Genomic DNA, 216,031 nt, shown 5'->3' on the forward strand with positions numbered 1-216,031 from the left:
AGTGAAAATGAAATTAAACAAGAAATAATTCATAATTATAAAAATATATCATGTAAAACAGAATAAAAACAAAGTATTTATCAGTATAACAAAAGAATACAAAGGAATTTAATTATTTTAAAATTTAAATAACAATATAATTTAAGTAATATAATCAATATAATTCCCTTAATTGATTTAATAATGTAATAAAATTAATTTAATTAGTAAAACGTGAATCATTATTACACTTGACTGACTAGGTTGACAACTACTTTACGAAAGGCATCTGGCGGATATGAGTTAATATCAAGAGGTTGACTGAATTTATTGTATAATTTGCAAAATCGAGAAAAGCTGGAGTTGGCACCGAAGACTGTTCTAGTACGGGGGGGCACAAGTGGAGTAATGGTATGACGCGGATATCTAGTTGGTACTCTAAAATTAATTTTACTTACTAAACTGGGGCAGTCTAATTGATTACGTACAATTTTATATAAAAATACTAGGTCAATTACGTCTCTTCTTTGGTCAAGGGTCATCATTTTAAAGTATTTCAGTCTATTCTGATATGAAATCACTGTTTTGTAAATCTTGACTTACTTGTATCATAAATAGGTTTGCTTATTCCGTCTGAATCAGTACCTGCCTAATGATTTGTCTGTGATAGTTATGATAAGTCGTAAGCGCCAGACATTAAAATATGTCGAACGTTCCCTGTATTGAAAATATGTTCGCCGTATTGTTAATATTTTATTTCGAAGAACATCGATAGATTATCAATATCAATGAAATAAGCTACGGTCCCCATTCACAAAGTGTAGCGAGCTAGTTATCGACCCAAGTGCACATACGACTCATGTGTATTTATTCTTATGTAAGTCATATTTGCAAATAGATTGAGAGACGGGTACGTAAAAGATAATATAGATAATATAGGTCCATGTTACAGAACAAGTGTCCAAAAGCAACTTCTGCCCTTTCAAGATATGTCGAAGTGTAACGCTGTCAACAAATTTCGAAGTGCGAATAAAGAAGAAAACATTCACTTTTTACCTTCTGAAATATACAACTTATGCACGACTTATATCCGCCTAACACGAAGAAAGGACTTGGAGAATTCTCATTTAGAATTTTTAAATCAAATAAGAATGTGTGAAATCATTAACACTCAATAACAACCCACACTCACACAAGCAAGCCGCGCACGTCGTATTATTGGTGCATATTTGAACAATACCTTCATTGCGCTGTGAACTTGGCCCGCGCTCCACGCCGCGGCACGCAACGTCAGCGCGAACACGACTTCCACAGCTGTTGGCAGAACATTGATTTTCCGTGGCCAAGTATTTGCATATTCAGTTTTGTTATTCAAAAAAACATAGCTTTAATCCGTGCAGTTGCACGCTAACTATTATCTGTGATGAATACGGCTCTCTAACTTTATCACATAAATGCTTCCGCAGGTTTTATTCTTTTCATAAACATATTTCCGTAAGCTTTCAAGCGATTTAAATGTCCGTTGGAGGTTATTATATAAAATATATACAAGTAAATGATAAAATGCTTCGAGCGCGTACATTTTAATCGACGATTGTGAGGTAAAGCTCAGACAAGCACTTTCCATGTGCTTAATTGTAAATTAATGTTTACAATACATCTCAAGCTCGCCGGTGAAGGAAAAAGTCGTAAGAAAACCTGCATGTGTTTAATTTCAACAAAGTTCTGCCTCATATGAATCCAACCCGCATTGTAGCAACGTCTTGGAATATGCTCCTAACCTACTCCTCAAAGGGAGAGGGAGGCCTTAGCCCAGCAGTGGGAAATTTACAGTATGTTACTAGGTAAATCATAAAACGGGCTGAAACAAATATTCTCGATCTCTTAAAAATAATTTATTTATATATTAACCCGTAACAAGATTCATTAATGTTTCATGTCGATTCTTGGTTATAAATTTACAGCTAATTAATCTATTAAAATGAATTATATACTTATAATTATGATTCAGAAAATACATTGTAACTTAACGAGTCTCTGATGAACAACACACAATCTAACCCGACGATCTAGAAACTTGAGATTTCACCCAAAAAGGTTCACGCGTTAAGGGGTTCATCTGACGCGGTAAATTTGTTTGAAGATAGAAATGTAGATACCGGGGTCAAGGTTTGTGTTTATAAGAGTGTGTTATATCGGCTTTTACGCAAATTAATATCCTAAGAAAAGTATCTATGAATATCCCTTTAAGGAGGTTTGTGAAGCTTATTCCACCGCGCTGTTCCAATGCGGGTGCACATACAGGCATCCTCAAAACGTATTATGCACATGAAAATTCAGTGGTTTTTGTTCAGGTTTGAACCGGCAATCAACGGTCAAGATACACGCATCCTAACCACCGGACCACCTCAATTCACATTCAAATTCATTTTGTAAAAGAGTAAATGAGAGATAAATATTTGTTTGTTTTTTGTAGTCTGGAACGTGAAATTGGCTTGGTCTCTTTTGTCTTTACTTATTTCAGCGGTACGTACGCCTCGCTGCGGTCAGCGGGTAAAAAACAGGGCACTCGTTGAACAGACTCGCCGAAAATTTTGAAAAAAAAATAACTGGTCCTGAGATGTTGCTGACAGTTAATCGATCGGGGTCGAGAGTAGTATTATAAGTATATAAAGTTTATTTTCAGTTTTTACTACTACTACTACTACTTTGACTATTTTTTTTACTTAACCGATAATGTGCTTCTTTTTTTTTCACGCAATGGAAATCTTCAAGAAGGTAGCCGGGCCCTTGGGTGGGAAACCGGGCCGATTGTATGTCAGCCGAAGGTAATCTTATTCTACACCCCAATGGATATTATTATTATAATATCACATCAATATTTAACCAAACAACCAAATGTATCTAAACATTTTTATCTTTTTATTTTCAACTAGCGACCCGCCTCGGATTCGCACGGGTGCAATGATATCATGAATTATCAGTGTTTCTTAAATAAATTCTTAAATAATTTTTCCATTACGTAATTTTAAAGATTTAACCATTAAAAGAGATATAGGGACAGAGAAAGTAACTTTGTTTTATTCTATGTAGTGATACCAGTGATACGATATTCTATTACCTTTAAAATATTTATCAACGATGTTAAAAAATACATAAAATACAAAATGCTGTCTCCTCCCAACGTTGGACGCTATTAGTTCGCAATTCACGATACCACGTCTATGACCTACATAACAAGAATAGTAGTCTCCGATGAATTCTCAAAATCCGAAATATATTCAATGATTTTACCCAATATACTTGTATTTTATTATTTACATTAGATTAATATTTATTAAATTATAGTCTAAATTGTATGTTGTGTTTATCTCTGAAATTTGTGTTATATGCCCAAACCGCCACAATGTATTACACACAATTTTCTACATTCCATCGGATTATAAGAGTGTCTGTTCTCCCTGAGGAAAGCCGAGACCGAAATCGTCAGGACGACATCAGTCATAACATCCTCTAACGCACAAATGTTCTTGACTTCTTTTTTGCACTTAAAAAAGATACATTTTAATAACGGTTCAACGCACATGTGAATAAATTATACCTGACAATAAAATAAATCATCAAATACGTTGATTATTTTGCCAAAAATAAATAATTGTATATCAAATATTCAAAGTTGGTATCACAATTTACAACAAAATTATATAAAAAATACTACATATATAAACGAATCTATCGACGCTTGTTACCTGATCGCCGCTAAACCAAATATATGAATGTGGCAGCCTGTGACCTAAATAAAAGTTTAGTTGTGAGTTACAGGGTTCCAGGGAAAAATTACCCGAACAGAGTCGCTGCGAACTGATAGACCGTTAAAGTTTTGCCCGCGCTCTACGAAAGCACTCAGAGTAACAATTTTCTCTGCGTCTCGGTGAACGTAACTCGCTATCTTATATTATATAAGAATACTTTATACGACATTAATGGCAGCGCAATAATGGTATTGGTTCCGATACAAATATAATATAGTAAGGATTACTTATCTTAAAGTCCCGCAAAAGTAGACGCTACCTATTTATACCTACTCGTGAGCCATTCGTGAAAATTATTTGTTAAAAACGTAATTAATACATGATACAAACAAAAATGCAAAATAAGACTGAAATGAATTATATCTTTGCAATAAAAAAAACTCAAAGAAATGTCAAAAATATTATTGACTAACTGTTATCCTCGGCTTTGGTCACGTAGAATATGAATATACTTACAATTTAACTGAATGATTAGTATAACAAGAGGTCTTACCTCTTTGTTTCCAAAAAAGTAGCCTGTGTTCTTTCTCATGTTCTTGACTATTTTTGTACCAAATTTCAGTTAAATTCATCTAGTAGTTTTGTCGAGACAGACAGACAGACAAAGTTATTTTCGCATTTATAATAAATAATAGTATGGGTTTAGAGGTTTGACATGCTGTCATTGGCGCCACTTACATACAAATAAGGGGTATAATTTAATTTAATAAAATATGCTTGGAATACCTTTACCATATTATACATACATACATACATATCTCACAATCCACCGTGCGCGCAATATACTAAGAATAGGATACAAAGTTTTCTTTTCACGTAAGATAAATAAATTAGATGTTCACTACGAAGATGTAATACTTTCTTCCATAAATTGATTACAAGAATTGCTTGAACAACATAACAGCATGAGCATGGCTCCAGAGTTTATACAATTATGCGGTATTGTATATGTTATGTAAGATTCAGACTCATTGTGAAAACGCAATATTCATTGTGAATAATAACTTGGTATCATCAGCTTTGCAATCATTAATATTGTAGAATTTACTGATACGTACAAGTCCTAATAGAAACTATTACTCTTGTCAGATATTCTATCTATTGTGTTCCAGCTTAAAAGATAAAGATTCGTTACATTCACCGACAACTTGAGAAATAGTTAATATTACTGTGCCAATGTCAATTGCCGATGATAACCAATTGCCATTATATTAAAAAAAATATAGTCGGCTGTCGTAAAACTGACATCTACAGTATTATTGATCCTATTACGTATTTATAAGCACTAATCATGAAATTTTAAAATTATTTCATATAACACCGGTTTGGAATGTAGTTTATTCAGATAAAAATTAATAGGGAACTTAGTAGCTGCTCGCTCTTCTCAAAAATATAATGTAGTTATATTTTTTTACATAACATTAACAGCCTGTAAGTTTCCCACAGCTGGGCTAAGACCTCCTCTCCCTTTGAGGAAAAGGTTTGGAATATATTCCACCTCAATCTTCCAATGCAGGTTGGTGGAATACACATGTGGCACAATATTTATGAAATTAGACACATGCAGGTTCAGGTTCATGATGTTTTCCTTCACAGCCAACCATGTAATGAATTATAAACACAAATTAAACACATGAAAATTCAGTGGTGCTTGTCTGTTCGTGTCTTGGTGTTGTTTTGAACCCGCAATTATTCAAGATTTAAGACGTGTTCTAACCACTGGGGCATCTCGGCTCAATACTATTACAATTACTTTTATATAGTAACACACAAATGCAAATATCGACAGTTTATTTATAGCGCGCGCTGCAAACTTAACTCGTGTAGCGTGTATCATAATATTTGAGTCAACAAACAGCGCGGCGCTCTTGAAGGGTGAGCGAACGTCAAAGTGAAACTTACACGTGTAGCGTGACCGTCGACGGCGATGCTGAGGGCAAGAGGCTTACATTTGGAATGAATAGAGTTAAAATAATGTAACTTGCAAATAAAACCGGACCTACACTCTACTTTTTTATTCTTGTATTTTTAAGGGGCCTTTGTAGGCAGCCTATATGTCGGCCCCATCGTTACACGCCAAATACAAACAAAAACGGTAGGACTAAATCAATTTGAGGGAATTATTAACAAATTCATATATTTTAATTGCTGAAATACTAGCAGACTTTCTAAGAATAGAATTAAAAACACCAATAGTAAATAAATTTAAGTTAAGTTCGCATTTTAGTGTTTCTCTCAAACTCGGACACGCTCTACTTTTAAAATACGACCCGATGATAAAATTAGTAAAGTGATAAATTTAATTTAATGATAAAATATTTCTTTTAATACTTATTAAAATTAAAAACAATTGAAATATTTGCCCTTCGATGAGCATATTGATATATGAAATTATTTAGTTTTTTTTTTAAGTAATAATGTACCAAACAAATTTTAAAAATCTATACTATATTATAAATGTGAAAGTAGCTCTGTCTGTCTGTCTTTCACGACCAAACCAATGAACCGAATTTGATTAAATTTGGTATAAAAAAAATTTTAAACTCCAAAAAAGAACATACGGGTTTTTGGTTAACACGTGACAAACAACCGAGAAGAGAAGAGAAGTTGCGAGATACAACTAGTATCTTATAATTACGACTACTTACACTTACACTAGTTTCCAAGTACACTAGCTGAGTCACCCTTCAAAACGGAACAGTAAAGTTATTATAATTTGGCGGTAGAATAGTTGGGGAGTGGTTGGTACCAGAACAGAACTTACCCTAACACAGGTAAATGTAATAAAAAAATCCCTTACTTAAAGCATATCTTATTATTTAAGTGGCAAGCATAACGATATGAAGTTTGGAAGAACTCATATGATGTTATAGTATAGAGCTGGTAAATTTCAGTTATCATGACTTTTAAATACTGTTTCAAGGCTTAAACTATGAGAAGATAAGTATAAGAATTAAAATATAACAGAAGATTTGCAGATAGTATGACTATGATATTCATGTAATTGTATAATTTTATAACTGGATATTTATTACATTATATTCATTTAACGTTTTATTTATCTAAATTTTAATAAATGTGTATTAGTGGCAATAAATTTGACTAAAAGACATACATAAATTATAGTTGATCGAAACGAAAGTTTCCTTAAAAACCGTACGCTCGTATCCGACTTGACTCTCGGCCTACATTTCGATTCGTGTAGGCATATCAAAAAAGTTTCTTATCCGTTTTACGCGAGCCGGCATTACAGTCGGCTCAAAACGGTTCAGGTCGCGTTAGTAAATGTTGAAGTTTCGTAAAATTCGCCCACAAACTTTGGCCCACCAGCGACGGGTGTGGGGCATATAAATATGGCGGCGGTCGATGGCGACGCGCATGCGCGATGTGGCGCCAGGGACGGCTTCATGCGATAGTCGCCAACATATAACTTTGTCTTATATTATGCTAATAAGTTATTTAAATGCATTCAAATGTTGAGCTTTGAACTCCAATTGTGTAACGTCTCTTAATACGTTACAATATAAGGCGGGACGAAATATTGTCTTCCAAAATATTATCGAGGACCTAAGTATTGAAGAAACCACACACTTACATTATGTTCTATCGGACAAGTTATTCCATCAACGACCACATTTTTCTATCTTTAGACTCCGAACCCATTGTCAAGTAAATGGATACATTTATTTTGCTTTGCGTGTTGTATTAAGTACTATTATTGAAGTATTCTACTAGCTCTGCAGGATGTTAGAAAAACAATCTATACTAATATATAAATAAATGCAAAAGTAAGTCTGTTCGTTACCTCTTCACGCTTTCATGCCAAACCATTTCTATGAAATTTGGTGTGCAGATAGTTTTAGTTTACTTTTAAGCTCGAGGGGCTAAAATGGCTTGTGTGCAAATTTCGCGCGAGTAATACCGCAAGTTTTGCTAGAAATATACAATAAGACTGACGTTTTTTATATGTTCTCTCAGTTAATTAACAATTAGGATATTACTTTTATCTTTGTATATATACAATTCGTTAAAGTTAGACTTTATATTTGCCCATCACTATCAAAACTGACTAATGAAAAATCGCGCTTTGAATTGTTCGAAACAAGATTTTTTTTGCCACTTATTAGCTTATGAATTATCACTCAATAAGTAAATAAATTTTTTATGTCATTTAAGTGAGGAAGTAGGATATATGTCGTATGGTGACAGGTCACTATCGTCTATAGACAATGGCATTGTTAGAATTATTAAATATTCCCTACATCGCCAAAGCAACCATCATCAACTATTGCCTGTAATTACATTGGCTTAAACAAACCGGGTAACAAATACATTTAAAATAGCTGCTTGGCTATAGAATATCTGTAAATTCGTTGGTACTTTATTCGTTTCGTTTACTAAGAACACCTGAGACGTGATTTTGCAAGTCATACGTAAATTATCGAGTTGCAGTGTTGACATGGCTCGCCTCGTGGAGAATGCGATAGTGTGATGCAGCCGAATAGGAAGGAGCTATTCATGTGATCTATAACCCGGGCCCAAGAGATGTGCCCCAGGACACTTGAAATATTGAACATACTGTAATTGTGAGATCTATATTAATATTTTAAAAGTGAATGTATCTCTGCGGGCGACTACTAGTATAACATAAAAAAAACCCTGAGGTGTTTATTTCCGAACCGGCGATAAGCTGTTTTGGAATCCATCAGCAAGCGCTGTAATGCCTCTACTTTGTCTATATTTAACTTTTGTATTTGATTTTGCACCCGCTAAAAGGAGGACACATTATTTAAAAATACTCAGGACCTTGTGTCTTTTAGAGGGCGCGCTACTAAATCTAAAGTAATATTATATAGCAAATAACTATCTCTATATTTAAAGTTATGCGAAAACAGAGCTCATATCTAAATCGTATAGCTTCTGTAATAGAGTTGTAATAACCACAAGTAAGTATGATATAATATATTTATTTATGTTGCTTTGCTAAAAATATTATGAAATAGTATCTCCGTCAACTAACAAGAGATTTTTTTTGTGTTTTAAACTTTGCGTTGGTTGTCGGACTGCGTAGACATTCCTTTTTTATATGTAGATTTAGTTAGTTTAATAAGTTTATTTCTATGTACCTTATTACATGAAGATGTACAATTTAGATTTATATATTTCCTCATGTATTTATCTTATTATTTAAATAACATAACATACTGTTTAAAATACTATAACGTACTATGTTGAAATCTTCCCTGATATAAGTAACAATATGCTAAAAGCTTCTTCTTGCAAGCAGAAACCTCGAAAGCCTCCATCAACAAGAAAGGTAAAAAATTCAATACTCGTCTTAATCCTTCCTCCTTCGCCCGGAAATCACATTCATTCATCACTATTCATGAGAAGATTTAAATTATAACCTTATCCTTACTATGATAAAGCTTAATTTAAAACTAGCATACATTTTTCAACTTGTGACATTTTGAGATGAGTTTAGAAACCATTTTCAAGCAGTGTTGTAACTGTAAAAATGATATCTAAGGTCAATAAAATAGGGTTTAATTTTGAATAATATTATCGATTGTCTACAAGACCCAATTTCTAGGTTTTTGTGGATGCTATCTTCGTAATACAATTTTAGATTAGCCGCTGGATCCAAATTGAATATAAAATAAAAAATTCCAGTCTTGTTACGCAAAAGAAAGTAAGAAGCGAGAAGTAAATTGATTAATTTATTTTTTACACCTTTGTTTAGAAATCCGAGGTAGCTTATAAAAAAATATATCTTTATTTAATTTATTCCATAGAAACTTTAACAAGGATTAATTTGGTTAGCTTATTCACCCGAGGTCTGAAATTTGATAAAAGGCAAACAGACCTATTCCCAGAAGAATAAGACCTTAAAATGTCAGTGTGATACAGTATAGGGTATCATTTCGCGAATGAAATAAGAAGTGAAATCTTATCAAATCGCACAGCCGACCGATTATTTAAATAACTTACTGTCAACAAAACTATAAATCATATTATTTTCGTTTTCATTCGAACTAGCGTTTATGTAAATAGTACATTTGACAAATATTTATTTTGAAGATTATATTGAACCAACTATTTGGTGCTATTCCTGTAATAATGATATTATGGACCGTGTCGGGCCCGGGCTCACGACAGTAGAAAGATTTAATTTATAAGTCTAATTATATTTTTTTATAAAACTAAAAAAAATATTTGAACAAATAATACTTAAATTGTATCATATAAAACTTTGTTATTTGAAGTTAACTACAGCTACGAGAGACATACATTTTAGTTTCGAAGTTTGTTGGGGCTTCGATGTTATATGTAGTGTGTATATAGGTATGTACATTACATACATTTATCTATGGGGCAGGTTTGCACTTAGTATCAGTAAGCATCAGCATATAAAAAAATTACGATTTTACTAAAAATTTTTCTATTATTCATTTGTTCTGACGAATACGCCATCTGGTATATAATATATATTCATAATATGTTAATTACATATTTCGATATCGCTACGTATCCAATGCAAAGATATAAATCGTTTTCGAGCCCCTGTTTCTGTTTATGTAAATTGTATCCCATACGCCGCGCCAGGGGGAGAGTCGGGTACCATTCGACGTGTGATACGACTGTCAAGTCGTCACACTTGACGTTCACAAGTTACTTTCCAGCCTATTTTATTATTTTTGCAATGAAATGCTAAAATGTTATTTGCTCTAGACCACACGCGTCATCTTACTTTTTAAATCATCGTCGTTTTACTACGCTAAGCGTATCACGTTTCTTTTCTTATAAACTACTAGTAGTCACCCGCTGCCAGTAGTCTATGTCCTTTCCTGGAGTTCAAGTTTGCTTCATACCAAATTTCATCAAATTTGCTTTAGCGGTTTGGTCGAGAAAGAGCGACATACAGACTGACAGAGTTACTTTCACATTTATAATATTAATACAGACAATTATCTAGCCAGTGTATACATATATATAATAGCAAGCGACTCAACGTTAAAAGTTAAAGTACTCGAATGACATCTGTCGAAGTAACATAATTTCGATGGCGAAAACCGTTTCCATAAATTTTTTTCTTCATATGTGGTAATTTTTAATAGTGTCTGCATTAGAGTCTTACTTTTGAAAGAGATTGCATACCTTAGAAATAAAACGATGTTTCTTGTGTTTCCTTATAGTATTTTATAATAATTATTGTTAATGTTTTTTACACGCAATGAAATTACATATTGACGACGTGACGACTATCTGTCAATTATATCTGTCAAATGTTGCCTGATTAAAAAGACAATACTGTAATGATTATCATATAAAGTGATAGGTACTTGTCTTTAGTTTACAGATAAAAATAATTCATGTAATATATAATGTGAAGTATTACATTCTAATGGATTCTTACACTCTGTAATCATCCACAGATATTACGCCAACATCCATTTTTACATAAATATACCCGACTTTCGTTGGATGAAATAAGGCTACATAAAACGTTTATGTTTATGTAAATGATGTTTGTGTTTTAAACACAACTACACAGAAGATCTTGTTTTTATTGGACTGGGAGTTAGAACCTTTGGAACGAAAAACAGCTCACCAAAGTTTCATCATAATTGGATGAATGGTATAAAAACAGAGATGATATATAAATATTCATTATTATTTATGTACAATGAAAACACACAAGTGGGTAAATTTAATGCATAAATTCAGCATCATTAGCCGAAACAATTATTTGTCTTGAACTTCTGCCAGATTTTTAAGAAATAGCTTAAGAGGCATTCGTAAATCTTTTTTTTTCTCCAATTATTTCTGCAATCAAAGGACCCTTGCTGTATGTAGATTATTATCACTTCTCTTTATTGCGTTTTGGTTAAATAATATTTGAGATTCCAGGCTTTCCTTTTAATCACTCACTTGAAGCAATCATTTATGAGATAGAATCAAAACACTAGTTCATAACGACTTTAAAAAAAACAACATATTTATTCCATTGTTTTTAATAATTGGTGATTTGATCCTGTAGGAATGCGAAAAAATGCGAAAAATTTATAATCTAGACTAAAGATAGAGTAGATTTTTTTCTATTTCGGGTAGAACATGTACATAATTACATACTAGAGACTCACGTTCTAAATGGTTATAGAATTTGGTTTAAAGATACAATCAATAATTTGAAGGCACTTCATATAAGACTCAGATATAAAAAACGTTGGCGAGACATAGTTAAGAATACATATATACCTACATATATATTAAACTAATTTAAAAGTAGCAGTAATAAATATTGAATTAATGTTTTAATGAAACATCATTCGTCTTTCAATATTGCTCCTTTGTGCCGCTGAATGTAAGTCGCCTTCGCAGCGACGGAGCTCTAATGAGTGTCATTGAAATTGATGGTGTCGCTCTAATGAACTGGATAAAAATAAAAACGTCGCTATGATGAGGCAAACAGTATGCTAGTAACTATAGCTGTTGGACGAAGCACACCGGACGCTCTTTGGAGGGAGATATACAAGGCAACAGTTAATTGGATGGATATAATTGCCAGAAACTGATTTTTAAATAATATTTGACATACATACATTTAGGATACCGAAGTAGGTGTATCGTCTATACAACACACCGTACGTGTGAACTATAATATTAGTTGGCTTTGTACCAGATCGTAGTAGTACCTAGACGTAGGTACTAAACACTAATTGCGTATTGTACCAAACAGCAATCCTTAGTATACATTAGGGTACATTACAGCTTAGTTCCGAAACTTGAGGGGCGTTTACGATGCAAGGAATAGTTAATATTCTCTACATCGCCAATGTCTATGAGTGGTGGTGACCATTGCCTATTTTAAATTTAAAAAATCCAGGACTTTCTTCTGCCATCCACATCTCCCATAACAAGTGCAGCTCGGACTGCAATAGGAGAATAGATCATTAACCAAAATGAAATTAAAAATTTAGAAATCAAGCCTCACCGACATTGAATAGAATATCAAATAGCCTACCGACGCGCGGAGACCACACACTGAAGACTATAAATAGCCTGGACAATCCAATTGGCACTCGTTCGGAAGGTTTTTCATATCATCTTGGTATCGACCGAGCCACGCCCACCTCCCGCGTCCCCCCGCGCCCCGCGCCCCTCGCGCTGGTCACGCCAGAACGTGCCAGTACGAGTAATCGAATTAACCACGTCTGATTTCAAACTGGACTTCATTCTGTTTGTTTTATATTCTTAACTTGAATTAAATCAAAACACAAAGCTATCTGTGCTCGTGCATACTTCCCTAATTAAACGCTTTTCATGTTAACTAAACACATCATTAAAGTACAAATTGGTATTACCATATAATGCTGCATCATAATGCACTTATATGAAATGTAAAAAAATATGCTTTATTTATATTATATTACGAACACAGTAAAATATAATAAAATGTTAAGCTGAAGACGTGGCGAGTTTTCAATAGTTTCTCAATTCCTGAGTTAAATAAGTTGGGTTATAAAAAGGTATTTCAATTAATCTTAGATATCATGGCTGGAAATATTGTAATAAGTACTAAATTTGCGGCATTATTCGATTTTATTAATTGACAAATCAAATGGTTACCTAAACAAGGAAATTATTTTGTATTAAAAAAAAAACACATATTGACTGAATCGAAAAGTATTCTTGTTTCATTACTGCAACCTGCAGTAGGCTTCACCGACTTTCCATCATCCACATCCTCCAGCCAGTCATCTTGCACAAAGACGTTCACAGATCTGCAAGTACAAGATACAAGTGCGATAGAGTTGCAAGTACGTTATCGTCTTTCATAAGAGAACAAGTTTTTGTCGAAATTGTTCGAGTCGTAAAAAATCGTATCTGTTCAGGTAAACTTAAAATAAAAATAATTAAAAATATGCAAAATTTTGAAAAAATGTAATCTTCTAGCTGAAATGGAATCCACGATCGTATATATTTATAAATGTAATAAAGCCAAACAAGTAGATACATATGCTAAATTATCTTAAACTAATTATCGTTTAGAAATAAAACAACCGCTCCAACCGGTCGCTCGTTCAACCGTATGCTGCTATGAACCTTTATGATAGCATCTCACTATCACGAACCTCAACACGGTGCGGTCCCGCTACTGGCTACAGTTATAAACATAGTATTGTATGTAACATTGCCATCAAATGAAATTAGTTACCCCATAATAAACTTTAGACTTTGCTATACAAACATAAATTGTCTAAAATACAAAAAGTTGTTGTTATTTCAGACCTTGACATAAAACTATCTTAGTATAAAGTTAAAACGAAAAACTAAAAGAAATATTATTAACTGTATCTTAGTAAATATTTGAGCCGAGAACATCGGCATCTTAACCGATGATTGCGGCTTCAAACCCAGGCAAGCACCACTATATATTATATGTGTTTAATTTGTATTATAATTCATCTCGTGCTTGGCGGTGAAGGAAAACATAGTGAGGAAACCTGTCTAATTTCATAACCTGTGTCTAATTTCATCGAAATACTACCACATGTGCATTCCACCAATGTAATATAATGTGTTCCAAACCTTCTCCTTAATGGGAGAGGAGGGTAATTTACAGGCTGTTACATTTTTTTTCTACTTTAGTATATATTAACTTGGTGGTTGGTTGCTTTGCCAAGGCCAGAATGCAATACTAAGTAGATAATATAACTGCGTTTCAGTTTCAATGGTGAGTGATCTAGTGTAACGAGGCACATGGAACGTAACCCCTTAACATTACCAAAGTTGTTGACCCACTTACAATGTAAGACAAACAATATTATTATTATAAGAAACAATTGTACGAAGTTATCTACAAAATTATTTTAAGTATTACATCTCTGGCTTCTTCAAGCGCCTTTAATTCGCGAATAGCAAAAACAAACATTGTTGTAAATTAACTATTTCAATTATGAAAAGTTTATGAAATTTTATTTGTTTTATATAAGAAACCATCTTAATTGATTTATCTAACAAACTATAATACGCTCTGTGCGATCTCATGTTCACCAAAGCGAATAACTAGGCTACCCTGCGCTTTATAATCGGAGAAGATAGTTTGCAACGAACAAGGGCGTCTGCAAGGGCGGGTGCATTCCCTATTAATATTTGCTTGCTGATTTAGACAATTGGGCAGCAATCTCACACGACTGAGGTAAGATTGTAGATTCAAATAAGAAAACTGCCGCTACAACTTGCTAACTCAAGAAAAAAAATCTTTATCTGATTCTCGTATGGGTAGCGCTTGTCTTTATTTTTACTTTATGTTACGAACACATTGTTGGTGGATATTTAATTATTATTCTCGTTTATAACGTTTGCTTTACGTTTAATTAAGATCCATACAAATATCAACAACAGCAAGGTATACGAGCAAAGCAATAACAAGCACATTGAAAAAAAAAGAATTACCTCAAACAACGACAATCAGTAATTAAACATTTGCCGATCCGATTGTGTATTTGAACGTGAATTTTGATTTAAACGATCACGATCATCATGTATATAATGATCATTGTTAGTTGAAATTTACATAAAACAATTAAGTAGGTATCAAATAGATACCTAGGTATCTGAAGCTAATTTTGAACATAAAATTCGCCTGTATAAACTTTACGGGCAATAAATTCGCTGACTCCACCGGTCGTAACTTCTTTATCTGAAACAATGAATTGTTTTAATTGAGTTATTAAATTATAATTCTAGTTTTCATACAGGTACATGATATAATTTTAAATAAATCAATAAAAGAAAAGTATTGACTGAAGGCTGCCGATTCAAATCCGTGCAAGCATCGCTGAGTTTCTATAACACGCTTAGCTAAAAAAGAAAACAACCTTCACATATATATATGAAGATCTGGCACCTTTACATTAGAGTAAAAATCAAATCAAAGTCAAATATAATCTAAACAATTAAATCAAAATCAAAAAAATCAGAAGTTTGATTTCAATAAAACTAAAATAAATTAAATCCGTACCTTATCTGCTAGTTCGTGTAGTAGGTACTTTTTCTCTGCAAATACGCCATGTCTATTACAGTAATGACAAAGGTAAGAGTTATCCAATCTGGTCAAAATCATCTTCAAATTAGGACGAGCTAAAGAACGCAACGCTCGCTCATATCTGTAAGCAGCCAGTCCCCCATAACACGACTAAGGCGCTGCAGAATCAAAGCAAACGCAGCATGTTGTATGCTGATCCTTATAATGGTACTATCTCCAAGCTTTCTCAAAAGAGTGAGATTCAGCCCAGGAGACGAGCGCCTATATCTTAACCGATGATTTTGAATTCAAAGACTAGCAAGCACCACTGAATTTTCAAGTGCTTAATATATGTTTAAAATTCATATCGAGCTCGGCGGTAAAAGAGAACATGCGAGGAAACCTGCATGTGTCTAATTTCAACAAAATTCTGCCACATGTGAATGCACCAACGGAGCAGCATGGTGGAATACGCTCCTAACTTCTCCTCAAATGGAGCAGAGACCTTCGCCTAGAAGTGTGGGTGTGAAATTTACAGGTGTTACTATTATAGAGCTATATTTCACATTAGGTATTATATTGAAGAAGGTTCATTAAAAGTCCCAATCAACAACCCAATTCTGTAACTATCAACAAATACTGCATTTGCACATTAGAACTGACCGACGTATACTAATACAGTATAATATAGAATAGTATAATAGTTGATACTCTGTTTTGATGTGTACGAGTATAAGATTTAAATATTAAATTTATTATTGTAGGCATCGTCGTATATCAATATTCTGAGATGTCCTTACCTTACCCGATCAAGATACTCTTCGAGTTTTGTATTTGCAGTCGTATCCATAAACTTTCGCGATGTATAATTCTGCTATATAATGTATTCTACTCGTGTTCTAACCGAGATCATACCTTTTTTGTTTAGTCAGCTCATCGCCGCGACGGGTAACACTCAGTCGATCTCAGCGTGGTCCAGATACAAAAATATATCTTATCTAAATATTTATGTTATACTATTCATTTTGGTGTAACTTGCCAAGAGTTGGTGCTGCAACAGATCAACTTTTTACAAGCAGAACAATTACAACCTCAGGTTTTCTTAGTGTCATGTACGCTTATAATATATAATTGCAAATGAATATATCCTTTATATATATAAAAGGATATATCCGTGCATCAGGAGATCTAATATTTAGAAGAGTAAGATCGTATTATGCATATACCAGCTCAATAGCAATGTCGATTGTATTGTTTATTTTAATAATCACGTACTTTACTCATTAATAGTTTTCGACTGAGTACTCTAATTATTATCATCATTTGCAGTCAGAATATCCGCTATCATCTGTCCCACTGCACGCAATTACTTTTCACGCAGTAGAAACCTTCCTAGGCTTCTAGGCTCCTAAGCTCCACAAGGAACTTTTTTATGTAGGATTCTTACCCACGAAAACATCAATACAGATCAGAGAGGCATTCCAACTTTGGCCATTCCTTGCTGTACTTCGTTGACCTGACCAATCTTTGGCAGGTTCAGGTAATCTATCTCTATCCGCCCCCTTACCAACACGTGCATAAAATAGCTTTGACACCTAGGGCTTCATACACCTTTTCTATTATGCAACCTGGTTCATATCGCGATATTTAATGTGGCATCTAATTTTATAGAATTGGTAAATCTCTACTAACTCGACAAGGCTATTCCCTTCGAAACTGTCTTACGTGATACACGCTATGGTGACGCGTGTGTCCATGAAATGTTACAATTATCACAGTCAATATAGCGTATCAGTTTCTGACACTTCACGGTCGAGTTCAGCGGGTAGTTTGTAGTTTGTTCTGAGAGAATATTTCCACTGACCTTGTATAATAACAACAAGAGCATGTAAATTTCCCACTGCTGGGCTAAGGCCACCTCACCGTTTGAGAAAGTTTGGAACATATTCCATCACGCTGTTCCAATGCGGGTTGTTGGAATACACATGTGGCAATTTCCATGAAATTAGATACATGCAGGTTTTCTTACGACGTTTTCATTCACCGCCGAGCACGAGGTGAATTAAAAACACAAATTAAGCGCATGAATGTTCAGTGGTGCTTACCTGGTTTTGAACCCGCAATCATCGGTTAAGATGCACGCGTTCTAATCACTGAGCCATCTCGGCTCTTGTTTTGATAAATAGATACTTAAATCATAGGCATGGTAACGTCTCATTGTACACATATTTCACACTGACTGACTTCAAAACTTTCTCCTATTATTGAAATTACTAGAACAGAAACACTCAAATTAATGTAAAAAATATTTTAAACTTGCGACTTTGTAAATTGAATTTCTTTATGTGACAGTTAAATAAAATTGTATCAGTACAGTCCAAGCGTTATTTTAGAACACGGGATAATACACAGATTCAAACTTATTTAGGTCCACTTTACTTATTTATTTTAAAAGATTAATAGTTTTAATTTGATTTTAATTAAACTATTATTTTCGACGTTTTCGTGACCAAGTGATCAAGTGTACATTCCAAAATATTTTGCATAACAGTACATTCACTTTTACAGCATCCTCGTCCTCATCAAACTTCTCATTTGAACGATACTCTGTATGATTTATGTTAGCAACGAGATAACTACATATCAATATATACAAATATACTAGCTTGTAAGCGTTTGAATTTAACAAAAAAAAATGTTACTCCTTATTATATCAGTTATCAGCCAGTGAAAGTCCCGTCAAAATCGGCCTAGCCGTTCCAGATATTAGCCGGAACAAACAGACAGACAGACAGACAGACAGGCAGGCAGACAGACAAAAATTGTAAAAAATATTATTTTGGTACATCTACCTTGTAAACATAGATGTGCATTGAGTAAAACAGGGTGATTTTAATATTACAAACAGACACTCCAATTTTATTATATGTATAGATTTATTTATCCTGTATTTTACACCGATACTTACGACAAAAGTTGCATGAGGTGCATCCTGCTCTCATCGTTAAAGCAGACACTTCTTGCAGACAGCCCTTGGGCACAGGACTGACTGTAAAATAAATATCTATAATATTATAGAAAAACATTTTACTGCAAATAACACCTACGTGTACTTGTTTATATGTTTATAGTTTATATGTTTCTATACATAGTAACTTATAAACAGAATAATAATAGTAGAGAACTTTCATACAAAGAATTAGAATGAAATTAAATAAAAAAGTAGTTCATACTGAAATCAAAGCCCAGCCTAATATTGGATAAATATTGAATATAAAGAAAAATAATGGTATCTATACCAGCGTGACGTTGCAAAAGGTTAATCATTAAGCGTTGTTGGCTCCACGCTCTATGATATTAAAAGTCATGATTGCCAACGCCGAATATTAGCGATCACCATGAAATCACACGAACGACGGCGCACCTGAAAAGCAAAACGAAAACACATAAAGCTGTAGGTTGTATATCAAAATGAAAAGAGAGCCTTTTTGAAAGAAGTCAATTTTTTTAATTCATTGGCCATACTAAATATGTTTATATTTTACTTGGTAGTGAGGCTGTACGCAAGCCCGTCTGTAGACAATAAACACTCATCAGATATACTACTGCCAAACAGTAGTGCTTATACTTAGTGTTACTGTTTTCCAGTATGAAAGGTGAGTGAGTCAGTGTAACCCCAGACACAAGAGGCATAACATCTTAGCTCCCCTGTGTGGCGTATTGCTGTGATGTAAGGAATACTTCTTATTTCTTACAACGCCAACGACTATCGGTAGTGGTCACTTACCATAATTTGTTCAAACAACAACAACAACAACAGCCAGTAGATTCCCACTGCTGGGCCAAAGGCTTCCTCTCCCTTTGAGGAGAAGGTTTAGAACATATTCCACCACGCTGTTCCAATGCGGGTTGGTGGAATACACATTTGGTAGAATTTCTATGAAATTTGTCACATGCAGGTTTCCTCACGATGTTTTCCTTCACCGCTGAGCACGAGATGAATTATAAAGACAAATTAAGCACATGAATCAGCGGTGCTTGCCTGGGTTTGATTCCGCAATCATCGGTTAAGATGCACGCGTTCTCACCACTGGGCCATCTCGACTCTTTAATAATTCGTTCACCGCCTACCTATAACATGAAAAAGTAAATAAAAATGTGCCAACATATTATATTAAAACCGCCACGTCTTCGTATAGGTATTTACGTTATTAATATTGATTGACATACCTGAACCAGGAAGTGTGAATCAACTGGAAAGGTGATATGTATATTTTTTATATTGTAAGTGGTTTTATAAAAGAGTCACCTTGGAACATGAGCGTTATTTATAAGCGACATGACTTATAGACTTACTTCGTGTTGTTAGATTTAAAAACGTATATCACTTGAATGTATTATATTACTTGTTTATTCCGTAATAAACATTCATCCAAGACACACGTCCTTTTCATTGAAGAGAAACCTTATTACTATGAACACATGTATTTATTGTCGTACGTATAACTGCACTATATGTTGTTTATCATAGATGGTTGCTACATTTAGGTTACATAATTTCATTGCTCTATGTATTTGACATTTGTTATTTTATTAATTGCTAACAATTCATTTTTATTATTAATAAAATTTATAACATACGATCAGTTGGACCCCTTACGTGTATTATCAAACAATCGTCGTTGAATGTGACATCGTAAGCTTTAAAGCACGTAACAATAATACCGAGCGTGGCGTGCGCTGCGGAATTGTTTCCGCTCGCTGATTACCGACGGAATTTAGCTACTCCACTGGTTTACTGCTTTACTTATAATACTGTACATACATTCCAAGGTTTGGGTTCAAATTCTGGGTCAACCGATACAAGCTGCTAGAACATGGGTTCGGTATTAGTCGATTCACATGCAGGACACATCAATATAATTTTGTGTGATTTTTACATGTACATTTTATTTGATTAATGAAAACCGAAGAAGCCTAAGAAAAATCACAGTGGCGTGCATTTGGAGAGGCCCATGTCCAGTAGTGCACAAATACGGGCCGCTGCTAATGATGATGATGATGAAAACGCCACCCTAGGGGGTGGTACCTTGAAAATAAAATTGATATTTCGAAAAGGCGATTGGTAAGTTCCGGAATATCTACTTGAAGAAAATCGATTTACGTTTATATCAAGTTGGTTAAGTGTTTCTGTTTATGAAGTCACAGTGTCTGTACGCAGCTTAAAAGTTACCGAACTCCCGTGTGAACACGTTAAACAAACTGCGCATGAAATCACCCCAGCCGTCATGTAGCCGTCAAATCGGACTGTGACATTATGAGTGTCACAGTGAGATTGTGTTTATGCAGTGCACTATAAATCCTATACTCGATAAGCGTAATGTAGAGCGACCTCCGACCAGCTGGTCCGACGACAGTCGCAGGATCGCCGGTAGAAGCTGGATGAGGGAAGCAGAGGACCGAACATCGTAGCGCTTTAGAGGAGGCCTATGTCCAGCAGTGGACAGCAGTAGCCTGATGATGACTATAAATCCTATCAACTGAATATAAAAGAAGTAGAATCCCTTGCTCAGCGGGTTAGTTTTACTCGAGAACGCTATTAAACATTTATAACAAAAAAAAATTGCAAATTTGACGCAAAAACTAATTGAATATTTGTGTATAAATTACTTCGTCAAATACTTAACATTGTTAAGTGCGACCGTCTCTCCGCGCGGCGTTAATTAAATATTAGTAATTAAATCAAGTTACGTCACTTTATCCGAGTGGACTCTCGCCCATTCATCATAATTCCTCTGTTATTTTACAAGATTAGTTAAACGTAATATTCATTTTATATTTTTTTGTTATATTGTAAAATGTATAAAATAAAACATGCTGTGCCGAAGCCAAATAAAATTGGGATAAGGGCAGGAGGATGATGATGAATGTAAAACGGATATCCACTCGTTAGATATTCTGTCGCCAAACATTACCTACTGTTCTGTTCCGTTTGAAGGGTGAGTGAGCCAGTGTAACTACAATTACCCGAGTTATACAACACAGTTCTCAAGGTTGGTGGCTCATTTATATAATGAGGGCTGTAATATATCTCCTACACTTCCTATGTGAATTTTGATTGAAAATACTCAATTACTCAACCAAAATATCTTTACATTAATTCTAGTTTTGTTGTAATCTTTACCTGAAATAATAAATGAAAACGATCTCCGAACATTGTAATTTATTTATTTATTACTGGAACTATAATTAATTAGCTACTAGTAGACACTAAAAAGATATACAATTGACTTGACATTACTTACAAAATATGTACATTCAATCTCTTTTCCCTGTGACAAGACTTTGGTTATCGTCATTTGATAGTTATTATACTGGAAGCAGGACGAAGCTAGTTTCACGTGCTAGAATCCAAACTAGTAGGTTAACGATCTCGTTGTTTTCCCGGAGTAGTAAACATTTTGACAGCTACCGCATATTACGCGGAATTGAATAAAAACCCTAAGCTCGATTCGGAGAAGCCGATAGCATCTAATCTAAATCTCGCGTGAAAAGACGCCGCAAGGAACCGGTACACTCTCGATGACTTGACACTTGTATGGCGAAGACAATGCGTTCGAAATATATTTCACAGACCAGGAAAATGTTAAGTTGTAACACCGTTAAACCCTTTTTGCGTGTGATGTCGATTGTAAAAGATAATGCTTTTAGCGTCATAGCGTGAGGCTCAAAAAAAAAAAGTGATCAGTGCGATGTCTAATGTATATGTTATCAGACTAACAATTATGTTATATGGCTGTTTAAATTTAAATAAAAATTATGATAAAATCTTGTAAATGGTACCGCCAGCTAAGAAAACGGTTATGTTTTTAAAATAATCTGCAGGCTAAGTTTCATAATGATTTTTTTAGTTTTTAAGGCATTTTTGAGGAAAAAAATCTAAAAATAATTGAAAGAAATTCATTTTCCGTCTGGCATTTTTAAATTTGGACCGATAATTATTGTTTAAATATTGACAAATATCCAGTGTTTAATCGTTTTTATAAAACAAAAAAAGATTTTAATTGATACTTTTTTTTAAATAAATTTTTGAAGTTGAATTTTTCCCATTTTTGGAAAAAGCTAAAAAACATAACTCAAAAATGGGTCACTTTTGGGTCATGCATATGGGGGTTAAAATTATTGCAAATAGTCACCCCTATCACCTCCTAACGGATATACGTCGAGTTACCAATAACCCTGTATATGTACAACGTCCATTAACAAGTATAAACAGCAACCTCTCGAAAAATATTAGGCAATAAAGTGACAAGGAATTAAACACAAACGATCTGAACAGATCTCCATTTAAATTGAAATTTAAGATGTTGATGTTACGTTATCAGATCATTATCATAATTTCATAGCGTATGCGTAATGAAAATAAATTGTTATTTGTTAACCATGCATCTGTGTGTGCGCGCCGATCAAGCTATCAACCATTGAGACCCATTGACGAAATTCCGCACAAATAAGTTGCGGATAGTCAAATCAATACACAATTATGTAGCAATCGTAAATTATTTACGCAAAGCGACTCTACTTCTTTGAACGTTTGTTTGCCTTTTGAATGCAACGTTTTTATTTGCTCGCAACAGCCGTCGTTAACAGTTTCCTTGTTCGCTAATGAGCAGTTATTACTTCCCCATCTGCTCGCTTTCATAACTTTCGACTTACACACGTTCAAAGGTTACAGGGTTTTAATTACGAATTAAAATGTTAAGTAAACGTTTTCCTGCGCCTTTTACTTCCGAGCAACCAATCCCGATTACGTGTTGAGGTAAAATACTTTAAACTCAAGAGCGAATTGAGGTGTCAAGAGATGCATATTATATTCAGGCCAATTACAATTAAAAAAATTTCAAACGACCATATTGTCGTATGTTGGGAACTTGGGAACATTAAAAAAAGACACTGCACCTCTCTCAAACTTTAGCACATCTGCGAGTCCCCGGTGTTACAGATGTAAATGGGCGGTGGTCACATTCCATTAGGTGAGCCTCACTGTGGCCATCTAAACCAAATATAGTGCCACCCGGCTCTAATTCAGCCACAGGATGGTAATCCGTCTCAGCCGGAAAGAATTCAATCATAAGATCTACAACTTTACATACAAGTACCTACTTGAGTACTTGCAATGGGATACTAGAATAGTGATTGCTGGGTCGGGTTTAGATGTGAGACCCTGAGATGACGAAGGAGGATAACCCACAAATTATTTTCATATAAAATGAACAATTGTAATACAATCAATAATATTTTTAAATCTCGTCGAATATGTCATTTTTTAAATCTATTATGTGAACGCCAGATCCTGAATGATAAATTCGGTTCTAACTGAATCCTCACCTAAAATATCAGTCCGAATATTTAAGCTATTTTTTGTTTGTATTCCAGAACCTCGGGATTTCCAACCTTAAAAGACCAGCGTAACAGTATTAAAATTCATTCTACGCTAAAAAAAAATAATAAAAACAAAACACAGTTCGCAGCGGTGATGTGAGCGAAGCTTAACAAACGCCTCGGGCGCTGACATCCGCAGCGAGCGTTCCCGGCGTGTTTACTCAATTCTCTGCAACTATTATTTATATTTCCAACTCGACGTGAACAAATTAACATTCTTTTCCGCAAAACAACACTCTTTTGGTATTAGACCTGATATCCGTATGAAGTCACTCGAGAATTTTGCTGAAAACCTGTCCATATCCTCAAACATAAAACAATGAGTAACTACTGAGTTTCTTGTCGGTTCTTCTCGGTAGAATCTACTTTCCGAACCGGTGGTAGCTTTATTTAATTGTTAAATGACGATTCAAAAGTGCTTGTAAAAGCCTACCTGAATAAAGTTTATTTTTATTTGATTTGATAATACTTTATTAAATGTGACTAGGCACCACCGTGAACTTTGTAAGTAATTGTAAGAAATATAGACACTAAGACGATGATATCTTTAATTACACCCGCTCACTCGTACTCAATTATAAATGTTGGATAAATATTACCGTCTCAAACAACAAAGCCAAGTGCCAGCATATAGTTTCCGATGAATCTCGTCATTATCGTCGACGATACTAATATTACTACTGCATGAATAAGTGCATCAGTATATATATATGTAGATAACATTTTATTAATGGAAATATCATCTTGCACCTTATGGAATCCTCTCTAAGAGAGTATATATAAAATATTACCGATCCGCCCCGACTTCGTTTGGGTGCAATACTGATACTAAATATACTAAAGAATATCGTAATATACATACTCAGGTTTTTGTAAGAAGACAATACAACAAACCGTTATTTCACTGCATTTTAAATCTGTAATATCTTCAAAAATATTCTTTAAAATTGCATTCTATAAAGAGCCATATTGATTTATATGAAATGCACAACATATTTTAGGTACTTTATTGGATAAAGCTTCAAATCGCTTCAGAAATAAGCCATTGTTTCTCGTATATATGCCTTGTTGAACTTTTTTAAAGACTTTGTAAGGTGAACATGCTGTAGTATCTATCTCGTAGGGTTCTCATAAGTATTAGTTCAGAGTATAATATTCGCATTAATAACTATTTACTTAACAATAATTGCGATTACACAAACCGCGATTACCGAGTATATGAGACGCTATAAAGAATGGACTCTTTATTAGATAATAAAAAGGAAAGGCGTCCACCGTCATAGGTCAGTCGGCCGGCACTTGACTATTGTTAATTAACCGCAAAGGTCGAAATTGTATGTCATTTAAAAAAAAAACATTACGACATTGAAAGCAAACCTTCGTAAATCGTGTGTTAGTTTACCTGTTGCTAGGGATATGCGCAAGCGCATGGTGGGTACTTGCCTATTCTACGAAGATTTTCAAACCCCAGCAAACACCACTGATTTTTTAATTTATATTAATTTGTATTTCCGTTGAAGTTATATTAAGCATTCCTTAAATCGGTAATAGGGCACTAGTCATGGAAACTAAGAGACTATGTTCCTTGTGCATATAGTGCATGTGTATTTCTAAGAAACCTGCATGTGTTGGATGAAAATCTGCCACACGAACATCAACACATTCTCATAGTCAGCAGAACAATCACGGTGTAATGAGTTATGAAAATTGTATTACAATGTTATAAGTTTATTTTACTTTGCGTGTATACGCTTACTATTTTTATGTTTAGTGATATTAGTTAAAAAGATGTATTAATTTTTTTTTTTTCTACAACAAAGATTTTCTTTCAATAAGTTTCGTTTTAATTTTTAAGACACTAAGAATGGAACGAGGTTTTTGTTGCAAAGTGTTTTTTATGAAATTGACCTGTAAGGAACATTCCTTCGCCGACCCCGGGTTACTAAGGCTCACCCTTAAAGCCAGAACAGAACAATATCGAGTACTTGTTTGGCGATAGAATATCTGATGTATGAGTGGTACCTACCCAGTTGGGCTAGCACAAAGGCCTACCACCAAATGAAATGTGTGTGGAGCCTTTGCACACTATCTTTCATAATTTAGGCTGCGACTTTTACTTATGGTACCTACCTAGGATAAAGATAGTAAAGATGCAACTAAACCAAAAGTTTTTTTTGCGATATTTTCCTTGTTTACAAATCTGTACGGAGACTTGAGCCTAAATATCTCAGCTGATCTCGACGATGCAAAAGATAATCAAACCGTTTGACCCGTTCCTTTCTAAAACCGCAGATATTATTCTTTCTGATGATGTAATAATTCATATTTGAGGATCTTGTTGGCTTAGTAGCTGGCATACATAGCTGCACACTTAGAGGTCCCGGTTTCAAACCCTGATATCAACTGAACTTATTTATAATATAATTAAAGAAGAAGGAAAAAAACATTTATTGACATACACACATATAAAGAAAAATATATATATACAAAAAATGGATATAAAAAACAACATAAACAAAGAAAGATATAATAATAAAAAATATATAATGAATGTAAAACTAACTGTGTGCAGTCAAAAGGAGACAGCTCAGGCTATGAGGGATTTTTATCCCTCTGCTGATTTTCAGCTGTCTCCCTTGTAGCCACGCAATGACAGCATCAACTATCAACTTTAACATTTGAGGGGTATGGGACGCGGGTCCCGTAATATAATTATGTCAAATAAAAAGTATGAAATCATGTTGATTGCTTCATATAATATACTTATACCATAGCTATGTAATTAACATACTATTTTGAAAAGTAAAATAATAATTTAGTAAACAAACATCTATGTCGCGGTACCGCCGTTACTTCTGATTTTCCACAACACAAGTGCTTTAACTACTTACATTGGGATCAGAGTTATGTATGTGATGTTGACCAATATTTATTATATTATATTTATTTAAACATATATGACCTTTTGCTACGGATGTTGTGAACAAAGCACATTCGATTAGTGATAATACGACTTATCATTAGACAAGTTTACCAACTGAGAAGTTAACTGGGCTGCTATTGTTCAGCGTTTCCAGTTCTATTTTCAACTGTACGAACTAGTCTGGAATTGTAATGTTCTTCATATAAACTGCACCAACAAAAAGTAATTAAAGGGTATACTTTATGTTTGGTAACATTAAAAGTTACCACTCCTAAAGGTAAAAATATATTTTGGGTAAAAATTTTCATCCAATTTTATTTATGATTTGATTTTTGGAATGAAATCTCGAGCATCCTTTTATTTTTTATGTAATTTTGAAAAAAAAACAATACAATATCTTCTGGTAATAAGCCCGTCAATTCCTCTACCGACAATCATCAGTCCATTCGCGAGACAGTTTTGCCAATAACGATAGTAACTCGGCCATTACAATTCATTTGGACATTCAAAGTCATTACAATACAGAAGTAAGGAAATCAGTATCATAACGATGATAATAAAGGATAAGTAATATGTCGTTTGATATCCATTATTATCAGTGAGAAGCATGATGTTGTTTTTAAAATATATTGTTAGCCAGTAACCCTAGCCTCCACGGTACGGATACGGTGTTATGTCATTTGATTCTGTATCATTTTATTATTACATATTATGAATATAATAGAAACTATTAAATTTACTTTATTAGGTATATATACAAGTATTATTGTAAATTATTCATCAATAATTTGTACAATATTAATTAATATTAATTTATATTGCATAACTCATAATCCTGGCGTAATAACATTATTTCTTATTTTAAAAATTATTGAGCTGTCATTAGAAAATAATTAGATAATTGCGGGGCATTTTAAATAATATAGAGAGATTGGTGCATTATTGTGAAACGTGACGTTATTTTGCCTTTCCGACTACTGAAATTACAATATGTATAAATTAACCAATTTCGGAAGATACCTTATAATACACTAATAAAAACATTTCATAGTAATATTATCTCTATCTTCGTATGCGTCACCTGAGAACAACATCACGTATCGAGTATGAGATCAAATCGACGCGGAATTGTCCGCACACACATAGGCTGTTAATTTTTTAATTTCCGCGGTTCCTTCCGCCATTTTTCAGTAATTTTACGCACAGCGAAGTGGACGAATAACTGATAATATTATATATGCGCAAGTCGGTGTGTTTGTTATGCTTTCTCGGCCAAACTATCTAATCGATCGTTATATAATTTTACATACACATCTTTAGGGGTGTATAATAGTACCTACACAGGGTTCCTGTAAACCTGAAACTTGAGTAGGTACGTTTGCGGAAGTAACCGCAGACCAAAAGTAGTTAAAAAACAAATGTATCTAATGTATTCTACGTCACTCCTTGTGACGTCAGCTCGTCAGATATAAAGCCATAATGGTCGAATTAATTGATAATTAAATACACGAGATAGATTTTATCTTTGAAATTAACACATTAATGAGCACAATACATATTTAATGCACACCGCGTCTCGTAACCGCGCGCCGACCGTTACCGCGTTGTGTAACAATTCTTTTAAACTTCAGCATTCGACATTTAACATTACACTTATATTAATTAACACATTATATACTTTTATTATTTTGAAGATGTGTTTGTTAGCTTGGGGTAAAACCGCCTGGGTCAATCCATCGCATATAATATTTTTTATTGTTTTGTTTACTTATCGTCAACACCATCAATAAAGTCTCTATTTATTACATACATCATTCACTGTCGTGAACACTCGCCATCAGACGTCCTATTTGCCTGTCAAATTCGTACAACTAAAATAAACGTCTTTTCATTGATTTTTCATTGAAATAACATACTTGTCACGATGTCGGTTTATTATTATTTATAACCGCGCTTTATGATTAATTACATCCCACGACGACCTCCGTGGGCGAGTAGTGTACACCGTTTTCATGTGTACGCACCTCTCAGTCTTGTCATCAATAAGTTACATAGATTTGCATTTTTACCGCGTTTTTAGCTCATAGCGCATAATGGAACTAGGGTAGATAAAGATAAAACGGCAGAATTATAAACATAATATGTATGGCGTTAAAATAACGCGGCACTGTCACTCATTACGTCAAACGTATCTTCAATTATTTACCGGACGAGCTCAAAAGCGTAGCATAACATAGTGACATTACCGGCACTGCTATCACCACATCGATCAAATAACGATCAATGTTGATTAATCAATCAAAGTTAAGTTTCGTTTAGTAATTCTGTAATTACAACCTAACTCTGAAGAACACGATCGTGAAATGTCAGACAGTGTTGGGTGCTTAAACTTGTCTGCAATAATTACAATATTTAGAATCATATTATTTAAAACATCGAAATCGAAAAGTGGCTAATAATTTATTTATTTTTCATTAATCCGTATTGTATTTATAAAAAGTCATCTGTGCGTTTTCTTTGTTTGATATTTGCCGCTGTTCTTAACGTCACTTTCCCTTTTAATTAAACCGACTCCGATCAGCGGCGTGGGAACCCCTTTATTATAATGATATGATTAATCATTCGTAATCAATGGAGTCAAAAAAACGGTATTAGATCGGCTTACTGGTAATACGAGGATTACCACACAAGATTAGTCACGATCAAATGTACTCTATAATATATTTAACATACTATAGTGCTTAAAGTCATAATTATTTTGACCAATGGGAGTTGTAGTCAGTTTCTTTCTTTATGAAATAAATTAACATGAATATCGGACTGGGAAATGGGCTACGTAATTGTTAATGGTCACCTCAGAGATAGACATTGCGCCGTAGGAAAATAATCTTTTTTTTTTTAACTGTTTTCCAGAATAAATAAAAATTTTAACAAAAAGAAAAACCGACTTCTAACAAAACACTATTTTAAAACAAAGGAATATGCACGAAAAAGTAATAAAAATAATTGCGTTTTCAACATATTTTTTAGAGTCTTCCTAAGTTAAATGAAATGAAAAATGTTAGACTACTTAAAAGTAGATTAACGATTATATCATGTAGTTATAATTATTGGTATATTTGGAGCCGGTGTCAGCCACGGTTCCCTTACCCCAACAATCAAAAGAAATAAGCGATACGAGCCCCTTCATTGATCCAGTATATTATTGTGTAAAAGGTAATTTGTAAAAAAATATATTTGTTAAAGTATTCTCGTATTGTTTTTTGATAGATATACTGTAGGGTTTTATTGGCTGACACCGACTCCAAATATAACAATAATTATAACTACATGATATAATCGTTAATCGACAATTTCAACGGAAACTTGCGCATAAAGCAAAAATATTCGCATGACCACATCACATACACAAAATTTGATTAAAGATAGTAAGAAATTCTGCCCCATATCGCACCCTAACTGCGAGCCGTATAGGAGTTCCATCACTACATAGTATAAAACAAAGTCGCTTTCTCTGTCCCTATATCTTTAAATCTACGCAACGGATTTTGATGCGATTTTTTCGTAAAAGATAGTGTGATTCAAGGGGAAGGTTTGTGTATATAATACATGAACAATATAGTAAAGAAACACTGATAATTTTAGAAGTTTGCGATGTGATGTCGTAAATAAACAAATTCTGTAGTATATTTAGTATCAGTATTGCACCCGTGCGAAGCCGGGGTGGGTAGCTAGTTGATTATAATATTCGACTATGATAATTACATAAACATAACCACATTACGGAAGGTGACTCAAATATCCAAATAACCTATAAATAAAAGATTCGACTGAGTAATGGAGTGAGATGAAGGAGGCCTATATCCGTCGAGAGATTCTTAGTTAAATTAGATTTAAAAAATCACAAATTAATGTAATTACTCTAAGGATTTGAAGAGGCTTAAAGAATAATATTTCCAATGTGCCAACAACCTTGGAAACTAAATTGTTACGTGTCTTGTGCTTAGTTATGTTGGCTTAAAACTGGAACTCCACAATACTAAAGATTGCTGCTTCGCGATATAATAAGTACATATATAATGAGTGGGTGGTCCCTCGTACAAAGCCCTACCACCGATACAAATAAAATAACACGGCCAGCATGGAAACCTAACGGCATATGTCGTCAAGAGGGTCATGTTGGTGTGCGTGCAGATTTAACATCGTAATCTATTATTAGGTGATGCGCTCACATGTTCGTCCTTGCGCGTTATCCATAGCGCACGTCGCATCACGTAGGATCACGTCATAAATGACAGATGCAACCCATTGCAGGTTTCCTAATTCCATCGCCTAAGCTGACCACACACTAAGCTACATTGTTTAGAACCATCTAAAAAAGCATTTCTTCATATACTTCCATACATTTCGTTTTCTTACTGCTTAGTCTTAAATTAAATGATCACGTTTAATCGAATCATAGGTATACATTTGCATCGAAATCAATCATCCACGAATTAATAACTAAGTAATAAAAAATAACTCGTGGAAAATTGATTTCGATGCAAACAATCAAATTACACATTTTACAACATTGAATCAACAATTAAATATAACCAGAAGCGAACTACACTAGTATCAAATTTGAGATTTATCTGAGAAGATCTGACAAGAAACTCAGTAGTAACTTATTTTATAGTAAATACACAGTCGGCTAATCCACAATGTTATTAAATGAAATTTTAATACCTTATGATTTCGAGTCCGAGATGGAAATCCACGTGTATTCCGAGATTGTCTTACTTCTGTAAGCGCCCTTACTTAAGACGCAGATGGATAATAGTTAACAAAGCGCTGTAATGAATACATAATGAGGCTGGAGACGGTTTCCACATCACTTTACTATCTAATAAATATCCCGAGCTTAACCCGTCGTTAGCATGCGTCACGCGTACTCGCTATTTTTGGTCAATCGTAGCAACGAGGTTTTACTTTTCAAATATTACTTAAAAAAACACAAGGTAAATAATATTATTTGTCGATGGGGAATACTCTATTGACTAGATATATAAGCAGTGACATATAGTACTGTAGTATAGTAGGTATATACATAGGTCAATAAAATTGTTGCTCATAATAAATTAATAATTTGCAAGCCCGATTAAGTAGGTATACACCTAACATTGTCGGTTATTTTAAGGTAAATGTTACCTGTAGAGAGTAATGTATTAGGTAGTTTAAGTTTAAATGTGTATATCGTTAAGAAATATTTTATTTTATTGACGCAAAAATACCTATGGATGAAAAAAAAACATCCACTGTCGTTTAGGAATATTTTTATCTTTATTTTGTTTTTACTTTCTAACTAAACCCTTAATTTATAAACAAATTAAATAATATCAAAATTATTAATTTAAAATAACCGTCTTCAAAAATATCAACAAACTAATATATGAAAACATTACTATTTTATTCATTAAAATACATATTACTATAATACGCATTATGTACCTACCATAAATATTATCTAAAATAATTTTTATTTCCAAGAAAAGATGGAAATGTCTTATCTGAAAATCGCTAGACTTTACGTCAAAGAAATATATTGGAACTCTTTGATGTCCTACCTCAATAGAATAAATAAAGCCGAATCGGTTTTATCATCGGCGAACACATCACCTGCTTCTTGTTTGATGTCGACTAACGGTGACTCAACAGATATGTTTTTATTGAATTAATGCTTTAGTTGTATAATTCTTAATTCAAATATAATTATAGTAATTGTTTTTATGTAACATAACTTCGTTATTTAACCGGGAAATAATATCATTATAACTAACCCGCATTGGAACAGCGTGGTGGAATATGTTCCAAACCTTCTCCTCAAAGGGAGAGGAAGCCTTTAGCCCAGCAGTGGGAATTTACGGGGTGTTGTTGTTGTTGTAAAAAACAAACTAGTACAAGTAAACTGTCGAGGACTTCCTTTACCAATTCTGGATTAGAAAACGCATTATCAGCTAATTTAAACCAGCATGTATTGTACCATTTTGAAATACGTAGAATAAGAAGAGATTCCAATTCACTCGCAATATTCGACATGAACAAACAAACAGTGCAAGTTTAATACAACTAAAGAATCTTAACAGAATTCTTATCTGGTGGTGGCTTTACATTTAATATTTTCCTGTAATACCACTTACTGGTCTATTTGGACAAATTATATTAAGACTGTAAAACGTACTTGATATATTGACATTTGTCATTTTATGAAATACTAGCTGCTACCCGTGGCTTTACTCGCGTAGAAAATATGAATATATTTACAAATTAAGATAAGTAAGATAACTAAGTAAAGTAAGAAAAAGTAGCCTATGTCCTTTCTCAGGCTCTAGACTATTTGTGTATCAAAAGTCCATTTAAATTCGAAGTAGTTGGCGTGAAAGCGACATAGACAGACAGAGTTACTTAGTCTAGATAAGTACTAGAGTTTTTTGAATACCTAAATGTTAAGTTGCTCTTGAACTCACGCGCAATTACCCGCCGAGAGTTACGCACTCGTGTGAGCGACCGCGCCGTTATGTGATTTTTATCCAAATATCACGCAAACGTATAGTCTATTAGCAACTTTCGTTTGAGTAACCTAAAGTGTTCTGTCGATGCAATAAAATCATTTTTGACAGATGTGAGAGATTGGGTGACATACACCAAGATAAACAATCACCGTAATTGTTTATCTTACCGAGAGGACACTGTGTTACTTGATTGAGTTATGCAATCGTTATGTAAAACAAAAACAAGATTTAAAACACTGTGTTTTTCCTGTTTAATTGAAGATCAATTATCATAATCCATTTATGTAACCATAATGGTGTTTTTTAATTAGCACTGAAAACGAAATCATTGTTAGTAAGTGGTCACTACCTTCCACAAACACTGCTCTGTGAGAAATATTTTCAATATCAACCTTGAAAATGCTATGTCCACTTGGTATGAAGCTGTTACAGCGCACTCCCCTCCAAACTGGAACACAGTCATAATAACTACTGTTTAACAGTACTATATACGCGATGAGCAAATTGTTTCCGAGGTGAGCAGACACAAAGCTCTACCATTATTAATCTTAGTAAAATTAGTCAATATAACTACCATATTTAAAGTCATAAATAAACACAGTCTGTCCCTTCTAAAACGGTATTCACGTATTACACGACCAACTATTAAGAACAACGTTGATATATAATTCGAAGGATCTGAACGGCATTAAATTAAATATGTAATGCGATTGTGTTCTCAAGTAAGCTATTCCAGCATTCCAGCATTAAATGGCGCTGGTTAAGCGTCGGCAACATTATCCGATCTTATCACGTTCATCTCTATTTAATAACAATAATCTGAACATTGCCGAACCTGCACAAACCGCACAATGTTGATTTTTGTTACAATACGAGACATAGGTATATATCTATTTACTACCGATATCTCCAAATGTATGTAAAGATAGGCATTGCTTAAGTATCAACCCTTGTCGTATTTATTTCTCCACGATCATACACACATTGCCACGATACCTTAGGATGTAATATGTACGATTGAACTTCTACATAGATATATTTTACAACGGTATAATGCAGTCATAAAAAATAATTAACATATTCATCAAATATAAGCAGACGGATTGGCAAATCAGCTATCTGTAGGTAAGCGGCCATCGCCACTTCTAGACATTACCCCTTATGCCAATAAACATGAAATCCCAACTGGGCGGTAGAATGGTCTGACACAAAGTCCGATCTACTGTGCTAATCAGGAGATTAATTATAAAGTAAAGCTGTAAATTATATCGGTACACCTTAGCGAAGCCCAACGGGATAACAACAATGACCAACGAACCTAATTTGATGAAATTTAGATTTAGAAAGGACGAAATTTAATTGAATGGACTACTTCTAGTCTATTTTTTTGCCACACATTACAACCAACCCCTGAAACGCGAGCGAAACCGCGTGCGATAACTAGTTAATAATAAACGAACAGTGTGCGTTAGCCGGTAACGACATGTCATCGCAATGACGGTCGTTTACCCGTCATCAGCGCCGGCGATTATGACGCGTCACGACAACTGCTGTACAGGAGATCTGTTTTATGGCGCTCCAAGTATTGAACATTACTTTAAGCAAAAACAGGATGATGTTGTGAAATACTAATTACGGGAGACGACGTATCGTGTACGAAATAAATTGATGTATATCTGTGTCGCAAGCATAAAACGGTGAATCAATTTCGTCATTATTATCACACCGGCTGACAAATGCGTGTTAAGCAAATCGCGAGTTGAGTATCTAAATACATAAGGGTCTATGCCACGGCTTTCTCATGTCTTAAAAAGATTTGGTGAACGTACAGTTGTATTAAATCCTTAGACGAATGCACGTCACCGATTTAACAAGCAATGAGCTCTCCGGCAATGGGAAGGTTACGTCGTCGAAAAACAAATAATTCAAACCTTACACGTGCAGAGCGTTTTATTGTTTAGCACCCTGTTTTTGCACACCTTGCAATAAGAATATTGTGTACCCTATGGGTTACACAATAATAATAATTTTCTTACATTATTACCTTGAACAACAATTTTATTAGACTATTACTTTGAACAATAAAAGTTTGAATAGCAATTTTGTGTCTGTGTGTGTGTTAATGATAACACATAACGCCCCACTAACGCCACGCGCTCTAAACTGCTCCCGTATGTACAATTGTCTTACCTGAAACAAAAGTTTTTAGAAAGCCTTTATTTAGAATGACTCCCCTCAGGAATTTGCCTGAGCACAAAAATCGTATAAATATACCCAGGCTACGAATAGTCGACGTAATAAAAATCACAGGTTGCAGTAGAAGCTGTATCCAGTCTGCTCAGAGAATGCTATATGAATAGTATGTAGTACCTCGTCATACAATCCCTACTGGAAAGCAAAGAAATGAGATTGATAAGTTTTTAAAATTTCTGGTTTTTGTACCAGATTCTGTACTGATATGCAAGTATGTGAATCGACCTCTCCGCGCCTCGGTCACCAACTCCATTCGTCCGTTTTATTTACACTGTATTTTAAAGCGTGTCAGTTTGCATATCGTTTACATATTTTAGGCAATTTTCTACAACGCAAAGTTTGGCGTGTAAGAAGATATCACCGGCATCAATGATCCAATGTCCTTTACAGCACAGCAGTAAGATCGTTGGTGAGCGGCACCCTTACGAGCTTGGATATGGTGCACGTTTCTTGTCGTTAACTCGTCTCTCCGATATTTTTATCCAAGGCAAATTGCAATTTTCCGGATCGAAAGCCTGACTGAAGTGTAAGCACCATGCATAAATAAATGAGTTACGCCACTTATAATACTCATTCAGTGCGCTTTGTAGTATTTGTTTAAATACTGAGACGGAACCGCGTAAATGTGTCTTACTAACTCTGGAGAAATAATTGAATTAATAGTTTTTTTTTAATTAAAATGAATCGTTTATAGAACGGATCAATAAGCTTTGGTCACATGTATATACAAGTTGAATACAATTGTATATGTATCGTGTTATTACATTATTATTTTATGAAATTCGGTAGCAAGTGCTAAGTTTCTTAACGGTATCTAGAATTTCGAACCGCTGTTAATTTTTTATAAAAACTGACCTTACTAAATAACAATGCAAAAGAGCTCATAAGATAATGCCAACTTGATTTCGTTTTTACGATGCCTATCATTCGCAAATTCTCCAAACTTTAACAAACGATTCTAAAAAAATGCTCTCTTTCCTTATTATATTGCTCGTACGTGTCGAATCCTCACGGATTAGAGTCACATCGCTGTAATGAATGACATCTATTTTAATGCGAACGATTCTTCGCTTGAAGTCTCTCGACCTTGGTGGGGAGGAACTGGGCCAATGCCGAAACGACCCACCTTGAGAGTTTACCTAAAAATCACACGACAATCCGCCTACACGGCTGCCATTAAAATGCCAACGATTCTATGTATATTCAGCGTGCATGCTCGTAGTACTTTGATGATAAAGCTAGAAAGTCATTTGATCTTCTAGCCAACTTTCACTTAAAAATACAGCAAGAAACGTTATGTACGACTTAATACGAGTATGCACGATGCGAAAAAACAAAGTGCACGTCCAATCACAGCTGGAGGCATTATCCTCATTTTTTGCCGACGCTATGCGTACTTCAAAATATCGAGATGAGACCGGAAATTAATCGCAGCCTTTTTGTGCTGAATCTTTGCTATATATGTAATTGAGACCTTACATAATGAACACTACGCGGAGCCGTATCAATCAACAATTTAACACAGCAATCATCAAATTTCCATCGTGACCTATCACTTATCTCATCTATATGACATAATAGTGATATTACGAGAACACGAATTTTATTACTTCACAAAAGATTTGAGACAATAATCGGCTGTTGCAGTACTTTCTACGGAAGTGGAGTCCTCCGCCGCAGTCCTGTTACTGCGAAGTTACTGACAGCGATTGTGGTTATGTAAAAGAGAAAGATCACTCGTTGGTCACTTGATGGAATCATCTCATATATATCTCATCGTATTTACTTATAGTTCTTATCAAAAAAGCTTAGAGAGAAACTCCTAAAGAGATTTAAAGTTCAGTTATATCATATGTCAATATATGTGCAAGAATGTGGAATAATGCATTCTCAAGAGAAAATATCAGAATTTCTTCTTGGACACACGAGTCATAATGTTCTGAAATGACTATAATTAAGTTCTCCACAAAATGCTCCTGATAACCAAAAACTAGTACTTAATTCGATTTAACCCGTGGCCTTTGTGCACTCGAAACACATTCCACCGACTGGGTCATTGTATCTTTTTCTCATATGAAATAGACACACAAAGCCGACCGCACTCACCCGCAACATTACATAAAACATAATGTAAATTCAAGAATAACTTTTACGAGGTAATGGCGTTTAATTGAATCTGAATAAACATTACATTAATACGTTTTATGGCTAGATATCACAATTATACTTTCGCTTTACAAAATCTGAGTTAAAATATTGCAAAACAACTCACAATTAGAGTTACAAGTATCGGTATTGCGCACGAATGTTATCTCCAAACTACGTCAATCATCTTCCGATGTTTCGTTTTAAGAAGTCATGTAGTTATTATACAATTTTAATGAATACAAGTGATTGTGTCATCTTAGTCGAATTTCGTCCGCCACGGCCAGAGGAATAGCCTCCTGCGCAAGAAATATTCTAGTACATGAATGTACACATATGTAGATACCTACTAGCTCTAAAATTAACGAAGTTGCATTCGACTCTCTAAGCCCTTTTCTAACATTTCAACTCAACCAAAAATCAGATACAAGACGGAATATATTATTATAGGGTTGCTGTGACATTTTCTTGACTGAAAATATAACAACCATGATGGATCCGACTATGTATTTGATTGGAATCCAAGTTATTTTGGCCGAAAGGTCGCTTTTTATGAGGAAGGTAGCTAGACTTAAGAGGTAAGGTAAGAACAAGACTTAAGATTTCGTCGTAGACTAAATAAATGGCTTGGCATGGACGTATTCCATATATTATACCGATATAATTATGTAAATTTATATTTTTATAAACATGTCGTACATAATATAATATTGACTTATAAATAGAATTAGATAACATGATCTTTATAAAAGCTGAGTATTCCCCCTGGTAAGGATCTAAACTCTCAGAGAGGGTGAAATCATTTCTAGCCATTGGGTACCAATATGTTTATTGCTTACTACTAAAAGTATGAGTTATTGTCCGATTGATGTTATCAACTAAATTAAATTAATGATAACGACTAATGTAAACTGAAATACAAAATCATTGTAATGTAGATAAATGTCAAATTGTCGAGGTCAAGTCGCTTCGAAGAAGTCTCAGTCAGGTATCATGTGATGATACCTGACTTTTTCAAACACTTCACGTTTTTGAAAGAATATCACACTATATATGACATGATCAAACAGACTACAGTTATCCTTATTTCAGAACAGATAATGCCGCAGACATTGAAAATACGACACCAAAGATATGAATTTAACGAATTAAAATATTTAATTAGAGAAATTTTGAATAATTCCTCTCCTTCCAACTCAACTTTGTGCGGATAAAATATTAATTTATCCCTCGATATTATAACCGATAATATTGTATCATTACTAAAATATCTGGTTCGAGTCACAAAGTGTTAAGCAAATTATACCTGCGTATGTTACTTGATAAGAAATAATAACTAGCATTAAATGAAACTGAATAAAATAGCTCCATGACAATTTATGTGTTGAAGTTGTAGACGTTTTGGAGAGCAAATTTATACAGATATAATGTATATAAAAGCGTAATATTACTCATTAATTTACTCACTGATTAATGAAGAAATCTCAGAAACTATAATACCTACAAACCTAAAATTTGGCAGGTAGCCGAAGATGCAGCTATTATCTAATGCAACTATACCAAAGTTTTTGTGCATATGTTATAGTTTTGGCAACGTTCGCTATCGGTAGCGTCTGGATATATGAAACGATTTCTCTAAAATATGCAACAAATTATCGTAATATAGAGATTGTCCGACCTGAAATTGTAAATGAAAATTAATAACATTTAATACTTTAGAAAATTTGATACTTTTCCGAGAAAATGGCAAAAAAACAAACAATACAGTATTCGAATATTTTACTGAAATTTATTTTAACGGTACTTTTTATTTTTTAATACTTTACCTTTACCTAACTTACCATTATTTTAACACTAAGTAACTATTTTATATCTTATCAGTCGCATTTTGACCATGGATAAAGCTGTTTTTTTTTAGCATGGGTGGCAAACGGGCCGAAGGCTCTTCTGATGAAAGGCAACCACCGCCCATAGACATCTGCAACACCAGAGGGCTAGCATATACGTTGCCGGCCCTTAAGAAACTGTAGGCCCAGGAAGGTTCCCAAGTAGTATTAATTCGGAAAAACTACCCAAAACTGGTTCCACACAGTGGTTATACGAGGTAGAAAATGCCTTAGAAATCTCGCTGTCGGGTTTTCGGACATTTAGGTGATTCGGGTTGATTTGTAATAAAATTCGTATAATTTATTTTTATACTGTCGACTGCAACTGCAACGCGTTAGCAAGCCTTCCTGTATATCAGGAGAGGAGGTCCTATCCAAGCATACCTCCACTTAAAGTATGTTGCAAGGGGTATACAACTTGATCAAGCGCTAGTTGTGCTTCAATCTGTCCAATAGGAGCACATCAATGAGTCGTCACTTCAATTTAATTTTTAGCATATTTTTATTAATTAACTTAGTTTACATTTGAATATGATTACATTTGAAGCAGAGATGGCCCAGTGGTTAGAACGCGTGCATCTTAACCGATGATTGCGGGTTCAAACCCAGGCAAGCACCGCTGATTCATGTGCTTAATTTGTCTTTATAATTCATCTCGTGCTCAGCGGTGAAGGAAAACATCGTGAGGAAACCTGCATGTGACAAATTTCATAGAAATTCTGCCACATGTGTATTCCACCAACCCGCATTGGAACAGCGTGGTGGAATATGTTCCAAAACCTTCCCCTTAAAAAAAGGGTGAGGAGGCCTTTAGCCCAGCAGTGGGAATTTACAGGCTGTTACTACTACTACTACATTTGAATAGATGTTAATGATCTAACTTATGATTATGAGTTACGAGTCGACTGTCGTCTAATTGTAGGAATTACAAAGCTAATACATAATGTTTGCGTAAGTTAATATTATGTCATTACTTGAGAATAATTCTAAAATCTTGATAAAATAGTCTATTTCATTCTTAATTTAATTTAATTTAACCATTTATTAAACTTGCCAGATACATAGAAGGTGAAAATGTGTACACAGGAAAAAATAAGTTTAAAAGGTATCTTATCCCTAGAGGAGATTTATTCCAGTATACCCAAGAAAGAAGAAACATAGACAGGAAAGTTAAAAGGTAGACAGGCAAAATCATACAACAGGAGAAAAGTTACAAAACCACAAAAAAAAATACTATTTATTCTTAATAATATTATCACATATATATTTTCACAGGAAGTTACTTGGTGGTAGAGCTTCGTGGTATGTGAACCAAGGTAGATACAGGTACACGGGACATAACATCTTAATTCCCATTGGTGGCGCGCTGTAAATGCAAGTATAATAAATATTTCTCATAATGACATTGGTCTAAAGGCAGTAAAAGTCACCTCTCATCAGCCCCATTTGCCAGATAGACTACCTATTTTATAAATAAAAGGGCTATTATATAATCACTTATTACGTGTCTTAAACAAAAAATGTATTAGCTTATTAAGTTTTAAGAAATTAATAAAAAGTAACGTAAACGTCACACTGCTAGGCTTAGGGCTCTTCTCAATTGAGTAGAAATTTTGCAGCTTATTCCACGACGCTGCTCCGATGGGGGTTGGTGGATACACATGTCGCAGAATTTTCTTTGAAATTAGACACATGCAGGTTTCCTTAGGATATTTTACTTCAGTGCCAAGCACGAGGTGACTTATAAACTCAAATTAAGCACATGAAAATTTTGTGTTGCCAGAATTTGAACCCGCAATCATCGATTTAAATGCACGCGTTCTAACCACTGAGCCGTCCTGACTCCAACATACTCTTAGTTAAAGTAAAATTTTACACGCTCATTAGTTAATATTGTAGCAAAGTGTGAAAGTGACCCTATGCCCTTCTGAACAATGAATATAATGTCTGTAATGTGTTTATGTTTTTGACTACATAAGTAATTACATACAATGTTGTAAATAGTACAAGCAAACATTGATCGGCCACGCCTCTAACGGAATGACACACATTCTCGTTTCCCGCCAACTGTCGTTACATCACAGACTACGAATGCACTTCCAATAATTGATTTTACGCACTCTCGCCGCATTGTTTCGGCACGCGAGAGTGTGCACTGCGTTACGCGATTGTATTGCAATATTTTACTGCCCATCTTAAAAATATGTCTTACGACTATTTTATGAGATTTCATCGTTGATTATAATGATAGAACATGGAAGTCATCAAAACGACTACTATTAAAATGATTATAACAATTATGGATACCGCAGGTCGGTTACATACTTCGAACAAATGTCACAAGATGTAAAGTGAGCCAGTACACTCAGGCATATATGATGTGAGGTGACACGGTGCGACAACGAAGGCATTACAAATGCGAAGTGAGCTTTGAGATCCAATATGTGATCGTGTAACAAGATTGGATTCCATTTTTCATTTTTCACTCCACTGAATTTCTGTGCTTGCAACTATTTACAATTCTTCGAAAGTCACTATTATTTACACAACATTATTTCAAGTTGTTCAAAAACCTTTATAAGCAACACAAGGATTGCCGATTTTAAGATAAGTAAAGGTAATAGAGGATCGGATAAGTTTCATTTACTTAAATTTCTGTAATTTCATCAAAAACTATTGAAAAATATTAGGTATTTCCGCATTCAGCCACCACACATACTATGACAATACCATGAACGTGTCATACAAAAAATATTCTTTGTAATAAGCAGTATAACTATACTTACTGTAAACTGTTCTCAATTACAAATAATATATTTTTATACTCAAGAGAAGTGGAACTATACGGATATGTCACGCTGTTGATACGCTTAAGTGAACGTAGCGGTTAGTGTCATGAGGGGTAGCGCAGACTCTATAAGACAACGCTTGTTCCGTTTACATAAACTTATTTGAATTCGATGAACTAATTTAAAAGAATTTTTGTTGACATTTTGAGAATTCGATTGACAAAATAGTTACGAACTCAGAAACGTACAACTATTTCTTTTGAAATACAAAATGAAAAAACTCCATTTTTAATTACAAAATTGCCAATGAAATTTAATTTTAAAAAATATATTAAATAGTTAATTTTTTACAAAACTATATTTCTTTGTATAGCGTAAAACGTTTCTGTAATTAGTCAACAAACAGTTATCCTCAGGGAACAGAGCGGCCCGGGTCCTACGGCGCATTATATATCGATTATCTCAATTACCATACAAAGTGTTCATTCCACGTTTCTCATTACATTGCGTGCGCGTGCGCACTTGCCCAACACCTAGAGCCTGCCATCATAGGAACGATTACGATTTTCGTAATATATCATCAAAATACTTGAAATCGTGTATTTGTTTAAATACTTAATAATAGTAAAGCGCAAAGAATGATCTTTGAAACATTGTAACAGATATCGGAATTATAAGTGGCCTCTTTACATTGTAAACTCAAGAACAAACTCATTTCAATATTTCTAACATATGACTCCTCACACTTTTACAAACGACGAGAAAAGTCTTGGCCAAAGTAAATTGTTGTTTCTAAGTGAGAACCGATTCGCCTGCGTGGACGACCGCGCCGAGATACGGACACTCATAAATTAAGATCTGAGCACGAAAACATTACTAGATCGTCCGATACGAACGCCCTGCTACGAAAAATAATGATAACTTCGAGCTTCTTAATCAAGGCAAAATTTCTTCATAAAACATGGAATTTATATCAACTTAATATATATATGTATTTATATACTAAAATTAATTGTGTATGTAATTCAATGATGATTCGAATATCTCAATACAATGTAGAGACAAAGTACCACCGGGTCTGAAAGAAATTAGCCAGACTACGAAGAACCAGTGCAAGACTATTTGTCAATTTGATTTTTTTACAGAAACAATCAAGATCGCTGTATTCCCGAAGCGCGCTAACTTCCGTGAACCCACTAATTGTATTTACTCCGTATGCTACACGTCCCACATCGTTCTTCCGAATGATCTAAAGTTTTGTACAGCTGTTAGCAATCGCGTGAAGTTTCTGGTACAATGCTATCAGGGGACATCTGGCGGATCGCAAGTCATATTACAAAACTAGCCGTACTCGCGCGACTTATACCGCGATTTATAAACTTTTTCTTTCACCCATTTTACTTGTGTGATAGAGTTTCCTAAAATCTGACCGTCCATTATAAACTGCCAGCTGGTTTCCGTCGGGAGCGCATAAAAAATGGAACTCATAGAAGTAAATATTAAAGACTGTGCTTTCCAGATGACTACAGGTAAACTTGCGTATAGACACATGAACTTAAGTTCAGTTTTAGAATTGTAATTTTTTATGGTATAGGTTGGTGGACGGGCATATTGGCCACCTGATGGTAAGTGGTCACCATCACCCATAGACAAGGCGACGCTGTAAGAAATATGAACTATTCCTTACATCGTCAATGTGCCACCAACCTTGGGAACTAAGATGTTATATCCCTTATGCCTGTAATTACACTGACTCACTCACCCTTCAAACCGGAACACAACAATACTGAGTACTATTATTTGGTGGTAGAATAACTGATGAGTGGGTGGTACCTATGCAGACGGGCTTGCACATAGCCCTACCACCAAGTAAATCTTTCCATATGGGTTTATAACATCAATCAATTGATTTCTTATTCTTTGTAACTTTCAATTTTATCCTGATCCAGTATAATTATAATTGTAGTGGGCAATATAGCTTTCAGACCTTAAATAACGTAAATAGAAAAATACTTGACTCAAAAATATTGTGGAAGGGATGAATTAGTCTTTAATAGCTTCTTAGTCTTAAAGCAACATCAGAGGAAATTCTTGTAACAAGATGTATTGAGAATTCCTTGTTAGAATAACCCTTGACCGTATTAGCTTAGGTGATTTTCGCCACAAGCTATCTAACGATGTAGAGAGTAAAGCTGATAACAAAAATACAACTATAAAATACAGTAGAGATAACAGTTCTTAGGGATCCAATACCGGCGTCGTGAGATTTTTTTGGTATTTATCAAACCGTCTAGCGGAGAAATGGACGCGGTTGCCTGAAGCTTAAGTGAGTGATTTATGAGACGGCGAATTATCCGCCGATAGCATTAGCAACTCACTCACACACACTAGTACAGATAACGTTTTATTTATATAACACGTCGAATTATCGCTCTATGTGGGTCAATACGCATGTTAAACAAAATTAGCACTTTCAAAACAATTTTTTGTAATAAAAATAGATATGTAAGAAATAATGAGTAAAATAAATGATAATTTAATGATGTATAAATATCATCTTCGGTTATTGTAACGAAATTTTCGCTTATGCAGATACTGAGCGTATAAAAGGGGTCGGAATGATTTATACTCTAAATCTACGTATTGGACACTTGTTATTCTGATAAAAATCCTCAGAGGATACAGGAAAAGTGCCTCTTTATGTATTTGTGTATTTATTTATACACACAAGGACATGTCTCGTATAGAAGTGGGATACAAAGACAAAATGAGCTCACCAGTATATATAAATACCTATATAAACTTAATTACACATTCATATTTTCTTATTTTTACAGTTATAATCTGTTTTTGTCTTATAGGTAGATGGACGAGCAAATAGACTACCTAATTAGTAGTGTTCACCTCCACCCTTAGACAATTGTGCTGTAAAAAAAATAAGAAATAAAAAATTATCACACCAATGCCTTTCAAAACTAAGTCCGTATAAGTTATTGTTGCCCACAAACCGCTTCAGCGTTGATATAGTATCGTTGTACAGACACAGTATGGTATGTATCTGCGGAACGTGTTAATAAAAGCTCAAAACAGAAGCTTCCATAACGTAATAAACTGTCTACTCTATATATAACTATATAACTCTTTTTTATATTCATTACAATATAGATCATAGCCTGCGGTTTCGTTTGTGCAAAATTATGAACTTTAAATACAACCGGTTTACTCGATCTTAGTACTCTGAGAAGGTAACCTACATTCCAAAATTCAACTCCGCTCCGTTCCAAACTTTCAGTCGTGAATACACGACTGGCAAACTTACTTATCATTAAATAATATAGTAATTACAGTGACTATTATATAATCTAAACAAGAACTGCGATTAGTCGCGGTCCAGTCTGGATCCCCGCGCCCCGGCTACAACACGACACAGCATCAACGTACTGAAAACTTTAATAATAATTGCTCTTTTGATCACTGTTATATAATTTTATAGGGAACTTAAATACTTGTTTACGAATAAAAATACAATTATTTGTAATCCGAGAATGTAAATTAATACAATGATAGATTATTATCTATGATATAATTCGCAAGGTTGTTGCTAGAAACAATAATACGGTTGTCAGGCAGTAACAGAATATGTCGACACGTCTCGAAATACAACATTTAATTCATATTTTGTATTAATAAATATAATGAGACGAGATGGTCCAGTGGTTAGAGCGCCTTCATTTTAACCAATGATTGCGGATTCAAACCCAGGCAAGCACTACTAAATTCTCGTGTGCTTAATATGTTTCTATAATTCATATCGAATTCAACGGTGAAGAAAAACACTGAGGATACTTGCATGTGTCTAATTTAAACCAAATTCTGCCACATGTGAATCCATCATCCCGCACTGGAGTTATATATGTTCCTAACCTTCTCCTCAAATGGAGAGGAGGCCTTAGCCCAGCAGTGGGAAATACACAGGCTGTTACTTTTGTATCAATAATTGAATATAACCTTCGATATTATATTAAGATGTCCGTCTCGACTTCATATCGATACAAAGTCGCGTCTGTGATAAATTTCAAATGTATGACACCCATGGTTTCAGATCTCGTGTTGAGTCTGAAGCGTGATTATGATTTTAGGCATTTTTCAATATTTACGCAGTAAACAATTACTATGTACCTTAAGTGTACACATTATTACACATGACAGCCTATTATTCGATCTCTATATTGACCAAATTTCACCAATATACCTCGAAATAACTGTTTTCACTTTCGATTTATTGGATAACATCCAGAGAAAAAGGTTAACCTTTATCATATTAATAGAATCATAATATTAGCCTATGAATCCTACGCTGGCCTTCTGCGAGCAGTGTTAGGGCATGAGCCGACCATTACAGTACGCGTATATTTTACATTATTGGCAAAATAGTATTTAGAACCAAATAATTTGAGTTAAACTTAATGGAAAATGTGTATTACTTTTAAACAAACTTTCGGTATTATATCAGAATTATCTCAAATCTCTTCTTAATCAAACTTAACACAAATCTAATTATGTAACAGACAATAAAAACATTAGTCAATAAATAATAGCAATCTCTTGAGAGAAAAAGCCTGAAATATCTCAGCAGATATTCATTTACACTATAGCGAGTAATCATTATGAAACCTAGGGCTGCCAACTTTGTAGAATTATATGTATTTTATTTTTCATTTACTCGATTTAAACTTTGAGATATTCTCTACTTGTACTTTACTTCTACTGGACAGCAGGGCTTTGCAAGCCCGTCTTGGTAGGTACCACCCCCTCATCACATATTCTATCGCCCATGAGCAATAACCAGTATTGTTGTGTTCCGGTTTTATTGATAAGTGAGCTAGTGTACCTGGAGGCAGACACCTATATCCAAAAAAAGCTGCACATAGGCGTTACAAAACATGGTTAGTATTTCTTACAGCATTGGTGTGTAAGGTGGCCGATGTTAGATGTAGCTCTTGCGACACCTAACTTTTTAATTGAATAACATTTGTTTTTCGAAGTCAATAACTAAAATTTTGAAATCCCATCATTGACGACAGCCTCGTTGTTTATATCCCATATTTATAAATCTACTTCACATATTTCTAGCCGTAATAACGATTACTACATCTCGTGTAGTATTTTTATAAGTATGACATACAATTGTATACAAATGATTATGTTCATTTAAAATAATAACGGTAGCGACTGAGCCGCTTGCGGGTTTTTCTCAGCGCAACAATCTCAAACGATTAAACAATAAGACAAAAGTTTTAACATACTTAAATTCATGTATATTTGGAAAATATCTTGTTCTTTATATCATAAGTGACAGATTTGATTTATCAAGCGATTGTATCTATACTAATGCTGTAATGCCTCACTTTGCCTGTTTGTCCGTTGCTCTTTCACGGACTAACTACTGAACCAAATTTAATGATATTTGGTGTGAAGCAAGTTGACGACAACACCTGACGAAAAAGCAAAGCCACGGGCAATAACTCGTATTTTATACAGTAATTTATAAGATACTACAACCAATAACGTCTATTTCAGCGAGAAATAAATTATACTTGTTAACATGTTGTACACGTATCAAATTCCATGAGAGTTATTGAATTGTAGAAGTCATAAGATTTAGTATTCATCAAACTTTAGATCCGATACGAATTGAATTCTGAATCGCAGCGAACGTAAATTCTCTTTATTTTCTATATCATCCTGACCTTTTGAAAAGTTAACAAGCTCCATATTACTAAAAGACGGGTCAGCTTTTTGGATGATAAAATAAATTAGCGCGGAAACGCCTTCGCAAGGACTTTTCAACAAAAATATGAGATAACATCTAGTACAGTTACGGTGACCATCAGTTGGTTAATTTGTATCATTGTACGTGGGTACCGGTAAGCTGTAAGGCAACTTATATATAAAGTCATTGATCGAGCTAAACATTAAATAATACAGATAAAGTATGACAATTCAAGGGTACTCATGTGTAGACTCTTAATTAGGGGATTATTTTCATTTTATTATCAAAGACAGATCAGATGCCAATTGTGGTTTAGCAAAATAACATCAAATATTTATGTCATCATCATCATCATCAGCATCAGCCCACTGCCGTCCACTGCTGAACATAGGCCTCTCCCAGAGCGCGCCACGTTACTCGGTCCTCTGCGTCCCTCATCCAGCTTCTACCGGCGATATTGCGAATGTCGTCGGACCAGCGGGTCGGAGGTCGTCCTACATTACGCTTTCCGAGACGCGGTCTCCACTCTAGGACTCGTCTGCTCCAGCGGTCATCGGTCGTACGACAGATATGGCCAGCCCACTGCCACTTCAGCTTGCCGATTCTCCGAGCTATGTCCGTTACTTTAGTTCTCTCACGGATAACCTCATTTCTGATTTTATCCGCGAGAGAACCACCTAGCATAGCTCGCTCCATCGCCCGCTACGAGACCTTCAATTTGTGAACTAGCCTCACCGTCAGTGTCCACGTCTCGGCATCATACTACATAATATTTATGTACTCTCAAAAAAATGATAATGAAGATTATATTATATTTATCCAAGTAATTAATGTCAATAAATGATGATGAAAAGCCCGTTCAAAACCCATTTCAACGTGAAGGGTTAGATTTTGGATTGTAGTCGAAGCTCATGTAACAAAACTTCATCCGACATATAGGTGTTCTTTCACCGACAAAATAACTATGAAAACAAGAATAATTAAAAACAAGTTAATCAAACGAAAATGACTTAGCAACTTGCCCGCGTATGAGCCCATAATTTTCCATTTTGAAGACAAAAGGCGCCGAAATAAAGAATAATATTTTATATCCTGTAATAACGTTTTAAACACCCTACGAGCGCGTGGTTACCCGACGTGTGTATGCGAAGAAAACATCCTTGTGCTGTTAAGACGATATAATTATTTGGAACCCGTTTCAATATCAGATTACATTTTAATCAGAATGGAACAACATATTGATAATTCGTAATTACAGATCACGGGCGCCGCCGCCTCGTACTGAATAAATATATATACATAATCAATAAGGAAAGACATATTTTTTGCGAGAATGTTCGTTTGTTCTAATACAGCATGTATATATTCATGTAATGTGTCTATTTTGAGATTAGTATCTGAGTTCAATCGCTAAATTATGAATAAAACTTTTAAATTTTACTAACTTTTTAAAGCTTTGAACCTTAATAAAAATCTGGAGTAACGTGATTAAAACGCCACATTCAACGCGGTCCTGCACTTGCTTTTACAAAATTTTGCATATAGACTGGTTAATACAGAGAACGTTTTTGAGCAATGGTATACACATATATAATAAGATATCGAGAAATATAACCAATTTACCATTTATTAAAATTAATAAGTTTGTTAAGACTAAATTCATAAACTATAATTAATATTAATCTTATTATTCCTTAAAAGAGAAAAAGACGCCTGAATTTAGGCTTGGGTTCCATCAAAGGACACTAATTATTGTAATGAACAAATTGTAAATATGTTTATAAGAAGGGAGCAACTATGCGAGTTTCTGGCTATTTCTTCTCGCTAGATGCTGTTTGCTGCTTTTCGAAACGGTGGTAGTACTTGCAGTGAAGGAAGTAGATTGTGAAGGTTACTTGAATAATATTGATTTGATTTTTTTTTATTTGTGTGACATCTGATGGTGAGTGACACCGCCAGTAGACATAAGCGCTGTAAGAAATATCCTACCATAGTAGTAAGCCATACTAAGTAAACGAAGTAATTCAAACATCTAAACGCTTTGGAAGTCGTCTCACAGTGAATACACTTGTCCAGATCTCGTCGAACAAATCAAACAAGGCACACGTCAGAAGAATTTCAGATTTCCGCCATTATTCCACGTTCGAAGTCATTTACGTATTCAGGATTCCCCTTTAAGAAAGACGTGTTACACCTGCACTAAGGATTTCCTTTTTGTAGAGACTTTTCACCTTGATCCAAACCGTACATGACCTCTTACCGTAAGATACGAAAAGTCTTGTTAAATAAATAAAATTTTAACAAAAAGAAAAACCGACTTCAAACAAAACAGTATTTTAAAACAAATTAAAATGCACTAAAAACTAATAAAAATAATTGCATATTTAACACATTTTTGAGAATCCTCCTAGGTAAAATGAAATGAAAAATATTAGACTACTTAAAAGTCGATTTACGATTATATAACGTAGTTATAGTTATTGTTATATTTGGAGCCGGTGTCAGCCACAGGCACACGCTTCAACAATCAAAAGAAAGAAGCGATATGAGCCTCTTGATTGACCCAGTATAATATCGTATAAAAGGTAATTTGTAAGAAACATTTCTTAAAGTATTCTCGTATTGTTTTTTGATAGGTATAGTATAGGGTTGGCTGACACCGACTCCAAATATAGCAATAATTATAACTACATTATATAATCGTAAATCGACTTTTAAGTAGTCTAATATTTTTCATTTCATTTTACCTAGGAGGACTCTCAAAAATGTGTTAAATATGCAATTATTTTTATTAGTTTTTAGTGCATTTTAATTTGTTTTAAAATACTGTTTTGTTTGAAGTCGGTTTTTCTTTTTGTTAAAATTTTATTTATTTTTTGATTTTAAGTGAAGCTGATGTAGACTAACATTATTTTATTAATATGGATAGATTAAGCGTGCCGTTTATATGAATCAGAAACTACTTCAGGGACAATTTCAAAAGAAACTTTCGAATAAAGCAAAAATAGACTTTCGAAAATGCGGATTTAATACGTCATGCGGCATAAACTACAAGGTACCACCCTCGAATGAGCTATAATCGACCTCAGTAAAAAAACTTTGCAAAAGAGCTATTTGTATGCTATGTCGTACATCATATGACATCACATCATATACACAAAATTTGATTAAAGACAGAAAGAAATTCTGCCCCAAATCGCACCCTAACTGTAAGCCGTTTAGGAGTTCCGTCAATACATAGTATAAAACAAAGTCGCTTTTTCTGTCCCTATATCTTTAAAACTACGCAACGGATTTTGATGCAGTTTTTTTTAATAGATAGTGTAATTCAAGGGGAAGGTTTCTGTATATAATAAATGAACAATATAGTAAAGAAACACTGACAATTTTAGAAGTTTGCAATGTGATGTCGTAAATAAACAAATTCTTTAGTATATTTAGTATCAGTATTGCACCCGTGAGAAGTCGGGGCGGGTCGCTAGTTGATTATAATATTCGATTATGACAATTACATGAACATAACCACGTTCCAGAAGGTGATTCAAATATCCAAGTAACCCATAAATAAAAGATTCGACCGAGTATTGCTAACGTGCTCCTCAGAATTGTTCCGTTCCCTCCCGTTCCCTTAATTTGTCATGGATCCTGTGCTCAGAACCTTACCAAACTTTCACCAAACTACCCTTAAAGTATATCCTTTATAATAAAAAAAGAATCATCAAAATTGGTTAACGTGATTTTGAGTTATTCACCTATTTGTCGCGCATATACATAATGCAAATTTAAGACTTATGTCGTTTTCATACGGATACCATCATCGGAAAAAAATAAAAAAAAATGGGACCCCACGGGAAGCACTACCTTTCAAACAAAAAAAAATATCAAAATCGGTCGACCCAGTGAAAAGTTATGAGGTAACAAACATAAAAAAAAAAAAAAAAAAAAAAAAAAAATACAGACGAATTGATAACCTCCTCCTTTTGGAAGTCGGTTGAAAAAGATCAGCTCGTAGTCCGGATTCCCATTAAAAGCGGACTGCTGTATTTGCAATGTAATGTCTTTTTTTCTTTGTTTTTCTATGAATGTATAATGTATATATTGCTGATTGTTGTCTGCGCCTCTTTAGCGATTCAACGACTTTTAATATTTCATTGATACTATATAATCAACAAATTTTACTCAGGTCTTACTTGTCTATAGATAGCGTAATAACGGTTTTTTTTATTTATTGTTGTCGTCATATTATCTGCAAAACAAACCTAAAAGAATTTATTAATAATAATTTATATATAAAGAGTCGAGATGGCCCAGTGGTTAGAACGCGTGCATCTTAACTGATGATTGCGGGTTCAAACCCAGGAAAGCACCGCTGAGTCATGTGCTTAATTTGTCTTTATAATTCATCTCGTGCTCAGCGGTGAAGGAAAACATCGTGAGGAAACCTGCATGTGACAATTTTCATAGAAATTCTGCCACATGTGTATTCCACCAACCCGCATTGAAACAGCGCGGTGGAATATGTTCCAAAACCTTCTCCTCAAAGGGAGAGGAGGTCTTTAGCCCAGCAGTGGGAATTTACAGGCTGTTGTTGTAAGTTATATAAACACCATATAGTGCAATGAATTATGTTTTTTAAATGTATTTGTTTTATTTATATTATAATGTTTTTTGTTTCTAATTTTGATTCTATTCTTTCTAAATTCTAAAAAAATAAATACAAAGTAAAAACTACAATGTTTGAAGTAGGCTCATTAATGCGATTCTGTATGAAAGTCGAAGAATGCTAAATCCACGCTCATTTATTATTTTATATAATACATACATATATGTTACTTTATTTTAACATGATACACTAATTATTAACCAATGTAGGCAATTCTACTATAATAGTATGCTCATAATATTTATTTATATCAATTGTGTGCGTAATTTATCATGACTTTGTTATCTATGTGACAAAATAAAATGCACGCAATCAAAATTATCTGTAATTAATTAACTGGCCGTCACATATCTATATATAATATTTTATTAGCAATATTTGTACAAAAGACTACCTACTGAAATAATTTTTAATTTCAATGCTCTTCATTGAATTAAAACATTGTAAAAACTACACTTTAATCAAAAAGAGCAAACCGCACTTGAATTTAGTATCTATATACTTGTACTTGGTGACAAGAATTTAAGAAATTATCTTAAGTTGCAAAGAATTTCCTTTTAATGTGATAATTTAAAAAATATTTTATAAACACATCAAAACAAAAACCTGAACGTATAAGGACTTTATATGAAATTTCAAATTATTGAAATCAATCAATAGTTAAAAACATAAAACAACTCAATTTTATTGATACTTATACTTATTAATACATTTGGTATTGCAGTACGAGCATGTGTACGAGTAAGCGTACCTACTTATATTTTATTTCTAAGATTTCAACAGATAACAATTAAATACATTGTAGCAGCAGCAACGCACTGATTTAACATATTTTTCAGAAAAAAAGGATTTTCCTCTTTTAACTTAATGTGATAGTGTTTTCCGAATGATCTAATAGGAAATTTAAAAAAAATTACGTCGATTGTATGTGTATTGATTTGATAATTATCAAAATTTTTGAAACGTGTTTCAAGAGCAGGTAACATATTAAATGTTGAAACATGTTAAAAATCATAAGGTAAAACATTCAGGATTAGAATGTCAACACAATGGAAAAATAAACTATTAAATTAAAATAAACATTCACCACACTATACGGAGATTAATTAACCAATAAATATGTTGGTGTATCACACATAACAATAGATTTAAATTTAATAATATTCCAAATACATTTTATCTGAAGTTAATACAATTAAGAAGGCTGGCGCGAAGGGGGGGCTCGCGTATATAGCGAAGATGCGCAGGCGCACTATCAACAGTGCCTAGCCGCGCATTCGCGGTACTTTTACGTTTTCAAACGAAATCACATAAATTGAGTAAAAAGTTCCGCGAATAGAATACGAATTTGTGTGTGTCGGATTCCTTAAACTCGTGGTGAGTCCTGGTGATCACATATTATTAAATACATTCATTAAAAATAATAGGTATTCAGCGATGACTCGGTCCGTTCAAACATTTTTTTAATTCAAAGTTAATTATGAACTTGGTTGTAATTTTGCAGTCGTGATATAATTAAGGGGAAAAATAATTGTCTGTGTTTTATCAGAATTCCGACCGCAGAGTAATCGTAATTATTATTTTTATATAAATTTGCAAACAAAATGTTGAGACCGAACGTGAATAATATCAGATCACGCCTTTTGTTGCAGAAGAGAGCCGCCCCAAGATGATCGCCCTTCGAGTAATGGTACGTCACAACTGAATAATACATTACTTATAACAATAATTAATACATCGCACATTTTTGAGATTTCATGATAAATTGGGAGTTAAACTTATATCATTCGAGAGTTTCTGTGCATTAGGTACCTAAATAAAACGTAGCGCGTTTTTTGACTCCTCACGATACTAGTCTGTATGAAAACCGTACACAGATATATACAGTGACATATGATACAATATTTATAAAACAAGTAATATTAAAACAACTTTGAACGAATTCAGTATTTGATTAAAACGCAACCCCCAGCGTCTTGCATACATGACGAAATCTTTAACATCGTTATCATTTTGATGTCATATTAAGATTATAAATTTCACGCCCCAACAAAATTCGGGTCGTCGGCTTATAAAATCGGAATGTTGTTTGTGTTATTTTTTTATCTGTATATTTTTGGACTTTTTAGCGACAAAGTTAAATGTCTGTCCTATCGTTCCCTTAATAACACAATAATTTCCACCACCAGCAAAAATAATAACCTGATAATCACAACTTATTTTATCTAAAACCGGTATTTTTTTGCCATTTCTACGTCGGAAAAAGACCGTGCGCTGTGAAAAACGCCGACGTCTTTTAAATTTACAATGAAACTTCGCGTCAACTCTTGTTTTGTTAATTACTTTAACTTTACTTTTGACGTCTATTTCATATAAATCTATCCACTGCCCACCATACAATAAATGCCTTTTTAATTGCTTTGCTAACACCGATAGATAATACAGCTCAATGCGCCTATTTTCTATCGAGAATAGAAGTGCCAAAGATTAAGTGAAGTGTCAAATTAATTGTATCCCTGTATGATCGTACTCTTAGGGGGTGCAAGGTCTCATATATTTATTTTTTGTAGATGCTCGTTGCGCATGCGTATAGCATATAATGCAAACTATGCCATTGATTTATATATAATATGAAATTTTTACTCAAATTACTAATTATAAAATATTTAATGGGAACATTTGTAAAATATCAGAATTCTAAAACAGTTTTCAAAAAAAATTTCTAAAGTTGAAAATTTTTGCGTGAATTATCTTTAATTGCTGCATGCGGGCATATACTTCACTCTTCTTTTACATTTTAATGCAATTCAACGATATCAAAATCATTTATAAAAAATAAATAAACTTGATCATATTTTGCAATAAATGTTACCGATATAACGTAGCTCGCCACTCTGAGAATAGAGTTATCAACTCGTTCATAAACTCATGTCCAGTATATTTATCGTATCTCGAGTTAAATATACAATTTATAATAGAACATTTCAAGTCAAATTTGACACAGCGTCAATAAAGCCCTAATTTCATAGAATAATTTCGACATTGGCCGTGTTTCTCGCTACCCCCATTCCAGTGAGAACAATGCGGCCGCGCAACGTGTGTGAATGTGTGCGCGCGCTCCGTTACACGGGAAAAACGAATACGCGATTTTATCGTTACATAACGCGGCCTCTATACTTACTTCTCTACGATACGGCGTATAAATATGTAAATCTTCTTTTATTTTATCAGTCGTAAAAGTTGCAGAGCTCATAAGCTCTTCGTATGTACATTAAGTGCACTGATATATATAAGAACTAGTTGTCGCCAACGCCATCATCATCAGGCAAAAAAGAAGCCTATGTACTTTTCCTTGGAGTTCAAATTTGCTTCTTCCCAAATTTTATCAAATTTTGTTCATTTTTTTGGCAGTGAAAGAGCGACAGACAGACAGTTACTTTCACATTTATAATATTAGTATAGATATTGTCAAACTTATTTGTTACAAACATCATTTGCAATGAGCACTAATGATGTTTAAGTTTAAGAACATTATTATCACCACAGTCAATATTAAATAACCTCTGTGGAGCGCGTTATAATAAAGTTCTTACCGTAATAATTCATTGCATCCGTTTCCATTCGTTGCTTAAACTAACAATCATTAAAATGTTTCCGTTACTACGACTTCCATTTTCCCATAAGATCACAGGCGAAATTATCTCCATGTCGTTAGCGCACCCTGGGGAAAATTTAACATCAATACAAAAACATTGATTGCAAATTCATTATAATAAAATAAAAATAGAATATAGTAATAGTAATAACCATAATACAAAATATAGAATAAGCCTTTAAATTCGTTCAAACGGAGACCCAAATAGGGTCGTAACCCGAGCCTTAGACGACATTTATAGGTGGGACCAGTCTATGGCTTTATTCCATAGCTCATTACCAGCATTCGGCTCTCCGGTATAGGCAGAGGCCGCAACGCACGCCGTGAGCGTTGCGTCACAGACCGCAGCGTTACGTCACGGTGCGATATGGATGCTCAAGTGACGACAGGAGTACTTAGGAATCACCTCTCCGACTTTTACTTCGCGTATTCATTTATTTTTAGTAGATTTTTGTGCCGGTTACGCCCGCGTGGCCTTTGAACTTAGAATCGTTCTTTGATTGTCCCTAAGAGCCTCTTGTTTCGCGAGAGATCATATCGGCAAAGACATTGTAATTTAGAGAATTTGCGTATTCAACAACAAATAAATTATGCATTCTCTTTTTTTTTAATTTCACCTCGGCAGTGTGACATGGGACGTTAAATTATATAGCGTTTGTAATGTTTAAATCTATAAATATACATTTCATATACTTACAATAATAGTTTTGATAATATGTCAATTATTTCACGCTATGTATAAAGCTGGTTTCCCGTTTCAGCGGTACAATCGTACATAACATAAATGTAGTTTTACACTCTCGTTAATTAAAAGCCATTCGTTTGATTGGAAACTCTTTTCGTTCGTAATGGTCACCATTAATGTTTTCACGTTTGGACCGATACTTGGAGTTAATTATCACCTGACCGCGAAATTGTTGCCTCCATGTTTATTACATCATAGACATAGATAAATACTTATAAATATTTTATAGTGACCCATAAAAGTATGTTAACTTCACAGTTTACCGAGATTTTTTTAAGAAAGTATCAAACACCAATATTGCAACAGCTATTCCACTATTTCCACGCGTAAATTTATACAAATTCTAGTGTGCCAAAACGATTAGAATAGCGAGTAGAAAGTGCGAAGAAGGTCAAGGCCACCACACTTCCGCGCCGTGACGCAACCCGCCGCGCGCATCTCGCACGCCTCGGACACCCGCGAGACTGTGACATGAGCAGGACCCGACGGAGATCGCCGTTGATACAGACCAGAGAACCATAATACAACATAATTTATCCAAGTTGATGGTCAGGCAGTTATTACAGATACTATAATCAGAGAATAAGGGTTGTTATAGAACTAACTGAGAATAAAGCTTTCTGATTGTATTCAAGATTTTAATCCGGATTCCATCAAATGAAACTAGACTTGAAATGTAGCCAAATATCAGGTAAATCCTGATGCAGAGCGCGCCGCCGCGTCCAGACCACGTGAGCGGACTATCAATGGCCGGTCTGTTCGTACGGAATGGTATAAGGATTGTTTATCTCGTGTCCGTGACAATGTGTTGATTTAAAACCTAATTTACCCTTGGCTCTAAAATTTTAAAAAATCATCAATATTTAATATGCTCGATGTGGTTTGTTGTTAATTGAAGGATCACAAACACTTTAAACCATTCTTGCACGATTTAATATACTCGTCGGTGTTTATCCTTTGTTGGAGATCCTTAATGAGTAAATAAAAAAGAAGTAGAAAAAGCATTGAAATCTGTAATCAAGTGTGAGCAATACTCGAACGAGTACAATAGCTGTTTGTTCAGTGAACCGATTATAATCTCGAACTCAAATTAAATTTGTAAGAGAATTTACAGCGTTTAAATTCTTTTGTTTGAAGTAATAGTTCATTCATTACAAAGGTGTTCCCAGAATTGAGAGTTTAAAAAATGTGATAGCGCAGTTATTGAATAAAACAACGATTACTATCACAATCTGTCGGCGCTGTTATTGTGTGCCGGCGTTGTGCCGCCGCTGTCTCGTCGTGCTCTCTAAAGCCAGTGAAATCGCTTCACTAATAGTATTATGATTAGCAAGTGAGAATGTTTAGGTTTTGCGACAATAGAGGCGTTGGTGCCTAACGAGTAAAAGCATCAATTCATGTTAAGTTCCTTATTAATTGCATCACTTATTATATACAGATAATAAAGGCTTACAACGAAGCATAAGTCCGCAGTGCGAGTATAATTAAATAATGATCATTTCATAAACTCACATAACATTGAGCTAGACGGTTACATACAATTATGTTTCAAGCGGACGTGTAGTCGAATATGTTTTACGCAATACTTTTTATCTCGACTTAATCTCACTCGTGAAAGTTATCTGAGCGTTTGACGAACATCAAGCAACATAATTCTTCATGTACAATAACTCGTGACAGGAAATCTGTGTACAAAGATTCGGTCATAGTTCACACTCTTAAATCATTATGTAAGTCCACATTTAAAAAGTTTACCAACTACATTGCCGGTTTGCCATTGACATTTAACGATAATAATGAAAAAAACTAGTTAATGGATGATGTTCAAATTACAAATGACATCGCTAGCGCCACTTTTACTTCCCCTACCCGGCTGCGCGCACGCACGCTATGTCCGTTATGTCACACCAAATATTTATATTCTAGCGTTATCTCGAAGACGTGCATAACAATAAAAGAATAATGTAATTATACGTATTATTATTAATGCGATATTAATTTCCTATTTTACTTAGTTTTTTTTTAATATAAAAACGGAACTGCGAATAGTTTCGCAGTTAAAATTAAGCACGTATTTATAAGGTCTCAATGATATTTCTATATATCGCTCATTAGACTATATAGTAAAAAATCGTTCACTCAATCTAGTCAGCACAATAGAATTCTGATGACTCTAGCAACCTTTGAGACACATTACTGAGATAGTTCTGACGTAACGCAAGGAAACGGGAAACCGTTCACCTCTCCATTCATCTTCGGTATTGGAAAGCGTCAGCGCATTGTGCGGCCTCCGCGACACATTCGACGCCGCTTCCGATTATACGTCTTCGTACGTCGAATTCATTGATCGTGAGAAATTGAAAATACTAAAATAGACCGTTAACGTTCGTCTTCATTATCACATCGCTATTTATTTATCTCACTTGGGATTTTATTTTTTGTATTGTCTAATTAATTTAAGCAGATAAAAAGGAAACTTTTCACGTCAAACATATTTTCACATTAATTTTACTCACAAACAAATTCTTGCACTAATATCTGAAGATCTAAATTATGGGGATGAGAGTCATTTTATACAGCATTTCCCATTCTCCTGGGCTCACTGGCACTTCGAGAAGTATAAACTACTCCTAACGCCGTCTGAGCTCCGCCACCCATGAGATATAATATGTCACATCCGTTGCGCCGGCAATTACTCTGGCTCACCACCCTTAAACCGGAACACAACACACAACAGACGACGAATAAATACTTCCCGCTTTTGTTAATTTAAACATTCACCAAAGACTGCTCTCGCTCTTAAACAATACTTATTATTGCAAAGTACACACCGAGTAATGAGATCGAAACAGTAGAGAACGAACTCCTACGGTTAAAATATTAGTATAATGCAGTAGCAGTGAGTTACACGTTTAAAGGCAACAATGTTATCGCTTCGTTCCGCTTCCAAAGATGTCTTGTTCACAAATAAATAAAGCGGTGTTGCAAATTCGATTTGCACAATTCGGAACAATACCGCGTCTTGCATGGCACCCACGTTCCCGTGAGACTAAATGCCTCCTTGATGTGATTATCTCTCATCTGATTTGCATAGCTTCTCTATTTTAGAATACGCCCTCGATTAACTACGACATGTCCATTGAAAACGATTACGAGTATACCAATTTAATTATGTACTTAAAATTTTAATGTCAATCATTAGGTCATTTATTTAACATAGAAATATATACTATAAAGGTGAGCGTTGTAATTACTTCAAAACAAAAATATCTTGAACGATTTTATTCGTTCAAGATATTATTGCATTTTATTTTTACAAGGTATATTAAATATCATACTAATTATAAGCTCTGGGAGTTGACATTACTAAACATGCTGCGGTCGCCTAGCGATGAGCACAAATACTTGAACCGTAATGTAATAAGTTGTGGCGTGTTACATAAGTAATCGATCGCGTGAACTATACATCATTATCGAATAAACGGCGCGACACTCCGACGGTCCGCTGTAAGTTATCGAGCAATTTGGAAAAGTTTCGGCTTCAATAAATCACAATGCCATGTAATAGTTAAAGTAGTTTCATAATTAAGTTCATGAATTAAAATCAAACTTCAAACGGAACTAGTACACACCACTAAATAAATCAACGGGCATGGGTCATGTTAAGAAAACTTAAAAATCTGAGATATACAGTAGATAGTTTAATATTTCAGGGCAATATTAATCGCGCTCTTAAGATGCTGGCGCTAATGTAGCGAAAAGCAGCACCATCGAGAGCAGCCGAGACGCGACCGGCCATTTAAATTTGCATTCTATAATGACAGCGCTTTGTTTTAACAAAGTTCTGTTACCGCAGTCTGTTTCGACATCTTTACTTTTGTGCCGTGGCTTAATGTCCCAAACACAATGTCTTCCTTCTGTTGTTAGTATTTGACAAACAAAACACCTTTTTGATAATAATAGCAAAAATGAGGCATGTTACTCGTGTGCAAGATCATTGAGATGATTAAAAAACGTGGTCATGACGATCATGACATATATTTGGAACTTTTGGTGGCTCAACATTTTCGTCCTGCAATATTCAAAACTGCTCGTTAAGACTGATCAAACGAAGTATAATATTTTGCTATCATCTCATCATAGACATGACATCATTTCCTAGTAAATACATTGACCCAAGTGCAGTCAATCGACTGTATGTTGTAGCAGTGGGCGAGACAGCGGTATCAACTTTGTCACTGATACGAATTTAATCGTTTTATAATGAAAGGTATTCCGTCTTCAGTACAAGCTGAGTTTATTTTCTCTAAAAAAACATTCGCTGTGATTTTCTTTTGTTTTAACTCGAAGCATGAACTGAGCTCGTATTATAAATATTCATACAATTCAGTTGAAACAATTTAGACTTCTATTTTACTTATAAAAAGAGAAAGACGACTAGCAAGTAACAAACATACAATGCTTATATTTCATCAGCTAACAACCATGTTTTCACCACAACAACTTCTTTTTTGTCATATATTAAGTACTTAGTTTTAACAAAAGGTACTACGAAATTAGAATAAGCACTATAAGTCGTGTATGGTTTAGTCGTTTATGGTTCAAATTTTAAAACCGATCAGTGATTACTTTACTCGCTGCTCCAAAACTTGAACTGGACATATTTATTTCGATACAATTAATAAGAGATTCACTTTCATTAATAATGTATGAAAACTAGCTCTTCGGAGTTGTATCCGAACATCTTAAGGATGCGGGAAAGCGGTGTCCGCTCACGTCTGCCTCGCGCTGGGTGACTACAAAGTACGCGTAATGAGGAGAAATAGATGATTTTGAAGTAAATCACCCATTTCACCAATCTCTTCTGCTATTTATCTCCACTTAACGTGGCTTGAATCTAAACATATTTTTACCCTTTTACAAGTTAGTTCAAACAAATGACAATCTTTAGGATTTTTTGTGAAAATTCTAAAAGTAAAAAAATCTTTCATGATATTGGCTTACATTTTAGAATTAGAATTTAAAGATCCTCATTGCAATTAATTACTTTTTGTACAATTGCGTAAAGCATTCCGATGTCTTTTGTTTATTTGAGCAAAGCGCCTCATAGCGTATATTTCATTACGGAATAAATTAAAAACTATGAATTACGATTCAACATTATGAAACTGATGTAAATGAGCAGTTTCTTTATTTAAATCGGTGATAAGAACCTCCGTTAGGTTGCTGCCGAAATGCGGTTACATAACTAAGAATATTGCGGTGTTTCGGCAAATAGTGAGTTGGCCGTATTCCAGTAACAAGTAAACATTACATAGGCAAGTTAAACGCGCGTCTACGACATCACATGTTATGTTGTGAAATTTTATTTTTTGTCTGATTTTCGAGTGATTTAAGTTTTTTTGTCATTTTATACATATTAATTATTTTATAAGTAGATATTTAAACTTTTTTGACAACTCCTCCTACAAACTGTTGTTATAAAATATGAACAAATCCTTATAACTTTTATGCAATAGACAAGGTATTTTAAATAATAAAAATCTTACTTTTCATTTGGACCAGTATTTTGTGGCTGATTGGAATTACTGCTTCGATTTCTAATAGATTTCAAACGTTCTTATGAAAGATTAATATGTGACTTAAACGACTGCCCGGGTACGATTGTCTTGTCATTCATGTAACAATAATAATTATGCAGTTATAATTTAAAACTTTAAAAAGATTATTGAGACTAAATTAATAAATAAATCATATTATTCATTAAAAGAGTACTTTTTAGAAAGAAACGCCTGGATTTAGGCTCAGGTTCCATCATAAGACACTAATTACTGTAAATAACTGCGTTGTAAATCTGTTTATTTGAAAAAAGCAACTATGCGAGTTTCTTGCCGTTTCTTCTCACTAGAAGCTGCTTTCCGAAACGGTGGTAGAATTTAATTTCCTTATTTAGTTGACGATTCAAAAACGCTTCATTGTGAAGTTTACTTGAATAAAATTGAATTAAAATTAAAATTCAATTCTCTTTTTATTCAATGCCTACACTTTCTTCAGAAAACTAAACTGTATGGTCACTTTTACAGCTGCTGGGAGTCATGATGGCGGTGACGCTGGCAACTGCCACACCGCGCAAGAACCACAAACGAGAGGGTAGGTGTTTGTACTTAGTTAATTACTATAAAACAAACATGAGTCTTGTTCTTTTCAAACTGACTTATCCTTAGTATCTTGAAGCTTATACAGCCCGATCTCATCTGACTGTAATGACACAAGCTGAGAACATGTAACTAAAAAAAATTAAGCACCTATTCCTCTATTTGCAGCTCCGCTTAGCTCTTCTTACGGACCACCCTCCATTGGTGGCGGTGGTGGCGGATTCGGCGGCGGTGGCAGCTACAGGCCTTCTTCGAGCTACGGTGCCCCTCGACCATCCTCAAAATACGGACCACCTTCGAGACCATCGAGTAGCTACGGCGCCCCGTCCAAACCACATGGACCTCCTTCATCGAGTTACGGCGTCCCTAGGCCACCGTCAACTAGCTACGGAGTTCCCACAGGTCCCTCCAGTTCCTATGGAGCGCCTAAAGGTTCAGGCTCATTTGGGGGATCAAGCTCTTTCGGTGGCTCCGGATCATTCGGTGGCTCTAAGCCATCCAGCTCATATGGTGTCCCATCCAGCTCATACGGTGTCCCATCCAGCTCTTATGGTGCTCCATCGTCAGGTGGCTCATTTGGCTCAGGTTCCTTTAGCTCAGGAGGTAGTTCCTATAGTTCAGGAGGTGGTATTTCATCTTCCTACGGAGTACCTTCTGGAGGCTCACATGGAGGCTCACACGGAGGATCTGGCGGTGGCATATCTTCTTCTTACGGCGTACCGTCTGGAGGTTCACACGGAGGCTCAGGTGGTGGTATTTCATCCTCTTATGGTGTACCATCTGGTGGTTCCCATGGAGGATCAGGAGGTGGCATTTCTTCTTCCTACGGTGTACCATCTGGAGGTTCTCATGGAGGCTCTCATGGAGGTTCCCACGGAGGTGGTATTTCTTCCACTTATGGTGTACCATCTGGAGGCTCACACGGAGGTTCAGGAGGTGGTATTTCGTCCTCTTATGGTGTACCATCTGGAGGCTCATTCGGAGGTTCAGGGGGTGGTATTTCATCCTCTTATGGTGTACCGTCTGGTGGCTCCCACGGAGGATCAGGAGGCAGCATTTCTTCTTCTTATGGTGTGCCATCTGGTGGCTCCCACGGAGGTTCCGGAGGTGGTATTTCATCCTCTTATGGTGCACCAGCACCTTCAGACTCATATGGAGCTCCAGTTCCTTTGTCATCGTATGGCGCTCCATCCTCAGGCGGCCACGGTTCTGGTGGTAGTTCTGGATTCGGTAGTTCCGGATTTGGCAGCAGTAGTTTTGGAAGCAGCGGATTTGGCAGCAGTGGCCCATCATCCAGCTACGGAGCACCATCTAGCTCATACGGAGCTCCTAGCGGCGGTGGCTACAGCTCAGGAGGCTCTTCTGGAGGTCATGGTTCTGGTGGCTATTCCTCTAGCGGTCATGGCTCTGGTGGTTTTGGCGTATCTGGCGGATACTCTGGAAGTTCTGGCGGATATAGTTCTGGTGGCGGATCAGGTGGTTACTCTTCTGGTGGTGGATCAGGAGGTTACTCGTCTGGAGGCTCAGGAGGTCACGGCTCAGGCGGATACTCATCAGGAGGTGGATCAGGTGGCTACTCATCAGGCGGCGGATCGGGTGGTTACTCGTCCGGAGGTTCCGGTGGCTACTCCTCAGGGGGTCACAGCTCCGGAGGCTATTCCGGGGGAGTACCAGCCACTATCAGCCAAAGCTACGATTCAAGCGGCGGCTACGTATACTAAGTATTTATCAACTGTATTCAGCTGTTGATAGCGGTCGATGATGTTAGTCAACTGTCAGTCAACGATCCTCGATGGCATTGCAGAAGCATGATCAGTATTAAGCAGTTACCGGGTTGTAAAGTTACGTATTAAACATTGGTTCTCACGGACCATTCGTAACCTCTTGTCCTCGAGCAAGGTTGTAAAGTGCACTTCATGACAAATTCTATTATTTTGTCCGTCGCTGATTGGAAAGTATTTTAAGTTAATGTGTAACAAACAAATGTACAAAACCCTTAGTATATAAGATAAAAGATTTTATATAGAATAAAATGTGTAAATAATTATTTTCTAGTTTTATTTTACACTTTGGCCCGAATGTTAAAACAACAGTACACAGTCATCTGAAAACAAAGGTAACATTTTTATAAACGAACAGATGGCTTAATTGTAGCCATCCCTTACTTTATTGTCTATAATATCAGGCAAACTTACACACTTAACAAAACTGTTGCACACAATATTTAGTTCCACATTATAAATGTTGTTCAGGACAATTCGATAATAAACGATAAAAATATCGTATACTCGTATGTTCACCTAAATTTTTCTAAAGAACATCACACTCCCGTGACATCTTACAACTTGAACAACCGAACAATGTTATACTTGTAATTCCAAGGCTGATATTATATTGATAATATAAAGTAAACATCAATCAATGGCAATTATTAAGTTTTCTATAGCATAAATAGTATTTTGAATGAGGCTATTCATAGATTTATGAAATCAACCAAACATACATGTAGCATCATAGCGAGGGTCAGGGTTCTATGAAAACAAACGAAGACAATCAACATACTATATGTTTTATTTACGCAGAGATAGCTGCGGAGTCACAACATTACACGATTTACATTCAATATTCAACAAGAACTAGGATTAAGTCAATAGTAGGTATAACTACCGGCTAACAGTGGACCCGCCCCTTCCTAACGTCATCGCAGACAGACGTGGACTGGTGATTTTAATTTCTGAATTGCAATAAACCAAAACACTGCATGAAACATCCAAGATGTTACATTTAAGCGTACAGTAGAACAAAGACCAAGTATATTAATCATGTATATTAGGAAATCTTAAATTTTAGTATAGACTATATGTATAGTTATATATATAATGTATAGTTGTTTAAAATTGAAATAAAATGTTTGTTTTTTTTCTAAAAAGTAATTAATCTCTGAAACAAGGTGCCAGTGTCGTTTATTGCGTCTGCGTATGCAATGACATTAGCACGCGACGTTGAAGAACAACAACGATATTCTAAAGACTACCTTAAACATATTGATATGTATCCGTTACGAGATCACTAACATATGCGATATGCTTTACACTTACACAGTACAATAAGTCACGTAATGATATGTTCTGTTGAGTCTTCGCGAAGTATTAACAGGCAGGTGACTATATCACAAATATCGATAGGTATACGTATATCTATATATCTCAATCTAAATAAGAAATGCGTTATATAAATTTTTATTAAAAGCTCCGATCCTCAATACACAGAGAAGTTAAACACGATAAAAACCTTCCAGTGATGTCACGAGGCGATGTCGCTGCAGCAGATTTAATCGAATCCATATAAAATTCTCATTCGTCATACTTTGCAATTAAATAAATATATAACATATACTATCTGCGTATATATTACAGAATATATTTTCAACTTATGACTGCTACCTTTAGGTATAATTTATCTGCACTCACGTCCCATGGACTCAGTAGAACTAATATAATTTCTTAACTTGTTTAGCAACAAACATGACTTTAATCAAATCAGTTCTCAGTCGCAAATATCATTTATATAATTTCAATTAGTTAAATTCTTAGGACAGTATTGCTCGTATATATAATATAAAATATAATACTCAAATGTAAATATTCGTAACATCACTAACAGCTGTAGATCAAAAGCCGGGTAACAACACACAGACGTCGGCTCGAAGGGAAACATCAAAACGCCGTATATTTGAACACCAATACATTAAACCTACATATCGTGTAAAGGCTCGTTCATAACATCAGCGATACGTCTGAGAAGATAACATTAAAACACGTCTAGACAGAATATTTTAATATTTATTACATTGACAGGTTTTTATTATATTTTCAATCAAAAATATATATTTCATTTATTTATAATTTTTGCTTTATAATTATTTATCTGTAACCGAAAGCTCAAAATAGCTGATTTTATGAAGCGACCTCAAATATTATAACTCACTAGAAGTGCCAGCGTTCTAAACCTATTATACCTGGTCTAAACAACGCGTAACAACAACGTGTCGTTATGAGTCATTAATAATTTCAATAAACTATAAAATAACTTCACTCATCTAACCTGACAGCCACTCAATTGTACATTGAACTTAGTTAAATTTTAGTTTATTACAAATTAAATTGTATTATTTTGCAATATTTTAAATATTGCAATTGTATTTAACCAAAGAGATTTCAAAGCTCCATCTCTTAGATACCTTAACAGACTTCGACAATTCCACACACACATATACTATTGAACGTTTTCAACGCCGTACCTCTCCGCGGCAAGGCTCGCAGTCGCCGCCCGTTTCCTTGCGCTTGAACTTGCGCTACTGCGCAACCTCCTCACAACTCTCGCGCGTCCTAGAAGCTTGCACGTTTACATATTTGTGCTCGTCGTCCTACATTAATTGACTTAAATAAGGAATCTCTTCAATGTAAATAATGTCATATATCTTTCCTAACAATACGTGTAGTTATAAACCTTTTGATATGTATGAGTTTCATTACAATATATATATGAATGTATATAGATAATCATTGACTACAAAATAAGTTCTCTTAATTTTATAATACAGAACTAATTCTACGACAGCTCCTCGCAGCCGCCACTCGCCACACTAGACCGGCGCGTTCAGTGGCGCGAGTGTGTCGTTACGAAGTGTGCTCCGGGAAGGTACCGTTCGGTCCATATATTTGATATGTATAGTTTGAGCTCAGTAATACTGTACCGACCGGCTTCGATGTCGAGTCGTCGTCGGAGCGCGAGTTCAGGGTTTCGATGTGACGGGATGCAGAAACTGAAACGTTCGAACTAATAAAAATAATAATCGTCTCAGAAAGCCGTCTGCTTCCCGAAGGGCTGCACCGGCGGAGGCGCGCTGCTGCTGCCGAAGAGCGGCGTGGGGCCGTCGTTGGGGTCGTCCAGGTCGTCGTCGTCGGTCTCCAGCGCCGGGTTGATCCTGCCCGACTTCTCGTCGGGCCCCACGAGCGTGGAGGCGGCGCCGTACAGCCGGCCGGGGACTCCCCCCAGCACCGACATCTGCTCGCCCGCTTCCGACGGCTCGTCCACGCGGCGAATGTCTTCCGGAATGTTGACCACACAGTTGAAGTAGTCCGATTCTGGACTCAGGTAGCCCGAGTTGAACAGGAACCTGTGGACGAGCACACGTTTTGATCTCTACGTCCTGCCCTGAGTATCGACTAACCTTTTCCATTAACATCATTTGCGAGACCTCTTTGAAGACGTATTCTATAAGAGTCTTCAGAAAGTTCTTCGATTCGATGAATTGGATTAAGGTTAAGGATTGTCTTTATTCTCTTTTGTTGAGAGGCGCAATACGTAAAAATATAAAAGCTGTTTATTCACCAACAAGATCAAGTCAAAAATGAAAGCAATGATCCGTCTTTATTATCTTTGAACAAATATCGAGCATCATAAATATGAATACATTTGTTTGATTTATTCCCTTTTGTATTAGCACGAAATTACGTTTACGTTTTAATATTTATCCTTATCATCAATAATGTATCAAGGCTCTTTATTTAATAGAGAAACATTTACGTATTGACATTTGTGTCTTTGCACCCAAAACTTCGGGCGGTTCGTATAACATTTATTAATAATATAATACTCCAATTCTAAGTAGAAGTGGTAAAAAAATCATCAAAAGTATTGCTTTTTTCTAACAATCTTTCTTTTCATATTGAATATAAGTAAATAGTAAAATGGTCAATAATAGACTATAATATTTTATTTTCAGAACCGGTGGCAGTGTTTAATTTGACAATCGATAATTAAGTTTAATTTTTCTGTATTGAATAAAGGAAATTGATTTGATTTCAATTCATGAATGTGTATATATACCTTTATACATTTTCTACTCAGTTGAAGCTTGTAAAAATGGAATAAAGCCTGCAAATAAATAGTCACAAGTATCTATTTATTTGTTCTGTTTTGTTCAAAATACTTAAAAGTAATTGTTCCCATTTTTCCTCAATTAGCGGCAGAGTAACGAAGCCTACTCCTCGATGACCTTTTTTTTTCATTTACTAATAAAGTAAAGGCAGCGTTACTATCAAATTACCTTTCTCACTCCTTCATTAACCATGTTCCTTTTTATAAAAAGCGGTTACATTCGACCCATTAAAAGTAGAATAATAATTATAATGCGAGTAATCGAAGGGAATAGAGACACAAATACAATTAAAACAAAGACGAAAAAGCATTAAAAACTAGGTCTTGAACTTGCGACGTCGCGTCGACGCGTCGAGATGAAGCTCAGTGAGAATATCTCTTTTTGCAATTTAAATTCGTTTGTGTTTGACACCAGCAGTTGCGGACTTATTTATATTTATTCCTTCCCTGACTGACTTTATACTAGGAAAATGTGTATAAAAAAAAAAAGTCTATACATCTAGAGAATCTAATTAAGGCCATATTATAGATTGACCTGATGTCGCGGCCACCAGGAGAAGTTAAATTAAATTTGAATTAAAATCGGTGACATTCACTGATATATATTTATGCAAACTTCGATGACAGCCGATTCCAATGGCAGGTGGAATTTGGACAAGTAATGTAGAACTTTGACCTCGTTGCTCAAGATGCAAATAATCTTTAGAAGTAATTAAGGATTCGTGAAAAATGGCACTTACCATCACGAAAGTCATAATCAAAACTATGGAAATAGATTTAAAATGGATATAAGTAGTCAATTTATATTTTAATCGTACAGTGTGCCTGTTATCCATTGAAACACGCTTCACATATAGAGCTTGTTATGAGTGGATACGATCGCAAACTAACTCACATCTGAATTATAACATACTAACATCGACCCAGTCTCCTCGTCGGACACAAGAGCCACTCGCGCCATCAAAGAGCTGGCTGGCCTTGAACTCACCGATACAATGTGATTCTCGTTTCTTTCAGCTGAATTTATTAACGTTAAGCAAAATAACCTTGTTCATAGAGATTTTACTCAGTCTATTACATATACTAAAACTAGAGAGAGAAAAGTTAATAGCTATCCTTAGTTAAATAGCAAAAGTATTTCGTCAAAAACAAACGAATACTTTGAAGGAGCTGAAACACGTCATTAAATCACAATACTTACACGGAGAGCCATGATATAAAAGCCAGCGTGAAGAGTGACATCGTCATCGCCAGAGTCCTGAACGGGAACAGCTGCACCTCATTTTCATCATCCCAGCCCGGGTAGTGGATGAGAGCCGGCAGACCCAGCAGCTTCTCTCCGCCCGACAACCTCACCAGCAAAGCCATGATATAGGCAGCCAGTGACCCGTACGTGTTGCAGTACTTCTTGAAGTGCACCACCATCAGGAGTTGGGGGAACAGGATCACGTACACCAGATCGGAGCACATCGACCTAGAGGTGATTACTCCTTTTATAAAATTGCACATTTTGTGAAATACAGACGAGATAGCGACGCAAATTGAAGTTATAGATTTTATATTTCAATTTGTGCAAAGAGTTCGAAGAGCGAGTGTCATGAATTGTTAAAGTAACACTTCGCCCGACACGACGGCGGCGTTGTGAGCTGACGGTTATCCAACGATACAATTTCATTTTATTCGTTTAATTTTCAATTCATTTCATACGCTGGTGCTTTTTACAAACAAGTTTTTATTTAATCCAACTAATTAAAAATTGAATATACAGTACTACATATTCACCATCGCCGTTTTTCACTATTTCATTCACCATTTCAACTCAAACGGTCATTTGGGAACAGTTTTTAAAATTAAGTTGCAAGATTTGACGCATACGTTTAAGAGAAACGGCGAACTTAAATCAAAACTTTTAAACCTGCAAATAGGTATCACTTTGTGATAATGTGATTTATGATTTTTCATAACACATTCGTAACAAAATTTGCGATTGATAACCATTGCGATATTCTAAATAATACAAAACACAAGAAACAATCAAGTTACTTTTAGAATATAAATATTAAATTCTTAAATCGTTTTCATTATAAAGTTACTTTTAAATATCATTCAAATTAATTTAATAATTTAATGTAATATATGTATGTATGTACTCGTAGGTAATTCCAATGCAAGCATTAATTATCTTCGCTTCATCCCTGTTTAATTACAGGCCGCAGGTTAGAGATGTATCGATACCAGCGACCGTTCCGCGATCACGAAACCGTTTAAATGCTTCGATTAGGTTCATCGGATTCCAAATCCTCTCGTTCCACATACATATTATACGTTTAAATAATCACAATAATATATTTCCCAAAACGTGATCAAAGTTTAAATTATACTATTTAAACTTTGTTGTATATCGTTGTAGCGTACAAGTGATGGCAATACCATTTTTGCATATATTTTGTATTGAATACATTTGATTAATTGCAAAATTTAACTTGTATAGTAGCTTTGGATAATTACACTCGTTAAAAATATACCGCAACGATTTTAATGTTACAACTCGATGTGAAGGCACTTATGTAACTTATTTTTAGAGTTTTGACATGTAAGCGCTAACGAAAACTTCGCAGAGGATTTAAGTAGAGGTATATACTGAGTAACACCGCACGTGAGTGTACGAGTGTACGGGTGTACGGGTGAACGTGCACATCGAATCAGGTGCGTCGTGTTCGCGGGTCATTATTGATTACAACAGAGGCCTGCCACGATCCCCTCATTGCGAACAAACACGAGTAAAGACAAATTGTCTACTATTTGAGTAAACTATTCCTCATGGAAAATAATATTTGTTGTTAATATTTAAGACACGAGGATCGAGCTCAGCCGTCATATCTCAACCGAATGGCCCGAATTAATCTAAGTAAAATGTTGTTCTTATTTGTGTTAGTTATTGAGGTACTCGGCGGTGAATGAAAATATATCAGCGTTATTAAATTATTTGTAAATTTGGTCAAACAATAGCACCTACTAACTTATACTGGAATATTGAGATGAACACTTTTTGTGATCTCCCATACTTCTGGTGATGTCAGCGCGATTTAAGTTGTTTCGAATATTTATAAGATGATGTTTAGTTGGTAATTATATTTTAGATTGCTCACGCATTCAGGTCATCGCAGCTGACGGTTAATGTTCCCAGCGTTTCGATATGGTTTACTTGTAATTTGTATAAGAAACTGTTTCTGCTATCCATCGTATTCCAATAGTTACGTAACGACGCTGACACCGACTCCCGCTTACAATGGATCATAAAACGTTTTTGCGAGGGTACAGTCGGGCCGCGGAGGCGGTTGCCACATGCCGCTCGTATAAATAATATTACTTGTCACTCAGAAATAACTCGTTCATGCATTCTCATTCCTAACCAGAGACCAGCGCGCCCTTTTTCTTACATCTTGATAACATACCTAAGTCACACTTGACATTGGCCAAATAATATGGAGAATGTCTCATTTTAAGAAGTCATATTTCCGTCCACGGGATTTAATATAAAAATCGAGCCCAAGAACACTTACCACAGTCCGTATATGGATGGTATGGTGAGTGCCATGATAGTTGACAGTACACCCACCACCAGTATTGCTACGCGCATCACCCAGATGATTTCCATTTCTGACGCATTTTGACGGAAGATGAGTTTGTACACGTTCCTGTTACGAATATTAAAATTCAAATAATTATACAAATAACAAAATTATTTTAACAATATTCTAGCACTGACTTGCCAATATATCTTTCAGTTTAACAAAGTTATTAAAAAAAAGTAAAACATCTTTATTACTCAAGATTTGAAAGCAATGAAATATTCAAGAAATAAGAACTGCGTGTTTGCTGAATGTAAAAAATTTAACAACTTAAAAAAAACAGCTCTATAAAGTGACCTGGCGAACATCGAAGAAGCACTCAGCACGCTGGAGTCAGCCGACGACATGACAGCGGCGGACACAGCTCCCAGTCCGAAGAAAGAGACGAAATCTGGAGTGAGATGTTGCAACACCAGCGGCAAAATCATGGATGTCTGCTCGGAGGTCAGTTCGCCTTCCGGGGTTAGAGCGCCGCGGTAGTCGGTCTCGTTCCATGCTGTCAACAACGACTCCGTATAGATATTTTGTCAAAAATAATCTACAACGCAGTAAGTAAAAAGACGAGTTCGTTGGCTTACCTGTTCCCTTGGCGATGGCCCCGATGAGCACTGGCGGGATGGCCATGAAAATGCAGCCGATAGCGGCGACGTACGACAGCACCTGCGCGCGGCCCGCGGTCTTGCTACTCAGCACGCGTTGGAAGTACACCTGCACCAACACCAAAATATTATTGAGGAACATAAGAGCTATATAAATATAGGATAACTCATTAGATACCAAGCTGTCACAGGTTTGAATGAATCTGACCTGCCACGGTATCCCTCCAAACACGAGCAGAAGGCCGTAATCGACGTAAAACCAATAGTATTCCGGGTCGATCTTCCCGATCCAATCCACTTCCATGGAACTTAGTGGTTTGACGTGCTCGTTGGCCCACGCGAAGGGAATGCACATCCAGAGACCGATGAAGATGCAGAACAGCTGGATGACGTCCGTGTAGGCCACAGAGTACAAGCCACCGAACAGCGTGTAGAAAACAGCGACGCACGCGCTGAAGATCACGGAGGTGCGGTGGTCCATATCGATAATCACGGCCAGAGTTGCGCCTGTACGAATTTACAATATTTTGTTTTAATTACGTATTGAAATATAGTAACTACAGTAGCTTAGAATATAGAACGTGGTTTTAAAAAAGTATGCATATGTATATTGCGTTCATTGATTTAGAGATAATATAAATAATTTAATATGTACTCGTTCTAACACTGTCTGTTTGAGGTTTTATGCCAACACTAACAAATCTATTCAGTCCTGTAATTAAATATTAGGCTTGTATTAGGAGTTTAGTACGAGCGGTCAGGTTAAAGCCCAAAAAACTTATATATTACTAGGTAGCCCGTAATTGTTTTTTCACGCAATGGAATCCTTCAATAAGGTACCGGACCCCTGGGGGAGGGAAACTGGATTATGTAGGTTTCCTACCACTAAAAACACTACGATAGCCGTTCTCGGCACGAATTGGAGCCAACCCGTAACCTAACCTAACCGTAACAATATCGCCTTCCTATCGTCTCTATAACATAAAATGAATTGCTCGAAAGGACACCCATTTTGTATTTTATTTGTGACACTGACCCTAATAGACCTTGCCGATTGTTGAATTTGGACCATTTCCGAAATAGAGGCAAATGCACACCCAGAGATGGCTACAAAAGTGTAATAACTATAGGTCGTCCGATAAGATAACAAGATATCTGCCTACAATCGGCTAGTCGTGTTGGCGTTTACGTAGTATGTAAACTGTAGCATAAATACCGACTCGTTTATGTTAAAAGACTAATCATTTATTTTCTTAGATATTGTAAATATCGCTGACAGCGCGGGACGATGTAGATTTAACCAAATATCAAATTCAAAATGCAAAATTTGTATTTGATGCAGAAACAGTATACTTTCGTATTGATTGTCAAAACTGTACAACCGGCTCGGAAACAATAACCGATATTATCAATAATCACCACATGTCGCTATCACTACATATTATAAAACGAAGGCTTCATTAAATTTATGTTTTTTAAGCTTCTTACATAAATTATCAAGAATATATTGAGACGCGCCAGCCTATACTTCTGTTTTCTTACATCTTCTCAGTGATACTTTAGGATCCAAGTAGTAATCTTTACAAAAAGCTCTCTTCAGGAATTTATAGTCAAAATGCGACGACTTGGTTTTAAAAATAGGGAACTTTATAATAACACTAATAAAAATACTAAAATGTATCTCCGCCGAGCGAAGCGCATCGGCTTCACTTAGCTTAATATAAGCTTTTAATAAAACATGACTTAGCTTTTGAGCTTCACTTTGAGCAGACAATTTATTTTCACTTCTATGCTATTCAAAGTCCATAAGAGAAAATTTTATTCATAGTATTTTATTTATTTCACACGATCGCTTTTACTTTTTTAATTAAAAAAAAACCATTGCACTCAAAGGAAGGAATTACCTCCTGGTCGAATAATAATAAATTGCTCACAGCTGAAAAAACCGATGAGATTGATTTCGTGTATATTTTGTAAAATATTTTGTACATTTTTAACTATTGTCAGAAATAGCCAAAGGCGATCAATTCCCAAGTATGGTTAATGAAGTCGCTAATTGTTTGAAATCCATGGTGAGAACTAATCACTCACATCTATGTCTAATTATACCTCCGCTACGAGTATCATACATATACAAGCATATATATTAATATGTATATACTCTTGCACAGGATTTATTTCGTAACATTTCAAATCATGAAAACAGAATGAGAACAGGAAAACGTGTTCCGAATATTATATGCTCATAAAAATGTAGATAGGAGATGTAGAATGAGATTTGTTCTGTCGAACAAAATCGATAAAACGATGAAGAAACGAATTTCCAAAACATTACGTATATTTATTATTTTAGGCGAAAATAAAACGAAGAGTCAGTGAACAAACTATCTTATCTTTGTACACCAAAAGCGATCAGCTATTGGCCATGTGCTACCTTGTTGTCAACACACTATATTAACATCAAATAATGTTCATATCATCATGCACTTAACTTGTTATCGATTGATTCTGTAAGAATTAACTTCATATCTCCGAATAATGAAACGCCGCTTAGTACGTGAACTTGTTTATAGTTTGTTTTTTTTTTTATGGCATAGTTGGCAAACGAGCAGGAGGCTCACCTGATGGAAAGTGACTACCACCGCCCATGGACATCTGCAACACCAGGGGGCTTGCAGGTGCGTCGCCGGCCTTTAAGAAAGGAGTACGCTCTTTTCTTGAAGGTTCCCATGTCGTATAGGTTCGGAAAAACCGCCGGCGAATGCTGGTTCCACAAAGTAGTTGTGCGAGGCAGAAAATGTCTGAGAAATCGCGCTGTTGTGGATTTTCGGACATCAAGGTGGTGCGGGTGAAACTTAGAATTTTGGCGAGATGTCCGAAGGTGAAATCCAGCAGCCGGGATTAATCCGAACAATTCCTCGGAACATTCCCCGTGAAAAATTCGGTAGAAGATGCAGAGTGATCCAACATCTCTATGCGATCAAGGAGATCGGAAAGGGCTTGATCGTCGATAACTCGGGCCGCTCTACGTTGAATGCGGTCAAATGGAAGGAGCTGGTACTGGGGAGCACCCGCCCAGAGGTGAGAGCAGTACTCCATGTGAGGCCGAATTTGCGCCTTGTAAAGTTTTAGGCGATGGGCCGACGTGAAATACTGTCTCGCCTTGCTGAGCACACCCAGCTTTTGTGAAGCCAATTTGGCTTTGCCTTCCAATTGACCGCGGAACTGAACGAGGCTCGAAATATCAACGCCAAGTATTCCGATACTACCTGTAGTGGCTATCGGAATGTTCTCAAATTGTGGAGATACGACAAATGGTGTTTTTTTAGCGGTTAACGCGCAAACTTGCGTCTTTTTGGGGTTGAAATGGACTAGATTTAGTCGGCCCCAATTCGAGACTTCGTTTAACGAAGACACAAGTTTGTTCCGGTTCTCTTCGACGTTTTCCTGAGAGATATTAGCGCGGCCGGTGTATAAGGTGTAAACGGTACTGTCGTCTGCATAGCAATTAATGTTCCCGATTTGCAACAAATCATTGATATGCAGAAGAAACAGAGTGGGTGGTAGGGGTTGCCTTATGATGCCTGCTCCGATTGCCTCGAACAGTGGCGAGCGCAAAATTGACCCCCCCCCCCCCCGAATTCGGAGGGCAGCCTGGGCATCCCTGCTCAGGTGGTGTATGACCTGAGCATGGATGCCCAGAGAGGGATTCTCCACCGCTGTCGCTGATGGTACCCTCCTGGGGTAATTTAACCATATTCTGCACAACCATCAAGTTTTGGGGGGGAGGGGGATTGGGCCTCCGGAACTCTCACTTACCGGACGAAACGCGGTAGCATAGCTACCACTTTACGCCGATTTTAAGTGAGAGAGTGGTACTTCCCCGGGCGTGCCGGCCCATTCGGCTGTAACCCGAAGGTATACAGCATGGCACTACCACTTATAATTATAAATGATAATATAATACTATTCGACGATCGAATTGACGCAATACCCATAGCTGAGATCTTGGAAAATGTATGACATTCAATATTAATATGGAGACAGTGTCAGCAGATTTTTAAAGCATACTTAAAGTGAATTTAAGTGGTGGAAGTGGAATAACGTTTTACTATAAATAACATTTTCATTTTATTTTATTATATAGATTAATTATAAATCAAATTAAACACATGCAGGTTTCCTTACGATGTTTTAATTCACCGTCGAGCACGAGATGATGAGTGGTGAGCGAGTGGTGCTTGCCTGGGTTTGAACCCGCAATAATCAGTTAAGTTGCACGCGTTCTAACTACTGGACCATCTCGACTCCATGAAATACGTAATACGTATTATTTGACTATGATTTTACTTGTAACTTCGGCAAAAGATTTGTACATATTTTTTTAAATTAGTTCCTTAATATTTAGAGAGACATTTTGTACAACTTTAACGAGTATTTATCCAACTAAAAATTAAGAATTGAGAACACTCCTTTTTAAGTCGGTTAGAAAGAACCGTTCTACTTTACCAAAAAACATAAATTCTACTTTACCAAGCACCATGAACATAAAACTATGGACTTTATAAACACGCCCCGAACAAGGAAAAGACAATAATTGGGAAAAATATTTCATCGCGTTTTGTTTCTCTCGTCGGCGCTATTTAGTTCTGAGATGTTATTTGCCTTTCGTTGGCAAACATTAAGTAAAGGGGGAATGTTATATATTTTAGTAAAAAAGCCTTGAGTAATTCACATGCCCCAAATATCTCTGACGCTGAAGCACGAAAGCCTCGGAACCGCAACAGCTGCAAGTATTGACTTGTGACTGCGGCTGAGGGTCGACGCGTTCCCTTCTATAACATGGCCCGTACCGATTGAACTCGAAAACACAGGAAAATGCTAACTTTATTTTATTATGTCCACCGTATTTATTTTTATTTCTGTTTTCGTATTCGTAGCTAATAATTTAATTTCTCATGAGAATACAATGCAGACTTAGTATTTTATTTAAATTTATACCTAATAAAACAACTTTTAAAAGAATTTTTACTTTACACTTTTTTGGAAATTTAATTTCAGTTCGAGAAAACCGAGTGAATTGGTGGGGCCGTGTTGTTACATCACGCATTATATATTCTACCGCCAAATTGCAATACTTATCGTTAGTATTGTTTGATTCAGTTTAATGGTATGAGTAAGCCAATGCGACAAATGGCTTTTCGGTAGCACTTTTTTTTATGGTATAAGTTGACGGACGAGCATATGCGCCACCTGACGGTAAGTGGTCACCAATACCCATTGACAATGACGCTGTAAGAAATATTAACTATTCCTTAAATCGTCAATGCGCCACCAACCTTGGGAACTAAGATGCTATGTCCCTTGTGCCTGTAGTTACACTGGCTCACTCAAACCGGAACACAACAATACTGAGTACTGTTGTTTGGCGGTAGAATAACTGATAAGTGGGTGGTACCTACCCAGACGGGCTTGCACAAAGCCCTACCAACAAGATTGTCATATTATCTAAATATGTTTGCAAGAAAATTAGACAAATTATATTCACCGTTCTATTTTAACATGAAGCCCTCATTTGAAAATCTTCATGTATTTCTACAGAAAATATAATTTTATAGTTGTAAAGTTTAATTTTAATACATTACAATACGAAGTAGTTCGACTGCAAATAGCCTCGCAGTCTCGTAGTAGCGGCTCCGTTCGAAATGTTCTGCTCTGACCCGGGCTATTGCTACAATTTCAACCCTCGTCGTTCTCCACACTAGTTTGCATACGCGTGGGGTAGAAATTCAATTACAATTTTCGAGGTAACTTGAGTAATTATACCACCTCTCTCGAATCAAAATATCCGCGGCTTAAATTCATTCACGTCAGGTTCATTATGGTGCACCTATACTAAATTAAAAGGACTTTTAAATTCCACTTAACTTATCAGTAAGAACCAAGAACCTTGAAAATTACAAAGGTCAGGTCAAAAGCTCCAAAACTGCGACCAAGCCAAAAGAGCCTGCTTGGTGGGACCTGAAACCTTTATCGACATATGCATGTAAGCGTGTTTACTTGTAATGTTACATGAATAGTGTAATAGGGGGTAAAAAGTATTTAGACGCTAACATTAAGTCGCTTTGCATTATTAATATAAATATACGATATATATACAGGCTTTTTCTTTTATATAGGTAGGTAGCTAGTTGTATTATCTCGTTATAAAAAGCAAAATTATACATATTTTATACATCATCTCTTTTTTTTAATTTAATAGAAAAGTTTACATTCTTTGTCAGCTCGTGTCTCGGAGTTGATAAATTAAGATGTATGCGGTAACACGGAACGTTTTAATTATATCAAGACTATTCTATACGGCCATACTGACGTCACACAGATCTTTGTATTCTATGACTATACTATGAGAGTAAGTATTATGGTTATTGACGTGTCTTGTGAGTTTAATTTTTACACAAGTAGATGAAATAACAACTCGTTAATGTGCTGCTGGTTATCCTAAAAATACACGTGTCACCTTAGCCATGATAGCGTAGTCGCGCATCTTTACTGACGTGTAAATTATGCGGAACTACACGACGAGTATATCAATTCCTACACGAATTCTCGCAATCATTAGCAAGATTTTATGGTGACTTTATGAGGATCAAATGTAACTAAACGACTATTGAAGGCTTGATTATTGGAAGTACCTGGATTCATGAAATTGGTCATCAAACATTTTGATATTTTTTTAAAAATACTTTTGTTTTTTTTTTTTTTTATATTCAGAGCGCTTATTATCTTTCATGTGGATAATATAAAGGCAAATGGCGTTGGCGACGGAACTTATTTTCACACTTCTCTTGTTTTTAAACTTACATATTAAGTGTATGTTCGGTTGAATTTTCAAAAAACCTAGTAACTAAAAAATTTGCTGAATATATTTGAATACAGTATTACGTGACATAAACGTACAATAACCCAATATGAAATTGCTGGACTTAGTAAACCAGACTTAGTAAATCCTCATTCAGAAAAATAATAATATTAGATGTATTTAATTATAAACATTAATCAAGGTCAAAGTTGTCTGAGCGGTAGAAAATAGAGAAGTGCAAAATTGATGAAGATTTTGAAGGGCTATTGCTCTTTGATTTGGCTTCGTCCGCTCCAAAGTCTCTTATGTAAGCACAGGTGCTGGGAGTCTGGACAACTACCATCAATCATTAAATATTCTATCGCCGCACACATTACAACACTTAGTATTGTTGTATTCGGGTTTGAAGGAAGGATGATTTCCGTCACAAAATCTATCTCATCTCTTTCCCGGGACTTAAACTAACTTGATACTAAATTTCATCGATATTGTTTCAGTGCTATAATCGTTAACTGAATGCATCTCATATTCAGGCGGGGTGCGCTCAATTGAGATAAAAGAGATGCCTCACCAGGCAATATGCTAATTTGTTTATTTCAATAAGCAAATGTACGCAATATCTTGATATTATAAACTATTATTTCAATGTATATCGTTTTAAACTTTCATTAAAATTCATTTATCAGCTTTTGAGTAGGAGGCAGCGTAGCAAAATACCATATCTACATCCTAACGAACTTTCGCATTTTGCAAATATGTATGTCGTTGACCTTTACCAATTGGGCGTTACCGATAATATGCGCGGTAACTCCACATCCTCTGTGTTCTGTGGTTGCGGAGAAAAGTGCCACAGAGAGCCATTCAGCACAGCGTACGCAATATAGCATAGCGACTTGCGTTTGTATCGTAAAGTATATTAATGTTTTTCCACTGTATTTTGCATGTTTCATCCAAACAAACCTATCTCTTTATCTTTTACAAATACAATTTAAACAAAATACACCAAATCCGTTGCGTAGAAAGATCTACGCATACACAGGGACAGGCAGACTACGAGAAGTGATTTTAATTTATACTGTGGTGTAAAGTCGTCAATGATGATGTGTAGCTACACGTAATACACACGATAGAATAGAGATAGAATACACGTAAATAATGATAAACTAAAACTAATTATAACGGATGAATCGCGTATATTAATTATTTTTAAACATCCCGACGTTTCGAGCACTTTGCAGTGTTCGTGGTCACGGGTAGACTGCAAAGTGCTCGAAACGTCGGGATGTTTAAAAATAATTAATATACGCGATTCATCCGTTATAATTAGTTTTATTTAAATGTGTAATAATCGCGAAAATTTAAGACAACATTATGATAAACTAAGTTTCAATAATAATGCAAATGATCAGAATGTGTAGTCACCCAACGCCGCCAGGATGCCGGCCGCCCAGAACACTTCCCCGCACAGCGCGGGCAGGAACAGCAGCCCCCCCATGCGGCTCCCGAAGGAATCCTGCAGCGGGTCCAGCATCGTCACGTAGCCCTGCTTGCGCATCGGGTTGGCGAAGAATATGCCGCCTGTTGGCAAACACCCAAACGTCACTCGTCGCATCAGCGCTACTGTTCTGACGTGCATCGAATTTGTCATAGCGAATGAAAGTAATTATAAATAATAATAGCAATAGTAATTAAATGATAGATAATTATATGTTAATATATTGTATTAGGAATTCATTAAAAAATAATATTATTTCAAGATTAATTTATTTAAAATAGATCATTATCGTTCAATAAGAAAAGTGCCAGGAGAGTTTCTGGCCTTAATAATTATGGATTCTGAAACCTTGTCAAAAGTTTACAAATGAATGTTTTCATTATTTAATATTTTAATATTAACGAAGAAAGTATTTTTCTAATATTACGTTACTTAGGTACCACAAAAATATTTAAATAAATGATGTGAAATATAAAACCCAACGAAAAAGCTTCGTCCAATAATAAGAAGCCAGCGCGCAAAGTTCACACAAAGTGAGCTAAGTCATGTTTGTTCACACAAAGTGAGCTAGTTTTTGTAGTGAGTACAAGCAGTTTGTAATTATACAACGCAGAACATGCGCTGTAATAGTTCTCGAGTGTATGTTAAGGAGGCCTCGTTAAGCCCAAATTTGTGTCGAGAGGCTCTCGACATCGACACGCGCGGATGCGACTCTAATATGGAAGTGTATTTTTGTACCGCCCCGATCACCTTATTTTATTTTGAAACAAATAATCTTAACTCCACGTTTATCTCATCATTACTACGATCTGGAGGGATGATATACTTTATCTAATATTAATTATAAAATGAGGATACATATGATTCAATTTTATTGAGACGATAATTGTAATACGCATTTTATGTGTCACGTATTATTGAACATAAATAATATCTCAAATATTCAAACATATGTGTGGATGAATCAAGGTCATATAAACAAACCGAATGTTTATATAATAAATAATCGATTAGTTACTAATGTAATGCTTACCGAACACTAGCGAGAGCGCGTACCCGAAGGGCGCCTGGCACCAGACCAGGCCGGAGGTGTAGATCGCCTCGGCCGTGCCGTTGATGTAGCCACCGCCCACCCACGTCGCTGTACCAACAACACTCATGAGCGACAATCAGCACAGGATGAGAGAAGCTCATTAAAAGTGCATCATTTTCATTTTTCAATAATAAACAAAAAATACTTATATCAAGGGGTCTCAGATAATGACAGAAGATCAGATCAGTCGATGAAACACCTCAACATGAATACATGTTACATTATTAAAGAATATCCTGCTTGAGTATTATTAACAAAGAACCTTTTTCAATCAAAGATTATAAATATATCTTAGTGATAATATCACCTCGTATTCGTGCGTACAGATATCATGCATGTGCTTTGTATTTAGAGTCTAGTTCAGTGTTCATCGTTCATTAATCGGTTAGCGACATCATGTGTACATCATCAGCTTCATCGCAGACCCCAAAAGTAGGCCCCTTCATTGGTTTCCCGCCACCATGCGCCAGGAGCCAAAGTGCCGCTAGAACTATATACTAGAACTATGTTGTATCCTGTCTGCCTGTATCGTCAGTCGCCCCAACAGCATCCACAGTTTAAAATAGGTTGCCTCTATTCTACTCTGCCAGACAACTGCTCCGCTTTTTTTACTGAAATTAATAATATCTTACCCGTCATAGTGAAAATGCCCACGAAGAGTCCGATGGATCTCCCGGCCAGCATGACCTCCTCCTCGGAGTCGTTGCCCGCCGGTTTCTTCCGTCCCGCCCATATCCCCACGGCGAGGATGAGCACGTAGAATAGGATGATGGAGATCACGCCCGCTATGTTAATCATTTTCGTTGTCCTGTAGGGCACCACAAAGGTCGTGTATTAACATTACAAGCCAATGATCGTCTTTCGAAAACAAATATTATTATTGAGTAATCGAACTATACATTAGGCACAAAGAGGAATTTATCTTTATTGATTATTTGTTACCATAATGACTCACAAACGTACCAATTATTTTCGATACTACACTTCCTCCAAAACTTAATGTGTTGTGAAGATTTGACATACACACGTTTTGAATTAAACTCTATATTACAAAACAGGTTAATTCATATGTGCTTCGTTGGTCTTCGTTTATTTATAAAGTATTTTGCACGAAGAGAGCTACGTCGTAGACTGTAGTCTACGAATTTCTAAATGACTTATATCATATCTAATAAATGCTACTCACTTGATACGAAAAGCCCTTCTGACTGGTGCCTTGCTCCCACGCGCCTTTGTCTTACGAGTAGAGTCCGAATTAAAAAGTGTAATAATAATCCATCATAAAATATATAATCTAAATACACTATCGTTATGTCACTCGCGTTCCCGAATAACTTATGTGGACGTGCCTAGCGAGGCTTAAGTATTAGGCCTGGTGCAGCTGTCGCCCCATCGGAGGGAGGTCTTCTGCGAAGGGCTATTTCTGGTCCTAAAACTTAATCCGCACATGAGCGCGCGTATCCCCTGCCTCAAACATGAACCACGGAGTCCTGTGCCGCGTTACATAACCCGTTGTGTCGACATCCTAGCTCACGTGCCAGATGTGACAGGTCGCGAGGAGATCGCTGGCGGCCGAGGTGTGCTCTCGATCGATCCCCTGACGTCATTGGTCGCCGTCCCACGCCAGCGCGCATGCCTCGAACCTCCCACTCGCCCGCTACCGTAGCTCGTACACCCACGCGATACGCGCTACATTTCTGCTTTTAAGCTTTCACGTCATCGCAGCCTTCGAACTCTATATTTCATGTACAACTTCCACAGGTATGGTAGCTCCGGGTACATAGAATGAGCGATTCAGAATGGTAACAGAATCGTACCATCTCGCGTCTCCATTGACAAATTGATTAACGAATGCCCAACGGTTGCCTCTAGGTTAAAAATAGAATCAGAGGCCAAAGGTTATTAGTACTGTTTTAGCTTCAAATTCAGGTACACCCCAAATCTTCGTGTCGCTTATAAACAACCGCTACATGCAGAGCTATGCAGTATCTTATATATTTTATTGGACTTTAATATCCGTATCTGAAGATTTAGATTTATTCGATGATATTTATAACTAAAAACTTTAACCATGATGGCAGTATACAAAAATATATTTTTAAGTGACACATGTCCTGGCATGACATTTATTATCTATATTTGACAAAAAATATCATTACCGTTTTATTTTCAATATATCATTTTTATATATTATCAAAATTTTTCTATGTATTTGAGTGCAAATATAAAACATAAGACAGACATAAAGCGAAAACGTTTCAGGATTATTACAACGTCGCTTTAATAACGTGTAAATAAACATCAAGATGCACGACACGGTAAATGAAAATACATATCGAATGAAAAAAAAATATTACACATACACACATTTAGATATGTATACATATTGTAGTTCGCAGTGCTACGAGTTGAAAATCATTTGATAGTTTTTATTTTATTTCGATCGATCGCAAGACTTTATCTTTTTAAAATTTTTATGATTCTTCGTGAGCAAAGATTGTCTTCGCTTCTTAAATATTAACTACTGTGCGATTTTAAATAAATCACAAAATGTGTTATTTTTCGGAAATATGGGAAAAAATTGTGGTTCATTTTTGTACTCAAATACATAAATTTGACAGCATACTCAAATTGGCCCTTACAATCACTTAAGATTCTCATATAAGTTCAAAACTCTGCATTTACTTCTACTACTACTGCACGAGCTAGAAACTTTATCGTCAATCTCTCTGTGAAATCTCTTTTTTTATAAATTATTTTCAAATTGTAGTTCGCTCATTGTGGATATATTAATGAATGTCGTTTAATTAATTATTTATTATTATTTATAAAAACCAAGTTTTATCTTTTATATATTTTTGTTTAACCTTTTGTCATTCGGCAATAAGCGCAATTGATATTTTGTATTGACAATCCAATGTGTTATCAATTATGCACTTATCAAGTTTTTTGTTTGTTTATTTAACTACACGAGACTTACGTCTACGTATAATAAATGTACAATTATTACGATTTCACTGCCTTTTTCAGTGGAAATTATCGTCACGTTTCGCGAAGATTGTGGACCAAAACGATTGTTTATTCATTTTGTAAGGTCTGTTATGTCTACAGAACTCTCATATATCGCCTTCGTATGACAAGGGACAAGGGTGTTTGTCATCGGTCAACGAAATCGGCGGTGGCGATCATATACCATTATTTGGTCGTCTGCCTTCATTAGTTAACCCAGATTCTGTAATAATAATTCTGGCTTGATGTATCAAGTGTAAATTACCTTTAAACTCAGATAATACGGCTGGCGGATGTGTGGAAGACCTGCAACAAGATCCGCGCAGCGGTGTTCCGCGTGGGCCTCGACCTGTGGCAGTGGTACCGCCCTCTCGACCCTGAAGGGAACACCCTCATATCTGGTAACTATCGTGTCACTAACTATCAGTCTCTTCGACAAACGAGCGCCAGAATTGTTCTGTGAACTATGGCGGCGCCTGTGGTAGCCGTCGTCGGCACTGATTGTGTTCGTGCTATACATATATTTTGCATATGAGGTATGAATATAGAAATAGACTAGGCAAAAGAATTTTTAACAATGTGTACATAAATGCACATGTATAAAATGGTAGAAAACTAAGAAATAATGAGACGGAGCGTCGTATGGGTTCTGAAATTAACGTTAGAATTTAGTGCTTTGACTAGATTCTTTTACAAAGGATTGGTGAGTAAACCACACATCATGCTGGCTTTTAATAACAAACATGTATTTATCAGAGTCCAAGTTCGTGTCGGTGTTGGCGGGTCCGCTGCGGTCCGTAGTAGGTCTGTCCGACGCGGAGATCGCCCAACTAGCCGATTACTTCCGCGCCCAGGACGGCCGCATACTGTATGACCAGCTCTGCCAGGTCATACACGGGGAAGGTAGACACTTAAGTTTAATAAACATATACTTGTTACGACAATAATAAAAGAACTTCCGCAGTATGGCAGCATCCGAATCGCTACAACGTTCGAATCCTAATCCATGTGACCGAATCAAAGCAGACTAATGAATTCTTTCGATGGTGAACAATTTTTTACTCTATATTGACATATATTTTGAGTCGTTATTTACTTCTTTTTAAGTAGACTTTTACGAGTACATTTGAATCGCCATTTAACAAACAATATTAGGGAAGTGAAGCTACCACCGGTTCGGAATGCAGATTCTACTGAGAAGAATCACGATAGTTTTTGTTTTCTAACATTTAAAAATACAAAGTCATGTTAGGTAATGCGTTTATATATATATACATAATACACTCTGCTTGGAAGTCAACGAGTATTATTTCCAACCTTTATATCATCTATGTAATCTTATTTTGAACAATATCTCTTTACCAACGTATTTTTTACAAATGTTTTCGTTTTATGGAACGGCAAAGTTTCAGCCAGTGTATTTATTAATTTGTTGACAAGTTTCATTCGCACCAGATCGTGGACGGGAGAAAACAACTTCAGACTGTCTGCTGGACGCGTGTCCGCCGCCGCCGGAGCCCGAGTGCCACAAACTGGACCAATGGCAGTTGCGTCGCCTGTGCTGCTTGCTAGCCACCATTGCTCAGCGCGAGATCCCGCTTAGACCGTACTTCCAGGACTACGAACTGGTAAGCTGCAGTCGGTCAGGGTGCCATAACGCAGTGACACACCGGACAATTCAACGAATAATGATTGGTTAAATAATGTATGCAACTCTGTGCCCAGGTAGCTAAGAACGACGGGCGAATAACTTTTGCACACTTTGCACGTATCTTGGACTTTATCGGTTTAATCATTTCACCGGAGGACTTCAATCTACTTGTGAGACGCTTCATTAAGGACTCGTATACTATCGACTACGTAGAGTTCCTGAAGGCACTCGAAGCTGTAAAAAAAGAAGGAATTAAAGGTCTCGGGCCGGTACGTATGCGTTGTCAGAACATGAAAAAGTAAAAGAATTTAAAAAACGATCGAATGGTGTTCATGTATGATGTTGTCCCGGTAGGCATTCGACCACCCAAAGGCCGTAATCGACACAACCTTACCGAAAATCTCACGACCAGAAATCGAAGCTGGGTTGTCTCCATCCGTGCTGGGTAGTTCAGAAGTATTCCACCCTGCTCTTGAACCACCGAAACCTTCTCGACAACTTCTCGAAGTAATGATGACCGTCCAGCAGTTTGTATTGCAACGTCGGATCAGAGTCTCTGAATTTTTTAGGGTAAATTCTTTATTACTTTTTTCTACAATTTGAACTTTTCGTTTATACGAGCTTATTTAATAATTTATAGCTACTTTGTACACGACTTATGTTACATAGTTTTTCTTTCTAATCGTTATAATTGTTAACGTCTTTCATAATTCTTGTTTAATTTATAATTACACTGTTTATCAACTATTTTTATTGAGGCCTCCGACATAAGTCCCAATTCCTAATAGCCTTTTTACTCTAGCTTACTTTAAAATTTATACCTAAGTGAAATTAAAAACAATAAAATGTAGTTATAAGTTACTTATTGATACATTGCACACCACACAACTCTTGGTAACCGAGTCAACTAAAGTCCGGGCCGACAGGACTACGACCCGCTGCACAGCGGACGCGTGTCGCCGCAGCAGTTCCGGCGCGCGCTGGACGCCATGGGGCTGGCGGCCGTCGTGTCGGATCGCGAGGCGCGGTGCGTCACGTGCCACTACACGCACGGCGGCCTCGTCTGTTGGCGCACCTTCGAGGACGACTGCGACCAAGGTAAAACTAACGAGTACTGTCGTTACCAACGCACTCGCCGGATTTTACAAATAATACTTACTGGGATCCTGTTGTAAAACCATAAATATACAAAAGAGTTACTGACTCTATGCAATCGAGTAAACCGAGTAACACGAGTAACAAGTTTGTGTTTGTTCCTTGTACCAATGCTATGAGTATCACATTTTTTCATAAAATCATTAATATTTTTCGTACGTACATAACATTACAGAATATATATTGAGAAGCAACAGTTAATATCTTGATTTCTTTAAATTTATTCCTTAACGATTCTTTAGCTCCTAGGTATAAGCTCCATATTATAAAGATTGCGCGAATAGCCCTCTTCTGTGGCACAAATATAGTATGGATAGCGACTGCGTTGCCCCACAGCAAAATACCATATGACATTATATACTGTGAAAGTAACTGAAATTATACTAAGTGAGCCGTATCAACATCGGTAAATAAAATCTATTTTTTTTTACCGCAAATGCAGCAGAACTCAGTCTACTCGCCAATCCGCTAATTTGAGGGCCCCAACAGTTAGGCCAAGAAACTCCGCAGAATCAATTGGATCCATCGATTCCCCATTGATGAGTACATCGGCTTTTACATTTTGTACATTTGGTGTACTAAATTTCACAATTTTTGTTTTTTAAGTACCACGTTATAATATAGCACACGGGGCTTTTTTCGAAGCTTCCTTCGTATAGATTTCTCGCAACTTTATCACTCGATTTTTACTTTAATGGGGAAACTAACTTGCGCAGTACACGCGGTTAGAAACTTAAACTAATAACTGATCTTGATACTGTCGTGAAATATACTTTGGTTATTTTCTTAGCATTATGTTTCACGGCATTGAGCTTTGGAGAAACACTGCTTATCTTCTTATCTTCCGCACTGCTTATCTTCTGCTTATAACTTTTAGATCTATTTATCATCTTCGAGCTTGAGACTCCCTTCTAGTTGTTTTAATTCAAATATAATGTGTATTCACAAGTAAAAGCCATTTTAAAAAAACGAGGAGTAAAGGTAAACTTATAAAACGCAGTTTCAAGGGGATACCATTGGGATCTATGATACCATTTCTCGGCTATTATTAACTTTGTTTATTAATAAATTTAAATGTAACACCAAAAACATTGATGAATAAAGCATATTGCTCAGAACATTATCTTTAATTTGTTAAGAAGATTTGCCAAACCCTACTGAAGCCATACCATAGATTTAAACTTGGTGGAAGAGCTTTGTACCATGAGCCTTCTCCTTCCCCGTAAAATCAAATTAGTGACATGGCTAAACCGCACACGGTACTCCCCAGTGTTCGCGATAAAAGAGTTAGAGAAGCACCCCACCGTGTCGGTACCGGAGTCCCCGGCGGAGGGGCGCGCGGCGGCGGCGGTGCGCGACGTGGACGAGCCGGGGCTGGCGCAGGCGGGGCTGCTGCGGCTGCGGACCGCTTGCAAAGAGCGCTCCATTGACTTGAGACCTATGTTCGGAGAACACGACGAGTGAGTAACGTGTACTGTTACTTCTAATCAAATGACCCAGTAGTCGATAATAATTATTATTACATAACTTTTATGTTTTATTCTTTTGCAGCATACTTAGTACTATGTTCAATTTCGTCGCTACTAAAAAGGTGGCTTTATATGTTCCTAGAGGAATTTTAAATTGTTCTACGTTATTTTAATGAATTATTGTATATACTATACATTTATATTTAAATGTCGTTAAAGTGTTTGCCCAAAATTTCAAACTTCAAAGTCTATTACTTGTGCACTCGAGCCGCATCGTCGAGAAATTTTATGTTCAGACATCGTGTGAAATGATAAAAACAAATTGAAATGATAACTGCCGAATGAACTCACATCTCCCTAGAGATGTGATCGCAGCGTCTGGCGATCCTAAGGTCTAGCAGCTAGTGACGGGCTCTCCGCTCGGCAGGCACAACAACGGACACGTGTCCCGCGCGCAGCTCCGCCGCGTGCTGGCGCGAGCGGCCGTGCTCGCGGCGCCGGAACAGCTCAGTGCGCTCGAACAGCGCTACCTGGACGACTGCGGGTTCAACTACTTCGCACTGCTTGACGAGGTGCTGTGCGTAGACTCTAGGTAGATTCATCTGCTGATGTTGAATGTTGTGTGTTATCTGTTATCTGTTGGCTCTTGTACAGTTGGAAGAGAAACCCGTGGAGAGCTCGACGGTGGCGCGCGCCGTGCCGGTTCGGGCAGAAGTGGCGCGCGGTCCCGACCCGCGACACACAGACATCGTGCAAATCCTCGCTAAGATAAAGGGAAAGGTGCGAATTATCTTTAATTTAAAATAACAATCAATCTACCGCAAGAGAAAAACATTTAGTCTACAACACAAATAACAATCAATAATCACATTACACCGTAATAATTATATTCGCCATCTCAATGTGTCAGCCACGAATCTCCCGCCTTTTTTTTTAAAGGGAAGTTGTATGACTTGACGCAGATGTTCCTTGTTTATTCCAACAATATATATACATTTTTTTGTTACATATACATATATTGATAAGTCTAGTTGTAATCAATGTGAATAGGAGGACCGAACAAATCGAAATTAAACTATTTTCAGTCAGAATTCAAGGCAATTACACTGTCAGGTTGCAAGCAATCTAAAATTTTTAATTGCAAATTGTGCTTGTGCGGCCAGTTCTGCTTCAGACGGAGCTGCCCTTATGGCAGGTCCGCGTGATATGTAACGGTGGCTCGTGCAGGTGTCGCGGGAAGGCGTGCGGCCGCGTGAGTTCCTGCAGCAGTTCGACTTGCGGCGCGAGCGCGTGGTGCCGCGCGCGGACTTCTACCGCGGTCTCGCTAGCGCCGGCCTCGCGCTCGCTCCCGCCGAGGTCGAGACCCTCATGGACGTGTGAGTGAGCTAGCTTGACACGTCGTCACGTTTGGTCATTGGACCTTCGAACGCGGATGATAGATATCATCCTTAAACTATGGAAGCTAGTTTAAAAGTCTCAAAAAGTTTACCTTAAATATTACAATCATCGCAATTAGCAATATCAGCCACACAAGCGAATGTGTTTATCGCGCTCAGGTTCAGCGCACCAGGCCGCCGGCGCTTCGTGGAGTACGAGCGGTTCTGCGAGACGGTGGGCGAGGCGCTGGCGCAGGGCGGGCTGGAGCGCGCGCCGCTGCTGCAGCCCACGCCGCACGCGCCGCCCGAAGCGCCGCTTTGCCATCTCGACTACGAGGAGCGCGCTCTCGTCGCCGGCGCGCTCTCTAAGCTTGCCAAGTTTCCCGATCAGCTTTCTAATATACTTGAGGTTTTTAAGGTTAGCACTAATATCGCTACCCTTTTGAAAGAAATAAACATACCAAGATCTGAAATATGATCTGACACAACTAGTTACCAAAGTGCCTCGCGGACGCGAAAAAGATTTTTGAAAAACTGTTATTATTTGTACACAACAAAAAAACAACAACAACTGCCTGTAAATTCCCACTGCTGGGCTAAAGGCCTCCTCTCCCTTTGAGGAGAAGGTTTGGAACATTTTCCATCACGCTGTTCCAATGCGGGTTGGTGGAATACACATGTGGCAGAATTTCTATGAAATTTGTCACATGCAGGTCACGATGTTTTCCTTCACCGCAAAGCACGAGATGAATTATAAAGACAAATTAATCACATGAAACAGAGGTGCTTGCCTGGGTTTGAACCCGCAATCATCGGTTAAGATGCACGCGTTCTAACCACTGGGCCATCTCGACTGTGAATCGAGATGCTCCAGTGTTTAGAACGCGTAACACCGAACCTAATAATTATTAAATAATTTGTACACACCGAACCTAGAATTTTTTACTAATATGTAATAGTTACAAATTGTTATTATTTATTTACCGTAATGACACATTGTTTCTATCGCGGACTTGATGGTTTACAGTTTTTATACATTATTTCAATGCATCTCCTAGACATGGCCGTAGGCAGGGGGATGTTTTGGGTTTCAAACCCCCCAACCCAAAACTTTTGCACTTATTAAACAAACAAAACGAAAGTATTTATTGCAATTCATTACAATCATCGGATTAAGATGCACGCGTTCTAACTACTGGGCCATCTCGGCCTTTATAACGGTAACAGCTCAGACCCGTCCAATTATAGGCCTGTATCCATCACCTCCTTTTTCTACAAGGTAATGGAGTAAATTCTAAACTAACAGCTCCTGCGGTACCAAGAGGAATATGAGCTGATTAACGACCGCCAATATGATTTCTGTCGGGGTTTTTCAGCCGGTGATCTTCTAGTTTACCTTACTCATAGATGGGCGGAAGCAGTTGAGAATAAGGGGGAGGCATTGGAGATATTGCACAAAGCGCTTCGAAGCCTTCCTACGGGCTGCTGTAGGAAATTATGCAATTGGATCACTAGCTTTTTGCCAGATTGGGGCATTGAAGTCATTATCCATAGTGCATGCTCTGATATAAAATTCCTCAATGCTAGTGTTCCACAAAGCAGCGTTCTATGACCCACTCTGGTTCTTCTGCATATCAATGACTTGTTGCAAAACTGTAATATTCACTGCTATGCAGACGGTAATAGCGTAGACACCTCATACATCGGCCAATATTTCTCGGGAAAACATCGAAGTAAACCGCGAAACAAATATGTGTCTGAAATCGAGTCTTTAGTTATAGTTTGCGCGTTAACCGCTTTATAATTATCATTTGTCGTATCTCTACGATTTCAGAAGATTCCGATTGCCGCCACAGCTAGAGCATCGGAATACTTGGTTTGCATATTACGAGCCTCGTTCAGTTCCGCGTTCAATTGGAACGCAAAAATGGCATAAAAAAGCTGGGTGTGCAACGCAGAGCAACTCGAATTTAAATAAAACTAATTATAACGGATTTGAATCGCGTATATTAATTTTTTTTTAAACATCCCGACGTTTCGAGCGCTTCACAGTGTTCGTGGTCACGGGTAGACTAAGATGACATTTGTCTATTTGAAGAACAAAGGAAATATTATTAACAACTACCGCCAACGATTTCTCAATTGATATCTTGAGTAACGTTCCGGTTGCACGCAGAAGGCACTAACTGTATCTTTAGGTCTTGCAGTCTGTTGGATTTGGGATTTTAAATTTTTAATAAGTGGATCCCAGGTGTTAGAAAGTCTCCAACCATCTTCTCTATTGAAGTTCGGATGTTTTTGAATTTCAATAGCCTCGCGTATCATTTTAGGAATGAATCTGTGTTCTCTAGCGAGGATCTGTGGTTTATCAAATCGAATAAAATGGTTAGGTTTATCCAGAGCATGTTCACAGACTGCAGACTTTGTAGAACGCCTATTTTTGACCTCTCCTATATGTTCCTTGACCCTGGTACCGATACTTCTCTTTGTTTGGCCTATGTAAGATAAACCACACTCACATTCGAGTTCAAGACAACATTATGCAACTCGAATTATCGAAGATCAAGCACTTTCCGACCTGCTTGATCCTTAGGCTTTGCGTATAGATGTTAGATCACTCTGTATCTTCTACCGAATTTTTCCCGGGGAATTTTTCTGAGTAATTATTCGGATTAATCCCGGCTGCTGAATTTTACCTTCGGACATCTCGTCACAATTAAAGTTTTACCCCCAAAACCTCCAAAAAACCAAAATCCGAAAATCCACAACAACGCATTTTTAAGACATTTTTTACCTCGCACAACCACTCTGTGGAACTAATCTTCGAAGGCGGTTTTTCTGAACGGAAATGACCTCGGAACCTTAAAAAAAGAGCATACTCCTTCCTCAAAGGCCGGAAACGCACCTGCAAGCCCCACGGTGTTGCAGTAGTGCACGGGCGGTGGTAATCTCAATTTCCATCAGGTGAGCCTCCTGCTCGTTTGCCTCCCTATATCAAAAAAGTCGTTGGTTGCCTTTTAAATAAATTTGCATAAATAACGTAAAGTTTGAATTTTGTTATGCTTATTTTAAAATAAAACCTGTTGCTTTTTATTTCCGGAGTTCGAATTTTTAAAAGTAATATTTTAATGACGATCGTCGCTATTTAGGCACAATTCAAAACGAGAACTGAAATACTCTTTCATGTAGAAATCTATTTTTTTTTCTTTTATTATTATATATAACACGTAGTATACGTGTTAAAATACTTCCAAAGTATTGATTGTCCGAATATGTTATCTGGCCATAAAATAAAATTTGTATTCCTGCAAAAAAACGCTGTCAGTAATTTCGGTGACGTCATATTTATAAAAATAAAAGTTGTGTATGTACTGGCAGCCATTCAACTTTCAGCGTTAACAGCTATAAATATTTGAAGTTTTTTTGGAAATATAATCAATTGTTATCGTTACCGTTCGTGCATAATTTACAAATACTAGCATTAAAACTCCAGAAAAGTTATTTATCAAAGTGTCAGATGATATTGAATTGACAGTCTTTGCCTATTTGACGCCACACCTTTGTGGCACACGTGTTTTAGGTCACGTGACATTTGGGATAAAAATTACGACTTTTAATTCTAATATCTATATATACATATATCTATATCTATACTACTATATAAATCTCTAGTCTTTCTTTCCTGTCATAAGTATTCCTTTTATGATAGGCTATATATATAAGAGGTTGGGGAAAAAGTTTCTTCGTATTTTATATGAAAATTCAAAAAGTTTTTTTTATAGTTTATTTACATTTGACTAAAGTATGTAGGTGCCATTTTGTTCCATAACTTTTTGCCATCTTGGTGGTAGTGACATGATCCCATTGCTGTAAAAATTTTGGGGCTTCTGATCGAAAAACTGCGACAAGTGGTTTTGGCAGTCCTCACGTGATGTTAACCTGACACTGCCTAAGGAATTCTACAGAGACCGAAACAGATGAAAATCTGAAGGTGCAAGGTCAGGACTATACGGCGGATGCATTAATACCTCCCAGCCAAACTCTCGTAATTTTTGTTGAGTGGGTAAAGATGTGTGAGGTCTAGTGTTGTCATGGTGAAAAACCACACCCCTTCTGTTGATCAATTCTGGCCGCTTTCTCTCAATTTCTTGCTTCAATCTCATCAATTGTTCGCAATACAGTTCTGAATCGATGGTCCTGCCGGGCGGTAACAGCTCATAATGAATGATGCCCTTCCAATCCCACCATACACACAGCATTACCTTGTTGCGAGTTAATCCGGGTTTTGCCACAGTCTGTGAAGCTTGACCGGCCTTTGACCACGATCTTTTTCGCACTTTCTTGTCGTATGTGATCCACTTTTCATCACCAGTTATCAGCTTCTTCAAAAATTGTTCGGTTTCATTACGTCGTAATAAAGAATCACAAATGAGTACACGGTTCATTAGGTTTCTTTCAGTGAGTTCATGAGGCACCCATATATCGAGCTTTTTTGTGTACCCAGCTTTATTCAAATGAGTCAAACCCGTTTTGTGGTCAATTGCCAGTTCTTCAGCTACATCGTAACTACTAATATGCCGATCTTGCTCCACTTTTTCAAAAATGGCATCAATTTTGTCCGTAACAGGGCGACCAGAGCGAGATGCATCTTTGATATCAAAATTTCCGCCTTGAAAACGCTTAAACCAAACTTGCGCTACTCTCACAGATACTGCATTAGGTCCATAAACATCACAAATTTTTTTCGCAGCTTGAGTTTTTTTGAGACATTTTTACCTTTTTTTATAGTAAAATTTTAAAATGTATCGAATTTCTTCTTTAGATTCACTCATTTTAACAACAACAAAAACAAATGAAAATCACACAAATTCCTAATTTGAATTTGGAAGTGCCTTCTTTAAAATTAAAACTTTTTAATGATACCAAAACCAGCCAGATACAAATGGTATAGCCAAAGAGATTTTATTACAAGTTCATACATACTATATGCGAAAAGACTTTTTCCCCTTTTATATATATATTTAGAACCAGAAGTAGGAAGTAGGTTAACCTCTAAAACAATTATCTTTAATTTATAATAACAATCAATCTACCACAAAAGAAAAACATTTAGTCTACAACACAAATAACCATCAATAATCACATTACACCGTAATAATTATAATTGCAATTCTTAATGTGTCAACTACAAATCTCCCGCCTTTTTTTTTTAAATAGGGAAGTTGTATGACTTGACGCTGATGTTGCTTGTTTATTCAAACAATATACATATAAAAGCATGTGTTTGTATGTATGTCATCTATAGACTCAGTAACTATTTGACCGATTATTATGGAAATTGGTATTGGTAGGTATATGCATTTTTTCACGGAGAATATTTGTATGCTATTTCCATTGACGTAACTCGCCACCAGGCGGCGCTGAGGTGTATAGACTTCTACGTCGTCCAAGCGATTGTCATGAAAATTAATATACAGGGTGTTTTGTAGAGGGTCCGACAAATCAAATGGGCGTGTTTGGGAGCCCATTTTGAAAATATAAGTTGGCCAAAAAAAGTCAAAACGCATCCATTTTTTTTTAAAGAAATTTTTTGTTAATTTTTCGATTTTCACCGAAATTTTACCTACTTACCTCCATAACATTTTTAAAATCTGTTTTAGACATTTTTTTCGGATACATTTTTGGGCATCGAAAAGCAAAATTAGACAGAATCAGAGCTAACAGATGTAGAGGTCGTCAAGTAAAAAAATAAAATAAAAAATCACATCAAAGTTCTACTTTGACAATGATTTATCAAAAAAAAAAGTAAGCAATTCTGGTGGTAAAATGCATGTGGAAAACGGGTACCCTACATTTAGGGAACCACGACTGAACGCTAAACAACATCGTGTTGATCTAGATGAAAACAGTTTACAAGAGTTCGATGCGGATCCAACCACCAGCGTTAAAGAGTGCCCCGTAACTTGGGAGTTTCATATGGAAAGTTTGGACAGAGATCAATGCAGACAGGAGGGAAGGGATTACCACCATGAACATTCCCAGGAATAATGTTTTTATATAATTTTTGTGGGATAGTGTCAGGCAGGCGGCCGACTTTAAAAATTAAGCCAAGACCTTAGCAGCATGGACAACGAAAACTTAAATTCAGGTTATCATTCGATATTGTATCTCGTAAAAGAAAGTCTCTTCAGGTCGAAGTTTTGATTGGTTGTATCGCATGTAGTTTAATCGGTTGTTCTCGACCTCAGCGTACATGTCAACAATGAATTGTTGTAACAGTTGACGGCACTTCAGAATATTATATTGATTATATATAATCATTATACGATACGCAAAAAATCCATACAACTAACTCTATTCGATGTCACAGACCCTACCGTGAGATTAGTTTAATACAGTCCGAGATGATATCCATCTTCTGATCGCAGAAACAGAATTGAATAATCATAATACGCTTATTATCAGTTTGGCGTCACAGATCGTTTGGCGATCCAAACGATCAGTGTGTTTTAGCGACACCATGCTTTGTTTTGACTCGCTTAGTGATAACAATACCTCGTTGGGTTATTTCTGTACCAACAATTTTAGATGCAACTGAAGGAGCCTTGGGAGCATTGAAGCGCCTTTCATGCTCATTTAATGGCGATCTATCTACTTTAATAATGACTTTCAAATCTTCTGTTGTTTCACCTTCAAGAGCAATATTAAAATCATGAATTAAACAATTATTTTCATAAAGCATAATTCTTAATTTAGCGATGATTTCTCGATAAGTTGTGATACTGAACATGCATCGTTGATCAATCTCATTTTCTACGTTGTCCATGAAATAAATGTGCAGAAAGTGTGATTTTCTGCAGGTACTGGAAGAAGTGAAACAATCTGATGATATACTCTACATTGCAATTTAAATGTAGACTATATACGTCCTTCAATTTTATTATACAATATTTGTTCCTCCAAAATGATATCATCATTTGAAAACATGAATTGCATTTGCTAATATGAAATGAGGAACGAAATGTTTAGATTTCTTAGTAGTTCCAGTTACGTAGGCAAAAAGAGATTTTGGTGGTTCAACCAGATAAATTTTGCCAATGAAGCAGCACATACAGCAGGTTTTATAAACTTTATAGCGTGACAATAGGAGCATACAAAATTAATTGAACCAATGTGATCACATCGAGTTGCATATTGTAATTATAACCTTTATCGTAATTGATATAATCGTATCGGCTTATTTATTGAGATTGGTTCTTGTTCTTAAATTAGTCTACTTTATTCTTTGATCATCTAGTCGTTGGGCTCACTCGTCAGGTTTTTCAGTAGCTCTTGATGAAGAACCTGTTGATGGTGTATGTGATCGTCGTAATAAGCAAAATTGCAGATCAATTTTGCTCTGCATAATAACCTAATTATTATGGACTTTCTTATTACATCAAAATAGCTATCACTTCTTCTCGTATATGTAATTTATAATTATCTTGTCTTAAAATGCTAATAATGTGTTGTTATTATTTTATGTTTTTGAATAGATTTTAATTATTTGTTTCTGTTTTTATAATTTTCGTTTTATCTGTATAGAAGTTCATAGTTATACATATAAGGACCATCTGATGGAATTATTACTTTCTCCATGAAAAAATTATTGTACATATTCATTTTCATGACAATCGGTTGAACGATGTAGAAGTCTATTCATCTTAGCGCAGCCTGGTGGCGAGTTGCGTCAATGGGAATAGCATATTATTCTTCTCTGTGATAAAATACATATACATACCAATTTTCATAATGGTCGATCGAATAGTTTCTAAGTCTATAGATGACATACATACAAACACATTCTCTTTTATATATATAAATAGCCCATTATTTCCGCAAGCACATGTTCTTCACATCTACGAATTTTTGTAAAGATCGGTTCAGCCGTTCTGGAATTACAGTGGGACATACAGACAGATAGACACAAATTTCAAAAATGGTAAAAACGATGTCAGTCACGCATAAAAGGAACGCTTATGACGAAATTCTACAAAAAAAATGAGTGTACAGACAGAGTCTAGAGTTTTATATATTAGTATAGATATAGATATGGCGTAAGGATGTGTGTGATATCCTTAATTAAGCTGCACGTATAGGCGTCGATAAATCGTGATTTGTTCGGTTTGAAATCTATTTTAGCATAGGGGGCACATAACGTTCAAACAATCAGCGCGCGAGATGCGTTCCGTTCTACACCAATTCACAATGTGACCACTTCTCATCGATAGATTACAATCTAGCGAAAAATAATGCGTTTAATTGCAATTAAATTTCACGGTTCACAATATTTCGCCAGTTTACAATCTGACGAGATATATTGTAATCTAACGAATTTTGTAAATTAATTATTATAGAATTAATAATTCAATACTTAGTTCTAGTTCTACATCCACTAAAGTTGCAGAAGTATCGATAGTTGACCTCAAAAACTATTTAGGATATTATTATATCCTAAATACGATATTATATCCTAGATACGATAGTATTGTTTTGATTATTACTATCGATATTATCTGTAAGCAATACTTTTGATAGCAGGATACTATCGATAGTTCTCGACTATCGATAGTCTTTGAATGAATTTTGAGAAAAGGATAATGACGAAGTCAAAACTTTCGTAAATGTTTCTTGAATCAAGGCTCTGATTTATCATTGAATATTGTTATTTCTTTAAAACGTGTCTTTGGACATCAACGGTTTAACACGTTCAGTGCCAGCGACAAGCCTAGCGTATTCATGCGAATTTCTATAGCCACGCCGCGAACACGCTAGGCTTGTTCTAAGAATTTCAGTGATATCTTAAAAACTAGGCTAAATTATTCATTCAAACTAATTGTGTGCAATCTTCAAGCGATAAGCTACTGAGTTTTTAAGTGGCCCGTTAAAAATAATATTTTTTTTTTATTTTAGAAAAAAATGTCTTTTGTAATGGCGGCGACACGCTAGGCTTGTTCACTTATATTATTATTAAGGATAATCATAGATTGTCAAACTGCTTTTTCAACAAACCACATTTTATTAATGGCTTATTATCAATTTGTTGACAATTGAACTAATTTTGTTGTTTTCTCAAATTTGAGGAACTTTGTTACATTTTTTTTTTGTTGTTTGTATTATTATAAAAATTTATACACCTTTGTAGTAAATTAATTAATCTCATAAGATACTAATCTTCAATAGGCCTATATAATGAAGAAGTTTTAGTTTAGTATGAGTTATAATCCAGCGCACTAATTGCAGTTAGAGTGCTGAGTCGAAATAGATTAAAATTATTATTGTTGATTATTTGACGTATTATCTATGTACATACTCATTAGCGCTATCGGTTTTATACTTATTTATAAACGCATTTCGAATTTAAACCTTTTCGAAAGTAAAAATTTTGTTAGCTATAAAACCTACCTTCAACCACACCTTCCATGCCTTTAACCAACTATAGCGGCGATATGTTCTTTACACAATATTGAAATTAGAGATTGCTGCATTTTACTTGTGGGTCTACCAAGTTACTGAAAAAATCCATATAGCCGTGTTTCTGATGTATATGTTGTTCTAACATGCGCAATATTGACAATAAAACGCATTGCAAAGGATGCGGACCCGCAGCGTTGCGGCTCGCTGCCGCGCTCGGCCGTCGAGCGCGCCTTTTCGCGGCGCGGCCTGCTGGAGCGCGTGTCGGCGCGGGAGCGCGACGTCATCTACAAGTGCTTCGGCTACCGGCGCGGGTGTAGGGATGAGGTAAGTACCTACTCGGAAAAAACTACTAAACTCGATGTCATTAGCAGAAAGCCATAAAGCGCATTGAAAAAAGTAAGGAAGCAAATATAAATCCAGTCGCTGTTTATTGGTGTTACATTGTAAATATAATTCGGAAGTTCATATTTATTTCTTGGGACAGGTTAACTACAGAGCCCTGTGCAACGCTCTAGACGTCCTCCACGCCACGTCCAGTGCACAGCCATGCTGAACTGCTAGTAAATACCGAAATTTGTCGTCAAAATTATACCAGAGCTGTATTGTAATATAAACATCTGATTTTTTTTCTGTTTTATTTCAAAAAGAGGTTATATATCCGATAGTTTGTTGGTTTCAATTTAGAAGACAAGATTGCACAAGACAGTTGTATCCACATTTATTGATATTTGTAATTCTATGTTAACTATGATCTATGAAGTTTCAAAAGAAGTCATACAAATACCTACAACAATTACAATTTTCGTATATTAGATTTTTTGACAATAATCACCGAACAAAACAATTTATCCTAGAACTTCAGATTATTACAAGGTTTTATCTTCTTTAATAGGAATATAGACTAAACACAGAAAATGAGAAATGTAGAAAAAGGTTCAGTACTTAATAATAAATAAGTACGCCTACTTCTGTAGCATTGAAATCAATTAAGACAGACAAAAAGTCAACATTTTATTTACATATTTGTTTTATTTAGACATACACAACTCGTATATCTCCAGAAGTTTTGTTCATGTCCGATCACTTACGCTAATTTCATCCCTATTCATCGGAAGAAACAACTAGTTTGTATAAAATACATGATTCTATTTTCTTGTTCGATTACCAAAATTAAAAATTACAAAAAATCTACAACATTTTCTGCAATGAGATCCAGAACAATCATCGCTGAGTGGAGGGCGGCTGCTCACACGCACGCACGCAAACACACACGCACGCACGCACACACGGACCCGGCGCGCCGTCGGAGACCGTCACTCTCTAACTTTAAGCTCTGTATAATTATTACTCTAAGAATCAGTTCAAAAGGTAAGATTTCGATACTATAATGTCAAAATTGAATCTAATCAGCAATAATACTCAAGTTAATCTATTAATCCATACTATATTATATTAATTTAATGCAACGACCGCTCCGGATGCGGTCACGTCACATACGACGTACTTTTTATCCTTAAAAATTTTCTTAAAAAGATTTCTTAAATATTAATTATGTGGAATGGAATGTCGCGTCCCCGGCGCGGCGGCGGCGGCGGCGGCGGCTGCGGCGCGGGGGACGCGCACGACCGATCACTTAATCTGCAACACAAGTCTGGAGTTAGCCCTTGCCGAGCGACGCACCCGCACTCATCTCAATAGCATGTGTGAAGCGACTGAGCTAAAGGAAATGTCAAATTATAAATATATTTTTTACCTTAGTATTTATATTATGCTGTGACATTTTAACTAATAATTTGATAGCAATCGAATGTTCGTGAATAATATGACTGGAGGAAACACTGCACCGACCCCAAATGATTAGGATACAAATAAGATAACGATAAGTATTAAAGGGATAAAAAAGTGATCGTGTAGCATCAATGGCAATCTTCCAATGATCGATATGTGAACCCGCATGCAAAACAAGAGGCGAATTTACAAAAATGAGCGCATACAATATCAACGCAACATATTCACCTTACTATTGGACTGAGATGACTATCGGCAGGTACTGGTTTGTGTCTAGTAGGGCTGGTGCCTCTGGTTGGCGCGACCGCCGCCGCCCCCGCGCTGCTTGCCGCCTTGGTAGCCTGCTGCAAGATGTCACGATAAGGAAACTTCGAAAAGCATAGCACCAATGAGAGTCAACAAACTTAAGGATTAAATAAAAACAGGTTCGGCGGCGCGTTAGTCATGCCAATAATTACGTAGCGGTACACTCACGAGTAACGGGAAAACCACAAGTATATTGTACTCTCTCGAGGCTTGCGTCTCAAATGTATAAAAATGACAACACAATAGATTTTAAATGGAAGCTGTCAGCTTTGCTTGAACTCGCGAGAGGATTTTATTTATTCAAAATATTTTAAAATGAATTTGATAAGATTGGTATTCATTTTTTCCAAAATCGATTAGTACTGTGAGTGCATCTCTGGGTTAAAGTTAAAGCAAATAAGAACTAACTTGCTTTGATAAATAAATAGTGCGTAAAATATAAATGTCATGATACTAAATAATAAAGACTACGATCTTATAACTCAACTACACTATATACATACAGATTTTAGATTAGCGTTAAGCTTATGAAAATGCAGCGGAATTTTAGTCCCACGAGCTTTCTAATTTCAAAAAAACAATATAACATTAAAATGCATTACTATTGAACACGCTCATTAAATACATTTAGCAAAAAAAAATGGAACGATTTAAATTAAAACCCGACGATCAAAATGAATCGGATCTACATCGGAAGCCAAAGTGAAAAAGGCAGTGCAATAATAAATAGACAAGAGATGTAACATCTTAGATCACACTGGTGCCGGCACATTGGTAATGTCAGGAATTTATTCAAGGTCACTAGCATAATCAATGTTAACGGCAGAGGTGACCACTTACCATCAGATCGGCCCTCCGCTTGTCTGCCTTCTGTTTCTTCCATAAAAAAAAAAAGAAAAAAAAACGTTATTACATTTCTATTCATTTTCAGAAACATAGAAACAAGATTTGTTAGATTACACTAGGTGACAATAAAAAAATATTAATATCAATGTTATCAATCACATCACATTTTATGTGTATATCAATATAATATTCGGTATCTACGCAATCAGTAGTAGGATCAATTTTAAGTCATTGTCAAAGGTAGTTTTAGCCAATCGCATCCAATAGATAGCCTCCACATGAACAAATATCACTTTAAAAGGATCTGGTCATATTATTCTTACATCTATATAAATTCGTTAATAATAATGATATAAGCTGAAATAAATTTTCAGTCGCATTCACACATGCAATATTATCCCAACACTAATTTGAGATTTACGTAAACGATTAAAACATCAAACGGCTGAGATGCAAATGAAACGTTTTGGGAACGCGTAACTAACAAACTACGGTCCAAAAACTATACAAGATATTAGTAATACGACAGGTAGTTGCAGCGGGGCCAAAACGTTCGTGACAACACTACATAGACACGTAGGGTCACACTCTCAAGCTAAGTCTACTCAGTCGGCGGTGCGAGAGTGTGACCGGCGGCGCTGGCTAAGGGCTAGGGGTGGGTGAGGACGGCAGTACCTTTCCCGCGTGGAGCCGCGCGCGCGCCGTAGCCGCCCTCGTACCCTCCGTACCCGCCGTAGTCTGCCCGCAACAAAAGACATTAGTCTCCAGCAGACGCGCATCTTCACGCACCACTTGCGTACTACATGGCCTTCTATTCGTTTTCCGAGAATTTACGAGCGAAAGTTCCTCGTACGATCATATATATAGACCAGATATATTTCTCTTAACTTAATATAGAAATGATGATTTACAAAAATAAAACTACTGAAATTCTTGTCATGTGTACTGACAAGCACCATTGGTCAACCATTCAATAAATATATGCAACGTACGGTATTTGTATATATATATAGCTTATTGTTTAAGTAACTTCGTTGTGTGTAATATTACTAAGTTTATGAATAGAACTATCCAGTGTAACTTTTAGTCTACTAAATCTATGTTCGTCAGTCAGTATATTTCAAGACCTATGAATGCAGTCTTACAACATTAACAATGTAAAATTAATTTGCCGATGCTCACGCCGCGAGGGTCGAGACAGGAGTGGCGCGGACAGCTGCGAGCATGCGTGTTAGTGGGCGCGGGAGCGCGGGGGGAGCGGGAGCGGGCGGGGTATATATGGAAACACATTGATTTTTTGGTAACAGTGCTTTATTCAAAAGCTTCATCATATCTTTATCACTTTCACAATGTCTCTCCATATATTACCCCAATTACCCAAATGTAGCATGTGGCGAGAGCGTTAATAGGTAAATAAAAATACCAAAACAAATAAAACTCGGGCGACATTGCTACATATGTCAAAAGTGGTATTACAAATGAACACTTATAAAACGTAAGGCGGTAACATATATGTACAAACATAGTACCTAGTGAAACAATGATAAAGAGTGATCGATAGCTGCGTGGGCACTCGCTACTGCCGCTAACATACACGCGGGCGGCTCGCAACAGTGATGCAAATTAGTGGAAATAAACTAAATAATGCAAATTAAAATGATCTTTCCAAATGTTATAACTATGAAATGATTTTACTTTAAGATTACACAGGAGCAAGTTTCCTAACTACGATCGTTATCAGAACAAACTGTCGCCCCGACGACTTCACTACACATTATCTCGATAGAATATCAATGTAAATACGCAGTTATAATAGAAAAATAAATATTTTCTACGCACTAAGACATACACCTAAGGTTCACGCGACTCGATATCTCCTTATCGATCGAATTATACATCAGCGAGGAGGTATCTCAAGGACGGAGGGCGGCCCCACTACGCTAACCTAGCGCGGCGGGCGAACCGCGACACGCCGCTCGCCCGCCGCCTTACTCTACGTTTACATTCTAGGATCAGGTAACATCAGTCGAGGTAATGTGTCGGTGAGCAGGCCGGCCTAGCCGGCTCACTAGTGCTGCTTGCCGCGTTTACCGTAATTGGGGTATCCGGAGTAATCATATCCGCCGTAGCCCCCGTAGCCGTCGTAGCCGTATCCGCCGTAGCCGTAACCGTCGTATCCGCCGCCATATCCTCCTTGGCCGTAACCGTAGCCGCCGTAGCCCTGGTTGCCCCAGGCCCCTTGGCCGCCGTAGCCCCCGCGGCCCCCACGCCCGCCACGCGCTCCCCTTCCACCGCGGCCGCCACGCCCGCCCATTCCCCCGGGTCCGTCTGGTTTTGGCGTCGCCCTCTTAACGTCGACCTAAACAAGAAGATAAAAATTAAATTAAATGTCAACATTACAAAAACTGCGACGTAATAGAGGTGTTTTACGAAGAACTCAACGAACCTCCTTGCCTCCAATTGTTTGCTTGGGGGTCTTCAGAAGTTCATTGACCACCTGCTCAGACTCAAATGTGATAAAACAGAAACCTTTTCTTTGGTTCTTTGTTTTGTCAAAAGGCATCTCCACATCTATGACCTGAAAAGAAAAACATGATGAATATTTGAAGCTTGTTACTTAAATATTTTTAAGAATGTGATATATAGTCAGGGGCCCGGTTTTATCTTCACAAACAATCTAGATATATTTCAATCTCACCATAACCGGAGCTTTCATCATTTACAAAAAGAACTTAATATATTTTTAATTTATGCAAAACAATACGTACTGTTCCAAAGTTATTGAAGAAGCTTTTAATTTCCTCATCGGAAATTTCACTGCTGAGACCTCCAACAAATATTTTGCCGTGCCTCGCCTTAGCCTTCTTAGGGTCTACTTTCTTATTGTTAATGGTGTGATCCCCAGCTGCCATTACTTTATCAATAGAATCTGGCGCTTTGAATACGATAAAAGCGAAGCCTCGTGACCTGCCCGTGTTAGGGTCTGTCTTGACATTGATACTTTCAATCTCTCCATATGCACTGAAGTGATCACGTAATTCCTCTGAAAGAGACAAAAGCAAATGTGAAATCTAAAACTTTTATTTCACACAATAATAATATTTTAAATATTTTGTCAGGATTGTGGGTAAAAATATCTTCAAATTATTTCAGAAGCAGAACTGAAATTAATCATCATTTCATGTTTTGTAATAAGTAACGTACTGAAAGATAATGAATAAATCTCTGGATCACTTACTGTCTGTGGTTTCCCAGCTCAGGCCTCCCACAAAAAGCTTTCTGTAAGCACACAACAAAATTATCAAAATGAGAAAGCACAAAGGGACAAAATTGCCTCAATTTAGAAACTGACTTAAAAATTACAATTGAACATTAACACTATGCAGTACTTGTTTACAGTACTTTACAGCTACATTTTGTTACAAACAAACTCCAAGCACTGCGGCAAAACAAATTCAGAAACCTGTAAGTTACAAAAATTAAACTGCAAACTTTAACATTATCAAGACAACGAGAAATGAAAACAACAATGTTACAGTGATATCGCAAGATTTGAAATTGGCAAGTGTGAACGAGGCCCAAAGTTAAGTGGCCAAGACTATCTAGTCAGTTTGGTCGTTGTTTTACTTTAGTGTGAGCCCTTGCGGATATATACCATGACGTCCTCCGGCGGCAGCTGCGGCGGCGGCGCAGGCTCACACCTGCAGAGAGACAGGGCGTTAGTAGCGCTCCAAACTGACCGCGGCGCCGAGGGCCGATCACCCGACGCCTTCCTCGGCGCCATAACGCCGTACGCACTACCACCGATTTAAAATCTTGCAAGTTGCTAAATAATTAGCTTACACGGTCCACGCCCGATATTTGACCGTAACATTCAATCCACTAATCGAATGTGAAAATAAAAACTGATGCGAAAATCGATAACGGGACCGCGCCGGCGGGAAGTAACGAGTGACGCGCGAGTGACGCCATTTTACGACGAGCGGCTACAAAATGAATTTTAATAAAAATTGTAACCTGGAATTTAGCTGAAATAAGAACTATGACATTGATGACTTAATTTAAAACGCGAAGAATCCACTGCAGGAATAAAAACATTGAATTTTGAAAAAACCTCATGGATTAAAGTAGATTACAATGCCGATATTGATAATATGCCGGACCGACGCCGCCATTGCGGCAAGCATATAATTACTGTGAACATAAATTTACAACGCAAAAAGCTATTTAAAGACTGAATAGTTAATATTTTACTTAGATAATACTATATTACACTTTAATATGATCGTGATATGAAATAAAATGTTTTACCTGTCGTCATCGCGTCCTGGAGCATCAGCACTGTTATGTTCTTGGCCATCACCGCCACCGTTCTCCGCATTTCCATTCACTTGATTTTCAGTAACGTCTTGTGCAAAATTATCGTTATTTGCCATTATTATTACTATATTTAGACTTAAAGTAACAATAAACTAAATCTAAGGTCTAAATACGACCTTCAACGCTGAATGCCAAATGCAGAAGAATGAAAGAGGGCGTATGATGAGTCGGCGCGAACTATTCCGTAATGTTGGCTAATAGCAGAGAGACGCGCTTTTTTGCGGACATTTTCATCCCTTCTACGATTACAGCCAATAAGAAACGAGGAGTAGCTATGAGGTCAATGGCACGTACCGGTATCAACAAGGATGCAATAACAAATAATACTAAGTATAAATGAGAAGGATAGATTTGGCAATTAATCAATACTTTGACCAACATTGAGAAAAAAATGCCGCCTATAGCTATGAATAGTCCCGTCCAGAAATGCTTACGAACAAATGAATATATGACTTTTTATACCTACTAATGAAGATATACTGTGTATATGGAGAAATACTTAATCTTTCTTGTTTGAGATACTAAAAATTATAAAATAAATACGCATAGTTTACTTAAATGATGGATCTCAACTATTGATATAAATATTTAGTGAGACAATAGTTATGCACGATGACTAAAATCTACATAAAAGTATAAAAACTACGATCAAATAAAAATATTAATTAACGACTACCTTAATAAAAAATTATATACTATTCCCAATATAGGTCTATGTTTAGAGCTTTTAATAGTGCTTGTTTTATACACTAACAAATAAAATATTTTTTTTGTCAGTTGCAACACCATACCCAAATTGACACCGAACGGTGAGGTAGGCTCTTTTTCTGTTTTCAGTACTTATTTATCCTGAAAATTACGCGATTTTCGTGACGATTCGTTGCAGATTACACCTCTTTGATGCCTATAATTTATTAAGGTACGTTTTTAATTGTTATTATTTAAGAAAAAGTATTGGGAGTGTAATATTTTGGTTGTCGGCAGAAAGATTTTGTTCGATAGGTTAAAGCCCTAGTGTTTCTATATTATATCAACTGAACGATTATTTGTACGTATAAACTGTAGATAAAGGAGATTTGACTATTCGTTACTAAAATATTTTGTTGAAGTTGTATAGTGGAAGATTCGTTAAGGCGGGCATGTTAAATGCTAGACGAAATCGCCATGCGTGGTTTGACAAACCCCTGGATAATCAACTGTATCGAGCAGACTGAATTGATTCGTCTTATATGTCAAAAACTTTTACTGTGATTTTAGTGTTTGTTGATACTTCAAATGAAATAGTTTATAAATGCAAACTCATATTTTTCACATCATTTCCCCAGTTCGACTAAGTCTTCGAAAAATAAATCATGACAAAGTAAAGTAGTCAAGTACACAACATTTATAAGAGTTGCATTTGCCTGATATAATTAAAAAAAAACAAATCCAGTTTAATGATGAGGGACGACACAGATACTAAAACAAAAATAAACAATGCATTAATTTATGCTATACATCCAATACATTGAATGTATTTAATGTGTGACTTGTATTATAGTTGTATGATTACAATAAATAAAAGTAACCATTTGAGTGCAGTAGATTAAATATAATCTGATAAACATTTTCATTATTTAAATTAATTAAAAAAAAAAAAACTTCTAAAACAAGCTTTTTTTACTATTTTATATTTGTTTCTATTGTGCATTGTACATATCTCTGTACTTACATTACCTGTACTCAGATTCAATTTATCTGTTTATGTAATTTATCAAACATGTTCCAAATGAAGTGACCTCAACATTCATGTTTTCAAACATGGTAGTGGATTTAGACTGTTAGGAATGGTTAATATTTCTTATAGAGCCAGTGCCCTGTGTGGACACAAAAGTTAAATACCTTACCTATATTGCATACATGCTATTCAGTAAACCTCTTTTGTCCTTTTGTCTCTTTGATCCCAATGAGAGGTATATTTTAATATGGAACATTTTAATGAATTGTAACACTTACTTTAGTTACATGTACTGAGGTGTATAGTACGACACAACTTAGATGTAGCATCGGCAAAATTCGTAAAACCGGTCACATCCGAATTGAGTATGCTATCCCAAATTATCAATATTTATTTCTCATGCGAATATGATCTTTGCACAAACATAATAACTTGTAATATTATATGACCTAACATATTCGTCTTATTACTTTTTTTCATTAATGTTCCATACATTTTTAATTTTTGTACATTGAACATTTGCATTAATACATAGTTGTTGTTAATTGAAATGAAAATTTAATCTTATTAAATTATGGCATGGTTGTTCATTTGTGTATTTTCTATGATAGTTTCAAACAAGTATGAAGTTTATTCTTGAGAAGCTTTCTTCCAACCACTCACAAAGATATTATATTATAGATAAGACTATTTCTATTCCTAGATTTATATCGCCAAAGGCATGTTGTCTGTGCTTTTGGTTTATGTATCTTTAATTATTTTTTTGCCTTAATATGCCAATATCGTCATAATTTAAGTTTTAAATTACTTTATATTCATTATGTATTGGTTTAAAACTTTGAGCATTTTGACAAACGGGTGTCTGATATAAATAAATAATAATATTCTTGACCTTGTTCTTGAATGCTGTCAACCAAATGAATACTGAACATGTGATGTACGTTATGTTGTAGGGCAGCGTATAGCGGAGGGCTGTATCGGCGCAGTGATAACAACAGCGATGGTAATGGAGGCGTCCCCGTCCCCGCAGAGCGTCGGCCGCGAGTTCGTCCGCCAGTACTACACACTGCTCAACAAGGCGCCGGCACATCTGCATAGGTGAATACACTGGCATGCCGGACATGACCACGGAGAACACTTCCCTCTGTTTTCATTTATATAAAATGCGCCATGTGAATCGATTGAAATCTCTATATTAGCACTTGTAACATTAGAGCACAAACTATCTCAATTACCAACTGAGGGCAGGTTGTGTTTATGAGTTGTTTGTTTGTTTACTAATAAAGTTGTGTCATTCTCTGCTTATCTCCTTGTGACTGTCGTGAGCATTGCGCTAATCAACGTCATAAGAGCTACTGCTCTGACATGTGTACTTGCTCGATAAACTGAACTATTGCTTAATAATAAACCTCAAACATGTTCTTAAAATGTGAGGTTACTAAATTTTTTGGAACTGGATCCAATAGTTTGTTTAGCTAATTAAAATTTTCTAACAATTTAAATAGAATTTTGATGTAGTTAATATGTTTTTGTTATTCTGGTGAAATATATATATATAGTATTAAAATATAGCCGGGTCGCTAGGATCCGCCCCGGCTTCACACGGGTGTAATGCTGATACTAGGTATATTACAGAATGTCTTTATGTACGATATCGGATTAGACACCTCTAAAATTATCAGTGTTTCTCTACAATATTATAAGCCCACCTCTCTGTGTGTGGGTGTTTACCCTATCTATTTAAAAACAAACGCATCAAAATCTGTTGCATAGTTTTAAGATATCTGAGCATACACAGGAACAGACTGACAGCGGGAGGCGACATTTTGTTTTATTCTGTGTACCGTTTCTACAATATCAACAATTGTTATTTAATTATAAAATTCAAATAAACAACAGCTTTATAGAACTCTGATAATTAATGGAATTCAGAATGAATTTTCTTGGAAGATTCCATTTCATTTCAGTTTGTTTTATTTTGCGAAGCGAAATCATATATATCATTCGAAGTCTCTTTACACATTTCCATCGACTACAACAATCGTCCGCGTACAGATTCTACAACAACTACTCGTCGTTCGTGCACGGCGGGCTGGACGCGCCCAATCGCGAGACGCTGCCCGTCGTCGGCCAGAAGCAGATCCACAACCGCATCCAGCAGCTGAACTTCCGCGACTGCCACGCCAAGATCAGCCAGGTGGACGCGCAGGCCACGCTGGGCAACGGCGTCGTGGTGCAGGTCACGGGCGAGCTGTCCAACGCCGGCGCGCCCATGCGCCGCTTCACGCAGACCTTCGTGCTGGCCGCGCAGTCGCCCAAGAAGTACTACGTGCACAACGACATCTTCCGCTACCAGGTACGCTCTGCTCGGCCAACTCTCGATGTTGAGTATACACACACAGGAGGGGAGAGCCCGTCCTTACAGAACTACAGCTCCGCCTTCATTATAGAATACAAAAATACACACTATGCGTAGTATTCCAGTGTGTGTGTGGCTTTGCTCTATTTAATATCAATATTAACCCTTCGGGTGCCTGGTGGGTCTGACAGACCCGTCACTTCAAAAAATCAACGATAACTTTTAAATTTTTGTAGCAAACCCGCTGCACTCCCGAGTAGCTTCACGATATAAACTAACGGCTATTTTGACTAAAACCAAACAACATGCATTTTGTGTGCGCTCGGGTCTCAGGGACCCGACCAGGCACGCGGTGTAACTTTTTATCTTTAAGCTATTATTTTTGTTTTGTCTCTTTAATTTATATTGGGTGGTAAATTATTTATGGAAAAAATATTGATGCAGTTATAATGACTGGGCGATTAATAAATGATGAAATTCGCCAAGCTTTAGAGTGAAATTTTGAAGAAAATGAAGATCAGGATGTAGTTTTTGATGAAAGTGAAGATGAGTCAGATACATAATTCTGATGTTGACAAGGAAGAAGTAAAAGTCTACAACGAACTAAATAACAGGGATATTATATATACAACCATCAAAAGTGATTTATATGTCCCGGCCATTAAGTAATTTTGGTCACAGGTCAATATATAAAGGCCTTGATTATTGTTTCTGGATTCTCAACACTACTGGCATAAACGCTATGTTAATGCAAACGTTATTCATATGTTAAACAAGTCGGATACTAGAAGGAACTTCATAAAAAAATGTGCATAGTATTGACTACTCTACATCAGACTGAACGACGTTATAGTTGTAAGGTGCAAAATCTTATCTTACTTTACGTAAGAGAATCAGCTCTCATTTAGGGGAACCCTCAGAGCCACCATCCAAAAAACATAATGCTGGTACGAAAAAGCGTTGTTATGTATGTCCTAACCAAAAAGATGACAAGTCTAAATACATCTATGTGTCTTGCACAAGTCATAATTGCTTGGAACACGCAATTTTTGATTGTGAAAATTGTCACATAAATACAGATTAGTTACAAGCAATGCCTTTGTTACTTTTATATCAAAATATAAAAGTTTGTAAGTTGATTAATTAGTGCCTTAAATTAATGTAAAGTTTGATTGTTGACCTCAATTAAAAAAATTAATATTGTCGATTTAAACATAAGTGTTTATTTTTATTACGTAAAATTAGAGACTTTTTAATTTTTTTAATATAACTTTGTAGAAGAATTTTAGTTTAATTTTATTTTTCATTCATATAGCTAAACAGCTCTAAAATAAATATAAACACATTATTTGGCGTTCTGACTAATAAAATAAGTAAAAAACAAGCATTTTGTTACCGGGTCCCACAGACCCACCAGGCACGCCATGTAAGTTTTACCCACCAGGCACCCGAAGGGTTAAACAATTATACCAATAGAATGATAAATCTTATCTAAAGCGAAACTCTTAAGCTTTTAATTGTTCCTGGAGCTGTTTATAATCATTATGATATGCTGTACAATAAACAGTGTTTGAAATCTAATTTATATTGGAAACATATAAATCTTAACGTTAATTTGTATCAATATCCCAACTGTAAACACTCATAAAGCTGACACCAAACAAGGCAGGTCTTATACCACCAGGCCGGTTATTACTTGAGAACATAGCAGATAACAATTTGTAAGAGATCAGTTACTAATACTTCTTTAAATTAATTACCTTAATAGATCGCACTATGAATGGTAATTAAAGCCCAATCTGAATATGATCAGCGCCATCTATTAGCAGTTAGCACTTAAAGGGGTATGCCTAATATAATAATATTGCTTAGCACAGTGTCGTATATTTCGGAGGAGTAACGGCTTTATATCATATTTAAGGGTTTAGGAAAAGGAAATAGGTAATATGAGGTGCGGTTTACCGTTATTATATACATACGAATTATATATATCAAAATCAAAATAAACTTTATATGGATTATGTTTGTACATCGTTTTACGTGGATTTTTTTTATGTACTTTAAATTGAAGTCAATATTGCTACAATTAAAGATAATCGATGATAAATACCTGCACTTCGGAATTAAGATACCCATGATCATGACCAAGTAGAGTCATTGAACTGAAAGTTATCGGTGTTTTATTAAAATTTGTCATTAATTATGAAATGGTCATGATTACATCGCGTTCATCTGGGTACTCACCGATGTGAAATGTATGACAACGATTCCTAGTTTGTTTGCACTTTGAGTACTTATTAAATAATTATTAAATATAAAACAAAACATACCTAAATAAAGTTAAGTTAGATTTAGGAAACACATGATACAACATGTGCACCGGTCGAGTGGTGCCGAGGGGGTGCCCCTAGTTGGCATATTTCTTTGTAAAAGCCTACTTGAATAAAGTATATTTTGATTTTGTTTTTTTTTTGATATTGTCGCTGAACCAACTGCGGCCAAAAAATATGCTACAAGATCAAAATCCATAGCCTGCCAGTAACATTAATAACTAACATGTAACAATCTTAAAATCAATCTCTCCATCGCAGTCATTCAAAAACGCTTCATTGTAAAGTTTACTGGAATAAAATTTGTTTTGATTTGATTCGACAGGACATAGTGTTCTCCGACGAGGAGGGCGAGGGCTCGGGGCGCTCGGAGGGCGAGGAGGAGGAGGGCGTGGCGACGGGCGGCTACTTCCCCCCCGCGCCCGCCTTCCCGCCCGCGCCCTTCCCCGCGCCGCCCGCGCCGCCGCACGCGCCGCTGCTGTCGCCGCCCGCGCCCGCGCCCGCCGCGCCGCACCTCAACGGCCACCCGCCGCCGCACGACGACCCCACGCGCCACCTCGTCGCCGCCCTGCAGGGTACCGCGCGCACTCGCTCCACGCGATAACTCTGACATAACACATTCGGCCGTCTACAACCTCCGTTACTGTGTGCAGCCAACGCTATATCGGGGGCCGCGCCGTCCGCGACGCCGCCGGCCGTCCCTGCGCCGGCGCCGGAGCGTGAGCCGGAGGCGGCGCCCGAGCCCGCGCCGCAGCCGGAGCCCGAGCGGGAGCCTTCGCCGCCGCCGCAACCTTGTAAATATCGATACTTGAAATTTTGAAAAAACGTGACCAAAGCTTACTCGTAAAAAGCAGCAACTTACACCATAGAACTTCGTGCCTAACGAGCGAACCTAAGCGAGAATCGAGAGTTTCACTATTTATAATCGAATAAAACATATTTCATAGTAGCATTTTTCGTTCCTTTAATTTCGTACATACTGAACTACAACTAGAATCACCCAAAAAAGTAGCCACCCCATCCGTCAATCGCTGGAATTGTAATACCGATGGTCCGTGTGCAGCGACGCCGAAGACGTACGCCAACCTGCTGAAGTCGGGCGCGTCGCGCGGCTCGCCGCCCGCGCCGCCCGCGCCGCCCGCGCCCGCCGCGCCGCACGAGCCGCGCCCGCGCCCGCCGCGCGTCGCGCCGCCGCAGCCCGCAGGTACCCGCCGCGCTGACCCCCTGTCCCGGCCTTCTCGCTCCAGCTCGCTCCTCCGAAGATGACCGAGGGTTCTTTTCGGAGGAGCGAGTGAGCGGAGGCACTGGGAGAGAAGTGCCTAATTCATCCTGAGATTGGTTATTTCTAAAATGTTTGCCACTTGCTTGTCCGCCAGTCCAGGAGTCCACTTACGGAACTCATTGATTTCGTTGAATAGCTCGTGACTATATAACAATCGAAGGAAGATATCGAGCGACCGGTCGACTCTAACCGCCGTCTACCCGACAGGCAACCCGCCGGAGAGCGGCCGGCGGTACTCGGACGCCCAGCAGCTGTTCCTGGGCAACCTGCCGCACTCGGCCACGGAGGAGGAGCTGCGGGCGCTGTTCGCGCGCTTCGGGCCCGTGGCCGAGCTGCGCGTGCACAGCAAGCCCGCCGCGCCCGGCGCGCCGCGGCACCCCAACTACGGGTTCATCACCTACGAGAGCGCGCAGGCCGCCGCCGACTGCCTCAACGCCGCCGTGAGTGTCCCCGCCCGCCGCCCGCGCCCCGCGCGCCCCGCTCGCCACTGACGGCCGTCGTGTTCGCAGCCGCTGTTCTTCCCGGCGGAGGGCGAGGGCGCCGGCGTCAAGCTCAACGTGGAGGAGAAGAAGACGCGCGCGCGCGAGGCGCCGCGCCGCCGCCCGCTGTCGTCGCACCGCGCCGCCTTCCAGCCGCGCCAGCCCTACCGCCGCTAGAGCGCCGCCGTCTCGTACGTGTCCCCTCTTAGTGCCCGTAAGCGCCCACTGGCTGCCATGTGGCATCATTATTTATCATATGCTTTTGTATTTTGAGGCGTAGCACTGAAACCCTATTAAAACTGTGGCCGTGATGGGCGAGCAGCAGCTAACATTGGTCGTCGTCCGCAGATGGCGCCGGCGGCTCGTCGTGTGACAAACCTCTACAAGTCTTAGATGTAACTTCGCGTCTACTAAATTCCAGTCGAGCCCGAGTCGACTAACACGCTTCGCATATCGCTTCCTTTCGTTAAGTAGTTAGATAGTAAATTAATTTCGTGATCGAGGCCCTCGGCCGGCCCGTCCGCGCCCGGCGGGGCTCGTTGTGATAAATCTAGAATGATCTTTTACTTCATATTTCGTTTCCATTATTATTTTATTTTAGTAGCGTTCAGTTAAATTTCCCGATCGAAGCGATCGATCGCTCGCTGTAACGACCCCCCCCCCCCCACCCCCCCGTCCTGCCCGCAGCGCCGAGACATGCCGAGCGCAGTCTCCCCTCAACGACAAATTATTATATGTTTGTAATTATTAAAATAAGTTTATGGTTAAGCAGTTACATTTTTTTTTTTGTTAATAATAACGAATATCCTGTAAACTTGTATCTTGCGTGTTGATAATTATTTATACAGATCGTAAAGTAGGAGCTACACCTGCGGTGTAGCGTTCGCATCAGTGCGGCGCGCGTACGCGGCGTACGCGCGCCGCGCGGGCGGAGCCGTGGCGACGCGCCTGCCGGCGTTATATGCCGTTATATACGGCGCGAACTGATATTATTAGCTTTCGTTCCAAGTCAAAACAGAGTAGTAGCATATCGGGTCGTGTCTTACCGAGACACCCGATGGCGCACTCGTGTAAAGCAAGAAAAACGGGTGCTTTCTAATTCTGACCGCTTGGGTCCATGTGAGTTGATAGCTGTTCAATAATATTTGACAAGGAAAAATTGTTTCGTTAAGTAGCCGCATGTCCCAGGGACACGTCCAAACGGCTTCGCCTGTAATCTCGTTCGTACGAAACGTTTTGAGGCGGCGGGCTCGCTCGTAGCGTGACGACTTTAAATGTCTCGTTAATAATTAGAGGTGTTGCATGTTACGCTACGAGGGGGCCGCCCTCGAACTGTGACGGACTTGAACTGAACGCCAGTTCAGAGTTCGCACTAACACGAAAATGTCGGCGCGTCATTGTCGCAGCCAGAGGTCGCCTCGAAGTCGACGGCGACTCTATTTTTTCTGATCATGGAATTTTTGTGATTTTTCAACTTTTTGTATATTTTAATTGTATACTAGGTTATTATCGGCTCGCCATACTTTGCGTTCACCGCGCGTAGCGGACCGGATGTCTAGCCAGCGTTCCACTCGCGGACGTCGTCGCTCCCGAGTCGAATGTGTAAAATGGTTTCATGTTTCCATTATTTATGTACACTTGTAATTTTTCCACGTAACAAAATACATTAACAACATCGACTATGACCAAAATTACATAATAATGCAATAACAATTTGTTTTATTAACAGCGAGTACTGTGACCCCCGATAACTCTGCCATTATTTAGTGTCAGCCATATTGCAAATGTTTCTCGGCGCACTCGTACTAGCGCTCCCGCTACCAGGAGAGCTAGTTCCGGCGCGGCCGCTCACCGCATGAACCAATCCCGCAAATTAATAACGCTGATTAGTTATCAATATATTGTAGTTTGGTAAAAAATACCGTAAAACGCAACGTATTTTTTGTATACAATGTTTTAAGAGTATAATTATTATTTAAACTCGATTAAATGAAATTATTGTATTTGTATCGATTGACCCGCTCACAAATATTCAGTATTGACTAGACTCAACAAGGTGCGATGTTAAACATGGAAGACATAAACTGGCTGCAGCGACGGCTTGAGTAGTCTTTTCGATGACAAATCACGAGTAGTCAAAGCTACTGTCGCGATAGTCATGCGCGTATCCTGTGCAGGTAGGCCTACACGAGCTGCTTAATTGGTTCAATGAAATAAAGACAAACAAACATTGTGTTCAGGGAATAAACTGTAACTAGAAAAATCTTCGTTAGTGTTGCCCACTGTATTAGTCTCCGTGTATCTAACGATAGTATTTGTGACCTGAGCACTTCTGTCGATTTATTCTGTGTATGGCTTTCAATTATCACGTTACTAAGAAGCTGCAATTCGAATAAAGTTCGACTTGGCTCGCGTCACAGGCGTCGCACGATGCGTCTTCTAAATTGATTTATCGACCAATCTGATTGGAACGTAACTGATGCGCTCATGCGCCCCAGTCCCCCCCCAGGGTGACGCCGGCCCGCCTGCGCTCACCGAGTGGCAACAAGTGCTCTAGCGTCTTGAACACTCATTTATGTAGTTAGGTTGCATTCGAATTGACTCTCATAATACAAAACCATTCAGTATTCTCTGGCTCATATCTAACATATCTTGTGAAATGTCAATGTCACATGAATTTTTGGCTTTTTCATATGTCACTTTGTCGCTGGTAGCATTCCTTGTGTGAATATAATTCTTTTGTGCTTTCAGTCAGCTGTTATGGTATAGATGTAGCATCGGCAAATTCAATGAGGCTGACTTCTGCCAATTTATGCAACCAATAGAAATAGCTCTCTATCGCGCCATTCGACGCTATTCGTCGCTATTGATTCTCTCGTCAAGTCAACCCGAGAAAGCAAGTGCATTTAAATCGAAATGTCAAATTGACGAATATATTAGGTCATATAATATCACAAGTTATAGCGTTTGTGTAAAGGTCACACAGGTTCACATAAGAAATAATATTGTTACTTTGAAATAGCGTATTTAATTCGGATGCGATCGGTTTCTCAAAGTTAGCTGATGCTACATCTAAGTTGTGTCGTACTATACTTGCTTTCGTGTTATATTAAAGAGACCCAGCCGATTCAATAACTCCTACGGTATTAAAATAATAAAACTATTTTCCGATAACATTTTAGTGGCTCTTAAGGAGAGTAGTGGGGATGTTAGCAGTCAGTTTCAATTCATAAACGCCACGCCTTTAACTTCACTGCCAAAACAGTTCATCGTTGTATATTCGATATCGTAATCTACAAATGACATCCGACGTAATCATAATCAATATTTAAAGTAAATAATTATTTTTAATGTAATTTTATAATTATTACTGTCAGAACTTTTACAGAAATACTTTTTTATCGTTCGATATTAGTCAAGCACTACGAATATTGCCATAATGACGATATCGAAATGGGCTTTCGTTGGCGCTTTAAATGGTTGTATATTGATTCTTATATAATTTGTAATGCCGATTACACGTGGTATGTCATCATTTCCAGTGCGTAATAAAATGCAAAGAGTATTTCTGTATGTAAGTCTAAGTAACGTGTTCTTTAAAATTAATCTTATTTTACATAGGAACATTAGGACTACTTTGAGACGTGAATGTAACAGCACTGTTCGATCGATGTTTGTCCTTGCGACCAGATCCTGAATATTCATTCCGTCTCCAGTGATTTTGTGAGCAAAGTTTAGACCCCCTAAAGCTCGTAAGTTAGAAAGTAAAGTCGCTTAAATATCTTGTTACCATATTAGTTATTTGAAATTTCTTCGTTATAATCTACTGAGGTCTAAACTTTGTATTGTATTGTATTATCGGTAAAATTATCAAACTGTGCTCGTTTCCTCCAAAAGCTGTGCGCTCGCGCGTCACCCGCGCTGAAGAAGACTTGCGCCGACTCTAATAGAAGACATACTTTTTGTAACAAACATTGCCTTTTATTTATAAACCTATTCATGTCTATTCTACTAATAACACAACATTATAGGTACCGAGTATCGTAATTTGTTCGTTTATCTTGTGTTCCTACGTTTTGACACCAAACTGATTGAGTCAGAGCTTTGGCACGAAACTTGGTTAAAAGCTAATTCTTCTAGTCTGTTTTCTTTGATCAATTATTTCGTGCATTAGCAATAACGAACACTATAAACACGTTGAGCAAATTGACTTAGATCTTATTTAATACGATTGACTTAGATTAATGAAAACATTTTTTATTAGATTCAGATATGAAACTATATTGAGAATTTTTGGGCAAATTAAGCAAATGTAATCGAAAGCTGGGTCCCGTACGGGGTCAGCAAGCTCAAACAACGAACGCGAATACGCTAATACACTGTTCCGAAAAACAATGATCCAAGTAAATATTTTGTAAAAAATTGACTACGAAGTCCAATCTAACTTCTGAAAAGTAAATATGTTTTTGAAATTGTGCACGCTGTGTCGGAACTCTGAATTGGTAGTGCTATATAAGGGGTCAGAATACTTAGTTAGGCCTTATAGTTCCTTTAATTTGATCATTTTCTGGTCCAATATACCAGCTAAAACATAGAGGCCTGACGTTACAGCAGCCAACAGCCATTCATATAAGTCGTAGTAGTAGGTATTATGATTTATTCACAGACAACTATAGTAACATTTTTCGAGTACATACCTACTAATAATATTCTTATAAGTGCAGTTTGACCTTTGAATTGATAAAAAGTTTGTCAGTTAATACGCAGTTGAAACGGGCAAACATTTGAGGTTCGGTTGATGCATATCGACAAAGCGGACCCGATCCTGCGCGGGAACGCGAGCGAGCCAGCGAGCGTATACTCGTATAGCCGATAGGGTGGTCCGCAGTGCGCGGCGTATAATAGGCGGTGCCGACGGTGCCGTGCGCACGAGCGTCGACCAGTCGACCAGTCGACGGCCCGCACTCGACGGTGACGCAGCCTCGACTTGAAGAGCTGTGCTAGGAGGACTGGGTGAGTAAACGATCTACTTCGATGAAATTTCGATATGTTTTTGTAATTTTATTATTTTTATACATTGCCTTAACGAATTAATACTATTATTTTTATTTTTGATAGTACTTTATTGTTCTAAGACCTAATTCTGATATGAAGATGATGAAATTTGATGATTTTTCTTTAATAATAAAATAGTCATAATATGCGAATAACGTTTGATTAATATTTTTAAGAGACTTATGTATTAGTTATATATTTATGTTTTTCGATGCGAATTAGGGTTAGTAGCCATTCTCTCCTCTTGTTTGCGATGATCGGAAACGAGTTTTAGGACAACGATTCAAAATGCCGAATGGGTAGATAATTAGAACTGAATATATTTTTCTTTTTGTTAAAATCCTTAAAAATCTAGTCATATGTATTATTTTGCATTAAAAATAGCAATAAAACGGATAATTTAAACACATGACACGATTGTAAAATTGGTACTCTAATAGGTACTCTACATACTTTAATTAGAGTTAAAGAACGAATCAGTATATAAAATAAATTATAGAATAGTATTCGATCCATAGCTTCACTCAACCATAGACATGATGTCTAAGGAGAGGCTATGTTGTTGCTGCGTATTGCATTTGCGCCGGCCGACGCCGACGCCGCGACTCCGCGCGCCTGCCGCGCATTCTCTCGCCGTCATACTCATCGCTACTCCTCAAACAATAAAATCATTGCATCGGCATTTTATTGTGTACACCGTTCTGCAACACTACTAACAAAGATGTAGGTCGTCGTGCAAGTAATAAAGTAGGAACATGGTTTCTCTAACGAGAATAGAACTCTAGAATCAAACATCTACTTACATCTGCAACTACGTTTATTCTAAAATAGTTTTGTGGTCCGTTTCAACCCACATTCCGAAAAATCCGAAAAGTCACACCAAAAAATATATTTATATTTGCTTAAATATTTGTATTTGTATGCAATCTTTCGATCTAAATCAAAATCAAAGTATACTTTATTCAAGTGGACTTTTACAAGAACTTTTGAATCGTCATTTAACAATTAAGTGAAGCTACCACCGGTTTGGAAAGTAGATTCTACCGAGAAGAACCGGCAAGAAACTCAGTAGTTACTCTTTTCCAACATTTAAAAAAATACAGTCATGTTAGTTAATACAATTATTTAAATTAATATATCCTGCCTGGAAGTCAACAGGTATTAATTCCACGCTTTTTTTCATCTACAAAATCTTGTATCGAATAATACGCCTTTTTCACCAATGTATTTTTTTAAAAACGATTTGAATTTACGAGACGGTAAAGTTAAAAATGTCTGCGGAATTTTATTATTTGATATATATATTATTTAATGATACATTTCCCATCAGTACCCACTTATTGATACGTTAAAACTACGGATGAACTTTACGAAGCTCACATTAACATAAAATCTTGAAACTGGGTTTGTCATAGCAGAGTTATATTTTTATTTTTTATCTGCCGAGCGAGGCGGCGGGGTCGCGGCTATCGCGCGGCGGACACCAGATAGCCTGGCTTCCGTCCACGCTCGCGAAAAATTGTTTTATATTATTCGCGGGATCATTGTCATTGTGACCTACATTCATTCCAAAATATTATTAATTTGAATAACAAGTAAACCTAATGTAAGTAACATACCTATGGATAATTAATTCTTTTGAAATCCCTATAATTTTATATTTCTGAGTACCGGGTTCTTAAACTGTTTTAACTTTACCTTTAATAAAATAAAAACAATTAAAATTTCGAAATCTATCTCAAACGGTCATAGTTGATTCAAATAATATATCATAGAATATTTTAGAGCAAATAACAAAACGTACTGTTTTTAAAAGGTTGTTAAATATCTCGACGACACAGATCGTAGATTCGGTAACGAGGTTACCGGTCGTAGGTTATCGCCTGCGATATCCATGTTTAAAAATATTAGTTTTATGTGTGCTCATAATTATATACCTACTGCTATAAACATTTTAAAAAATCGGACGCTTGTAAGTTCCAGTTCACATAGTTATTAGTTAACTATTCAAAACACACCATATCAACTCGTGATAAAGTGAAAGCCGGTGAACGTCCACGGCGGCCCAGCGTTGCTAGGACCTTCTCAACTCATGAGGGTTGAACTTCTGTGGAATAAATTCAACCCCCACGCCACTCAAATACGGGTCGGTGGAAACACACATGGTAGATTTTCTTCCGATATATGGGGGTTTCCTCATGGTATTTATCTTTCTCGCCGTTGACGAAATCAATTAATACAATCTAATTAAGGACACAAACATTCTTGGTCCTTTGCCCGGACTGAATTTGTGGTTAAAATCTACGTGTTATTCTAGTCAGTAATGGGAAAATTAACTTATCATTAAGGCTCCGTGAAACGTCCCTCGGATAGGTATCGAAGCATCATATATTTCACCGCTAAACAGCAATGCTTAGTTTTACAAAAACCTATGTATATACCTATTGCTACTCACTAATCTAAAATTTATGAAATTGCATTGTGAGGTAATGTGTGGCATATTTAGGTCAATAGAAACAAATAGACGCGATACGATCCCATTGTCGTTACGCCAATTACGAAGATCGTTTCTTTCTTCAGACTCCTCCAATAGGCAGGAGTTGGAAGTAGGCAAATAGGTCGCGGGCACCTCGTCACTGGGACTGTGACGCTTAAGGTCAATTACTCATAACGACACTGCCTATTCCAATTCTGTACTTTTAATTACATATAATATGATTTCATGTGATGTCTGAAAGTTTGCCTAAATCAGTTGGTACTCAATTAATATATTTTATCAATTCTTCATAGAATAAGCGTCCATACCGTCATTTAACTTAATTAAATTTTTATTTTTATTTATTCCTTTGTTGGTTATTCACTAGTCCCTACCACTTACAAAAGTAACCGGAAATGTTCCTATATTAGTATTATAATTTTAGTATGCAGTAATTTAACATAAATGTATTTATTTAAGTATGGAAAAAATTTTTTGAAAAAATATTTTTTTTTTTAATTTATTTACACACAAGTCACAAAGTAAAGCCTTAACTAGATAGAAATTAACAGGATAAAAATTTACTATTACTTGCTTATAAAATATAAACATAAATAGATACGAAAATATAATATTTAATATTCGTAACTGTATATAAATATCGGTTTTTATGGGTACACCTGTAGATTATCATTAGTTTTCTATGTTGTCTTGGGTCTGGGTGTTCGTGGTACCGTCGTTACTTCTGATTTTCAACCGACTTCAAAAAGGAGGAGGTTATCAATTCGTCTGTATTTTTTTTTTTTTTTTTTTTTTTTTTTTTTTTTTTTTTTTTTTTTTTTTTTTATGTTTGTTACCTCATAACTTTTTACTGGGTGGACCGATTTTGATAATTTTTTTTTTGTTTGAAAGGTAGTGCTTCCCGTGGGGTCCCATTTTTTTTTTATTTTTTTCCGATCATGGTATCCGTATGAAAAGGACATAAGTCTTAAATTTGCATTATGTATGTGCGCGATAAATAGGTGAATAACTCAAAATTGGTTGGCACAATTTTGAGTTTCGTGAAAGTTTGGTAAGATTCTGAGTATAGGATCCATGACAAATTAAGGGAACGGGAGGGAACGGAACAATTCTGAGGAGCACGTTAGCAATACTCGGTCGAATCTTTTATTTATAACCCATAAACTTGGATATTTAAATAAAACAAATATAACAATAACTATAACTACGTTATATAATCGTAAATCGACTTTTTAGTAGTCTAATATTTTTCATTTCATTTTACCTAGGAGGACTCTTAAAAATATGTTAAATATGCAATTATTTTTATTACTTTTTAGTACATTTTTATTTGTTTTAAAATAGTGTTTTGTTTGAAGTCGGTTTTTCTTTTTGTTAAAATTTTATTTATCCATAACACAAGTGCGTTAGCTACTTACAGTTACAACTTCCTACATTTTATACTTCTTTCCAAATTTAACGTCAGTTTCGTATCCCATTTATGGATGTCACATGGCATGCAGTGGCCCGGGCCACGTTTCGTCGCCAACACCAATCATTAGTGTTAGGCGCTGATGCAATAATGTTAATAATATTTATATTTAGTCAATAAAGGAATCTCAAATAAATATGGTCAAACGCTCTGTCACAGTGCTCGTTCGTTACATATTTATCACGTACCCCTATGGGAAACCGAAAAGCACATACATACGTACAATCGCAATCTTACTAATAGGACTAGGACTTCATTATTTCAAATTTCGCTTTAAATGATAAAAACAATTACAATGCTATAAAGTCATTCATACAGCATGGCCATCGCAATATCATAAACAGATGTGGATGAAGTCACTGGTTGTCGGCGTCGCGGCAAACGGAACACGAAATATTTAGCGCTGGTTCGTTTTAATCTCTCAGTCCGGTGCGACTATCCGTCGTTATTTGCACGCGCACTCACCGAACGTGCCTTCTTAACAGATCCGACTTACTATGTATTATATATATGTCTGTATTTATGAATGTAACATCATACTATTCAAATAACCATAGTGTTACTTGATACCTACCTCGAGCTGAAAGGAATTCGTTATTAGAATTATCATAATTTTTATGCACATGCAATAAACTCAACTATATTTTATTTATGTATTAACAAGATTGAATAATTAAAAGTTTTAGTAATTGAATATTGACAACATTTTTAATACGAGGTATCGAGTGTATTCGGTGCGGAGTCGCGGCGCAGGCACGCTTCGCATTCCTTATTCATTGACAGGGTAATCCGATCGTCAGCAACGCCGAAGTGCAACTCAGCGGGCGCGCTCGAGGGTGATGCACTTTCGTCCGACGCCGACGCCCGCGCAAGCCGCGCCTTACTACTTTGATATCGTCAACATAATGCAATGTCTATTATCGAAAACAATCACTTATGTATAAATGATGTCATTTATTATGAAACGAATGTGATACGTGTTTCTGCTACAAAATGCAACTGAAATAAAGGCATACTAACTTAATTCAATATACGAGTCGCGGGGTATTTATAATTTAAATATTAAATCTTAGCATTGAATCGTTCTCTCGTATCGTTATCTAACATTTAACAACGACTCATTTCTAGCGATCGATGCCGCATGCCGCTGCCGGTTCAAAGCATTTGCGTTCCCCGTAGTTTTCGCTGTTCACGCGTTTAATGGACATTCTGCACTGCTCTGCCTTTTTACATTATTTGTAGATATTAAGTTCAATGAAAATGTAAAATTTCAAGAGCTTGTTATAGTAAAATTAATTTTCTTTAAAGATTGAAAAAACCGGTCTATTTTTATTATTTTATAAGTTGATACTTAAAATACACAAAGTACTGCACACTACGACTAATGTTTTGTCCTAGTTTAAAACAGATTGTGATTACAGATAGGAGCCAGGATGAGGAGTTATCTGTTGGTGCTGGCCTTGCTGGCCGCGACGATATGCTCCACGGAAGCTGTATTGGTAATCATTTACTACTAATTGCTAAAACCTTCATTATTTATTTAAATTAGATTAATAAATACTAAACTGAGTCGCGTAAAATAAGTAGCACATCTAATCGAAGAGATTTCGTACTACTATTTACGCTGTTTATATTAACCCTGACGTGACCCGAGCCGCGATACCCGCGCCACGGCAAAGCCATAGAACTAACATGTTTTAAGGTGCAATAGATAACAATTTTTTTTACAAAAATTCACATTCGATGTGTTCAGAAACGGCGCAAGCACCGCAGGCTGCGCACGACGACGACCACGGAGCCGTCGATGCTGGCGGCGGCGCGCCTGTTCCCGCCCGCGCCCGGCGCGCCGCGCGCCGACGACGCCGAGCACCTCGAGCTGGGCATGGCGGAGCGCCTCGACGAGAAGCGATTCCAGGTCCTTCATTAGTCGCCGCTTAAAATAATGGGAATATTTTCAATTTACCCTTCGCGTGCTTTCTATCCTAACAAAAACGTGCCACAGTTGTACAAAGAAACCCTCGAATATAGGCTATAGCACCTTTCTATCACACAGGAATCCGAGAGAGCGCGTGTCAATGAAATCATGAACGAGGTCGGCGACGAAAACAACGGAGGAAACGAAGTATTCATGGAAGGTGAGTAAAGTTCTTGTCTTTTTAAAGGATGCGGTTTCGAGAAGTATCGAATACAATAAATATACCTAGATAGCTAAAGGTTAAATCTTGAGGGAAAGGGCAATATATTTTAATGTACCTACATAAGGTAAACCCACCAACCTGCATTGGAGCAGCTTGGTGAAATTGGCTCCAAGCCTCCTCAAGGGAGAGGAGGCCTTAGCACAGCTGAAATCCATAGACTGTTACTGTTATTGTATTGTTGCACATAAGAATACTCATTGTGTGCCACCGTACAACAACAGTAACCCCAACCTTCGAAATACGAGTGCAGTGGCAATTGGAACTGCCCACTATACATAGCAACGGTTTGCGTTGTCGCGTTCAAAACCCTTATTGTATATACATAAAAAGTTTTAGAGGAATAGTAAACATTTGTACACGTTACAAGCGTTATATACAAGAAACAAATTCAAACTTATCACTTCTATACTGAATATAGTCAAAAACTCTTTAGTTTTTTAACAATAGTGTCCCAGAAAACATCCTGACATCCGATATAAATATTCTATTGATTATCTCCTGCGTCGCCTCAGACCCGTGCCTCAAGGTGCACTGCAGCGCAGGGCGAGTGTGCGAGATCGACGAGCACGGCGACGCGGTCTGCAACTGCATCAAGGAATGCCCCTACGAGACCGACTCCCGCCGAAAGGTGAGCATTACGAGGGCGTCCGGGGACACTGATATTGACTTTAAATTTAACCTTTAAACATACATTTTTGTCACATGAAAGCTAAAGGTAATCGAAGGTAAATAACCCGTATTTCCGTCGGCAGGTGTGCACTCACCACAACGAGACCTGGCCATCGGACTGCGACGTGTACCGCCAACGCTGCCTGTGCCTCGACAACTCGGAGCTGTGCCGCGGCCCCCAATACCACCACGTGCAGATCGAGTACTACGGCGCCTGCCGGGAGATGCCGGTAAGTACCCGGCGGCCGGCGGCCGGCGCGCGGCTCGCGACTGACGCGTCGGCGCTGCGCAGGAATGCCTGGAGAGCGAGATGTCGGACTTCCCGCGGCGCATGCGCGACTGGCTGTTCAACATCATGCGCGACATGGCGGAGCGGCGCGAGCTGTCGCCGCACTACCTGCACATGGAGCGCGAGGCCGAGGCCAACCTCACGCGCCGCTGGACCAACGCCGCCATCTGGAAGTGGTGCGACCTCGACGCGCACGACAACGACAGGTGCCCCGACGGTTCCATCTGTAAGTAGACGATTCGAGGAGCGAAGACGCTCTATGGCATGTCTGTGCGGCAGGTTCGTGTCGCGCCACGAGCTGTTCCCGATCCGAGCGCCGCTGATGTCGCTGGAGCACTGCATCGCGCCCTTCCTCGACCGCTGCGACGAGGACGACGACCACCGCATCACGCTCGCCGAGTGGGGCAAGTGCCTGGAGCTCGACGAGGTAAGGAGCCCCGCCGTCGCCCGAGCTGTGTGCTGTCCCTTGCGACGCGCTGCTCACGAGCGCTCCGTTGTGCTTACAGTACGAGCTGGAGGACCGCTGCGACGAGCTGACGGACGAGACCGCATAAGCCTGCGCGACGCCCTCACTCCTCGTCTGCGAGTGGAGATTTAGATTGTAACTCGTGTATAAGTACTTATTATTTTCTCACAAAATGTACTTCGATAGGTCCTAATGAACCGTGTGTACTTTACGATACTAAACGATGTTTGTAACAATTAAGCATGCGGTATGTCGTATTTTTATTTCACAGTGATTCCTATTGCACTTTACCTAATGTTTAAATATAAATACAAATTTTAATTAGAAAAGCCGTACTGTGATTTTAACCAAAATATAACGATACAATAAAGTATTCGAAACTCAATTAGCTATGCATTGTTTTATTTACTGAAAACAAATCCCTGTGTCTTCTTGCTTCAATAGAATCATCCTTTACAGTTTATGCGTCCTTACGCGGCACGATCTCTTCGACATTCCTCGCAACCTTAGCACCGCCAATGAGGCGGCCAGCCGGGCCTGAGGCAAGCTTACCCCAAGCCAACGGCGATAGCAGTTTGTGTTCACTCACACTGTGTAATTCATGGCACCTACCTGTAGCACTCTCTGCATATGATTAGAACTCAAGAAACGATCCAAAACCCCCAAAATCGAGTCTCTTGTCAGCCTCGGTTCCATAACTGATCGAAACGTCTAGTCAACTATAATAATGTCCTCGAGTACCTAATGTTATTAATATTGATTAATAATAAACATTTATTTTTATGACGCTCGAAAATGGCTTGCCACCGCGTGGGAAGCGTGAAATCGACTACTCGATAAAAGCCTGAGTAAGACTCGATCGCACTTCGCAGTTAAAGTGACCTGCAGGGTTATTAGTTATTACGGTTATAGCATAGCAACTGTTGCAATCAAATATTTGTAGCGCAAACTCGACCGCAATAGCGTCACCAGGACAATTCTTATTTAATTCAAATCAAAACTTACGTATTCAAATAGGCTCTAGTTAAATATCACTTTGCATTGTAATTTTACATGATACAATGAGAATCAAAGCTACCACCGCGCCGGTTCGAATCTACATCCTACTCAATAGTTGATCTCCGATAATCAGTGTCGATAACGCATATCGTATCTTTGTCTCCTACATTACCACCAAATAATATTCCGCTATCCTACATTTCTATGACAAAATAATACTTTATACTCTATACATACATATATATATAACTAAATATTAAAACAATACTTCGTATATAGACACAAGCCACTATAACCGTTCCTATACTTGGTTTATAAAAAAAAAACTTTGAAATTTATGAAGAAATCATATGTTCATAGAAAAATTAATATACAGTACTATATTGACATACTATGACTGCATGTTATAAAACAACGTGCCCTCACCGCGTCTATCTATATGTCCGTCTGTTTGAAAGTGAAAATTAAAGTTAAAGTTTAAATTTTTTCATTAAAGTTTTGTATAAATGGACCATAATTGTTGTAGAGATTTAAAATCATATCAACTTCGAACTTTAATGGGCGTGAGCAACGAAAACTTTAATGGAGTACCTAACGGAAAAACCTGTGCTACTCGAGTAAAATAAAATAAGTCATATAACATACTTTAATATATACATGTCATGTATAAATTTATTGAATTAGACAATTTGATTAATGTTGAAAATAGTATGCTATATAACATTATAAATATCCTCCATCGTTTACATTTTATTTCACATAAACGTTACCAATTTACAAAAGTGATCATTCTAAAACTAGGCGTTAAAAACAATTATTGTTAAGGCACTTTTTTCAAAGTTATAAATATAAAATGTTATCATATATCAGATAAATACAGATAAATTTCATAATTTAGAATAAAATATATTATAGTATATTTTTATCTAACAAGTAATTTATTGTCAATTTTAATTGTAATGAATTTAGAATTTCTTAGAAGATTTATATACTAGGCTGTAAAGATTTCCACCTTTGCTTTTTCAAAACATAGTACATATGTTATCCGCAACATGGCTTGGCAGCACTTTGCTCGCCGCCATTTTGAACGGTGCTCATTGGTCAGCTGCCATTAGGAGTGTTGTTTGTTTTTGCGACATATCCGCTAGTTATGTGGTTGGCCAACCTGACATTGCATTAAGTGGCGCGGCGCTGCCATCTTTGTCTCGTAGATTTGGCTTGGCGCCTTTCCTGTGTTGGTTGTTCACTAGTGGTGATAGTGTGTTACACGTTTCAAAATGGTGAGTTTTGCAAGATTTCGTGAAAAATAATAAGTGTTGTGATAATATCAATGTGGATTTCGATAGATAATAGTGTGTTGTGTATCCTGGCAAAGTTTCAGCCTTGTACGATTAAAATTAATCGGATTTTTTACAATTTTTAGGCTGGTGGTAAAGCGGGTAAAGATTCGGGCAAAGCTAAGGCTAAAGCAGTCTCACGGTCGGCAAGAGCAGGATTGCAGGTAAGCTTATTAGCTTTTTTAATTTATTTAACGAATTTAGACGCAAGCTTCATTAATGAAAACTCATTGTAAAATTATTTCATGAAATTGAATAATACGCATGACCTCTAGTATGGCGGCGGCCAGCTTTGTACTAGAAAATAATCAATGAATCGTTGAATATCATTGTATAAATTTTTTAGTTTCCAGTCGGAAGAATTCACAGACATCTCAAAAATAGGACCACAAGCCATGGTCGTGTTGGTGCAACAGCGGCCGTATATTCCGCTGCTATTCTCGAATATCTAACAGCCGAGGTAAGTGACGCCTCGTCAATATGGCGGCTGGCTTGAGTAATTACTGAAATAGTTTGTAATTTCTGGAAAGTAATGCTGTTTTACCTACGATTTTTAACTTGGTCACTTTTTTACTTTATCATAAAAATAAATTGTACATTTGTCTTCAGTTACTTGGAAAATAACACTAGTAAAATTTTGGCGGGAAATTAAGTACGTAGTTAAGATGTAAACAATAATACCAATTACTTTCAAATACCTTGTTTATTTTTCATTGGAAATTTAAATTAACATCAAAATTGCAGAACAAAATTTATAATAAAATTTTACTATAATTAATTTATAAGGAGTTTTAGTTTTTAATAACTTTTGGCGGGTAAAAATAAATTGTTAATTTTGGAAAACTTTACGCAGTAAGGTAGGATTTAGTGAATTAATAATATGACTATTGATAATATTTTAGGTGTTAGAGTTAGCGGGTAATGCATCTAAAGATCTCAAAGTGAAGCGTATCACCCCAAGACATTTACAACTAGCCATCAGAGGAGACGAGGAACTGGATAGTCTGATAAAAGCCACCATTGCAGGAGGCGGTGTTATACCACACATTCACAAATCTCTTATTGGTAAAAAGGGTGGACCTGGAGCACCAGTTTAATTAAAGGTAAGACCTCAAAATATATTTTACTAATATTTTCCTTAACAGAAATTGTCAATCATAAGAATGAGAACTTTGTTTTCTGCAGTATACATTATAAATGGTTGACTATTTTGAACAGAAATTAAAAGTTTTTTTGTTCTCTGCAGGCTATTGCATCAACATTCTCACTGCATTTGAACCGGACACAATATCAGCCTGTAAATTCATCAGCCAATCAGTAAACATAGTTTTCTATATAGGTAGTGATGTGGACAGTGGAGTGACTTCATGGAACTGTGGATCCGGACTAAACTTGTAGCTATTAAGTAATAGTAATATTTTAGAATAAGGAGATTTAAATATGATTGTATTAGAATTAAGATTTATTTTCTTGGTTCAATGATGGGACATCTTTATTTCGCTAGACATTGTGTTCAATTTATTTCAGCCACTACTAAAATTAATTCACTGTTAGCTTTACCACGCCGAAGGTGTTGTAAATCTGGCTCGGCTGCAGTGTTTTAAATTTAGAAACTTGACTGTAACTGCAATTGTTTTAGCTCTAAGCTGTCGTAGTATAATTTGCAGCATTTTGTATTTTTTTAAGTGACAAATTGTATTAAGCAATGGTATAATATTGTTCTAAATTGTAATTTGGTATGATTGAACTGTTGTTACAAGTTGTAAGAAATGTATTTTGATCTTTGAAATATATTGCAGAAACTAAATATTTGTTTATTCTCCAAAGTTTTGTTTATTTAGAATACATATTAACATTTCATACAGATTGGAATATTAGGAATAAATGCTTTATTAAGTAAGGATTATTATTACTGTTAAAAATAATGTTGTATTAAACTTTTAATTCTCTATAATAACAAAACGTATTTTTTTTTCTGACAAGGATGACATGGTACTTCTGGTACTCTTTGTCGCAAGTCACGAAATTTATGTTGACTAGTGTTATTTATTTATTAACTCCATATAATGTTACAAAGCTAGTATCATAATTAAAATAATTTCAAAAGTTAGCTCCCTTTTTAAGATTAGTTGCCAAAAACAATTTAAAAAAATTAGAATTCGAATAGTATAAAAATATTTCTAAGGCATTTGAATTTCATGGTATTATATTTAGGCGAATTTTATAATATTTTTACTAACAACCTGCTCTGGCTTAGTATGGGTGCAATGTTGATAGTAAATAATAAGTATACTACAGAATGTCTTACAATGTTCACAGTTCTTCAGTCATTGGACAATACAAATTGCTAAGTCATTGCATTTTGAATCTGTAATATCTTCGAATTCATTATTAATTAATCTTCGATTTAAATTACACGCTTTAAAGGGTCATATTGATCGACAATAAATGCACAATGCATTTAATGTTCCAAATAAGTAAATTGGATAAATCCTTATCCAATTTACTAATGCTATTTAATAATGCTGTATTGCTTAAAATCACTTCGAAAATAAGCTATTATTTCTCGTAAACAGTAATATATAGGATAATAAAAGGCTGTTGTGGGCTATCCGTAAGAGATGGACATATATCACCAAGGACTTTTTCTTATCATGTATTGAAAAAAACCGCATCAAAATTCGTTGTGTAATTTTAAAGATTTAATAGCAACTAAACTAAAGGGACATACTGTATAGTACGACACAACTTACATGTAGCATCGACAAAATTCGTTAAACCGTTCACATCCAAATTAAGTACGCTATTCCAAACTAACAATATCTATTTCTTATGTGAATATGATCTTTACATAAACGTTATAACTTGTGATATTATATGACCTAATATATTCGTCAATTTGACACGTCGATTTAAATGCACATGCTTTCTCGGGTTGAACTGACGCGAGAATCTATAGCGACGAATAGGGTCGATTGGCGCGATAGGGAGCTATTTCTATTGGTTAAATCGGCAGTAATCGGTTTTATTGAATTTGCCGATGCTACATCTAAGTTGTGTCGTACTACACATAACTTTTCATAGTTTCCAATCCACTTTTCCCATTTATAAAGTAGAGTTATTTAAACGAAGAAGCGGTGATAAGCACTCCCTACGTATTAAGATATTTGCGATAAAGGTACATAATACGTGAGAATTGTGTGACGCACGTAACTAGATGTATCGACTATCGATATTAAGACATTAAAGAAATGTTTTTATATAATTATTTTATGCGCAAGCGTAACCTGATTATGAAACAGTCCACAAATTCTATACAAATTAACTAGACGAAAAATAAGCGAGAAAAGTGTACCTAACTACTTAATTAAATATAGTAAACTATATGTTTTTGCTTGCGGTATCTTCTCCATAATTACATTAAGTTTTTACATATAAAAAATTATCCTTCCATCGCATGCGTCCTAAATCATTTATTGTCACTTAACTATATCATTATAAACATATTGTCGTGTTTAATTATTAATTTATTGAATACCTGCAACCGTATAGGAAAATAACAATTGTCTAATCTAATGACAACAAAACTTGTCGCTGAAAAGAGATACCAGATTCAGAGTCTCAAACGATACTACTTGACCAGCGATTTGCCGCAAATATAAACGAATGATGCTTACTTAAGGTTTGGATTTACCTGATTTTTCTTCATTTATTTAAGTATATACCTTTTATCTAAATAATGGTTACCGAAACATTTTCAACTCAAATATACTTCGTGTCACCATTCGTAACTAGGGGTGCATGTACTAATAACATGGACGTTGGCCTGATAAAATGTTTTTGTAATTCTCTATATAATCACACTATCTGCCCGCGGCCTAGGAGTTTGCAGTGAGTACACTGCCGTACCTTGGAAAGCACATAAAGTCGTTGGCCCAGCGCCTGAACTCTTTTCGGTTGTGTCTGATTTACCGTCCCATGGGTTATAACAATGAGGGAATATCCTGCATTGTCAGGTACATTTATTGTTATTCTATGTTATTTGCGCCCACCCTTGTGCAATCTTATATTTGCTTTCAGGTGCCTTAGCCGAAATGGCCCGGTCTGCATCATCTTGATCAGTTTGGACGTAAAAGCTTTCTATTCTTTACAATTATTAAGCATGTGTTGAGAAGCAACAACCGAATATTTTAATTTCTATAATATGAGACCCAGAAGTAAAAAAACCTATTGATTTTAGCTGCATTGCCATAATATAAATAAACTTCTATTCTTGACTGATACAGTTATACGACTGCATCAGTGAACAATTTAATATTCTAAACCGCGAATGTTGCAGAGATGAGTTCTCGCCAACTCTATATAAGAGTACTGTATGCGGTTGATCAATCTATAGTGACATGATGACGTTTTAGTTTTGTTAACATTTGAGCTAACATGTAAGTAAACTTTTAACGATTTAACAGATTATTGACACCCAACCGGAATCGTATTACGAGTAAGTTGTACTGAGAGCTAATAGTTTTTAGGTTTGAAATTCTACCTGATATAAAATATATATATCTCTACTAATATTATAACGGCAGGTAATTAAATCTGTCTGACTGTTGCTTCGTCGCGACTAAAATATTACACTAATTTTGATAAATTTAGTGAAATAAATTTGAATTCCAAGGAAGGATGCGCTACATTTTTATGTAAAACAGCCTGAAAACTAGCATAAACTTCAAAGATGCTGTCCTAATGACTACTTATATAGGGAAATTGTAATATTTAACATTTTCCGTAAAGATATTTTTATTAAATTAATTAAGATAAAACAATTTACGGCGATATTTCTCAAATTAGAAAATAGTTTTATGAGTGCTGCCATCATTATAATTAGGTATGATGGCAGCACTCATAAAACTCTCTTATCGAGTAGGTTAGGCTTTGAATTGGATTTAAAAATAAAAGTAACAAAGCGACTTGTGAAATTCATTACAGTGCTGGTTTGACTTCCAGCCACTATATAAGTCATTTGAACATATCGGGTATATCTAAGTTTTATATCATATTTGTTGGTGTCGTGATGATTATAACTAAAATGCATTCGTGTTTTAATAGAATAACGTAATATTTAGAGATTACAGTATAGAGATACTTTATAAGAACTTTCTATTTTTATAATTTGATAATTATTTTTGATATTGCTATTTTATTCAAAAATTTATTGTGATGAGTATTTCTTTCGCATTTTCTTTTTTATATCAGTAATTGTATGTCCCTTTTGCATTATAATCTTATTTATAATCTGTATTATTACAATTATTTGCACTCTACCAAAAGTAAATAGAGTAATATTGCAGTTTATTGTTGATTATAATTTAAAATTGTTCAGAATTAATGTTTAGTATAACTAAAAAATGAAACTACCTTAAAAATCTACTAATCGATATATATTTTCATATATTAAGTCTAAAGCCAAAATGAAAATGTGTTACTAGTAAAAAAATCTAAAATTGTATCTGTAGCCAACTCAAACTCAAGAGACATAGACAATAAGGGAATAATATTTCTCCATCTTGTTTTTCTACTCATAATATAGTCCTAATTGCTGAATTCAGAGAGTATTTGAAGGCGTTCTAATTTAATGTGCTGTATTTAAAAACATGATTTAAAACTATTTATTGCATGCGTTTTTATAATAATAATTTTGAATTCTGCGATTGTGTCACTTAATGATTAAAAATTAAATATTTCATGCTGTATAAGCGAAGACATCAAACAAGTGTTTGCCAGTGAATTTACAATGAGTTCTCGTCATAGGGATAGGAGTCGATCACGATCTCGGGATCGTGATCGACACAAGGAAAGAGACAAGGGACGCGATCGTGACCGTGATAAAGATAGAGAGCGAGATCGTGATCGTGATCGTGATCGTGATCGTGATCGCGATCGAGATCGTGACCGTAACCGAGATAGAGACAGGGACAGAGACCGGGATCGCGACCGTGATCGCGAAAGACACCGATCTAAAAGGTTAACTTACGTATTAATAAATCAAAGCAACCTCTGAACTGGCTCTGCTATAATATCATGCTGATGCGGTTTCATGTTCAAGTTATCGTAAATAAGTGTATATTGTAGGGATAAGGAGCGAGACCGCAGCCGCAGCCGAGACCGTCACAAAGAAAAAAGGCGAAGTCGCTCCCGCAGTCGGAGTCGAAGTCGTGGAAGAAAGTCTAAGGACAGGTATTATACTTCAGAAATACTAGAAAAAGTCGAGCAAATTAACTGTTTGATGATGTGTATACTTAGTGGTATTTAAGATTTTTTTTTTCCATTTCATTGATGCTAACAGCAACAACAGCCTGTAAATTCCCACTGCTGGGCTAAAAGCCTCCTCTCCCTTTGAGGAGAAGGTTTGGAACATATTCCACCACGCTGTTCCAATGCGGGTTGGTGAAATACACATGTGGCAGAATTTCTGTGAAATGTGTCACATGCAGTTTTTCTCACGCTTTCTAACCACTGGGCCATCTCGACTCATTTTGCTAACAAAAAGATCCAATTTATTTTCTGATGATGTTCCTAGGTTCTAACTAACACAATCCTTAAATCAAAATGCGAACATAAATAAGACAGACTAATCATTTTGGTGCTTACTACCAAGACTATCTTTGCAAAGCCCTATAGACTGAAGTGGATAGTATTAAAAAAACCAAGATTTTTATACCTGGGCAATGAAATAAGTTCAGTATAATGCAACAATGATTGCTTGTAGTGCAAATAATTAAGTATAAAACTTTTAATTGAATAGAAACATCTTATAATATTCAGGGATGGGACCATTGCACTTCTGGATCAGATGGTGGGAACTACTACCAAAGCTACTGCTCGACAAGTAGCAGCCCCAACTAGCATCAACCCTGCAACACAAGCAGCTATATTGGCAGCTGCAGCTGTAGCTCAGGTACCGTGCTTCTAGTGCTTATGAAGAGGGTGAATACTTTCATTTCTTACATATGCTATAACTGTAAATGATTTTAGCTTTTACAAAATAGAAGCTTCTTATTAATAAATGCAAAATAGTTAACCTCAACAGATAACAATTTTTAGCCAATGTAATTTCTTAACATTGACAGCACAAAGTTGACGAAAGAAAGGTATTTAGTTTAGAAAAAAAAAAAACTTCAATGAGTTGCTTTTAGAATTTCAATTTTTGTATTTTAATAAATTTTTAATTCCTATTTTAGAAATATATCAGCTATCATACATGGTATGCATTACAAAATGTGGTCTCGAACCATTTTCAAAGGATACACACGAGACACTGATATTCTAAAAGTGTTCACAGCTTATTTCAGTTCCGTTAAGAATTCCCACTCACAGCCCGCCCTAGTAGCTGTTATGTTTTGTTTGGCTTTGTCATTGATTTGTTTGTGTTGCGTTCTCTCGAGTAATGTTGTTCCTTGTGCCGCGGCGCCGTAACAGACGTTTGTGGCGCAGCGGCGCATGGCGGCGCCCGTGCAGCCCGCCGCCGCCGCCGCCGCCGCGCTGTCGGCCGCCACCGCCATCCCGCCGCCCACGTCCGTGCAGCAGAAGCTGGAGATGATGCAGGCGCGCACCGAGTCGCGCTACCGCGACAAGCCGCCCTTCGACCACCACCCGGACGACGACAAGGACGACGGCCAAGGTAGCCGCCGCGCCGCGCCCGCCGCGCCCCGCCGCGCCCGCCGCGCCGCCTCTCACTCCCCCCCCTGCGCAGGCCCGCCCGGCGAGACGGCGGCCGAGCGGCGCGCGCGGCGCCGGCGCACGCGCTGGATGGGCTCGGAGCACGACAAGACCTTCATCCCCGGCCTGCCCACCGTGCTGCCGTCCACGCTCACGCGCGAGCAGGAGGAGCAGTACCTGCGTGAGTGTCCCTCCCCGTCCCGACGACTCGCCCCTCTCTTATCGATCGGATCTCGATCGTTCACGATCGTTCTCCGTTAATTTCTGTTAACTTCATATAATATCCAATTTACTCATTTCAAAAATGTGCAATGTGCTTGAACTGATGAAGGTGCCGTAGGATAGCAGAGAGTGTTCAATGACAGATCTCTATTTGACGTTGCTGTCGTTTACTAAGCATTTGAATCATTACATTACCAACGACAGCGATCTCTTTAATGAAGTTCATTTATATCGGTAGTCTTATTAACATGTTCCAATGAATTACAAAATGCTTGTTTAATTGAATGTGTGACGAGTCGCCGTAGCTCGGAGCGCTACGCCACGCTACGCTACGGTGGGGGGCGCAAGTTCTAATGAGAGCGCGTGTCCGCGCGTGGCTAACCCCTTCCCTTGCAGTGCAGCTGCAGATCGAGGAGGTGAGCCGCAAGCTGCGCTCCGGCGACCTGGGCATCCCCGCCAACGTGGACGAGAGGTACTGCGGCTGACGGTACTCTGGGTATCCCTAGCTTAAGATCCCTCATGTACACTCGCGTTCCAACTAGTGCCGCGACCTTGTATTACGGTTCCGAATGTGAGTCTCGTGCGTTTAGTCTAAATCGACCGGATCTCGTGAAATTGATTACAAGTGATTAATGCAAAACTTTTCCGACAGGCACTCGAGAAATCGAAGAGCTGTATCGTAACTAAACTCGCAAGTAGTGCTTCCGAAATGTCGCTATGCCCTCCTCCGCTCACTAATGCGTCTATTTCTGTTTTGCAGGTTGCGCACAGCCGCACTGATTGCAATTAATTACTTTAATTTCCTATTAACGAAACTCTTTTCAGCGACGCAGGTTTAATTATGACCTAATTATTTTCAGCGATTAATGATATTGCAATTTCAGGTGTAACCATTTAAATAATGAAATGTTTTTTCTCAGGCGGTACCGTAGCGTAGGTGCTAGTAAACGATAGTGGAGCATTTTAAATTATCATTTTGACATCTTAACTACTACTAGAGCACGATAAAATGTTACAATTATTAGCCTGGCGCCGGAGCCGAAGTAATATAAAATCAGAGACGTAGAATCAAATCGGCATCGTGTAACAAAGTAACATAAATGGTACAAACCATAACAGACGCCATACGTCGATCTTGGCTATTGATTCTCTTAACTTTTCTTAATTTGAAGTACGTAAAAAATACATTTCGGTATCAAATTAAAAGTAAAATAAAAAAAGTCATTAGTGAAGCGCAGCGCCCGCGCCGCAGTGCGCGCGCACCCCGCGCGGGCGCCGCAGTGCGCGCGCACCCCCGCGCGGGCGCCGCAGTGCGCGCGGGCACGGGCTCAGGCAGGCGTGTTGCAGGTCGCCGTCGCCGGAGCCCATCTACTCGACGGACGGCAAGCGCCTGAACACGCGCGAGTACCGCACGCGCCGCAAGCTGGAGGAGGAGCGCCACCGCCTCGTGCAGCGCATGCAGCAGATCAACCCCGAGTTCAAGCCGCCGCCCGACTACAAGTACGACTCGCCTCGCCCGCCGCGCCCGCCGCGCCCGCCTCGCCCGGGACTCCACTCGAAGTGTTGACGTGCCGTGTTGTTGCAGGCCGCCCATCATCCGCGTGCACGACAAGGTGATGATCCCGCAGGAGGAGCACCCCGACATCAACTTTGTGGGGCTGCTCATCGGGCCGCGGGGGAATACGCTTAAGGGTAATGTGAAGTTTAAAAAGCAGATTCGCTTTATAAGCACAATTAGTTAGCTATTAGTAAGTATTTAAGTAAATCCTACTATTATAAAGGTTACATTGGTCGGTTGGAAGATATCATATCTCTGAAATAGGAATCGCGGGCGGTCCCTAGCAAAGTTTATTTCTGTGTTGCAGCTATGGAGAAGGAGACGGGTGCAAAGATAATAATACGAGGCAAAGGCTCCGTGAAGGAGGGCAAGGTGGGCCGCAAGGACGGCCAGCCGCTGCCCGGCGAGGACGAGCCGCTGCACGCCTACATCACCGCCACCAACGCAGACTGCGTCAAGAAAGCCGTCGAGAAGGTGAGCGCTCGCTCGAGCTCCGCGAGTGGCCGACTCGCTCGGGGTCCCGGCGGCGTGACTGCCCGAGTCGCCGTTGCAGATTAAGGAGGTGATCCGCCAAGGCGTGGAGGTGCCCGAGGGACAGAACGACCTGCGGCGCATGCAGCTGCGCGAGCTGGCGCAGCTCAACGGCACGCTGCGGGAGAGCGACGCGCCGCGCTGCGCCAACTGCTCCGCCGCCGACCACAAGACCTGGCTCGTGAGTGCGCGCCCGCCGCCCACCGCCCGCCCGCGCCGCCCCCCGCGCCGCCCTAACGCGCTCCTCTGTGCAGTGTCCCGACAAGCCGAACGTGACCAACAGCATCGTGTGCTCGTCCTGCGGCGGCGCGGGACACATCGCGCGGGACTGCCGCGCGCGCCGCCCGGGACACGCCCCGCCCGCTGCGCACGACAAGGTACCCTACGCGACACGGTCTCACACTACAGTGGGTGATAAAATGTAACCATCGACTCTCGCGTGCAGGCTAAAATCGACGAGGAGTACATGTCGCTGATGGCGGAGCTGGGCGAGGCCCCGCCGGGACTGGGCGCGGGCCCCATGCGGCGCCCCGCACACTCGCCCTTCGCGCCCGCGCACGCGCCGCGCGCCATCATGCCGGCTCCGGGTGAGTGCGCCCCCAGCGCGACGGGCCCCGACGCGACGGGCCCCGACGCGACGCCGGACACTATATCGAATGCTCGTGCAGGAGGCGCCCCGCCGTCGCTGCCGCCGGCGCCGTTCCCGCACGCGATGCCGCACGCGCCGCAGCACGCGCCGTGGCTGGGTGAGTGCCCGCCGCGCCCGCGCGCCGCCGTCGCCGGCGCCCGCTGACCCGTGTGTGTGTTGCAGGCTCGAGCGCCGGCGCCAGCGTGAGCGCGGCGCAGCCCCCGCCGCCCGGCAGCGCACCGCCCTTCCCGCCGCCGCCGCCCCCGCACCAGGTACGCTCTCGGAGGGACGTCTGCCACGGTTCTGTTAGGATGAATTAAAAACATTAATATCTCGCATGTTTCCAGGGAGACAATCCAATGGGTCCTCCGTCCAACGGTCCCGGTGGCCCGCACATGCCGCCACCTCCGCCGGGTGAGTGACCCTCTAACCGAGTAGTAGCCGCCTACAAATATTTACATGGAATTTGGAAATAAAACATTCCCTTGACCCGTTTGGCTGCAGGCATGCTGGGGCTGGGCGGCTGGCGCGGCGCGTTCGGGCCGCCGTGGGCCGCGCCGCCCGCCGCGTTCCTGGCGCCGCCGCCGCCGCCGCCGCCCGTGTCGTCGTCGTAGCGCGCGCCGCCCGCCGGGCCGCTCTGACGCGGAGCCGAGCCTATTTTACTTTTCCAATTATAACTACTCCTGTTGGCGAGTTGCGGTCGATGACGAGGAGCGGAGGGGAATTAATTTTCCTGCACAAAATATCACCGATGGCGGCATTTTAAATGTCCACAGTGTTGTAATAAACGATAATAATAAATATTGCTTTTTCTTTAACTCACACCTATTTATATCGGAACTGGCACCTGAGGTGCCCACCATAAGAGCACCGTAAGTGCCACACAGCGTCTAACCTCCACCCCCCCCCCCCCCCCTCCTAAGGGGCCCCGAAGAATCGATAAATTGTCTCGCACGAAATTGTCATATTTGTAAGACTTAATTAACATCTTCGCATTAACGTAAAAAAGGCGAGATGGCCCAGTGGTTCGAAGGGATACATCTTAACCGATGATTTCGTGTTCAAACCCAGGTAAACACAACTAATATTCATGTGCTTTATTTGTTTTTATAATTCATCTCGTGCCCGGCGGTGAAGGAAAACATCGTCAGGGAACCTGCAGATGTCAAATTTCATAGAAATTCTGCCACATGTGTATTCCACCAACCCTAGCTAGGGTACAGGCAATTCAAAACCGCTTCTTACACATTGCCTCGGGCTGTCCGTGGTACATGCGTAATGTAGACCTCCACAGAGATTTTAAAATCGACTCAATAGCTAAGCTATTTAAGGACATTGCAATCCGTTACTTCGACAAAGCGTCGCAACATTCTAACCCCCTTATATCCAAGGCGAGCAAGAACAGCCCCTTGGAGTTACCCTATCCGATCCGTAGACGACCTAAGCTCGTCCCACACGATCCCATCGACAGACTCACTGCCGACAACTCGACTCAAATAAGTACATATAACACACCGACCCCGCCGACGGGGTCGAGGTCCCGCTTATTTACCGACTCGTCGGCGCCTAGGCGTACGACGATGAATGTACACGTCATTCCTCCCTGCAGTCGACGACGGTGTCCTAATCCGAGGTCCGGCCTCATAGGAGGCACCCTTAGGATGCGCGTATTCTGAGCCCTTCACTGGGCTCCCAACATTAGGCTTGAGTAGTTTAGCTCGCCTACCCCTCTCGGTGACGCTGTAGAGGCCAATAGGGCCAACAGCAATACACATTTCGAAAAAAAAAAAAAATGAATAAACATGGTTATCAGTGGCATCTATTAGTTTTACTGTGTAGCATTCTTAGGATCTAGTGATCTAAGCTGATCAATCGTTGTTATGAGTAAAACTAATTAATTAATTTATTCTGGTAAATAAGCTTTCTTTTCTATAATGTTGTAATTACTTTTTGCTAAACATAATGTATATAAAAGGGACATCAAAGATGCGAACCTTTTTATTGTTTTACTTATACCCATTAAAATCATAGATGAGGCAGCTAATATTGTTATTTGGAAAAATGAAACTGACTCATCTGCACGATATTGCAGACCTTAGAGAAAGTTAGGACACGAGATGTGAATGAATGTTCATTTCAATGTGGACTCTTAACACTACACGGTTAGATTAGAAGTATGGAGATGATTTTACACATTTCCTATAATTTGTCTTTTCAAAAGTGAAAAACCTCTACAACAGAAAATAAAAAAAAACCAAGAAAAGGAAAAACTGGTACAAAGCGGTTTAGGGAGGAAATGGGACTGCCTATCGATAAACCTCGACAACGCACTGGAAATATTTATGACGGAAACACACCTCGGAGATTTTTTCAGAATTACTCTTGCTCTGCAGACATAACAGGTGTAGACGTAGAACTTATAAAACGACAAATTATACTATAGGGTTGGCAACTAAGTGATTGCCGATTTTGTAGATTTATAAGCTTTCTTTTGTTTTGCGAAAGTGGTCAAAGCACCTAACCTATATTTTTCTCCAACTGTTTAGACTTCTCACTTTAATTTAGTATAAAGTTTATATCGATTAATGCCTTAGTTCTATTTTTATCCTAATTAAAAAATAGAAGAACGGAACACTTCAAACATATTTTATTGTATTACTTCCCAAAAAGCAAACGCCTCCCAAGCACAAAATAAGTTATGGGCCGTATATGGTAACGAAGCCTTTAAAGAAAGGCAATGTCGAAATTGGTTTGCAAGATTTCGTTCTGGTGATTTTTCATCAAAAAATGCTCAACGATCTGGTCGTCCAGTCGAAGTCGATAATACCCATATCAGGGCCATTATCGATTCACATCGTCATAGCACAACACGTGGTAATGTACAGAAGCTCAATGTATCGCACACACGCATTAAAAATGTTTGGATGTGTCAAGAAACTCGGTTTATGGATCCCTCACCAGCTCAAGGAAATTCATTTGACGCAACGCATTTGCATTTGCGATTCGCTTCTGAAATGCAACGATTTTAATCAATTTCTGAAAAATATAACTACTGGCGACAAAAAAGGGATAGTTTATCCGGCAAACTGAACGATGCAATTCAAGAAAAGCGGCCGGCATTGTCAAATCGTAAGAGTGTTGTTTCCCACAATGATAATGCAAGGCCCCCTCACGCCTTTGGTTACTCGCCAACAATTATTGAAACTAGCTTGGGATGTTTTATCACTTCCACCATGTTGCCCTGATTTTGCGCCATCAGATTACCATTTGTTTCGTTCCATGGAGAATTCCTTGAATGGTAAAATCTTTAATAACGTTGATGATGTCAGATCACATTTAATTCAGTTTTTTGATAGCAAAGATCAGAAATTTTACGAACGTGGAATTTTCCACTGCTAGAACGATGGCGAAAGGTCATCGAAAATAATGGATAATTTGTAATTTAATAAAGTTACATATTTAAACAAAAATTTTAAACTTTCCTTCTCATTTGAAATCGGCAATCACTTAGTTGCCAACCCTATACAAACTATGTCACCTGGAATGGCTATTGATTCAAAAAAGTTCTGTGAATACGCATATAGTACCCCCCAACTGTACGTAAATATTAGGGTCGTAACAGAGGCCTTTTGACCGGAGGCGGAGGCGGATGCGGAGGCGATGAGTGTCACTTCCGCGGATGCGGAGGTTAACGGAGGCGGAGGCGAAGTTCAATAATGATGTAGAAAAAATAGTAATTTAGGGTTTATTAAAGTCTTTGTTTCAAATACTTACATTTAAGTAAACATATAATAACTTACCAGATACATTATATAGTTAATTTTGATTACTAGAAGGTAATGTAATAAATCTTACTTTCTAGTAATCAAAATTTAGGAGAGGTAAATTATATTAAACAAACAATAATTTTGCGGCTTTATCACCATCCAAACGATTTCTAAGAGGATCATAAATTAAGCCAGCTGAACTAAATAGTTGTTCACTTGGCACTGAACTTGGCGGCGCCGATAAATATGCGCGAACGATGGGAGAAAAAGCTTTATATTTATTGTTATTTTTCCACCACAATAATGGATCATCGTCTATTTTTTTACATTATTTCTCTATGATTTCTACGTAAATAAACCTCCGTTAAAACTCCGCAAATTTTGTACGGAGGCGGAGGCGAAGGTACAATTTTTTGCGTAACTTCCGCAGTAACGGAGGCGGAGGCGAAGATCCGTTACAACCCTAGTAAATATTTATAATTGGTATTATATGCCTTCCTTCGTACATAAAATACTTCTTCACGAGGAAAAATCATTGAGTAGTATGCTATTTTACCTATCGGACAATTGTCCGAAAATGCTCGAGAATCCCGCAACAAGGATAACAGAAAGTTTAGACTTTATCATTCTAGAAAGTGTTCAAGAGAGTGTGAGTGTTTTGAAATGACTGACATACGGAGTTTTGAGACGAGACACACGCGATTTTCCCATAGTGCAGCGTGGTGAAATATGTTCCAAACCTTCTCCTCAAAGGGAGTGGAGGCCTTAGCCAGGCCCGCCGCTAGCTGTTTTGTCGCCCGCGTGCAATACCTATGATGCCGCCCTTTTTTTCGCTGCAAAAACGCATACCACATGAGGTGGGGGGCGGGGTGTATACCTGCTAAAAAACCCACTCCGTCTTTCTGGAGGATCTCACGAGATCGTTTGTGCATACTACCGTGACGTCCTGACGGTAGGCTCACCTTTGCGGGGTTCCACTTCCTATGGAGTTCTCAGGGTACAGAAACCCTTAACCCCGGGACACTTATGGCGGGAGGAGAAGACATCCATAGCGAAGACCCCTTCTTCTGGTCTTCTTCGGCGAAGCGGGTCAGCAGCACTGTTCCCACGGTCCCGTAAGATAAGAGCCTACTTAAGGATTTGTGGAAATTATAATAATGACTTGAATTTTTTTTTAATTGGTACATTATGCATTGCTCAATTTGCTGCCCCCTGGGCGTGCCGCCCGCGTGCGGTGCACGCGCTGCACACCCGCTTACGGCGGCCCTGGCCTTAGCACAACAGTGGGAAATTTATAGGCTGTTGTTGTTGTTGTGGCGGAAGTCACAATAATATTAAAAGCCGAAGGACGAAATAAATATAAAATTTTAAATTTTAGTATTTTTAGCTGATTGTATTAGCAATAGGGAAGATGGGATATTTTTATTTTTGTGTTTATTTTAAAGAACTGCACATAAGATAGACCACAAATAAGAAATCTAGTGCACAGGGTCGTGATTTCCTAGCTGCAGAAGCTTAAGGTTTAGCTTAGAGGGCCCCCTGAACTCCGGGGCCCTGGTGCACCGCACCACCTGGCCCTACGATAGCTACGCCACTGTTATCGCTGTTTGGCGGTAGATCTGATGAGCGGGTGGTTCCGACGCAGACAGGCTGGTACGCTAGCCGAGCCCTAGCGCCTAGTAAAAAAAATCTGCTCATATGTTGATACAACAATAAAGCCCATTCCAGTTTCTTATGAATATATCTATATATTTTATCTTAACATTTAACCATTTCGATCCACGAAATTTTTTATCGGATATTAGCGACCGGAAACACCGACTGCTAGAACACAAGTATTTCAAGTATCTGTGAAGTGACTCCGATGCTTACGATTCCGAACGAAAAGCGCACAGCGACGCACGAGTGATAAAAACGAAATGATAAAAGCGAGTGATAAAGGCAAAAAGTCAAAACATTTTTTTTATAATTTGTATATTCATTTCATATTACAATTTTATAAATAAAAAAATCAATTGTGTCAGTCGCGCGTAGATACCGGACGAACGTCGAGTCGATATCTGATACAATAAACGAATGCGAACAATGCGCAAAATAAATCTATTAACTTAATCACTAGTACAGAAGGGTGGCGGACGCCGCCGCCAATAAATAAGGAACCCAAGTCATTGCGCGATGAGTGCCGCTCCGGCGGCTCTGCTGCGGGTTTAGTTGCGAGACAGAGGAACACGTTTGTAATTTATGAATTTACAATATTCAAATTAATTCTAATTGCAAAACTTGCAAATTGTGAAATTTTATTTTTAGCAAAAATACAAAAATACGCACTTCACACCCAGACGATGAAGATAGTTAAGTTTTATTCATCATAAATTTACTCCAAGAGCGCCGTGACACTTAGCGTCACGCCGGAGGCACGCTCGCCGACGCAGCCAAGAGATTGTACAGATCTCGTGCTCTGGCAAATCGACCTAGATAATAGAACAATGGCTGCTTATAATGTGTAACAGAATCAGATCTAAGAGTTTTGTTTAATAAATAACCCTGTATGGAAACAAGCACACCTCATATAAAGCTGTATGTTCCTGGCAAAATGACGTTTTATTACAATGTAACAATTTAATACAGATCATAATACATTACGTGAAAACAAATCGTTTATTGTTCAAACATAGCGCCGTCACACGCCCTACAAATGTATCAATTATAGTTATCGCATACACGGGACCAAAACATAAATAGCAGATGACTCTTACATTGTTATAAAATCACTTTTATAAATGTAAACTCGTACTACTATCGTATTTCGTATCTAGTCTTACTTATTACATAAGAAGGTATAAATCATCTATAATAGTATGACATAGCCACGGACGAGCGACCCGCCCGCCGGCACTATGCGTATTACTTTAATCTCGTACTAAATGCTCGCTAACGCCGCGAGTGACGTCACTTCCGGCGCCGGCGCAGGCAGTCGACTCCCCTCCAAATACTTCATATCACAATTTCATTCCCAAAGTATCAAACATCAATATAGGTAATAAAGGTGCGAGGCCGCCAGCGAGTCGCCGTGAGAGCGATCCCGATCTCCTGGACAGATGCGTTCGCGCTTAAGTACACCTTTTAATCCGTATTGCCGTTTTACAAAAATAATACATTAAAATAAGTTATATCATTGAATTCGCTAGAGACGGTGTGTCGAGGGGGCGGGCGGGCGCGGTCCGGGCGCGGCCTCATCGCGCCTCCTTGGCCGTCAGCTTCTCGATGAGCTCCTGCAGCGGTGCCAACTCCCGCCGCTCGATTAAGTTAAACTCCTGCGTACAACAAAATAATCAAAATATGTAATCATTTGTAATCAATAGAAATACCATCAGTCATATCAAATCACGGTACTCTAGTACAGGATGTGACCGAGCGTCCGAGCACACGGCTCATCGCTCGCGGTAATAACAATAGAATGAGTAAAAGGTGAAACCTGAACAAAAAATATGAAGTGCTTGAAGGAGGTGTTGAGGTGCGCCTCCTCGCCGAGCTGCACCACCTCGGGGAAGTGCTGGTGGTAGATGTGCGCGTACACGCGGAACAGTCTCTTTAGTATGGTTTTCGCCATGGATAAGAAGTTTTTAGGAAATGGCACCCCTGGAAATGATTATTCATTTTTGCATACAAATTGTTTTCCAAAACTCAACACATGGCTCGCGAAACATACGAGAGGTTTCGCATTACCTATTTTCGAAGGAAAAAGTGTTTCGTCGTCCAGTTGGTCCTGTGCCCATGTCATGAGATAGTCAATGTACTTGGGAGCAGAACACTTGATAGGCTTCTTGACCGTGTGCCCGTCGGCCCAGTGGTACTCATACTTGGGCCCCGCCGACATCACTGCGCACGATTCCTCAGTACAGAACTCAGTGATTGTACCATACAACATGTTTATCTGGTTGAAGAAGTCTACCGCTAGAAATCAAAACATTTTGCATAAGATATAAAGTATATTGTATTATAGAAACAAGCTTTTCATCAAATAATCATTCGTAAAAGGATTACAATTGAGTTCTTAGTCATAAATCAATTCGACTAAAAACATTGCTCATTCCCCATAATATGTCAGTCTCGCGACTCTGCAGTTGTCATCGATCTTATTGAAAATTTGTGATCTCTTGTGAACTTGTGCCTCATGCGGTGTATAATTATTATGAAATACATGCTTTCTATAAAGTTCCTGGCATGAACAATTGGGTTTAGGGACGAATTCAATCCACAACGCTTGGGATGAATATTCACAAAAATAAACAATATAAAAAAAACCCTAAAAACTGGAAAACACTAAAAAAAAAAAAACAAAACTAAAAAATGAATGATTTGAGATTTGAAATCTTTTCGGCCAAAAATGAATCCAAGTATCAATGTCCAGTACAAAGATAAAATATTTACAAAACAATTCATGACAGAAAAATATATACCAGGTATCCTGTTCATCTTGCTTTATAATCTTAACTGATTACATTTGTCCAATGTAAAATTTGTTGTACTCCTTAGTAGTACTTACTGTTTACTGCAACCCATTCATTGAGGTCTTCGCCTTCAGGTAGCATGACGGCAAGGCGGAGGTTGCCAGAACCCAAAGTAGCAGCTGCATGTCGCATTAGGTCATATTGATGAGTTCCTTCGGGTATATTTTTCTTTGGCTTAAAAGTTTTATTAGATCGACTCCCACTAAAAATACACTTCAGATAAATTGCACGTACTAAAAACATTAATTCATGTAATACACAGATGTATTATTAAACAAATTATACCTACGAACATTATTAATACTGATACGTCAAACTTAGTCATACACTCAAACAAAGCCTTCTATCCTATCGCCTGTAACCTATATGGTATTTATGTCGTAACTTATATATATTTCATGTTCAATTTAGTAACATTTACACTCTAGACATATCATTCAATGATAAGACGGCGAATATTTTTGCAATATAAACAAGATACCAATGATATGGTAGACATTCAGTTATTAATAGATTCAAATACGATTTACGTCAATACTCACAATAGAAAACTCATTTTCTTAATGTTAAATTGCGTCAAATTACACACTATCGTCCAGCGAAATAACAACAAATCATTAAAATAGGTTATTTATTCAGCAAATTAAATCAGTAACTCAGCACTCGGCAGTCAGCTTGTCAAATACGTTTTATAATATTAATATGACATGACAGTAGACTACTACCTATATTTAGTATCTATTGTACTATATATATTAAAAAAAAAAACGGAAAACCCTTTCACAGATTATCAAATATCAAGTGCCACAAGAAATAGAGGACGCTATTCATTGTCATAATTCTTCTGTTACCCATACAATATAAAATGTTCTTTAATACCTCATTCCATTGCATTTTACTTTATACTACATGTAAATGTTATAATAACTCTTTTGCTTAATATTATATTAAAATAGACTAGTCAACATCCTATCTTTTTTTTTGCAGCAACACTTTCTTCAATAGTCTTTGATCGATAAACTTAGTGCAATTGCGTTCTCAAATTTAGCAAATACTGCTAGAGGAGTTAAGTATTAACAAGGTTGAGGATTTAAGAATATTAAAAAAGAATCAAAATGCAGGGCCTAAGTCTTCAAAGCTTAAAGAAACACAAAGCTGTAAGTAAAATACAATCATGATAAATTTTACATTTGAAATTACGCCTTTGCTTACATAATTAACCTGCAATATATAATTTTATCTCTTCACTAATCAATGTACCATAAATTAATAAAAATTGGTAATATAGACTAGTATCAAATTCACATTCAAATTCTATACTAAATAATATATCAATATCATTTAGATGTTGTAGGGATTTTTTTTTGTAATTTTCTACATTTTCGGTAATGTTTTCAAATGTTAAAGATTATTTTGAGTTATTACTGAAAGTTATTCTTAATTAGTTTTAAAAAATAAAATATTATACCAATTTATTAAATATTAAAAGCAATGACAGACATAATTTTTTTTTTATTTTAAAGATATTTAGATTTTAATATATTTTTTTCAGTTAATTCCTCTTTACGTATGCGTGGGACTGGGGTGTGGTGCTTCGGTGCTCTATTTGGCACGTCTGGCGCTCCGTTCTCCCGACGTTTCATGGAACAAACGTACTAACCCTGAACCTTGGCAAGAGTACCGAAACAAGCAATACAAGGTAATAATTAACTCAATTTTTTAAAGTCAGATAAGTCATCAAAATATATAATCAAGTAGGCTTCTACAACTACATTAGAAACATAATTTTACAGAACTGAATGTGAATGTAAATTGTACAGTTCAACATGTAGAATCTATCGAGAAGAACTGCTAAAATACTCAGTAGTTAGTAGTCTTCAATGTATTAATGTACCCTGTACAAGTTAGCTTGATCGTTTTGACTGATGAACTAGTAATGGGAAACAGAAAATATCTAGTTGTAGTTTTAAAATACTTGTAACTGAAATAAGTAATTGACCATGTCATTGAGCAGTTTATAAGGGAAGGAAAAAATTTCCCATTTGACCCATGTTTTTTGAAATTTGTTTAATTTCATAGTCTGAACCACCTATTTAAATTTGAAGGGAGGTCCAAATATAACCCTGTGTGTTAAAATTAAAGTGAAGAAAAAATTTCTTTAAAACAATTTTTATTAAGGAAGAGGAGCACAACCAAGATCATCATCACCAGAGTAGTCAGGGCTTGTGTCATTATCTCAAATTTTAATTATTACTTTGTGTTCTATTAAATAGTCAAAGCGGACGTCGCACATCCCTACCGTTTGGCTGATGTAACATTGTACAAGCGTCTATTATTTTCAGGTTTCCTATTTAAATTTTACTTTGAAGAAATAAAAAGCAGTCTTAAAAATTTTGGATAATGCTTGAATCTTTAGTGACTTTGGTGTTACATGTATTTTTGTAAATATTTTTACAATTTTTAAAAGCATTAAATTTAGAAAATAATATGTTCCTCATTTTCATTGAGTTATGTCAATCAGAAAAAAATTACATCCATCAAAATGATCAAGCAAACTCGTTCATGGTATATAGCCCCTCTAACCCATCAAATTAATACTAAACAAAAAGTATACCAAAGTTCTATTTCCTTCTCAATATTTTGTATATTCTTTGGGTTTAGTTTAGGGTTGCTTTTTTAATTTTACTAAATAAGAGTGTGATTTATATTAGGTTGTATTTACATTCTAATCTGCTATTTGAAAATGATGATCATTATTTGACTTAATTCATATAATAATAAGAGCCGTTGATACAATCATATTTAGGTAAATATTCAATGTTAATTCAATGGTAATGCTGATTACATTTGGCCTCAAAGTAAATATCCTTGTCATATTTACAATAAGGATGGTTTTATGTTGTTATTTAAAATGATACCAAATATTTTGTTTAATTTATTTTTTATTGTTTACAGTTCTATTCACCCATCAGAGACTACTCAAAGGAGGAATCACCTGCACCCAAATACTAAACACGTTTCTCCCAAAAACACCATGTTATAAATTAGAAAAATTAATTTAATAAATAGTGGTATGTGATATTAAATTTCATTTGTGTTTTATTGTCCAGTATCCTTATGAAGTAGCTTTTGGAAGTTTAAAACAATTTAAATGAATTAAAAAATATATTTATAGCTAAATATTTTATTATTAAAATTAACAAACTAATTCATACTTTGGAGATTATTAATTTATTTTATATTTAAATGTAATAGAAACAACCTCGGTCACAAGATTATGCACCTCTATTATAAACTTAATAAAATCTCAGGAAACTTGTCTCTCCATCAAATGCTTTGTATCTACTTTGTTACTCATATTGTACATCAAATCTTTATCAGTCTTCTGTTGCCATTGGATGTATCGAGCAAGTCTTTTGTTACATGTTTACAAAATACTATATTTTGGGTCCAATTTAAGAATATATGATTTATCACATAGTATATTATTATAAACTTAACAATTTTAAATTTTCATGATAATTTTCGAAGCTTTTTGTCAAATGCTTTAACAATAAGTAAACTCCAACAGTATCAACACACCTTCATCTTCATGAGCAGGCACGAAACTTGACCAACTAAATAAATTATATTTGTTTTACATTGTTAGTACTTACAATCTGTTTATAAATGACCTGTACCAAAATTTTAACCAAAATAATAAGAACTTTTAGTTTGTACATAAAATAATATCTGTAGCACACAAGCACCCTGCTTCAGTTGCAAACTCATATGTGATCTTTATACAATTACAGCTTGTCTCTCCGCGCAGTTGTTCATTTATTTACTCTTACTTTAAAGAAAAGATATGCTAAGAATTTTGGCATCTACAAGTGCAACGAAAGTCTACATATAATGCCTACATATTAATTGCTATAATTATGTCAAACGGTGATAATGCCAATTTCCGTAACACTTGATATATAATGCATTATTACATATGTTGCAACAATTAGATAAAGAAAGTAAAAAAGCTGGTTTATCAATGAATCCAGAGAAAACTAAAATAATGACGAATGCGATAAAAGAAAACATAGAAATAGGACAGGAGATTATCAAATATGTCGATGAATACGTATATCTAGGACAACTAATATCAATAAAAGACCAATATTCAAAAGAAATAGACAGAAGAATTAGCAACACTTGGAAACGTTACTGGTCCCTGCAAGAAATATTCAAGAACGAAACAATACCAATTTCGGTGAAAAGCAAACTGTTCAACGTGTGTATCCTCCCATGTCTCACCTACGGGTGTCAAACTTGGCCTGCCACCAGTAAAAATATCCAAAAACTTGTAGTTTGCCAACGCAATATGGAACGAAGTATGCTAAGCATAAGGCTACATGACAGATGGTCGATCACAAAAATAAGGAAAAAGACGAAAGTGAGCGATATCTTACAAAAGATCAAAACCCTGAAATGGAACTGGACTGGCCACATTATGAGAACAAACAAAGAAAAATGGACGAAAGACGTAATGGAATGGTATCCTAGGAATGGGAAACGACAAAAGGGGCGTCCAACCAAAAGATGGGAGGATGACCTACCAAAAGGTTGGAGAAGACTTGCTCGTGACAGACACGAATGGAAAAAACTAGGGGAGGCCTATGTCGAAAGACAACCTGACCAACGAACTGGTTGCTGTAGAATTGAACATATCACTTAAATTAAGCATATTTATTGTAACCATTATTTATAGTGTTATTAGTTATAATAGTGTTGTAAGTTATTTGTAAGTATTTTGGTCAGCGAATAAAGGCTTTTATTATTATTATTATTATTACATATTATGATATATTATGCATTATATTAAGCATAGACGATTTCTGTAAATAAGAGTGATGTAAATGCTGAAAACCCCAACGGGGTCTACTGCTGCTGGTAGGGGTTGTATCCGGCTGGTGGCGGCTGAGGGTATCCGGCGGGCGGCGGCGGGTACTGGTAGGGCTGGTAAGGCGCGGCAGGGGGGGCGCGCGAATGGTGGGGGTAGGGCAGCGTAGCGTACGGGTTGTAAAGCGCAGGCATAGGCGCGTACATCGGGTAGGGAGCCGCGGGGGCACCGTACGGCAGCGGCATGCCTGAGGACGAGTCCGTTTGTTTAGATTACATGTTGCTGGAACAGAATATAGCTTAAGTTAACAATTGTAATGGGAAGTACCTTGAGGCTGCGTCGGGTAGGGCAGCGCGGCGGGCGCGGCGGGCGCGGGGGGCGGCGGCCGGGGGGGCGGGTCCTTCTTCGCCACCGCGGCGGGCTTGAAATGCATATGATGTCTACTATGTACAGCCAGGCTTGGACTTCACTTCGCCACGCGTGGCATTCTCAGTGTAATGTAATAAATTGCTTAGAGTACGATTTGTTTAGAGTAGCCAATGTACAGTCAGAGTAAGAAAAACTTCATAAATTTTCAAATTAATTCCTTTATCGAGCTTTAAACTCTTAGTACCTTTTGAATCTAAACATCGAGTCATGGCGACGCAATATGACGTTCTCGATCGGTAACGCAGATTATCGCTCATACTGAGCACACGAAAAGAGATCTTAATGTAACGAACCTTTTCTTACTCCGACTGTAAATTGGAGGTGGTGACCACTAAACATCATCATAGTGGTCTATTTATTAGTCTACGTATACGTTTACTGCTTAGCGCCAAAGTGTTGTTAACTTCAGAAAACTAATGACGACCTCGGCTGTTTCAAACACAAACCAAGTCCGTTCCGCTGTCGGGTTGAGCGCGCATTATGATGGAAAGTCGTAACGACTCCCTGCGGACGTTAATTTTTAAATGTCACACGGGTTAGCAAATGTCTCCGATGCAGGTTACTTTACTTTATCCTGTGCTTAGCCCGGTAACCCCGCTAAGCACAAGGCAAATTATAAACTTGCTCAAATACAGCTGAGTGGCTGGGCAGGCACCTCGTCCACGGCGTGGTGCGGCGGCGGCGCGGGCGCGGCGCGGGGCGGCGCGCGCGACGCCTCCTGCGTCAGGTCCTTCAGCAGCTCGTCCTTCTCCGTCTTGCGCGCGAAGCAGAAGTCAGACACCTTGTTCTGGAACGCCAGCAGCAACTGGGAGGGACGCAGACGTCGAGGCGTTACGTACAGTCGGTATATCGATGGAATGGTGTGGTCGAGGGCAGGTCACCTGCGTGAGATCGTTGTAGAACTTGACACCCTCCTTGAGGTTGCCGGTGAGGTCCTGGTACGCGTCGTAGGCGGCGCACAGCTTGCCGAGCGCCTCGTCGCGGCCGCTGGCGCCCCCGCGCGACGCCATGAGCGCGGCGTGCGCGCTCTGCAGCGCCTCGGCCAGCGCCTCCTGGCGCGCCAGCGACTCCTGCGCGCGGCGCTGCAGGGGCGCCAGCGCGGCGCCCAGCGCGCCGGCCGACAGCGCGGGCTCGTCCACGGCGCCGTCCTCCGCCAGCGCCGCCATGAACTTCTCGCGCAGGTCCACCGTCGCGCTCTTCAGCTCGGACTCGATGGCGTCGCGCTCCGCCTTCACCTCCTCCACCTGCGGGCGACGGGCTCGTCACGCGTCGGGCTCGGGGCCCGGCGGGGGGGCGGGGGGCGGGGGTGCGGGCGGCGCGTACCGTGAGCATGAGCGAGCGCAGCGTGCGCAGCGCGTCGGCGTCGGGCGCGGCGCCGCCGGGCGCGGCGGGCGCGTCGGGCACGCCGGCGTCGATCTCGCCGTCGCTGCGGCTCAGCAGCTCGATGTTCTGCGACCCCCAACGAGAATATATTGATAGTGCGAGTGTCGATATTTATTCCGTGAAATGCCGTACGACATACTGTAAAAGTAAATTCGAGCGTATCCACATTAAAATTTATAAGGGCGTATTAATGCCGTAGGTATCGATGTAAGTGTGTTTATAGTTTGGCTGCTAAGAATGATTTCGTTCTAGCTACTGTGGTATGGCTCTCCGGGAGCCGCGCCCGCACCGATCCCCCCCGCTCACCTCCTCGTGCTGCCGGAACTTCTGCTGCACGATGGAGTCGGCGCGCACGGCGTTGTCGATGATCTGCGCGTACTTGGAGGCGTTCGCGCGGAAGGCCTCGGTGAGCTTCTCCGACTCGGTGCGCGTCCAGCGCGCGCCGAACTGCGCGCGCAGCGCCGCGTCCGCCTCCGCCTCCTCGCGCAGCATGCGCTCCGCCTGCGACGGACAGCGGAGTCAGTGGGGGCCGGCGGGCGGGCGGGCGGCGGGGCGGCGGGCGGCGGCGCGGGACGTGCCTCGGTGAGGATCTCGCGGTTGCGCTGCAGCAGGTCGGGCAGGTCGGCCATGAGGCGCCGCAGGGCGGACGGCCCGCCGGCGGCGCGCACGGCGGCCGCCTTCTCGCGGATGGATTCCGGGAGACCCGCGCCTGCGGCCACCTCGATGCACGCCGGCAAGTTCAGCGACGCCAGAATGCTGAGAGGCAAATTCGAAGCCTTTATTTGATCGCAACGTGACCATTTGAGAACCTGCGCCCGCTAGTACGCCGCTCCGGGTACCTGTTGAGCAGCTGCGTGGCCTCGCGGAGCTTGTTGATCTCGGCGCCGACGAGGTCGGAGCGGCGGGCCGAGCTCGCCTGCAGCGCCTGGTGCACCGCCATCGGCACCAGCCTCTCGAACAGGTCGCGCGGCGCGGCGGCCCAGCGCGGCTGCGGCGCCAGCGCGGCGGCGACGGGCGCGCGCGGCACGGGCTCGAGCGCGCGCGCGTCGGGCACGCGCTCGTGGTAGATGAAGTCGTTGTCGCGCACGGCGGCCGCCAGCTGGCGCGCGGCGCGCACGCCCGCCTCGGCCGCGGGGCTGCCGTCGCGCGCGCCGCGCAGCAGCTCCGCGGCCAGCGTCAGGCGCGCGATCTCCTCGCCGACGGCCTTGCTGGCGCGGCACACTTGCGCCTGGAAGTACTGGGTCAGTCCGCGGAAGTTTGCCTGCTTGGCTTGAATCTGAAAGAGAAAAGGGACGAGGTCCGGCTTTGAGGTGGTGCTGTGCTGTCGGCCCGTGTGCGGTAGAGACGGAGGCGGGTGTACTGACGTTGGGGATCCAGTCGCGGTCCCAGAGCGTCCGCAGCGAGTCCTTCTGCAGCGAGCGCAGCGTGTCCGTGTAGAGCTCCTCGCACTGCGCGCACACCTTGGCCACCATGCTGTCCTTCATCTCATCTGCGGACATATCACTCTCGAGGAATGTTCCGTGCCGCGACGAGGGCGAGATCGCACTACGCATGCACTAGTAGTGTGGACGAACCTTTGATGCACTTGTAGACTATGACTTCCTGCGCCTGAGCCAGCATCAATTGCGACAGCGCGTTGAGCGTCTCGGGGTTGAGGTCGGGAGTTGTCTCCTGATGCACTGCCATCATGATGTTGCCTTTCAGATACGTGAATATTCCCGCAGATTGCTGTCAGAACACGTCATTGTATCATGTATTGTTATGTTATACACATTCCTTCACCACCACCACCACATCCATACTCCCTTCGAAAGCTATTAAAAATGAAGATACAGAAAATATCGGAATTTACTAAGAAATGAAATCAAAAAATTGTGTTTTATTATATCTTATCAATCAAAATTGATCACTGTGGAACTGGGTGTTCTTTTTCTAGAATGCAATTAAGAGGTATACTAATAACACCATGATGTTGTAGGTTTAAAACATTTCATGGTCTACACAATCAAATGCTTTGGATAAATCACAGTATACACCACCAGCATTATGTGATTTCTGTCATGCATCATACATGTCTAAGTAATATATTAATAACTTTAGCAATAGTTTATTAAGTTTATAGTTTGGGAAATATAGAATCAAGCCCATTTAAAACAAACTTGTTTTTTTTTTATAATTAAGGAGTTGTTAAAAATATGAATCTATATCATAAATGATACAATCAATTAGCCCATGTGCATTGTGCACAGAAAGACCCTATATGTCATTGGTTTGATATTAAGAGTTAAATGCTTTTATAATATTTATGTAGTATTTCGTTCCAATGAAAATTCAACACTAAATGTAGGAATATTATTTGTTAGTAATTTATAAGCTTCTAAAGTTAACTTAACGAGTTACCAGTTTCAGTGGGTCTTATCAAAAAATGTTTCAAAAGCTTTTGCTACTTCAAAATCTAAATGTACACATCTCTTATATATGTCAAAAGTTTTAAATACATTTCTGAATTGATTTTACATTACACTTACAGAAAGACGTATAATATTTATCAGGATCATCTTTAATTTTAACCGAGGTGTTTTTGACCTCACAATATCTTCGAATGGATTGACTTTTTTAAATATCATAAGTGCACCTATAATTATCAGTGAGTAATTTTATTTAAAAGTTATTATTCTGCCATTGACAGGAACCATTTAGCACAGTATCCACAGTATCCACAGTAGTCGGAGGTAAGACTGGTTGAACTTTATACATCATATTTTTATCAGTTACAAAATACAGCCTAGCCTGTTATAATGGTTGTCTCTTTGAGATTCGTAAGGTATATTATTGTTAAATACTAATCAATGAGCCTCCACAAATAGAGTACACCCTTAGGAACTGGACTGACTGGATTTGACTTATCTGAGGACTTGTAAACTTGTGAGCACAAATATAAAGTAAGAGACTCAATTCTCTAAGTTGGAGTTGCATAACTCAACAAAATTACTAGCTACATTATTTTTACAGGCTACTAATTTTTATTGCTCCTTCACATCATAATTTTTATATTTTGTAATTTAATTTCATGATTTTTAGTACATTAGATGAAGACAGTCTTTACTCATTATAAACATGTTTTGATAGTTACAACTAAATTTAATATTTATTTAGTTACACTCCTACACACAAGAATAGAAGAGTTGAGGACCACCACCCCCATTTTCATTGATTTTTAGCAATTTGGTAAAAGACATAATGTTATGAGAACTATTAAAAATGATTCACATGAGATGTGAGTGATGCAAAAATGTCTCCAGTGAATGTACCTGCAGTAACTTAGCTGCCAATTTTAGAGATTCTTCTGTATCAAGTGGTTGCTGGGCTGCGATTGCACTCTGCATAGCCGCCATATTGAACAAAATACACATCCTCTCATATGCTAAAGAACTTATAGCTAAAAAAAAAGTCATTATTAATCAATTAAATTATTGTAAGTTCATTATCATATGTATATTTATTATAATATTTATAAAAATATAAATAAACCTACTGAGGCTCATCCGGCCTCCAAACAAAGATCCTTTATCAAATGCATCCTTCCACTTAAAAGGAATCTGCACCTCCTGTGGCGGAATTTTGCTTTCCAGAGACACGAGTTGGTCATAATAGCTAAAACAATACAAACAATGAATAGATTATAGAAATAAATTATATTATACATAACTAAGTTTGACTAGTTAAATAGATGTTCTATGCTGACTTTATGATTTTAATATGAATCCATGAAAATGACTCATACTACGCTAATACCTGTAAATAACGTCTAATGACGATTTCTCGAACACTTTCCAAATAGCGTTTGTTCTAAGTCGGCTAAGCTCATTAATAGCGTCACTATAGTCGTCATTGGTTTCATTCGTGTTATATGTAGACTGAATTAGGTTTTTCAGCGGCTTAACTATATCAACATCAGAAGATTTCTTAAACGGAACAGACAACAGATCAGCCATTTCTGCAAATGACTTAACGTAGTATGAACTTGACTAACTTTGTTTGTGACTTTTTGTTCATTTTCTTGTCAATTTGACAGCACAGATTATGTGTAGTGAATAAATTTAACAGAAATACAAGAAAAAATAAATAATATCTTTAAGTTCTTATAGTTGCATAATATAAATATCTGTAAACCAACTTTTATATAATTTGGTAACAATTATTTAATAGCTCAATAGACATTGGCACTACAAGAAATATTCAACATTTTTTACGTCCCCAAAGGCCTTTCGTCTACGTTGGCTCACTCAACTTCCATACTAACTATTTCTGTTCAGGGTTACAATATGCAATGAATCGTATCTATTGAGAAGTGCTAGCCCAAAGCAAGATCAAAATATATTATACTTGTACTTAAAAAGAGCTTTTTTGAAAATATTATTTGAAAATATAAAAACGCTATTAACAACAAAAAAAAATTGCTATTAATAATTTTGGTGTTTAACAGCATTTCTTTTTTTTTATGTAACAATTCTGGTTTCTGAAACTGTATTACTTTTTTTTTATTTTTATTTTATATTTATGAATTTAAAAAGAAGTAATTAAATAATCAAACAAAATGTTACCTCAAATCGTAGGTATCAAAGACTAGACGTGTTTGATCTTTGGCGGTCATTTTAAATTTGACAGTAAACAGTAACGTAGAAGAATGTTTTAGGAATTCTAAATTCATAATTATTATAATTTTTATGTCCAAAAAAACATGTTAAATTAATTGTTTATTTCTTAATTTAAATTAAATGTAACTTGTTATCATACAAAATGGTTATAAACGATTATGAAACTGGGCCAAAAATGTGAGTATAACATTGGCACTAAAATGTTTCGACATTTTGAGTGTTTTGAAAGGATATATTACTCTAATACTAGTATTTAGTAGCCGAACATATCTCTAAAATGTAAACTGAAATGATTGCTTGTAGACGAGTGGTAGATATTATAGCCAATAAAGTGAATTAGTGATAGGCATGCGCTCAAGGCGTGTATTGTAGTAGTCGCGCGACGTGAGACTTGAGTGCACGAGTTTGCCGCACGCAGGGGCGAGGTCTCCACGCGTCACGAGCCGGCGCAATTCGCGTGCTCCTCGAGACGCAGACAGGGTGAGTAAATCGCTATGTGAGGAAACTAAACAGCAATTTCAAATACAAGCCTTCTCACAGTTGTACGGCGATAGGCAGGCCTCTCGGCTAGAGTACGAAGCGTCCAAACTGCGAGCAGAAGCAAACGCTGTCAACTCGCCTGGCGGCGCTAACTGTTGCTTTTCCAATCGATACAATCCGTGTGCTTTTGTTTTGGTTACATTCGTGGTCGTGTCAGTTGGACGTTTATATGATTCGCGAGACTGAAGAGATACGACAGCAGATACTTCGAGCACATATTTTAGATCTACAGGTGGGTTTCGATTGTATTTGCCCAGATAGTTGTTGCTAACCTTAATGTAGGATTGCTTCACAAGGACACCGGAACAGCAGCACGGCTGACGATGTTCCCATGACCTTGAATGATAACCATGACACCTTCCATGTGTTTATCTTGCAATAGAATATTTGGCGAAAAAACGAAACAGTGCAATCATGCCGAAATACCTCTCACCTCTACTTATTACGTTGAAGGAGGTTTTCAATTAGGATACACATAGGTCTATATTTTATTTTTATGTATGTACATAACTCCGTCTTATATTATCATTACATCGTTATTTATTTCGGAATGTCCCCATTTCAATTTAAGAAATATTCATTAAATGCAAGCAAATTTACCGCATTTACTGCTATCGCTATTTTACGCTTACTATTATATTTACGCTTTTTTTTTGCGCGTTCACAAGGCTTAACACCAAGCCCGCTCCCTGTAAAGAGGTACGTAGATATGTTCAGTATACTATGGTGGTTCCTCATTTCTTTTCAACCGACTTCAAAAAGGAGGAGGTAATCAATTCGTCAGTATCTTTTTTTTATGTTTGGTACCTCATTTCTTTTTACAGGGTGGACCGATTTTGATAATTTTTTTTTGTATGAAAGCTAGTGCTTCCCGTGTGCTCTCATTTTAATTTAGTCCAAATCTGATGATGGTATCCATATTAAAACGATATAAGTCTTAAATTTACATTATGTATGTGCGCGATAAATAGATGAATAACTCAAAATTCTGCCAACCAATTATGATAATTTATTATAAGATAATTTTTTATTATAAAGGATATACTTGAAGGGTAGTTAGGTGAAAGTTTGGTAAGGTTCTGAGCATAGGATCCATGACAACGTAACTGAACGGAAGGGAACGAAACAACTCTGAGAGGCACGTTAGCGATAATCGGCCGAATGTTTTATTTGTAGGTTATTTGGATATTTGAGTCACCTTTCGTAACGGTAATTGTCTTAGTCGAATATTATAATTAACTAGCGACCCGCTCCGACTTCGTACGGGTGCAATACTGATACTAAATATACTACAGAAGTTGTTTATTAACGACATCACATTGCAAACTTCTAAAATTATCAGTGTTTCTTTACTATATTGTTCATGTATTATATACACAAACCTTCCCCTTGAATTACACTATCTATTAAAAAACCGCATCAAAATCCGTTGCGGAATTTTAATGGTATAGAGATATAGAAAGCGACTTTGTTTTATACTATGTTGTGATGGAACTCCTAAACGGCTCACAGTTAAGGTGCGACATGGGGCAGAATTTCTTACTGTCTTTAATCAAATTTTGTGTACGTGATGTGATGTCATATGATGTACGACATATATTATCTCTTTTGGAAAGTTTTTTTACTGAGGTCGATTACAGCTCTTTCGAGGGCGGTACCTTGTAGTTTATTCCGCAAGTATTGAAGTCGCGTTTTCTTTTGAAATTGTCCACGAAGTAGTTTCTGACATGTTAAAAGTTAGTTAGTCTAACATCAGCTTCACTTAAAATCAATAAATAAATAAAAAATTTAACAAAAAGAAAAACCGACTTCAAACAAAACACTATTTTAAAACAAATAAATATGCACTAAAAAGTAATAAAATAATTGCGTATTCAACATATTTTTTAGTGTCCTCCTAAGTAAAATGAAATGAAAAGTATTAGACTAATTATAAGACACATTAAAAGTCAATTTACGATTATATAATGTAGTTATAATAATTGGTATATTTGGAGTCGGTGTCAGTCACGTTAAAATTTTTATTTATTGCAAATAAATTTGGGCATTCATTTCTTTTTTGTTTATGTATTTTTCATATAGTTTTTTCGAAAAAGTCCCATTATGATTTCGAAAACATTTGTTTAAGATTAAATGAAGGAACCTCTGACTAAAGCAAGTTCGTAGTCGTTGTGATCATTGTGATTGCCCAGACGCTCTTTAGTACTGAGATTTTAGATAGATTTTATGTAGAAAGTTGCGGTCAATTGAGCACAATACATCCAGTCGAACGCGAGCGAGCAAGAAAATTTAGCGCTCGGTGACAGCAGCGATTTATTTGTCAGCGAGTTGTTCTACATAAAATCGGACGTCGTTAGTGCAGTGGGACATAAAGCGGCCTTATTGTTTACTTGCTCTCTCTAGTAATTTATTTCGTATTTGCTACAACCGACGCTCGACGTCCTGATATGCCCTTCAATAAGAATGTGTATTCGTTTCTCTTATCAGGATTGTTAGGGAGTTCAATAACCGTAACATTTGTTTTTGTGATATTGATTTAATGAGAGAAGAAATTTTATTGTAAAGCTTTTCGTTTTTTGTGATTAAACCAAGTACTAAATAATAGGCTTTAAATAAAGACAAATTAATAAAAAAAAATATTTGCTTGTATCCGTAATTGACATCCTTCGAAACAGTAGAATATGAAAAAGCTAGGAGCGTCATCGTGGATAGTAGTAGATATGTGTAACTTACGTCGCACTAATGTTACAAATAAATGTTTTTTTTTTTTAATTAAAATGATGCTATGTAATGAGATCTCTAATACAATTTCATTTAGGTATATTGAATAATTTAATCGACAGTAGACATTAAAATAAATTAAGCAATGAACTAAATTTTAAAACGTATTTTAAGTTTTCGATTAGTTTTCCGCAAATGGTCCAGCATAGCAATTATTTATGTAGTTGCGTAGCGTGTGCAACACCGCGAAAGCTTGTTTAATCCTTAGGCTAATTAGGCTGCTAGGCGCGATGAAATCGTATCTTTGCAAGCACTATAAATCTAGTTTAATCGAAAGACGCGGCAACGGCTCGACGCCAAGTAATAAAAGAAAAGCGCACCGCGAAAGCTTGCCACACTCATATGTGAACCAGACGGACGTGAACCATGCACGCCAAGTTCTGAACGTGCTATTAGATTTTTCTAGATCGGAAAGACAGTATAAAATTCAAAATATATTCATAATATAAAATTCAAAGAAGCTTGTTAATGGCGAAATTGTGAAGAGAAGTTGGTAAGTATACACAGAATCCACAGGTCGTGTGTTTTGTGGTGCTTGCAAATTATACGGAGGAACCTCCGTATTTGCCAAAAGTGGATTTAATGACTGGAAAAATTCAAACTTAATAACTGATCACGACAATTCTCGGGATCATCGTAAATGTTTGGGACAATATGTACGTAGAGGAAGACTTTTGCAAATAGTCAAACAATATAATGAAGAAATAATTTATTGGCGAAATGTATTACTAAAGAAATCATTGGATCTGCACTAAACGGAAATTTTCTTAGTTGTATTGAGCTTATATCTAAATCCTTCTGATCCTTCCATGGTTGAACATTCGGTGAGATTGGGTCAAAAAGGCAGATGTTCTCCATTGTACTTGTCATCCTCTATAACCGATGAATTTATCTTACTTCTGGCTGACGAAGTTTTACTTTCGATTAAAGCAGAAATAAAAAAAGCAAAGTATTATTCGATTTCATTGATTATACTCAAGATAAATATTTCACACACCGATCCGATATTAGATTTGCAAAAAATGTAGAAGGATTTGCAACACGCTAAAGCACGAAAATATACTCACCTACGACGAACCGGGAAGAGAAAGAACCAATTTCATTATTTACATATATTCAATTTTAAAAGAATAGCCAGAAGGCGGTCTTTTCATTTCCAAAGTGTGCTATCAAAAACACAGAATCGAAAACTTAAAATGCAGTAAGTATTGTGATACTGATATTTAAGTATAGTTTTTCTTGATATGTACTGCTTTTTTCTCTCCGGGCCTCCCGAGTGGCTACATAATAAGACTACATACGTAGTCCGTAGGCACAGTATAGCCATAAACAACAGTGCAAAGTGCAAACTATATGAAAAAGCTTGTAAATGCAAAATGAGTTTGCAATGAAATACTGAGAATGAAATACTAAATGAAATACATGATAAATGAAATAATAGAGTTAAATTTTATATCAGTCGGCAATGTAATAATTAAAACCACTTGTGTTTGTGGCAAAATTTCCAAGCTGCAGGAGGCTGCATTTTTAAAGTAAGTTTGGAATGCTGTTGAGCTTTCCCGAGGCAGTTCTAGCTCGTTGTTTTCATCTCAATAGCTGCTTGTGCTAATTTATAGTTCCGAGAGCGGCGCCTGAACAAGTTGGGTGTCTTACGTAATTATATGATAAGCAGTACCTGAAACGTGCCACGTGAGAGGATTGAGCAACGTAATGAGTGATCTGATCTTATGGTATAGGCTTGATAAGACGCTGTGGTAGGCATCTTTGTCAGAATACCTGAGTGGTTCACGTTATGAGGTCAAATACTTTATCAATACAATTTGATGTGACAAATAGAACAGCGAAGTTGTTATTTGTAAAGGCTTGAGTAGTCGTGTGAACGGCCGCGCTCAGGGCACTGCACCAGGCGCGCATCGATCACACTGCGAGCGTTCACCCCCTCGCACGCGCTCCCTGCTGCTGCTAGTCGAAGCCGCAGATGTTATGTCAAAGTCTCAGGTCCTTGACCTTTTAGAATTTTGTTGTATGCAGCACCCATCAAGCGCATGTTATTGTATATATCTACAGAAATATGTTCGTGTGGCGATTCATTGCTAATTTATCAGTTGGATGTAACTACCTGCGCAGGCTATTCAAATTAAATTGTATATAAAAATATAATATCTAGTTATTTATTTCAAGTTATAGTATTGCCTTGAAGTAATTTAAACAATATTTCTTTCAAAATTTCTTGTAGTCATCATGCTTGCAAGACCTTGTTCAGTCGTACCGTGTCGCCGGCGTCGCCTCTAGGCACGCGCCGCCCGCCGCCCGCGGCTCGAGTGTCTACGTCTACGTGCCGTAGACGACTCATTGCCGCTACTTGTGTTTATTTTTAGCCATCGAAGTGTTTTAGTCGGTTGGGATGGATTACAAAGGGGTTTCCGTAATTTAATTGCTATCTTTTTAGTTACACAAATGATGTTGTCGTTTTAGTCGTAAAAAGAAGGAACACGCGGGAGACGTGATCGACCTCGGCGCCCCGCGCCGCCTCCGCACCGCTCACTCGCTAAAGCCGCCGTTTTTTTTAACGCCGAATCCTCGACTGTAAGTGAAACATCCGTTAACACGTTAATGTGATATTTAAAAATAATTTAGATAGCTTAATATTTTAAATATTCGATCAGGTACCCGAGCTCAAAGAAGGACTCGAAGAGTCGACCGATCGAGGACCGCTCGCGGCGCCGCAATCGCAAGCTGGTACCCAACTCGCGCTTGTACCGCCCGCCCCCCGCCCGACCGCCCCCAGCGCCCCCGAGGCCGCGCGCCGCCTGGCCCGCGCCCGCCCCGCGCACGCTGGACACGGCCTCGCGGGCCGCGCTGCGCGTGCTGCGCGCGCGCCGCCTGCGCCCGGAGCCCGCCGAGCGCGCGGCCGGGGACGCGGCGCACAGCCGGCGGCGCGGGCCGGGCGCGAGGCCCCCGCTGGGCTCGGCCTCCTCCGCGCGGGCCGACGCCAGCGTCATGGCCGCCAGTAAATACTCCACGAGCCCGGACTGCTCGGACGGAAACGAGGCATCGTCCGCACCCAGCGAGTTCCTAGCCGAGGTGACTGGACGCAGTCTGTCAAACGTTGCGTTCGAAGGATCATCGCCGGAGAAGTATAAAATGAATCGATGCGTTTTCAGTTTCTGTCGGCGATCATGCGGCGGCAGTACGCGGAGGCGCTGAAGTACTGCCAGCTGATCCTGCAGTACGAGCCGCACAACAGCACGGCGCGCGGGTTCTACCCGCTGCTGCAGCACAAGCTGCTCGCGCGCGCCGCAGGTGGGGGGCGGGCGGCGCGGGGCGGCGCGGGGCGGCGCGGGCGCCTCGCGCGAGCCCCTCTCACGGACGCGTTTCCGTTTCAGACGACACGAGCTCGAGCGACGACACCGGCTCGCGGGGCGGCGGAGCCCACGGGGCGCGATTCAAACAGGTCGCGATGGTTTAAACGTTTCGTTCGCACATTATTATTGCACTCGTAGTGCGTTGATACGACTAGTTGCTACGAGTAGCGAGTATTGTTGAATCGATCGGAAATGTTCCTTTTAATTTACCTTGTACGATTTCGGTACACCACAGAGAAGTAAGACGGACGCGGAGGAAGAAGCGGAGGTGGAGGCAGAGGCGGCAGCGGAGGCGGAGGCGGAGGAGATGGATCAGGGCTCGGGCTCGGCGTGCTCGTCGCTGGAGCTGGACTCGTCCGCGTCGGGCGTCGCGCGCTCGTCCGCCAGCAGCGAGCCGTCCGACAGTCAGTAGCCTGCCCGCCGCGCCCGCCGCGCCCGCCGCGCCCGCCGCGCCCGCGACCCGCGCGCCCGTGACCCGTGTGCTCTGTGCAGGCGCGTCGTGGCGCTGGGAGAGCGGCGGCGAGCGCTCGGAGCGCGACGACAACGGCAACCCGGCGCCCACGCACAGCGGTGAGCCTCGGCCCGCCCACGACGGCGGTAGATGTGGAGGCGTTGAAGAACACCGAAAAAGCACCGAAACACCGCCGCACCGAAAAAGCCGTTCATGATGTTTTTAAATTAATTCCAACATTCGCATTCGCATGTAACATCCTGACTGCATCGTGCTCGGTGTACCCGCGCTCGTTAAAACCATACTTTTAGAAAGCAACGTTTATACATATTACTATTACAATTTTTGTAGGAAAAAAATTAATGCTCGATTTCCACCACATGACTGATCGAGCACTAATTGTGAATAACAGTATGCTGTCGCTCCTGGTATACATCATTTAATAGCAGACGGGCACGTGGCCCTCGGCCCGGCGCTGCAGCGGCGTGTGTCGTGTCCGCAGAGGGCGCGGCCGGGGACGACGAGAACGACAACGCGCAGGCGCTCGCCACGGCGCGCCGCGCCTTCGCCCGCCGCTCTCTCACGTAGTGCGCTGCCGCCGAGCGCAGTGCGCTGACACCCGAGCGTAGTGCGCTGCCGCCGAGCGTAGTGCGCTGACACCCGAGCGCAGTGCGCTGACACCCGAGCGTAGTGCGCTGCCGCCGAGCGTAGTGCGCTGACACCCGAGCGCAGTGCGCTGACACCCGAGCGTAGTGCGCTGCCGTCGAGCGCGCTGTATCGGGCGATCGTCGCCGCTGCCGAGTGTCATTTTTGTGGTTTTCTTATTGATTTAATTTTTTGGTAATATCGCACTGCAGAATTGGCGTGCGTTATGTAGCACCGACGTGGGGTTCGGAACTCGCTTCCATAGTTTCGACCTCGAATCGTTTTATACTTGAGCTTAACTTTATTTTATTTTTGTAATGATATAGCGGACAACCGGCTGCTAGTTCGCTTGTAACAACTAAATACAGCGGCATGTTAGAGGATCTCACATGTAAATTTTCGAAATCCTCTAACATCCAAATACAACATCCATAGTGCCTAAGTTACATCGGAACTGAATTATAAAATTGTATATGAATAAAAATATTTTTAACAATATAACGCGTTATCAAATGGTTTATGTAGTCTAGTGACGATAATAAAGTGACGTCTATTTTTTTACAAAAGTCAGTCGGCCTACTGGTTCCCTGAGAGATGTCGACGCGGGACTCGAGCCGAGGCGCGAGGCGCGAGGCCAGAGGCGCGAGGCGGCCTCTGCTCGGCGGCCGTTGTTTACAATATCGTACAAGACACTGCTTACACTATATTCAAATTTACTTCAATTATTCCTCTTGCCGCTACATTACTGACTGACTATACTCTACTTAATACAAAATAAGAAAATTATTGAGAACGGTTGTTTATAATTTATTTAAAATTTACATATCATACACTTTTGGTAAATAGATTTCATACAGTATTTTATTTAAACTATATATGTATTATAATATATAAAAGTCGAGAGTAAAATTCCGAAATTGTTTTCATTCATATTAGCGCCAGGAAAGCCTCCATGCGTGCCAGTTGGCAGAGTCAGGGGCGGGGGGGCTCGTGTGGCGCGCCGGGCGGCAGATATTCCATTAGAGACAATGGTCTGCTGATCTACTAGATTGCAGTTTGTCGTTGATATTAATCTATTTATACTTGCGAATATAATATGTACCTATTTTGGCCGTAAGGTGGACCCGCCAGTATTTGTGTGGGTAACAATATCTCCGATGATGTTATATGATATTAAATAAAAATCGTCCTGTACAAGTAAGCTTGATTTTTTTTGCCAGATGTAAAATTTTCTGATCGACGTAATTTTTCAATGACGAACATATTATTTTGTTAATTTAAATATTTTAAAAATTGTAAAAATTAGTAAAGTATACAATATTTTAAGACTTTTTATTAAATCAGAACACTGAAAATAATAGACGCTTGCACAATGTTATATCATCGGCCGCTAGGGACGCGAACAACGGGCAGTAACTGTTTTAAGTATCGGTTACAAGAAATCATTGTTAAAGATTATTCTGAAAGAAGGTCTGACTTTTTCTGTTTGTCGCTTATCTAGCCAATGTTTTATATGTCTGGGGCAATAAAAAAAAAAATAATACACACTATCTCGGCACAGTTACAAATATTTTAAAACTGTATTTTTTGGACTACTACTTAATTTCTGCTTCCCATCACTAGCCCGCCCGTACACGTACAGGGTGCAATGAATGTATTTGATTTTTATTGTGTTAGGAGTATATTTTAAGACTCGAGGAACACGAGGCAATATTATCGCGGTGCAACAACAATGACTTGAATGATTTGATCATTCGCAGGTGACGACAGGACCCAAAGCCCCCCCCCCCCCAAACTTGTGTTCGTTATCCTCCCGGCTGCTCAAGTTCAGAATAAATATTATCCAATCAGACGTCTGCGCTATCGGACACGGCCGTAGTCGGCACTTATTGACGTATCTAAAACAATTTTTAATATTTTATAGAAAATGAGCACAGTAGAGAAAATGTTTAAAATCATTTACATTTGAGAGTATTATATGTACTAGACGGCGCCACCTCCCGTCAGTAGGCTCCGCGCCGCGAGCGCTTGTGTCGTATGAGCTGAGTGCAACGAGAAGACTGAATGAAGTGTTGACTGTTTCCGAGCGCCGGCCGAGACGCGCGGCGCCGGCCCGGCCCGGAGTCTGCCCGGTGCCGGCCCGGCCCGGAGTCTGCCCGGAGCCGCGCGCCTTCGTCGATGCCTTATTCTATTTTATCTTGGATTTCTAAAGACAATCATTCATTTTACAAAAGAAATCGATGTTGTACTACGTTTTGTACCTACGTTATTTGTTGCTCACGGCGGTGCGAGTCAGTCGACGTCGAGTCGCACGTTAGTGAGAGGAAATAACAAGAACACGTAGCAGTAATATAGAATGATCTCTGACGAGGGAAGGATTTCTCTCGTATTTGTTATAAATTTATAGTAAAAGGATTTCTTTGTAATTATAGTTGAAATAAATTTGGTGTGATATAATTTTGAAGTTTTATTAACGTCCTTGGCTGCGCACTGCTGAGAGGTAAGGCAATGAAACCACTATTGTAAAAACTTTCTTATATTTTATTAAAAACGATAAAACATTTCATAATAAGTAATCGTTGAAAACGTAACATGCATATTACATAGTTCGTCTTAACAGAAGTCGGTTGTCCGCCGCGCGCACCGGCCGACGCGCTCGTCGCCGCGGAGTGGCCCACGTGGGCCGAGCTCGATGCTGAGCGAGGCCCACGTGGACCGCGCCCGCCGCCGAGCGAGGCCCACGTGGGCCACGGCGGCCGGTGCTGGCGAACGCAACAGCAATAGACTCTAACAGAGCCACGAGCGCGCTCCGTACCGATAAACTGGGTCCAAATTAATAAAATCCCAACATTCAAACGTGATACTGACATTATGGATTTTGAGCGATAAGTTTAAGATTGTGTAGTCACAAACTGAAATATCCCAAAACACGCGCCTTGAGTCAAGCGACGCTCGTGGCGACGAGTAGCAGGACAACACGCAGATCGATCACACGCCTAAACTGTAGCTCCGCTCTTGGCATTGGACAGGTGTACAATAAAGCAGGGCTACAATTTAAAAGCCAAGAAACAAAACAGCAGGCAGACACCGGCAAGGGACGCACTCGCGCTCGTCGCACGCTACTCAACAACCTGCTTACATTTAAACCGTTAAAACAAACGACACACAAATATTCTGTAAAATTATTTTAACACATCGGTATATTGTTTTAAAATTGGCGAATCTTAACTTAGGCCGTGCGTTAGAGCGTCCGGCGCTACGATACGTTTGGCACCATCGAGATCTACGGAAGAGCTTAGCCACTGACGAAGTGACGACTCGAGTGTAATCTATGCACGCTATACAGACTCCTCGGATGGTCGAGACGCAGCTGCACCTTGTAGGCGGGGAGCGGTCACGACTGCGTGTGACTTGGTCGAGACATATGAAGAAGCGAGCTGCCTAAATTCTCACATGGTGTCTAGTATAATATGCATGAGTATATTTATGTACATCTTTTGAAAAAACAATCGAAATGTTGTATTGTACCCGCTAATTATAAATTAGTTTTAGAGAGAGAGGGAGAGAGACAAGTCTCCTGACGTAGGTGCACCAAGCGGCGTGAGGCGCTCCCTCACAAGGAACGCTCGGTATCGCTCGGTATCGCTCGGTATCGCTCGTCGAGCTTGGACGTTACCATTATAATATTAAAGTTGAAATATTTTATTTCTGATTATCTAATATTTTTAGAGAAACATACATCAGTTAATAAGCAACGCAAAAGAACTAGAAATACTCTAGAACCGTAAATGTCGCCCCCACATGTTTCGCTTATGTGACGTCACACGCCCCGAGTGCAACGCAGCGCGTCGGCAAGTGTGAACTCGTGAAGCTGGAGACGCGATAGTTACGCACCAATAATTTTTTAAATACTTATTTATGAGAAACCGCAACAAACATGCGAGTAGCAAAGAAAAATTTATTGTTGCCTATTTTGCCATTTTTTTTTTTGACAATAGTTCGCGGCGACCTACTACAATTGGTAGGCGCACTGTCTCGACAATAGGAGATACCAGACGGGTAAGAAAATGCAAGGAAACAAAAAATAGTAAGAGGACGATAGCGCTCGCTCCGCTGCCAGACGTGCCTGAGCGTCGGCCAACACGACATGTGAGGGTGACACGCACGAGCGGCCCAACGAAGCGAATAGGAGTAGTTCATCAGTCGTCAGTCGCCACCTCCGCGTGCGGCAGCCGTCGGGCTCCTACAGTCTAACTAAACACTACGTGTAACGACTCGGTCCACGCGCTGTGCGGGCAGCAGCACGCTCACAGCAGCACGTCCATGCGGCTGCCGCGCCGCAGCAGGCGCGCGCCGCCGTCGCCCGCCGCGCCGCCCACCGCGTGGAACGACACCGTCACCATCTGCTGCCCGAAGTTGGCCTCGAACCTGCAACACGCCTCCGTCAGCGCCGCCCGCCAGCCGCAGCGTCGGGCGCCGCCGGGGCACTCACTCGGTGGCGATGTTCACGTGCGGCGGCGCGCCCACGGCGTTCTGCACCACCAGGAACAGCTTGGTGGCCAGCTCGAGCACGTGGCACGTGCGCACGAGCAGGTCGCCGCGCCGCCGCCACGCGCCCTCGCCGCCGAACAGGCAGCCCGGCGCGTCCAGCGGCTCGCGCGACGAGCACTGCGACAGCTCCTCCGTGGAGCTCTCGAGCCCGCCGCACTGCGGGCGCACGGGGCGGTCAGTGGGGTGCGGGCCGGGGGCGCGGGGCGCGGGGCGGCACTCACCGCGCGCACGTGCACGACGAGCAGGTCGTCGGCGTAGGGCGACAGCGACAGGCGGTACACGCAGTGCGCGGGCACGCGGCGCTTGAGCCGCAGCGAGCGCGCCTCGAGCAGCAGCAGCGCGCCGGTGGACACGACGGCCAGGCAGCGCGACACGCGCCCGCTGGAGCGCGCCACCTTGCCCACCACGTCGGCGAACACGACGTAGCGGTCGGCGGCGGCCGCGCCGAGCCCGCGACGCCAGGCGGCGGAGGCCCGCAGTCTCACGTAATCTCCGACGAAGGGATGGCCGACGCTCCGCGCATAATTGAGCTTGCGATCCTTGAAGAGCACGCTGGCGGTGACTTTCTCGCGCATACGATTTCTCGCGGTCTGGTCGAAAGCGCGGCGGTAGAGGTGGCAGCGCCAGCGGTGGTGCAGGCGGCGCAGCAGGGCGTCCGTGCGGGCGAGCAGGCGCGGCTGCGGGCACGGCGGCCAGGCGGCGCACGCGGGCGAGCGGTGGCGCGCCGGCAGCCGCGCCCACAGCGCCGCCAGGTAGCGGCGCCGCGCGTGCGCGCACCACGCGCGCCAGATGACCCGCGTGGCGCCCGCCGCGCCGCCCGCGCCTCCCGCGCCCGCCTCCACCGCGCTCGCTTCCGCCTCGCTGCTCATATTTAGCTACACAAATTACTTGCAGTTGATTGGTTGAAATTATTGTACATTGAAATATACTGGATATCAAAGAACGAGAAGAGATACAAGAAATACAAAAGAACATATTTGAAAAACAATTTTTTTCAATTTATAGTTAAGCTATCCAGAGTACTCTTTACAGAAAAAAATAAAAACTAAAATACTACTCTACCTCTTTTACAGAAAAAAATAAAAACTAAAATTTGCTACTACTCGTTAAGAATAAAAATATTTAACGGCTTTTGTTTCGAAGAATATCTCGATACAGACCCTCTGTCGTCGAATACAGTGGAGTCTCTACAACTCGAATGCCAAGGGAAATGAAAAAACCCAACGACCGTTTTCGATAAATTTTAAGGTTAATTAGTGTGTGTGAGTGTAGAGTGACATTGCAAATTTTTTTTGTTTATTCACACAGCATTACAATAGATCTGCGTATTTAGTGGTGGAGCGGAAGACAGTGTATTTTTTTTCGACTGACCGCGGGCTCGCAGGCGCGCGGGCGGGGGGCGGCGCGGCGCTGGCGGTGGCGGCGCCACGCGAGCGCGATGCGGCGCGCGGCGCGGTGGCGGGCGCGCGCGCGGTGCCGGCGCCACGCGCGCTGCGCCGCGCGCACCAGCGCCTCCACGCGCGCCGCGCGCAGCGCCTCCAGCTCCCACACCTGCGCGCGCAGCCGTTATAGTGCGGCACGATACGTTGAGTCGTGAATCGATACAACAGAGTGTGCGTCCACACTGAATGCGCAGTGACTGAGCCCGAAGCGGGGCGGCTAACGGGGGCAGGCGGCCGCAGTGACGCGCGAGCTCCAGTTGCGGTTACGCCAAGCGACAAGACTGGACTTATTTGTTATCCCCGCCACCCGCGCATCGGGGCGCTCGCCGACTGGGCCCGTATTGCGCTCAGTCCCGTCGCTCTAGGCTTCGTCCTCAGTCACTACAGTATGGATGCGAAGGCGCGTTTCGTATGTTCGACACTTGGCGCCCGTCGTCGCAACCGCGCTAGACTCACGGTGTGGACGCACACAGAGGCGAGTAGACTGAGCGACCGTTCACCGTTCTCGGACTGCGGATGAAAACTTTAGTGCGACCGTAGGCGAACTCGGCGCTCGGGATGGGCAGCGAGCGCAGCAGAGCCCTCGCCGCGCGCACCGGCTCGTCGCGCTCCACGGGCGACGCGGGCGCGGCCGCACCGGCGCACGCGCGCAGCACGCCGTACCGCGCCACCACGCTCCGCGCGCACATCGACTCGCACCAGCCCGCCCGGCGCAACAACGCCATGTCCATGATTCTGGAAAGAGACGTCAAGTCACCGAGGCGCCCCACGACCCGTGAGTCGGCGCCGCAGCGTTCGGTACGCACCCCTGCGTGCGGATCTGGTGCCGCAGGAGCGCGCCGTCGAAGCGGTGCGGACGCAGCGCGGCGTCTGCGCGCAGGCAGCGAACGAGGCGCGGCGCGGGCGGCAGGCGCCGCACGAGCGCGCCCACGAGCGCGCGCTGCCGGCACGCCAGCGCGCACGGCCGCCGCGGGGAGCCCGCGCTGCGAGCAAGGGACGCGTTAGAGGCGGGTCCGCGCGCCGGCTGCCGCGCGGGACGCGAGCGCACCTGCCGGCGTAGGCGGTGGCGCCGGGCGCGAAGAGCGCGGCCAGCAGCGGCTCGCGCGCGGCGGCCAGCACGGCGGCGCAGCGCCGGCACAGCGCGTCGCGGTTCTTCTGCACGACGCCGCGCGCGCTGTACACCACCGCGCCACCGAAGTGCACCACTCTGCCGGAAGGAGGTGACATGATTTTCTTAAAGGAAATTAAAATTGATGACATGAAAAGGACACGGTGACCTCTTAAGCTTCCGCCTAGTTCGTAAGTGGGAAGATATTACGACACCGAATTAATCATCTCACTGAAAACGGTCAGGCGGCAGGACCAGAAGGCGCGGGTGGCGACGTCGCTGCAAGCGCTGCAGGAACACGGAGTCGCTGGCCCCTCGCGCCGAGCAGTCGCGCAGCGTCCCCAGCACGCTCTCCGGACCCTGCACAGAGCGCGCGTCAGGCGGCGGCCGGCGGCGCGGGGCGCGGGGTGAGGGGGCCGGCACGCACCGCGTCCAGCAGGTCGGCGTACAGCTCGTGGTCGGCGTAGGGCAGCGGCGTCCAGGCGAGCCCCTCGCGCGCGTACTCCTCCTGCTCGCGCCGCAGCGTGGCCGCCGTCACCGCCGCCTGCACGCGCTCGGCCGCGTAGTTGATGAGCAGCCGCTCCAGCCCGTTGTGCGCCAGCGACTCCAGCCCGTACACGTCGAGGATGCCCAGCGAGCGCCGCGCGCCCACCACGGCCGGCTGCGGGCAGCGAGGGCCGTTAGTGCGGCGCCGCGGTCGAGGCGTCGGAGGGGGGGGGGGGTTTCTCCGGTCTGCACCTTGATGGCGTCGTTCACGGCGTTGACGAGCCAGGTGAAGAGTCGAGAGTAAAGCGCGCACAGCAGCCGATCTCGCAGCGCCCGCGCCCACTCGGCCCCCGCACCCTCCGTCTCGGACCCGGCCTCCGAGCTGCACTCCTCCTCCACCGAGCAGGCCGCCTCTGTATTGACCGTTGAAACTTATACTGGCGAATGAAACTCAATCTAGCCGATTGCATCAATACGCTGAGGAGTGTGAGTACCGAGAGGCGCTGTGTCGTCGTGCGCGGCGAGCGGCGGCGCGGCGCCCAGCGCCGACACGAGCGCGTCCGCCTCGACGCCCACCAGCGCGCACGCCTCCCGCAGCTCTGCACAGACGCGGCCGTGAGCGCGGGCGGCGCGGCGGCGCGGGCGGGCGCTCCGCGACGCGCACTCACCGTACTCGTGCTGCAGGCGCGTTCCGATGGAGCCGTCGATGTTGTGTTGCGGCTCGAACTGCACGTTTCCCAGTTTGAGCAGGAAAGCGAGCAGGCGCAGCACGGCGCCGCACTGCCCCGCGCTGAACCCCAGCGCGCCCATAGCGGCCTGCGCGCGAGAGCGGTGTGCCATATGGAAAACGGTTCGTGCTCTATGCAGTAGAAGTTTGACCTTTCGGTCGACGGAAGGCGCTGCGTGGCCGTTTATATTTGGAAAATTTATATTAGCCGAAAATTTATATTTGGAATATCGAAAAAAATATATAAGAACGTGAACAACTAGACGTACATTTGGAATATCGTCAGGTCTGGTAACGAGTTATGCCGTACTCCTTGTTCCTCCGTCAACGGGGTTTATGTATATTATTTATTTTATAATATTATAATCGCAAATAGGATCGAATCGAATAGGCTATTTGATAATTCGAAAAATAAAATGTCAATTATTGTAATCAGTATATTATATTATAAGTTTAAAAATGGTTATTTATTAATGAAAGTTGAAAATAATATTCAAAAATACATAACTAAAAATGTATTTTTGATGTTATTTTTTCTAGTGATACAAAACGCTCCTGATTGGCCGGGCTTATGACAAAGTCACTTGCTTGTTAACCTTGCTTGCCTACTGTAGGTGCCACAGATTAAAATACAGGCAAGTGACGTCACCGAGCTCGTTGCAGCGCCATATTGTCCAAGTAGAGTTTAAAAAAAAACAGTCTATTATAGAAACCTCGCAATTACCAGAATAACGTCATGGTACAAGTCAAGGCACAGGTTGATATGCTACGTCAATCGTGTCGTCGTGTTATATATATATTATAATAATACAGATTAACCGATTATAGCATTTTTATAATTATAACACTCTCTACATTTTCGGAGAGACATATTCTCCTGCAGCGTTCTAAGCGGAGTCGACGCGCCTACCTTGGTGAAGGCGAAGTGGTCCCGGTCGGCCTGCGGCGCGCGCGGGCCGGGCGGCGGCTGCGGGGGCGCGCGGCGGGGGGACGCGCCGCCGCCCGCGCCCGCGCCGCCCGCCGCGCCCGCGCACTCCGCGCAGCCCGCGCACGCGCCCGCCGCGCAGCCCGCGCCGCCGCGCAGCACGCGGTACTGCTCCCACGAGCGCTGCAGCTTCAGCCTCTCTGCGGGGAGCGAGCCCGTGAGCGAGCGAGAGCGACCGAGAGCGACCGAGAGCGAGCGAGCGGGGCGGCACTCACTGAGCAGGTGCGCGTCGGCGCCGGCGAGCAGCTGGTACAGCACGTGGAAGTTGCGCTCCCCCTCCGCCGCCCGGCACACGCGCTCCTGCGGCAGAGCATGGCGCGTTACGCGAGGTACTCGTACCGGTACCGCGCGCGGACGCGTTAGATAAGATGGACGTTTACCTTTTCCAGTAAGTCTGTACGCGTGAAAACAAAACAAACTTTGAATCGGTCTCCAGCACAGTTTGTCACTTAAGTGAGTCGGGCAGGCAAGTCAGTCGATATGCTCGCATTATATTAACGATCTCAGAGTGGATTCGATACTCACAGTGGGTGATGTGACCGCCGACGGGTTCCCCTTTAAAGTCGAATTCTATATCGAGTAGTTTGCCCTGGAAATAAGTTTATGCGATCGCTTATTACTTCATTGACGGCTACATCATAAGAAATTCTATGCGAAAAAGTAGGAGATCGGTGATGTTGTCGGGTTCGACTGACACTAGGTGTGATACATTTCGCCTACTCGGGGTGTATAGGAGGAGTGAGTGAGGCAGTGCACGCACGAATCTGCTGGCGTTGTGGTTGCGCGCCGTGGCGGCGTTGCCGAAGGCCTCGAGCAGCGTGCCGGCCGCCGCCAGCGCGCCGCCGCCGCCGCCGCCGCCGCCGCCCGCCACCACGGCGCACTGCAGGCACACGCGCGCCGCCTCCGTCTTGCCGGCGCCGCTCTCCCCTGCGCACACGCCACTGTCACACACTCCAAAGCTTTTACACGAAGCGCCGAGGCCTGCGAGTACCTGTTATCACGATACACTGGTTCTCATTTCTGTCTCGAACCCAGCGGTAGGCGGTGGCCGTTATGGCGTATCTGTGGACGTAACGTGAATGGTGAAAAGACGAGCATGTTTGTGAATAACGTCTGCGACGGTACGATACCGACAGATGCGGCGGCAGCAGGTAGGGCGGGCGCGCCAGGTACGTGCGCACGAGCTCGGCCGAGTACAGCGGCAGCGCGCGGCACGGGTTCACCGACACCAGAGCGTTGCCCACGTACGTCTGCGGGAAACACGACGCCTGGTTTAAGTTACACACGAGGACTGGAGGCGACGACCAGCGGCCGACTTGCGACACTTCGAAGCAGACGAGACGATGAGCTTAATTTGTTTTGATTACGGACTCCACTGACATAAATGATGTCTCGTTTGTAGCGCACGTGCAAGTTGTGTAAGAATGAGTCCTCAGTGAGGGGCGCCAGCAGCACGGCGTCGGCGAGGCCGGCGGGCGCGGGCTCGGGCTCCGCCATGGCCCCGCGCCGCTCCTCACCGCGCCCGAGTAGCTCGCCGCACGACGACAGCCATGCCTTTTTTGCGATGAGCTGTCCAAATTCAAACGATAACTTGTAAGATACTCTGTTAATGTCACAGACAGACTAGTGTGTGAACATGAACATTGATGTTCTGACGAAACAATTAATTAAGAGTCTATTTCATATAATAAGCAATTGCATCCCACTTTATTTAAGTTAACATTTTAACATAACAAGAAAGGTTGATGTTTTGCTGCATTGCAAATTGCAGGCACTCGTAAGATCTATAGCCTAAACTTTATTTTATGAATCCTGCACAAAGGTATATCACAGTAAGTTTACTGATTGAACTACTACAGTTACAGTTCACTAACGTATGCTCATTTTATAAATGCAAATGAGTTTGTAATGTGTTTCTTTGTTTGTTACACTTCTACATACTAACAACTCAACCTATTTATAGGTTACACAAAAAGACATCACGCACTCATGAAGAGACAAGAAGAAACTTGTACTGTATAAATAATTACGATTAGGCTCAATACCAGCCAAAAAGTATGCGGGAAACACGACGCGATATGTAAGATAATCTTATTTATATAATATTTCAGCTATGTATGAATAAAATCAAGATTTTTTTTCTTCAAACTATCAACAAAAATTTTGTTTATTAGTTGGTGGCTTTCTTAATAGAAAGCCAATAAAATAAAATCACACCATCATATGGGTTTTACTTTTAAATTTATACTTCTTACACGATTTTCTTATCTCTATCACTATATTATGCGGTGTTCAAAATCACTTGGTCACAATCGTGCCTTATCCCACAAATCCCTAGTACTAAATTGATGCCCTAACTCCAAAGGAATCAAGAGTATTTTATGTAAAATCTATATAGATTTTACATAAAATACTTTTCTAATGATTAAACAAAGTTGTGGTAGTTGTATAAGAAAAAAATCAAATTGCTGAACTTTTTAATACATTATGTGATATATTCTGATATATTCTCATATTATATTATTAAATATTCTAGAAATGTAAGATGGGCTTCAAATTATCTGGAAATGAATCCTTTGTTGTAAACATATTCAGCTATTTTAGATAAATAAGGCATAAAAAAACTTAAGCAGCACTAGATACCACTAGATAGTACTATGCTTATAGATATATATAACTAATTTTACTGATTTTAGAAATAATTAATTAATTTTACAACTAGCAGTAAAAACAATTTATGTACAAAATATACAGAAACTAAAATGATCAAATCATAGTATTTAAATTTACTGCACTCATTTTTATTTCAATACGTAATATTTTATTACACGAAAATTATAAATGTTTTTTTTTATAATTCATAAATTAGCTGTAATGGAAAAAAAAGCTTGATAATCATAATGACAACTTACCAACATAAACTTTGTAACTATTCATTCTGATCTCGCTTAAATATACACATTTACAAGTCTTAAAATTATTGTGATCTTAAAACTATAAATATTTATTCATTTATTAAAATAATTTCAAATAAATTCTAATTAGCTACAAAAACTTATTTCTGCTCGTATTTATAATACTAAACATATTATTGTCACTTATATTAATAAACAATATATATTGAGTACTTACATTTGCATAAAACTACGCTGTAAAGTCGTATTTTCTTATCATTTTTTAATAAATATCCTAACAATGTGATCTACATCAAGTACACTTTTGATTTGACAGCTGAGAGCAGAACTCAGAGCTGAGCGCTCAGTGCTAATGTGTTACAGATTCATTAAAACGTTTACAAGATAACCATAGATGTAACGAATCGACTATGCAATATTGAATATTTTACCCTACAATTTAGTAACAACAACACATACATCTCATATTCTTTTGTCAAATTCCAATACTTGTTGTTTGTATATTGTTCCGGTTATTTAATTTTATTCAAAATTAACTGAACTTAAATATTCATTTATTTAATTTCTGTTTACAGCAACACCAACGCAAAAAATAAATAAATAAATAACAAGTAATAATAATAAAAATAATTATATTTTAGAATTATTAGCAATAGTGGTATTTATTCAATTATATATAAATGTTTCATTATGAAATTGCAGTCTTTTTTTGAGCATTTTTTACATTTATAGGTTTTTGTTGTAAATGAAACATACTTATATTAGACGTTTTAAGTAAATAATTATCAGTATTCAAAAAGCTATCGTGCTTATATCCGTTTTAAAAAAAAGAATAGACTATAGTTTATACTCTATACTGTATATTATACACTATGACTATTATAAACAGTCAGTAGTCACAAACAGTGAGAAATGATTATGTCCGCTGCGTATATTGAATTTCCATGATAATTATAGATAAACCTGAAATTCATTAAAAGTTGTTAGACATGTTTTTAATGTTAAACGCTTAATTATAACTGAGATTATTGTAGCTAGCAATTTCGTTACCTGTTTGCGTACCCTGTTTAGAAGCAGTCATATAGAGCTGGGTCATTTCATATTTTACGTGAAACGAAACGAACTAGTTTTTTTGTCGCAAAAAACAGTTCTGCAAAACGGTTATAAAAAAAACTGGTTTTTTGGTCGACCTTTTTTTTTTTTTTTTTTTTACCGAAATAAATTTATATATATAAAATTATATCATATTTATTTACATTAACTAATTTTTTAAATATGTATTATAAAATTAAAAACAATTTTAAACAAAACCTATGAATGAAACAAGCATTTATTACAAATTACTTCTACAATCAAAATTCTATTGTATGTCTCTAAACATAACATTCATCGTAGCTTGTTCGTTACGTAAAAACTAAAATGTTTTTTTGTAACTGGTTTAATATTCATACGAGAATAGTCCTTAATCGCATAATAATACAGTGCTTCATTACTTAGACGTGATCGAAAACCGTTTCGCGCCGAGCCTACGAAAAAAACTGTTTTTAAAATCCATAATTTAGCGACAACCAAATTTGTATCGTTTACTCCTACGTATAAGGTTCATCGCAGCTTATTCGTAAATTCCAAAATAAAACAGTTTTTTGTAACTGGTTTAGTATTCATACGAGAGTAGTCTTTAAAATCATATCAATACAGTGCTTAATTAGTTAGACGTGTAAAAAAACTGTTTCGCGCCGAGCGTACGAAAAAACTGGTTATTAAATCCATAATTTAGCGTCAACCAAATTTGTATCGTTTACTCCTACGCATAAGGTTCATCGCAGCTTATTCGTAAATTCCAAAATAAAACAGTTTTTTGTAACTGGTTTAGTATTCATACGAGAGTAGTCTTTAAACGCATAACAATAGAGTGCTTAATTAGTTAGACGTGATCGAAAACCGTTTCGCGCCGAGCCTACGAAAAAACCGTTTTTAATATTCATAATTTTTCAACAATCAAATTTGTATCGTACGGTCCTACGCATAAGGTTCATCGCAGCTTATTCGTAAATTCCAAAATAAAACAGTTTTTTGTAACTGGTATAGTATACATACGAGAGTAGTCCTTAAACTCATATTAATACAGTGCTTAATTAGTTAGACGTGTTAAAAAACTGTTTCGCGCCGAGCGTACGAAAAAACTGGTTATTAAATCCATAATTTAGCGACAACCAAATTTGTATCGTTTACTCCTACGCATAAGGTTCATCGCAGCTTATTCGTAAATTCCAAAATAAAACAGTTTTTTGTAACTGGTTTAGTATTCTTACGAGAGTAGTCTTTAAACGCATATCAATACAGTGCTTAATTAGTTAGACGTGTAAAAAAACTGTTTCGCGCCGAGCGTACGAAAAAACTGGTTATTAAATCCATAATTTAGCGTCAACCAAATTTGTATCGTTTACTCCTACGCATAAGGTTCATCGCAGCTTATTCGTAAATTCCAAAATAAAACAGTTTTTTGTAACTGGTTTAGTATTCATACGAGAGTAGTCTTTAAACGCATAACAATAGAGTGCTTAATTAGTTAGACGTGATCGAAAACCGTTTCGCGCCGAGCCTACGAAAAAACCGTTTTTAATATTCATAATTTTTCAACAATCAAATTTGTATCGTACGGTCCTACGCATAAGGTTCATCACAGCTTATTCGTTACTTCCAATCGAAAACAGTTTTTTGTAACTGGTTTAATATTCATACAAGAATAGTCCTTAAGGTGATAGTAATAGAGTACTTAATTAGTTACACATGATCGAAAACGGTTTCGCGCAACGCGCAGTTGTACCAACAAACGGCTTGTTGGTAGTATTGCGCGTTGCGCGCGCTCTTGACAGAGAACGAAGTGTCCACCAAACGAACTAAAAACGTCAGACGTCAGTCGTCAACGTCAAATGTCAATGAAAGCGAGTGCGGGCGCCTTCTCGTTCGATTAAAAAACCGTTTTTTCTATAATCGAGAAACAGTTCGTTCGTTTTTCTTGAAAGAACTAGTTTTAAAAACCGTTTCTACAAAAAACGCCCAGCACTACAGTCATATAGAATGGAATCATTAATAGCAATAAATCAAAAACAGAAAAAGCGAAAATCGAGAAAGCGTCTTAATGCTATAAGGAAAAAGGCCCTTGAAAATGCTATTGCTGATAATTTCCATAAAAGTGATCTTAAGACTAAGACAAATAAAAACAATTTTTGTACACACAAAAATACTACTTCCATTTGCATTACTACTAAACGTTTAACACTATTTAATAAAGCAGTGACTTCTGACACTGTGTCGAGAACTAACATAGCTGAATTAAAAAATAAATTAAATGGTAACGATAACAAGAAAGATGTTAATAGAGTTGCAAAATTAACATCACCACTAAACAGACAAGATACCAACATACTTACTGCCTATCAGGTCAATAAAAAGAAAGGCGGTGTTTCGTGCGTTATTAAAAATTGCAATGATTGTGAATTAAATTGTAAAACAAAAAGTAGTATGGTTATATTTAGTCCATTAAATTTGCCTGAAGATTTAGATATATCAAATGCATTACGAAATTACAGAAATCAATCAGAACAAGTGGCTACTGTGGAGCAGTCTTCAATCAATAATTCATTCAGAGGAACTAAATTTTATAATGACTTTTTGAATAAAATACCAAACTATCTAAAAAGAGTGGCACCTACTTTGCTAAAAACTGACTTCATACATAAGTGCAAAATGTCTCTTACTAATCTCTACATGGAAAATTACCATTTGAGTATCAAAGAATATTCCAGTTCATTGAGTGATTTTTCATGTAATGACTCAAGTCAAGGAAGCATAATTCAAAATCCAACAGACTTTATAGACTATTCATATGAAGAGGTTTCTAACTCAGACTTTGTATCAAGTCCTTTATGTAGTATTGTATCTAACTCATTTATGGGATTGTCTAGTTCACCACTTTCCACAGTTGTTTCAGATTCTCCAGAATACATATATTACCCACATAAATTAAATCAATAAATGAAAAATTATGAATAAAAACAAAGAAACAATTTTCTCTTTTCATTACTTTATTATTCCTATGTTCAATTTACAAAATTTACATTTCAAGAGTTTCTAATTCAGTTATTAAGTCCATGTGCTTGAATATGTCAGGACTTTTAGTAAATAATTTTAACAATTTAATTTTATTTTCATTTCGTCCATTGTAGTACAACTGGAATTGATTAGCCAAACATTGTGCTTCTTTTCCATTCAATACATTCTGAAAAAGCATAGAGAAGAGACTATAGTTATGATACACCCTTGTTTATCATAGCACACTATAAATGAAACGGTACCTTGTCATATTCACCACGCATTAAAATAATTCCTTTTTGAACAAGCTCTGTGTAATGTACCATAGTTAAACATTCAGGTGCATTCTCTTTATGAACCTGAAGATAATTTGCAAATTAAATAATTTACGACTATAAAATAAAATAATATAAATAGTTTGAATACCAAAATTATATAATACCTGAAATGCAAGCAATGGTGTGAAATGTACAGTGTGTCCTGAAATTTGGCTCATGATGAATTCATAGCCTTGCGATCTTGGAAGTGGAAATAAAAAAGTGGGAAATTGCTTCATATTCAACTGGATAGTTTCATATATTTCTTTTGGTATTGTTGCAGATATAACTTCTTTATGCTTATGATATTCCTCCCAGATAATTTGTACTTCTTCCGCATTTTTATCTGCTACAAGTTCTAATTTAAATATATCATTTAATTTTTTGTCCTCCAAGATCAGTTCCTCTTTAAGTGCATGTTTTGGGTTTAGGACAGAAGAATATTGTCTAAAAAATGCATGTAAAATTAAAAGAAGTTAGATATTGGATCATACTTTTGGTGGCTATACATTTACTTTATGAGATTACATATGATCTGAAAAAAAACCTAACCTTGTATCAACTGCAGCAAATTTCTTCTTATTTTCATTGTTTTTATTTTTGCTTTGTTCCTCAACTCTTTTGAGGAACTCTTCAGGTGAAGTTTTCTGCATTTCAGCTATTCTATCTGCATACTTTTCATAATAGGGATTATTTTGTAAAATTTCCATTGCTTTTTCAGATTTACTACTTGTCGTCATTATGTTACGAAAAAATATATATTTAGGATATTTTAACGTCGTATTTAGTAGATATTTAATACCGAGTGCCATAACAACCCCGATATCAACAGTTAACAGAGTTAACAATACCTTTACCTACTTAGATCTTCATCTGTTACTTAATATTGTCTAAAGTCAATACCAAGACATAAGTATGACAATTGACAACGAAAAGACATTTAAATTGATAAAAACAGATTATATATTTATATTGTATCCTCGTTCGTATTGTCAAATCGTCGCTGTTCCTGCAAAATTCGCTGAGTTTTTTTTTCATATTTTTCGACTGCTGTGCCGTTTTAATCGCTATTTATATGTTATATATAAAAATAGTATTCATATTTCTATATTATATTAAATAAATGATTACAACAAACTTAATATACCATGTTTCTATTTCCTGTCCTAATTAATACAGAATAATGAATAAAATGCACCAAATTTCAGCATTTAAAGGAATTTTATATTCATATACCTGAGTTTCAGTTTCAGCCGAAAGTAAAGCCATGGTGGTATTACCCCCAAATTTAGAGGGAATTAAGATACATAGAGAATAGTGTATCTTTTTTGGTTGCATTCCATTCGGAGAATAATGAACACAAGAATATAAAACGGTAAAATGAATGTAAGAAAACAATGAGAATTAATCAGAACAAATTTATGCTAACAACAGTGAAGTAACTAAATTTGAGGTAAGATAAATTTAACAATAATACTTCACAGTGTCATTTCATAAATTACAAATTTGTCGTTTCATGTAATTAATTAAAAAATACATTATTTAAAAAAGTCATATTATTCAAAAAAAGATTAAACAGACGATAAAAAACGTACATTTAATACTTACTTCTTTTGTTACATACATGTCGCAGCATCAGATAATAAAATACTTTTATTATATACACTTAGTTTAGAGATTTGATTTTGGATGGCCATTGAGAATCATGCTAGAAAAAACAAGAAATGTCTGCATTCAAGAGGGATAGATGTTGTCGCGGCTTGAAATTATTGTAAAAAATTAATATACGAATTCAACTATAGATTTGTTGTATTATTTCGTGTCAGTGAATAGGTATGTAGAAGATGATCACACAAAATCAAACAATCTTGCGTGTGCGACTCCCGTCTCTTCCTCTCGTGGCGTGGTGCAGCGAGCTGGTACTGCCTAGCACGAGAAAAACAAAAGAGGGTGATTTTGAACGAGCAGGGCAGAAGAAAGCTATATTCGTGGATGGGCGGTAAAAGGATAAAATTATATACAATAAACGGATAAATAATATATGTATTGATTGGTAAATTAATATAGTGACATAAATTAATGTTATGTTAGTAGTTTTATTAAACTATTATGTTTTTCCGGTTCATTTCGGTAGAATTTACTTTTCGAATCAGTGGTAGCTTCACTTACTTGTTAAATGACGATTCAAAAGTGCGTATATTTTAATTTTGATTATCAAATCACTGTTATTGTACGCACTTTTCCAAATAAAACAACAATTTCGAAGCACATGAAAATATTTGAAATTACCTCTACTTATTTATTAATCTTTAGGGGATTATTTTTTATTATACTTTAGGATTTTTTATTTATTTGAATTAAGGGAGAAATTATATAATTTTAGGAGTTGGCATTAGCTAGTATATCTAATGCCAACTCCTAAAATTATATAATTCCTCCCAAAATATGTATATGTTGGCATTACTGCTTTGATCAAGAGTCAGTAAACGTCAAGAAATAATAATTAATCAAGCAAATGGTTAAAGAAAAATTATTATTGACAAATGATTGGTTTGAGTTATGATTTTAAATTATACTATTAATACAAATGGAAAACTTTTCAAGGGTTGAAAAGATCGGTGAAGGAACATACGGTGTTGTTTACAAGGCTAGAGACAGAATAACTGGTAAAGAAATTGCATTGAAGAAAATTAAACTTGAAAAGTAAGTTTTGGCGCGAAAGTTGACAGATTGACTAACATTATCTCAGAAAAAAATACTTATTTATCCCATGAAGTAAAAAAATAAACATATTATTAACAAATTCTAATTAAAATTAAAAAAAAATATATAGTATTACAATCATAGCATCCTGGAAATATTGGTGCCAAATCAATACATAAACAAATTAACGTAAAGGTTGTCACATTTTCATGGTTTGAAGCTATCTGATGAGAGAATATCTTTACTAGAATAGAAATCTAACAAAATTTAAAATTCGGTAAAATTTTTCGTGTACCTGGTTGGTAGGGCTATGTGCAAGCCTGCTGGGTAGGTACCGATATATATACAAACCAACACTATCGCTGAACAGCAATACTTGCTATTGTTATGTTTTGGTTTGAGTGCCCTATATAATTACATGCTTATAGACTTACAGTTGTTGTGATTAATGGAACACTGGTGATAAAAGTGAATGCTTATTTTTTAGTGAGCCAGAAGGAGTTCCATCAACTGCTCTACGTGAAATCTCAGTACTGCGGGAGTTAAAGCATCCAGCAGTTGTGCGCCTACTCGATGTTTTACTTGCAGATACAAAATTGTTCCTGGTCTTTGAGTTTCTTCATATGGACCTAAAGAGGCTTATGGATTTGACAAAGGGGCCCCTTAAACTTGACCTTGTCAAGGTAGCAAATTTTAAACATTTATTTCAAAAATGTTATTCTGTGGCAAATATATTATTGCAATTTCCACTAGAAAACCAGATAATGTGTGTCAACAGGGATATATATAACTTTCAGGCAAATACATTGTTGGGTTTTAAATCATTTTGGATGGCCTTCAGCGATAGAAATAGATTAAGAGTAGGTGTTACACACTTATCAAGATTTTTAAATACCAATGTGCATGATAAAAAAAGACATATTGTTTAGTTAAAATCAAGTAATTTAATGCACCTCAAGTATCAATTGTATTTTATGTTTTATTCCAATATTTGAATAGTTTATTGTTAGAAAAATATTAGGATATATATAATATTTATGTTCCTGATAATGAGTACAAAATAATGCTTTTTCAATCGAGTTATATTACCAGCAAGATGTTATTTTTTTTCAGAGCTATTTACGGCAGCTTTTAGATGGTATAGCATATTGTCATGCACACAGAGTGCTGCATCGAGATCTCAAACCACAAAATTTGCTAGTAGACACAGAGGGACACATCAAGCTAGCAGATTTTGGTTTGGCTCGGGCATTCGGGATTCCCGTGCGCGCCTACACGCACGAGGTCGTCACGCTGTGGTACCGCGCGCCCGAGATCCTGCTCGGCGCCAAGTTTTACTCCACTGCTGTTGATGTTTGGAGTCTAGCGTGTATATATGCAGAAATGGTAAATCTATCTAGCTGTAGGGTTAAATATCTGGATATCTGGGCCTGAGTATTCACTCACCACAGGCCGCTACTATTCAGTGAACTGGTGGTACAATATGTGAAGAACTTTTACTACATTTTTCGATTGTCATCATTATATTATGTGTCACTGTCTATATATGTATTTATGTGTTTGACCTTATTTAAGCTTGAACCACTATTGAGATGTGTTTGATAGCTGACAGTGCTGCCTGATTAGTCTTCATATGTGTAAATCAGCTGATTAAATAAACAATCATGATATTGATTGATTCATCGATATACTTAAGAAAAAGTATAATCAAAAACTTGATCTAAAATTTTCTAACATTACAAAATAGACGACATTTTATTCAACTTAACAACATAATTATCATAAGCATTATCAAAGTCTTTTTAATCAATACATTTGAGGTCTTCAAGGTTTCCAGACTTTGTTTTGTTCCTCTAAAATAATGACGAAAAAAGTGATTTTAGGCACCAATAACTCTATTTAGAATTTCTTCAATTCCATACTGATTACTAACTTGGTTGTTAGTTGCAACTACTCCTTTAAAACTAGTGACGGAATGCTTCTTTGAATCAATTTCTTACCCACCCCGCAGTACTCTAAAGGACCCCTCGGCTCTTGTCAGATCCCCTTTTAGTAATAAATGATCTATCTTTTCACGCCAGGTTTCGACATGCTCTTGAGATTGAAATAGTTTTAGATTGCTGTGCTGCAGGTCCGTTTCTCCCATTGATGACGACTTCTTGCAGTAGTCGAGGGACTCAGATAATGGATCGGCGATACCCTGCGAGGTTATCGACCACTCCAATTAAACAGGATTCGGAGCGGGATATTTTAGATGGTGACATACTCGCAACAGACTGCGCGATAAAGTCGCCTTAGAGGAAATGTGAGAGGCGCGTTCAATGATGATCAAGTTCAATCGCCCTATTACTTTGGTTCGTGTCAAGTACGTCGAGTCTTCCTCAGGAGATATTCGTTTTCATCTTCTAAGGTGGTCAAAGCTATGGCCGTTGACTTTGCTTGATTAATCTGTCATTCTAGGCTTTCTAAGTATGCGGTGGAAAATTTATTTTGTTGTTCCAGAACTATTTTTCTATACCAGTTTCCGTACATTGACGGAGAATCGTTGAAATGCACTACAGCCGGAGAACACTCCGACGAAGCTGATGTGCTACCTAGTTCTGTCTCGCAAACGGAAAAGGAAACCTCTTCTCGTATATTTTCTTTTGGTGAAATAGGGAATAAATAATCGGTGATGATTTTGACTGGGCATGTAACAACAATTAAAAAATACAATCATATTAGTTAAGTACAATTAGATATGTATGTAATGTATCCTGCCTGGAAGTCAACAGGTAATAATTCCAAGCTTTTTTATCATCTACAAAATCTTGTATCGAATAATATGCCTTTTTTACCTATGTATTTTTTATAAACGTTTTGAATTTACGAAACGGCAAAGTTTCCTTTTTTCAAAGGTATCAAAAAATGACTGTAATGAAACTTATAGAGTGTGTTCCGACCTACAAATTCGCAATAATTACAAAAAATAATAATTACACGTGGTCATTTTTGTCAACCGTTTTTCGTCTTTTTCACGGATTATCGCAGCACCTTCGCGAATAACTCTTAATCTTTCTTCGTGATTATCCTTTTTTTTCTTCGAAAGCACACCATGCAATTACGGCCTTGCTTTTTTATTATGAGAATGTCGTCTCCGTACTTCTCTTGCAAATGGTTTATAACCATTCTGATGTCAGGAACGAAATCTCAATTTTTTTGGTTCATTAACTCTCTAATAGAAAATTGACATTAGCTGGAGTTTTCTTTCAGAAAATATCCCTCAGTGCATGATATAGATGAGAAATACATGTTCGATGGTATCGAGCTCCTGCTGCGACGAGATATACATTGAATACGCTATTGTAATCGATCTAATTGCTTCATAGCTTTTATTAATTTTTTCGCGTTTTAACATCTTTTTTTATGGCATAGGTGACAAACGCGCAGGAGGCTCACCTGATGGAAAGTACGACTACCACCGCCCATGGACATCTGCAACACCAGGGGGCTTGCAGGTGCGTTGCCGGCCTTTCAAAAAGGAGTACGCTCTTTTCTTGAAGGTTCCCATGTCGTATCGGTTCGGAAAAACCGCCGGCGAAAGCTGGTTCCACAAAGTGGTTGTGCGAGGCAGAAAATGTCTGAGAAATCGCGCTGTTGTGGATTTTCGGACATCAAGGTGGTGCGGGTGAAACTTAGAATTTTGGCGAGATGTCCGAAGGTGTAATTCAGCAGCCGGGATTAATCCGAACAATTCCTCGGAACATTCCCCGTGAAAAATTCGGTAGAGTGATCCAACATCTCTACGCAAAGCCAAAGGATCAAGGAGATCGGAAAGGGCTTGATCGTCGATAACTCGGGCCGCTCTACGTTGAATGCGGTCAAATGGAAGGAGCTGGTACTGGGGAGCACCCGCCCAGAGGTGAGAGCAGTACTCCATGTGAGGCCGAATTTGCGCCTTGTAAAGTTTTAGGCGATGGGCCGACGTGAAATACTGTCTCGCCTTGCTGAGCACACCCAGCTTTTTTGAAGCCAATTTGGCTTTGTCTTCCAATTGACCGCGGAACTGAACGAGGCTCGAAATATCAAAGCCAAGTATTCCGATACTACCTGTAGCGGCTATTGGAATGTTCTCAAATTGTGGAGATACGACAAATGGTGTTTTTTTAGCGGTTAACGCGCAAACTTGCGTCTTTTTGGGTTTGAAATGGACTAGATTTAGTCGGCCCCAATTCGAGACTTCGTTTAACGAAGATTCGATTTCAGACACAAGTTTGTTCCGGTTCTCTTCGACGTTTTCCCGAGAAATATTAGCGCGGCCGGTGTATAAGGTGTCAACGGTACTGTCGTCTGCATAGCAATGAATGTTCCCGATTTGCAACAAATCATTGATATGCAGAAGAAACAGAGTGGGTGATAGAACGCAGCCTTGTGGAACACCAGCATTGACGAATTTTAAGTCGGAGCATGCACCGTCGACAACGACCTTGATGCTCCGATCTGCCAAAAAGCTGGTAATCCAATTGCATAATTTCCCGGGAAGCCCATAGGAAGGAAGCTTCGAAAGAAGCGCTTTGTGCCAGACGCGATCGAAGGCTTTCGCTATGTCCAAGCTGGCTGCTAATGCCTCCCCCTTGCTCTCAACTGCTTCAGCCCATCTATGAGTAAGGTAAACTAGAAGATCACCGGCCGACCGACCCCGACGGAAACCGTACTGGCGGTCGCTAATCAGCTGGTTCTCCTCTAGATACCGCAAGAGCTGGCAGTTAATAAGGGACTCCATTACCTTGGAGATCAAGGAGGTGATGGCTATAGGCCTATAATTGGACGGATCTGAGCGGTTTCCTTTTTTAGGGATCGGGTGCACCAAAGCTGTCTTCCAGGAGTTCGGGACGACGCCTAATGTGTAGGATTGCCGGAAAAGACGCGTTAAGACCGGTGCCAACTCGGGAGCACATGTCCGTAGCACGATTAGAGGGATGCCATCAGGTCCACTCGACTTATGAATATCCAAGGAAAGAAGTGCTTTGCGAACTGCACTTTGCCGGAATTTAACCTCCGGCATCGTGGTATCACACCGCGGAATTGTCGGTGGAGACTTTCCTTGGTCATCCAGAGTCGAGTTCGACGCGAAGAGAGAGCCTAAAGGATCAGCTTTCTCTTTCGCGGTATGGGCCAATGACTCACCGTCCCTGTGCAGAGATGGAAACGAAGGCTGACAGAAATTCCCTAAGACAGCCTTAGCGAGAGACCAGAACGCACGTGTTCCTGAAGGGAGGCGCACCAGTCTTTCGCCAATACTGCCAATGTACTCCGTCTTCGCCCTAGCAATCACGTTTTTGAGGGACCTAGAGGCAGAGTTATATTCCTTTTTGAATGCGCTGGTATTTACATCACGAGACGCAGATGCATTAGCCCAGGTTTGATAGCGTTCCCACTTTCGGCGTGATGCCGTTTTGCAGAAGCGACCAAACCAAGGCTGGGACTTGCCACCGATGGGTACTACAGAGTAAGGAATGAATAGTTCCATACCCTGAAGCACCACATCGGCAACAGAGTCAGCAGCAGCGTTCGAATCATCCGACGAGAAACAAATCTGCCCCCATGGGTAAGATGCAAAAAAAGACCGCATCCCATCCCAATCTGCTGACTTGTAGTGCCATACTCGGCGGCACCCAACAAAGCGAGGCCGTGAGTACCACATAACCGGCACTGTACTCCGGACGAGACAGTGGTCCGACGAGCCCAGAGGGGGATCGACGGTAACCTGATAGCCATCCGGATGCGAAGTCAGCAGAAGGTCCAACAGGGAAGGTGTATGATCCTCCACATCCGGTATTCGCGTTGGCGAGTTGACCAGTTGTGTCAGATCATATGCTAGAGCGAAGTCCAGAACAGATCTAGCCGCATGATCGGTGGTGCGTGAGCCGAGCCATTCAGCGTGGTGGGCATTAAAGTCGCCCAGAATAATGATCTCTGCGGATGGAATCTGCTGCAGCACGGAATCTGTAGCCAATTGGACGTGCTCAACCAGTCGGTCGGTTTCGGCATTACCGCTATGGGACCTATAAAGGCACGCATAGATTCGCGGATGGTCATCGCAGTCTACACGCAGCCAGATAATCGATAGGTCCTGTCCTTCAAGGCTGCCGAGGCGTCGAGAACAGATATCATCTCTGACGTAAACGCATACCCCAGCTCGTGGCACAAAGGAATGTTCCAATTTGTACCCAGGGTACGAAAGAAAAGTCGTATCGGCAGGAGAAGATATCTGGGTCTCGGTTAGAAAGAGCAAGGCCGGCTTCGCCGTTTCCAGATGGTAGTGAACGGCGTTGAGGTTAGAGTTGAGTCCCCTTATGTTGCAGAAGTCCACAGCGAGGGTGGTAGGGGTTGCCTTATGATGCCTGCTCCGCTTGCCTCGAACAGTGGCGAGCGCAAAATTGCCCCCCCCAGAATTCGGAGGGTAGCCTGGGCATCCCTGCTCAGGTGGTGTATGTCCTGAGCATGGATGCCCAGAGAGGGATTCTCCACCGCTGTCGCTGGTGGTACCCTCCTGGGGTAATTTAACCATATTCTGCACAACCATCAAGTTTTGGGGGGGAGGGGGATTGGGCCTCCGGAACTCTCACTTACCGGGCGAAACGCGGTAGCATAGCTACCACTTTACGCCGATTTTAAGTGAGAGAGTGGTACTTCCCCGGGCGTGCCGGCCCATTCGGCTGTAACCCGAAGGTATACAGCGTGGCACTACCACTTGAAAAACATCTTTAGGAACTATAAAAAACAACTTTTCCGGTGAATTGGTAGTTGTACTTTTACATTTAAGCACAACACATGTTTTGATAGTATTTGGATTGGACATTTTTAAAAGTATTTAGGTATAATTTCGACGGCGCGGGCAATCGCAGGCGGACCGAGTGAGCCAGACAGCGTGTTGTACAATGACGTCACACCGTCACCGGCAGCCCGCGTCGTGCATATCAACTTGTTTTACTTGTAACTCGGAAACTAATTGACGTATCGAATTAATTCTTTCACTATTCTTTTTTATTTTTGACAGACGATATAGAGTGCTAATAATCAAAATTAGTGAACATTCTCCATTGTGGTTCAAGCATAGGCTCGCATACCTAAAAAATGCTAAAAATGAAGTGGTCAGCTGTTATCATATCCTTCTCTCGTTCTCAATTCTCATATCCTTAGATTTATATTCGATGGAATGTTATATAGTTTAACATTGCAATTTAATAAAGGGAGTCGAAGACTCCCTCTGAGCGCACTCACATCGCACTCACATGGCACTCGACCGCAGGCCAGCGGCGCGACGCTGTTCCCGGGCGACAGCGAGATCGACCAGCTGTTCCGCGTGTTCCGCGCGCTGGGCACGCCGGGCGACGCGCTGTGGCCCGGCGCGCGCCTGCTGCCCGACTACCGCGCCGCCTTCCCGCGCTGGCCGGCGCGCGACGCCCGCTCGCTGCTGGCGCCCGCCGCGCGCGCCGACGCGCCGGCCGCCGCGCTGTTCGAGGCCATGCTGCGCTACGAGCCCAGCGAGCGCGTGTCGGCGCGCGCGGCGCTGCTGCACGCCGGCGTGGCGGGCGCGCGCCTCGTGCCGCCCGCGCTGCCCGCGCCCGCCGCCGCCGCCGCCGCCGACGACGACCTGTGACTGCGACTGCGCGACTGTCGGCTCCTGTGTTCAGGGGTGCAGTGATTTGTAACAAATACGATTCGAATTCGCTTTGGACTTTTAACCCCATTTTTATTGGGCTTGCAGATGGCGTTGTGAATTTTAACATGTAATGAAAATATAATCTTCATTTTGAGACTAGACAAATATGTATGTTGAAGCAATAAAATACCGATACGGAATCGATAGAGACGAGAGATGTTCATTTATCGCGTTGCTAGCGCAATGGTGTACGGGCCGCCCGGCGCCCAGCGATTAAAGTCGCAGCAGAGCGATGCTGAGCGCTTGGGATATTGTCACGAGGAGGGATAAATAGGTATATTAGAAATTCCTAAATAGATTTGGGACATTGCTACTATTTTTTTTTATAAATTAAATAAATATTTGTACTTCTATTCATCTTATTTCATCAGATACGCACCAAACACTTAATACCAAATAAACAAGTAGTGGCATTTAAATTTTAACTTGTAAATAAAAAAAATATATATTTAAGACACAACAACGATTAACCACATGATGTAGATCATGCATTATCATCGTCATCAGCCTGTGTATGTTTATTGTTCAATGCTGGACACGGCCGCTCCGCACACCATTGAGTCCGACTATCCCGCCACCACCAATCGTCGTCCTAATCATCACTGCACCGCGACTAGGGTCGGCCTATTCACTTAAGAACTCTTCTGCCACTGCAACCTGCACTGCAGCTAATAAATCAATATGATTTAACAGGAAGAATGCTTGCTTGATTATAATCTGTAGACTTCAGACTGAAAGAAGTGGATAAGGAACTACTTGATAATTTTATGTAGTAAGTCTCTAAGTCCGATGGTGTGCTGTTTATTAGTCTGTGTAACACTTGAACTAAAACACGAGCTGCCATGGTGTGACGTCATATAGACAAAAACTGTTAGGCCAGTGTAAAAAGCTAGGTATATATCTATCAACTTGTTCATGTGCATAAAAAGTGGGCAAGGCATTATTACATTTTTTACTTATATTAAAAAGATCTTTTCTGAAACTATATTATACTACACAATTATAGCGATTGTAATTATTTATTTTCCTAAAATACACCAAATATTTATAGCAGTTAACGTATAGATATATAGTAATCATAAACTCTTAAATTTTATTGAAGCTCTATCATTATCTCTAAAACATAAAATGTAAGAAAATAGGAAACCTATAATTGAAAAAGTACATTAATTTTGACAAAGTTTACTGTCTTTTTGACGCTAAATGTACTGCTTAGTGCTTGCGAGAGAGAATTTTTAAATCATCATAATATATTACCGATCAATCTCCTACGTCGCAAATCATCCTACGTGACATTGGCGAAATAATCTGTGCCCTGCCGGCACAATTAAAAGCCATTAAACTAAGAATTGAATTGAATCATCATATATCTAACGATATCGGCAAAAACACTATCAATTAGAAATCTTTATAGCAATATATCTTTTATAGTAAAGACTGTAAGCCTGTAATTTTAATCAGTAAAAATGAGCAATACGACATTATCATGATTTTTATTTATTAATATGGCAACTTTGCGTTGATTACAACACTGTAATAAATCGTCAAACTCATACTGTCAAAATGACCTAAAATGCTAGGTTTGTTTGTATTTTAAGTTCATACAAGTTTTGTCGAAACCCTGAATAGTAGGAAGTAAATTAACAATAATATACGTTATCTTTGTATATTATATGATTATAAATGAGATTAAATCAATACATGCTTAGCTGGGATTAATTATTGCGTGAACCTCAAAATTGAAATTTTAAAAAACGATGTCTATAGAAATAGAATCCGCGGAGTAAGTTTTAAATAATTTATTTGAAAGTTTGGCTGGTATCAGATATTTGTAAAAAATAACTAAACATTCATGTTTATTTTTGATTTTAGTGTTATCCGTCTTATTCAACAGTATTTGAAAGAATCTAACCTCACGAAAACATTGCAGACATTACAGGTGACAATTTATTTAATATTGCTCATTGTTGATGCTTGATCATCGTTTATTTTTATTGAAACTATTTTAATATACACTACTAAACTTATGGTTTTAATAAATAAGCATACACTAAGAAGATACATTCATATAAAAATATGATAAACATATCAGTAAAGGTTTTATTTTATGTGATTTTCGAGTATGTTTATAGTCATAATAAAGTAACTGTTTGCTACATCAATAACAGTTCGTATTAACTGTCAATCAGAGAAATATGTTTTAAGCAATTTGTGACATATTATACAATTGATTTGTTTACAGTAATTATGAATGACATGTTGCAGGAGGAGACAGGGGTGTCTCTCAATACTGTTGATAGTGTTGATGGGTTTTGTGCAGACATCAACAATGGCCACTGGGATACAGTTTTGAAAGCAACAGCATCTCTTAAATTACCTGACAAGAAACTGATGGATCTCTATGAGCAGGTGGTATTGGAACTAATAGAATTGCGGGAACTTGGAGCCGCACGTACGCTGCTGCGACAGACTCACCCTTGCCTTCTTATGAAGCAACAGGAGACAGATAGATATATGCATCTTGGTAAGTGTTACTTCTCATAGTGGCTTTATTCCTAAAGAGTTGTAGTAACTATGCAGAGGTTTGTCACCCCAGCCATATTTCATGAAATAAGTAAAACTGGTGGTGTCAAAAATTGTGAGTTCATAATGTGTTACAAAGACTTGTTAAACACAATAGAATCCCAGTAGATTCAGTTACTGAAGAAAAGTTGTGGAAATCAAATTTTTAATTCAAATATTTTTGTTACTAATTGATATTAATATCTGGGGGCACGGCAGTGCCCCAGCCAAGTCTCAAGCAAAATGGGCACAGCCGTACCATCTTTTCTCAAAGAGATTTGCGGCTGTTTCGCTATATATAAAATTACTAAATGTTGATTTATAACTACAAAATAATTTGAATAGGACTTGGCTTCTATGAGATCTCAAAATTTTTACGTTGGAGTGACTGCATCGAGAGACTTGGCATTTTTTACATTTAATGTTTTTGGTGGGATTTTTATATATATGTTATCACTCTTACCAAGTAACAAACAAATGTTACTAAAACAGAAGAAAAGACTGCACAGAGTTTTGTTCATCAAGTCATTAAACATTTACTATACTATTTATATTCAATTCAGCTTCCATTTAGCTTTAGGTAGCTTCACTTAATTGTAAACTGCCTACTGGAATAAAGTATATTCTGATTTGATTTCTACACAGACCTTTGAACGTAAACTTCTTAATATAAATTGCATTTAAAATTTCAGTATTTTCATACTAACTAATAAAAGTACATGAGTGGTTAGCTAAGGTAATGATAGCACAGGGAACATGTACCGTCCGCAGAGAACATGCTGGCGCGCTCGTACTTCGACCCGCGCGAGGCGTACGGCGGCGCGCGCGGCGCGGCGGGCGGCGGCAAGGAGTGGCGGCGCGCGGCGCTGGCGGCGGCGCTGGCGGGCGAGGTGTCCGTCGTGCCGTCGTCGCGCCTGCTGGCGCTGCTGGGGCAGGCGCTCAAGTGGCAGCAGCACCAGGGTCTCCTGCCTCCCGGTCCGACTCCCTTCTTTTCTAGTCTCCGTTCGAATGTACTAAACAAACCGTCCCATCTCGGGGCCTCCTCGTGTGAACTCTGCCGACGGGAATCACGTTTTCTACGGAGACTCACCGGGTGGCTAGTGACGTACCTTGTGGCCGACGAGGCAGCTCGTCGCTCATAAACGTTATTTGCCGCAGGAACTACGATCGATCTTTTCCGGGGCAAAGCGGCCATAAGGGACGAGGAGGACGACCAGTGCCCTACGCAGCTATCGAAAATTATAAAGTTCGGTCAAAAATCACACGTCGAATGCGCAAGGTACGATTATTATTGTACTCCGCGGCTTGTACGCCGGTGGGCCGTGCGAGTCTGCGTATCCATCCTCGTATTACAACGCGACTACCAAGTCACCTCTTAACCAGTGGCGTAGCTAGGTGAGGAAGGGCCCCGGTGCATAGAAAAAGAATCGGGCTCTCACCCCCTTCTTTCCCATCCCTCTTTAACTAATAATGAAAAATAAAAATAACTCTTTAAAATTATAGATACTAAATAAGAAATCTTGTGTAGGGTCGTGATTTTCTAGCTACAGAAGCTTAAGGTTTAGTTTAGGGCCCCCTGAACTCAGGGGCCCTGGTGCACTGCAACTCCTGGCCCTACGATAGCTACGCCACTGCTCTTAACATACATCAGCTCTTTTATAGTTGTTAAAGGTGTAAATAAGTGAGGATCATACATATGTAGGCGACGCGGTGCTGCTGCTATAAGATTTGAAATCAGCAGGAAACCTAGCTACTCATCAATTTATAACATGTTTGTAGATTCTCTCCAGACGGCCAGTACCTGGTGACGGGCTCCGTGGACGGGCTGGTCGAGGTGTGGAACTTCACGACGGGTAAGATCCGCAAGGACTTGCGCTACCAGGCGCACGACGAATACATGAGCATGGAGGAGGCCGTGCTCAGCCTCGCCTTCGCACGGGACAGCGACACGCTGGCGGCGGGCTCCAACGACGGCAAGATCAAGGTCGGCCTCGCCCCCGCCCCGCGGCCCCCGCCCCCCGCCCGCCTCCCGCTGACGAGCCGCGTGTCCGCAGGTGTGGAAGGTGTCGACGGGGCAGGTGCAGCGCAAGCTGGATCACGCCCACTCCAAGGGCGTCACGTGCTTGCAGTTCACTCGTGACAACACGCAGATCCTCTCCGCTTCTTTCGATCGATCTATCAGGTGTCTATGAGTTCAGTCGTGTCTGGATGACGAGCGGAGTCGTTTCGTATACTTACGATAGTTACGTAATTTTTACCGACGGGTAACTTTCAGGATCCACGGGCTGAAGTCGGGCAAGATCCTGAAAGAATTCCGTGGACACACCTCCTTCGTGAACGAGGCCGTGTTCACGCCCGACGGTCACAGCGTGCTCAGCGCCTCGTCCGACGGAACCGTCAAGGTCGTCACCATGCTGGTCACCGCGTAGCGGGCGGGTCGAGTGGTCGAGTACTGACGCGAGTGTCGCCGCAGGTGTGGTCGGTGCGCACGGGCGAGTGCTCGGCGACGCTGAAGCCGCTGGGCTCCGGCGAGCCGCCCGTCAACTCGCTGCTGCTCACGCCCAAGAACCCGGACCACTTCGTGGTGTGCAACCGCACCAACACCGTGGTCATCATGAACATGGCGGGGCAGATCGTGCGCTCGTTCTCGTCGGGGCGGCGCGAGGAGGAGGGCGGCGCGCTCGTGTGCGCCGCGCTGGGCGCGCGCGGCCGCCTCGTGTACTGCGCCGGCGAGGACCTCGTGCTCTACGCCTTCTGCGCCGCCAGCGGCAAGCTGGAGCGCACCATCAACGTGAGTGCCGCCGCGCCCTGAACGAACGCCCCCAGCGCCCCCCCCCCCCCACCCGGCCCCCCCGCCCGTCTCACGAGCCGCGTGCTTGCAGGTGCACGAGAAGAGCGTCATCGGGATGACCCATCACCCGCACCAGAACCTGCTGGCCACGTACGGCGAGGACGGGCTGCTCAAGTTGTGGAAGCCGTAGGTGGCGCACCGTTCGACTCGGGAAGCGCTCTTCCTCTGAGTGTCGACTGCTGCGAGTGACTCACCTTGTTGTAAAAAGTTTGAATGTTAAGTGATCGTTTGAAGAAAGTAAATGACTAAAACAGATAATGTTCAATCATTTGACACCCAAACCTTGCGTAAATTACTTTTGTAAATGACGGAACGACGTTGTCGAGTCTCTCTCTCTCTTTTTGTCCTCAATGTATATTTTCTATGCTATGTATGGGCCGCCTATTGCGGTAAAAGCCTCCTCCAAATGTTGCCAGCTATTTCTGTCCCTCGCCACTCTCGTCAAAGCGCTCCCGGTACATCTGCAATGTCATCACTCCATCTTTTGAATGGTCTGCCTTGTTTTCTCTTTTTGTAAATCGGGGACCAATTAGTCACAGTTTTTGATCATCTTCCGTCTGCTGTTCTTTGAATATGGCCGGCCCATTTTCACTTAAGTGTCAATATTTGTTTGACTTCATCTTTAGCCTTGGTCTTTTTCCTGATGTATGAGCTTCTTATCTTATCTTTTAACTTTATAGCCATGTAACTTCTTTCTATGCTCCTTTGGCATGTCTTGATTTTATTTAGATAAGAATTTTTGAGCGGCCAGGTTTCGGCATGCGTATGTGAGACAGGGCACTATGCACATGTTCATGGCTTTAGTTTTGAATTTTGTTGGTGTATTTCCTTTAAATACTTCCTTCATCGACCAGTATTTGTTCCATGTGATTTTTATTCTTCGTTCTATTTCTTTCTCTGTGCATGATCTGAATGAAATTACATGGCCAAGATATTCATAATCATCTACGTATTCTATCGGCACTGACGATATCGAATTTTTTTTTTAATCACTGTTTGTCATAATCTTTGTTTATCTCTATTAACTAATAATCCAACAGCTTCGCTATAATGACAGAGAGGTCAGCATATATTGCAGTTCTTCCGGACTTTCAGAGAGCAGGACAATGTCATCGGCAAATCTCAAATGTGATAAGTATTTGCCATTAATGTTGATACCAATGTCTTCCCACTCGAAATTTTGAAATATCGATTCCAATACCGCAATAGATAGCTTTGGCGATAGAGGGTCACCTTGTCTTACGCCTCACTCTATTTGGAACGTTGGTCCTTTTCTCTCTAGTCGTACTCTAGTCCTGCTTTTTGAGTATATTGTTTTTTTTTAAATGTATGCATATAGTCATGTTCGATGCCTTGATTAGTAAGTGCTTGCCAAATATAGTTGTGCGATATAGAATCGAAAGCTTTTGAGTAGTCAAAAATGATTATTTTTAAAGTGTGTATGTGGTCAATAGCTGAATAATTTTTCATAAACCCTGCTTGTTCAATTGGTTGATTTTCATCTATTGATTTAGTTATGCGTCTTAGTAGAGTCGATGCGAATACTTTGTAGATACAAAATATAAAACTAATGGGTCAATAGTTTGTAACTAATTTTGGATCTCCCTTTTTATATATGAGTGCTGTCTCTGAAAGTGTCCAAGATTCTGGCATAGTCGCTGATCGTAACGTGTTTTAAGGAGTGTCTGTTCTTACGTGAACGCATCCACAGAGTGTCCGAAGCGGGAAACCTTGGTGTTCTATTTGATGAGGACCTTCGTTTTGAAAAACATGTAAACAATATTGCAAAAAATTGCTTTTATAGATTAAAAATACTTTACAACATCAGGGATTCTATTAGTACTAAAGTTCGTTTAAGATTATGTGAGGCACTAGTTTTGTCAAAATTTAATTATGCTGATGCTGTTATTGGGCCACGTTTGCTCTCCCGTACTAAAAAAATCATCCAACGAGTGCAGAACGCCTGCGCTCGTTACTGTTTCAATATTCCGCCGCGTACACATGACACACCATGTTTAAACACTGCCAATATCTTAAAAATGAATTACCGTATGCAAGCACATTTCGCTACATTACTTTTTGATGTTATAAAATATCAGATTCTACCTTACCTCTATCATAAGCTACAGTGGTTAAAAAATAACAATAGTGAGCATGTTACAAGAGCGTCATTGTTTAAGCTGAAAATGCCAATCCATAAAACAGCGGCATTCCGAGGAAGTTTTAGACCTGCCTCCTCCTTTTCGTGACCTGAAATCGTTAGGAAATTTCCGATATAAGTATAGATTATATTTATTAGATAAACAAAACAAATCTTAAACTAGACATAATTAAGCAATACCTATTAATTATTATCTTTTTGACGTTAATTTTATTCATTTAATTTAATCGATCAGATATTTTTTTATTTATTTATTTTCAACCGACTTCCAAAAGGAGGAGGTTATCAATTCGTCTGTATTTTTTTTTTTTTTTTTTTTTTATTTTTTTTTTTATTTTTGTTACTTCATAACTTTTCACTGGGTGGACCGATTTTGATAATTTTTTTTTTGTTTGAAACGTAGTGCTTCCCCTGGGGTCCCATTTTTTTCATTTTTTTTTCCGATGATGGTATCCATGTGAAAACGACATAAGTCTTAAATTTGCATTATGTATATGCGCGACAAATAGGTGAATAACTGAAAATCACGTTAACCAATTTTGATAATTCTTTTTTTATTATAAAATATATACTTCAAGGGTAATTTGATGAAAGTTTGGTAAGGTTCTGAGCACAGGATCCATGACAAAGTAACGGAACGGAAGGGAACGGAACAATTCTGAGGAGCACGTTAGCGATACTCGGTCAAATCTTTTATTTATAGGTTATTTGGATATTTGAGTCACCTTCCGTAATGTGGTTATGTTTATGTAATTATCATAGTCGAATATTATAATCAACTAGCTACCCACCCCGGCTTCGCACGGGTGCAATTCTGATACTAAATATACTACAGAATTTGTTTATATACGACATCACATCGCAAACTTCTGAAATTATCAGTGTTTCTTTACTATATTGTTCATGTATTATATACACAAACCTTCCCCTTGAATCACACTATCTTTTAAAAAAAACCGCGTCAAAATCCGTTGCGTAGATTTAAAGATATAGGGACAGAGAAAGCGACTTTGTTTTATACTATGTAGTGATGGAACTCCTATACGGCTCGCAGTTAGGGTGCGATATGGGGCCGAATTTCTTACCATCTTTAATCAAATTTTGTGTATGTGATGTGATGTCATATGATGTGCGAAATATAGTTGGTCTTTTTCAAAGTCTTTTTGCTGAGTTCGATTACAGCTCTTTCGAGGGATCCTTGTAGTTTACGCCGCGTGACGTATTAAATCCGCATTTTCGAAAGTCTATTTTTGCTTTATTCGCAAGTTTCCTTTGAAATTGTCCTCGAAGTAGTTTCTGACTCATATAAACGGAACGCTTAATCTATCCATATTAAAAAAAATTAGTCAACATCAGCTTCACTTAAAATCAAAAAATAAATAAAATTTTAACAAAAAGAAAAACCGACTTCAAACAAAACACTATTTTAAAACAAATGAATATGCACGAAAAAGTAATAAAAATAATTGCGTATTCAACATATTTTTTAGAGTCTTCCTAAGTTAAATGAAATGAAAAATATTAGACTACTTAAAAGTCGATTAACGATTATATCATGTAGTTATAATTATTGTTATATTTGGAGTCGGTGTCAGCCAATAAAACCCTACAGTATATCTATCAAAAAAACAATACGAGAATACTTTAACAAATATGTTTTTTACAAATTAGGTACCTTTTACACAATAATATACTGGATCAATCAAGGGGCTCGTATCGCTTCTTTCTTTTGATTGTTGGGGCAAGGGCACCGTGGCTGACACCGGCTCCAAATATACCAATAACTATAACTACATGATATAATCGTTAATCGACTTTTAAGTAGTCTAATATTTTTCATTTCATTTAACTTAGGAAGACTCTAAAAAATATGTTGAATACGCAATTATTTTTATTACTTTTTCGTGCATATTCATTTGTTTTAAAATAGTGTTTTGTTTGAAGTCGGTTTTTCTTTTTGTTAAAATTTTATTTATATCTATTTATATTTTTATTTATACACATGGGTATGTAAATGTAACTATATACAAAATTTATTTATATGTCGTTAACAAAATTTAAATATAAATTATGTAAATATTTAAGTATACGTATATTGCAAAATTAAATTAATTCTAATTTTACGACACGAACCCGTTTGGTTTGCGGTCCGATTGCAATAGGCAAGAATCGCGTTATCTCCTGGTGATCCCATGACCTTGGTTTCCACGCTCAGCTGTATTGTTTTTATGAGATGTCATCTTAACCGCCCCTTTTTCATAACTCCTTAGTTCTTCAATCCACATCTTTAAGATAAAGCAAATAAGTTATGATATTGGGTTTTTATGTTAGCGTGTAATTAAATATATATGTGAATAAAACTGAATTTACTATAATCACATATTATTCATATATCTTTGGTGTAAGAAACCTTATATTGTCTTTTCCAAATACTTAAAAACGTAGAATTATAATTAATTGTCATATGTATGTACTTTTATCCAGCTGTATGTACTTTTCTGTGTTCGTTTGGGTATTTTTAATTAAGCGAAAAACGTGCTTACTCGGGGGTCGCTCGACTACAGACGCTGGTATCGAGCTTATTAAGAATATCTATGAAGCCTGGGAAGAGTCACTTGATGCCTTAGGGATTTTCTGTGACTTATCCAAAGCCTTTGATTGTGTTCAACATGAGACTCTGGTCAGGAAACTTTATCACTATGGAATTAGAGAATGTGCGCTCGACCTTCTGACTTCCTATCTTAACAATATAATTCAGAGGGTTGACGTTAAAGGAAAAAGGACTCCCTAAGGGATCCCCATACCAACTGAGACCCAGTTGGTATGGGGGCCCCTCAGGGATCAATTCTTGGACCTTTTCTGTTTCTCACATATATAAATGACTTGCCCTTTCTTGTTGGGAACAAACATGATATAGTATTGTTTGCTGATGACACCTCCTTAGTTTTTAAAATTAATAGAAAACAGGTACAGTACGACGGCGTAAACAATGCTATAGCTGATATAGTATATTGGTTTAGCGTAAATAATCTTAGACTAAATAATAATAATACTAAAATTGTGAAATTTAGTACACCAAATGTACAAAATGTAAAAGCCGATGTACTCATCAACGGGGAATCGATGGATCCAATTGATTCTGCTGAGTTTCTTGGCCTTACTGTTGATGCCAAGTTGCAATGGGGCCTCCATATTAACGGATTGGCGAGTAGACTGAGTTCTGCGGCATTCGCGGTCAAAAAAATTAGATTATGTACCGATGTTGATACGGCTCGCTTAGTATATTTCAGTTACTTTCATAGTATAATGTCATACGGTATTGTGCTGTGGGGCAATGCAGCCGCTATCCATACCATACTTGTGCTACAGAAGAGGGCTATACGCGCAATCTATAACCTAGGAGCTAAAGAATCGTTAAGGAATAAATTTAAAGAAATCAAGATATTGTCTGTTGCTTCTCAATATATATTCTATAATGTTATGTATGTACGAAAAAATATTAATCACTAGCTTTTGCCCGCGACTTCGTTCGCGTGGACTTCAGGTTCGTCTCGTCTAGTCTAGTAATCGCTTAAAATCGCTTCGTAAATAAGCCATTATCTCTCGTACAAAGTAAAGGATAAAAAATGGTTATTGTGGGTTATTCCTAAGAGATAAACATATACCATCACGGACTTTTTTAAGTTTTACAATACTGTTGTACATTGTTTTGATCTATCTTGTAGGATTCAGTCAGCGTTTGCAATGTAAGCGCAAAAAATGTGTTTTTTTACGACCTCACATTAGAAACCTCAAAAATTGTAGCCTATGTGTTATTCTGATGTATAAGCTATATTGTGGTAAAGTTTCATTCAAATCCATTCAGTAGTTTTTACGTGAAAGAGTAACAAACATCCATACATCCATACATACAAACTTTCGCCTTTATAATAGTAGTAGGATTTCATGAAAAAATGTGATACTCATAACATTGGTACAAGGAACAAACACAAACTTGTTACTCCTGTTACTCGACTGCGTAGAGTCAGTAACTTCTTTGTGGGGCAATGTAACCGGTTTTACAACAGGATCCCAGAAAGCGTTCAAAATGCCTCTGTTGCCAAATTAAAAATTTTTATTAAGAACGCTTGTGTGCAAAGGGTTATTATACAATTAATGAGTTTATGATCGATAGCACACCTTGGGAATGAAACGATCGCCTCCTGGCTATTTCATCTCATATTAAATTGTTTATTTATATAATACATAAGACAAACAAAAAAAAAAAAACCCGCCGAGTTTCTTTCGCCGGTTCTTCTCAGGTCAGGGTATTTTCTTTCCGAACCGGTGGTAGTGTTTCAATTGACCATCAATGAGAAAGTAAAATGCTTTCTATATTGAATAAAGTTATTTGAGTTGAGTTACAGTTAAGCGACAGACGCTGCGGGCTGCGCGGGGCGACTGGGCGCGTGAGCATAAAAAACACTTACAATATTATGTATAATTAAGAAAGATGTTGCGCCCTGCTCTCGCGCGTTCCGGCGCACTCTGCGTAGCAAGTAGCGACAGATATACTCGTACCTCTGTAATAATTATGTTTAATAATGCCTTTATTATTAGGTTAATTATATATATATATATATTTTCCTCTTTTATTATTTATTGCATTGATTTAATATCGCTCTATTATTGTTACTGCTGTCAGTTCCGCAATAGCATTAGGAGACCACTGAAAATCAGTGTACAAGCAACTATGTTTCTATTTTTCACTGAGTGGATCTCCTTTTGGCTAAATTACACTGCTGCACACTATTTATTGTTTAATATTATTTTAATTATCAATTAATTTTTTACTCTCAAAACTTGTTCTGTTCTAGTCAATGATATTTTTACTACAACATCATTGGTTCTAGTTGTATTTTTAGTTATTATTTTTTTTCTTGTTTGATGTATTTAGGATAAGTGATATTTTGTTATGTTTCGTTTTTTATGTTATCAAAAATCAAAATCAAAGTATACTTTATTCAAGTGGGCTTTTACAAGCACTTTTGAATCGTCATTTAACAATTAAGTGAAGCTACCACCGGTTCGGAAAGTAGATTCTACCGAGAAGAACCGCAAGAAACTCAGTAGTTACTCTTTTTCAACATTTAAAAAAATACAGTCATGTTAGTTAATTTTTAAGTTAAGCCTGGAAGTCAACAGGTATTAATTCCACGCTTTTTTATCATCTACAAAATCTTGTATCGAATAATACGCCTTTTTCACCAATGTATTTTTATAAACGATTTGAATTTACGAGACGGCAAAGTTAAAAATGTCTGTGGAATTTTATTATAGAAATGGATACCTTGCCCAAAGAAAGATTTATTGACTTTGCGGAGTCGGAAACTTGGCGTTATAAGCTTATCCTTACTTCTAGTGCATATACAATGATTATCACTGATTTTATCAAAGTGATCAATGTTACTGTGAATATACATGATATTGTTGTAAATATATTGCGACGCAACAGTGAGTATTCCAACTCTGTTAAAAACATCCCGAAGAGAGTCTCTAGCTCCAAGATTATAAATAAACCGAATTGCTCTCTTTTGTAAAATAAAGTAATATGCCATATGACATAATACTGTGAAAATAACCAAAATAAACTAAACGAGCGGTATCAATATCAGTTAGTTGTCTAAGTTTTCTAACCGCGTATGCTGCGGAGCTGAGTCTCCCTGTTAGGGACGACAAATGGGGACTCCACTGAAGTCTGGAATCCAATTCTATTCCCAAGAACACGGTAGTATCGGCTACATCAAGCGGGCCACCGCTTAAAGATATATTATAATTTTGCTTCCTAACATTGGGTAGGGTAAAAACTACACATATTGTTTTTTGAGTATTCAAAACCAAATTATTTACATTAAACCAATCTTGTATCTGTGATAAGGCACCGTTCACATCGTCATAGTCAGTTTTTTTCCTGTCAACTTTAAAAATCAGTGAAGTATCGTCAGCAAACAATACTATATCACAAATACCTTTAACAAAGAAAGGAAGGTCATTTATATATACTAGGAATAGAAAGGGACCCAAAATTGAACCTTGTGGAACACCCATTTTTAGCGTAGATCCAGTAGACTTTATTCCATTAATGAAAGCCCTACCTTTAACGCCATAATATTTGAGCTTATAAAGAAGCGTCTCGTGTTCTACACAATCAAATGCTTTAGATAAATCACAGAATACTCCAATAGCATTCTGTGATTTCTCCCAAGCATCGTAAATATGCTTAAGAAGCGCAATTCCCGCATCAGTTGTTGATCGACCTCTTGTAAAACCAAATTGCTCACTATGAAAAATTTTATTTGTACCAAAATGGATAAGAAGTTGATTTAAAATAATTTTTTCGAAAATTTTACTTAAAGATTGGGAGTATTGAAATAGGCCTGTAATTACTGGGATCGCTCCTATTTCCATTCTTAAAAAGTGGTAAGACTTTACTACATTTTAACAAGTCAGGAAATGAACCCGTGTCCAAACTCTTGTTAAAAATTACTGCTATATACGGAGCAATATCGTGTATGATGTTATTTATGAATTTTACCGAAATGCCCCATACGTCGTTAGTTTTTTTTTTTTAATATTGAGTATATTACATTACATCATACACGATATTGCTCCGTATATAGCAGTAATTTTCAAAAAGAAAGTTTTAAATACTTTTATAACATCTATTGCAGAAACTGTTTCAAAAGAAAAATCAGTAACGCATTTAGAAACATTTTTATTTAATAATCTAGCTGCATCTAATGTAGATGATTTTAAATGAGATGGTATTTTACTAGGTATGTTATCAAAAAATATTTCAAATAAATTTGCAACTTCCAAATCAGAATTTGTGTATTTACTGCCTGTGTTTAATTTGATAGGTATACTTTCCTTTTTAGGTTTTCCACTAACACTTCCAATAATGTCCCAAGTGGCCTTTATTCTATTATCGGAAGTCAAAATTTTGTTCTTTATGTATAAATACTTAGCATAAATACATACTGTTTTAAATATTTTGGAATATTTATTGACATATCCTAGAAAGGCTTCGTTTTGATTCCACTGCTTCATGCCATATAGGTCGTATAATTTATTTCTACTTTTATATATACCAATAGTAGCCCAGTCACTAAACTTCAATTTTGTATTATTATAGAATGATTTCATTTTGAATATTTTATTAAATTCTATTAATATTAATTCAAAAAATTAATTATAAAGTTCATTTGGATCTTGTGTCGTTAGATCTAAATAAGCTAATTTACACGCCACAATATCTTTAAAACAGTTTACTTTAGGAGCCGTTATTGGCCGTTACATTATTTTTTTTTTTTGAATGAATAATTTCTTTGTGTTCTAAAGAAAACTTCTGACCACAGTGATCAGAAGTTAAATTATTTATAATTGAAAATTCATATATTTCACAGTCACAAAACACATTGTCAATACACGTAGAAGTATCGTTGGTTATTCGTGTTGGTTCATTAACTCGGTGCGTTAAATTAAATGACCTAAACAATGTGACTAATCGAACACTCAGCGAAGTAGCTTTTAATAAGTCTACGTTAAAGTCGCCACATACAATTATATATTTATTACTTTCGCTTATCTTTTTAAGAACATCCTCCATAGTGGTCTCAAATAAGCAAAAATCTCCCGATGGGGGCCGGTACACGCATACTATAATGTACTGCGGAAATTCCACGCAGGATAATCCGATAGTACGTTCGACAGAGAGAGCCACAATATCTTTTCGAGATTTACAAATGATATCATTCCGTACTAATATTAATGAGCCACCGCGAATAGCATTCCCTCTTACGAATGTACTTGACAATTTAAAGTTTGGGATATTAAATATGTCAAAACTTTTAATCCAATGCTCTGTGAAACAAAATACATGAGTTTTGTAATTTTCTGAAAATAATTCTATTTCATGATCTTTGCCACCTATGCCCTGTATATTTTGATGTATAATATTTAAGTAAGAGGGCATAGGTTTTGTCATTTTATTCAGTTTAAACTATGAATTTTAATATCCTTACTTTTGTCAGTGTTGATGTAAATTAGGTTATTATTTTTATTATATATATGATCCTTGGTAACATTACACATAAAATAATTATTAATATTGTAAGCAATTAGGTTACCAAGTTGTCTTCTGGATTTAATTGGTAGATACATAGTACCCTCTGTCAACTTAAACCTATAAATGAATTTATTAATATCAAATAACATGACATCATTACTACAATGTCGAGTCACATTGTATAAACATACATTTAAATCATAAATATGTAAGTTCTGTGCATCTGTCAAGGTGTGCGAATATGGAAATGTACTAATTATAAATTTACATTTTTTTTTATTTTGTATTTCAAGTAATAATTTTGTATCCTCAATTAAATTCTTTTTATTCAGAGACAAGCTGTCACCATGCATTAAAACAACTATATTAGTGGAATCCAGATGCATAGAACTTATCTTATTTATTTGGTACTGATAGCTTGCACCGGGTGTACATGTATTGAATACATTTTCTACCTCACTTTTTAGTATTGAGCCAAAGCCTTGACCTAACTTATCAGATACTACTATAACATTTTTAACATTTTATGAATTCCTAACCCCAGTCTATTGTGGTTGTGGATTTTTGGTGAACATTGACTCAACTTGATAGGTTGAGGCACTGTGGTATTATTAGTACTAGTAGCAGCCAACTTATTTTCTTGAGTATGCAAGCAGTTACATATGCATTTATTTGATAGAGATTAAAAATTTTCCAAGTTGGATGTACATAGCTCAAGAAGATTATTGGCTGCATGTATATGTTCCTCTATCTGTTTTTGAGCCAAGTCATATTTTTTATTAACAAAATCTAAAGTTTTCTGTAGGCTAAAAATTTCTAGTTGCATTTGTTCAATATTAGTGTCATACATTAATTTTTTATTTTATATTCTAATAATTGCGTCATTGTATTCGTTTGTCCACCTCATGCGTTTTCCTGATACTGTCTTGTTGGATGTTTTAATTAGTGTAGAGTTTTGTTGTACTTGGGTTTGGATAACTTGTAATTCTTCTTTAACTTCATCGTAAATCTGATCTATTGTTTCTTGTGGCAATAGTTTTTTCTGTATAATAGCTCTACGCTGGACACCTATTCTTTGTCTGCTTACTTCCATAGGTGGGTATTTGTCTATAAATTTAACGTGCAATTTAGCAGAGCCCCGCGTTTACTGTGATAAGGGTAAATTAAAATAGAGTTCCTCTTGTCTCTAAAGTTCGCATACTTACGACTAAGCCCCCTCCTTAGCCATTTAGCCCTCGGTGTATGCTGTTCCACTTTGGCTTGGGTTGTATCTCTCTTGGTCTGTCTTCTCATCTTAGGCCAATCCAGCATGAGTAGGTCTATCGGCATAGCCCTAAGGAATCATTGAAGCGCGCAAGCCCCATCGCGTTGACACCGTAGAGATACGGCGATATATATAATAATAACCCCTTATTATTATTATTACTTCTTCACATTATAAATATTCTGAGTGCGTAGGCACCCTGCTTAGTAAGTTTTTTTTTTTTTTTTTTTTTTTTAAGTGTACATTAATGAAGTCATAGCGGTTTCAAATGTGACCCCGAAAACACAGCCCGTACTTGTCTTGCGGAATGTGTTCTCACTCTGCAAGTTTTACATTTACACGTCTCCAATATGTAGCGAATCGGCTGTACTAATCTAACGGACTTCACCACTTCTCTTCAAATGTCCTATAAATATATTAAACTCTGTGTATCCAAACTTTTGAAACCTGTATAATTGTTAAACTGTTTGTCGCTAGATGGCGCTGTGTGTCATTAAGATCGCGCTATGGTTTGGTTGGTAAGGCTAGTAGATGTCAACTTTGATTTGAACAACAACAACTGCCTGTAAATTCCCACTGCTGGGTTAAAGGCCTCCACTTCCTTTGAGGAGAAGGTTTGGAACATATTCCAACTCAAACTCAATATTCAAATACTTTGATGTATTTTATAATTATTGATTTATACTATTCTCCGATAGATGGTATTGTGTGTGAGTTAAATAACGCTATTGTCTTGTTCTTATGTAAAATTAATATTAATAGTAATTTTGGTATTATTTAGTTAGTTACTCTTTACTCTAATAGATGGCGCTGAGTGTACACTGAATCACGCTATTGTTTGATATAGTAAATAATTAATATGAATGTTAATGTTTTTTGTGTTTAGGTATGTAATATAATGTTATTTGTAGGTAGGTAGGTAGGTAGGTAGGTAGGTAGGTAGGTAGGTAGGTAGGTAGGTAGGTAGGTAGGTAGGTAGGTAGGTAGGTAGGTAGGTAGGTAGGTAGGTAGGTAGGTAGGTAGGTAGGTAGGTAGGTAGGTAGGTAGGTAGGTAGGTAGGTAGGTAGGTAGGTAGGTAGGTAGGTAGGTAGGTAGGTAGGTAGGTAGGTAGGTAGGTAGGTAGGTAGGTAGGTAGGTAGGTAGGTAGGTAGGTAGGTAGGTAGGTAGGTAGGTAGGTAGGTAGGTAGGTAGGTAGGTAGGTAGGTAGGTAGGTAGGTAGGTAGGTAGGTAGGTAGGTAGGTAGGTAGGTAGGTAGGTAGGTAGGTAGGTAGGTAGGTAGGTAGGTAGGTAGGGTAGGTAGGTAGGTAGGTAGGTAGGTAGGTAGGTAGGTAGGTAGGTAGGTAGGTAGGTAGGTAGGTAGGTAGGTAGGTAGGTAGGTAGGTAGGTAGGTAGGTAGGTAGGTAGGTAGGTAGGTAGGTAGGTAGGTAGGTAGGTAGGTAGGTAGGTAGGTAGGTAGGTAGGTAGGTAGGTAGGTAGGTAGGTAGGTAGGTAGGTAGGTAGGTAGGTAGGTAGGTAGGTAGGGTAGGTAGGTAGGTAGGTAGGTAGGTAGGTAGGTAGGTAGGTAGGTAGGTAGGTAGGTAGGTAGGTAGGTAGGTAGGTAGGTAGGTTGGTAGGTAGGTAGGTAGGTAGGTAGGTAGGTAGGTAGGTTAGGTTAGGTTAGGTTAGGTTAGGTTAGGTTAGGTTAGGTTAGGTTAGGTTAGGTTAGGTTAGGTTAGGTTAGGTTAGGTTAGGTTAGGTTAGGTTAGGTTAGGTTAGGTTAGGTTAGGTTAGGTTAGGTTAGGTTAGGTTAGGTTAGGTTAGGTTAGGTTAGGTTAGGTTAGGTTAGGGTAGGTTAGGTTAGGTTAGGTTAGGTTAGGTTAGGTTAGGTTAGGTTAGGTTAGGTTAGGTTAGGTTGGGGTGCATGTCAGTCGCCTCCTCGTGGCGCACCCTGGGCAACGGGGCCGGCTTGTGTGCTCGCCGGCCGCGGCTAAGACTGACGCGGAGG

At 38.6% G+C, this 216,031-nt stretch overlaps 17 protein-coding genes and 1 non-coding gene across 33 annotated transcripts; 11 read left to right on the plus strand and 7 right to left on the minus strand.

Annotated features, from left to right (window-relative positions):
• Window positions 1-54,485: 54,485 nt before the first annotated feature.
• LOC124535293 (loricrin-like) lies at window positions 54,486-65,849 on the plus strand. Of its 2 annotated transcripts, none has more exons than XM_047111468.1 (4): window positions 54,486-54,624; window positions 54,900-54,937; window positions 63,731-63,797; window positions 63,971-65,849. In XM_047111468.1, the coding sequence occupies exons 2-4, from the start codon at window positions 54,917-54,919 to the stop codon at window positions 65,521-65,523; spliced, it is 1,641 nt and encodes a 546-aa protein (XP_046967424.1). In that variant the 5' UTR covers window positions 54,486-54,624; window positions 54,900-54,916; the 3' UTR covers window positions 65,524-65,849. The 2 variants fall into 2 exon arrangements, with proteins under 2 accessions (XP_046967424.1, XP_046967425.1); XM_047111469.1 differs by having other exon boundaries at window positions 54,511-54,624; window positions 54,903-54,937.
• A 506-nt stretch (window positions 65,850-66,355) lies between these two features.
• Window positions 66,356-85,230, minus strand: LOC124535451 (high-affinity choline transporter 1). The gene is made up of 10 exons (XM_047111673.1): window positions 84,613-85,230; window positions 84,059-84,234; window positions 83,367-83,474; window positions 82,261-82,416; window positions 74,185-74,483; window positions 73,956-74,085; window positions 73,675-73,873; window positions 73,309-73,443; window positions 70,947-71,219; window positions 66,356-68,981 (listed from the first exon to the last, which is right to left on the minus strand). The coding sequence occupies exons 2-10, from the start codon at window positions 84,222-84,224 to the stop codon at window positions 68,663-68,665; spliced, it is 1,785 nt and encodes a 594-aa protein (XP_046967629.1). The 5' UTR covers window positions 84,225-84,234; window positions 84,613-85,230; the 3' UTR covers window positions 66,356-68,662.
• Window positions 85,231-85,650: 420 nt separating this feature from the next.
• Window positions 85,651-102,168, plus strand: LOC124535276. The gene is made up of 14 exons (XM_047111422.1): window positions 85,651-85,744; window positions 86,713-86,836; window positions 87,192-87,338; window positions 87,891-88,063; window positions 88,161-88,355; window positions 88,441-88,656; window positions 89,013-89,184; window positions 90,512-90,701; window positions 91,138-91,282; window positions 91,365-91,490; window positions 91,938-92,086; window positions 92,267-92,504; window positions 101,720-101,866; window positions 102,027-102,168. Exons 1-14 carry the CDS (start codon window positions 85,733-85,735, stop codon window positions 102,093-102,095), a joined length of 2,103 nt encoding a protein of 700 aa, XP_046967378.1. The 5' UTR covers window positions 85,651-85,732; the 3' UTR covers window positions 102,096-102,168.
• A 372-nt stretch (window positions 102,169-102,540) lies between these two features.
• LOC124535277 (RNA-binding protein squid) lies at window positions 102,541-109,058 on the minus strand. 12 transcript variants are annotated; one of them, XM_047111435.1, is made up of 10 exons: window positions 108,794-109,031; window positions 108,138-108,183; window positions 107,721-107,761; window positions 107,251-107,525; window positions 106,929-107,060; window positions 106,574-106,841; window positions 105,158-105,220; window positions 104,477-104,512; window positions 103,559-103,674; window positions 102,541-103,180 (listed from the first exon to the last, which is right to left on the minus strand). In XM_047111435.1, the coding sequence occupies exons 4-9, from the start codon at window positions 107,392-107,394 to the stop codon at window positions 103,604-103,606; spliced, it is 714 nt and encodes a 237-aa protein (XP_046967391.1). In that variant the 5' UTR covers window positions 107,395-107,525; window positions 107,721-107,761; window positions 108,138-108,183; window positions 108,794-109,031; the 3' UTR covers window positions 102,541-103,180; window positions 103,559-103,603. The 12 variants fall into 12 exon arrangements, with proteins under 12 accessions (XP_046967391.1, XP_046967380.1, XP_046967379.1 ...); XM_047111424.1 differs by lacking the exon at window positions 108,138-108,183 and having other exon boundaries at window positions 104,477-104,506; window positions 108,794-109,058; XM_047111423.1 differs by lacking the exon at window positions 108,138-108,183 and having other exon boundaries at window positions 108,794-109,058.
• On the minus strand, window positions 107,595-107,665 carry LOC124535470. Its single transcript, XR_006966809.1, has one exon. It is a non-coding gene; the product is annotated as a small nucleolar RNA snR61/Z1/Z11 (small nucleolar RNA).
• A 569-nt stretch (window positions 109,059-109,627) lies between the features above and the next one.
• Window positions 109,628-117,639, plus strand: LOC124535309 (ras GTPase-activating protein-binding protein 2). Of its 2 annotated transcripts, none has more exons than XM_047111491.1 (9): window positions 109,628-109,781; window positions 111,533-111,677; window positions 112,635-112,935; window positions 115,594-115,843; window positions 115,922-116,062; window positions 116,332-116,472; window positions 116,758-116,990; window positions 117,060-117,243; window positions 117,378-117,639. In XM_047111491.1, exons 2-8 carry the CDS (start codon window positions 111,580-111,582, stop codon window positions 117,204-117,206), a joined length of 1,311 nt encoding a protein of 436 aa, XP_046967447.1. In that variant the 5' UTR covers window positions 109,628-109,781; window positions 111,533-111,579; the 3' UTR covers window positions 117,207-117,243; window positions 117,378-117,639. The 2 variants fall into 2 exon arrangements, with proteins under 2 accessions (XP_046967447.1, XP_046967446.1); XM_047111490.1 differs by having other exon boundaries at window positions 117,060-117,220.
• A 4,218-nt stretch (window positions 117,640-121,857) lies between these two features.
• Window positions 121,858-130,059, plus strand: LOC124535310 (SPARC). Its single transcript, XM_047111492.1, has 9 exons — window positions 121,858-122,042; window positions 127,474-127,551; window positions 127,806-127,967; window positions 128,106-128,187; window positions 128,763-128,878; window positions 129,003-129,149; window positions 129,212-129,414; window positions 129,488-129,635; window positions 129,715-130,059. The coding sequence occupies exons 2-9, from the start codon at window positions 127,486-127,488 to the stop codon at window positions 129,760-129,762; spliced, it is 972 nt and encodes a 323-aa protein (XP_046967448.1). The 5' UTR covers window positions 121,858-122,042; window positions 127,474-127,485; the 3' UTR covers window positions 129,763-130,059.
• A 1,724-nt stretch (window positions 130,060-131,783) lies between these two features.
• Window positions 131,784-133,817, plus strand: LOC124535041 (histone H2A.V). The gene is made up of 5 exons (XM_047111066.1): window positions 131,784-131,953; window positions 132,097-132,174; window positions 132,357-132,470; window positions 132,913-133,113; window positions 133,257-133,817. The coding sequence occupies exons 1-4, from the start codon at window positions 131,951-131,953 to the stop codon at window positions 133,105-133,107; spliced, it is 390 nt and encodes a 129-aa protein (XP_046967022.1). The 5' UTR covers window positions 131,784-131,950; the 3' UTR covers window positions 133,108-133,113; window positions 133,257-133,817.
• Window positions 133,818-137,532: 3,715 nt separating this feature from the next.
• On the plus strand, window positions 137,533-143,466 carry LOC124535040 (splicing factor 1). 2 transcript variants are annotated; one of them, XM_047111064.1, is made up of 16 exons: window positions 137,533-138,031; window positions 138,140-138,244; window positions 138,833-138,965; window positions 139,487-139,688; window positions 139,761-139,907; window positions 140,345-140,420; window positions 141,296-141,448; window positions 141,534-141,640; window positions 141,814-141,980; window positions 142,060-142,218; window positions 142,292-142,414; window positions 142,483-142,624; window positions 142,706-142,783; window positions 142,849-142,937; window positions 143,013-143,079; window positions 143,170-143,466. In XM_047111064.1, the coding sequence occupies exons 1-16, from the start codon at window positions 137,802-137,804 to the stop codon at window positions 143,277-143,279; spliced, it is 2,088 nt and encodes a 695-aa protein (XP_046967020.1). In that variant the 5' UTR covers window positions 137,533-137,801; the 3' UTR covers window positions 143,280-143,466. The 2 variants fall into 2 exon arrangements, with proteins under 2 accessions (XP_046967020.1, XP_046967021.1); XM_047111065.1 differs by having other exon boundaries at window positions 139,502-139,688.
• Window positions 143,467-148,410: 4,944 nt separating this feature from the next.
• On the minus strand, window positions 148,411-151,681 carry LOC124535344 (MOB kinase activator-like 1). The gene is made up of 5 exons (XM_047111534.1): window positions 151,486-151,681; window positions 150,979-151,145; window positions 150,159-150,386; window positions 149,908-150,071; window positions 148,411-149,746 (listed from the first exon to the last, which is right to left on the minus strand). The coding sequence occupies exons 1-5, from the start codon at window positions 151,497-151,499 to the stop codon at window positions 149,666-149,668; spliced, it is 654 nt and encodes a 217-aa protein (XP_046967490.1). The 5' UTR covers window positions 151,500-151,681; the 3' UTR covers window positions 148,411-149,665.
• A 236-nt stretch (window positions 151,682-151,917) lies between these two features.
• Window positions 151,918-154,034, plus strand: LOC124535345 (cytochrome c oxidase subunit NDUFA4). Its single transcript, XM_047111535.1, has 3 exons — window positions 151,918-152,100; window positions 152,496-152,642; window positions 153,899-154,034. Exons 1-3 carry the CDS (start codon window positions 152,059-152,061, stop codon window positions 153,953-153,955), a joined length of 246 nt encoding a protein of 81 aa, XP_046967491.1. The 5' UTR covers window positions 151,918-152,058; the 3' UTR covers window positions 153,956-154,034.
• A 262-nt stretch (window positions 154,035-154,296) lies between these two features.
• LOC124535342 (programmed cell death 6-interacting protein) lies at window positions 154,297-161,695 on the minus strand. The gene is made up of 14 exons (XM_047111533.1): window positions 161,424-161,695; window positions 161,164-161,282; window positions 160,940-161,067; window positions 159,203-159,356; window positions 158,993-159,117; window positions 158,468-158,904; window positions 158,207-158,384; window positions 157,935-158,129; window positions 157,569-157,694; window positions 157,127-157,489; window positions 156,901-157,050; window positions 156,144-156,237; window positions 155,774-156,063; window positions 154,297-154,924 (listed from the first exon to the last, which is right to left on the minus strand). Exons 1-13 carry the CDS (start codon window positions 161,621-161,623, stop codon window positions 155,855-155,857), a joined length of 2,478 nt encoding a protein of 825 aa, XP_046967489.1. The 5' UTR covers window positions 161,624-161,695; the 3' UTR covers window positions 154,297-154,924; window positions 155,774-155,854.
• A 613-nt stretch (window positions 161,696-162,308) lies between these two features.
• LOC124535350 (cilia- and flagella-associated protein 91) lies at window positions 162,309-170,566 on the plus strand. 2 transcript variants are annotated; one of them, XM_047111547.1, is made up of 8 exons: window positions 162,309-162,463; window positions 168,083-168,193; window positions 168,274-168,691; window positions 168,772-168,910; window positions 168,994-169,061; window positions 169,208-169,376; window positions 169,465-169,542; window positions 169,926-170,566. In XM_047111547.1, exons 1-8 carry the CDS (start codon window positions 162,429-162,431, stop codon window positions 170,009-170,011), a joined length of 1,104 nt encoding a protein of 367 aa, XP_046967503.1. In that variant the 5' UTR covers window positions 162,309-162,428; the 3' UTR covers window positions 170,012-170,566. The 2 variants fall into 2 exon arrangements, with proteins under 2 accessions (XP_046967503.1, XP_046967502.1); XM_047111546.1 differs by having other exon boundaries at window positions 169,465-170,566.
• A 2,025-nt stretch (window positions 170,567-172,591) lies between these two features.
• LOC124535098 (unconventional myosin-Ia-like) lies at window positions 172,592-182,628 on the minus strand. The gene is made up of 21 exons (XM_047111162.1): window positions 182,500-182,628; window positions 180,748-180,936; window positions 180,502-180,617; window positions 180,359-180,429; window positions 180,128-180,294; window positions 179,893-179,956; window positions 179,748-179,761; window positions 179,583-179,667; window positions 179,293-179,507; window positions 178,324-178,471; window positions 178,150-178,254; window positions 177,908-178,068; window positions 177,597-177,830; window positions 177,402-177,529; window positions 177,137-177,268; window positions 176,868-177,044; window positions 176,562-176,796; window positions 176,014-176,170; window positions 174,841-175,442; window positions 174,561-174,775; window positions 172,592-174,496 (listed from the first exon to the last, which is right to left on the minus strand). Exons 2-21 carry the CDS (start codon window positions 180,862-180,864, stop codon window positions 174,376-174,378), a joined length of 3,264 nt encoding a protein of 1,087 aa, XP_046967118.1. The 5' UTR covers window positions 180,865-180,936; window positions 182,500-182,628; the 3' UTR covers window positions 172,592-174,375.
• A 555-nt stretch (window positions 182,629-183,183) lies between these two features.
• LOC124535001 lies at window positions 183,184-186,346 on the plus strand. Its single transcript, XM_047111010.1, has 2 exons — window positions 183,184-183,363; window positions 185,359-186,346. Exon 2 carries the CDS (start codon window positions 185,364-185,366, stop codon window positions 186,318-186,320), a length of 957 nt encoding a protein of 318 aa, XP_046966966.1. The 5' UTR covers window positions 183,184-183,363; window positions 185,359-185,363; the 3' UTR covers window positions 186,321-186,346.
• A 3-nt stretch (window positions 186,347-186,349) lies between these two features.
• On the minus strand, window positions 186,350-187,617 carry LOC124535004 (ATP synthase mitochondrial F1 complex assembly factor 1). Its single transcript, XM_047111012.1, has 4 exons — window positions 187,247-187,617; window positions 186,820-187,141; window positions 186,641-186,736; window positions 186,350-186,564 (listed from the first exon to the last, which is right to left on the minus strand). The coding sequence occupies exons 1-4, from the start codon at window positions 187,504-187,506 to the stop codon at window positions 186,400-186,402; spliced, it is 843 nt and encodes a 280-aa protein (XP_046966968.1). The 5' UTR covers window positions 187,507-187,617; the 3' UTR covers window positions 186,350-186,399.
• A 1,529-nt stretch (window positions 187,618-189,146) lies between these two features.
• Window positions 189,147-198,105, plus strand: LOC124535003 (cyclin-dependent kinase 2). Its single transcript, XM_047111011.1, has 4 exons — window positions 189,147-189,397; window positions 189,885-190,080; window positions 190,511-190,783; window positions 196,689-198,105. Exons 1-4 carry the CDS (start codon window positions 189,282-189,284, stop codon window positions 197,037-197,039), a joined length of 936 nt encoding a protein of 311 aa, XP_046966967.1. The 5' UTR covers window positions 189,147-189,281; the 3' UTR covers window positions 197,040-198,105.
• Window positions 198,106-198,636: 531 nt separating this feature from the next.
• On the plus strand, window positions 198,637-202,770 carry LOC124535000 (WD40 repeat-containing protein SMU1). The gene is made up of 10 exons (XM_047111009.1): window positions 198,637-198,885; window positions 198,975-199,041; window positions 199,368-199,626; window positions 200,436-200,639; window positions 200,823-200,943; window positions 201,444-201,648; window positions 201,719-201,846; window positions 201,940-202,066; window positions 202,138-202,455; window positions 202,547-202,770. The coding sequence occupies exons 1-10, from the start codon at window positions 198,860-198,862 to the stop codon at window positions 202,643-202,645; spliced, it is 1,554 nt and encodes a 517-aa protein (XP_046966965.1). The 5' UTR covers window positions 198,637-198,859; the 3' UTR covers window positions 202,646-202,770.
• Window positions 202,771-216,031: the final 13,261 nt, after the last annotated feature.

This window comes from Vanessa cardui, chromosome 14 (assembly GCF_905220365.1).
Source record: "Vanessa cardui chromosome 14, ilVanCard2.1, whole genome shotgun sequence".
In the NCBI taxonomy this organism is placed as follows: domain Eukaryota; kingdom Metazoa; phylum Arthropoda; class Insecta; order Lepidoptera; family Nymphalidae; genus Vanessa; species Vanessa cardui.

Excerpts from the sequence above, each read along its gene's own strand:
- LOC124535350 (XM_047111546.1), top strand. The coding sequence starts at position 162,429 with ATGGTTATAAACGATTATGAAACTGGGCCAAAAAT. Across the intron at positions 168,692-168,771 it reads CCAGCGAGTTCCTAGCCGAG|TTTCTGTCGGCGATCATGCG; the intron begins GTGACTGGACGC and ends ATGCGTTTTCAG. Across the intron at positions 168,911-168,993 it reads GCTGCTCGCGCGCGCCGCAG|ACGACACGAGCTCGAGCGAC; the intron begins GTGGGGGGCGGG and ends TTTCCGTTTCAG.
- LOC124535276 (XM_047111422.1), top strand. Across the intron at positions 87,339-87,890 it reads CCAGGTCATACACGGGGAAG|ATCGTGGACGGGAGAAAACA; the intron begins GTAGACACTTAA and ends CATTCGCACCAG. Across the intron at positions 91,283-91,364 it reads ACTTCGCACTGCTTGACGAG|TTGGAAGAGAAACCCGTGGA; the intron begins GTGCTGTGCGTA and ends GCTCTTGTACAG.
- LOC124535098 (XM_047111162.1), bottom strand. The coding sequence starts at position 180,864 with ATGGCGGAGCCCGAGCCCGCGCCCGCCGGCCTCGCCGACGCCGTGCTG. Across the intron at positions 175,443-176,013 it reads CCAGCGCCGCGCCGCCCCCC|GCGCGGGCGGCGCGGCGGGC; the intron begins GCCCGCGCGCCT and ends CGGGCGCGGGAG. Across the intron at positions 174,497-174,560 it reads CACGTGAACATCGCCACCGA|GTTCGAGGCCAACTTCGGGC; the intron begins GTGAGTGCCCCG and ends GGCGTGTTGCAG.
- LOC124535451 (XM_047111673.1), bottom strand. The coding sequence starts at position 84,224 with ATGATTAACATAGCGGGCGTGATCTCCATCATCCTATTCTACGTGCTC. Across the intron at positions 73,444-73,674 it reads GCTTCTTCGATGTTCGCCAG|GAACGTGTACAAACTCATCT; the intron begins GTCACTTTATAG and ends TATTCGTAACAG. Across the intron at positions 71,220-73,308 it reads CCATCCATATACGGACTGTG|GTCGATGTGCTCCGATCTGG; the intron begins GTAAGTGTTCTT and ends AATCACCTCTAG.
- LOC124535004 (XM_047111012.1), bottom strand. The coding sequence starts at position 187,506 with ATGGCACTCGGTATTAAATATCTACTAAATACGACGTTAAAATATCCT. Across the intron at positions 186,737-186,819 it reads CACCATTGCTTGCATTTCAG|GTTCATAAAGAGAATGCACC; the intron begins GTATTATATAAT and ends AATTATCTTCAG. Across the intron at positions 186,565-186,640 it reads TGCGTGGTGAATATGACAAG|AATGTATTGAATGGAAAAGA; the intron begins GTACCGTTTCAT and ends ATGCTTTTTCAG.
- LOC124535277 (XM_047111423.1), bottom strand. The coding sequence starts at position 108,918 with ATGGCAAATAACGATAATTTTGCACAAGACGTTACTGAAAATCAAGTG. Across the intron at positions 107,762-108,793 it reads CCAGGACGCGATGACGACAG|AAAGCTTTTTGTGGGAGGCC; the intron begins GTAAAACATTTT and ends GTGTGCTTACAG. Across the intron at positions 103,675-104,476 it reads AGCGGAGGGCCGATCTGATG|CAGGCTACCAAGGCGGCAAG; the intron begins GTAAGTGGTCAC and ends GACATCTTGCAG.
- LOC124535309 (XM_047111491.1), top strand. The coding sequence starts at position 111,580 with ATGGTAATGGAGGCGTCCCCGTCCCCGCAGAGCGTCGGCCGCGAGTTC. Across the intron at positions 116,063-116,331 it reads TTCGCCGCCGCCGCAACCTT|CGACGCCGAAGACGTACGCC; the intron begins GTAAATATCGAT and ends GTCCGTGTGCAG. Across the intron at positions 116,473-116,757 it reads CGCGCCGCCGCAGCCCGCAG|GCAACCCGCCGGAGAGCGGC; the intron begins GTACCCGCCGCG and ends TCTACCCGACAG.
- LOC124535041 (XM_047111066.1), top strand. Across the intron at positions 132,175-132,356 it reads CGGCAAGAGCAGGATTGCAG|TTTCCAGTCGGAAGAATTCA; the intron begins GTAAGCTTATTA and ends TAAATTTTTTAG. Across the intron at positions 132,471-132,912 it reads TCGAATATCTAACAGCCGAG|GTGTTAGAGTTAGCGGGTAA; the intron begins GTAAGTGACGCC and ends ATAATATTTTAG.
- LOC124535342 (XM_047111533.1), bottom strand. The coding sequence starts at position 161,623 with ATGGCTGATCTGTTGTCTGTTCCGTTTAAGAAATCTTCTGATGTTGAT. Across the intron at positions 159,118-159,202 it reads AGTCTACAAGTGCATCAAAG|ATGAGATGAAGGACAGCATG; the intron begins GTTCGTCCACAC and ends ATATGTCCGCAG. Across the intron at positions 158,905-158,992 it reads ACCGCGACTGGATCCCCAAC|ATTCAAGCCAAGCAGGCAAA; the intron begins GTCAGTACACCC and ends TTTCTCTTTCAG.
- LOC124535003 (XM_047111011.1), top strand. The coding sequence starts at position 189,282 with ATGGAAAACTTTTCAAGGGTTGAAAAGATCGGTGAAGGAACATACGGT. Across the intron at positions 189,398-189,884 it reads AAGAAAATTAAACTTGAAAA|TGAGCCAGAAGGAGTTCCAT; the intron begins GTAAGTTTTGGC and ends CTTATTTTTTAG. Across the intron at positions 190,081-190,510 it reads TTAAACTTGACCTTGTCAAG|AGCTATTTACGGCAGCTTTT; the intron begins GTAGCAAATTTT and ends ATTTTTTTTCAG.
- LOC124535000 (XM_047111009.1), top strand. The coding sequence starts at position 198,860 with ATGTCTATAGAAATAGAATCCGCGGA. Across the intron at positions 199,042-199,367 it reads AAACATTGCAGACATTACAG|GAGGAGACAGGGGTGTCTCT; the intron begins GTGACAATTTAT and ends GACATGTTGCAG. Across the intron at positions 201,649-201,718 it reads CCAACGACGGCAAGATCAAG|GTGTGGAAGGTGTCGACGGG; the intron begins GTCGGCCTCGCC and ends GCGTGTCCGCAG.
- LOC124535345 (XM_047111535.1), top strand. The coding sequence starts at position 152,059 with ATGCAGGGCCTAAGTCTTCAAAGCTTAAAGAAACACAAAGCT. Across the intron at positions 152,101-152,495 it reads GCTTAAAGAAACACAAAGCT|TTAATTCCTCTTTACGTATG; the intron begins GTAAGTAAAATA and ends TATTTTTTTCAG. Across the intron at positions 152,643-153,898 it reads ACCGAAACAAGCAATACAAG|TTCTATTCACCCATCAGAGA; the intron begins GTAATAATTAAC and ends TATTGTTTACAG.
- LOC124535310 (XM_047111492.1), top strand. The coding sequence starts at position 127,486 with ATGAGGAGTTATCTGTTGGTGCTGGCCTTGCTGGCCGCGACGATATGC. Across the intron at positions 127,968-128,105 it reads TCGACGAGAAGCGATTCCAG|GAATCCGAGAGAGCGCGTGT; the intron begins GTCCTTCATTAG and ends TCTATCACACAG. Across the intron at positions 129,415-129,487 it reads GACGCGCACGACAACGACAG|GTTCGTGTCGCGCCACGAGC; the intron begins GTGCCCCGACGG and ends TCTGTGCGGCAG.
- LOC124535040 (XM_047111064.1), top strand. The coding sequence starts at position 137,802 with ATGAGTTCTCGTCATAGGGATAGGAGTCGATCACGATCTCGGGATCGT. Across the intron at positions 139,689-139,760 it reads CGACAAGGACGACGGCCAAG|GCCCGCCCGGCGAGACGGCG; the intron begins GTAGCCGCCGCG and ends CCCCCTGCGCAG. Across the intron at positions 142,938-143,012 it reads CGCCGCCGCCCCCGCACCAG|GGAGACAATCCAATGGGTCC; the intron begins GTACGCTCTCGG and ends GCATGTTTCCAG.
- LOC124535344 (XM_047111534.1), bottom strand. Across the intron at positions 150,072-150,158 it reads ACTTTTTCCTTCGAAAATAG|GGGTGCCATTTCCTAAAAAC; the intron begins GTAATGCGAAAC and ends AATCATTTCCAG. Across the intron at positions 149,747-149,907 it reads ACTTCATATTTTTTGTTCAG|GAGTTTAACTTAATCGAGCG; the intron begins GTTTCACCTTTT and ends TGTTGTACGCAG.
- LOC124535001 (XM_047111010.1), top strand. The coding sequence starts at position 185,364 with ATGGAATCATTAATAGCAATAAATCAAAAACAGAAAAAGCGAAAATCG.
- LOC124535293 (XM_047111468.1), top strand. The coding sequence starts at position 54,917 with ATGATCGCCCTTCGAGTAATG. Across the intron at positions 54,938-63,730 it reads TGATCGCCCTTCGAGTAATG|CTGCTGGGAGTCATGATGGC; the intron begins GTACGTCACAAC and ends TCACTTTTACAG. Across the intron at positions 63,798-63,970 it reads CAAGAACCACAAACGAGAGG|CTCCGCTTAGCTCTTCTTAC; the intron begins GTAGGTGTTTGT and ends CTCTATTTGCAG.